Raw genomic sequence first — 277,422 nt, 5'->3', positions numbered from 1 at the left:
CATCATGTCTTTTCCCCTGCAGTCCTGTTGTCACTTTTGGGGGTAGGTAGAGGCATTTTATTGCCCCAAAGCCCTACGGACTGAAATATGCCTTGCAGCCTTTGCCGAGGGAAGGGTGAGGAAAGCCAGCAGTGCCTGGGATGTCAGCGATGTGTGAAATGCAGGATGGGACATATCCACTGAGAACAGTTCAGAAGCTCTTTTAAGGCCCACATCAGGGTTTGTTTCTGAGAGTGACTTTTCACTTTAGTTTTCTAGTGTTGATGAAGGCTAATGCAATCTCCTGCAATGTGTGCAGAGCTACTTTTCTAGTCATTAACAGACACATTTGCCCCCATGAACAAGATCCTAATTTGGTTTTCTTGAAGACTTTTGCCAGAAGGTTCAAAGTTGAGTGTTTTGATTAGTTCTTGGCTATGTATCCATGTGTTTGTACTGTGATACACTGAATGATATTGCATTATGTTTAGGGTAAGAATTCACTCTTGGACAAATTTGGGAAAAGAGATTGAAACTTTTACTTCATTTACCATTTAAGCACTCCAAGAAAGGAACAGATTTGAGTTTTGCATCTTTTCTCCACTTTTTCTTTTTCACTGAAATGAAAATTGCATCCAAGCCCATAAACTGGATGCCAAGTTTCAACTGAACACAATTAGAAACAGCTTAACTATTAAACTGAAAGCTGAGGGGCCAATGACATTTAAGGGACGCTCTCTCCCAGGCTCCCACCCATAGCACTTCTGACAGAATGCTGTGTTAGAGATTCATTTTTAAGACATCACCAAATATATCCCCCATATGATCAGACATAAATTACAAATTCACAATGTTTTGGAAGTCTTTTGGATGCTGTGTTCCCCCTTGTAAACATGTACAACACTATATCCATTCGGCAGATATTATTTTAAATTCTCAGGGTATCACTGCAAATTCATAAGGCTGGTTTATGTTCTACATTTTTTTCTGTATTTCTTATATTGCTTATAGTTTTTAGTCAATTCATACAATTAAATGCTATTTTTTCACCAAATGATATTTATTTCAAATGAACCTTTTTTTTTCTTTTTACTTGTCAGATTTAAGTAAATCTGATTGTCTTGATTTTAATGATACTATTGTGTAAGCAAGTGACAGGAAATACATTAACCTACAGGTTTTTTATGCCCATTGTTCATTGACATATTTTTTGTCATTACTTCCTGGTCTACAAACCTGGGACCTTCAGGCATTTTAAATGATATGAACATACTGTATAAGATCTTCCCAACAGCTGATTCTCTTGGGATTTCAGTGAAGTATCATATTGACCAGTACCCCCTCTTCTCTGTATCTTCAATAAGCTTCATGTAAGTTGAGTCTACTGGGAGAAAAGAAACTCCAGAACTCTTACTTTTCTTCCACAGAATTTGCTAAGGAACTGACTTTTCTAAAAACCAGAAAAGGTTTTCACAACTAGTCCCTAAATACACTATAAAAATGGCCTTATCAAATGGGGACTCAAATTTGAGACATAGAAATTAAACTTTTACAAGCTGCCCTTGGAAGACTAACAGGAGCTAATTAAAAATATAACTCCTGTCACGGAAGTGAAAGAGAATCCTGTGTATTTCCCAATCCTGCTTCTGCAAATCCTTCCTGCTGAAACAGCTGAATCAGAAGAAATTGCTTGTGTATGAGTTACTTCAGCATATGGTGAAAGAAAAAAAAGAGCCATGTGCCCCCTCAGCTATGTAGTAAATAGGAACTACCTCCATGTGGGTTTATACATATATAGCTAATGTGGAGACTTAAATGTGAAATCAGGGAAATTAAGTCAATTTGTGGGCACTTTCTGGGATTTGTGGCTTATAACTTGTTATAAAGATAATATTCAACCAGGTACAGTTTCATATATATATATGTATATAAATGACAATTTCTGCTATGAATAACCTTTTCTCATTCAAATGATTAAAATACAAACAAGGCTGTGTGAAAAATAGAGCAAAATGGTGATACACAAACCCCACTAACAATAACATGGAAATTTTTTGATCCAAAGTGTGAGAGGATCACTGCACAAGGTTGGTGAATGGGATGTGACAGGAACGTCAGTAAAGGACAGGCGCAAAAGAGACATCTTGTTGTCTGTGACACATCATTGGTGTCAGTCACTAATGATCTCCTTGACATGTTGAGTATACAGCTCAGAATGTATCAACATTGCTTCTTTTTTTCTATCATTACTGTTGGAAGTCAGTTTAAAGTTCCCATGATAGAAACCAAGGCTTATGCAAAGGGCTTGTTGCATGTCTTGAGGAAGATTACAATTATATGTTTGACCTTATTTGGATGTGGCATTTGATAAATCTGGGATAATTAATCATGGAATAATCTATGAGATTATCCATTTGGGGCCTCTGTTTTTTCAGCTTTTGTTTGTGCTTCACTTGATAGTTTTGTTTGCTGAAAAAGACTGCAGTAGTGCCAGGGATGAATGAGGAAACAATTCTGGAGAGAAATAAAAAGTGAAAAACATGGCATAAATAGGGGGACCTCTATAAAAGGACAGAATTGAGTGAGTGCACTGAATGTATTGACCAAATGCAGCAGTGTGCAGATAAAGCCATTAATCTGCAACAGCCCACCCAGAAACTTGAAATTCTCCACAAACTTTCAGGAACCTAATCCTCTAATAAAAAAATTCACACCTATATCCAGATCCCCAAGCTGTCAGTGCTTACATAGTTGTGTATTTTCTTGTGTTTGATAGGCAATGATTTTATTTAAAATTCTCATGCTCTTCATAGATGCAGTTTCAATGACCACTATTACTTTCAAAATTAGAAAAGATATCAATATGTTGATTTAAATTATTAAAATACACACAGCTAAAAATAAAAATTGAAATTAAAAATTACAAATAGAAACAAATATGCAGGGAAGTGCTAAAATGAATGCAATCAGTTCCAGATTTAAAACAGCCTCCCCACACTCCCCCTCCCCCTTTTCCACTACTGGGTGGTCACGGACTCATGGCAGTTACTAGTGGTTTTCTTTAGAGTCATTCCAGACTTCTATTTTCACTCATTTCAAAATGGGAAGAAAGAGAGGTATTGACTTAATTTTCTACATGTTCTGCACTAGGTTTCAAAATTAAGGAAGCAGCCTCCTGAAATGGTGGTGGAGTGTTCCTAATCAGTGGAGCAGCGGGAGTCTGGAGGAGGCTCATGGTATGGAGAAATTGGGCTAAAAACCACGAGAAGTTATTGTCCTAAGGATGAAAATCTTACTAGATTTATAGAGGGCAGTCTCTGACTCTGTGATGGGACAAGGGCTGGGCTCCCAGGCATCAGCAAGGGATGCAGACCACTAACAGCTGAGTGATACAGCACAACATTTGATGCCGAGCACTTGAGACTGGCTCTGTATGAACTTGTGGGGCTTACTTGGTACTTTACAGCTGGAAGATGTGCTTCAAAAGAATCCTCTTCATCTAAGCTAAAGTGGTAATAGTGCCATAGACAGAGACTCTGTTCCCATCCTATAGTCAGTCATAATACTGGGTATTTCAGTGAAACAGATACTGGGGACCTGCCATTATGAACACTACTCCCTTACCAGCCTTCATCTGCTGTGTGTCTTCAGTCAGGCCCTGTGTGATACAAAACTGCTTAATATTGTATCCAATACCCAGAAGGATATCATCACCTGGGGTTTTGTGTAAAATTAAAAAAGAAATTTGTGTAGGAATATTTAGATAATACTGTGTAGGTTGGCTTAATGTAATTAAGTAATCAATTAACACAGTTACTTTTTTTTTCTGTTCCCATTAAGTTATTAAATAAGCACTTTAGAGGATATTGCATTTCTACTTGTTTAAACTTGCACATTTCTTGCTTTTCCCTTTCACAGCACAACTCTGATGGCCACTTGCCATTTGACTCTCTGGTTCTGAGATGCAACTGTGACTCGTTCTGATCTCCCCTACTAGAGGGGCAAGAGCTCAGCCTTTTGTCCCACCCATCCAGGTGTGTTGATTTGGCAAGTCCCAGCTTGAAGTTCTCCTACATGTGTGCAGTGCAAAGTTCAGGTCTAAATACCCCGCTTTTCAGAGCATTAAAAGAAGCACCTAGCTGTGCGGTAGCCACATCTCCTCCAAGGAAAAACCCCAAGGGTCAAGAGAAAATGTCCTGAGAGCCTGGCTTGGCTGCAGGTTAAACCTGTTAAAGCATCCTGCACAGTCCTCCTCGCCGGACACAGGGCTCCTCATACTCTGGATGTCAGCTTAGCTTTCCTAAAAATAAAATACATAGTTTTAATGAGCCTTAGCAAGCTTCCTCTGCAAATATTCTTCTGACACTTTAGAGTAAGTAGGGCAATAAATCACAGAGTAATGCAGGTTTCATGTTTGGTCTGCGGGGATCTGCAAAGCTGTGGCAATGCAGCCACTTAGTTAGAATTAACCAAATCATTGGTCTGCTCACCGGCTTAATGGAAACCATTTTACATGCAGATTTGTTACTTGTTCTTCTGTTGAACTGTAAGAACACTTGCACTTGTGCACTGCTTTTATACTGCACATGGCATAGCTCACCCTTCCAAAGCAGTGAAGTTGCTTGTAGAATAAAGTATTATTACTCAGAATTAATAAGATTATTAAAACTGGTTTTGATGCTGCTGAAGGCAACCACTGTGTTTTAGTCTTTAAATTAAGAGAAGATGATGTACATAAGATCCTGTATAAAGGAATAAACAGTTCTCTTGTGCAAGTGCACCCAAAGGTAACATCTGGAAGAACATCTTCCATACATGTACATGGATTTTTGACAGGCCCATCTCAAGCACAATTCATGGGTAAGACACGCGGGCACACCTGCAAACAGGTTCAGAGTTGAGCACCTGGGACACTGGGGGCTCCTGTGCAGACAAAGACCCTAGATACAATGACCTCTCTTTCATCCTTCACCCAGGAACTTGAGATGGGCCTGTCAAAAATCCAACCATACTTACATCACCACATTTCATATGAAGACACAAATGCAGGCAGGCAAACTTACTGCTATATATGTAGGATAAGCAAATTTCTAGGTCTACAGCCATGTATCTGCAGAAATACCACCCTAGACTTACCCACTATCTCATGTGTTGTTTTTCATCAACATTCCTTTTTCCAGAAGCAGAAAACTGTGCCTGATGGACTCTCACCCACTCAGAGGAACTCTAAAGCAATTACATTAAGCACATGGCAAGCATACATCACTTAGCAGACATGCACTTAGATCCACAGCTCATTCACCAGCCACGTGAGAGTGCTTCACAGTCACTCAGTTTACAGACTTCTTCACTTTACATTTTCAGTTTTGCTCTATTTAATGTGTCTGTAGTTTTATATAGCTCCTGAAAATTAGTCATTCCTCCTTCTAGGTGCAAATCAAATATAGCTTGATGAAAAATAAAACAGAATGTAAATCTCTTTCAGGGGAAATAAAAATGTGCCATTCTGTTTTGAAATTTAAAAAGAATATTAGTGCTTATATTCTCCCATTGACTTAACAGGGCCAGAATTTGATGTGCAGTATTTCCTTTGCTCTGCAGTCTGAGGATGGGAATCGCGTTTCTGTATGTCTTTGACTTAACACAAAATTCAGTGTATCTCTGATCTTATCTAGAAGCATAAAGTGCTGTTATGCTAAACAACAAAGTAATTAATGATTTAAAAAAAAATCAGCAAATGAAGCTCAACCAGTTCTTCTAGTTGAGCTATTAGATGCAATTAACATTTGACTCAAATTTATCCCCTCATTCCTTTCTGGCACAGTTTAAAAACTGAACTAAATTACTTCCAAAGTAACAGAAGCCTCATTTTAAGTATATGTTTAAAATTACTTAAAACACTTTCCTGTAAAGAGGTTTCTCTGATCTCTGTTAACCATTTTCCTGAAAGTTCACTCAGGTGAATGGTTTTTATTTGTTTTCCTGTCTGGTCTTCTTAGTTCCGTGGTCTGTGAGCAAGTTTTGGGCTGGTGAGTTGCTGTATGGTTGTTAGTTATTTGGTTAGAAGTTTGAGCAATTGAATGTGTGAGTTAGAAATTCTAGGTTCAAAATGCTGTGTGCATCTATAACAGCATAAACAAAGTTGTGTATATTTACCATATCATAATGTATTTTAAAAATATGATACCAATGCTTCTGAAAGATAGAATAAAATTAGTCTTAATCAGTATAAATTTCAGTGAATCCAATACTTATGAATTAACAACTCTTTTCCTACTGCAAGATACTGTCTTAATTTTATTGCTGCAACACTTAAAACTGCTTAGGCTGAAATGTTTCATGGCACATATCTGGCTCAGGCTGGCATTTTACCAAAAAGTTTTAGTTGAGTCCGTTTTGATATTGTGACCAAAAAAAGAACATGTCCTCCTTAGGAGCACCACCACATTTTATAAGCAGCTCTCTTATAGCTGCTGAAAGCATAGACTGAAAATCTGAGAGCCCAAAGAACTGCATCACTGTGAAACAGTGTGACGAAATGATGAATGTTTGACATATCAAAGCTCACGTGTTTGGGGTTTAAGGTCTAGTATTTGGTGTTTTGTAAATTTAGGAGCTGCCCACAGGCTCTGTTTGTTCCATCTCCAGACTGACTGATCGTGCTCCATCATCTTGCATTTCTGGATATGTGGCTGGCCAATGCACATGTCATTCCAAGGAAACATGATATAGTCTGAGGCTACAGCATTTCCCTGTACTTGCACTTTTTGACCATTGAAGGCTGCTGCAATCCCAAGAAGAATGTCATACTACTTGACAAGAGAAAATCTATTTTCTTATATAATAAAAAATAGTATTTTTACAGAATGCCAAGATTAAGGTTAAAATTAAAGAAATGCATTACTAATATATCCTACAGACTGCTGGGCCAACATTTTAAATTACATTTTAAATAGTCCTGCTCTCACCACATAATTTGATTGTACAGAACTTTGTATTTAATAATTACTTCTCAGCTTGCTCACAGCTGTTTTACAGCCATTTAAACTTTTGATTACCCCATTCTTAGCTTGATTCTTCTAGAGCTGTTTACCTTATTTGCTTTTTGTTTTAAATAAGTAGAAGTCCAATCCCCTCTCTGCCTCTAGACTGCCAAATTAAAGAAATCAATCTTTTTTAGCCTCCATACACCCATCAGATATCGCTACTCCCTCGTGGAGTGACTATTCTCTAGGTCTGTACTAATCTGAATTAATTTTTTCTGAAAGATGAATTACTAGTGTCCCAAGATTCTCACTGGTATCTTACCAGGGCCGTATAAGAGTATTAATGCTTTGCAAAACCTCTGCTGAAAAAATTAAAAATTATCTTAGAATCATTATGATTTATAAAATTATTAAATTTATGGCTTTCTGCGGCTGCTGCACCTTGACAGATCCTAACCCTCCTGTGACAGACCTGTATATCCATCTGGCTTTATCATTTATAAGCACTGAACACTTACCCACAGTAATAATGATTGCTGGTAACCTCTACCAGCTTGGACTCACACTCTGTACTTTTGTAGCCCTTTTCTCCTGCCCCATTCATATGGCAACCCAGTTCTTCTTGTAAGTTATCCCAGTCCTGCTCTCTTATAGCAGTGCCTCTTTGAGTTATGAGCAAATTTCCTTAATGTGCTTCCAAATCATTAATGAAAATACTAAATGAAAACAATGTCAGGACCAATCCTTGTCGGCTTCACGATGAGCTTCCCTCCAGGTCAAACCTTCCCTTTTCAGCAGCCCCCAGAGCTGATCTCCCTGCCCCCATATATCACTAACCTCACAAATAAAATTTCCTCATCTTCTCCAGTTAAATTAATTATTTCCTGTGCAGCGCTGTATCAAATACTTTACTGACCTCTAAATCCTTCTTTTTGTTTTCATAGAGAATTTTTTATTTTATCTAATGCAGTCTTTGAGTTACTCAGCCAGAAGACCCCTTTTGTAGAGCCAAGACTGTATTTATTCCATTTACTGTCTGTACATTATACTGCCTGAAGTGATGAGGATCAAAGACATTTCTTTTTATCACCTTGATCTAATTTTGTTCTAAAACTCAATTATTACTGGGAGCACCAAAGGTACCAGTGCTATCATCTGTCCCTTCTGTGTCTCACACATTTAGAATCGTGTCAAGATTGAGGGTCATTTCCTGGCTCCAGTGGATGATCCCATCTTTCCCTGCCTGAGTTTATATCCAGCAAAGGATTTTGGCTGATAATATGAAGTCTTGAGTCTGGAGCACAAACAGAGGGTCCCTGCTGTGGGATGCCTGTGATGTTTGTTAGAGTTTAGACACCAGTGAGAGCCACGCTTTCTCCTACACACTGCTCTGGGCAACAAATGGTGCTGCACAGTCCAGGGGGAACTGTCTCTCTCAAGCCAGGTTTGCTGTGAATGGAAAGGGAAGTTCCTGCATCCCTCAAATAACAGCACACACTTCCCTTAGCTGAGGCTAATGCTTAAATTTATGCCCACTTGCTGCAGAGGTAGCACCTAAGACTGGTAGCAGTCTTTTTGAAATCAAGGTGTAACTTAGTAAATTTAAGAAGGAAATAAAGCATTTCTTGCCCCATCTCATAAATCTCTCCCCTAAGTCAAGAGATAGATTACTTCTAAAATCTAAAATTCTGTACTTCAAAAGTGTAATAAAAAATAATATTCTGTGAGGGCAAAAAAAAAAAGTCAGTTGCGTTTTCTTGCTCTGAAATCTGACAGAATATCGTTTTAGTAGCATATTTTGAGTTGTATATGCTCACCTGTAGACTGTCAGGAATAATGACTACTTGGGTGACTGAAGTGCCATTATTAAAATAATTGTGTGCTTAGTCATTAAAAAGCAAAATAAATCCAATACCATTTCAACTTCTAAACTGGTAAATTTGCAGAAAACTCTCAGACTGACTTGAGAAGTCATCCTGGGAGAAGAGCACTCCTTCCCTAATCCACCTGCAGGGAGAAAGGCTTGACCCTGGCAGGGTAAAGTGATGCAGGTCCTGAACTGATGAACTCCCAGGGCCAAAACAACTCAATGTGCCTACGATCAAAGGGCAAAAGCCAAAAGTTCCATGGCACAGGAGAGCCAGATCAGTTCAGCGTTGCTGCTGCTGCAGTGGGGTATGGGCCTTGAGGACTGACTGCATGATATTAGCAGTCAGACCATGCTCTGCACTACAGAAGGTAAACACAAAATAAAACACTCCCTCAGAGACCACATCAGAGATTAGGCAGTCTTACGAAGCTGTGTCCCACATTAGGAAGTTGCCCACATTCAATCAGTAAAAGAATAGACAGACACAAAGAGGGTGATGAGCACTTCAGCACCTGCTGGTTTGTGCTGCACTTGGGACTGTCACAGGGAGGCAGAGAGCAGCACCTCTCCAACGTGGCACCTGTTTCAGCTGTGCACTCACCTGTGTTTCTAAAGAGAATTATATGAACCCTGCACTTCCTAAGACTAAAACTTCCTTCGGTGGATTGCTTTTTATTTCAGTGGATTACAAGGGCTGCAGTCAAAAATAGTAATATAATAAGGAAGTATGTAGAATACTGATACCCAGAGACCTTTGATGACACCTGAGCCACAATATTTCCTTGGCAAACAGCCAAAACGTTCTCATTCTCTTTGCTTTGGGAGAAAAGGAAAAAACACGAAAATATTACCCAAGTGTTAAAGCTTCTGAGATGCATGCCTTGGTCAGCAAGCAGATGTCATGAAAACTGGGGACTCCAGCATCTTGTCCCAGCTTCCAGAGAAGAGGTAGATCTCCATGGGGACCAGCCTGGCTGGGAATGGTAGTGCTCCTGCACTTTTGCAGCTGGTTTCCCTTCAGTGCGAGGCTGATGGAATCCTCTGATGCCCTGAGTGTCTCTACAGGGCATCCAGCTCCGTGGACTGACCTGGGCAGAGAACAGCATTTGCCTAAACATCCTCTTGCCACAGCATCAAATTGGGGCACTGCTCCTATGCTTTTCTTCTTTGATTTGCTCAGCAGTACAACACTGAAATCACATTGACAGGCACTGGAGAGAAGGATGGGCCAGAGATGAGGAAAGCATGTTATAATCCTTGCTGGTGGTAAGAGCAGGTCTCTGTCTTCGAGAAAAGTGAAAAAGGAGAAACTTCAAGCCTCTCAGTATTGATGTGAGGCCACATGCACCCCTATTCCCACCCTGCAGGGCACACAGGGAGTGAACTCCGTGTGATGTCCTCAGCATCCAGCAGCTCTGTGCATACACATCTTCTGCTTTAGACTAGAAGTAACACATGTGACCAAGCATAAGGACTCAACCATTCAAATAGTCAATCTGTGAAATTTAAGTACAGATTTGACAACTAAATCAGGTAGTGCAGTAACTTCCCCTTCCAACAACAAGAGATCCTTAAGCTGGAAGCTTAAAAATTGCTATTATGGTCCTATTTCCTTAACTGTAAATTCATGCATTTTTACAATCTATTATTCAATCTAGATGATTCTGTCTCCAATCCCAGAGACAGAGTAACTGATGTAGACATATCTGGAGAGATTTTAGCTTTAGCTGGAGAAGTATTCCCATTTACAGTAATGTGATGAGCAATAAGGAGGATGAACACCAGAGCCTTCATAGACAGGCCAGTGGTGAAAAAAGGTCAGTGTGTGCAAAATCTTTGCATGCATCCAATCATTATTTATCTCAAATTACAAAATGCTTTAAAACCTTCATCTTATCAATCTTTGAAAAACTGCTTTTTAAAAAGAATCTATGAAAAATGGGCTTTTTTAGCAAAGATCTTATTTTTAGTATTTTATACAGCAGTGCAAATATAATGCTAGGATTAAGAATCAGAGCAATAAAAATGTGTTAAAAAGTGAAAACATAATTCAGAATAAAAAGTGAGAGGGAATTCCAATCCACCTCAAAACAATGTGTGCAGAGAAGGGGGCTAATCTGAATATTATTCCCTGCATTATTTCTTCAGGTCCATTAAATTCATACACTTAACTGTTTCCAATTACTATGCATATGTATAGTGCTCTATGCCAAAGATAAGACATTGCTAGTTGTGCATTTTAAAACCATCATCAGGATCAAAATACAAAATTCTTTTCTCTTTGTCTTTTTTTAAAACTCATTTACATGTGCAACTTCATTACTTTCAAGAACACCTGACTTACACACATGGAAATGTGTGCTTTTAGTTGGTTGTGCTCTTTATTATTAAAACTGCTTTTGTTGGGAAGCAGATTTGAAGATAAATTTAAGCAAAACATATATAAGGATCAAGGGATTATTTATTTTATCACTCTTTATCTAACACAAAATGGTCTTGATGTAAGTGAAGGCAAAAAACACAAAATAACACAACCAAGACTGTAACACATTACAAAAACTGGAAAAGACTCATTAGTAAGGACCAAATACATTTATTTTAAACAGCATCTTTATTTTTGTACCAAAATATGGAAAGCTTTCTAGGTTATATGGTTTATTTTGATGGTTCACTTCTGTATATATGTCTACAAATCCTGGTGTCCACAGTGTGAGCCATGAAGCTAAGAAGAGAATTTAATGCTTATTTTTTTTAATGACCAGTATTTAAAATTCAGCTTATGAATTGTTTTTGATTATTTGGAAGAGCTGATAGCGAATCCATGACATGATTTGATGGAACTAAACGGGCAAAAATGAGTACTCATCAATGGCAGATCAGTCTTAAAAAAGGAAAAAATTATGCTTGAAAAAACCCTCTGTTTTACTGTAAATTAGAAGCCCAGAGAGCACACTACTTTGGAGTTTCTAAATCCCTTGAAAAGGAAATGGGTAAAATGAAAACAAAATGGGTTCTCTGAAAGACCTGAGTAGCACTAACTAAATAACAAAAAAGCCACACACACAAAAATTAAATGTAAATTCAACATCTAGGACAGTTTACAAATCACTTCTGTGGCCCCAAAGCAGGATAAAAGGAAATAAATACACTTCATGGTTGGTAACCTATTAACTGACACCAACTGTTGCAGCTGCGAATAAAACAAATTCATGATAAGATTAGATATGTTGTTTGCACCTGGCCATCTGTAAATTGCTGCTTACCATAAGAATCACATGCTTTCTACTAGTTACTGTGATAAATGCAGAGTAACTGTTGTTGGTGGGGTGGTTTTTTCCTCTGGTAAATAATAGGTGAAATAATAAGGAAAAATGGGCATGTAGTGGATTTGTTTGTCTTCAATTTGTGCAGAGTTTGCCCTGGTGTTTTCCTGCTTTTAAAGAGAGAAAGAGCAAATCAAATAAATGGGACTGCACCTCACCAGCGTGGACAGAATAAGTCATCTAAATGTGTTTGTTTCTTATGGGGAGAGGAAATAATACTCTGTAGTTAAATTGCCTTCAAGACTGCAAAAGGCCTTGCAAGACATCCTATGATTTTGAGCAAAACTGCAGGTTAACCTACCAACAGCTTGAGAGAGTCACAAACAGCTCCTGAGTAACAGATGACGGTGTTGATGATGGCTATCTCTTATTTTCTGGCTAGGAAAACCACACAAGAAGAGGAAGCTCATTGCAGTGTGGTGTTCGGATGCTGCCGTGCCTACTCATGAATGGATGTCAAAATGCTGAGCAGAAGAGCGTGGCTATGAGCATGGGGCTGCTGCAGAGACCAAGGCATGCAAAGCTTCTGTCACCCCCCAGAAAGCAGCAGTCATCCCCTCCAGAGCTGCTGTCCCCATCCACAGGGCAGTGCATCCTCAGGGAGGGCAGCAGACCTGAGCAGACACAGGGAGCACATCCAGGGCTGGGAATCACCCAGCCAGCACCTGCTCCTCTCCAGCAGGGCAGTGCCATCAGCTCAGAGGGGCTTGGCCACCCTTCCCGGGGACAGGACAGTAGGGTACCACTGCCCAAAACTGCTTTGTGATGTGAAGATGCTGCCTGAAAGGTGTCTTGAAGGATTACCAGCCCTGAGTAGACTTGCCAAGTGTGCAACCAGACCTAGCAGACACAAGTCAATTTGAAGAATCAAAAGCCAGAATGATAAATAAGGAATGATTAATGATTAATGAGTGCCCTGAATACAGAACCATTTTTATTACTCCAGCTGAATAACTTTTTTACTTCAGCTTGATACTATTGTCTATTAACTAAACCTTAAAAAACTGCTCAACCATACTGCTGAAAATGTACCTGTGCTATAATTTGTCTTTGTTTCAAATGACAGTATCAGTTACACAAGTCTCTCATTTAAGTAATGGCATATCACAGCAGCCAGCATGAATATTACAGCCCTCATTAAACAACAGATTCCACTGCTCCTGTCACTGTCTGCTTAATACAGTGCTGTTGCCCTGTGTTCCAAAAGAAGAACAATTGCGGGGGGGCAAAAAGTAAATACCATCAAATGTCTGAGTTGATGTCTTACCATGGCTGTGAGATAGTTGTGTCAGATATCCTTTCACAGCTGGATTTGCTTAGAACTTGGTGAACAATCCAAAGAACAGTCAGACACCACTTCTGCTCCCCTAGTTTGCAGTAATTTTGGCATTACATGTTGAGCTTTTCTGAGAAGCAGTTTCAAGCCTGTTTGACACGAGGATGTACAGCAGCATGCATTTTCAAACCTCAGTTACTGAATATAGATATGAAGCATAAGATTACAAAATACATCAGCATATATCTATGTAAGAACAGAAGAACTTCTTCCTTTTATAGCAGTAAATATGGCTATATATTTCTAGGATAAGAAAAAGGAAAAACAAAAATAGATTATTTGAGAAAGTTAAAGTAATGTACGATTTTTATCTTCATCAGTAGGTGGCCAATTTTTCTGCTTACTTGCTATGTGTGATTATGAAGACAAAATCAATAAACCACCCATAGGTAAATTTTTGCAAAGCTGGATGGAACTGTGCTGTGGGTGAATGCTGCTTAAATTTCCTTTATGTGATTAGTAACAAATCAGTGCAGAAGTTGTACTAGAGGCTGAGAACAGGGAAACAAAGTTCAAGACGCAAGAAGCTGTGGGCTGGTGAAGTTATGCAAAGGAGCCAAAAGCCTGCTGGTGCTTGCTTGGTGAAGCCCTCCCCCCAGGACAGAGTGGGGAGAGGATTTGTGCACAGGGGAGCAGCTGGACAAGAGCTGGGCAGCACCACACAGCCATTCCCAGCTGCTGTGTAAATACCTCGGAGAACTGGAGCCACCCTGGAATCACTGCTGATGGGATGCACCAAACAAGGGTGACACCTAAAAAGCTATTATTGCTTCTGGTGCCTGAGATGGCTCATTTACAGTTACCACAGGATGCAGGGTGTATCTATCCTAAAAAGCAAGTGCCTCCAGTGTGAATTTCTATAGGAACTTGATACCTTCTGTCTTTTTTAGCTCTGTAGTCTAAATACCGGGATTTTTTTCTCCCAGTGGTCTCACTATTTTTTTCTGCCAGCGGTTTTTTTCTCCCCCTTGGCAAGGTCACACACAGAAGTTTTGAGCACAGTGGCTGTGCATATGCACGTGCTCGTTTTAGCAGCACGCTGTGGTGCCTCAGAGCTGTTCCTTGACAGTCACACACCTCCGGAATGAGCCTTACTTAACACATCAGGTACAACACACACGAGATGCAGCCTTGTATCCTGGTGACTTCCACGCCCTGTGAAGCATCTAAGCTGTTTCCACATTAACACCCATGTCACCCCAGCAGAGGCTTTCTCTGGTGCTTTCTGTCACAGGGGTGAGAGCCTGAGGAAAAACGCTAAGATCTGCACTGAAACCAGGTACGTGCCTTCACCCCCGCCCCAGCCCTGGGGCACGTGTGGGCAGCTGCTGGTTGGTTATTCCAGCCTTGGAACGGCCTGTGTGTGAGGATGCTCCAGCATCACCCACCAGCACCGTCATCTTCCACCTCAGAGCTCTCACAAAGACCTGGAGGAGTGCATGAAGGAGTAGACCTCGAACTCCTGGTAAAAGTGGGTTCGATGAAGTCTAAGCAATGTTGGTGTAAATGTTGACTTTGTGTATCATCTGGGAGATACTTGGGTTGTAAGGCCATTATAAAACATCTTACTTGGCATATAATTGTATGATGCACCAATAATTCTGAGCAGACTACTAATCTGTTGAAGTCACTCCAATCCTGGACTGCCCAGTCAGACATTAAAATAAGAATTTAAAAAAATTTTTTAAAAGTAAATGAGAGTAAGTATTAGGATGTGCACAGTCTTCCTGAACACAATATTTTCTAACTCATCAACAAGATTTACACCTCCAATTTCAAAGGCAGTCTCAAAAAAACAGAGAGTTTACCAGGTAGTCTTTCTGTGGAAGAGCTTTAATTAGCAGAAATGCAATACTTGTCATGTTTTTCAGCTGCTACACTTATAATCCACAAAATTCCTATACACTAGCATACTCTTATACAATTTAAATAATATAATAATTATATAAAGCAAAATTCAACAGTTCAGGGGATTTTTTTATTAATTTCTGATACTTAGGTAAGACACCAGATTTTGTGTTATTGGTGGAAACACAGGATCTCGTAATTAAAATTTAGGAAAAATACATAGAAAATGTCTGATTCTTGTAGTGTATAATATTCCAGTTTACCAAGTTTCCATACAGACAATTTATTTCTCATGGCAACTATTTCAAACTTAAATACAAACGATAGAGCAATGCAAATTCAGACATTGTGCCTCACTTGAGCACACCTGCACATTGAGATAATTCCTGTATACACTTCTTGAGTGTGACAGCTAGATCAGGATTACATAGGGTAGCGTAGAAACCCACCACCTTCTTCTGACATTCTGTTCAAAAGGTACAATTCTTAGAGAAAACAAGGTTTGAAAAAAAAATTATTTTTGAAATAAATATTCATGTTTAATATCAAACGAATAAACTTATTCTGCACAAAGAACCTAAGCAAGATAGGTCTCAGAGATTATAGAAGAGACGCTGGCAAGTATAGAGTGGTATCATTTGAGCAATCTATTCAGAAAAGATTAAAAAACAAAATCTACTTACTAGTTGTCACACCAGCACCATCATTAAGAACAATTATATGGAAGGAATCAGGATGAAAGCCAGACTTCTATTTGTCCAGAGCACAAAAGGGGAAAAAAATGACTTTTTTCTCTCATTCATTTTAAATTTAAATGTATTTTGCTTCTTCCCACCAGAACCTGTTCTAGCTTTTTTGATCTGTGCATCAGAAACATCAAATCAGAAAAATTAAATAAAACTGTTTGACAGGAATTAATCCATTAATGTCTAAAGACTATGAGGCTGAATAGAGGGTGATGGATTATTTGAGTACAAAGGCAATTTTATGATAACAAATACTAAACACTCTCTAAGGCTGGAAATGATAGACCACTCTTCGTCTACCTTTGCCAGAATATCTTGTACATGGATAACCTCAACCGCCTGCAGGTTGCCAGAGGAATTTTCTTTACTTAGAGTTGGATCCTGTGGACAAGCACTTGTTAATAACCCAGAGCTTGCAAAAGAAAGAAAGGACCATTGTCACAACTAAATAGTATGTGAGATATTTTTCTCTTTTTTTCCCCTTTAGTTTAATTATCTTAAATATATCACTCAAGAAATGACCTTGCAAAAACCGAGTTAGAAATGCTAAGATCTACATTTTACAAAAACCATTTTTCCTGAGTGCATGGGGAATACCTTATACTTCCTTTCCAGGAGGACTAAGCACAAGCAACATTTTACTTAATACAAGAAGATATTCATACACCAAATTTAATAGCATGCAACATCCCATTTGAAGATCTTTGAAAGCAACCCACATTTAATTCAATGCAGAGTGGTTTTGTAGCTCCCTATTATCAATGATGCCAAAGTCTGGGTGACATCACGATGCTGTGGAAGTGGGCACAAACATTACTTCATTCTTGGTACTATGCGGGCTTCTGCCGAACTGCCTGCTTGCAGCTGTCTGCTCTTTCATAGAGATGGCAGGAAAAGATGAGCTGAACGTTACACGGGTGGTGGTGATAAGGTTGTAGAAGGCAGGGGAAGGTGAGGGCAAGCAGGAAGGAGAGCACAGATGGCTGGGAGGAAACTTAAGGCGCAGAGGAGAGGAACACGTTCAAAAAGTGCAGTGGTCCAAAGAAGTGGGGTGCTCCGTCCCCGACCCTCCTGCAGGGAGGAAGGATCGGCCCTGTCAGAGCTGGCTGCAGGCACCGCCAGCCGCTGCTCCCCTCCGCTGGCTCTCCTCTTGGGCTCCCCTTCCCAGGGTGGCCTTCACGCAGCTGCAGCTCATGCATATGCAATCTGCTGCTACATATGCAGCAGACCGGTAGTTCCTCTTCAACCTTGTGGCTTTTCACTTTGCAGAAAAGGCTTGCCAAAAGGTCTTTAAAAATGAACTAGAAGCTCTTCTGATATGAAGCTGTTAAAAACCAGAAAAAGTTGACTAAATCTTACAGGATTGAATAAGGGCTGCAATTCTCCTTTTAAGCAAATGCAAACAATGTGTTTTCCAGGTTTCTTTTTTATTATTATTATTTTAACAGAGCTTTTTGAACTTGTGTTACTCTTAGGGAGCAAGTTTAAACTTAAAAGTCACCAAAGTGGATAAAGGATAGACAGCATTATCATATTTTCTTACTAAAATCACTGGAGAGGTGTTCCTGCCCTCCTAAACCGAACATTTACATATAAGCGATAAATATCTGAATTAATATAAATTTGTATATGCAAATGGATTCCTACCTACTTATTTTATCAAATGAGCTAGAAATGTGTTGGCATTTCGTAACAGGAGCACTGGGTGTCTATGTGCAGGCTTCTATTCAAGTAAAATGCAAGTGAATATACAGTCTGGAAGGAAACAATACTATACAACTTTAGGCAACAGATTTTTACTCCTAAGTAAACAATATCCTCCATAAAATACTTCCCAGTAATAAAAGTTCTTCTCCACAAAGCTATCGGAGAGAGTTCAAAGCGTTTATGAATCACGTTAAATAAAGGTACACTGTGAATCGGAGTGACGCAATAGTACAATGGAGTTTTCTTCTTGCAAACAGGACGAAGAAGGAGGGCCCACTTTCATGTCTCAGTTTACACCTCTAATCCTTAAGCACGCTCTTCTTTGATCTTTGATGAATATCTATTATCATCATGTTATTTTAAAAGCCATGGGTTTTTTTTTTTTTCCCCCTTAATGGCAAGTATTTCATCTACTGGGTCAAAATAGGCAATAGAAAAATGATGTGGAATGTGTTCTTCAGCAGCATACCTCTGCTCTGGCTGGCCTTGTCATTTGCAGTTCAAGAAAGCCTTAAAATAACCCAAATACACCTCTATTTCAATTGCGGCACAGAACATCAGGAAAAATATGCGTTACAGAGGTGAATTTTGGTCGCAGAGGGGAAAACACTCAGAAATAACAGAGAGGTTTCTTCAAGTTAAATAAGATTTAAGAAGCCACCTTTCCCCACCCTGTGGGTGCCTGTCACGGGGACACGGGAAGCAAGATGTCCGTGAATGGCTTTTCATTCATTCCCCGCAGCGTGTCCCCTAGGGTCGCTGGACGACCCTCGGATGTCACTGCTCCGGACGCGCCCGGGTCAGAGCCTGTTCCTCCCGTGCAGGTGAACACGGCCCACGCGGGTTCAGTCCCTGCCCTGCCCCGCCGTGGGGACCCCGGGGGACGCGGAGAGCGGGCACACCCGCCCGCGGAGCATCGCTGGGCGCTGCTGGGGTCACAGCGCGGAATGAATGAAGCCGAGCTGGCCGGGCCGGGGCGGCTGCGGAGCGGGGAGGCTGCAGGCGGCGAGAGGCGGCCGCAGCAGCTGCGGGGGCTCCAGGCTGCGCAGCGCCAGGGCAGGGAAGCGCTCCGCGCCGGCCAGGGCACGCAGGAACACGCTCACGGGAGGGAAGGTCTGCTCCCGAGAGCTCAGACGGGGCAGGCTGCAAAGCATTTCCCACAGCCAGCGGAGCTGGGGGTGTGGAAAAGATCAACGGCAAGGGCTGCAGTTAAAGGAGCCTGTGCGCTGGTAATCCTCAGAAGGAGGGGGGTTGGGGAGAGGAAAGAGCGGAGCTAAATCTGTGTGTCCTTAAGACGTTTTCTGCGTGCTGATTCACACACAGAGCCTGCAATCAATCATAGAATTACAGAATCACAGAACGGTTTGGATCGAAGGGGACCTTAAAGATCACTCAGTTCCAACCCCCCTGCCATGGGCTGGGGTGCCACCCACTAGATCATGTTGCTCAGGGCCCCATCCAACCCCGTCTTGAGCACTTCCAGGGATAGGAATGCTGGAATCAATGCTTGCGGTGCCCAGTCCTGCAGTAGATTTGTCCAGAGTGTGGTTCCTGAGCAATGTCTCTTGCTCCATGCGCAAGGCGAACCGCAGGTCCCCGGTGTGTGAGAAGGGTGTTCTCAGCGCCCCTGCCCTTAAACCTCGCATCGGGGTTTGGCATCACTCGCACTCTGTTCTGGCGGCGTACAGCTGACTGCGTGGGCACTGCCGCTCTTTGATGCAAACCCACCGAATTTCAGTCAGAAACTTGCAGCGTTATGCTGCTCCGTAAAACCACAAGGGAGGAAAAAAATAATTATAAAAATAATCGCGAGTTCGCTAGCTCCGCGTTTTCCCACGTCTGGCAGAAGAGGCTCAGCGCTGCCACCTCGCGTCCCGTGCCGCATCCCCGGCCTCACCGAGCCTGCAGGAAACGGAATGGAGTTTCGAGGCTTTTTAAGTTGTAAAAGGCGGAGAAGCCTTGCCAATACTCTTAAAACTTCATTTTTAGACGGAAGCTGAATGCTCGCGCTTTATGCCTAGGCTTAAAAATTTGGGGAGCTGGAAGGTACTGTCAGTCCGCCACTGGAGGACGAGGGGTGGAAGCAATTAACTTTGAGGAAATAGCTAAGAAATTGTAATAAGACGTTTTTTATAGTTTCACATCGTGTTCTTACACTTGCTTTATTAAGCAGCCCTACATTTCACTTTTGGGAAGCTTTTGTTCAGGAAATAATACTCTTCTGTCCATCCCATATACACACTTTTTGAACCGGGATTAAATTGATGTGGCTGCTTTGATCAGGAAGATACTGATCAGGAAGACACTTAACTCTCCACCTGAAGATGAATTTTATTCATGATGGTCAAGACCTTACAGAGCTGAACACAACCAAGTGAAAAGCTTCTTAAGGTTTTTCTTTCTGTGTTTGCCTATCAGTTTGGGGTTTGTTTGTTTCATTTGTTTCTGGAAACATGAGAATATTTTACTAGCTTTGTAGTTTAAACAAATTGAAATTTACATGTAAAATACGACAGTTGGGGGTTGAAATCCTGCTGGATACCATGCTGACAGGTGGAGCAGCCAGAAGCTACGGACTGCTCCCACTCCCAGTTTTTACACATGAATACCAAGAGTGTAAGCAAAAGCCAGCACTTATCCCTGACACCAAACCCACTGCGAGCCTCCATTTCTGTAGACGGTGGTGGTATAGGGTAGAATAGATTTGATCATAGCTTTGGGGCTGCAGGGGGAAAACAGCGTGATTTACTACTTATGAAGTGTAAAGGTGAGAAACTCCACTGATGTCACTGGATGTCGTCAACCTAGAGGAAAGCAGTATTTTATCCAGTCTTGACCAGAGGCTGCATGAGGATCTAATGTATTATTTTTGCAAGCAAGGCTATAATTTAATTTGTATCTTTGTAAACAGTCTCAGTAATGTAGGTGGCCTACCCAGGGAGGTACTGAGAATTCAGGATTTTTCTCAGCACTTCACAGCAGTGTTCTTTGAGTCCAGCGTGAGATCTTAATATTCAAAGCCTGTTCTCAATCCAGCTAGAAACTCTGCTAAAGGATCCTACCATAAATTTTCTTGCAAACGTGCAATTTATTTTTAGACCTCTATCTTAGATATTTTAGCTGTATCCAACCATTATTTTGCTTCTGATTTAAAAGGTGTTTTTAACTGGTGTTGTGGAGAACAAAAATTTTCACAGCTGTTTTGCCTAATAGTTTTTCTGGTCCCTGGCCTGATGAATGATGTGAGGAACCTTTGGGAAGTAACACTGCCATTGTTTTTATGGTCTTACTGCCCCCTTTACCTGAATATTGGAGGGGGGGGTTGATGCCACGAGGCCTTCAGGGGTGCTGCACAGCGCCTGACCTCGCCGCCCTGCTTTTCTTCATTACTGATCATGGCAGGGCAGAGGGAGGGGCACATGAGATCAAACAGCAATTCCCGAAGAGCACCTTACACCTCCCGGGGAGGGGGGGCCCTCCTCGGCGGGGCGCAGTGGCAGAGGCGCGGCAGCACCTCCGCCCCAGGGCCGGTACCTGCCTGCCGGCTGCGCACCGCTTCTTCGTCCCGCGGCCCCTCCCGCTCTCTGGGGCCCCCAGCCGCAGCCTCTTCGGGATCGGGATCGGCCGTGGCATGCGGGAGCGGCAGGTAGCGAAACGCAGGAGAGGGGTCGAGGGTAAAAACGCGATAAGGGCAACACTTCTCCTCGCTGCGCGCCGGGGAATTCGGGCTGGGCGGCAGCGCTAACTCAGCGCCGTGAGCAGTGCGGGGCCCGGCGCTCCGCGGGAGGTGCCCGCCGCCTGTCCCGTCCCACCCCCTCCCTGCGCCGCTCCGCTCCAGCCCCGCTCCAGCTCCGCGGCGGAGGGGGCGTGCCGGCAGCGCCTCGCGAGCGCTTCTCCAGGGCTGGCGACCCCTCTGTGACACTCGGCGTGTGGGCGTGGGGACGGGCACGGGGCGCCCTCCGGCATCCCCCGGGCAGCGCTGCCCGCTGGGCGTGCGGCTGCTGCGGGGCGGCAGGAACACCCTCCCGGCCCTTTGTGCGGGCAGGTGTCCCCGCTCGCCGCCCCGCAGCCACGGCGCGCGGGGGCGGGACGCCTCGATCCCCCTCTCTCCCTTTCTTTCTTTCTTCAGTTATTTGTATTATGATGATTTTTGCTGATTTCCTGAATTTTATTTTTTTTTTTCTTTTTTCCCCCCGGCGGGGAGGAGGGGAGGGAGGAGCGCGGCCGGGGGGCCGGGGGGTCGCGGGCACGTGCGCGGCGAGGCGCGGGGCGGCGCGCGGAGCTGCCCTCCTGCCCCTTTTAAAAAGTTCGCCCCGCCGCCGGGAATGAGGTCAGCGCGGGCGCTTCCCATTGCACGCGGCCATTATTACCGCTCCGCGCCGGCCGCCAATCCCGGGGAGGCGGGCGGGGCTTGGCACGCGGAGGGCGTTGGATACAGCGCGCGATTGGCCGCGGGGCGGGCTGCGAAAGGATAAAGCGGCGCGGGGCGGGCGCGGGGTCCGCTCTCAGCTGCGGCCGGCGGAGCGCGGCGTGCGGGGGGCGCGGGGCAGCGCCCGGCGGGCGGGCGAGCGCGGGGGGCGGCGGCGGCTCCGCGGGGCTCCGCGCGCGCGGAGCAGCAGCAGCAGCAGCACCGCCGTCGGCGGAGGAGGAGAAGGACGGGGCTGGGCGCCCGGCTCGCCGCTCTTCCTGCCGGGGGACGTACACACTCGTTCATGCACGAGCGCTTTTTAATTTTTCTTTTTTTAAGGCGATTTTTTCAATTATTATTATTTTTGCCTTCTTCTTATTTCTTCTTCTTTTTTTTTTTTTTTTTTTTTTTTTTTCTTTATCCCGAGGGGTTTTCCTTGTCGCTCGGTACCTCGCAACTACCAAATCCAACCTGCACAAACTCCTGGCCGCCGACCCCGCCGCCACCACGGGTCCTGGAGCCGGGATTTTCGGGGCTTTGGGGGCGCGCCGCCTCCCCCCTCCCCCGCGGCGGTGCACGCTGGCCGTGCCCAGTGCTGAGAGACTTTCGGCGGCAGGAGTGCCGCTCTCCTGAAACGCCGCGGGCAGGCGGAACGCACTTGTGAACTGGACCAGCTGCTTCGGGGAGGGGGGAAACTCGATGCGGTGAGGAAAAAAAGCAGACCGACACCCCCCCTCCAAAAAAAAACCAAACCAAAAAAGCCCAAAACACCCCAAGAAAAAAAAAGCAAACTTGGACCGGCGGCTCGCGGCGCTGCTTTTGCAAAAACTCTTGTCTGACCGCGGGCGGCCCCGCCGCTCCTGCTCCTGCCGCCGCCGCCGCCTCGAGGGGGAGAGGACCGCGCCGCCGGAGACGAGGCGCCGGTGTGGAAGTACAAGTGGTGCGGGGAGCGGGGGCGCGGCCGCGGGGGGCTGCGCCGTCCCGGTGCCGCTGTGAGAAGTTGCGCGCCCTGCCCCGCGCCGGAGCGGCGCTGAGCTCCGGAGCGGCGCTGAGCCCCGGCGAGCCCCCCGCCGCCGCCGCCGCGATGGTGCAGCAGACCAACACGGCGGAGAACACGGAGGCGCTGCTGGCCGCCGAGACCTCCGACTCCGGGGCCGGCATCGAACTGGGCATCGCCTCCTCCCCCACGCCGGGTTCCACCGCCTCCACGGGGGGCAAGGCGGATGACCCGAGCTGGTGCAAGACGCCCAGCGGGCACATAAAGCGTCCCATGAATGCCTTCATGGTATGGTCACAGATCGAGCGGCGAAAGATCATGGAGCAGTCCCCCGACATGCACAACGCCGAGATCTCCAAGCGCCTGGGCAAGCGCTGGAAGCTGCTCAAGGACAGCGACAAGATCCCCTTCATCCGGGAGGCGGAGCGGCTGCGCCTCAAGCACATGGCGGACTACCCTGACTACAAGTACCGGCCCAGGAAGAAGGTGAAGTCGGGCAACAGCTCCGCCAAGCCCGGCGACAAGGCGGACAAGGGCGGCGGGGGCGGCGCCGGCGGGGGCAGCGCGGGCGGCGGCTCCGGCGGCCCCGCGGCCCCCGCCAAGCCCGCCCCGAAGAAGGGCGGCGGCGGCGGCTCCAAGCCCTCCCCCGCGGGCGGCGGCGGCGCGGGAGCGGGCGGCAAGCCCCACGGCAAGGCGGCGGGGGGCAAGGCCGCCCCGTTCCCCGGGGAGCCCTCGGCCGCGCTGCTGCCGCCCGAGCACCAGGCGCTCTACAAGCCCCGGGGGGCGTCGGGCGCGTCCTCGGGACCCGGCAAGCCGCTGGCCGAGAAGAAGCTGAAGCGGGTCTACATCTTCGGCAGCGGGCAGGCGGCGGCCGCCTCCGCCTCCCCCGGCGGCGCCGTGCCCGGCAGCCCCACTCTGAGCAGCTCGGCGGAGGCCGGCGACCCCTTGAGCCTCTACGAGGAGGGGGGCGGTGGCGCGGGCCGGCCCGACGGGGACTGCGGCGGCGTCGCCTGCCCCTCGCCCTCCGGCTCCGGCTCGCCTTCAGATCACCGCAGCTACACCAGCTTGCGCGCGTCCTCCCCGGCCCCCTCGACGGCGCATTCCTCCTCCGCGTCCTCCCACTCCTCCTCTTCTTCCTCCTCCGGCTCCTCTTCGTCGGACGACGAGTTTGAGGACGACCTCTTGGACCTGAACCCCAGCCCCGGCTTTGAGAGCATGTCCCTGGGAAGTTTCAGCTCCTCGGTGCTCGACCGGGACCTGGATTTTAACTTCGAGCCCGGCTCGGGCTCGCACTTTGAGTTCCCGGACTATTGCACGCCGGAGGTAAGTGAGATGATCTCGGGGGACTGGCTGGAGTCCAGCATTTCCAACCTGGTCTTCACTTACTGAGGCGAGAGCCGGGCCCTGCTGCAGGAGGCACCGGCGCGCGTGGCTGTCGGCAGGACTCGCCCACCCCGCCGGACGCTTTTGTGTCTTCTTCTGTTTTGTTTGGTGTTTGTGTTCTGGGTTTTTTTAGGGGAGGGAGGAAGTGTTTTGTTTGTTTCTGGGAAGGGGCTGTTGAAAGACTGCTTCTTGAGCTCGGGGAAGGAGCGGGATCGCCCTCTCCTTGCGGAAAGGCCAGCAGTCCCCTTCCTCCGGCTGCAGACGGACCCGCACACACCCCCTCCGAGAGAGGAGCCTGACGGTGCTTTTTGAGAGACTGGCGGGAGCGAGACGCTGTCCCTTTCCCTTTTTTTATTTCCTGAAAAGAGACAGAGAAAGGGGGAGGGAGGGGGAAACCACACACACCTCTGGGTTCTTTGTTATTACCCGTTTTATACGAATAAAGAGGAGGGGGAGCGATGCGTTGTGCTGAGCGCACACTGGATGTCTTGAGCGTTCGCCCTTTCCTATGAAAGAGCGATCAGAACTGCTTGGGGGGAAAAAACAAAAGGAGAGAAAATCCACCCAAATCCTTTGCAAGGTTCACATTTGTGGGGAGAAATCCTGTCCCGGTTTCTTCTGCTGTGAGAAGAGGCAACAATGCTGGGAGGAGGAGGAGGAGGTGGAGGTGGATGGAGCTGGACTGAGATCCTAGTTAAGCGGAGAAGAGCCAGTCTTACACTTGAGAGCTGTCTTGGAAATACGGTGGGGGGAAATAATAATAAACTGAAATGGATTTGCACGTACAGATAAGGTGGCGGCAGCGCTTTTCTCAGTCACCTCATGTAATATGTAGAGAGAAAAATAAGGCTGAAACTTCAAGAACACTGAAAACTTCTTTTGAAACAGAGACCGAATGGTAACAGTTTCTGTCATGATGTGGTACAGGGGAAACGGAGGGCGATGGCTTTTGCAAAAAAAAAAAAAAAAGAAAAAAAACCCGAAAATACAAAAAAAAAAGTAGTTTTTTTCTTCTTACTCAGAATCGTGATGGTGTTGGATTATTTCACTGGTGGGGTTTAATATAGCATGTTATACTGTCTATCTTTTCAAGATTTCTGTAAGACTGTTGAACAGTTTAAAAAAAACAAAACTAGTGTTAGGATAACATAAAAGCAGATAGATGGCGCTATGTTTGATTCCTACAAAAATATCACCAGCTTTTTTTCATTCTTAACTCTTTAAAGGATTCAAACGCAACTCAAATCTGTGCTGGACTTTTAAAAAATGAAAATTCAGGACCAAATTTTTTCTCAGAGTATGTATGTGTTTGTTCCTTATAGCTGTAAATGAAAAGACTGTTTTTTCTCACCGATGCTCCATCCTCGTATTGTTTTTTTTTTTTTTTCCTTGTAAATGTAATCGGATGCCATTTTATAAGTGGACGTATTTATACTGGCCAAACATTTTTGACTTTGTATTTCTTTGTCCTTTTTTGGTAGTTCTCGTTGTTACCCGCACCATTTTTATGTCTCCTTCACTGAAGGGCTAGAGTTTTAACTTTTAATTTTTTATATTTAAATGTAGACTTTTGACACTTTTAAAAACAAAAAGAGAAGAGAGATGAAAACGTTTGATTATTTTCTCAGTGTATTTTTGTAAAAAATATATAAAGGGGGTGTAAATCGGTGTAAATCGCTGTTTGGATTTCCTGATTTTTAACAACAGGGCCGCTGGTTAGTATCTCACGCGTGTGCGCGCTCACGCTCACTCACACTCTCACACACCCACGAATCAGCCCCTATTTTGTCCATGTTTACACTCCAATCTGCAGGCATCTTAAAGTGACAGCATCCCTCACCGCCCCCGCCGCTGCCCGCTCCGCAGCCCCCCGCCTCTCCGCGGAGGGGGCGGGCGGGGGCCGGGGGCAGGGATTTTACACTGTATGCTACCGTTTTGGGGAGCCACCTGTCCCCGGATGAAGTGAAGCAACTGGTGCATTTACACAGAAGGGATCCTGTACCTTTAACTTGTAAACCACATCTTTTGCACTTTTTTTCTAAGCAAAAACGTGCCGTTTAAACCACTGGATCTATCGAAATGCCGGTTTGAGTTCGCGACACTATGTACTGCGTTTTTCATTCTTGTATTTGACTATTTAATCCTTTCTATTTGTCGCTAAATATAATTGTTTTAGTCTCTTATGGCATGATGATAGCATATGTATTCAGGTTTATAGCTGTTGTGTTTAAGATGAAGAAAGTGAAAACATCTTTGTACATTTAAGTCTGTATTATAATAAGCAAAAAAAGAAGATTGTGTGTTTATGTATGTTAATATAACATGACAGGCACTAGGACGTCTGCCTAATGAGGTGGTTCCGTTAAGGGTTTAACTTTTTTGTTCTTTTTTTTTTGTTCTTTTTTTGGTCATCCATCCTGTGCAATATGCTGTGTAGATTTTTTTTTTTTTTTTTGGTCTACGATCACCCACAACACAACGTGGGGAAAGGAAAAAAAAAAAATCATGCCAGCTAACCATGTCAAGTTCACTGCCTGTCAGATTGTTGATATACCTTCTGTAAATAACCTCTCTTTTTATGGTTTTGTTTTGTTTTTTATTTTTCTTTTATTTTTTTGTTTTGTTTTGTTTTTTCTTCGGGAAGGAAATAAAATCAGCTGGAACTGAACCCTAACACTGGGCTGCTCTTGTCATCATTGCTACGCCCCCAGCCCCCTCGGGGCAGGTGTGTCTTGTCTCTCCGGACGGGGGAGGGAGGGAGGAAAGGGCGGCCGCGCTACCGAACCGCCCACCCGGGACCGGGAAGGGACTGGACCGGACCGGGGCACGGCCGGGAGTGGGTAGGGGCTGCGGGGCCCGGGCTGGGCGGCTCCAGGGCAAGGTGGTCCCGATTTCCTGGAGCAGCTCGTCGTGGCGGACCGCGGGTTGAGATGATTTTCCCTTGAAAGAGATTCCCCCTCCCCTTCTGCTTTCCTTTCTGCCCTGGCGTTTCGGGTGTGGGAACGGCCGGCGCGAACGAGCGAGCGGCAGCGGGGCCCCGCCGCCCACCCCCCACCCAAAATAGTTCCTCCGGGGCCCTTTAATGAACACTTCCCAAGGCAAAGCGGTGACAAAAACCTGGCCGCCAGCTGCGGGGATGCTCGGGGTGGGGGGCTCATGGGGATGTCCTTGTCCCCTCCTCCCCGCTGGCCGCCAGACCGGTGACCCCGCTGGGTTTCGACGTGCCGGGTACCCGCCTGCATTCCCTTCCTGCCTACGAATATGCATCGTACCTCGAGCAGTGTTTTGTAAACCGATTAAAGCATCCCACTGACATAATGGTTTCACTTAGCTGTTAATTTATAGCTGGCTTTGAGCCACGAACTCTTTTTCCATGAAAAAGGAGCAGCAAACGAAAAGAGCCGTGGTAGCGGCTGTTTCGCAAAGCCACCGGCGCAGGAGGTTAATGTTTGCTCTGCCTTATCCCCGTGAATTCCTGGGTTGTATTTGCCTTGCAAAAAACCCCATCAGCAGCTCCACGCCACTCATGGCCTGGGAGCTTTCCCGGTTTACCCCCCTTTGCATACAACGCCTTTCCTGTCCAGGGTCACTTCCAAAACCGATGTCTGTGCCGGTGGCCTCTCGTGTGCCCCGGAGCATCCCCGCCCGGGCGGTGCGGTGGGGACAGCCCACCGGAGGGGAGCGCCCAGCCCTGCCCGGCCGGGCACCTTGCTGTGTCCAGCCGGTGTGGTTAGTGATTAACTTCCTCTTGGGTCTGGGCACTGGCTAAAATCAGCTCAGGAAACGGCCAGGGGTGGTGATGGGATAGGTGACAACATCCTGCTGCAGCCACTGGCAAGCACCAGGCCTGGGGCTGCATCCCTCCCTGTGCCTGGCTCCGGTGCCCCTGCCGCTCCAGGCCCCTTGGCCGTTGGCTACAGTTAACTCGAGGGGTTTTATGGTTTCCTGCCTATGCGGTTTGTGTTCTCCATTATAATAAAGTCCAGTGTTGGCAAACGGATTGTTTCTCTGGGGACTCTTTGGTGACACAAGTTGTTGCTTCCAGATGGCTGCAGGAAGTCAGGCTACACAACAGTTACATATGTGCGTATATACATATTTCGATATTTCTGTGTTCCTTGCTGCTTTCAGTAAGACAAGTCTCTCACTGCAGGAAGCACCCAGAACAAAGCCTCACAAGGATATATCACCAAATATATTCCCCCCCCCCCCCTTTTTTTTTTTTGGTAATAGACCATATTTCTAGTGTAATTGCTTTGGAAGGAAAATTTGTAACCCTTTAGCAAAGGTGAAAGAAAGCAACTTTACTGAAAGGATTTTTTAATGAAGATCAATGTAAAAGAAAAGCAGATTTCAGGAATCGCAACTGGTGTCTGAGTGTAGGATTGCCTAACACTGGATCATCTCTTGGATGTGGGCCAGAGTGGTGGATGCCTACGAAGAGGTGTATTTCCACAGCATTGTGAAATCTCTGACTTGAGATTGCTGTAGCTGTCATTCCCTCCTACTGCCCTGCCACCTTTGCCAGAGCCTCTGCCAAAGCTGCTGGGAGAGGCCTCAGCCCTGCTCCTGGCAGCTGTAACTACACTTCAGCACACAGGGCAAAGAAAATTTGCTCCTTACCTGCTGTGCCTTCAGCCCGGTATTCAGCATTTTAGAGACTTCAACAGCCACACATGGTCATTGTCACCAGTGAATCCTACACCACCAATTATTTATTCTGTCCTCCATGGCATTCCCTTCCTGCCTTTGGCCTCTGCAACATCTTGTGGTAATGCTGAGGGAATTCATTTGTGTGCTGAGTGAAAAAATGAAGTTTCTATTTTCTGTTTTAACTTCAGTGTAGATAATTTGGTTTGTTCTTGTACTGTGACAATTTTGTCTCTTCATCTTTGCTAAGACACTCATTTTTAAAACTCTGCTGTTTCTCCATCAGTTCATCATATAGTGCACAGAGATATAGAAAAGAATTGAAGTAGAAGATTTAAATGAAAAAATCAGCATAATAGGCTGCATATGTCTGTCGCTAAAATTTATTTTTAATAGATCATGCTTCTTTGTTAATCATTAATTTACCTGCAAATTAGATGAAGACTGTTCACCTCAAGAGTGTATATATAATTTTCAGTAATCAGATCTGCCTCCCCTGTGTATCATTTCATTTCCTTCCCATCCTTGTGAAGCAGTGTGTGATGTGATTGCATACATAGACAGTATTGTATCTTCTTTCTTTTCCATCACCAATGTAAGGTTCCCTGAGTGTCAGCAGTGCTGAGCACATTTGCAAGCTTTGTGCTCCTGTGTTATGCTTCCAGCAGAAATGGCCTGTCTGAGTGGAAAGGACCAAATGGAGCCAGAGGCCTCCCCAGCCTCCCTGCTAGCTGTCATGACATGCACTTACATCATACATGACACAGGGTCAGCCATGTGAGTGCAGAGGCTTCACACTGGCTGGCCCCTTCTCTGCCACATCTGCTTCCACAACAAAGTGGAAAAAGAAGCAGATTAGAGCTTAACCCTCCTCCCAATGGTTCTTTTATTCTGCATGTTGGATCTAGTTATTGAATGTACCTATTAGGGTTAATTTTTTCATGTAGAATAACTCCATAAACGTCTCTGAAAAGCTTTGAAGACATTAACAAGGTATTACAATGAGACCTCCTGGGTCTACACATGTTGTGATCATTTTAATATGCCAGAGTTCAAAAATTATTATCCACCTCCTGCCACTTCAACCTCTCCTCTCCAGGGCCCTCAAATGAGCTCTAAATATCAGGTAGGATTTTTGTTATCAACATGAAGAAAATATATGTGGTTGTCTCCAAGATGGGTGTACCGTGGCACAAAAGATGACTTAGTAATTTCCTGATCAGTAACTGTTCTGTTTTGTGCACTGTGATAAACATTGCAAGGCAAGGAGTAGCATCCACTGAATCTACAGTAACCAACTTATAGAACACCAGCAGAATTAAATCCCCTCGACAGGCATAACTCAAAGCATGGCTAATGCAGTGTCTTTCACCAGATTATACTAGTCTGAGTTGCTTCCTATGCCTTTTTTTTCCTACCAGTACACTAACTCTGTATTAGCCCTCCCATGTTTCTTGCAAACAAAGCTTAACCCTCCTACTTGGCAAAAGTACATAATGAGGCTCCAAATGGCTCCTGTTACATCTTTCCTTCTAAGTGTGTTTATTTGAACCAAAGGACAGTATAATAGTGGACCAGGACATTATGTCTTACCTTCTTTCCAGACCCCATTTTTCTCATGTTTAGGAATTTATCTCCTTCCTTTGCAAAAGGCACATTGCATTTCCAGTAGAATGAAAAGAAACTGATCTAAGATATATCCAAGTTGTACCCATGCTACATTACCATCCTGAGTTTAGACCAAGGCTGTCAGATGAGGGTATCTCTGCACACTGCCTCAAAAATAGCACCAATCTGGGTACAAACTGTGATTGTGTTTCTGAAAGCTAAACGACAACAGCTGGTATCTAACTGAATAATTTAAAAGGCGCTTGCTCAGGTTGACTATTTTGAAGAAGTGAAATTGCTATGAAACTAGACAGGATCTGACTGTGTGATCTCAGCACAGTTCACCGAAACCTTTACACTCAGGTTCAAGCCTGACCACATCTTTCAAAAGTCACATTCTTGATGTGTCAGAGGAAACAGGACAGAGTGACCCTGAAGTTTGTGGCTGCATGTAGCTCATGGTCTGTCCCTCTCAAAGAAGTGAAGTAAATATCCAAATCTTTCCAGGCTCCTGGAACTGCTGAAGCCATAATTCCTGCCACAGTGGGATGGTTGCTGATGAGAGTCCATTGGCCAGGCATAAAGTGACTGCTGTGCTGAAGGCAGTGAGTTAGACAGGACAGGGGGGGACCCGGTGACTGGCAAAGGGAATGACAGTTTGAAGGTGGGTCTGGGCGTTTCTCCAGATTTGAGCACCAGAAACTGGATTGGTTTATTTCCATGGAAACAAATTCAGGTATCTTCAGGGTCATCAGACCTTTTGCTAGAGATTGCTGTCATTCAGATATGTGGCATTTGATGTGACTGTGATGCCATCAATTCAGATTTACTCAGGGCACCAAGAAAAGCAAAATAATTTATCATTATGTGTGGTAGTTCCTGTTTAAATATAAGTACTTATGTGATCTAATTGTTTATAGTTTTAAGGCCTAATTTTCAAGAAGAGAGCATATTTTCCATAAATAAGAAAACAACACAATTATTTTCAAGTGAAACAACTTGCATAGTTCTAGCAGTGGGGAAACAAGAGGTACAGTGGATAAAACAGGCAGTCGGAAACAGGCATCTTCAGATTAATTCCTGGTCTTCCTGCAAACTTTGTCCAAGACTCAACGTCATTCGGAAAATCTTATTAAGCTGCTTTCCTTTGGGTAGGTTTAAATGTTTGTTTGTGGTTTGTTTGTTTTGTTTTGTTTTGTTTTTTTAACTAATAAATTTAGAAAATTTCTAGGAAGCAAGGTCAAGCAGCAGAGAACGAATACGTCTGCACATTCTTATTAAAAAATAAGAAGGAGGAATCCTGAGTATTTTTAAAAAAATTTTTGTTCTCTTATATCAGCTTTGGGGGAAAGAAAGTGTGTAAATGTTCTTTGTTTGAGCTCTCCTCACTTTTAGCATGTAGCCTTACCAACTGAGTCTTTTGCTTTCCTATCTTGAATTGAAAATGCATATTAGTGCTCTGGAGCTGTTTGCAAATGGAGAGTCATAAATTCCAGCTCAGCTTATCTAAATGGTGTACTTCATGTAGTTCTAAAACACTGTATTATCACAGTGAAAGATACACACCATGAGTTAGACTTTGACTGACGTACTCGGTGATAATTACATAAAGGAAGCTTCCTAATTCCATTAACAAATTGTTCCAGGTTTAGATAGAAATGAAATCATAGTGTCTCCTCCTCTTCTACTGCATTATTATTGTTGTTATGTTGGCGCCCCTAATCCTAGATCAGCAGCTCATGCCCTTGATGCACTATTAGTACAGGACAAAAAGAGAAGATCCACTTTAGATTGTTTATAATTTAAATGTAGGACAGAAAAGCAGCCATGGATATGAGGAGAAAACAAACTAATATTGCCATTTGGTTTGGCAGCACTGATGTCACTGCAGAAACAGCCTGAGTTAGCTGTGATTTCATTTTTGTAGGTGTCACAGATGAAGACACGTATTAATGAGGGACTTGGAAGAGAACACATATAAATTTGCACCTGTGAACAGGAACCTCTTCTAAAGTATTTGCCATGATAAGGGAAAATACAAAACATAACAAGAAAAGAATTTAGGAGCATGAGGTGAATGTGTCCAACTCTTCACTGCTGCATGGGAACAATGAGATAGTTGATAAGCATGTGGTGGTGCTGGAAAGGACCCCAACATAAACTTACTTGTGGAAACAGACTCGTGGCCAAGAGCACAAGTCAGGTTATCATGATCTAGCCCATAGGCCGTGAAAATGGTCATTGAATCAGAAAGTCTGAATGCATGGGAAGAAGAGGAGAAATGACTACTGCAGTAGCAGGGACCCAAGGTGAGGTGAACATGAAGAAAAGATTAGGAAAAAAACAGTACTGTTAAAGCATAGCCTGGGTATTAAAGGAGAAATATTGCTGGTGACTAGAAAGAAACTAATGTTTTGAGGGAGCAATTGAGAAAGAGATAGGACAGCTTTAAGAGCCTAGTGTAGATAGAAAATTTTATCTTGGTTTAATTCTGGCAGAACATACAAGCTGAGTATCCACAGGCAATGTTAGAGACAAAAGATAGTTTTTAATTTCTTGTGAGGTGAGGATATTGGCAAATCATTGTGTCAGCCAGTGGAACGTGGTTTCTACAGATCTGTATCTTAGGAGATCTCCTGCTGCAACCTATCTGGCAGGGCCTGGAGCACATTAGCTTCATTCCTCTGGCCAGCCCTACCTGGAACTCTCACCCAGCCCTGATGGGCTCATTTAAGCTGAAGTCTGGGCCTCTATCCTTTCTCCTAGGCATAGCCTTTCTCTGCTTGTGCAAAACATGTAGAAATGTAGTGTCTCTTGATCTTAGCTTCCCTCTGTAAAAGTTATGGCTGAGGGGATGGATGGATGGATGGATGGATGGATGGATGGATGGATGGATGGATGGATGAATCAATGAAGAGAAGTGTATGCCACCTCTTCAGGAATGCAAGTCAAAAAGGCAGGTCCAAAAGAGCCTTTTGCCTATAGCCATCCCCAGCTGGAAACAAGTTTTGGAACCATCTGAGAGTTATGTTTGTGCTACTCTGAGGGACAGTGGCACTCAAGAGAGGATCTGGTGTCCTACAGCCTTGCAGATGTGTTTTCTTGTATCCTCCTCTAAAGGACATTGGATGCTAAATGTCAGATCTAAAGCTTTTGTGGCTCTGCTTGCTACTGGCAGGTCTGTTGGTGATCTGAAACTCAGTTAAGTCCAAATTTTCCTGCAATGTTTTGAAGTATAGGTGTATTATTTTGCAGGAATGGGAAACATTATTACTTAAAATATAAAATTCCCATTTAATATTATTTCTTGGTAAATAAGGTTGTGTCATTGGTATGCTAAAATTTAGTTAATACTCTTCTTGTCATGAATTATAAACTTGTAGAGCAAAGTGTACTCATAAGGAAGTATCCACATGTGCACATTTACAAATAATTTTTTCATCAGGGGCTCTGAGAACAACAGTGGTGACAAACAAAATGGGCTGGTTTCACATCAAGGGGATAGATTTAGATCAAAGCCATTTAAATTGCCAATTTTAATCATGATTTAAATTGTCAGGTTGGAAACCTTGATTTAAATAATTGATTTCCATCTTGTTTTGCATTTGTGCTTCCTAAGTATTTTTCTAAATAAGGGCTGATTCTCATTGGCTGTTGTAATTCAGCATTTCCTCTTGCTAACCATCAGGCTCAAGTACATATTACGTCTGCATATATTTAAGTAGTTTAACATATATTTACACAGGTTCTTAATTTATACACTTTTATGATGCTGGAAAAATTATTAATGAATATTTTCTGACTTTCTAAATGATGTTTATTTTTCCTCATGCATTCATTCAAACTGTATTTGAATAGTAATTACACTTTCATTAAAAATACATAAAATCTGGAGGGGAAGGGGAATGTTAGTTAGAACATGCTGGGTAGCTAAAAAGTAGTTTTGTTAGAATGTGTTCCCATTAAAAAACAAGGTCTAGATCTGCTGTGCCCTTCAGACTTGTAGCTCTGATAAGTTATTTTAGCAGGGCATGAGTTGCAGTGTTACCCAGCTGGGAAAGGCTGCATTTCCAGAACCTTCACACTCCTCTTTAAGAGTGCAGAGATGCTGTGTTGAGGCTGAGGTCCATGACAGGAGAAAGAGGAGTAAGCCACCAAGGACAGGAGCTCCTGCAGGTCCATGGTCACTTTTCCAGCCAAGCTGGTGCCAGTGGAGGGGTAAGGTCACCAGCCATCTTGAGCATCCAGGACAAAGATAAAGGATTCTGGTCCAGAGCTTGCTTGGAGGCAGCTTGTAAGAGTGGTTTTGACAAAAGTGGGTTATTTGTACCACCTCACCCTTTTGGAGTTTAATGCCAAAGTGTTTCTGCAGAGTGTGTCCTAACTGGCTGTTAGATTGGCTGCATAATCTGTGGCTGGTAAGCTGAATTATCCCTGTGTTTTCCAATATTTTAGAGATGGATTTCAGTGTCTTGGAATGTGTCCCAGCATGATAGAATAGGAAAAAAATGGACCACTCTACTTTTAATCCTTGTTGTTTAATTTGTGTATCTTGTGCTTTCCTGGAAGACTGGGTTATTGGAGAATATTCTTGATTTGTTGTGCTGGGAAGTATAAGTTATTTAATTTTTGACATTGAACAAGGCATTTATACTTATTAATCGGAAAAAATGCAGCCAAGTTTTGTGACAGTTCATTTTTTTAGATTTAAATACATATATGGTGCTTTTAACATTCTTTTGTGTATAGAGTAATGGGGAAGACAGTTTTTTCTTTTCTAACTGTGATATCTTGAACATATTGATTTTATAAACTAGACAGTAAAAAAAAATTGCATTTTTTAAACCTTTCATCCTGATGACAAAAGATTACTTGTGAATGTAGACTGGTTAATCATAATTGCTGCCTGTTCCTTCAAGTAGTGAAGCTACTCTGCCCGTAGAAATCTTCCAATTAAACTATTTGGCAGATCCTGTGTCACCCTCATTTTTACATATGATAAAACTGAACACCGAATATATTCTAAAACATGGAAGATATATACAAAGTGGATCCTCTGAATTATAAAAGGACAAACTTAAGCTTTCGCTAAAAATAGCCTTCTAAATATCTCAGTCCTCTTTAACTGCTTGACCAAGGTTGTTTCAGGTATGAATAAGGTAACAAATTGCCAGAAACTTTTTTTTAATATAATAGAAGACTTAACCTCTAACTCTTGATTTCTGCTTAAGTAAGTCTGACTTTTTCCTATTAAAATTTTTGATGTGACTCTCAAACCTAGAAAATGTAACAAAGTACTAATTAAGTCCTGTCTGATCTGTGTCTTATCTGGCCATCCATGCTCATACTATTTCTCAGGTTTAAAGGCTCTAAGCACATAAAACAGCCAGCTGTGCTAATTGAAATTAATGGACTATTAATTCAGCCCTTGCAGAACAATCTACTCATCTCACATATTTGTGTTAGCATGTCTGTCATTGTGGTTCCAAGTGTTTGGTAGTGCCTTGTCTATGCAAAGGCAGGGGCACATAATTCCTGAACCTTCAATCTTTAGCATGTAGCAAATGTAAAAAAAACCAAACAAACCCAACCAAAAAACCAAAACCACATAGAAAACAACCTCAGAAAACAAGACAAAATTACACTTTAAATGGTGATGAAAATGATGTTAATGAGATTGTCTTTATGTGTCATAGCCATGACGAAGTCTATAAAATTTGAGGATGGTGTTTTGTTTTTATTTAATACTTTGTAAAGGAATAAACATAGTCACTTCAAAATATCCATACATCCCTTTCCTCTGATCCTCAAGCAGTTATTCTTGGAAATTTTCTTGCCTTTTTGCTCAAGATCTTGATTTCTCTCCAGCCTTGCATATCTTTATGTGCAACACCTTGGAGCTCTCACTAACAGTGTTTTTTCCCTCTTACTTTCTTTAGTTCAAAATTGTTCCCAAATATTTCTCTGCAACAAATTAAGATACCCAATGGGTGTGAGTTATAGTGATAGAATCTCATGAGATCTTCTGCACAGGTGGAATATAAATTCCTTTAATGTGTACACAAATACAAGTTAGGAAATGTTTAATATTCTGAGAGTGCTGTGCTTGTAGGTTGAGTTTTGATTAACAGCTGATAAACACTTCTCTAAGGTTTCCTGCTATATATAATAAGATGGGAGATGAAAGAGGATATAAGTTGCTTTAGGCCTTGTCCATTTTACTGGGTGTCATATCAGAGATTAGATTTAATTTCATCCTTTGTGCATAGAATTTTTTAATAAAGTAGCTATTCAGAATAAAGAAGGAGTTAATATATTATTTATAGTAATAAGTGTTGAATTGGATAATGTGTTACCTCTGATGCTATCACAGAAATTACTCTGATCAAATAGTTCTCATTTTTTGTTCAGTGGGATATAAGTATGTCCTAGAAATTGTATTCCAAAAATAAATAAATAAATAAAGAGGTTTGAACTGTTTAAATAGGTTATAATGAAAAGTAAACAAAATAATGTTGGCCTTAATTAAGAAGGAAAAGTGACTACTTTTAGTTCTGCTATTGAAACCTTGTTGAATAAGTGAAACAATGCAAATTTCTCAAACACACTCACATCCAAACTGAACATTTTGGATGTGATGGGAAAGGCAACAGTGGAACGAGACCACAGAAACCTCACAAGGCAATGAATTTTTGTGTTCTATCCCTGTCATTTTATGCTGGCTTGAAGCTGGGTTTGAGTTGACAGTAGCTTTTCAAAATGGCATAAATTATGAATAAACATCCTAATCCCCCACTCCTGGGGGCAAACGGCTTTGCCTGACAAAGGCTGTGCAGGCTCAGGAGGAGCAAGGAGTGATCCCCAGTGCAGCTCTGCCTTGTCCTTCCTGCACAGATAAAGGCCTTTTGTGCTCTATTTGTTCTATTCTGCACTCCAGCTGAAACACCATGAGATCCAAAAATCACTTAAATAGCAGCACCAGAGATGAGAAAACAAAGATTGGCTCACATGTTAATTAGCTAGCTTCACCTTATTATCCACAATGCAACCTAGGATTGTGAAAATATGCCTTGGTGTTTCAGGTTGGTTTTAATATTTCATACTTTTCTAAGGAGAACACCCGAAGTGACATCTTGTGAAATTTTATGCAATGTGCACTGAACTCGAGCAGAAAAGGCACCAGTACTTTAAATCTGCTTTGGATTGTGCCCATAGTGGGACCTGGAGTAACTTTCTAGTCAGGCATTCCCCTTCCAAAATAATTCTCCTTTACTTCTCAGCTTGTCCACTTTGTTCAGTAGGGCTTATTGATACATATATGTTCTGATTTTAAAGGTACTTTTTGTCAGTAAAAGCTGAGACAATTCTCTTCACCAGTGATTGGAAAACTGAGGAATACTTTAGTACAAGAAGAGCCTTCTGCAGGACCTGCAGGATGTAATATAAACCACACGACAGTTCCAGCTGGGGCTGTGGGACTCAGCAGGGAAGAAGGTGATGTAAACTAGCTTAAGCTAGGACGTGCAGGAGTGTGCATAAAGGCAAATCTCGACTTTATTATTTTTTTCTTTTTAATAAATCCTACTGCACAATTTAAACCACCGATGTAGGTGGTTGTGCCTCTTGCAGACAGGAGCAGGTCACAATCCCATGACTCCAAGAATCCTTGTCATTACCTTTCAAAACCCAAATACATGTTACGACGTATTGCAGAATTTTATCCTGCAATAACACCCAGTTTCTGCCGGCTGGTCAGCCCTGTGCACCCGTGCACAGAATTAACCTGGATGGTGGCCACACTGGTAGGCAGCAGTGCCAGGACCAGTCCGCAGGTCTGACAGGCAGGACAGTGAATAAAGCCGTGTGTGAGCCCTCTCTAATGCACAAAGTCTTGAATAATCAGTCCTGACTGACAGAAAGGGTGGGCATGATGGGTTTCAGGTGTTTATCAATAAATCCCATTTCTCTGCTTTGTGCTCAGAATGCCCCTCCAAGAGGGTAGGTACCCTCCTCTAGGCACAAGAGTGGGAGAGAATTGCCTAAAGCAAATTAATCATATCGCTTCATGTTACTCTTTTATCCCCTCTCAGTAGTGTTGTTTCTGATTTTGGAGGTAATTTAAGAAGTTTGTGTTGTTTGGGCTGCAGTTACATCTCAACGCTCCTCTGCCTTGTAAGTTCTGATAATTTTCTTACAAAATCATTTCTGTTGGGAGGTGTGTGTATATATACAATGTTTTATGTACAGAGATCAGCACCAGGCTGGCTAAGAATCTAATTTGTCTACAGTTTATTTGCCATCTGTCATCTCACTGGGTGTTTAGTCTCATGGTGTAAAATGCTTCCTGTTTCTAGAAAGTCATGTTGTCTGTGGTCACTTCAAAGGACATTTCCCTCTTTAGATATTCATATTTATTTATAGTTAAAAATCAAGAATATTTTAAAATTTTGAATATTTTAAAATGTAGTGGCACTAGAACATTCTTTACTCGATGATAGAACAAGGGAAGTATCTCTTTTCACACTGATTTTAACTTCAGAATTTTTATTTTTCTTGGAATTCTTTATTAGAATAATAACTTGGTTTTTACTGGGTATATAAATATAGTATTTACGTAATTTTCAGAAAGAAAGGCTGGAAATTAATTATGTAACTAGACGTTTTCTAAATGAAATAGATTTTAAAAGTCTGGTGATCATATGATGGCTGGAAGCTCAGCATCAGTAGTTTAATAATGACTCTGCACCCTCTGGCTCATTATCAATATGATTTCCATGAATTTCAGTTTTTCACAGATTTTTGTTCATTTTATATAATTAAATATAATGACCTAAACTTCATGCATGTAGCTGTCTAAAAAAGCTTTAAAATTTTATTTTTTCCAAATCCTGTGGTTTCCCTGCAATTCATATTCTGAATTTGCAGAAACTTTTTTTTCCTGGAGTTGTACTTTCAGCTTCTGTTTTTCAATGAAGATGGGAGAAATTGAGTTCCACTGCTCCTTTATTTTAGGTTTTCAACTGTCTGTGGCAATGGACTGTTATTTCATATGATGGTAGATGGTTTAAGAGGAAAGGAAATTTCCCAGAAGTCATTCCAGTGCTTTTAAACTGACCTTTTCAGTACAGTGTGTCTACATGAAACAAACCACCACATGAAATACTCTCAGTGTTCTTGATATCTGCATCCAAGTACTTCTGATAGATGCCTTAGAATATAGAATCTGCATTTTTAGCCATCACTAAAGCTGATAAATTGCTGAAGATCCTCTCACACACATTGCATACGTAGTTGGCTTAGTGAATGAATAATGTAAACCAGAAGTTTCTAGAGTTTTCACTAAAGAAAGCAGGAATGAGGCTCCCTATCAATATTTAAGGCTCGATTCCTCTTCATCTCAGATCTTTTGTGAGCATTTATATCTGTGTTAAGTAATCTTAAGAAGAATTAAAAAAAACCTGCTCCACTGGAATTTACATGGCTCAGGAGGCTTGTAATAGGATGAGTGTCTTTACTTCAGGTCACTGATTTAAATCCCAGTTAGAAATAGCCAGAAGTCATTACAATCTGATGGCCAGTTGGTGACCTATGAAATGAACTGGTGTTGGGAGGCACCAGTTGCCACCAAGATGTGGTTATGTGTCACACCAGTGAAGCAAATTCAGTATCCTGCGATTGTGGAAACCAGAGTTCTTCTTTTTCTTAAGGAATATCTCATTTCTCACTGCCCAGCCCGTACTAAACAGTGTGCAGTTGAGTTTTATCCATTAATACGAGATTTTCTTAGAATTACAGTCTTGGTAGCTGATCCTTTAAATCTGTAGAGACAACCAGCTGCAGCCTTTAGGTAGTAATTTCTGCACTGCCTGGATTTTATCCAGTAAATATTTGCCCCTTTTTATGCACATGGTGATTTTCTCCAGGCTTTTCCTGTCATCACCAAGGATGCAGCCTCTCCTTATCCTCTTCCATAATTAATTTCACTTTGTAAAAATAAATATTTTAAAAAATTGATCGCTGACCCTGTGAATGTATTATTGAAAATAGTTATGTATAGTTGGAGTCTAATATAAAATACCAATTGTCCTATGCACTCCATTAGTTACTCCTTGTCTGTGGAGGCAGAACCTGGAAATATAGTGTGTTCATGTGTAATAAATACAGAATCTGTAATTTGAATACACAGGCAGAGGTTATTGACAGATTATACATTTCTCAAATCTGATTCCAAATTGTTCCATATTATCAATTATATTTTCCCTTCATGACATCTCTGGTATTGTGTGAAGCACAAATTTGAAATAATTAAGCTTATTTGTGCTTTATTATTTTTTAATTTGCTACATTATCTTAAAATTAACAGGTCAGAAAATACGGGAGGGGGGAGAGGCTGGGAAAAAGTTTTAATGTTTCAAGCTCTTGCCTTTGGAACTCACCATAGAACTTGACTGAAACATCCAAAATTACAGCTTTCAAGTATTAGTCAGACACATATGCATGAACTCACTTTGTGGGAGATTGCATGAGTGAGGCTGGAGAAAGCACTGACCTCATATTGTGTTCGTGTTTGCATGTGGGCAGACATTGTCAATACTGGTGTCAATGACATTTTTTTCAGTCATTCCACTGACTTCTGGATTGAATCTCTACTTAGAAATCATAGGTTTAAGCAAAACAATCTCCTGGATCTCCTGTTTTATGAATACTCACAAATATACATCTCAGCTTTCCTGAGGCAGCACAAGCAGTCTGTCATTGAGACTGTATCTATTGTATCTTCTTACTCATGGCATAAAGGGATAAATTGAACTTTTATTAGATGGACATTGTCATTACACTTATTTCATTCATACCAAATAACCTTTGTCAAGACTGGGACTCCTCCAGATGCTAGCTTTCAGTGTGCAGCTTGTATTTTAGTCCTTATTAAAACAAGGATATGTTTTGGAAAACGTTATCAGGATAATGCACTGAGTTTGCACGGCCAGGCTTCTGTACCGAGGCAGAGGCTAAAGGGATGTCTTCTGTGAGAAGCTGCCAGAAGCTTCCTCCACGTCCAGCAGAGCCAATGCCAGCCAGCTCCAGGACAGACCCACTGCTGGCCAAGGCTGGGCTGATCAGGAATGGGGTAACACATCTGTGATAATATATTTTAGAAGAAAAAAAGTTATTGTGCAGATGTAATTGTGGCCAAAGAAGAGCAGAGTGAAAAGACATGAGAGGAGTGACTCCACAGACAACAAAGTCATTGAAGAAGGAGGGAGGAGGTGCTCCAGGTACTGGAGCTGGGATTCCTCTGCAATCCTGGGTGCAGCCCATGGAAAAGCAGCTGTCCCTCTGCAGCCCATGGAGGTCCATGGGGATGCAGAGATCCAACTGCAGCCCATGGAAAAGCAGCTGTCCCTCTGCAGCCCATGGAGGTCCATGGGGATGCAGAGATCCACCTGCAGCCCATGGAAGTGTCCCACACTGGGGCACATGGATGCCTGGGAGGAGGCTGTGACCCCGTGGGAGGCCTGTGCTGGAGCAGGCTCCTGGTAGGGACCTACAAATGTGTGGAGAGAGGAATCATACTGGAGTAGGTTCCCTGGTAGGACTTTTGACCCTGTGGGAGACCCTTGTTGGACCAGGCTCTGCTTGAAGGACTGCACCCCACGGAAGAGTGACCCACATTGCAGCATTTCATGGAAACTGCTGCTTGTGAGATGGACCCCATGTTGGAGAATTTAATGGAGAACTGAGGGACCCCATGTTGGAGCAAGGGAAGGAGTCTTCTCCCTGAGCTGCAGGAGAAACAGTGTGTGATGAACTGATCATAACTCCCATTCCATGTCTTCTTGCACCACTGGAGTAGGAGGTAAAGCTTGGGAAGGAGGGAGTGGTGGGGGGAAGGTGTTTTTAAGATTTATTTTACTTTTCATTATCCGACTCTGATTTTGTTAGTAATAAATTCAATTAATATCCCAAATTTGGGTATGCTTTGCCTTGATGGTATTTACAACGTGATCTCTCCTGGGCCTTGTCTCAATACATGAACCCTTAATTATATTTTCTCTCCCCTGTCCCGTTGTGGAGGGGAGTGATGGAGCAGCTTTGGTGGGTGCCTGGCATCCAGCCAGGGTCAGCCCACTACAGGGATTTTGGTGCCAAAACCCAGGATCATGAAGATTTTGAGATAAGGATAGTAACAGGGAGAAGTAACAGGCAAAAGAATTACTGAACAATGTTAGAGACTGGAATGATCATGAGGAGTTTTTGTTGTAATTGTGGTGAAGGGACAAGGGGTAGGCTTTGTGTAAATTGTTTTTGTGATGATGTTATTTTGTTCTTTGTGTAGGGGATTTTTGTTTTGTTTTATTTGCTTGGTTTTGTTGCCGTGAGTGGAGACTGTGCGATGAATGTGGATTTTAATGATGGTTCTTAAATATGTGAAACACAGAGGTGAGGGGTGGAAGCTGGTAAATTATTTGTGTAAATAGTGACAAAAGAGAAATAAAGTGATAAGACTGAATAGCTACCCTTTTATGAATATAAATGTACTACTGAAAGAAGTCTGTATTAGTCAAAGGCACTAATTTTTAATAACTCACAAATAGAATAGGGTTGTAACTTTCCACATGAGGTTTTATTTGAAAAATTTGAAAGCAGTGGCAGTGTTGAGATTGATAATCATATTGACCTAAAGGACCAAAAAGGCAATTAGAGAGGTTATAGGCAAAGCAACAAAGAACAGTAATAGAGGTCACAGGCAAATGGAAAAACAGACAGTTAGTTTATCTCATGTCTATATTTACTATGCTGCTTTTACCAGAGCCGAATAGTATTTCTGTGCTTAGGGTGACCTTGATATTTCTTGCAAAAACAAATTATATTCCATCATCCTTCAGAATGGCAGGTGTATGTCCACATTTTTGCCATACCTATTTCTGTGTGGAAAGGGTCAAACTCGTAAGACCTAAAGACACAGTAGGTCAATAGTTACACATGCCAAAATCACAGCAGGGAGGCTCAGTTGCTTTGCTGGATCTGTGGCAGGAGAACGTGGTATTCTGCAGGGTACACAAGCCTTGTTTTGCTGGTGTGGGTGGAACTGCAGTGCAGTCTCGTGGTGGCCTGGACAGCCTCGTGCTTGGAGGAGGCTTTGCCTGCTTGCATGGCCCCTGACAGAACAGTGGGGTCTGTTCTTCATCCTCTTCCCTTTCCTCAGCTCTTCACTTGCTCCCTCCTTCATCTGGCTCTTTCCAGCTGTCCCAAAAAGCAGCAGACCCCTCTGGTTGCACAAGCTTCCCGTGCCCTGGTCTTTGCTGGCACTGACTATGTCCAAAGCCAGAAGAGGAGCAGCTTTGCACTGTCTGGGCTGGTTCTTTCTCTTGTCCCTTTGTGCCTGCAGGGGAAGTGTGTGCTGTCTCATAGACCTTTTTTTTTTTTTTTTTTTTTTTGAGGGCTGCAGACAGTGTAACCGCACCGCACCCACATGAAGCGGAAGCGCTTTTTTTCTGTAGGACTGGCTATGGTTGTGGAGATGGGGAAGTCCCAAATTAGATTTTGTGCTGACCACAAAAACCTCTGTCTGTGTATCTATCTGGCCATATTATGAAAGCACAAGGATATATTATTAAGCTACAAACAGGTTTTTCATATGAAAACAAGGTGCACAAAGCCCTGTTAAACAAGGCCAAGATTGTAGATAGGATTAAAATCTTTTTCCTGGCATTGTCCTGTGTATTTGCTATATCAGGGTATTGAGGACAAGGATTTTGTAGTCTCCCTGCTTCTCAAATATCCAGGTGACTGCTCAATAAGTTTTATGAACCAAAGTGTTCATATTGACAATAACTCTAGTCCAGCACCTTTGTCAATATTGTCGGGTGATTTCTTAAATAACAAAATGGTGAGGTACAAAGGCTGACATTTTCAATATAAACCAAAGAGGAGGACAATTAATTAAATCAGTTGAAAAGCAACTAGAAGTGACTTGAACATTGTCTGGGGGTGGGAAGAATGGATATTATCAAACACTATATTCAGAATGTTAGGCTCAAACATCCAAAACAAATTGTCATATTTTTCTTACAGTTTTGAAGGTGAAGGTATATATACATTAGATAATCTCTATGCAGTATCTAATTTTGTTGCTATATTTAAACTTAATATGTATTTAAAAAAATCAAAAAGTTCAGGAAGGAGTAAGTCCAGGTTAATATTTTAAAACTTTCAGGTTGAAGAAGGTAGCGATGAAAAAGAGCTCCCCAAACTTAGTCTTATTTTGATCAAAATAATTTATTTAAGTAGTATGCATATACAGAGTAAATGAGAACAAGAATATAGAAAACCAACGATTTTGACCTTATCTGTTAAGACTAGTATAAAATGGAGCTGTTCATTTGTTCAACTTGCAATGAAGATTTCTTTCTTCATAATAAAAATTCTCATTTGTGAGGAATAGAAACTGCACTAGCAATCATCATATATTAACATATTGCTGAACTAAACACTTTTTTGAATTTGCTTGGGAATTATGTGTTTCTCTAGGGACTCTTGTACAAGATCTGTTTGTAAAACCATAGGCTCTGGAGGAAAAAGTGAAAGAAACAATTAGAGTGGAGTCAGGTCTGTGTCTGATCATTGATTTGCCTAGTGAAAAGGGTGGGTTTGGAAAAATAAACAACAACATCGCCCCATCCCCCCAAAATCCCAACAAAATCAGATGTAAATGGAGGTGACAAAGAGGCCCTGGTGTATGTATCTAAAAAAAGTTATGTTTATGGGGTCTACAAGCTAACACTTTCCTTGGTTTGATCAAAATGGAGAGTTGATGGAAAAGAAGCCCAGAGAGGATTTCACTACCCTTTTTCTGGCTTAGGAGAAAACACTAGGAAGATACAGCTGGTTGCAAATCAGTTACAAATTGTATTTTCTTTCTCTAGAGTAAGATGTTGTACTCCCAAAAAAATAAACATTCTATTAGTTCGCTGGGTATGTGTCTACAGAGAAGAATATATTCATGCCAAAACAATTCTTTCTTTCATTTGCAGATTTGTCTTCCTTGGTCTTTACATTTACAGGAGTGTATTGACCTATTGATTCGATTCACACCTCTACAAAAAAAAAAGTAGTGGTGAAATCAACCTCTGCATATAGAAAAATAAAATGAGAAGCAAAAAATTTTTCTAGGAGGTCAGCAGGTCCTCTGAATTATCCCCTAAATGACCACATTTTGCTGATCATCTGCTGTACTGCTCATCTTCCTACACATGTCAACATCCAGAAGTTCACGGTCAAGTCAGAATTTTCAGATGCCCTTGGAGGATGAGTGGTAGCTCACTTCTCAGGGAAGCAGGGTTAAGCAACACTGAAATTTTCGTGCAGCTTTTTCTTCTCACAGTGAAAGCAAAGACAGTTACTGCAGCTGATGTATGCTAACTTTTCTATGAGTTCAGTGAGTTTAATGCAGATGTATTAAAATAGAAAGAACTGGAACCAGCTTCCTCTTCTGGGCACTCTGTGGTAAAGGAGTGAGACATAATCAGCACCCAGCTCCCTGCTGCAGGCTAGGCTGCTCTTCATTTTGATCTGCATGGTAGGTGCTTACAGCAGCTACATGAAACACAGGGCTTGGGGGATCCCAGTCTTCACATCACTGTTGTGGCACTGACACGTGCTTCTAAATGGCCATTGCCCTCAGTGTGGCAACCAAATGCTGGATGGGTGTTGCAGCCACAGAAGCTCACTCAGCTGGCAAACTTCAAGCAATTGTATGTTTTCTTGGTAAATGTAATGGAACCTAAACAAGTTAATGTAAGTAATCCCTCAAAGAGATTAAAGCAATCCCCTAAGTACATTATCTCTGCAGGAAGGTTTCCTGTCCTGTGCAGCCAATCTTGCTTTCAGGCCCCCATTTATAAAATTAGCTGTACACTAATTTAATGTGGTGGCGAGACATAAAATAAATTTAAAAAGTAACCAGAAACTAAAGGCAGACAAATTTTGATTTAAAGTGAAGTCCAGCCCTTGTTCTTGTTTTGTTGTTTTCTTTTTTTTAAGAGCTAGGGTTATAGTTGGCTTTGTTCTTAAGAAAAGTGGTTGACTGTGTGTCACATAATGTTTTAGCAAAATGGAACACCTTTCTGGAAGTCAGACTTCAGAGGAATATGGACGATCAGGATAAATACAGGAGAAACTGGATTATGTTTTCTGTCTAGTTTGCCAAGGAAAGAATTTTGACCTTTTATATAATGATTTGATGAACTTTTGTGATCTTAAAAGTCCTGAAATTGTATCTAGAGTTAATTTTGATGAAGCCTTTTCTTAAGGAGGCTTGGGAAGCAGAGTAAAAGTCATATGGAGATTTAGAAATTAAGCACAGGTAGTATAAACCAGTTGTTTCCATTATCTGGGAGCCAGAAGAGACTAGGTCACTGCCATTTGGAAATATTTAAATATTGGTGCTCTATGGGAAATTTCTGCAGTGTTATGAGTTTCTTCAAGCCAGATCAGTCAGCATGTGGAGCTGTCACTAGATCTGTATTCCAACCCATTCTGCATCCACAGTGAAATTTAAACACAAAGGCAAAAAAAGAATTAAAGATGAAGGAACAGTACTTTAGAATCATTATTCTTATGCTTAGCTCTCCCTGAGTGTAATCTCATGTCAGGCTTTCCACTATTTTTTAAGCAGTGAATGTCAGGCAAAATGGAATATTGTAATCTGTGTCTTTTTGTTTGCCCCTTTCTCATGTTGGCACAATGCTGGCAATAGATTCCCATAATTTCCGTGGCATTCCAGGATTTATTAAACTGAACATCGCTGTGACATAAAGTACCAACTGTTTTCTGATGCAAGGCATCTGGGGCTAAGGATTCAATGTTTATTGGAGATAGGTGCTGCCCAAAGACCAAAAAGTAGGTAATTTTCTGTGTGCAATATTTATTTTTCCACTTGCAGAGCACAGGTATCATTAGTAGAATATTTTGTCTCATGATTAGAACTGACAGGCCTATGAACATTATTAGGTGATGCTTCATTCCCCACTTACTGTAAAATTATTTTAATTTCATCCATTCAAGATGTGGATTTTTATGCAATGTTTTTGACTTTTCCAAATAATGTTCTACATTATATAATTTCTACTTCATGTTAATTATCATAAACTGCTCCTTTTAAAATTGCCTCTTACATATTCCTTTTTATCTCTTAATGCTTCTCTTTACCTGGCCAATGAACCACGAGGGAATTTCAACCAAATTTTACTGTTTCGATGGCGGATGGCCACTTACCCATCAAATAAACCCTTCTATAAGACACAATAGATTTCATTGGAATGTATCTGACCTTTTTGTCCTTTCAAACAATTTTTCTATTTTTCTCATCCTTGCTCAGATAGCTCTTCACAAGATATTTCCAATGGTGACTCTCCTCTCTTTCTGTGTGTTGAATGTGATCTATGATTATGGGACCCTAGGCAACTGGTGACCTCTGATCCAGTGATTAGTAACCTTTATCAATCATAATGAAGCAATAAGATATACACATACTTTCTTTAAATACTGCCAGTATCAGAGAATTACAATGTATATGATTAAATCTTTTCAGAAGCTTTTGGCCTCCTGCTTCCAAGAGAAGAAAAGAAGTGCAGAGGGGTGATCATGTTTACCTGTCCCACAAACTCCAGCTCAGCTGGCAGACCATGGGGCAAATCAACGTCTTCACAAATTCTCAGCAAGTTATACCTTTATGTGACATGTCATTGATGTCTGCCAGAGCCAAAATCCCATGACACAAAGAGCTTCTTGTACAATTTGTGTTTTTCCAGAGAAAGCCACTAAGAGTAGCTCTTTGTAAGATGTTTGCTGGTTGTGCCACAATGCTCAACCAGCAAGCAACAGGACAGTCTTCCACTGGATTTGTGAATCATCTGGGAAAGAAACACAGCAAAAAAAATATATATGTGTTAGCAGAAGAGTACATGTTTGCTGGACTCCACTGTGCCCTGCTAAGAGAGTGCATGTGAAAACCAGAGAAAATAAGGGTGTAAGTAAGGAAAGGTGCAGTCAACATCCCTCTTCCACCATAGAACCAAAGGATTAAAGGTACAAAAGTGTGGAGGTGGACAGAGAAACATGGACAAAACAACCATGGAAATAGTGTGGATGGAGAGAATAAAAACCTGTGAAAAGTCAGAAATGGATGGAAGGGGGAAACAGTGCATAGAAAATCATTTAGGGGGAAATTTTAAAAGTGCTATGATAGTTGCTCCAGAGGACTCAGTGCAGAAGAGCTGAAGAAGGTGAATGGTAAAGAATGACTACAAGAATGCACTTCTCATCCCAGGTATTACACTATGATATGTATTATCATTTCACCTCAGAAATCTATAATGAAAAACCAACAGCAATGTACATCGCAGCAGAATGTAGGAAGACAGTGCTTGAAAGCAGCATAAATCACAGGCAGCAATGGAAGAGCTGGGGGCAGTTTCTCTGGGACATGAGGAGAAAAAGGTTGATCCTGGGTGGGGAGTTGCAAAATGTTTTTAAGAACAAAATTTTGAGGCTGACATTATTGTGTAGGAGGAAACGCTTTGAATGAGTCTCAAAGCTAGGGAAGATGGGGAGGGGGAAAGGTGCTGGAAGAAGGACAAGTTGGGGGTTGTTAGCATGAAATGAACATGAACTGAAGGAAAATAGGAAGAGTCATAGGTGAGCAGGGACTGTAGAAGTTGTCAACTTAACCAAAGGCTAAATAGTGTGCCCTTTTCATTCTCTTCTTCCTTCTAAAAAGCCCCCACATCTCAAGATCATCCTCTGTTATCTGGCTTTGAAAAACAAGCCCTACCGTATTGGGTGTGGGCTGCTATTAACTACCATTTCCTAGTGACTTTTTCAAGGCTCCGCTTGCTTCTAATGCAAAAAAAACCCAAACAAACAAACAAACCCTAACCAAACCAACACGAAAACAAACAAACAAACAAAAAAGGGAAACGAAAATAACATAACAGCACTGGGGGCATCTTTCAGGCCTGGTAGGCAAGGTCCTGAGGGCTGGAGCCTCTGGCACCCACGTACACTGTGCACACGCAGGGCACAAACTCACAAGACCCCCAGGCGTGCAGTGGACACTGACGCACCGTCCCCGCCGCCCTGCCACGGGCACACCCTCGGACGGACAATGAGCAGCGGGTCCGTGTCGTGACCCCCCCACCCGGCGGCTCCTCCCGGCAGCGCTCCCGCCCTGCCGGCAGCCCCGGGCCCGCTGCCCCGACGTGGGGGTCCCGCTCCGCCGCGCTTTCCCGTCCTTCCCGAGCGCAGGACCGGCTCGCTGGGATGCTCGCTGGGCACCAAAAAGTTACGGACAGCGGGGGCGGGCGTGGCTGGGGCGGCAGGGCCGCTCCCCCCGCTTTTGTTTAGTGTCGGGGAGCGGACCCTCGGCGGGGCTGAGCCGGGTGATCGCGCCCCGGTCCCCAGCATGAGCCTGTCCCGCGGCCCCGCCGTCGCCGCAGGGCCGGGGGGTGGGAAGGAGGAGGAGGAGGATTGAGGCGGAAGGTGTCTCTTCAGCCTTGCTCTCTCCCTCCAAGGTGAGTTGCAGCGCTGCTCCGCGCTCCTTTTGTCTCGGTGCGAGGCCGCGGCGCACCCCGGCCCCGCCCCGCCAAACTTTCGGCGGGGACCGGGGCGCCCCGACGGCCGGGCCGGCGGGCGCGGGGCAGCCGCGCCTTCCCGGGGACGCGCCGGGACTGCCGGCAAAGCTCGGGTCGGGTGTCCCCGTGGGGGCTGCTGCAGGGCAGGTGGAGGGGCCGAGGGGTGCGGACGGTCCCCTCCTTGCCTTTGGGTTTCTTTGGGACGGATGCGGTCGGCCCCATCTTTGCGCTTTACGCAACAGGTAGGGATGCCAGGAGCTGGCGGCGGCGGCACGGAGCCGCGGCCAGGAGGTTTCGGGGGGCTTTTTTTGTTACGTTCTCTGGAAAAGTGCGAAGGGGAGGGGGAAGAGAACCAACAGTTTTCCGAAATTCCCCTTCAGTTGTTTATTTATGTACTTCCCGTGTCCGTGGAAAACGGGTTCATTTCGCAACTCCGGAGTTTTATATTGTTTTCTATTTACTACCCCCCGCCCCCTTTCTTTCTTTTAAAGTTATTTTTCTTTATGTCCTGCGTTTGCCCGTCTCATTCCGGCAGATCAAACTGTCCGAAAGCAGATCCCCAGAGGCTTGTCCTCACTGACAGTCGGGGGAATCCAAACAAAGAGGTGCATCTACCGGAAATAATGATTTGAGAGATGGTTCTCTCCCTTTCCACCCCCCACTCCCCCGCCTTGAATTAAATTGTTTTCTTTTTCTGGGAGGTTCAGTTCGAGGGAAGTTTTGCGCCGGAGCCGGGGTCGGGGCTGCGGAGGGATGGAGCAGACGGAAAGTTGCGGTGCTGGGAGGAGGCGGGGGGCGAGGGCAGTACGGGACCCCGGCGGCGCCCGGACCGCGGGGGGAGCAGGGGCGCGGGGGACCTGCCGCCGCTGCCGGCTCTTTGTCTGCTCGGGCAACTTGAACAAAAGGAGAAACTCGGATGAACTCTCCATCTCTCCCTCGCCTCTCCCGGGTTAACTCATCTTCGGCAACTTCATCCGAAGAGATTTACTCAACTTTCTTCGAGCTTTCCCGCCGCTTAAAAGCAAAGAGCCCCGGCGTAGGCTTCTAAGGAAATCTGGTTTCACAGTTTAGAGAAAGGAGAAGGTACGTTTGGACTTGGGGTTTATTGTTCTTTCCCGGCTCCCTCGTCACCCCCCCCTCCGCCCTGCCATCCGCGCCCGGGTCTGGGAGCGCAGCGGAGGCGGCTGCGGGCCAGCCCAGCCTTTCCTTTGTACTTTTGGGAGCACATGCAGGTATTTTTGGGGAGGATAAGGCAGTCATTGCGTCCGAACTCCGGTAATGCGGGCTGGGGGGCACTGCTCGGGGGAGCCTTGCCTCCTTTTTGCGCCTGCTTTGTTTTATTTTAGAGGCTTAACTTTTCTCTCTTTTTTTCCTTTTTTTTGGCGGGGTTAGAGAAGTGGACTCGGAGGGCTTTCTGGATCGGGCTGTGTTTTTAAGAATTGTGACAGAGAAAAGCTGAAGACGGGGTAAACTTGATGGGAATTGTAGGGAGTCCTGGCGGCCGTGGCGAGGGAGTGGGGGGCTAGTGAAGGCCGTGGGGCTGGGCAGGGCAGCGCGCAGCAAGGGCAAGGTGGGGGCTCCGCCGTGTGCCAGCCTGGGTGGCGGGGCCCGAGACACCACAGAGGGTCACACGTTGCTCCTGTGGGACCATCCCAGGGAACCAAGGTGCGCAGAAGTGCCGAGGGACAATTTTCGGAGAAGAGGGACGGACCAGAGGGAGGACTTTATTCTTCCGAATGCATTGATCGTAGCGAAGGGCAGAGTGAGAAGGGTCAGTCCAGGCTGGCTCTTCCTCGGCTGGGCTTCAGTGCAATTCCCTTCGTCTCTTTGGAAACGCAGTAGTTGCCTTGGGTTCTGTTCCATTGCTTTTGGTTCATGCTTTCTAGAGCAAGCATCACAACTCCAGAAAAGTTACTTGTGCGCTCTCTGTATTTTTCTTAATTATTTTGATCAATTTAGTATCTTATTATTTCCCCATCTTCTTTTTCTATGTAATAACTGTCCATTTCTCTCTTTTTTCATCCTAATCCTCTACTTTCTTGTATTTTCTTGTCCCAATTTCCTAATTGTCCCCCTCCCTCCTTATATTCTACCCATTTCAGAATTTCTGAGGTCTACTTTTTCACTTTTTATTGTTATTCATTCTCCACCTCCTTAATCTCTTCCCACCTATTCTTCTACTTCTACTCCCATCTATTCTTGCTTGCATTTCTCATGAAAAACTCCTTTTCTTAGTATCTTTCCTTTCCTCCATGTGTAGAAACGTTCGTTTCTCCTGATGTGAAGCAAATATAAATCTTCTTGTTCTCTCCTAAACTTATTCTTCTGTGGACTGCCCTACATCCAAGTTATGCAGACAGAGCTTCTAGCAACAATTCCTGTTCACCAGTGTTCATTATCTCCTTTCTTCTCATCTTTGTCTCCGTGTACATGCATCTTCCAGTCTCTAAAAGCTTCTTCTAGTTCCTCTGTGTCGTCCTTAGTGTGGAAGTTTGTTCTTTTCTCTTTCCCCCACTCCGTCTTGGCAGACATGATGCTGTTCTTCACGTCATTGTTCCCTCCTGTGCAGAGTACTCAGACTGTTCTCTCCATTCCTTATAGTCCCCTTCCCAACCTAAGTCAAATTTCTTTTTGCATGTCTGAAGGAATTGGACAGAGGGACTACCAGAGTAAACTGACGTGGGTTTGGCTGCTTTGGCTTCTTCCTGGGCCAAATGCCATCAGTGGTGCTCACAGTTTAGGTCCCAGCTGAAGTAGCACATCTGCTGATGGAGGTGCTGTGGGGAGACACTGCAAGAGGGTTAAGGTGGCAGAGAAGATCACGTTTCCCTCAAAAGGGTTGATGAGTTTTAGTTTTGTTACTTGAGATTTTTTTTTGTTGGTTTACTGTTTTCATTAGTTTTTAAATACCTGACAGGGCAGTTGAAGAGCCTTTATATTACCTTTTTCCCCTGTCACTTCAGTGCTTTCTGCAAGGTAAGACTGTGCAATCTGTAGAGATATATGAAAGCGTTTTTCTTAAAACTTCTGTTACACTCCAGCCCTGCAATGTTTTTAAAGCAAAATGCCATGACCAGGCTTTGAGTTCAGGATGTGTCTAAATCTGTGAAGAAATTTGTGTTTGAAATTATTCAGAAGAACATAACTTTATATTTGTATGTTATTCCCCAAGTGGTGTGGCAGAGTTACTATGCTGAACTAACACTTCTTCCTCGTATTTGAACAGGTCACAACATGATTGTTGGGAAAATGGGATGGTTGCCAGAACATCAGTGTGTGATGGGTGCCATATTGGATTCCTCTTCGAGTGGTGGAATACAGCTTGGGATTCCTCAGAGCTGCTTAACATGGTTTAAACTGGACCATGCAGCTGCTTAACATCTTAGCTGTTTGGATTCATAGTAATGGTTAATGGTCTCCTGGGGGAAATGGAAGAGCCCCATGCTGAAACTTGTGGATATTGTGGAACATGCTGCTGCTGAGACCCATTTGGATTACATCGCCATCTGACACCAAGGCTCTGCAGCTGATGAAAGGTATGCTACTCCCCTGGTGCAAAAATACTCATACCTCAAAATACTAAGCACATTGTCTTTGTGTTAAACAAACTTGCTTTGTAGCCTTTTCTTGTTTTTTTTTTTTGTTTTGCCTAGCTACTGATACCTGCTAAGAGTTTTGAGTGGTGTTAATCTGACAGAAGTGTTGTACTAATGGTTTGACAATGTTTATATCTTAAATGGAAAAGGAAAACCCAAATATGATAGTTTTTTTTCCCCATGATTAACTTATATTATGAAGGTAATGACTTCATAGAGTCTATGGGTGCTAAGCAGCTCTAGAGAATGAGACCACCTAACTTTTAAGAAAAACAAGTTAAAAACAATTTTAGCAAAGCTCTCTGCAGTTCCCATCTTCCAAACAGCACAATTTGTTTGAGAATGTACTATTTTCTATTTTGAACTCAAGATAGCAACCTTCTATTATTTAACCTCTCTTCCTCCAAATAGCAACAAAAATCTTAAGGATGGCTTGTGTGGGGGGGAAAGAGCAAAAAAAAAAAGTCAGTTAAAAATTCAGGGAATTCTTTTGTTTCGTATGTTTTTAAAGTTTTGATGTAAGGCTTCTTGCAGAGTGTTTGCATCCTGAATATCCTAGTAATGTGAAAGTCTACTGGATACAGTTCAGCACTCAGTTTTCTTACTAAATGAGGTAATCAATGTACAAAAATGAACTGGAAAACTAGCAGAGAAAACAAGTGGTTAAAGAGCTATTAATTAATAACAAATTATTCTTGAGTCTTGATGAAGTGTTAATCCAATAGCGAGGAAATCAGTGAGCTCCTTAGTGAACTGTTCTAATGGCAAAGCAAATTTTAAAAGTATTTAAAAAAGTATTTCTACCTGTTCTCTGCACTTCTTCATTATAGCTGAAAATGAATGACAATAGTCGGTTTTGCTGTATGTTTCAGCTCAACTGACTGGTTTCAGCCTAAACCATATGTAGGGCAGACAAGTATTCATAGTCTTAAGAAAAGTGCTGAGCTGGCTGGCCTACTTTAGAGCAAAACAGAAATCTGAACGAATAATCACTTGTGATCCTTTCCTGTTGTAAACAGATACAAGAAGCACTACAGCTCTAATTTCCTGGTTCTGTGTTTTAATAAAGATTTACTCTTAATTTTCTCGATTATCACGGGTAAGCTTTTTGTTGCATACTGGATGCAATTAATGTACATTTAGATTTATGGTCTTAATATTGTTCTGCATTTATACTATTTTTGAACTTTGTATGACTGAAGCTAGCCATATGAAAGTCTTTAATTTGAAGTCTCAGAAATGGAAAGTCTTGGGATGTTTGTGGAAAGAGAAAACAAGAATAATAAATAGATTGGGTGGATGAAAATATTTAGAAATGCTATCTAGTGTCATCTTGGAAAAGAAGCCCAGTTATTATTTTTCTCTATTTAAAGAAAAGCAAAATTGCAATCAGTTTTTTTTTTGTGAAGATTTTGTTCTAGTTGAGTTTCTTCTCAGGCTCTTGCCACTCTTTAGGAAAACTAAATTGAACTTAGAGGTACACTTCATTTATCTGCATGAAAGCTATTAATTTTCATCAGCACTAAAAATTGGGGGGAATTTTTACTTATAATTAATAAGATATAGAAACTACTACTTTTAGCTTAATCTGAATGTTTGTATGGATTGAATTTCACCATTGCCATAAGATTCTGGATACAGTAGGCAAATTATTAGATGTATTTGCTTTTGTTTTTACTTTGAACATTTCAAACATTAAAAACTTGATGACAAACTGTTAAGATTTACAACTTATCCGTCTTCAAATTTCTTTGGACTATTTCAATAAAATGCAAAGAATCGTTCTCCTGTTTGGAGATGAGATCTGCAGAGAGAGGAAAAACAAGGCCAGATAGAAAGTGTTCAGTGTGGTGGTTCCCAGCTGGGAGGTGTGCTGTGCTGGCAGGAGATGAGACCCTGCTGGGGCCTGCAGAGAGATGGGGGAAATGCTTTCTGGGAGCCCTGGCTGGAGTCTTCCCATACCATTCTCCTGGGAGCAGTCCCAGCAAAGGGGTCAGATGCAGCAGAGGTTGGGTGGAGGCTGAGGACTGTGGGGAAGGAGCAGCACCCGGGCCCTGGGAGGAGTGATGGGGACCACCTGCCTTGCTTGGGGTGGGAAGGAGCCTTGATGGGCTGGGAGGAGCTGCTGCTTGAGAGAAGGTTTTTGGATATGGGAGCCTGAAGTATGGGAAAGAGCTTGTTTCTGTGATTGGTCTTTGGATGTAATTTGGTAGTTGCTTGCTTTGCTTATGACAGTCCTGGAAGGTGATTGAAATCCTTGCAGGTCTCCTAAAGCAATGTGGTTTTGGGTTTTGGGTTCTGAACTGCCCCTCACAAGCTTATCCTGGAATTGTAATCTGGGAGCAGAATTTGCACCTAAAACAAATTAAACCAAATCCAGACGGTTTGAACAGTGATTCCTCTTTTGAACTGCGTTCTCAGTTAAGGAAGTTTTCTAGTCAATGTTTGAGAAAGTGTTTGTTTTGTGTAGCTGAGGTGAGAGTAAGCATGAGGGTCTTTCAGGCCAACACAGCCCAAGTGTGGAAGATATTTAACAGGCTGCAAGGAGTGCAAATTTCACAGTGTAGTGTGTGCGGCAGGTGAGTTGCATTGTTGGAGTTGTGCATTGTGAAGAATGGGCAGAGGAGAACAGGGTGGGTTTTTTTGCTTACAGATTTTTAGGTGGAAGAGGAGATGGCATGTGGAGTAACTTCCTATCCATTAACATGTAGGAAGGTAGAAAGGAAAATGTGATAAGGACTTTATTTCTTTGACTGTTCTTTCCCTTTTGTTGAAGTGTTTTTCTGAATGCATGAACTCCAGAATTCCCAAGTGAGTTAGAAGTTTCTGTAGATCCATGTATGCCCCACTTGGGGGATTTCAGATACAAAATGGAGATAGGGATGCTTTCCTGAGGGCCTGCTGCCTTTCACCCATCCTATGGGAGACCCCACTCCTGGCAAAGAAGGACAAAGAAGCCTTCTTCTCTGGAGGCTTCACCAGAGTATTCTCAGGATTTGGAGGCACAGCTTGATTCTTGAGTAAAATTTTGGGAGAGAGCTTTTGGACAGAGGATTGTTAGTCCCTGAAAGGGCTCCTGAGCAGTCCAAAGAGCATTGGGCAACTATGAGGAGGCTGGCACGGCAAATAGTCACTTCATGATCTTCACTGAGAAAGCAAGGTGGAAGATGTAAGTCAGGGCACATTACTAGAATGGAGTTGTCTTTGTATTTTTGGTTCCATAGAAAATGCTATTGATAATTGTGTCTGGGATTTTTTTTCCTCCTTATTTTGCTCAAGGCTGGTTGAATATCATGTGTGAAATCATATAGCTTGCTATAGAAGGAATCATAATTGCAAATATAATATTTTCTATATTTTTCTCCTTTCACTGGTTTGTCAACTTATTGTGCAACTTGAGGTACAGTATTCTTACAGAAGTAATACAACCATTGGAGTATAGTTTGTTTCTTCTCTTGTCAGAGCAAACTTTTATGAGAGGTACAAGAAAATCAACTAAGGCTAGAAAGAGAGAGCTTCTACTTGAAATCTGGGTGTGGGCTACACAAAGCCTAATCCCCCACACCTTATATTATGGTTATGATTGAGAAATAAATGCATGAAGACTTATAATGAAAGCAAAGCTTCCAACATGCGACCTGCTTTTTCTGTAGAGTGCTCTCAGTAATGTCAGGACAGAGGCATATGCTGTCTGGAATAGTTTTGTGTCTCTTGATTGGATTTATTTTATGTAGCAAGAAGCTTTCCAAGTCACTAATGGATTCTATTTTTATATATATTTTTTTTCTTTTTACTTGCATTGTCATAACATGAAATTTATCACAAACTATTTGTGAAGCTTGAGGTAGGGTCATATTGTGCTTGATATCTTGACCTTTCCTTGATTGAAATGCATAGATGTGTTTGGGATTGATAGAGGAAAATGGATAAGCTAGGGGGACTTAGAATATTCTAACACAAAATTAGTTCTGGCCTTTGAGGACAGGGTACTTTCTCTGAAAGGTTATGAGACTACTACAAGTGTGGATTCTGTATTTAAATCCACAAATATTGTAGATTAGTGAGAAGAAATTGTGTTTTGACTCTGTACAAAGAAGAAAGATGAGAAAAAGCTCCTACCTAGTCCAGATGTGTCTACTACTGCTAAAAATTGAAAAATGATTTAATTTCTTTATACTTTTAAAGTAAAGCTACAGTCATTCTATTTAAGAACAATATTGCAACTCTAGGAAATAAACTGCATTTTGATACAACTTATAGGTTCTGAAGGTTCCAGTATGCATTTTTCTGTCACTTTTCTGTTGGTTTTTTTGTTTTGTTTTTTGTTTTGTTTTGGTTGGTTGGTTTTTTTTGTTTGTTTGTTTTTGGTTTGGTTTGGGTTTTTTTTGTTTTAAAATCTTTTTTGAAGCCTTAAGTCCCACATGGGGCAATGAGTGTGGGGTTACTTCTCTGTATTACTTCCCAGCATCATTCCCCCATCAGAGACAAGAGAAACTGCTGAATTAGAATCATGGATGCTTTCATGGAATTTCTTGCAGGCATGGGAGGCAGCTGGGTATGGAAGGAGGAGGCATGTGATTGCCATTAGATTAATAAGAGGGCAGTGGGAGTGGATATTCTGGGCTGATAAGGATGGAGTCTGGCTTGGTTGTGAGCCAGTGATGATTGGTGAGGAAAGGAAGTGGTGGGACATTTTGAAAACAAGGGCTAGTCGCTAGTGGTGGATGGGATAGAGAAAAGAGATGTGGATTTTGTGGGAATGGATGAGAAGCTGTTTGTCATAATTTATGTGTCAGGACACCTGTGCCATCAGAGCATCTCTAACAGGAAAATGGAGTGAAACCTTTAAATGGCTGTGGCATAAGTTATAAATATCTCAGACATGAAATATGGTGTGGGATAAAATTGTGCTGTTTAATGCTGTGAAAGGAAACAAAGTTAACTTTAGCTTTGCACATTTTGCATTAAATTACTCCCCGCATCCGTGCAACCTTCAACTGAGGATACAACTTACTATCTTCTGTTTCTCTTTGTAACACTGTTGCAAAAAGCAACAATTAATGTAGGTAAGTGATTCTGGGTTTCAGGTTATCTCACAGGTGAAAGTGTGTGCCTGCTCATTTAGTTGTATTTCAGAATTTGAAAATAGGTTTTAAGTTGGTACCAGTATTGAACTGTGCCTATCCTGTGAAAATAATGCAATCTGTGGTGGCTGTACATAAGAAGGTACCCTAGGCTCCGCAGGGAACACGGAGGTGTTTTTAAGCAACTTGATGCTTTTGGTGCAGGCTGGTGTGCTGCCATGCCGGGTGTTAAATTAGGCTTGTAAGCTGCTCTGTGTAATTGTGCTACTGTACTTCATCTCTCAATTGTTGCTTCTCTGCTGGGCTTGGGTATGATGAGGCTTCAGCTCTGCTGGTGCTGGAGCTGGCCCGAGCTGGTGGTAGCTCAGGGGGCTTTTCACTGGGCTCTCCTGGGGCTGTGTGTGAGTGTGAACTCAGTTGTGCTTGGAGAGAGGCTGTTGTTTCAAGGCTTTGGGCTTCAGGCTTTGAAAGAGATGTTCTCTTGCCCTTACAGAAGATGCCTTTTTTCTTAAAAAAGATAAATAAGATAACATGCTTTTCATCATCTCTTTCTGGGGTTTAATTTTGCCATATTCAAAGTTTTATGATGCCATGTAGCCAGTAGCTTTATTCATTCGAGCTCCTGCACTGGACCTGTGAATCCTGTATAGGCATGGCTCCTCACTGAAAATCAGACACTGGAAAGAAGATAGTTCAGGTTCACAGCTTTGTTTTTGATGCCTATGTGGTTTTTTTGTTGTTTGTTTTTTCTTTTTCTTTTTTTTTTAATTTATTGAAATTACACTTGAAAAAGAAGGCATGAAAAATGTAATTCTAAATCTGAAAGCTTGTTCTTTATCATGCAGTTGCCTCTCAGCTACAGGATTTGTACACATTATCTTTATAGCCTTAAATCTATGCATTATGTGCTTTGCAGCTTTCCTTTTGCATGCAGTTAAAATCTGCGTCCGAGATTGTGGCAGAGTTTGATATATATTCCCTGCAGGAATTCCAGTGCTTGGGCAGTGCAGAAAGGGGTCTGTAGCCTAGTGTACATTCCTGACAGCAGTTCACCTAGTAATAGGATTGAAAAGGAAGTTTTAAAGGCAGCAATAAGAGGACTTGCTCCCTCTTCTCAAAGAAGCAAATTAAAAATTTGCTTAATGTCCACCGAGATTGGTCTTGGACCACACAATGCATGTAGATGAAAGATTAATTTGATGCTAGTTTATTTTAAATGCCTTGTTTAATAAAACTCATAATTAGCACCTTCCTTGTATTAATTGTTTTGTGTAGTAGCTCAAAATTCATACCTGAAATATTTTTGTCGGCCAGTTTGGGTTATCCAGAGCACATTTATTTTCTATTTGGCCAATTTGAGCTGTTGTGTCTAAATCCAGTCATCTAGGTCAATTTTTCATAGAGCCAAATAATAGTTGCTATTGACTTCAGTGGTGATACTGATGGCTGGAGTTTTTGGAAACACAAATTAGACACCAGAGTACCTATGTATGTATACACATATCTTATGTGTTTATATTTTAGATATAAACATATATAAGTGCATATCATGGAATCCAAAAGCAAAGCAGCACCTGAGGCAGCTTCATGAAGGAGTACAAGTGATTCTTTTTCCTCTGTTTGGAGCAATGTCTTATTCTTTCCCAGACTTTGCTTCTTGTTGTCTTTCCTTGATGGTCTTCAATGCTATCTTCCCTCTTTGTTTTGATTTTTGGGTATTTAAAATGAAACATGTCCTATTTGAATTTAACAGTTTGTTTCTTATAATACATCCATCCTGTGTGCATATTCTGATGAGTTAGAAAAACATATAATGGAAAATTGGCTGTAGAAAGAATTCACTGTAATTAGTGGTAAAACACTTCCAGGCATACTGCTCACTCCTCCTCTTCACCCTTCCAAAAGGCACCACTGACAGCAACAAGGCATAAATGAAATGTACCTTTGACAAGCACTTAAAAAAATTAGTTTCTTCAACTAGTAATCAATATGGCTTAATTTTTGATGTATGTATAATGTACATGTATGTATGTCTATGTGCTGGTTTTTGTGGAATTCATTGCTTTAAATTAAGCACAGCATAATACTTGAAATAGCTGAGGTGATTATTTTATTTTATTTTTTTACATTTCAGTAGTAATTGTTTTGAGTTCAATTAAAACTATGTATGGAATGCTGCTTGTGGACTTCATGCTGGGTAGATGTATTAGTGGACCTCAGTTTGAGACAAGTGAAAAGATGTTCATGAAGGAAGACCAGAACCATTCCCAGATTGATTTCTTTGCATTTGCAAATGCAAAGAAATCAATCTGTCACTTTGACCTTGGGTTGCGCGTTGCAGTTGAGATAGGTGTTTTTTTTTTTTTTTTCCCTGAACTCTGTTGCAAAAGGCAGTAAGTTAAGATATGACAGATCAGAGAGAATAAGACAGTAAGGTGGCAGAATAAGAATTCATTCTTTTGTTGAGATTGTTGCTCCGGGTTATACATCTTGAGCATTTTCTTATAGTGTTGGTGCAGTCCTGTGAAGCATGGCTGGGCCGTCCAATGACTTTGTAGGAGAGCATATTGTAGATGTTGAAAAATGTCATTATTAAAAATAAGGATTTGCACTCCTGCTGTAGTCTGGTAGATTGTTTCTGAAAACGAAGCGGTGGGGAGCTCTGGTTTGTTGCTCTGCTGTATCAGAAATGATGTATCCAAGTGATGGTTAGGGATTAAAGCAGTGTATATTTTAGGCTTCTGGGTGCTTAGTGTGAACAGTGCTGTGCAAACACCCCAGGAGCTGCCAGGAGCCATTTTGCATCTGACACATTCCCCTGTGGTTTTCTACCCTGTGCAGTGGTATATGTCCATGATTTGTGTAAGAGGAGCAAGGTGTCTTTATTCTTAATTTTTTTTTTCTGAATACTCTCATGCTGAAGAGACAGATGAAGAAGACCTGGTTATTTCAGGTCAGTGCCTAGATTAACTTCTTGGCAAAAACTTGTTGTGGATCATATACTGCCATCACTGCAAAACACAGTAAGTCAGACAAGCTATCTCTGGCTCTATTTAGGTAAGATCAATTTCTTCTATGAAAAACAAAAGGAGAATCTCTGTGGAGAGGCGGGGGTTGAATGTAATATAATAACCACTTGCCAGAGAGATACTTGATAGTAGTAAGCTTCTGAGGGAGTTACAACCACTTAGTGCATCTCTAAAGACAGCCAGGGTGCACTCACTGGAAGGATATTGGTGTATCTGTTGGGTGAAATTTTGCTAATATGCCTATTGTAAAAATAAGTGCTAAAATGTGAGTGATGTGGACTCTAAAGAATATTGCCAAAAAGAGTTGATGCCTGCATTTGGGTGTAGGGCCATACTTGCTGTATAGAAGAGCTGGCAAAATCTATAGGCATTACTGGCTGAAGGGGAACAAACAATTCATTAAACATAATAGAGTATTTAATGTCTCTTATAGTTTTTGTAAGGTTCTTGTTCTGCCTTGGCTCTTCAGTTCTTGGATTTAGAATTGCTATGCGAGCTGCACGTGCCTTATTATTTTATGTTGAAATAAGTACAAACTGTATTAAAAAAACCCCAGCATTATAATTCGGAACCAGTTAATTTTAAAAGGAAATCTTATACTTCAAGCCTCTTTTGTTTGGGGAAAATTATCAGTAGAGAAGTTCTCTGTATCTTTAACTGAAATGGTTTCTAATTTATGCTTGATTCTTCTGCTAGGTTAATGTTAATTAGTTTAACATATCACTCATAAAAGATGTCATAGTTGAGTCATTGTGTAGGTAACAAATCTTGCACTGGCTAGCAATGAAGAAATATTACCTCTATTAAAACCCACACTTAAACTGTGGAGTCAGTAAGGGCTCATGACATTTTGCAGTTATCCAGCTTAATGCATTTTAATGCCTTCGGTGGTGTGAGGTTTTTCCTTGGGAGGCTGTGTGGGGGATAAGCAAGTGAGGCAGAGCCTTCAAATTATGCAGTCAGTATAAAGTGTAGCCTGTGCCAAGTGAGAAATCCAGCAGAAATGCTGGCTGGGGTTGGGGCCTGGGTATTTTTATATAGATTTAACCTTAAAACCCCCACAACTGCCCAGCGTTGGGTTACCCAAAGAAAGCATACATAAGCAGTGGTAAAAAAGCTCAAATCTGCTTATATTTAGAGTCCAAGTAATTAGATATTAACAACACAGCTAAGTATGCATTCTTGTAATTAGCTAAGTAGTTTCATCCATGTCTGCCCTGAGAGAAGCATTAGAACTGGTCCTGTGGAAAGCAAATTTCAGTAGTGATTGTGGAGTGGTTAGCGTGACTCCATAATACTTTATTTCAAAATAATCCCCCCCTCTCGGAGGAGGTGACACTGTGGTGCTGCCAACACAGCAGTGAGTTTGCACTGAGTCCTAGCATTCTGCTCAGCTGGTACAGGTATTCCAAGGTGTGGGGTAGGCAAAGCAAATTGGTGTGATCAAACCTCTAGCCAGAAGCTGCTGCCCACAGTTTTTTGTTCATTTAAACCATCAGCATCTGAATAGCAACCAGCAAGTGAGTAAGTGTTTGAGGAGCCTGGGTGAGGAGAAGGTGTTGGATCTTGAAGGTTGGTGGAGTTTCACTTAAACAGCACTTGGCAGGCATGGTCAAGAGCTTTGCATCCAAAATATTAACAGAAAAAAGTTTAAACCTTCTCCCATTGCTAAAGGTTGTAAGTTCTTCCATGTCACAGGAGCAAGGCCAGTCACTCCAGTATGTGGCAGGGAATGTCTGAAACTTTATAGGGCAGCTCCAAATTAATGAACTAGATGTGTTTTCTTGCAAACTGTGTTTATTTTCCTGTGCAGCACATTACTGTAGCTTTGTGGCCAGGTAAACATGGTGAGGTTGATCAGAGAGAAGAGGGTTTCTGCTACTTTTGAAGGTAAACAGCCAGTATGTTCTAGCATTTCGCAATCTGAGCATCAAAATAAATTAGGTTATCTCTTTAATATTTTTAGGTATCCTGCTAAATTCGGTGTTTCAGATCTGAGAAATGGCAGCTTCGCAGCTGGTGGAGCTGGCAGAAGAACAGGAGTGTTCTTCTGCCTCCTTTCAAATTATACGTGTTTGAGCTCCTTTGGACTACTGGTACTGCTGTACCCTAGTAGAAGGTCAGTCTGGTGATTATTCATAGTGTGAGCAGTCAATGAAATTTTGTTAATAAAAATATACAGTTCTTTGACATCCTGCTCATAAGAGCTGGTGTATTTGCTGAGTGTCTCAGCATAGTTAGGTGAAGACATGGGACAAGTTCCTTTTGAAGTGAGAACAGTCTTCAGTGTGTCATCCTGATATTTGAATGAATTCATCACTGTTGTGTATACAACTGTGAATGTTAGGTTTTTGTCTTGCTGAGGGAGACTTCTTTCTATGCACAGGTTGCTCTTAAGGTGATGTTTTCCTGAGACAGTTCTATTTTAGCTTCCTTAGCCATTTGTTTGTTCATTTGTTTGTAGTTATAAATTCTGGTTGCCATTAGATTTGAAAAATTGCAGCAAACAAGTGACTTCTTTCTGAATTTGCTTCTCACCTTGGATTTGCATTAAGCTTTCAGACTTCTCTTAATTTTAACCATGAAAACTGAATCTATTACAGTAATTTTATTAACATCAAAAGGCTTCAAATTGCTCGCATGTAGCTCTTAAAATTTATAAAGCAGTAGTTTAAGACTTTGAAATTCTTAACAGATGCTCAGCTATGTTCTCAGTATTTGAGCTTAAAGCAGAAAGAATTTAACTCAATTATAATAATGTAAACCTTTCCACTTTGCTTTGCATAATTAAATATTTTCATTTACATAGCACAGAAGTTTAACATTCTAAACAGGGTAGATAAGCAGAAGAAAAAGGCAGACAAAGATGCATCTTTAATGCATGCAGAGTAGTAATGCACATGCTGGTAATCTTGCTTTGCTTATTAAAAATAACTTTAACTAGAAATCCATATGCAAATTCCTGTGAATATGGATTGTATTTAATATGTTTTTTGGGTTTTTTTTATTGTGTGCATCTTTGGAATTATGCAGTAAGGTATATTAAAACTGGAGCAGGAATACAGTAACCTTGATATCTTCTACTTCTTGTTTTAAAATATTAATTAGTGGAACATGTCTGAGGAAAACTAAGGTATCTTTGGCCAACTTATATGAATGAAGGAAATGGCTTGACTGTGCCTCTGTGGAAGTCTGTCATCCTACTGGTATAGCAAAAACTACACTAGAGGTGGTTATTACTGCCACTTTGTCTAATGCTGTGTCTCAGATTCACCAGCCTGCTGTCAGAGCAGCTTCTCTGTGGTATAATAGGAAGCATCACGTGTTTTGGGGGCTATAAAATAGACCCAAGATGTGCAAATGAGCACCTGCACTTTCCTAAATTACTGCTGTCTGTCAGGTCCAGGTCAGCAAGATGTATCATGCTGAAAGGAATCTTTGCTGCTTTTGAAGCAATTTAGTGCAACTTCTGTTGGCTAGTTAATGTCACACTCGAATCTTCTTCAAAGTGGGAGGATCAGTGATGTTCCCCTACAATAAAATAAAATAGTTTTGATTCTTGTGTTCCTGAATTCTCAAACTGCATAATATATTACAGATTATGTCATATAACATATGGAAAAATATAGGGGTGTTAAATAAGAGAAAACAATAATATTTTTTTATTTTTGGTAATGCCTTTTGTTTGTTTACTCTTAAGCTTCACCAGGTGACTGGCTTGCTCTGATTGAATGCCTTACATCGGAGGAATCTGTAGGTTTGCTTTTGTTTTATGCTGATTGCATGCTTCAAATCTCAGAATTTAAGTGCCAATATATAAGAAACATATAATAATTCTATACATTACAATTAAGAAAATGGCTTTTTTAGAAAAACTTGGGTTACATTAAAGACTATTTCTCATGTATTGATTTTAGGGCACATATCAAGCCACTAAAAGAAAGTGGAAACCCAAGCAGAGAACACCAGTGTGTATATTTGTGCGTGCATGCATTGCAGTGAGTGGGGGCAGGGGAACTTAAAAGAAGTTTGTGTATTTACCTTTGATATTTTATTTACATTTTCTCTCGGGTTCTTTAAGTAGTGACCTTTGGAAAACTGTTTCAGTGGCACGTTTCTGGGGATTTCTGTCAATTGCACAGGTTTCTTCCATTTGCACATAGATTTTTCTAGTGCACTATAAAACCTTCTGTCATATTTTTTGCTTTGTTTGATGGGAATGGAGATAAGAGAGCAGAATGTAGGGGAAAGTGAGAATTTGATTTCCAGTGAAGCAAAATTTCATGTCCTAAAACTGCTTCTGACAGCCATTCTTTCAATACAATGGTTTGCTGCTTGCTAACTGCAAATCCAGCAATGTAGGTTACCTGCTTAAAGAACAAGTGAAGCTACAAGGATCTCACTAACTTTGATTTTCATGTTATCCCAAAACTTGTAGCAATATATGTGTTCTTGTTTTCTCTTGCCTCTGATCACTGGAGAGTGTTTAGAGGTACTAAAAATTCTTTGGCACCTCTGAGCACCCTAAAAATATTTCTTTGGCAGGATTTTATTGGTGGAAAGGCAACTAGAGGTTGAGTGTGTAGTTCTTTTAGTTTTTCATTATTGCTCATTTGGCTTTAGCTATTGAGTATTTGGCCAGTCTTCTTTTCCATTCTTGTTTCATTAGACTTGTTCTGCTTTTCTGAAGGGTTATGAGAAGTTCTCATTGTGAAGTAGTTGATTAGCTCAGGAAATTGTAGGATTCTCTAGATTTTTGAGTTATTTTGTTGTTTGGGAGAAAAATTTGGATTGTTTTGGTTTATTTGAATACATGTAGTAAATCTATTGGAGAGGTGTCAGTAATGTAGTCAGATAAGTTGTATTTGTATATGAGGAGAACACATGGTTCTGTGTTTTTGGGTTCTCAACTGTATGTTTTAGATGTGCTGCCTTCTAGCTGGTTTTCTGTTATCATATTATCTCTAGGTCTGTTTCTGCTCATTTGCACCTGGATTTTACCAGGCTGGGGCATCTCCTGGGAAATACAGAATCATTTCAGTATGTGACATCAGGCACTTACCTAACTTCTTATGTGTATGAGGTAGGATTTGGATTCTTTCAGTGAAGAATCCTGTGCAGAGAGCTCTATGTAGAAGGTAGGAAAATACCTTTCTTGGTTGCTGGATTTTTGTCTGCAATTAGTTTATGCCACGTGGCTTAATTTACTACAGAAGTAGTATGTTGCTGCTTTACTAAGCCTTTCTCTTTCTCTTAAAGTAATTGTGTGCACATTTCCCATTTAAAAGCTGAACAAAAAATCCTGGCATTCCAAAAATAATAGTGGAGCATTATGCCTGGGGTTCTCTGGAGTGTAACCACTTATTTGTGTGGTAGCTGCAGTTTTCTTGTTTTTGTCCAAAGGTTTAGGGAATGTCTGTGCACTTTCCACTTCCCATGTCATTAGTGATTTGTGACTGATTTGGTCCAAGTTTAACTATTGCCTGTAATCTCTGGGGATTAGAATTCCTGGATGTTTTAATGCCTGTAACTGTCATTAGAAACTGCAGTGAGTAAGCAAGTCCTGATTTATGAGCACTCAATTAATCTTAATGCCTGGGATTTGTTCCAGTAAATTCACACATCTGGGTGAGTGCCCAAGGTTTTCAAAGGATTCTTAAAATTTGCATATTGACCTTTGAGTAATGGAGAGTAGGACCAGGGTATCATCCACATAAAACAGCTCTTCTCTGGGACCTATTTTAGTATTTTAAAATATCTTTCAGACCACGCCTCTGATTATGTGGAAGAGGTGAAGGGGGAACAGATGTTCTTACTCTGTTCTTGGTTTTGAGAAGTATGGGAGGGGTGGTTTGGGTTTTTGTTTTTTTTTTTTGTTTTTTTTTTTGGAATGCAATTTGAAAAACAGACCCCTCCACAGCAGTTTAATCCAATTGAGAGTTGGTCAGTGTATCTCATTTTCCTAAGAACTCTGATGGGATAATCCCAGGTAACCCCATCATAAGATCTTCTCAGTACCTGGCAATGCCCCTGATGAGTGCTGTGATGCAGATTGTTTAATTAGTTGCTTGAGGTTATCTCGCCCAGGTTGGGATGTAATAAATCTAACCCAATGCATTTTAATATTTTTGAGTGCTAACTTTTTCAGCTTGAAAAGTGAATGGTGGTGGGGGAACCTTTGTCTTGGAGACTCTCTGTGATGGGGCTTAGGCTTCACACTGGAGGAGTGAAGTATTACCTCAGTAGAGGAATGCCATGCTAGGAAATGGTTAAAAGTGGACACATCAGTCCATGGGATCATGACCCTTGTGATAAAGTTGTGATTCAGTTGATGGCACCTATCCCTGGCTGGATTCCAATGGATGTAACTGTTTCTTCATGGCTGTGAGAAACAGGAATCCTCTCCCTGGGTGCATTGTGGGAGGGGTAAAAACATTCGCTTTGCTTTCAGCATTGCCTAGGGCTTTCCTGAATTGTTTCTCTATTTGGATCCTTTTTTTCTCTGGACTGAGTGATGCTTCTGAAATGCAGGGCACTGAACTCCCAGGAAGGATCTTCCTTCCCTCTGCACCAGTTGTATCAATTGGAATGGGAATATCATGTGAAGATCTGTCTCTGTAGAGTATCTGAGCTGAGAATATTACATCCCTCTCTGAGATTTTTCTTTCTTTGCCCGTGTGGTGGGAATTAGATTTTTTTTCCCCATCAGTTCTGATAATTTTGTTGTAAGAGGTAATACACAGGGGAGGACTGTCTATCACTTTTATGTGGAAGCTGTTTAATCATTATACCGGGAATTTTAGTTTCAGTTTGGGTATTTTGGTAAGTTTCAACTTGTGCGGTCTATAATCAGGATTTCTGAATGTTGTGTGTGCTATGTTTTGTTGTTTTGGGTTTTATTGTTTAGTTGGTGTGTGTTTTTGTTTGGTTGGGCTTTCTTGTTTTTTTGTTTTTAATGTTTTGGTTAGATAATTTTTTGGTGCCCCCTCATTCTTTTCCTTTTGTAATATCATTGTTGGAACTGGAATCCTTGAAGGTCTCTTGTTTGCTGGGAATGAAATCCACAAATTTATTGCGTGGGAGAAGCAAGCTATCAATTTCTTACTACATATCTCTGTCCTTTGCCTGGGGGAATTTCAGCAAACATCTGCATTGGCTTGGCATTGTACTATCTACTTGACTATAATTTTTGCCTTGTTGTTTGTATCTACAGTTAATCTGAAGGTGTGACCATGAAAATTATATTTTGCCCACCTATAAAAGGAAAGATTTTATAGTATTGGTAAGGAGGGGGAAGAAATCAGGGGCAAGAATAATGATACTTAGTCTGAGTTTTGTCTCTTGGATGGAAAAAGTTACAACAAATGCATTAGAACTTTTTTGTGGTACATTCAAATGCAAGAGTGTGCACAGAGACAATGACTATGTAATTGGTAGCTCAGAGGCTTTATTGTAGTGGGTATAAGTGGTTTGATTCAAGGCTGTTATGCTCAAGATCCTCACTGAGCTGTTGTGGGCACTTCAGGAGGAGTGTGGGAACAGGAAGAGTTTGTATTTGTGCTTTCACATTTCCCAGTGATTTATGGCTTGTGAGTCTTGAGCTTGTCTGAGTGAAAGTGTCTTTGTAGTTATTAATCATCTCAGGATTTTCATTCCTATCACTTTTGTAACTAATCAAGTCTGGTAGTATTCACTGCACCCAGTGGTGCTGAATTCCACAATGGACTTCATGTGAAGAAATCTAATTTTGTTTGATTTGAACCTGCTATGAGCCAGTTCTTCCAATGCTTCTCTGCTGTTACATTAGTAGAAGGTAATTATTTCCTGCTTGCCTTACCCTGTCAGCAAGGATCTTGCAGAAGAAGAAATGAGGTTTATGCAGAGATACAGCTTTAATTTTTTTTTGTTGTTGTCGTATCCCATATGCATTTAACAATAATGATAATTAATAACATCCTGTGTTTTCCTTTTGGATTGTCTATTAAAATAATCTGTTGTTGCCACAAAATTTAGTTCCTTACTGGTAGGACTCACTGCTATCTATGTAAAGGGAATACTAGGTGTGCCATGTCATCCTCTCACTCCACATTTATGTTTTGTTGTTTTTTATTCAATTTTACCTATAACTTGAGTGCTGTAGTCACTGAAGAGGCTGATAACATTTTCCAGGGGTTAAAGAAACACTCATCAGAATAAAGCTGAGAAGCCATAGCCCTTCCAGAGCTGTCTCAGCTGACAGTGAGGACCAAAGGGGAGCTGGAAGGGCTCATTCCTCTGGGAGTCAGACAGCAAGTACAAGAATCTGCAGAGTAGAGGTAGTCTGTCCTCATCGCTGCCTAAAAATACAGAAAATGTCTCTTTGTTTCTGTGTCTAATCTAACAAAATAAAAGGGATTATTTTTTACTACTTAGACACAAACGATTTTAAACAAATCATCTTATTGTTGAGTCGTTACTATTTTGATAAGTATTTGTAGCAGAAAATTGGTGTGTGGTTTTTTTGCATGTTTTCTGCTGAATTTTTATTTTTTAAAAAAGTTGTTTCTCTGACAGCCATATATTTTTGGCTCCTGAGAGTTTCACAGAAAAAAAAGGAAAATAATTCTCCTGATGAAATCCACCTAAATTTTTCACATAGATAAAACATCCTGAGAATGGAGAAGGAAAGCAACTTAGATGCTTCAAGTGCATGTGGAAAGAGCTAGTGGTGCTGTCCTAAAACTACACCAAAGTCAAGGAAAATACCTTATTTCTTTGTTAGCTGAGCAAGATGTATAGCTACAGCATACTAAGATGGAGGCTGCTGTCATCATGCCTGGATACAAACTCGACAGACAGGGAAGAGTTCAGGGATTAATGGGAATTGTGATGTAGCAGCTGAGAGGAGAGGCATTAAGAATAGGGAGCATTCCCATGCATATTACAGATATTGGAAGTACTTTTTGTGTCAGCTTTCAGTGTTTGGTTTGTAAATTGCACACAGACCCAGGTGATAACTGATAGTTGCAGATCTATTTTCTACTGATTCCTGAAAAAAAAAAAAGAAAAAGGTTAAAGTCAGTCAGATGTGTGTTCTACTCTGTTTAAAAGGAAAACTAAAACCAACCTTTTGGCTTGGTTATATGTGGACTTCAACCACTAGAGCTGCTTCAGAAAAGTATAAAGCAGCCAGCCAGACAGTGTACTCTATCCCTTATTACCAGTTTAACGCTCTCCATTCTGGGCAGTATTTTATTTCAAGACATTTGAATTGTGATTAAGATGTTAAACTTTTTTGAAGAAGTGGTATAAAAGTTGCCTAGGATCAAAAAGGTAACAGGAAGATCAGAGCTCTTCTGCACTGTTTTCAGAGGAATGGTATGGCTAAACAAGTCATTAGTTCTTCTTGCATAACCAAGAACGAAAACACAGACCTTGCCAAAGACTCTATCTCAGTTGTACAGGGAAAAACTAAGCCCTGTGAGCAAAGCAGGCATGAGTTAGTTAAATTGCTGTTGCTAGAAGTGTTTTTCCCCTGTAGAGATGGTACAGCTGATTATAATGTGTCTTGCAAATTGTCTTGTAAGTTCAGTGAACTTGAGTTTCAGGCACTGTGGATTTAAATTTAAAATGTTTAGACTTCAGTAGCTATGTCTAACAGGTTGGTGCATCCATGTAAAAATTAAGAAGTGCCTTTTAAAAAGAATGTGGAATCAGATTGATCTCGTATTAGCCATGTTAAATTATTGAACAGCATTGACAGGGCCTGGGCCACTGCCTGCTGACACTCTATTCAAGAAGTGGCAGAAGAAACTCTGTCTGCACTGTTAGAAACTGATCTTAGTCACCAGGGGCTTGTAGATGTGTAAAGAGAAATGTAAGGCAAAACTGAAATCCTCTTCTTGAGTGTTTCCACTGCATTATGAAAATTACACTTTTCTTGGCTATAAATGGAAACTGTGGTTTCCAAGATGCAACACAGGGGATCTTTTAAGACTCTCTTGTTAATTGTGTGTGTCAGTTTAGAAGAATAGGCATCATCTCTCCAAACCCTAAACAGCAGGAAAGAAAGAGCAATCAGTTACTTTGCCCATGGAGGCTTTGGGGAATAGCTGTAACAAATTAGGAAAGAAAAAGAGAGTGCTGGTTGATTTCTGTTGTGCAGTACCGGTGATGGTGATTTCCTATAGGAGATGCAGGGGTCTGTTTATTTCACGTTGCACCCCAAAACCAAACATTGGTTATCTGGTTATAAGTGCAGTTTTCTGTCAGTGATGATGGCTGAGTGGTACGTGCTTGCCTTGAGAAGACTGCTGCAGGGAGCTATACTGACTTTGGCATGAACTTCTCAGAATTAGTTACGTTTTGCAGTGTTGAGATTAGCATGCCTGATGTTTACTTTCTGTCAAACAGGCTTTAGAATGGCAAGGCCTGTGCTCTGTAGGGCAGCCTTTATTTTGAGTGGATGAGTTTGCAATGTCCCCACAAACATCAAGCCCTGCTGCACCTGCTTTGCAAATTTCATGAGCCCAGTTTACTTGGTGTGAGCTGCAAAACGGTGCTCATTTGTAAATAACTGTGTTGAGTTCCAGGAATCATTTGCACAGGTATTTAGTTACTTGTTCCTGGTGCTACCTCTTTTCTTTTTTTTCTTTTTTTTTTTTTTTTTTTTTTTTTGCCCCTCTCTAACGATTCCAAAACAGAAGAGCAAGTTCCAAGGGCGTGGCCCTTTTTCCATAGCGCTTGGCTCCAAGAGCAAATGTTATTCTCCAGGCTGTGTTGGGGGATCTGCCCGAGAGAAGTCTGCTTTCAAAATTCTTGTTAGGGAGAAGAGATGGATGGCATTGTTGCAAGCCGCCCTCTCCCGTTCAGGGTGAGCCTGGGAAGGACAGGGCTTCTGGGAAGTTGTCAGCACTTGATAGCTGTGTGCTGGATCACTGGAGCAATGCTGAAAGGATGAAATGGGAATAATCCAGAGACCTGCCTGTTCAAACAGGACCTGCTAAGCATGCTGAAATGAAGGTAGAACCAAGCATGTCTGATGAATCATGTCTTGATACCATGTCCATGGTATCAAATGGGGGCTGAATATTGCATAGCTATCAGATTTATCAAGAGCTCTTTTCTTGTTCAGTGAATATTAAAGAATGATACCTCTGGTATTGAATAAAGGATAATTTGTTGATAACAGTCTTTCTGAATCCAAAGATATCAGGACTGCGTTTTGAAAGGCGGTGCTTGCAGATCAGTTGAAAGAATTTTTCTTCCTAGTTTTTCTGCTATGAAAAAATGCAGAAATATAGTTGAGCGTTTTTTAAAAATAGTATTTTTGAGATAATTATAATTAATTTCTCCATCCAGTTAAAAATACCCAGTTAACCTTTGTGTGAACATTTTAAAATATAACAAATAATATGCACTTTTAAAGGCATCCAAACCAGAAGTTTATTTTTGATAGTTGTACCATACTGTGTGACTGGTGTGTTTAACACATGCATCAATGTACTATCCTTGTAAGTGATCATCCTTTCATCACTAACTATCTTTTTGTATTCACACAGTGCTTTTTTTCAACTTTACAGTTAATGCTTAAATAATCAAGTAGGATATTTCTACTTGTCATTCCTTTCCCTTGTCTAAGGAGAACAATATACTTTGCAAGCAAACCCATTTAAATTGAAATGAAATCTGTCCTCTGTTTCCAGCATTAGTCTGTATCTAGGTGGAACCTTTACATGTTGACATGTGTCTGAGATTAGAAATTGTGACATGGTATAATTAAGTTTACATCTCTGCAGCTGGATCTGGCACTTAAAAGTGAGATCTTTCTTTGCTATGTATGAAGGATAAGATAGATCCTCTGGTATATCACTCAGGCAAAAAAAAAGTATTCCTGGAGAATTTAGAAATGTATTAATTTAGGTAAAAAAATGTGTAATTTTAAATAGAGGTCATCAGAGCTTTTTAGAAGATAGGTCTGACTTCCAGTCAGACTTACCTAGCTCAAACTAAGAAACAGCTTCTAGATGCAATGGTCTTAATTTATTGTTGCAAAGGAAAAAATCTTGCGTTCCTGTGCAATGGATAAATTCCTCTCTAGAAGGTGACTAAGTGTTTAAGCTTAGCATTTGAAGGAGGAATTAATTCTTTTCTTAAAAACATCTGTCCTTTCATATGTTTTCCACAAGTCACAGTAATCTTGCTGTCACCTCCTGCTCTGCCATAAAAAGAAGAGCCCTTTTTATTTTTAGCAGTACGGTGTGATGGTTTGAGTCGTGGTACCACTGTGGATCCCCGACCTGCTTTTACACCCGCTTAGATGGGCACTGGTGCAGGACAGGAGGTGCCAGGCTGCTGCTGAGGGGGGATGTGGGGTTGTCCCCCTGGGTAGCACAGGAGTCCCTAAAGGTGCTGCTGGCCTGTGCCAGGCTCTGCTCTGCTCTGCGGGGCTGGGAGGAGCTGCCAGCTTTTTGCACGGTGTCCGTGCTGTCCTTGGCAGCTGTACCGTGTCCCACTGCATGTGAGGGGCTCAGTGAGAGGCTCCTCCGGGCAGATTAAAGATGGGCTACTGCCTGTGCCTGTGTGGACTGGAGAAGAGCAGATCCCGGCTCCACATCATCCGTTTCCTTGCTGGAACGTGAGCTGTAGGACCTGGAAAACAAGTGTGCTTCTCGTTTGGTTGATCTGGTGATTTTTGTTTGTGCAGACCTTGAAATGCAAATCCTGCAGGCAGCACAGGAAACCTTCCCTTGTTCCCATCCAGCCTGCTGGCCACAGGCCTTTGGGAATTTGCTCTGTGATGGAGTTACTGGGAGCCTGGCTTTACCATGTCTGCACACAAATAAGGACACTTACAGATCATATAATTGTAGTGCAAATGGTCTCAGTGGAGGATTGAGATGCTATGAGTGAAGTCAAGATATTAAATGTGTTTGTGCTGTCATGGAGATATGGGTGGAGTGGTTTATCTATTCTGGCTTCACCTTGTATATCATGTAAATACAGCTACCCTCTGTTTTTTGTTACTTACATTAGCTTTGTGTTTGAGTGGTTTTGGTTTGTCAGTACAAAACCAGAGAAATGGCAGTGTTGTTTCAATTGCTGCCACTTTAGAAAAATATTTACGTGTTTAAAAAGCAAAAAAGACTAAATTGTTATAAGGGTAGGAATCAATGTTAAGCAGAGAAACAGGATGAGGAATTGTTGGTTCTGAGGTTTGGGTGATTTTTGTATAAAATGGTTGGGTAGGTTTCATTTCTTCCTGTTTCTTTTAAATACCCAAATGCACTAATAAAATCACACAACAGTTGATTCTGTGAACAAGGAAATAAATGCTGTACAATCAATACTTACACTTCTATGCAGAGATAAAAACAAAATTTATTATTTGCAAAGATCTCTTTCTGAAAGACTTGAGTTGATGAAAATATTTTTATTTTGAAAAAGTACGCAACAGTTAAATATTTTCTTGAAATAACATAGAGCTCAAAACTGACTGCAGAGTGAGACATGAGTTTATTTAGGCTTGAGGAAATTACTGCAAGTTAAAAAATAAATTAAAATTTTCTGTTGAACTTGGAGAGAAAAATCAGCTCACTGAGTGGTTGGAGGCTGCTGGATTTATGCCTGAGGTGTGAGCATTTGACAAAGCCAGCCTGTTCATATAGAGGAAATATTTTCTTTCCATTTAGTTCAGCAGAGTAGCTATTCCATTCAAAATTAACAGAAAATTGGAAGAGAAGGCAGGAGAGCTTGCTTTCCATCTTCTTGTATAAGACAGCAGTGGGTGTAGTAGGTGAGGATGCACTAATTCTAAACATTGCTGTACATGGTCACCAACAGAGTCAATCACATTGATTAAATATAAGTAGAATTTATGGCAAAGTGCTGGAGCTAATGTAAGAATAATAGTTAATTTCAAATGAAAAGGTCTTGAAGATTAGTAACACGAATTTTTTCTTAAGAAAGGAAAATATCAGCATAAATAAAAAACAAGCTTGAATTTTTTTTCTTTTTACCTTGACACAAATGGTGATTTGAACTGTTATTAAGTTCCTTCATTTAAATAATGTGATGAAGGTAAAAGTCTGTGAAGGGTATTTACTTTTAATTTATATTATTAGTATTAGAAAAAAAAGGCATTAGGCCATAGATAAGCACTATTTCTTCCATTGTCTTCAGCTGCATTTTATTATCTGCCCCTTGAAGTTAGAAACGTGTTTCAGTGGGTCCAGGGATGAGCATTGTATCTATATTTTGAAATTTTTTGCATAAGCTTGTGAACTTAGTGGCATTAATAATAGGGTAGGAGCAAAGGATCTGTACAAATATTTGAAGTTTTATAAACCTAATTTCTTTCTCTCTGTCATCCAAGTTTTCATCTGTGGCATGAATTCTTTCTGTGGGTGTGTTTTTCCTTCAGTTCCACTTTGTCAGTCAAAAGCTTTCTTTTTGCATAGCAACGTTTTATCTATGATTTTCAAGTAATGATATGTTTTCATTTGAATGACTCTTTAATTTTCCATATCTCAAGAACAGAAACAGTAAGCAGAAGGCAACAGTTCATAAGAAAACTTTTGGGTTTTTTTTAAACAGCATTTTAAAACTGGTTTCTCCCAGCAAAACCTCTAGATAGTCTTTTTTTGGTGTCATCTGCTTTGCTCTCTTTTTCTTTCCTTCAAAGCACAAGAGGTGAAACAAAATCACACACATAGACTCTCCCCTTTTCTGATTCCAAACAAAAAGAGAATCTGCACATCTTTATTTTGGAATCTATTGCCTTGGTGCATGCTGGTAGAACTGTCCATGAAGTTGAGATAAGTGTCAAGAACCTTACTTTTGACAAAATATTTCAATGTGTGGTTACATTTAGTCCTACTAAGGCCAGTACTGAGGTCTAGATTTTGTTCTGAATAGAAAGTACTTTACTGAGTTGGAGTATGGGATGTAAAGTGTCTGGCATTTGTTATGGATGATAGATACATATGTACTCTGTCTAGAAATTTATATTTCTGATGTTCTACTAATTGCAAATGGGATTCTTGCAGTTTGGTGCATATCTAGCTATTCTGCATCCTCCAAAGAAGAAAATGGTATTAATTCAAAAGAGAATGTATTGAAAATAATATTGTTTTGAATGGACATAGCAGTGAGTGTGAAGGCCTGTAAACCTAACTCTTAGTAACCAGCCATATTCTTATGTGCGAGTCTAGACACTATTAAAATGTTTCAATGATGTAATGATAAAAATAATTGTTGATGGCAAGTCAAACCAAACCTAAAAAGCAACTTGAAGGTTATCAAACTGTTCCTTGGTATATTTTTTTTTTCCTCTATCACAAAGAAAAAGTGAGAAATAGATAAGGCTTAATGAAGCACATGATCATCTACTGAGCAATCCTGCTTCTTGCATCTCTGTTACATGGGTATGGTTTGTGCTCAGTATGGATTCAAAATGCAGTGCAGAGCTGTACCCAGAGCCTGTGCTTTCTGCGTAGGAAGAGTTTCCCTCTCTATATTAGCCAGGGAGATGACTATATTTCATATTTACTAGTTGTTGCTTTGGGCTCTTGGCAAAGTATCAGGGGAGCTTCTGCTGGTATAATGTTTGGAAGTGTCTCTCTTGCAAGAAAATATTTTGGCACCTTATTATGTGTGGTTTGGTCCAGCAGAAGAGCGAGTGGGATGTGTAGTCTTCAAATGGAAGTGCTGTAGGAGTATTTATTTTAATCAATTTTTAAACATGCATCATGGCATGGCTAAAAATACCTGCCTACTTAAGCAGAGTGAAGAACAGCACTGTAAATATAAACGTAGGTGGTGTGAATGGCTGAGAACTGGGTAACATTCACTGTAGGCTCCTTGGGGCTGTTTTCTGAGAAAGAATGAAACTCACATGTGAACAGCAGGCCATAGAATTTATTTTTTATTTATATGTTTATAAATAGCTGGATTTGACATATTAAAAGACAGTGAACCAGCACAATGTTTTATTCGTTATGTTGGATAAGGTCAGGAGCATGAACTGTTCAGACCTGACTCATTCTGTTTGGCTGTGCTGAATATGAGGAAACTACAAAGGCAGTTTTAAAACATGTGGCTACAAATAACTTGTCAGTGTTTGGTGATGCAGAGTCCACATAAATCTCTACATCTGGAATGTGTGAACCCACGAGTATCTCCTGTTAATTATCCTGTTTGACATTTCCAAAGCTAAAGAAGAATGATGTTTAGTTATGAATCATATCTTGCCATGCTGAAATGCCAAGCTTCGTTTTATTGCAATAGAGATTAAGGCCAGCAGAGTCGTAACCAGTCTCAGCATCACAGTTTTGCTACTGTCAAACTGCTGATGCAGCATTTGCTTAATATAAATGAACCCTTGCACCTCTATAAAGTGCTTTAAACCTAGGAAAAATTTATGCCTTATCAAAAGGTTAATCCTGACAAATTATTGTAAATTATCTCCTGTCTGTGCGCTGCAGGTGCAGTGAAAATAATTCTGTGCTGCACAGGCTGGTGCCTGTTCCAGTGGATTGGAGAGCATTGCTGTAGGTGCCAGCAGCACTGAGGTGGTTGTCGGGACCAGCCAGGGGTTCATTTCACAGCACTCGTGATGTGTCGAGTCTTGGAGTTCCAGTTCTGCATGGCCTAACAAGCTTCATTTCTGCTGCTCAGCTTTTTGGATGGACTGTGTACCAGCCTCATTTCAGCAAAATGTGGAAAAAAATGCTTAAATAACATCAGAACTCAGTGGCGTGAAAATGCTTCAGTGCGTCAGGGCCCTAGGTTGAGTCTGGGTTTTTTGCTGGTTTGTTCAGTTTTCTTTTCTTGTAGGAAAGCATCCACTTTCTCTCTGGCCTGCTGTATTCTTAGTCCCACTATTAATGTAGTGTAGGGGGGAAAAAAGTAGCCTCTGAAGCCGTGAGTGCTGGGTAGTCTTTTACCAATAAAACCAATCCAGATTCAGGCATTTGAGCACTGTGTGCTGGACTAACCTCATAGCTCAGATTTAAGGAAGTTCATGAGCTCCAATACCTGTCACTTCCTTCCATTTCTGTTCTGATTGAGAAATATCAAGAAGTCTAACTGAAAACTCTATATTTAATCATGTTTTAGAGTCATGTGAAGCTGCAGGCTTGTGCCTGTAAAAATTGCATCTGCATTAACATTTTGTAATTTCTATTGCCACATATAAAGTATTTGTATAAGGATGTGACGGGAAACATCACATTAGGACAAATTTCTGAAAATGAGGAGTATGTGTGTGTTTATGCTAGCTGCCTTGTAGCTGTAGAGGCACACAATTCTTCTGAGCATGATGCTGTGCTTGCTCCAAGTCGTGTAAGCAGCTGCCAGGCTCTTGGGCAACACAATGGGTTAACAAGTGAAGTAACTTCCACCTCAGCACTGTCCTGTGTCTTATGGTGATAAGCATCAAATAACCCTGACACAAGGATGCCCTCTCATAAACGTTACAACACAGGATATTTTTGTGATGTTTGTTAATAACGCCTTTGGCAAGTGTGAGACCTGGATATTATATAGCTTGGAAATGCAGGGTTTTTTTAATTTTCTTTTTCCCCTTCTTTCTGAGGCAAGAAAGATGCATGTAAGAGGTGTGATATATTTTGACAAAAGCTTTGTTTTAATGTCATGCAGCCAGTAGGACCCAGAGTGTGCCCAGCAGATGTCTTCAAATCTCAACCACATAAACAGAGCTGTGGCCTCAGTTTTCCTCTAAAATAGATCCTCGAAGCAAATGCTGGGTTCACTGCTCTCTCACTGCAGAAACAGTCGAGGCCCCATTTCCCACCTTCCTGGAGAATGCCTCATCCACCCACTTCCATGATTTGTTTTTATGGGGGTGTCATTTTGCTGACAGAGTTTCACTTTGCAGAAGGGAGAGGGAAAGGGAGCCCCTACCGTGGTGCAGGCTGCATTCCCAGGACCAGCTATCTCTTCCTCTCCAGCAACCCTCTCTCTCTGTATGTCTATATGTATTTATATTTCCTTCTTGTAGAACAACTGTTTCAGCATTTTGCTCCCTGCTGGTGTGGCTGGTGATATCTTCCTTCTCTTTTGCAGTTCCTTATGTTCCCCTCTTTCCTCTTGATTGAAGTTCTCTCTTTAACCTCTTATTGTATCTCCCCAATTCCATAAATTCTTTTTCTGAATTCCTATTCCTTCCCCACAAAAAGGCCCTTATTGTCAGAGGGGAATGCATTTTTGCCTGACCTCTGGACAGCTGTTCTATTCAAAACCTTTCCCCCAGAGTAAGAGGCATCCCACAATTCATCGCTTTTTTTCTTTGCCATGGTAAAAGCTAAAAGAATGTTTAACAAAGACATACAATTGGTGATGGGGGTGGGAAATGGGAGTGTAACTTACTAGTTTCAGAAAACTGATTAATAATATAAGCCTTTAAAGAACCTTTGTGAAAGCATTATCCCCGTTCATAGGCAGCTGGTAAAGCAATAAACTGGCAGGATTTGATACAAATATCTTATTTGGACCTCAGTGGCAAGTCATATATTTTAATTATTTAATATTTCAAAGATTTTTTTCTTTTTCAATGCTGGGTGGCGTGAAATTAAAGCACATATTACATATTCTGTGTTGATAATGGCTAGGCGAATGATGGATTGTATTGTGTTTTGGAGATTTTGGAGCCAGAAATGTCATGCAAATGCAAATTGAGGGCAACACATTTATAAGAAGGGTTTTTTTCATTGCATTGATCCGCTAAAGCCATTATGTTTTCTTTTAAGGATTTGTAGATGTTTGAGTAACACTATTTTGATCATATAGGAAGCATTTGTGGTATGGATTTGGATCCTAGTCTGAACAAATTTTTTACAGAGCGCCGTGCTGAAGTTGGCGTTTTAAAGGAATGCAATTGAGTTAAAATTGCAGTTTTGTGTTGGTTTAAATGTGAAAAACCATTTTGACTTCCTTGCGCTTGCAGCGTAGTGTTATCTCAAGGCAGGATGAGGAATAAAACGCTCTAAGTCTTTTGCTAATTGAACGGGCACCTTTGTCAGCCTTTCCTGCATGGTGTGTCCTGCTGCGTTCTCACAGTGGTCTCTTGCTTTTTTTTTTTTTGTCTGAGAGGCCTTTCTGTGAGGGTGGGAGCCTGGAGACAAAGGCTTCTGATTTTGGATGTGTTTAATTTGAAGCGCGGACTTGCGCTGTCGCTGCCTTGCGTGTCGAGGCGTGCAGGGGATGAGATGCTGCCATTTTGGAATCAATGCTGTGCTTCTCATCTCACCGTGGCTGCGTTGCCATCCCACATGCACCTACAAACACACCTTTGGTTCCGTGAGGCTCTCGGAGCACTGCACCTGCCCGACCCTTTGCTCCCTGCCATGTGCATCTGAATCCCCTTCTCCCTGTTTTGTGAGTTATTTCTCACCTGGGTCTTGCACAGGCACCTGGCCCAAGCCTTGTGACTGTGCTTTAACGCCATGGATTGCCCCTCCAAAGGAGTCACTGCTCTGCATGGCTACAGCCCTTCGCTTCCCCAAGGGTGGGCATGGGTGGACAAAGGATCCCCCAGCCAGCCTGGGGTTGCCTGGACCCGGACATCTGCATATGAATGGGGCTGTACATCTGCATTTGCTCCAGCCGTTGCTCCATTGTCACCCGTTCCTGTAATGAAGAGTCCCTGGGCATTCATTAACGTGCGTGGCTTCATAAACATCTCTGCTGCAGAGTTCTTAGCCCTGGCTGTTCCCGTGGTTTCAATGACACAATAATAATGTATAAATTTTATTTAATATTAGTTATTGTTAAATAAATCAATTTGATAATAAATTAATTTTTAAATTATCATTATTATTTATCTAATAGCTAGTTAACATACAGAAAAAGCTATAAGCCAGAGTGGAGAGACTCACACAAAATATTCATTGTGAAGTTACATATTCTCAGAACTATCCTCTGGTGTTGTGGCAGTGATGATTTTTTCACCAGTGGTGAAGCAAGCATTCCAACGAAAGCCAGGCTTTTCTGGTCACGACTCCTGTTTGTTGTGCTGATCTCTGGTGTATTTGCAGGTACATGGTTCGTATCACCTAATTTCTTTGAGTAAGCTTGTTCAGCAGTTCTGCAAATCCAGTCCAAGATATCTTTTGTGTTTTCCTGTTGCAAGGTAGTGTGAAGAAGCCTATTTATACTGCTGAGGTTTGAAGTGTGTTAGCTCCATTGTGCTGTGGTTACGTGGAGCCTTGCATTGTGCCCCACACCAGCAGCCCCTGCCCGGGGACTGAGAAGGAGCTTTGTGAAAGATGACAGTAGGCTACCAGATGCATTCAAAGCCAGGGCTGCCGAGAATTACCCCATCTGCTTTGAGAAGAGCAGCAGGGGTTTTTAATGCCCACATATTCATTATATAGAGGGAGTGCCTACATGTTTAATACAGGTCCTCATTAATTTTGTGTAGCCCACTAGAGTTCTCTAGTGTAAGTATGAAGAAATAAAAGTCATAACGATCTCTTCTGTTCCTTCAGCTTGCATCTGCTCTACAGGACCCTCACCAGGGTTTTCTGTCACTTTTTTTTTTTCCTTTTAGGCTGTAATAGGAAGCTTTTAGGAGCCCTATGAATGTTACTCTACCTATGCAACAAGGACGTGCATGTCAGGCAGGGGACTGGAGGCAGCAGCAATTTGGTGAAATTATATTCTTTCTGTGCTGCTTGAGAGTGCCTGGCCAGCTGGTGCCAGGTGGCCTGCTGCTGGAGTAGCAGGGGATGTGAAAAATAAGGCCTGGCTTTCAATGGCAAGTATCTATCCTCCTGGCTTGCAGTCTCTGCAGGGCAGCTGTCTTCTCTCCAGTGAGTGCCAGATTTGCATGGTTTGAGTAGTCTTGTAGGGATTTGGGGAAATGTGTGACCATCCCCCAGAGACGTGATAGCAGCCTCTGACATGCAAATGCAAATCTCACCTTCTCATTTTCTGATTGGTGCCAAAGTCTTTCAGGTCCCAGCATGTAGGCACTGGTTGTGCTGTAGTGTGGCATTCACGTACTTATGGTGTTAGTCACATCCAGAGTCACTGTAGTGAAAGAAACAGCCACAGAGCTGATGCAAGAGGAGATGCTCTTGTTAATTTTCTCTAACATTACAAATAGTAGTGAGATATTGAAACCTGGCAAGAGATACTTTTCCATCTTTTCCCATCTTTAAAAGTTGGGGTTTTTCTTTTTCCCTATGATTCAGAATTTCTGGATGTATCTCAAATATTGATTTAAAGTCCTAAATAATTTATGTGGTAGCTGGAGATTGTATCGTGCTTTATCACAGATTTTTTTTTTCCATCTGTGCTCATTGCCTGTTGAAATTGTTGTCACTGAGGTAAAATGATGTCCGTCGTGAGAGAGCTGGAGTTTTGGAGCCTTTGGGTAGGACACTGGAACCAGGTTGTGAATTCCTTGTTTAATCTTCATTCCTGACCTCTAATAGAAGCCGAGGAGAAGAAGGGGCGTGCTGGCTCCCAGAGCCCCCAGGTCCAAGACCCATTCAATGTTTCCCTGTAGATGCTCATCTGCTCTCAGTGCTTGGATGTATGACAGAGGTGCCAGTGTTGCAAACCTCAGGTGTTAAACAGTTCTTGGCTTCCTTTTATCTCCCACTTTGGAGAGCAGTACCTGCAGAAGGAAAACTATTTATTTTAGTAGCATGACTACTGCCATGCGCTCATTTCTGAGTGTAGATTGTAGGGCAAAAATTTTAGATTGCCAGCTTTTAAAGTGCGATACTGAATAAGCAAAGTTGGATTCATGTTCTGTTACTTTTAAAATGCCGTTAACTTCATGATAGGTGAATAAATATAAAATCCAGGCAATTATTTTCTGTCCTAGCTTATAGCATTATGGTTTAAATGAATATGTTGAGGGTGAACAGTGGTGAGGATGGCAAGGGCATTTGTTCTCTTCTGCTGTCTCAGCCATACAGATGGCAGTCCTTGGGCAGGAATGGGATGGGAGAGGACGGTGTCCTACCCCCTGGCACAAAACTGCTGCAGCTTCCTTGTCAAAGCCCTCATTTACTGCTATAAACCTCCTCCTCTCCTCTCGTTTATAGGGAGCGACAAGCTTTCAGGCTTTGTCTGCTGAATGATCCAACTGATTTTTTTAGTAAGACAACTTATGTGAGTAGTGCTGCTTGTCTGCAGATGGCACAAAATATATGATGAAAGATAGAGAGAATAAACCCTGGGAAACGGCAGGAGTTGAGGTCTATTTGCACATAAGCACTGTGCAAAGGTATTAAAGAAAATTGCACTGAAGCAAGTTTAAAGTGCTAGGCAGATGATGCAGGCTCTGATCTTTATCAGCCTTTATCAGGAGCTAACCTAAAAATTAGCCATAGTATAAGCTTACCCTAAGGTAAGCCTTTTGATTTCTCTGCATACTGTGGAATGGGTATTTACATTTTGTTGTTCCCTTGTTATTCCTTATTTACATTTATGTTCCCTTGTTTTGTGAATATAGGTCACAACCATAGACTATTTTACACTGCTTTTAATCATGAAAAATTCATGACAAACCTTGAGAAGACTGTCTCCCTGTATAACTGTTACTGGTAATCAGTAAAAAAAAGATATACTTCAATGCCTTTTGTCCCTTTATATTGGGGGGTGGGGGAGAATAGAACATTAGATGAATTTTATAAGATCTTTATTGTGTCTGATGTCTGTAAATCTATGATGCTGGTTGGCTGGAGTGCAAGTCAGTCCATTAAAGAAATGTCAAGTATAATTTTGGAAGAGATATGTTTTAAGACAATACATGCATAAAAAATAGCATAAGGAATTTGCCTCTGGGTTGCTGTGAGGGTGACACATTAATTGTCACAGATGAAGAGGTAGACCTCCCTTGGAGCTCATGATTTTGCTGTTCATGATTTATGAGTCTTGCCACTCATTAGAGGGGGACACACATGTGCTGTTCTCATAGCATTCAAAAGATGCTCTGTCTTACCTTAATCTGTTAGCAACAAACTTGTAACTTTCTGTGATCTGTCAGTGCTTTAGTATTACTTCTCTCAAACTGTACTTTGGTTTTTAATTGAGCAGCAAGTGCATCTGGGTTTTTAGTTCTCTTTTTTCTTTTTCCCTTGTAAGAACCATTGCTTTTAAAATAAATATTGATTTTTTTTTTCCCTTTCTGTCAGGATGTACTGAAATGCAGACAGTTAAACTGGTGGTTCTTGTATTGTACATAATAAATCATATCTTGTCTATTTTCTTCCTTTATACTTCCTGTTCAGTTTGTTCAATTCAGCTCGGTGGTGAGATCAGCTAGATGATGCTGTTGTAGCAGAAGCAAGACGGTGATGCTGTGGCAAGCACTCCCCCTCCCCCACAAGGGTTTATTGCAGCTCAGGTCGTTTCTCTGCCAGTATTCATCTTGGTCTGCACTTTTTTCTTTTTTTATGATTTCTTTCTTTTTTGTCCCTGCACAAACATGCTTTGCTTATTAGCTGAGAAATGCTACTCTTGTCCTGGAGGTGATGGTGCCCCTCACCTCTGAGTTTAACTACAGGAAGAACAAGAAATGTTGTACAAGGAAGAGAAATGAAAGCCTTTCACACGGCCTGTCTCTCCAAGCCTTGACAAAGACTGCCTGGAGATGTTTCCCTCACCTCCTGTACGCATTTCTGTTCAAATTCTACCATTATGGCAGAATGCATTGAATTTTAGATCTATAGGACATGAAGATAAAAAACATAAGCATGAGAATATGGTGCCCAGGCATGTCTTTGTTTGCTGTCCTGCCTCCAAAACAAAACTTGAAGTTTTTCTTGTTGCTATAAGACGTTCTTGTTCAGTAATGTGCTGAATAGGATGCCACGTGGTTTTCCACTCATAATGTCAGCTGTGATTGAAATGCTTTTATTGATTCTTTACACAATTTTTTTCCCTACATAGTCAGACTAGGAGTCAAGTAAGATTGTGATAGTTTTTCAGAAATTACCAATCACTAAAAGACATGTCATACTAAATTTGTTCCTTCTGAAGGCACTGAAGTGCATTTGAAATAGCCTTCTGTATCATGTATTGATTTTTGTATACTGTGAAAGACAACTGAATTCATCTGCTTAAGAAGTAGAGTCTAAATGGTAAGATCTTTATTCCAAGAATAATCCCGTGGATTCTACATACCATCATGTGGTTTTTCTGGTGGTCTTGTCACTAACAAAGTAAGAGCATCCTTGTGCTTGTATGGAAGGGCATATGGGAATTTTCTCATGAATATTATGTCCAATTGAATTGCCCCCTGGAAGGGAGAGGGTGAGGTGCCACAGGATGAATATTCATGTTGAGGCTCAAACTTGCCACAGAAAACTCTGTCTTTTGCTGTTTGTTAGTGATTTATTCCAACTCTTCGGTAGCCTTAATGTTGCAAGAGTGTTTGTAGGAGTTGGTGTGTGTTTGTATATTTATTTAATGTCTTGCTTGTGCAAGCTTCTCACCTCTTTTCGCAGAGTCAAAAAAGTTGTGATGCAACTTCACATAAGTAATGCCTTCAAAGAGTCAATATAAAAGGCACCAGACTTCAAGAATATTTATTTCATGGTTTTGAGACAGTACCTGGGGATTCAAACTTGCATCATCTATGTGTTATTTCCAGGAGAGATTTATTTTTAATTTACATGTCAGTCTTCTGAAACAGAATGCCCATAACAATATTTTTGTGCCTGTATGTGTGGAGAGGAGCAAAAGTTGTAATTGTGCATTTTCCTGATGCTGCAGGTTCCTGAAAAGGTGGTGAATCCAACATGGGCAAATTGCTTGTGACTGACTGATAAGTGATCTTTTTAGCCCCTCATTGATTTTCAAGGATTTTAAAGCATGAGTTTGGGTTTCATTATTTTTTTTTTCTTCAGCTGATTATAGTAATTCATATAAAGTTATTTCAGTCACTCCTATCTTACTATTTTACTGCAATGTATTTCTAGTAATTTTCCTGTTCTGTTTTTTCCAGATACATAAACTTAGCTTTATTTACCCCGTCTGTAATGTGTTTTCACTTTACTTCTGCTTTTGTATGACTTCTGATTTATTTTTTTTATCAGATAAAATGTAAACCAGTTTGGTTTATAACACTTGATTTTTGAAATGCTAGTATATTCAAGGAGCTTTCAGAACATGTTGAAAACACAGTAGTAAGGTGATACTACTACTCTTCATTTTAAAGCTGAAATTTCTTCATTTTTTCAGTCAGTGGATTGATTGGTGGACTTGATAACATATGTGTCTTGCTATTTGGACTGTAGTTTCCCTTCTGTTTTCCAAGGATTTTTTTATATTTTTGTTTTTCTTTTTTAGAGTACTTTAAACATTGTTACTGTATTTCTTGCTGTAAATGAATCAGAAATGATTGTGTCACAAACACTGCCATAGCATAAGAATAGAAAACTAACTCCAGAAAACACCAAAACCCACTTTAAACACAGTGAATATGACAGACTAGCATTCACTTAATGGCTTTAAAAGAACTTGTTTTTTTTTCTAAAACTGTTCTAAAATTCACACTAATAATCTGTTTTAATGTTTTAGGAAAGGTATTCCCCAATTTAACGTTCGCACTAAAACCATGCATTGCTTGAATTTCCCCCCATCCTCTGTGGCAGGTTGGAGAGGAGAACTGGAGGCACAGAAGGTAAAGGTCATGGGTTGAGATAAGAACACTTTAGTGGAAACAGCAACAAGATAAGGAAAGGAAGAGTAACAGCAACAATATTAATAATAAAAGTGTACGGAAGAGGGAGAGTCATTCACAGGCAAAATGCTCCCCAAACCCGACCTTGCCAAATAACTTAAATATAGGAAACTGAATAAAAGCATGAAATAAAATCTAGGCAATTGCAGAAAAAGATTTAATGGCCAGAAAAGCCGAGCTGTTTTCAGAGGTGTATGAAACACAATAGGTAACTTACTCTGCACCTAACTAATGCCCTTATCACAATTGCATATCGGGATGATACTAATCACTTCAGCTTCCCTTGATTTCTAACATCACAAAATACAGCATTTCATGAGATGGAAGTGCTTACACTGTTAATAAGTCTTGCTTAAATTGTCCATTACCAGTTAAATTGACTAAAACTGATTTTCTGTCACAAAGCATTTTCCAGTCTAAATAAAACTCTTTAGCTGATGTCACATTTAGCATAAGCTATTTCCTGAATTTTTAAAACACATCTAAAGTACTTGTTTGTGCATGTGAATATGTGTAGAGGAGATGTGTTAGTAGTATTGCACCCTCCTTTTGGCCTTGGTTTAATCACAAGGTAGTTTCCAGTATAAAGGAAACTATAGTTTTCACTTTTAAGTGGCAAGAGGTGGTGATCCACAACAATGCAAGAGACTAACATGAGTTCCAGGTTTGTTTCTGTGTTTTATGCTACCTTAAGGCTGTGATGACTGAACTGTTCTGGCCAAAATGAGTAGGGCCCTGATCTTAATTGGTATGCTTAATTTTAGCATTGCATGTATTCAGGTTTACTTCTATAGAAATGCTCTGTTTGTGAATTTACATTTTTAAAATTGGTTCCCCCAAACTTTTTGCGATCTTGTGTGTTGTTATTTTGAGGCACTGGAAGTCTTTGTCATGGGCAGAGATGCAGTTTTGCTAGAACTTTGCAAACTTAAGGGTTATTCTTGCCCCACAGATTTTACAGCTAAGTGTTGTTGAGGCATTTGTAACTGCTTTGGAGCTTGCATTTTGTGTTTGTGCAGAGGGGCTTCTTGCAAAATCCATACTCCACTCACAAACGCTTCTGTGCAAGACAACGATTCTATCCCCCCCTTGCCAAAGAGCAACCAGCACACGATGAATAATGCAAAAAACCTAATCAAAATTAGCACTGATTTTAACTTTATGCTATGCGGTTTTTTGCTTGTTTCTGTCTCTTTCTGTTTGTTACAAAGTCTAGGAAATAACTTGTCATGAAGCAGTGCACTCAAAAATCTGCGGCCAAGCATAAAGCTTTGCCACTCTCTAAGCGGTGGGTGCCACAGTTTCCCAGTTCCCAGTGGCTGTCCTGCCAACCCAGCTGTACCTGCTGTACACATCAGGATGGATTGACAAGACTAATTTCTTAGCTGTTCACTTTCTCTGTCTTGGAGCAGCCATGGGATTTGCAGTCCCTCGTCCTTTTGTATTTCCAGTGCTGCGCTCTTTTTCTGCAGCTTCAGGAAGAGAGTGTCTCAGTTTCAGGGTCAGGGAGAACTGGCAGAAGTTTGCAAGGTTTTATGTCTTACACCATTGTTTCTGCACGTGTGATGGATATTTATGACACTGTTAAACTTCTGCCTTAAGCTAGGAGCAGAGACCAAAATACCAGTATTCTGTCTAGAAGACGTGTCTGCTCTGTGCTTGGTCATTTGAGTGGGTGACATACAGTTATAAAACTTTCATTTGAAAATACCAGCAGATTGTATTTGTTACTTATGGTGATATTTATATGCTATATACCTTCAAAGGGATTTGTCAACTGTGTTCTTAAGGAGGTGAGAGAAGTCTTTGTGTCACAGAAACTCAACAGTAGTTCCAGCTCATCACCAGCAGCAGTGCTCCTCGTCGTGTTAGGGGGTAACAGATAATGTTCTGTGGAACAGTGCTTTTCTGGTTTTATCTTTAAAAATAGAGTAAGACAATTTTGGGAGTGGTGGTGGGAAAACAGAGCCCTATATAAACACAACACAAAAAAAAGACATTAAGCTTTTAGAGAGTGTCCAAAGGAGGGCCATGAGGATGGTGAGGGCCCTTGAGGAGAAGCCGTGTAAGGGATGGCTGAGGGCACTTGGTCTGTTCTGCCTGGAGAGGAGGAGACTCCTCAATGCACTCCACAGCTTCCTTGTGAGGGGAAGAGCAGGGGCAGGCACTGCTCTCTTCACTCTGATGAGCAGAGATAGAAGTTGAGGAAAGAAAGAGCATGAAGCTGAGTCAGAGGAAGTTTGGGTTGGATATAAGGAAAAGGGTTTTCACCCAGAGGGTGGCTGGGCACTGGAACAGGCTTCCCACGGAAGTGAAGCCTGACAGAGTTCAAGAAACTTTTGGACCATGCTCTCAGCATGTGCTGTAATTCTTGGATTGTCCTGTGCAGGGCCAGGAGTTGACTCGATGATCCTGCTGGGTCCCTTCTAACTCAGGATATTCTATAAGGTGAAGTAGACTGTACTATTCCAAGAATTAGAGTTTGCTTCAGGGCACTTGTTACCAATGTGTATTCTAATTACATGTTGAGAAAGGCCTGCAGAATAAGGAACTTCACAATGGAGATGTTTTAAGCCATGGTATTTGTTCAACTGAAAATTCCTTTTCAAAGTATTTTTTTTCATGTGATTGCTTTATTTACCTATTAATGCTGATGATCAGTTTAAAGATGTAGTTCTATGTATTTATGTAGCACATGGAGAAGAACAAATAGCATACAGAAGAATGTTAGGTTGATTATACCTTTGCTTGCTGCTACTCAGCTTGTTTCTTGACCCATTTTTAAAAGACTTAGCTGCTCGAATGGCTGCTATAAGGTGAGAACTTCATCTTTTTCTTCTAGAAGTACGATAACAAATTTTTCATGTAAAACACTTTTCACCTTCTGCATATTTATCAGAGACCATGAGCTAAAATGTCAAGGTAGTGGGGCAGGAAGAGAGAATATGTGAGCAAGGAGGATGCAATGAGGTGTCAATTTAAGGTGTTAAGTTTCTGTACTAAGAAACCCTTCAGCATCATGTGAGGGTGTGGATGGGCCCATACCTTTGTATAATATGGGTCATAAGTGGGGACACTAAGTCTTCAGTTCTGTTTCGTCTCTTTTTCTCTTAGGATGAGTTCTTTAAGACTTCTGTTATTTAAGATCATACATCTTTTTATGTACACCAGGCACGTTTTGAAAGAGCTCTCATGCAGATGCAAAGGTTAGAGCTGAGTAATGAGCAGATCTGAGTCTACCTGAGCATGTTATGTTCCCATAGAGGTTTTGTATCCCTTGCTGCAGATTTGGATCTGAATTTTACACTTGTTGGGCAGAAATTGTGTGGGTGGCATTTGTTTTATGCTTTGAGACTGACTGTGCTTTATTCAGCTTGTTTCCTATCTCTGCTTTTGATTTCTAGACTAAGCACATCACAGTGTTAATGAGTCTGAATTCTTATATATTCCATTTCTCATCATAATTTCTACCTTTAAAATCCCTTTGCTGCCCTTTCAAATTCAATCAGTACAAAACTATTTTATTGAAAAATAACAGTTATGCTCAACAGGTAATACGGACTCTCACTCCTCTGGTAGGCTTGACTTGTGGTACAAAGGTCTCCAAACCTGACTTTTTTTTCCCCAAACGTGCTTTTTTTTTTTTTCCTATTCTCTTTTGCCAAACTGTTGGACACTCCAGTTTCAATGTAAGGCAAGATACATCTTTAATTTCCATATATTTGATGGTGTTTCCATATCTTAACTGTGGTGTTTTGCAGCCTTTCATATTGACAGCTCACTGTTTTGTATAAATTAGCAGGGGAAACCTACATACTTTGGCAAGTCAGAGAAAGGTAAATTGTGTTTTGACAGTTGTACAGACTTTGAAAGATGCTTTGGAACATGGTGAATTTTAATGAATGAGATGGTTAAGGCAGCTCATAGCTCAGCTGATTGCTTCAGATTCCGTACCTGCAGCCCTGCAAGTGCAACTTTATTAGTTTGCAGTTATCGGTTGTTTTAAAGTTGCCTCCACAACTCTGAGTGCAGTGTGCAAATTGGGATTTTCTACCTTGGGAAGTAGAAGTGGGGCAATTCCAAATTTGCATATGTCACCCTAATGTTGAATGAGTAACTTTAACTTTTCGTTTCGTTTTGTGGTCTTTTTTGATTGAGAGTCTAAATGCATGTTGTGTGTCTGTGCATATTGAGTCTGAATGCAGGCACCAGAGTTTCTTCTTCTTTCTCTTCAGGTACACTATTTCTGTGGCAGTTTTTGTATTACTGATATTTTAAAATAAGCTGCATTCAAGTAAGTAGAAAAGTAGCTTACTAATGGGTGTGATACATCTCATGAGAATTTAGTGTATGGTCATCCTACTGGTAACACTGTCTGCCACTTCTGTGTTTTCCATATCTTACTGCTAGACAAAACCACTTAATTTATTACTATTTTTTTTCTCACTTCCATAAAGAAACATTTCCATTTTTGGTCTAGTTAATGAAGGAAATACACTATTTCCCACTAAAATAACTGCAAAATACCTCTGATGTCCTGGTATCAGGTCAGTATGCTTAGCTGACTGTGACATAAGGGACAGCTTGTCAATCCTATTTGAAAATTTGAGTTTGAACATTGGCAATCATCTTTGCAGAGGTCCCAAAAGAAGCTGCTCAACTTTTTGTTTGCTAAATTTTCCTGTAGGCACGTTGCACAATTAGGGGTACTTATGATTCTTAAAAATGAATAAATGAGCCCATAATACGTGATTTGTAGTTAAAAAAGAAAAGATAGTCATATGTTCTTCTCAGCCCCAAAGCAAAAAGTATTGCGTAGGCTGCTGCTCCTAAATGAGGAAAATGCAGGCAGAGTGAAAATTAGACCAGCTCCCAATAGTTTGCTCATGCTTTTACCAACTTTTTTTAGCATCTCTAAATTCTAAGTGTGAACATATTTTATTTAAGAATGTGTGACAGAAGGCATAGGCTTTTCTTTCCATTTTCTAGCAACCCACACTTTTCATATGCTTGTGGATATTAGTATGAAGTGTAGTTTCCATAGTAGGAAAGTAATTCCCAGGACTGTTTGAGGGAGAGAGTGGAGAAAGGATCTGGATTTATGTGTTCCATTTCAATTGAGTTACCGAGTTTTCTTTCTTGTTTGGCTAAAGTAGGTGTAATTTTTTCAGTTCATCAAAGTATCTTTCATTTGTCCCATAAAGATCCGAAGGGTGCAATGCTTTGCAGTCGAAGCTACAAGTTACAGCTGTTCATTGCCATGTTAACATTTTGGTTTGGTTTAGGAGCTCAGTTTTGGAGTGAAGTCATGGCACTGAGACTTGGTCTGTGTTGTGGGGAAAGCCTGAGAGCCCAATTTGAATTAATTTCAGATAACATTAAGTCAAAAGACTCACATCCAGAGTACTTTCAGCACTTTACCTCCCAGTCCCTGGTCCATCGAGGGGACATAGTGGAGCTGATCTGAAATAAAACTCCTGAAACATGCCGTGTGCCAAATGCTGAGTCCTTAATATCAACCATATTGCTCTACTCACCCGCTTCCAGTGGGCAGCATAATGAGATATAATGTAGGAGTAGCCAGGAGGCTGTCGGAGTGGCCTAGAAATAGAGTGAGAGGAGCAATATAGATTGAAATTTCTTCTCTAGCTTGGATGAACTCTCTGGAAAAGTTTGTTTTTTCTGGACTTTATGGAGATTTTTGTCAAGTTGTAACAGTGACTCACTTGGAATACTCCTTTGGCTTTGGGTAACAATATTTAAATTAAACTAGACTTCTTTTTATTTGAAATTACTAGATTGTGAGATTTCTGGAGCCCCTCTCAGTGAATTTTGGCAGTTGCCAGCTGGCTTCTGTTCTGTGATGGTGGATATAATGTGTTTTACCTCTGACTTTTTAAAGTTCATTACTGAATTGAGTAGTTTAAAATTTAACACCATCGTTGCTACAGTAATGCAGATAAAACACCAAATATTCATTATTAATGACCACTTAAGCATAGTTAGCATTTCTCTTGCTTTGATATCAGGTAAGAGTGTCACGCAAAGCCTGCCTTCAATGCATTCCTACATCAGCTGTCTCAAAGCCTTCCCATTAGGAGCTTTGCTTTATGTTGGTTTTGTGAGACCAGATAGCCTTATAAACAAGTGAACTTCTGTTGGGCTCATGACCCTAGTCATAACTGCTGTGACCCTGCTTGGGGGTCGTGACCCCTCGTTTGGGATTATCTACGTTTGAACAATCTCAAAGAGCTGTCCTATGCCTAATGCATCAGGGGGCAAATGCAAGTAACTGTCAAGAAAGCAGTGAAACAGATTAATCATGCAAGGGGCTGAAAAAATAGCACTAGTTTCTGCATGTTCAGTGTCTCAGACACAAATTCTGTTCTGCTCCCCATGGGTTATATACCTTTTGGTGAAGAATAAAATACCAAGAACCCGCATGTCATAAACACATTTATGAAAATACATAAAAATCAACCAGCTATCATTTCATGCAAATGCTTTTATTTTTTTCTTTTGGAAAGTAGAAGAAATGTTTTAAAGTGAACATCATATACACAAGCCATTTCCCCTCACTCTTGCTTGAATTCACTAGCCTTTCAAAGATAGGAATTCTGTCTCATGTTGAGAAGCTGTATCAAAGTTCAGCCTGGAAAGACATGCTTTATAATCCTTGGATTAGTGATTTGGAATGAAGACAGTGATGGCACTGTTTTTATATGTAATGAGTGTAATTTTTCTCTTTTTGAAGGAATAAACTTGAGTCTATTGTTCCAGCATCTAAATTCCACCATCATTTTCATACTACAGTAAAGATTCAGTAAGTATGTCTTTCTTGGTATGTAGGTGCAGTTCAGCCCTGTTCTGGATTAAATTATGCCATACATGCTCAGCCTTTTTAAAGTTAATGAAGCTTTGAGAGAGGTGCCTGTGTCAGTGTCTAGGGAAGAGCTGTTCTTCTGAAGCAGAAGAATTAATGCTGATCCAGGCTGGTGATATTGCTTGAATTATTTTATACGCCTGTGTTAGTGGCACTCCCAGGCAAGCTTTCCTTGGCTTTTAGAGATGTGGATGAAGGCCTATGATTCATTTTCCAGAGGTGCAGGAAACTCTGTTTAGTCACCCTGCTCCCCACCTGTACCCCAGGACTGACAAAGTATGTTGTAGCTAAGGGCAAGGAGTGCACTTCCAGCCTTGATCGTTACACCCAGCCTTGGGTACAGGTGGCTTGACTGCCATCAGTGGTGCTCCTCAACACTGTTGCCTGAGGCAAAGTAGCCCATGAAACCATCCTGTGAAAGCCGAAGTGGCTTTGTAAGGGGCAGCTCAGGACAGTGCTGGGAGACTCTGTTTACTAAGATTTTTGGGGCTACTGGTGGGTGAGAGACTGGATACGACCCAGCACTGTGCACTTGCATCAAAGTAAGTGTGACCAGCAGGGTGAAGGAAGGGTTTCTGCCTTTCTGCTCTGGTGAGACACCCCACCTGCAGTGCTGCATCCAGCACAGGAAGGACACGGACCTGTTGGAGTGAGTCCAGAGGCCACCAAGATCAGAGGGGTGGAACACTTCTTGTACAAGGAAAGGCTGAGAGGATTGGAATTGTTGAACCTGGAGAAGAGGCAACTTTGGGGTGACATAACTGTGGCTTTGCACTACCTGAAGGGAGCCTACAAAAGAGATGGAAAGGGACTTTACAAGAGTAGGTAGCAACAGAACAAGGAGGAATGGATTCAAACGGTAAGAGAGATTAGATTAGATATTAGGAAAAAATTCTTTACTGTGAAGGTGGTGAGACACTGAATTATGTTGTCCAGAGAAGCTGTGGATATTCCATCTCTGGGATTCCTCAAGGGCAGGTTGGATAAGACTGAGCAGCCTGGTCTAATTAAAGGTGTTCCTGCCCATGGTAGTGGTGCTGGAACAGATGATCTTTCAGAGTCCTTCCAACCCAAACTGTTTTATGATTCCATGGTCTCTGACTATATGCAGTGATAGGATGGATGCAGGGCTAGTGTCTTTTAACTCTTTTGAAAATCACCCCTGTCAATAATATGTTGCATTGCTGTAGTTTCTGTTCAGCTTCTCAAAAGAATCTGCAATACTGACATTCATTGAGGGTTTCCTTTGTGCCTGTTACTTGGTCAAAGACACCATGCTCAGATGAGACATCTCGTTCATGCTTTTATAACTTGTTAATCTTTTCCAAGCCAACTGCTGTAGTATGCATGCCCTTTTGTGTCTGCAGTCTCATCACAGAGATCCACTGACTGACACTTAAGTTGAGAATGGAGAGATTTTAACAGGGCCAAAACCATTAAGTTTATAAGACTCTAGAGTAGTTAAAATGTGTCCTAGGAAAAATATTAGTGCTTCAGGGCATCCAGTCTTGAGCGTTACTAAGTGCCTGTTGCACAATCCATGGGGCTTAGGATGCTATTTACTGAATGTCTTCCTGGGTATTGAGTGCTTTGTCTTGGTGCTTGCTTGTTCTATAACTGTCTGATTTCTTAACATGTTCTAATTTAAATTTGAATTTGTTTGCTAGACTGCCTTTGCAAACCTAATAATTTTCAGTGTTACCTGTTAAAATTAGAGGACAGTTATAGCTGTGGGGGGGGTAAAAAAAATAACCTGTGTTATTATGATGCCTATCTCCTGATGTAATCCTGCTAATATAATTACTCTAGTGATATTGCAGTAAATATTTTGGCTGTCAAATGCAGCTGATCATGGTTAGAGGAGAGGGAGCAAGCCTGCCAAGATACAGCACTGGCCTCACTGTCTTTGCCTTGGATTTATGACAAATGTTATCCTTGGAAGCACAATTCTTATTTCTCTTCTTTCATCAAACAGAAAATATTTAGTCAAATATTCTTTTATGCCTTGGCAAGTGTTTTACTCACATTTCTGTGCTTGGAGTAAAATAGCTGTTTGTACCCAAAGCCTCCCTTCTGAGAGAGACCTACTGAAGGGGCAAAAACCTTCCTCATCTAAGTCTCATAGGCACTTTAATACATAACTGCACTGGCTCGTAGGGGTGGGTGTCTTTGGTAGAAGCAAAACAGGAACTGTAGTAAATCAGTATATTGCACTAATAAGAAGTTAACGACATTAGTTTCTTCCAGTTCTGGAAGACTGTAAATGTTGCATCTTGGCACACTGAAATACAATGTATTGTCAGGAAACCTTAGCATTCTGATTTTTGGAAGAAACTACATTATGTACTTATTTATTATTATGTACATTATTTGCAGACAGCTGTTTTCATGGTGCACAAAGCTTCTGAGTAGACTTTTGGAGTTTAAAGATTGCAGCATTCTTGAAGATATTTAAGAAATACTTTTCTTAGCTCAAGTTAGTTTGGTCTTCTGATAGATTCTCATGGTTGATAGGTCTCCAAAGTAATTTAAATAGGTAGCCCTCCTACTAAAAATTTTTAGACCTCTTAAGGTTCCTCTGGCATTCATATAGGTCTTCTGGAAGGGAAAAATATACAGTTTAATTTTTTTCAGTTGCTGGCAGATGATCTGCATACATGGTTATTGAAAGAGCTGCTGCTAATAGCCTAATGAAATACTGGGTAACATTTACTCTCATTCACAAGGAGAGTCAGAGTGTCTATCAAAACGAATTTTATCTGAGGCTATAATGACAACTTAGACAATTTCAGTCAATGGAACAAGGTGATAGTATATGTTGATTACACTGCCTGCATGTGAATAGGTGGTTATTATTTTTTCTAAAGTAAAAGCAGTTGAAAAAAAAATAGTGGTGTCTGTGCTTTTAAATGTGACAGTTAAATATAAAATTGTCTGTAGAATCTGTTAACGTTTCTTCTTTTGGCCTCCTTAAGTCTCTCCTGGCAGAGTTTTAAGAAGATGAAAAAATACTTTATGGCCTAAGGTTCGTATGCTGTCTTCTGAGAGCAATTAATGTCTGGAGAGTGAGAAAGGAAGCACATGGCCTTTAATTTTGATAAAAACTTGTCCTTGTTTTAAGTAATGTTATTAGTGGAATTTTAGAGGCTTCTAACTTCAGATAGAGATAGGCATAAAACTTCCTTCCTACCATCAGTTCTCTTGACAAAATAAAATGCTGTAGAGATACTAAAATAATAAAAAAATTGAGGTAGATATTTTTTCTTATTTTTCAGAAAAAGCTAGAGTTTCATGTGATAAATGTCTTTGAGCAATTTTTCTCTTCTCACTTTGAAAATAGGTTGTAAGACAAGGTCTAGTTAGTCTATGCTCAGTCGTGGCAATTGCATTTGTGTGATATTATGGGAAAAGGCATTGCCTTCCCAGAATCTTAAAATTAAATATAACAGACAAGAGGCTCTGAGGATGGTCCATTGTGCAGCTCTTGCTTTTCAGCCCCAGTTCTGTTTCTCTTTGCTGTGTTGCAGTGGGGGAGTATGAACTATTCATTTGTTGACTCTTGTTGCCTTCAGTGGTGATAACTGCATTTTCCCAGGAGTACCTGTGTGGCCCATGAGTGTATTTAGAGCCAAACCTCTGGAAATCCCTGATGGCTGAATGGGGTTCTTGAGCTAGTCTGGGAGAAAGAGGAGTATATGCTGCACCTACTGCCATGTTCTTTGTAGGGCTTCCTACTTTGTCAGTATTCACACGTACACTGGAGCTTCTGCTGTTTCCACTCTGTCCCACACAATAGCAACCCCAATGGCACCTCATTTCCTGGCGAGCTGGAGACACGAGAGACTTATAATTGTTGCCAGGACATCGTTAGCATTGCCAGGAACTGTAATCAAATAAGGTTCAAGGTTTTATACTGATGTGATGGATGCAGTATGTGTGGCTTAGATGGAAGGGGAAGGTTGATTTTTGGGCTTGGTTTTCCAAATGTTTCCTCTGTTCTTATCAGTGTGGCTTCTCTTGTGCCAGTTCCTTTCCACATGGACACAGATCTCTTGCTGTTTTGTTGACATTTTCTTGATGGGTTGGGTGTGCTCTCTAACAAGAAGAGATAAAGCTGGGTGGTGTGTGTTAGTATATTGCTACCAGATGTGACATCCAGCAACTGCACAATAGCATCCAGAAATCTGAGGGTGGAGTAGAGTATTAAAGGCTCCTCCTTCCCTCTGCCCTTCCTCTGCAAAGCAGCAGCTGGAGGTGTTTGGCAGGTTGTGTGTGGATGTTTTTCTTTTGTTTTGGTTTATTTAAATTGGTTTTCTTTCTTTCTTCTGTTTTTTTGTGTGCAGGTTTATTTACGCTGCTTCCCCATCTCCTTCACCCCCCCGTATGTTAATTTTGGAATATAGGATAGTTGACAGCTCTTCTTTGGTTTTATTCTTTCTCCAAATATCTTGTTAGATGCTGTGGTGTGTAGGTTAAGGTTTGTTTTGGGTTTTTTTTTGCCTCCATTTGCGGTAAGTAAGGTGTTGGGGTAGGAATAGGTGAATGCTCAGGGTCACAGGAGTGAAAATTAATGAAACGAGAGGGAAAAGGCTTAGAAAGGTTGATGTACCTGCAGCTCCAAGCTGTCATGTACTTTAAAGCACCAGAGGCCCTTACTTCTAGCTCAACAAGATTTGTAAATGTCACCCACAGAAATCTGGGCAAATGACACTTTCTCAGGAACCCTTAAAACTTGAGAAAAGCTTTGTCATCATTACAGTAACAGAGATCCTGAATTTCTTTTCTCAGACTAGAAGAGCCTGAATATGTCCTTGCTGGTGAAATTTAATCACAGTCCTGGAATCAGCTTATGTGTGTTTATGTTGTTTATGATGTAAATACAGATGTCCAGGTAAGACACTGGGGTTTTATTGTTTGAGGCTTTTGGCTTGCAGAAATTAGTAGTCAGTCCATTTCCTTCAATAACAAACCAAATTGCTGTTTAGATAAAAATATTGCAGCATTTGCAAAGGAAAAGCCAAGCTTTTAATATCAAACTTTGTGATTAGGTAAGAAAAAAATTTACTTTTCTGTTACAGCTCATTTGAATACTTTTGAATAATTATTGTGATTCGTAGAGGGACACGCTAGACCTTCTATAATAAGAAAAAATAATGCAAAGTTGGAATGTCCTTATTGCACAACTTGTGCAATGTGCAGTGTGGTATCAAAGCAAGAATCTTAGTTGTAAGAGTTCATTCCATTGTAATGACAAAAGAAGTGATAGTCACAGCTCGTCAATTAGCCTTAGGGGTGTCAGTCTGTGTTCAGTGATATGTGTTCACAGCTGGTTTGTCCACTTGGGTTTCTGTGTATTAACTAAAATGTAGTGTTTTGTTTTGGAATTTATACCTAGGATTGTTTTAAGGTAAATATTAATTGCTGAAAATAACCATACAACTGTTTCTTCTTCACTTTATAATTTTCCCCACATTAAGTAGTACCAACTCAGAAAATTGGGTAGCAAGTCTGTTCTAAGATGATGTAGACACGTTTGGTTTTAAAAAAGAAACTCTCAACACCCCAGAAATCAAAAGTGTCTGAACAAGAACTTAACTCTAGTCCGCAGTGACATCAGTGACCAGTATGTGAAGAGTGCCTTTCAGCATTTGTGCTACTCAGCAAAGCATTTTTTCCTAACAAGTAATTACATGTATTTAGTTGTTGTAGCAGAGTGAATGTTAGTTTGGTGCATTCCTGTGTTAAATTAAAATAGTAACAAATGATTTTTTTTTGCATACTCTCAACTTTCATAGCCAGTGAAAGAACAATTTTCAGATGTGCTTAACAATGTAGCAATGTCAACCTACGCTCTAAAAATGGGAAATATGTTGCAGAATTGAGTGTGGGTTTTTTTTTTTTAGTGTACTAGTAAAAGTGACTTCCTAAATGGTTGTTGACTGTATACAGTAAGAGCTGTGAAGAGAATCAACAGTTAAGCATAATATTTTCGTGCTTTTCTTTTTGGTGAAATTGTCATCCTGCCCCAAGCTGACACAGTGGCTTGAGTGATGATGGTGTGTCTGGGAATGCCAACCAAGTGATGTTGATTTAGAAGCTGCTAGGTGCTGCTGGTTGTTATACCCCTCTCCCAGGGTCACTGCAGAGAGAGCAGGGCTTGGGAATGCATCTGAGCTGCTTCAGTGTCCAGTGTCTATAGCCTGAAGTGCAGCTGGTGTTGATGGACACATGCAGCTGCTTCCTGGGCTTGGCTTGCTGGTCTGGCAAGTGGTAACAGGCAACAAAGGAGGGGGAGGGTGGGACAGATATTAAAGCCTAACCCACTGCAGCTGTTTAAGTGAGTGCATGTCAAAAGCTCTTAAAGTTAAAAATGTGAGCCACTGCAGTGGGTGGTGTGCCGGTGATTTTCCCACACCTCTCGCCTACAGGGATCGGGAGGAATGTCTTCTGTATGGAGTGCTTCCTAGGAGCAAAGCTGAGGCCTGAACTAAGTGATGTGCCCTGTAGCTGTTCTGTCACTTCTTTGTCACCAAAATCCACAGTCAGGGCTGAATAGTTAACAGGTGACAAGAGGGAGCTAAAGAAGACAGAGCTAAACTCATTTACAAAGTAGGATTAAAAATGCTCCTCAGCCTGCTCCTGGATACCTTGTGCGGCCACAAGTTGTTAGACAGTTATGCCAGAGGCAGAAAGAACAGTTTTGTGGTTAAGGCACACTGCTATAAACTTCCTGTTTGTCTTGGTCCCCTGTTCTTCTGTGTCGCCTTATGGAGCAGAGGTGATCATGCCTTTCCCCTTCCTAGCTTGTTTTGCCAGCTCTCTGGGGCAGGGAATGTTGTGTGCCCTGTCTGTTGTACAGCAGGGCTCTTGTGATCACTCAGTGCTGTATTGCCACCTGACTCTGTGGAGCAAAAGTGTTCTCCCCGGCCAGATGGTAAGCCTGGTAAGGAGAGTGCTTGTGTCACCTGCAGGAACGCAGGCAGCCTGGGAAGCAAGAATTGCATGTAGGTGACAGCTGTGACACTGCCAGTTACAGCAGTGGGGTGGGACAGCATGCAGGACTCTGGTGCTGTGGAGAACAGAGGCAGGTTCTTGAGGACAGGGAGCAAAGGGAGGATTGAGGGAGTTCACTACTGCAAGTGAAGGAGCAGCTTGAATGTGTGGAGTTCTATGGAACAGATGACAGGCAGGTAGGGAGCTTGTGGGTCGTGATGTGGCATGGGGGAGTGAAGAGGATATCATGCTGGGAGTTTCTCACAGATTGCCTGATGGTGAGAAGGAAACAGAACCAAGTCTTAAGAAAATTTGGGGAAGTCTCTGTCTCACAACCTGTGGTTCCTTTGAGTGATTTGAAGGTCTTTGACATCTGCTGGAAGAGTGATATGGTTGAATACAAATTAGCCAGGGCTTTTTTTGAGGATATCAGGTTTAACTTCTTGATACAGGCCTTGGAGGGGTCAAACAGATGTGATATCTGATTGCATCTGCTATTCACAAAGTAGGCAGGTGTGACGGAAAGAGTGATAATGGCAGCCTTGGCTGTAGTCACCATGAAATAGAGGAGTTCAAGGTCATTAGGGGCATGAGAAACACAAGGAAGCAGAGTGACTGCCTTCCTAAAGCCCAGAGTCTGAATTCAGCTTATTCAAGCAACTGGTACCAGGAAACACTGAAGATTTAAGACACATAAGAGTTCATGAAAGCTAGACAGTTCTTGAAGGACAATCCCTTCAAAGTGCAGAAGGAATTACTTCTTACTTAGAAAATAAAAGGATATATTGGACAACCAGACTGGCTGGGCAGGAAGCACATGATAGAACTCCAATGCAAAAAGGAGGAGGAAGCAGTAAAAGAGGAACTTAGAAACATTGTCCAAGGGCTGGAGTCACAAAAGCTCAGATGGTGATGGTGTGTGTACAAGTGGTAAAAAGGCCTGCAGAAGAGTTTCTCCACTTAGACTCATAGGAAAAAGTTGAATGAGCGAAGTGTGGATCTGCTGCTGAGTGGGACAGGTAGCAGTGGGCACAGGTAAGGCTGAGGTACTTGTGCCTTGTGCACTTCGGGTTTCATCAATGAGATCTCACAGGCCTCTGTACTTAGTGAAGGAGATCAGGGAGGGTAGGAGTACTCTCTTGGGTCAAGGAGTGTCATGGATTACTTGGGAGCTCAGAAAGTCCAGGGAGACTGTGTCATCTCCACTCCTTGAGGTTTTCAAGATCCAGCTGGATAAAGACATGAGCAAACTGATCCAATGGTTGACTGCTTTCAGTAGGAGGCTGAAACTAACCTCTGAAGGCTCCTTCTAGCATGAACAGGTCTGTGGTCTTGTATAATGTGTGTTGGGAGGGTTGTCCTCAACCATTTAGCTCACTCTTTGAATTTTGGAGTGTATGTTGTAACTCTAGATGTAGAAGATAAATTGCTTTAGCTCTTTGTGTAGGAGGAAGCTAATCTTATAGCATGTCAGGGTGTCTGTCCTTCCCTTGCAGAATCTGTGCCACAGTGTGTGAAGTAAAGCATAGATGTAATAATCTATCCTTTAGAGGAGTGTGTACCCTGGTTTCTTGAGAGGTATGGTCAGTTCAGTGGGAGTGTATTCTCTGTAATCACCTCGGACTCCAGAACCCAGTAGGATGCTGAGGGTAGGTCCATGTGGAGCCCCTTCACTTGTGCTTAAGATCACTTGTCAATAAAAGATTGCTTGAAGCTGCTAGCAGCAGTTATCCTGCACAAATCTCACCTGATGGGGCCAGTCCCAGTGTGAGGAGGGGAGAGAGCTGCCTCCCTGAACTCTCTTGAGTCTTCCCTCTGTGTGCTGTAGTTCTCTTCCTTCTTCTGCTGAACTGCTCCCCTGTATTGCTGAGAAGCTTCTGACTTGATGCAAAGGACCATATTTCAATGATGAATGGGGTTGGTACTGATAGTTTGCTTGTAAAATGCTCTGGGAATCTTCCCAGTGAGAGGCTCTGTATCGGGAAGTGAGAAGCTGAAGTGTGAATCACTGTTATGCCTTCTCTTGCCAAGCTTCCCAGGCTGAGGCCATGGGGCTTAAATTCCAAGTTGTTGCAGTTTTTCTCAATGGGCTTGTGAAGAACTTTTCTCTTACTATTCTTGTGTGAGTAACTGTGAAGAAGTTACACATATCAGGCCAGTTAATGAACTATCCTAATTACAAGTTAGTTTCTAGAAGCTACTTTTAAATTGCAGGACCTTTAAAGACCTTTAGTAGAACTGTGTATTAATGAGGAACTCTCACACCCACCCAGGGAAGGATGGAAGAGGGAGAATGGGGTCAGGTCTCTTTGGGACTACAGCTTTCTTGCCTTCATGCAGTCTGCAATGAAAAACTTAATTTTAAGTGTAATTTCTTGTGCCAACTCTTTCTTCCCATTCTGAATTGTTGATTTTTTTTTCTTCTGAATGTTGTTCAGCAGGCTGTGGTGTTAATTCTATCACTGTTTCCTGATACATTTGAAAGCATTGTATTTGTTAATATATTTTTAAATGTTTCTTTCCTCATGGGTGTAATGATAGTCTTGGGAATTTTCTTCCAGCATTCTGCTAATGTCTTTAAGATTTGTTTTATCCTTAAAAAAAATTCATAACGGATGTATTTCCTGGTTTTGAAGTATGTAATAGGAAGAAAGGAATCACAGTTTCCCCATTTCAGAGATAGCCTGAAGCAGGATATGTGGCATACAACAGGCTTTCACCAGAAGGAGGAAATTAACTGGCTACAAATTAGAGAAAGTTCACGAGAAGTCATTACTCTTCATTTATTTCTAAGTGAAGCTTTGAATCTGTAGGCAAAAGACAAATTATATAGTAAATGGAGTCCCCCTGCATATGAATGTGCAGTGTTTAGATATCTGTGTTGACTGTGACCGTGGTAAGATTATGCAGCTTCATATATTAACTGTGTTATCATTGAGCACTGTCTCTTCTCCTTCCCATTTTTTTAGAGGAATGGTGTTTTAATGCTATTAAATGAAGTACTGATGAATGTTTCTATGGCCAGATTCTGCTTGTTTCCAAGTGGTGTATGGTGGGAGTGTACATAATTTACCCAGATATGTCCTGTCAGCCTTTTTGTCCTTATTCTTTTCAGTGCCTGGAAAAGTGAGATAAAGCAGCTTATCTTCTTTGAGACCTGTGCTGCATTCAAAGCAACTTCAGAAAGGAAAACGAACCTTCAACAGTTTTTCTAAAGTTAATATAGACTAATAACAAAAAAACCCCACGATCAGAAGAGTTACTGCTAATAAGGCTTGAAATTTGCATTTCTCTGAAGAATCTGAAAGGCAGTGGAGGGAGGGAAAAGGTGAAACCACTAGAAGGCCTAGTATTTTGGAAAAAAAACCCTACTTTTAATATAAACTTTGGTTTCAACATTTCTTTTGCATAGTTTACTAATACTGTGGATGCAGAGTGTCTCTAGACAATGCATTGAAATCTGCAGGATTCAAAGAATCTACTTCAGCTGTTATTTTTCCTCACTGGGGACACCTCCCCTCCCCCTTTGAACCACTTTGGAGTTTAGTACAGCATTGAATTCAGTGTTGTGTTTCAGCGTAGGAATGCTTAACATAACAGTGCTGTTCTTTTTAAATTTATGCTATTTTATAGTCAGAAACAGAATTTAGCTGTGGGATGCTACAGGTAGAGCTAATTAGCTTAGCTTGAAGGCATTATTCTCTGTTGCACTACATTTGTTCTGACGGGTGACATATGCAAAAGAGCTCTTCAAATCTAGCAGATTCATATTTTAAAAATTGCTTTTGTCCACTTCCTGCTGCATGTTTTTTTTCCTACTTCTTATTTAAATTTCATTTAGGGTATGTTTTATGATGCCTTCATCCTTTTTTGTGCCTGATTCCTCACTTGTATAAACATACTAATATTTCGTCTTCCTTCCTTTGTATATTTTCTCCTTTTTGCTATGCTGCCTATTTTTGATGGGTTCTGCTTAAATGATGGTTGAATATTAATTCCGTTATTTTTCCAAAGTATTTTTCCAAAGTATTTTTCCACTATTTTTCCCTCAAAGTTCCTTGAAGGAGGGTCTTGCAGCGAGAATAATTTGAACCATTGAATTTTAATAATAGTAAAGTGATGGTATGCAAATCTTAATATGTATATGGTTTGCTAAATTTTTGTGCTGTCCTGTTAGCAGTATTAGGAAAAAGGCCATAATGCTGGTGACATATGGTCTGTAGAAATGTCTATATGCAGAGTAGAAGGTTCCATGGAGATCTTGCTTGAGGTGCAAGTATTTTTAGCAGTAATACTTCTTTTTGAGGCTCTTGTTTCGTGTCCTCTGTGTTTAGCATACACAGTGAGATGAGAGGAGCTTGGCTTTTTGAGGTTGTGTTCCTCCTCTGCCTTGTATCGTCAGGCATAAACTCCTGACATCTCCGTGGGAAATCCTGGAGAGCAGTTGGGAATGCCCAGAGGAAGCCCAGCTGATGCTCCTATCGATTTGCTTCCCAATACCTGGCTCCTTTAAAAGTGAAGTATGCCCGATACACATGAGAAAGAATTCATTCCTGTAGGTATGTTGTCAGCTGGAAGAAATGTTAGAGGAGTAAAATTTCAACAAATCTCTCGCTAGCAGAATTTGGCCTGTCAAAGCTTATAAATGAGATGCACTGGGAAAGCTGTTGCCAAATTCACATTGAATGCTTTCAGGCTGAGAGATTGTAACGTATTCCATCATAACTAAAGTTATAGGCTGTTTTGGTCTTGATTTTGTGATTTTTTTTTTTTTTTTTCGGGGGGGGATGGTGTAAATTATTATAGTAAAATTATGCAATTAAAATGCATAATTTGCATGATCTTGCTGCTTGCTGAAACAGGACTTGTTAATGAAAAACCCGAACTGTTAAAAGAAGTGTGGGTTTTTATAACTGCATGTGAATTAAAATTGTGCATATATATATAATAATATATATATATTTTTAAATTGAGTACAGGGTGCTTGTGTTCATTGATTTCCAGCTTTAGCTTTCTAAGAGGCTACTGGTGGAGCGAGTGACACACTGAGTAATATCACACCAATGCATGCATGCCTTCATTTTTAACTCTTTTACCATCCTGTGGCCCAACACAATGTGAGGATCTCGTATGAGGCTTGCTTCTACCACGTGTGGGTTGGTTGTGAAGTGGCTGTAAAGGTGCTGGGGTGCCAGTTTTGTTCCTTCCCTCATATTTTATTAGTTCATATATTTTGACTTTTAACTATTGCTGGATTAAAAGCCATAAGCAGTTTGATAGTGTAAACCATGCTGTTTTCTTCCTAGGAAGCGTCCTGACCTGATAAACCATAGTGTTTTTTCTGGCCGAGTTAATCCTGAGTGCTCTTCTGTAAAGTGGCATAATACAATAAAGTGTTGTTCTGGTGTATTTTGTGGTTCTGATGTCCCTCAGGGAGGGGAGGATTGTGGGGTTGAGAAAGCTGATGGGGTATCTGTGAACCACAAGTGGTGCATGGAGCACACTTAGCATTTCTCCTTATTAGTGAGACTGTTTGTGTGGTTTTTCTTTTGGGTGTTTTATTTTGTTGTTGTTTTGGTTGTTCTGTGTTTTATTAAAAAAATGTTTTTGTTTTGGGATTGTTTTTAGTGAAAATTATTCAAATTACTGTCGTATTTTTCCTGGAGCTCCAGGTATGACCTGCCAGCATGTGTTGAATGGTTTTACATCTTGCTACTGATGAGATTCTATTTTATCCCTTCCTACTCTTGGCCACAGGCTACCACAGCTTCCCTTTGCCTGGAGCTCTTCATGCTCTCTCCTAGCTGCCTTGTGGTGTGAAATGTGTGAAAAAGCAAGAAAAGAGGTCTTCTTGGTGTATGGAAGATAATGGTGAAAGTACACGTGTCCATGGGCTTCCAGGCACAGTAGGTGGCAGGCATGTGGGATACACCAGGCCTTTTAATTCTGCCAAGCTTCATTTGAGGTGCACAGGCTCACCCTTTGGGAATTTCCAAAGTGTTTTTCCAGTGCCTTGGCTGAAGAAACTTGTGCAAAGCATTCAAGCAATCCAGTGAGTCAGACAGAGAATTTGACCATAGCCTTTCCTGGGATCTGGAGGTGAATAATCAACAGCTAAACCCTCTTGAAATGTTTTTCTTTGATAAGAGCATGAGCTCAGCTTGGCAGAGATGTTGAACAGACACAGAGGGTATTTCTAGTTGGATGGCTGTGAAATGAGGAAGGTTGACTGGACAGGATGCAAATATACAAGTGACAGAGATCAAAACCTGACACATACTGCACTCTGCTTTGTATTCATACCTTGTAGCACTGACTGGCTGTTTCAGGCCACACTAAATTTTTTTTTTCTTTCCTTCCTCTGAAGTAGCTCACAACTTCTGGTGTTACTGTACACTGCCACCATTTGCCAGTAATTTTTGCAGAGGAATGTCATCGGTGCCTGTGTTCTGTGCCATAGTGATGCTCCCAGGGCTCAGTATTGGGGCAGTCCTGTTTAAAATCATTATTGATGATCTTGACAAGAGGACTGAGGGCACCCTTAGCCACTTTGCAGGTGGCAACAAGCTGGACAGGAATGTTGATCTTGGAGGGTAGGAAAGCTCTTCTGAGGAATCTGGAGAGGCTGGATTGATGGCTCAAGGCCAGTTGTATGAGGCTCAATAGGGTGAAGTGCTGAGTACTGCAGTTGGTTCAGATAAAGCCCAGCAGTGCTAAAGGCTGAGGGAATGTGGCTGTAGAGGTGCCCAGCAGAAAAGGACCTGGGGGTGCTGGTCAATAGCTGCTGAACATGAGCCAGCCCAGGTGGCCAAGCAGGCTAATGGCATCCTGGCCTGTATCATCAATAGTGTGGCCAGCAGAAGTGTTCCCTACTGCATTGCCCTGTACTTGGCAGTGGTGAGGCCACACTTTAAATTTTGTGCTTAAGTTTGGGCCACTCACTTCAAGAAAGACATTGAGATGCTGGAGCTGTCCAGAGAAGGGCAGCAGAGCTGGGGAAAGGTCTGAATTACAAATTATATGATGAACAGCTGAGGGAGCTGGGGGTGTTTAACCTGGAGAAAAAAAGGCTCAGGTGGAATCTCATCACTCTCTACAATTACCAGAAAAAAAGTTGTAGGGAGGTGGGGATTGGTCTCTTCTCACAAGAGACAAGGGACAGGAAGAAATGGCCTCAAGTTATGCCAGGGAAGGTTTAGATTGGATATTGGGAAAAAATTCTTCATAGAAAGGGTAGTCACATTTGGACCAGACTGTGCAGGGTAGTGTTTGAGTCCCCACTCCTGTATTTAAACCATGTCTCCCAGTTGCCACATCTATACATGGTTTAATGGGGAACTTCGCAGTGTTAGGTTAACACTGGTATTTGATGATCTTAAATGTCCTTTCCAACCTAAAGGATTGTATGATTCTATAAAGATTTAGAGAAATCAGGATAAGAGAAGAAATGAGTGTGTCCAATTCAACCAAGAAAATACTCCTTGTCCTCTATGGCTTTAAGGAAAAGTAAAAAAAATCTTGCAACCTTCAGGTTTTCTTTTATCTGTTACACGAAGACCTGCTTACTCAATGTTTTTTTCTTTTCCTCCCAGGGTTTAGCAGCCCTGTCAGACTTTCTGGCTGTGTGTCAGTGTAGTGGCTTGTAGACACAAATGGTATCAGGATTTACAGGTGCAGGAGACACGGTAGCATTAATGCAACATGGTTGTAAACACCAACAGGGCTTTATCTGTGTCTCCTTTTAATGATTTTTCTTGAATATGGCTTGCTTTAAAATAGCAGTTCAGGTCCCCTGTGTGAGTTTTGACACTGGTGCTTAGCTGAAGAAATATCTTTCAATAGCTAGGGTTTTGAGGAGAGTAAAATGCCAGCAGAATAAATACATAAATATTGAGGTAAACAAACAAGCAATCCTCTCCCCCCTCGTTAACATGGTCAAAGATGCAACCCAGGAAAAAAGCAGGTTTAAAGGATGGGTAGGAGGGGAAAACCAAGCCAGTTTAAATGTGTGGCTTTGATTTGATGTGTTGCTTCCTTTCCCTCCTCCCTCTATGACTTGTTGTCTTTCAGCATTAACCTCCAGTCTCAGCCTAGTGAATGCTGTGCTCTCTAAGTCCTGCTCCTGCCCTTGCACTCCTGCTGACGCCCCTGCTGAGCTCAGTGCTGACAGCTGGGGAAAATTCAGTGTGATTTGGAGTTGGGAAGTGCTGTATCAGCACATGGGAGATTAAGGTTTTTAGTAGATTTTTTTTTTTCTTGCTTGTAGAGGAGAATTAGTGAGCTCCCAAATTCACTGGATTTATTGGAAATCTGTGCCTGCTGAATGTATTTATTCCCCCATGTTGCTGGTTGTACTCTTGACAGGTGCTGAGAGGAGATTTATAGAAACAGCAAATATTTGCTAGAGTGGCTGAAATATCTGAGGATTATTTAGATGTGACTCTTTATCATCATCTCTCTTAGTTCTAGTTCAAGAATTTAAATGCCTAGGCTTGAGTATTTGGAAATTTTAACTCTACTTCTCTATTGGATTTTATACGGGTTTCATGACTTAATCCTACTACTGGCACAGAGCTGAAACACAAACTCTGAGAGTAACTTTTTTTCTGGTTTTTGGTTCTGATGAAGTAATATTACAGGGAGAGCAGAACATGTGTACAGAAGGGTGCTGCTCCTCCCAGTAAAAAACTTGGGTTGTGTTCCTCTAACTCAAAGGAATTCTGGAATAGTTCCTCTGTCCATGTTTCTACAGGACTGCTTTTTACAGAATCTTAATTTTTTGTTAAATATTTCTGTAGATAAGTTGCACACCAGTAATTTTCAGAGAAGATAAAGAGGATGAGAAAATGAAAGGAAAGATGTTCAGGACCAAAATTTTAGAAGGAAACAATAAAAGCAAATCATTAACCTTCCCTCAGGTTTCCAGTGAATTACATAGAAATCAATATCAGCTTTGCAGTTGTTTGAGATGCTGACAAATATGTGCTGTCATGCACCAAGCCTAGAAAAAAGGTTCAGAACTGGTCCCCTGTATGGAAAATTCCAGGTCAATGGTTATTCTTATCTCTTCACAAGTTCTCCTACCTTCATCATTATGCCTGACCTTAATTTTGACTTTTAGGGAAGTAGGTAATTGCTGAGGTAGCAAGGTCCAGAACTGGTAAAACCATTTTTGTGATATGCCCATAGGACTAGGCAGAGCACCGAGGCTGTTTGTGGCTCTATGCCACATGTCCTTGTGTTTCTTAGCACAAGAACAGCTGCTTTTGCAGCTGCTTGGCCTATCTTGCACTCCTGGCAGGGCTACAGTTTATCAGAGCCATGTAGCTGAACTTCATTTGGTTAAGATGATACCCACTGGATCGTAGGAAATTATTAGGCAGAGAAATGACAGGTTTCTTCTGATTTGTTTTGCATTTTCTTCTCTCACCCCACAAGTTTTCCATCTACAGGTGCACTGCTCAGAACATTGTCCTGTGAAGTGCTTCAAAGGCAGAGGGTCTGTTGCTGTGTCTTTCTAGCCCTTCCTCAGTGAAGAGGCCGAGCTGATTTTGCTTCCTTACAAGCCTTGACACAGTTGTCAGCTCCTGCCATTTGATATTGCATTAACGTGCTCCATATGGGGCTGTTTACCATGCTGTCCACAGGAGCTGATGCTGTTGTAAAATGTGCTGTTTATTTACAAGTGTATGTGGGTTTTTTTTAATTTTTAATTTTTTTTCTTACTGTCTACTTCTGAGTGCTATTCAAGATAGATTTTGAAATTGTTCCCCCCTTCTTTTGCTACTCTTGCTGCAAGATGGTTTCAGTGTCTGAGAGCCCATTTCAGCTGGAGGTAGTATGGCTTTGTGGATGTTATATCCTTGAATTGACTTTTATTTTTCCTTAGGCTTAGGGCAACCAGATATTTATTGACCTTCATGGCCTGTTTCAAAGCCTGCTGCCTGGAGGGAGTAGAGTTGTCTGAGGCTTTGAGCTTCTGGGAGCACCAGTCACATTCATTCAGTTGATGCATGGATGTGTCTTTGCGGTAATTTTTATATGTACACCTTTGTCGTGGCAGGTATGCACCCAGCCCCTGAAGGAACAAAGCTCTGTAGATGACTGTCCTTCAAATATTTTTGATTGACAAGTTATTATTCTAGGAAAACCTGAAAATATCAAATCAGATATGATTTAATGAGAAATCATAAATCTGGAAAGTTGACCGACACCTACAGCAACATTGAACTTTAATGTCAGTCTTGTACTCACATAAAAACATTTAAATGCATTAAAGAAATGAGATATATTCTTGTTTTCAATTAGGATATTGCATTTCTCCTGCTTCCATATATCATCAAGTTCAACTACAGTTTCCATTTTAATACTGGGAAAGTTTGAGTTGCTATACATATTGAATATACAAATATATCTCTTTATTTTGAGGTCTGTTGACCTGACCAAACTAGCTTTGGCAAAAGTACTCTTCCTTTGCTAAAAATGATACTCCATGTTAACTTTTGTCAGTGGGCAGTAAGATTTGTATTACGTTCTCTGTCATCTGTTGTTGGGCAAGGATTACAGTAATGGTTTGGTTAGTAACAAAGAACTGTTCCTAGCAAGAATTCATATTACCAACACCATCAGCCCTCCCCCTCAGTGTATATATGTACATATTTAGAGAGCTTGGTAAAGAAAGTTTTCTATGGAATGTGTTTTTGTACATGGGTGGGGGGATAGGTAGAGGATGAAAGAAATGAGTATGGTTCTAAATCTGCTTTGCCTAGCAAACTATTATATTTTAGGTGTGATGGGGGTGAAGTGTGAAGAGAAATACTATGGATACTGCAGCTATAATAAAATAGAGAGAAAAGTAGAAAAAGCTATTGCTCCATAGGGGCTACTGGTACATCTTTTTATTTCCCTTGTTTCACAGCACACTGTGAAGAAGAGACATTATAACTTATGTTTATGGAAAAATCTATCTAGAGTAACTTTCTCTGGGCCCTGTGGCCTCATGCTTGGCAGGAAATGCGTGGGAGAAGACGCAGCAGATTGTTCTGCTTGGAGGAGTAGCCAGAGCCCACTGTGAGCATCAGAAATACTCTGGCAGTCGCCACGCTGAGCCTGTGACCTGTTGAGCTTTCAGCTCGGCTGCCTCAGCCTGTGTCGTTTGTGTGGTGACAGAAATGGCCAGGCAGTGGTTGTCTTTCACCTTTCCTCTCTGCTTCTAAAATCGTCTGTGTCATTTACAGCACTTCAGTCTGCTTCACTTAGCTCTGTGGGAGACTTCAGTCCAGTGCAACTGGACTTCTCTTTTCCCCCGATGAGAGAAAAGGTGCAGCTAGAGTAGCTGCTCTAGTTGAGTTGGAAGGCTGTGCAGATGTAAAAAGAAATTACTCTGGGCTGGGAGCAGCTGAGGAGGGGATCCCTCCCACCCAGTCATGCTGTCCCTGTGCCTGGCTGCCAGCACTCCCAAATCAGTCAGGAGCCACAGTGAAATTCTAGAAGTCATCCTCGTACGCGTGGCAAACTCATTTTGGGTTGCCTGGGCTGAGTTCCCTTTGGCTCAGCTTCTGTCCTCTTTTACAGTTTCAACACTTCGTAGGCCTGAGACATTGTCTTCTTCCTAATTAATCTTTTCATTCTTTGTAGAGTCTGGACTTCCTCTCAATATCCTGTTTGATGTGTTTATTCATCTGGGAAAGCTTCCAATCTTTTCTTACCAGTTTTTCCCTTCCTGCTTGGAATGAGAGTGTGAATAACATCTGCCTTTTTCAAGTGTGGTATTTCTGTGTTTGAGTTGAAGTGTTTGAGGACAGCCTCAGTAATTTCCTTGATTTCTCAAAATTTACCATTCTGAGGTCCTAAAGTCCACATTGCATTTAGTTTTGTCTATTTCATCCTTCTCACTAAATTGACATATGCAGCAACTTTTGACAGTCAACTTTTCTATCCAGTCTTTGCTTTTCACTAAAGTTGTGGCTAAAGTTGTTTATGAAAATACTCCTCAATAATAGGGGGGAAACAGCTCTCAAACTTTTTTATTTTTTGGGCAACATTTATCAAACAAGGTAAAAGAAGTAGCATACTGTAGTGTCAGAAAAGGAAAAAGAATTTGTTCCATGTAGAAGTTGTCATTGGTGAAATTCTGTTTGTATCTGTCCACTGACCTTACTAGTTGCAGCAGGCCTGGAGTTACTCAGTATTAAAAGACTCTACAGGTTAGCCAAGACCTCTGTGCACCTGGTCTGTGGCCTTTTGGTGCATTGTAGGGATCTTCCAAGCAGTCTCCATCAGGCTTTAGCATTCCAAGCTGGTTGCCTGCCTGAGGAGTAATGAACACCCTTGGCAATTTCTGGCCTGAAGAGTCAGAGCAGAAAGAGGAAAGAAGCACTATGATAGAGATAAGACCTGTGGAATAGTTTTTTGTGCTTTCTTGGTGAATACCTCCCTCTTTCTCATGTGCATGAGAATTATCCATGCCTTAAATAAGTGCATTATTTTTTAGGATAGCAAATATCCCATAATATTTTAACCTAGTAATTTTAGGGCTAAGCTTGAATATACTGACACCACTGGAAATAGGATGCTGTGGCTTGCATCTGGGACATGGTGGCTTGAAAATAAAACTGTGACCAAAAACCGTGCCAAGTTTTCCCCAATGTCTGTTTTTTTTTCTACTGTGTATTCATTCAAACCTGAGTGCACCTCTCCTCTGTGAAGATGTTTTCTCTGTGCTAATCACTCAGATATATCTAAGCATAATAAAAGAGCACAATAAAAGTATTGTGTAAAATCAGTAAGAGGAATAGTATTAGGTGCACGAAGCTGAAAATGCAAAAAGATTGGAAGTTTAGAAATTTGATCCAATCATGCAGCAGAAATGTGTTTGTGGGGGTTTTGTCCCCTTGCTTTCCTTGGAGATGTTGAACGCCTGTGTGGAAAACCTCTTGCTCCTTGCATTTCATTCCCTTCCATTACTGAAACAAATCCAAGTTCTCATAGTTCACATGACATGGATGCAGTCCAGGGAGATCATTGCCCTGTTCTCATTATTAATCTAGAAGGTTTCATACTTGCAGCGTGTCACTGTGCTGTGAGGAGTACAGAGGGCAGAGGCATCTGCCTGGGAGCTGGAGGAGAGGTGGAATTTCCCCCCAGCAGCCTCTTCAGAGGTGATTTCATGCAGATTTGAGCATGAGCTAATGCAGAGGCAGCCCAGCCCGGGCTGTTGTCATGGGCAGTCCATGTGGGAAGGACAGATGCTGGCCTGGGACATTGCCCTGAGCTCTGCTGCTTCCATCACCGCTCCTGACCTGGCGGGGAATTCCAGTTGGAGGTGATGAGACCTACCCACAACTGAGTCACACTGTATTTAAATTAAAATAAATATTTAGTGAGTGTTTTCCTTTAGGACCCTCTAGTGTGAGACTTATTAAATGTCAGTGTTTAACTGGAGTGCAAACACAGCTGTAATTAGAAAGGATGTTTCTGCTTAAAGCTGAATGCCATTGCTGACTGGGGTTTGTAACTCCATTTTTAATGGCTTTTCCCAGTGACCCGGGCTGAAGATTCCCAAACCAGGATCCCACAGCTTACTTCAGGTCTGCAGGGAGCTGACACACCATGGCAGCTGCTCTCAGGCTTCCTTCCAGAGATCAAATCATGTAAAAAAAGGCAGCTAAAACCCCTCTGAATGCTTCCCCAGCCACTTTCCCCTCTCTCCTGGCACCCCCATCCCTCCCCCAAGTAAGCAAGTGCTGTCTAATTCCTGCCACTTGCTTGTGAGTGGGAGGAGGAACTCCCAAGAACATCAGCACTCTGGAAAACTGGTAGCTCTTCCTGGAGGAGTAATTGCCACTTCTTTCCTTATGACTTTTTAAAATAAATTATGCTTTATATGCGTTGGTGTTGGATTAATACTTACTCCTACCCTCCAAGGATTGATAGCTAGGTGACTTCTGGTGTAGAAATTAACATTTCTTGTGGTCAAAATACATGGAATGTTCTATATAAGGGATCCATGCTTTGAGATACAGAAGATAGATGGTTTTACCTTATAAAAATTTACTATTTTATGAATCTTAGGTATGACAGTTGTTGTTTTGTTTAGGGGTTGTTTTTCTTTTTCTCTTTCAAAATCACAACATTAAGTAACCCAAAAGTCAAGTTTTGATCAACTTCTATTTCAAAAATACCAAAGACATACAATTTTTTAGCTGCATGTTTAATTAATATTTTTTTGGTATCTTATGAATTTTCTTATTAATATTCTAGTCTCTTAAGACTGAAGAGTGCTTTTTGCAAATAAAAGGTTAATTCTTTTTTCTGTGACTCAGGAAAGGAGATTTTTGAATTGTGAGAATATTTATTTTTATCTTATCGACAAGGATGTTGGGATGAAACAAATCCTGCTTTAAAAGACAGCAGCTGGTTCCAGCCTCCAGGTTTGAAGTATTTTCAGTCTCATCTGCTTACAACCAGCTGGAAGCAAGCCTATATGTGTTGCTTATTTGAGAGGTTAATGTACTTTCTATGGGGAATGCAGAACTAGATCTCACAGAAAGGAATATATTAATGTTGTCAGTGATGAGTTTTCATAAATTGAATTTGCACCAAGGGCCTTTGAAAAAGAGCTTTAGTCTGAAAGTAATTTTGATCTTCTGCAAATAAAAATAACAAATGTTTGACCATAGCCAGATTGCAGTTGTAAATGGCAGTTTAGCTATTTCAGATTTGTCAGTTGATTTAGTTTTTTTAGATGAATTTGAAACAAATATCCCAATAAAAAGAAATTTTCAGGGAAGGAGAGTTATTTTACATTCTGGTTGCTGGCAAGGGAAGGAATGCTTGTGCATAGCCTGAGTCTTACAGAAGATCTTTCTTATTCATGGGGAGGTGTGTGTGTGTGTTTATATACGTATGCATTTATATATATATGTATTAGAATTTTCCATGCAACTGATATCTAGCACCGTGTAAGTCTAGCAGAAAAAAGATTGAGTTTGAGAGATAAACATTCAGTATCTTCATTGGGATGATGTGGGTTGTTCAGCTGATGTATTGCTTTACAGAGAATATGTAGTGAGTGAGAAGGGATTAATTTCTCTTGAACTGTCCTTGTGATGGGGGAAGCTGAGGCAGTAGCAAAGTGGGTCATGCTGAATCCCTCATTCTTTGTATAGACTTTGAAAAAGTGGAAATACAGTGAGAAATTGACAAGTTTATCCTCTTCTTGCTGCGTGCACATGCTGTATTTTCAGTTTTTAATAAAATGGGTAATTCTGTAGTGTATCTTCCTTAAATTCTCAGCAGTTAACATGTGTTCAAGATGTTTCCTTTAGGAAAGTTTTCCTCTTTCCATATGCTAAGTAGGGAGCTGTGAGCAGCACTGTTTTAAAAGGGAGAGAAATGCCTGGTTCCAGAATGGCAGTGACAGACACTGAAGGGGAAAAAAGGTGACCTTAGTGTTTTCCCAGTACTGTGTTTGCTCACACAGTGTGGTATTTACTGTATGTTACAATGACCTGCTTAAAAAAATTAATTAATTGTAAAAAAAAAAAAATCCCAAACACTGTGAAATATGGTTCAAGACATGTTTATACTTAAGATGTTGATAAGACTTTTATATATTTTTCTAACAATTCTTTGAATATTATTGCTAAACGTGGGAATAAATCCTGTTAGATGATCTGTAGCACTGAGCGAAGACAGGTGAAGATGTAAAATATTGCATCAGTTTTCCTTTATGCAAACCTAAATTTTTGAGCTTGTAGGTTTGAGTGGTCCCAGGTTTATTCTGCAGATGCACTCCTGCCTGGTATCAATGGATTCCAGGAGTCTGGGCCCTGCCGTTGTTGGCTACTTGAGTCGGGTGTTGCAGTTACATGCACCTTTAGGCAATTTCCTACCTTTGGCTCATTTAACACCCAGCACCCTCTTACATGAGATAACATGTGAGCTTAATATATTTACTGTACCATAAAGTTCTTCTTGCACTTTAAAGAAATTACAGGGGTTGGGTTGAACATTTGTTGCTCTGATTTGCAGAATATGTTCTTTGACTGCAGCATTGTATTATCACCTCACAACCTTCTCTCACTTTTGGCTTGACCTAACTTGTACATGCACATGGCTCTGCTTCACTGAAGAAATGCTGCATTTAGCAGCCTATTTGTCCTCCTCTTTTCAAGAACCTGGCTTTTCAGTACTTTAAGAGACCTTATGGACACTTCTGCTTTTGTAAGGTTTTCTAAAAGCACAAACAAGGAAAACTCAGCCCTAGGATGCAGGTGCCACAGCAAGCAAGTGGAGATCAAAGGATTTCATCTTGTGAAGAGATGCTGTCAAATCAGAAGGTGTAAGAAAAGGTGGATGTTTTTAAGAGACCTCAATCTAGGGTTTTCTTTTTCCTCAGGACATATAATTTAATTTTCTGAGAAGTTTCAGAACACTCTAACAGTGCAATTTTTTCCAAATCCTTCCTGTGTTATGTTGACAGATTGTGAGCTGAGAAAGAGTGCTATAGGTGGACCACAGAGCTTCCACATATTGATCTGTGTTTCTGCTCTTTTTTTGTTTTTCCTTAAGAGTAATGGCAGAAATGTGCTTTGCAACTTTCATATGAATGTGAAGGAAAAACAAAGCAGCCAATATGAGACAGATATGTGTCCATATGTCTTGATCAGTGATTCTGTTTCTTTTATGAGAATGCTTCACTACGACGGTTGTTTCAATATTTCTGCCTTTGCAGTTAATGATTATAGTGAATAATTACATATTATGTTATAGTGTAGCTGTGCACTCCTGAGCAGTCTTTTAAAGATTTTTTTCGAACACCAGCTGTGGGTTGATAAATTAAAATGCTAATAAATGAGTGTAAGACAGACTACATGGGAGAATTTGAACTAAAAGTTACAGATTGTTTTTGATAAGAAAAAATCCTGAGAATATGATTTTTTGTGTTTAAAGGACTTCCTAGGGTTGCATAAATTAGTAGTAAAAAGACATTCCATAAACTGGAATTACATCTGGTTTTTCTTCAGAAGTATCCTATACTATATAGAAGTAACTTCAGAATCCTTGAGAATGAATACTTCCTTGCAAACTGGAAATTAAAATGCTCTCAGAAATCTGAATGGACGGGAGATAAAAAAGGCCTGTAAATTTGTAAGTCATGGCAGCGTGAAATAAATAGGAGCCAAATGCAGTATTGGATCATGATAAGGGGACAGCTAATACCTTTTTAGCTGTACTGCTCAATCCACACATTTTTAGGAGGTTCAAAGTTGTGGGGAGGCATAACCAGTTTCAGGACGGAAGGAAGCATCCCTCTGGCAATGAACTGTCACCTGTGCAACAGCACTTGCTATTCTGTTCCATTTGCAGTAGAGGAGGATGATGGTTGAGGTGAGAGAGTCTTCCCAAAACATGTTTCTGGGATTCCAGAAACTTGAGGCAGCTTCTCCTCGGTGCTTGGTCTGGGGTTTCAACACCATAGTCCTGTGTAGAATGTGCTCTTGGAAACACAGCTTGATTATTCTTAAAAGGACCCATGTCAGTCACAGGTTGCTATGTCTCCAGGGAATGCCTATTTACGAGAGGTTTCAAAATTTAGAATAGTACTGCCTATTTATCTGAGAGATGTGTCATTTTTAGAATTCCTGTCTAAACATTAAAATTATTTTCTGCTTGTTTTGGTTTCACTCTGCTAAACTGATGAATATAGTCTCTCATTTGAAGATGATTAATAAAGATCTTAACGTACTGTTTAGATTAAAGCAGCTTTATATTGCATTAGGAAAATATTATGTAATGATTATATTTGGATCTCATCTTCCTTTTCTTTTCCCCTGCTAGTATTATTCTGTGGTGGCTTTCAAACAAGGGATCCTGTTAGATTCTCACTGGGTGGCCAAAAAGCAGATTACAAAAGTTATAAAGATTCATGTTTATTTTGGGTGGAGGCTTCAAAGGCTTCCTTACTCAAGGATGCAGTCAGGAAATGTGAAGGCAGGAGAAAAAAAGATTCTGAATCTGTTTTGTGTCAAAAGGGGGTCGTAAAGCCACTGTCCTTGCTTAGCCTCAATGGAAAGGCAGTGTAGTCATGGGTCTCTTTGCACTATGAGTCTTTGATGTTTGTGTTAGTTGCAGCCAATAAAGCTTCTTTCTTTTCTTTACATGTATGCCTTAGTAACGTAAAATGCAGTGACATATTCATAAGGCAAATTGTAAACAGTGTGCTAAAGCTTAGCGACTAAATGCCTATAGTTTTGAGGTGCTGGATGATGGGATGTATTCCAGTCCATATGTTCTGCAGATTGCAATTAGTAAAACCCTCCTGCTGCTATGTGGGATAAAGTGTGAGTTAGGATTTAAAGCTGTATGCTTTTTTTTTTATCTTTGATAAGTTACTGAAGGAATTACCTCATCAGTTCCTTCCAGTACTAAAGGTAATTCATTCAGTGGCTTGCCCAAGCTGCTCTGTATCTGGAGGCCTTCTAATTTTGTTGTATATCACCCACGTTAGTAATTTTATTAGGTGATGTTAAGATATGGCTGTTAATCAGAGTTCTAACATGATATTATTATTAATGTCTGCAGGAACACAGGTCTTTATATACCATGTCAGACTCTTAAAGCTTAAATGATGGTGCATAGATATGTAGCAAGGATGGATGAAGATAAAAGGAAGAAATTATTTCTTGTCCTATTCAATTGAATCCTTTCAAGAATAAAGGAAGGAAATCCTTAGTATTAGCATGTATTTGCTTATATGTGCTCTCAGAGGTGTTATCTGCTATGTTTTAAATATCTAGTACTCTTGGTCAAGAAAAATCCTTTTGTCCTTGTGCTTTCTGTAAACACAAGAAGCTTGTGTAAGCTGTAAATATTTTTTCCCCTGAGGTTCCCACCCTTCCACCCCCTCACTTTTCTTTTAGGAGGCTTCCACTTCGTGAAGCTGCAGACAGGAAGTGATTCAGATTGGAGAATGGACACTGGCAACATGCATTATGCATGAGAAGATGCTGTGAGATAGTCAGGGCTTTGAAGGAAGGCCCCATGCAGCAGTAATCCCACAGAGGAATGACTCGGGAGGACTCCATGTGCTTCTTTGAAATGGTTGCACTTTGTCAATATTTGCCTATGTAGGTATTATTGATTGGGTTGTTTATGTTCATTAATAAGTTAAACTTTACTGTTTAAGTTATTATCATTAATAAGTTAAACTTTAAACTATATTAACTTTTATAATAAGTTAAACTTTTGTGGTGAGGTACCTCTTTGTTTTAGTGGGGAGCTGAAGTTACAGAACGCCCAAGCAGTGTTCAGTTTCCCATTGGGGGCATGCTGCAGAGATGTTACAGATATTTTTGAGCTCCCTCTGGGTCTGTGTGAACCAAGATGTGGAGAAAAGAGAGGGCTCTTATCCGAACACTAGGACAGGACATACCTAGGGGTTCCTCTAGCTGAGGAGATGATGTGTAGCTGAACTCAGTAATGGGATGCAGCCTAAAACTGACTTGGCCAAGGCTGCCTGGGCAACCAGGACAGGGCTGGCAGATGAGAACTCCCCCATGCTGCTGCTGCTTGGACAAATGACTATGTGACAGAAACTAACTAATCCAGGATATGTTCATTTAAAACCATAACTTGTTGTCATTCCCCCATTGATTTAATCCAGCTGAAACTGAGGAGGGGCAGCAGACACTGCAGTGTTACAAACTGCTCAGATCCCAAGCTGGTCCTGCACTTTGGCCACAACAACCACTGCAGCACTACAGGCTGGGGACAGAGTGGCTGGACAATGCCCAGGCAGAAAGGGTCCTTGGGTACTGGCTGACAGCAGCTGAACGTGAGCCAGGGTGTGCCCATGTGCTCAAGAAAGCCAATGGCATCCTGGCCTGTATCGGCAACAGTGTGGCCAGCAGGGAAGTGATTCTTCCCCTGTACTCAGCACTGGTGAGGCCACACCTTGAGTGCTGTGCCCAGTGCTGGGCCCCCCAGTTTAGGAAGGATGGTGAGATGCTGGAGTGTCCAGAGATGAAGACAGAGCTTTACCAGGCCAGTAGAAGATCTGCTGAGGGAGCTGGGGGTGTTTAGCCTGGAGAAAAGGAGGCTTGGGGGGGGACCTGGGGGTCAATCTCTTCTGACAAGTAACAGGACAAGGAGACACAGTGTAAAGCTCTGCCAGGGGAGGTTTAAGTTGGAGATTAGGGAGAATCCCTTTACAGAAAGGGATTGGAATGGGATGCCCAGGAAGGTGGTGGAACCACTGTCCCTGAAGCTGTTAAAGACTCGATGTGGCACTAACTGGTTCTGTGGTTAACTGAGCATTGAACAGTACTGCATGGGAAAAATCAAGCAAACTTAATTTTCTTGGCAATAGTTACCCTTGTTTTCCATTTCAGGAGGATCTAGGGCTCTGTGAAATATAACTAGAGATTGTCATTACAAGTCAGTTTCCCAAGACCTCTTATGCTCAGCACTGACTTAAATTAGCTCCAAAGACTCTAAAAATAGACATTACAGTGTGATTGTTGCAAGATTAATGTTAGGGATTCTACAGATGTAAATTATTGTTCAGTTTGGGAAGGTTTGCATGTATAAATCTCTCATAAATACCTTCAAGCAAATATTAAAGGGGTGGAAGATCTGTTTTGGGTTTCTGTTGGAGTACTTGTTCCAAAAACTGACTTCAATTGGACTCTAGTGGCAGAAAATGAAACTTGACATAATTTCCACTTAAGATTGAGAAGATAGAACTGGTTTTGGAATCCAGACCCAAATATGAGAACTGTACCAAGTTCATCAGTCTAGAGGTGTTCCATTAATATAATGAGCATCCTTGCCACAATGAATCTGGAGATGAGCAGCCTTACAGATGGAAGCTGTAACAACCATTATTCCAGTTTTGTCACTGGTGTGGCAGGTGTTCAGACAGCCTTTCTTTCCTGCTGTCCTGCCTCAGAGCCACTACTGTAAACCTGAGAAAATTCTGATTGCTATTTATGCTTAGGCATCCAAATGTTGCTGTGATGGTACCCAGGGGCACTTGTCTGATTGTGTATGCTATATTATAAACTATGATAATAGGGTTGTGTTGCTGTTTCTAGCTATTCACAGAAGTAACTGATTGCTATCTTTAAAAAGAAAAAAAAAAACAGTGGTTCTCCCTTCTGAATTCATTATCAGTATAATTAAGTATATATGTTCTTAGATCTAATACGACTAAAAATTTGCTTTCTGAATGTCAAGGTATTTTCTTTGTTCTAAACCTTTTAGAGCAGGTGGTTAGAAGTGAATGACTGTCTAAAGATGCACAGACACAAAAATAATAAAAAACACAGCTTGAAATTTTCTTTAATATTTCTTGTAGTGCCTTTTTAGAAACTTGAATAGTGTTTTCTTACCTATCAATGCTTTTCCATTTGTTTTTATATCCAGATATTAGACTCCATTACTACTCTTTTTTTAAAAATAAGTTAAAATTTCTCTGTGTTGTCAGAGTCATAGGAATTTTCTCAAGTCTAGGCTCTTCAATTATTTTGTAGTGAGTGTTGCAACATCACTGAGTGGCTACAGGTATTCACACAAATTGTAACCAGTAGAAAAAAAAACCAAATCAATGTTTGCATTGCTGCTGTATTTTGGTAAAAAGATTTTTGGAAGTGTAGAATAGGTGTATGTAATAAGCTCTAGATTTTAAATATAGTGAGAAGAATATAAAAGGGAATTGCCTGTATTTTTATGAGCATGACTCATAAGGGATATGTTTGCTATGATTAATATCCAGTGGTTTTGCTTTCCTGTATAGCAGTGTCCTATGCATGAAAATCCTTCACTTGGCTGATCTTTGGCCTTGTCTTGCTGTTGGTTGATCTTCACTGCTGTTAGTCAGAGTCAGCTGTATTTTCCTTGTGCACACCAGGGGTAAATATTGCCCCAGTGCACTCAGGCCAGATTCCCTCCCTGTTTTCTGTCTGCACTGCACCACGTCATGGACAGGGATGCTCTGAAACCCTGCCCGAACTCCAGTTTTTGGAACCAGCAGACATCTGCCTGCTTTGGTGCACATTTTGGCAAGCACATGGAAGCTGTACTTGCTAATTGCACTGTCAGTGATGACAATCTTGCAATCCCATCCCCCTGAACTTGAGTGTTTGTGTTGTCCCATAGGACACCACGCTCAGATGCGTTCCAGATGCTCAGTGCCAAGGTGTGCTGGGCCATGGCATGCAGTGTGGGCATGTTCCTGGTGTCTCAGGCAAGTAGGTACAGCCAAAATTGGGTCTCAGGAGGAGGACAACTGGGAAAGTGCAAAAGCAGTTGGTGGGAACAACATGAGACCTCCCTTTGCTTTCCTTGAGGTGGATGCTAATGTTTTTTAAAGACAAAAAAACCAAACAATGCAATAACAACAAAAACCTACTGGCACACCTTTGAGAAGTCCCATAAGAAAAGAAAACGTGACAGATGCTTGCCATCTTAAGTAACTTTGTTATTTTAGTGAAAGAATGCTGTAGATACATATGTTTCTATCCTGCCTGTGTCTGAGGTACTGGTGTTGATACTGGTATTATTTCTGTTCTGTGTAATCTCTGACATTTTCTAATGTGCAAGTATCACTAGTTGCTGAAAACTTAAAGTTAAGTATAGAACTAAAGCCATCTGGTAGTTCAGACAGAAAAGTTAGATAATTAGCTGTTCTTGTCAAGGGACTGTGATTAAAATAGGCCAACTTCATAATAGTGACTAGTTTGCAAGGGACTTCCTGGAAGCCACCTGGGATAATGATAATGAAAAGAACAAAATTAAAAAGGAGGAGGAGGTGGTGCCATTATAGCCCATGATGACTTTTGTAAGTGAATTGTTATTTTGGTACTTAGGAAAGAAACAACGATTGAGTTTTGTGACTGTTTGGCAGTGTGCTGCCACTAGGTCAGCCAGGTTACTGCTGGAGATCCTTAATATTTCTGTGTCAAATTCTGGTTTCATTGCTCACAGCCTTATTAACTTGTGAGTGCTGTTGGCACAGCTCATCTTCAAAGGCCACTCTAATCTGTGTAACCCGACTGCTCCTGCTCAGGGATTTTCTTCCTTTGGGGGAATCAGTGCTATTAAGAAACACCAGAAGAGGAAAAGCATCAGAAGAGTATTACTGCATCATTCTTTGTCAGCTGATGATTGCAACAGTGTTAGTGCAATATGAATTTACATTGATAGATAATCTCTTAAGGAATAAGCTGTTTAGCAAGTAGTGCTTAGAAGGGAACCTCTTTGTAGAGTGGGAGGAAGGATCTGTGTCCAGCCCACCCTCCAGCACTGGTGTGGAGGGGCTTGGTGTTCCTCCTCGTCCGAGAAGAGAGCAGCAGGGAAACCTCTCAGGGCTGCACAGCACTTGCTCTTTCCTGTATGTGGATTCCTTAGTGGATGCCCTACGTCAATGTGATAATTTTAATCAGTGAAGTCTGACCTGAATCATCTAAGCAGTGTTTCTTTGAGAAGGCAGTATTGAGGGCAGCTCTCCTAAATACACTAGTAGGATAAAATAAATGTGTAATGAGAATGCTCCATCATTGGTGTGATTTAATTAAATATATTTTCACTTCATACTGATAAAAATCCTATATCTAAATCAAATTAATTGAAATTTATTTAGCTTTTTTCCTTTTAATTGGAAGTTGATATTTAACAATTCTTGTAAAGACCTGTTCATGCTGTTTAAAAGAAATTATTTTAAGAATTTCAGTGTGACTCTAATATTTTCTCAGAATGTGCTGGAAATCTATTGTAAATGTAATCAAGTTCAATACTTAAATTAAAATATGGGCAAGAATTAAAAGTACTATGGGCTTTCTGTGCTTAGATTCTCCTAAAAAAAATCTGCTTCTAAATTATTTTCATTAAATGAAGCTTTTATGTATCTTTATTCCTTGATTAGGAAAGCAATGATTTGAAAAATTCAAGATATTGAGGTCTCAAAAGTGTCAGGGATGCTCAGCTTCAGAGAGCATAAGTAAATATTTCAGTGCAATATGCTCAAAATAAATTGCTGTGAATGCCTGTGGATGTACAAATATTTCCAATCAGTTTAATGGGTCAAACTTGCATATAATTAGAAAGGTGCTGACTGTACTCATGCACGATCAAGTTAATAATGTCTCACTGCATTCTGTATAAAACAGCAGTGTGGTGCTTATCTAAGGCTTCTTGTTGAAGTGTTGAATCTGAACACTTCTTTATGGATTTTCTTTTCCTTTTTTTTTAATATTGAGAAAATTAATCTATTAAAAACTACTTTTGCAGTACTTTCTTGAATACCATCAAAAGCAGAAAATCCAGATTTTAGATTCCAGGTGCAGGCTGTCACTCATGTTTTAAGTTCTGCCTGCTCATGACCTGTTTCAGTATCTACACTTGGTGACCTGATGGCCAAGGTTCTACTTTGCAATATTCTTTTTGGTGATGATCTTTTCCATTATGCCCAGTCAAACAGTCTGACTTTTTAGTTATTTAATTACATGGGAGAAAGTGGGCTGAGAAGTTGACAACCAAGGTGAAGCAAGCACAGACTTTTTGCTTGGTAATGTTATAACTTGCTTCAGATAATCTTGCAAATGAATAAGTTACTGTCAAAGGTTTGAGATAATAGAAAGTCTGGGTGGCTAGGGTTAAGCACTGTGAAATCTGAATGACCTCTTGGCAGCAATTCATTGGAATAAAATTTAATCTGGTTATAAAATTCAGATTTTTTTTTAAAAGCTAAAGATTGTTATGTGGTATGACAAACCATCAGAATACTCCCCCTCCACATTGTATCCGTCTCATGTGCCAGAGCTTTTTCACATCTGCTCTTTGATGGGGTGTCTGATTATAGATTTTTGGTTTGTCCTGTTCCTTGTACAAGTTTGTGAAATTCAGATTTTCCTGTAGATAAGCCTTTGGCTTTTCAGTTGCTTCCGCCTTGCAAAGAAATTAATTCCTTCAAGCCAGTGAGTCTGCAGCTCCAGCTGTGACTGTAGATGAATGTTCTTGCAGGGTCATGTACTGTAGCTCTGAACCTAAATAAAAGGATTAACAAGAGTTCACTTGGAGGAAAAACACTTAATTTCACTATAATAACTATGAGAATCCATAGGGAAAACCAATAAAGCTTTACTATTAAAATTGTTAACAAATGATTATTCCACCCTGACCCTCTCTTCCCGCTGTTATTGTACTTTTGAACAGTAACAAATGATGGGATTGACCTAGTTCATGGTAGTGCTTTAGTCCCTGGCCTACAAATGATCTTTTTCTTGTAAAGTAATTCCTAGTCTAGTTCTTTTGAGAAGTATTGATAGTATTTGTGAAGGAAACAATGTTTTCTGATGCTTTTCACACAATCTTCTGCCCCAAAACTTTGCTTGATGTGAAGAAAGAGGGGGCATCATGCAGATGGTGATGCTGGAACTGAGCCTGGCAGCCAGCAATACCCACAGGATACACCTGATTGCTCCAGAAGAGCATGACTGATTTCCACAGCTAGAATTAACAGCTTTTAATGATTCCTGGCAGAAAAGGAGGATTTCTAGGGTGAGCAACACTCTTCAGCTGCACATATAGTCCTCACTGTCTCATCTCCAAGCAGCACCTCCACTCAGGAGTGGGAGGGAGCAGAGGGGCTGCTGGCAGGGGCTTCCTCACTCAGCAATATCTCAGTTAGCTGTTGATGACTCTGGTACAGCTGCTTTCCACTCAGGCAAGTGGTGTAAAGGGCCAAGCCACTGCTCAAGACAATTGTCTGATCCTTCAGGGCTCTCCTGTCTCCAATGGGGATGCAAGAAGGAGGAAGGATTTTGATTCTGGTCATCTTGACTCTCTCCCTAGCATTTTAGGACTGCCAGCCTCAGGCAGTACCATTGTCTGAGTAGACAAAGCAATACTCTTATCCATTTCTTTGGGAAGGAAGTCAGGCAATTAAAATTGACTAATGTGACTGCCCTGATTGGCTTAAGAAATCAAACAGATGAAAGTTGCCTAATTTTAAAGGTTAAATCTTGATATTGGCTTTGTCTTTTGCTTCATTCCAAATGAAGCTTTGGAGGTGGTGAGCAAGTCCTGGTTGGTAGATTGGTGATCTGTCTAAAAAATGCCACAGTGTCCATCTGGCTTACCTGCTGGGAGTTCCTGATGTTGAAGCCAAGGCATGAAGGCTGTTCTCCCCAAAAATAGTCTGAGGTTCTGCTTGGGCCCACACTTAGCACCAAGAGCTGGAAAGCATTCTGGGTTCTGTCTTTTGCTTTTGTGTTCCTTATTTTTGCCTCAAAGTTTATGCCCCTATGAGGCAGTGTGCCAAGTATATGGATTCAAAGAAATATAACTTGTAAAAGTACTCATCAATCTGTCTTTCATCAGTAGGTAACCTGATACCTTTTTATTTTTTCAGAGAAAGAAAAATGTATGGATAACATTGTGCTTTGTTTCAACATTTCTCATTTGTGAGATGAGATGAGAACCACACTCAACTTTGACTGGTGGCCTACTCTTTTTATTTCTCTCTAGTTTTCTTGCTTGCATACTCAGGAATGTGTTTTTAGTTTTCTTCCCACTTCTTGATTCTTTTGTGGAGCACTTTCTGAAACTGTAGAGATTACCAACAGTCTATAGGGATGGCCTAGGAGCCACAGTCTCAATAGAATTCCACATGAACTTTTGTTCTTCACTATACCCTTGCTCCAGCACTCTTTGGGTCAAATGTTTTTCATGGTCTCTTGTTTAATACTTAATGTGGCTTTAATTAGTCACAAGTGGTAGTTATCCTCTAAAGTTAGGATTTGCAGTTAAATTAAATAGGTATGCTCTTCTATCAGCTAATTTTATCATGGGTTGTTGTTTTTGTTTTTTTTTTTTCTTAATGACTTATGTTCAGGTAGGCAGCTTGTACTTTAGAGATGTTTCTGTTTTTCCTACAGTCTTCAGTGATGTTGGGTCTCCTTGTAGAAATTGCAGAGATTCTGTTGAAAGAGACTCGAGTTTTAACAGCAGGTGTTGTGGGAAAAGTTAGCTGATATTTTGGTTGGATTTTCAGCACCTTAGAGTTATAAGATGAAAATTATAGATCAAAGCCATTGAAGATAATGGTACAACTGTCAGGTATCTCTATATATGTTAGGCCTTCATTGGCTCATTCTGGAAATCACACTAGTGGGATTTAAACTTGAATTGGGAACTGTAATTTAGGGTCTCGTGCCGCTATGTAATAGCTTGAATGTACACCAAGTTTATGAGATGCATTCTGGATAAGGCTAACTTACATTTATCTGATTAATTTATTGATTGAATTTGTAAGCAGAACAAATATGAAAAGAGTCAGTAAAAAAATATTACCTGATCCTGCTGTATTTTAAGTTATTTCTTAATAGAGGGATACACTGAAGCCTCTGCTGTGTAATTGAGGGTGAGGTTCTCCAGGCTTTTAGACAGTTATGTAAAATTGGGGTGATGTGAAAAGGCATAAAATAGAAAAGCTAATATTAGATAACACATTTCGAGTTTTGTAGGTGATGAGATGGGTATCTGCTTGTGGATTTTGTAAGCTTTGTCTCTTTGTAAATGAAGTATGGACAAACACAGTTGTAGCCCTCTCCTGAGTGATGCTTTGCTCAGCCTCACTTACTCGAGCAAGCACCTGGACTGTCCATAAGAAGCAACTGCACTGAAGCAGCAGAAATCAGAACATTCTTCCATGTGCTGCAGATTGCTGGAAATTGAGTGGGACCTATGTGGAGATTGCATGGTGTACCTTAGTTCTGATGAAGACAGTTTAATTATGTGCAATAGGGAGGAGATGTGTGTTATAGATGTAGTTGGCAACACAATATGCTGTCCTTTGTAAGAGCAGACCCATCTGTGTGCTGTTATGAAGAAGGGCTCTTCCTGTGCCCTAGAAAGCATGTTTTGTCCATGAAGTTTATGCTGCTCTGCTTGCAGACACGGGAGTTAACTGCAGTATGTGAAATCTGAAAGGTTAATTTCCCGGGTGCATCATTACTCTGTTAATCAGGCAGATGCATGTAACACCAGCAGTGCACGTTTTTTCCAATTTGGTATTTGATTTATAAAAAGAAGACTTTGCAGAGATACCATTTAACTGATGTAAGTTGCAGACCTTTTTAATGTACTCATGTTGTGGTTCTAAAGTAAAAATGTAGCACTAAACATAGCTGTGTTCAGAATTTTAAAGTATTCTTTGTACCTGGACACTTAAATCCAGGGCTTTCCAACTGAAAAGAAAGGAAAAAATATTAAGGAAAGATATATTTTCCATTTAGCATAAGTAATTCTTTCTATAAAATGCAACCATAATTTGGAAATGTTATTTCTTTTGCTGTGAGAACTGAAAAACTTCTCTAGAACTACTGTGAATTAATATCAGCAAGTGAATACGTAGATGGAGTGTAGGTGCCAAATCATCAAACCGACTGTGGATTACTGTTTCTCTTTTGATTCTTCTATTTTTACATGTCATGTTGATTTTTCCATCTATAATTAGTCTTGTTAGAAATTGTGTTACTTGTGGTTCTGATTCTGCCTCAACAGAACATATCACAACTTTGAAAGCATGGAGAAATGCCTAAATCATTGGAACTTAAAAAAAAAAAAAATCCTTGCAAATTCAGTATCACACTGAATTCTGAAATATTATTGTTCTATTTGCAATGGATTTGGTGGCTTTTATATTGTGTAACATGCTATTTCTTTTTAAACACTTAGGAGTTTACCAGATCTTTTCATGTGGTTGCTGAAGCATTGTCCTGGGACAGCAGTAATGACAGATGGATGAACAGAACACACTTCAGGTAAGAAAGCAGATATATGCCATTTGGCTGTTCATTAACTTTCTTCACATTGTTTTGGTTCAGCTTCAATAGTAGCAGTCTTTAATGTTACACCACTAAAATTCACTGAATATAAAATATAAATCTCTTGTCTACGTGAATGTTTACATATAACTCTCTGTAAATCAGTGTCAGCAGGCTTTTTGTTTTCCTTCTGGATTTGGTAACCCTGGCAACAGATGCTGCTGCTGCTGTTGCAGTCTTTACCCTTGCTACTGTATAAATTTCCATAAGAATTTTATTTCACATTAGCGGTTACAACTATAGGTCTAATTTCACCATTTCTTGAGAGGTTTAGGTAACTTAACTTGTTATTTAAGGCTGTGCCGATTCAGGATATAGTTGTCAAGTTTTTGATATCCTTGGAAGTTAATGCAAGCTTGTTAAAGCCTGCACAAAGACAAGCAAAAGTTGGTATTGATTGAATGCTTGCTGTGCCACAAGCTTCCTTGGAAAACATGGACAAAATCTTTAGTTTCCATCAATGGGAACTAAGTGCCTACATACCAATATGCTTGCATTTCTGGTAGAGAAATCAGTGTGTCCAGAGTACTTTTTTTTCAGACAACTCTGATATGCCCAGGGCTATATTGAGCTTTCTGTGTGCCTGAGGATCACCTTGCTGTGCTGGCAGGGTAGAGCTGCCAGGCAGCCAGTGCTGCAAAGTGAAGGTGGGCACTGCTGGGAGCACATTCCAGCTGCACTGAAAGGCTCAGGCTCATATGTAAGTGCTGCTTTAAGTCACACGTGGGGTTTAGTACCTTTGGCCTTCCAATTGCCCTCTTCTTTTCTTCCTTTGGGAGAACATTGTGATGATAGACATGATGGAGACTGTTATGTTCGGGTTGGAGCTGGATGTGTAGGTACAGTGTTAAAGAAGCGTCTTAAGGCAAGGACACAAAGTACATTCAGGGTGCAAGAGCATAAATATAGAAAACACATCAAAATGTCAGTATCTGTGAATCAAGGACCACCAGGTTAGGCCTAGAGATCCAGGGAAGGCATAGCAGCCTCCTGTCCCATGGAGTGACTGACAGCTGGTGCCAAGAGAGGAGAGCAGAGAATGTGAGTGTTTCCCAGATCGACCTCTCATGCTCCACAGATGGACATCCGAGTCAGTGCTGGCTTCTTTGCTGAGTAGTCTTGGCTGTGCTTTCCCTTTCTATGGATTAGTGAGGTTATGTTTTGATCACAGGTGGTACCTGTTCCAGATACCCCAGCTGAATTCCAGGAAGGAGGAAGCAAGTAGTCCCTGAAGTTAGTTTTGAACCTCCTACTTGCTAATTTCATTTAACCTGGGGACTGGGCTGACATGCCAGGAGACAGAGGAGCTGAGCTGAGCCTTTTCTGCTCCAATGGAGTGGTAGGAAAGGATGATGGGTGCAAAGCTTTAAAGACAGTTTAAAAAGCAGCTAGACTGAAATCTCCTTGAAGGAAAATACAACTGCAGGCCTTCTGTGGCCCTCCCACTGTTAGTGCCTTCCTAATGAATAGGTTTGAGGCAGCTGCTCAGACCTGCCTTGCTTTCATCTTTTAGTTTATTTCCTATGGTTTTAATAGTAATTTGGGGTTTATGTTCTGTACCTCCTAGAGTTACAGAAAGTAACAGAGAAGATGCTATGTCATCTGTTAAGCAGCCATCCTGCCATTTTTTTCCCCTGACAGGATTCAAGACTGTGTGGAAGAAACTACCATAAATTTAAAATATCCTGGGGATACATACTCAATGGGTCGAGCTTCCCAGCAAGACATTAAAATATAGGACCATTAATCAGAATTGAACTATATTTTTTCTTTTTTTTTTTTTTCTTTTTTTTTTTTCTTTTTTTTTTTTTTTTTTTTTTCCACATTTAAAATGCTGCTTTGGGGTTCACAGAAATTTTAGATGGACTGACAGGAAAAAAAAGGAATTGCCCAATGATGCCTTTGCAGCAAAATCATTGCACTGAGTACCTGGCTGTACATATTGCACCTGATGTGTCGAGGCTGTGGAAGAAAGTGTGAATATTGCATAAATCTACCTGACTTGCTTAGATGGAGTCTCAGAAAAACACTGTGCAATATATATGATGTTAACTATTTTGATAGGGTTGCTGAACTGGAAAAGGCTGAAGGTGGGCCTCTGAAAATGTAAAATTTGGGACTATGAATGTGCTCACTACAGAATTCAGAATACTACACTTTTCAGCACAAAGTCATTTCAAATTCTGTAAAAACAAGCAGGAACTAAAACAGCTCTTAGCTAAAATCTTAGAGCCAGTTGAAGGAGAATAATTCAATTATACTGATTCTCCTTCTTGGCAGAGAGTATTTGAGAAACAGAATTTATACAGCTGGATAGAAGTTTGGTTTATTTTTGCTCTTGATTTTTGTTTTTGTTAAAAACAGTGGAGATCTTGGACTTAATAAGTGATTACAGAACCAGATGAATGTTGTACACTTTTTTTCTATCCCAAGTACCCTTATTTTCCCTTCTGTGTCCATATTTGGGGCTAAATCCTTATGAGATACAGGGCAAACTGGATGTGGCATATCATTAATGGCTATTTCACTTGAGGTTGACTCCACTGTGTGCATTTTAATGACTCATGGAAAAACACGTAGAAGACTGTGAAGCCAGCTTGCTCAATTAGAGGAAACTGTTGGGCACCCTGTTCCTCAAGTCCCCAGAAAATGGGCAAAGGTTTTCCCCTGAATCCCTTTTGTGAGGCTTATGGACAGTGAACTTGCTTGTGGTACAAAATGACCATGTATTTAATGGAGAACCAAAAGAAAGAACCTCAAATGGAAAATATTTGCAATACTACAACTTTGAGTGAACCATTTGCTTGCTGTTTTAAGCCTTCAAAAGGGAGATGTGGTGGGAAGAAGGGAAAACCTGATTTGTTTTCCTGTACAGGAAGGAGTGGCTGAGAAAAATGTGTTGAGAGAATTTGGAAATGGAGAAAGTGAATTGGACAATTTGATTAGACTAAGGAGAATAAGGCTTATCCACAGATCCTCTGGATGCATGTGAATATGTGGAGGTGGATTATTTCTTGCCAGAGATTTGTATAAAATTGTAAAAACAGAGCAGGTTTTTTTTTTTTTTTTAGTATTCCCTTTTTTTTCTGTAGCAGGATATAACTAGATTGTAAACTTTGGCAGGACTCTTAACATCTGAATGCTTCTTGAAACTCTGACAATGTTTTTGTAAAACTGATTCTGGAACTGGAATAAATGAGAGATTTTTTTCTATAGTCTCCCTCCTGTTAATTAGATGAAGCAGTAAGTTTTATATTTGTCCAGAAGGAGGTCAAAACAAAAAAGAAATTGAGATTGGAGGAGCCAAACAAGGCTAAATAATGAGCCAATTTCCCAAACTGGCATTGGCCTACCAAGAGTTTGGAAAAAGTATGCTTGCAAACTTCTTTTATTATTATAACCTCTTGAACAGAATAATCTCATCCAAACAGCTATAAACGCTCTCCAATAGAGAAATTTATGACCTATTTTTTGACTGAAACGCAGTATCACAGTGTTTGGAAAGAGCTGAAGATTCTGGTGGCAGTGCCTCTAGCACACAGCATTAGAAATTCCATGTATTGCCCTTTGCAAACACTTCTTAATTGGAGTCAAGTAGAGTGAATTTGAAACATTGTTTACTTTTTTTTTTTTTAAGTGTAGACAGTTAAATGCCTGAGATGGCATGCAGAATTTTCATTGATGTCTGAAATTTTTAGCAGAGCACTGTTTGGGAAAAATGATCGTTCTAGGATTATCTCAGGAGGAATTCAGCAATTATAGGATGCCTTTCTAGATTCTGTGTTTGGAGCAGCGAAGGGAAAAATAAAGGTGCATTTGTTCTGTTCACAGTTATAAATCTGTTCTGGAGAGACAGGGATAGCTTTGATTAGGCTTCGTTCCATTCCTGGCCCTCCTGTGAGGAGCAGGGCAAGGATGTGATGGGAATGTGCTCGGAGGAGGTGGGGACAAAAACACAACTTGGGATTTGCACATCCAGCCCTCGTCAGCTGGAGAAAGAGGCCGTGCAGGAGGCATCGAACAGGGCACATTTCAATTAGCTGCTCTGGGGAGAGGCTGCCAGAGACACCACTTCTGTGCTGGGAGGGAAGCAATATAAACTAGATCAGCTGTTACAAGTTTTGGGTTGTTTCCTTTTTGTTGCTTTTCCTGTGACTCACTGATGGGACTGAAAGTGAGGGAGCTGTGCTCTTCTCCATCAGCTGTGGCTGTGGCCAATACCAATCTTCCCTTTTTTCTGCTTTTCCAAGGAGCTTGGGAGTGATCTTGAAAGCACAGATCATCCATGTCAAGAAGAGTTTCTGAATGCTGCCGAAATACATTAAATAATACTTTGTTAGTATGGAAAGAGCTATATTTAAAATTCTTGCAGTGTTTCAATTATAATTCCTTTATTGTTTCAGTTGCTTATAACTTCCTGAAATGTTCATGTCTCAAGCTGAAATTTTCCAGACTTGATATTGGCCTGACAGTGACCTTTCTTCTCTTTTCTTCTTTGTTTCTCTTTTCTCTGTGGTAGTGAATGAATATGGCTCGGGTGTTTCGTTTCTAATAAGAAGAAAATAGCAGCAAAATACATTATAGCTATTACCTTAAAACTCTGAACAGCTCAGGCAGCGCAGCTGTTAAAAAATGGTGAAAATCATCAAAAGTACTTTTTGAGTATTTTGAGAATGTGTGAGAGTAGGCACTTAGATATCAATTTTAGATCTTGAACTTTCTTTTTTCTCCATCATGCACTGTCATTACACTCTGTCACAATTGAAACATGCAGTTATTTTGCCTAATCAGTGATCAGCTGAATGAAGAATTAGTCCTTGCTGAAAGAGCAGATCTGTTTTTCACTGTTTGCCTTGATCCTGGTGAGACAGGGCTTTGGAAATTAAGGCAAGTGCTGTGCAACAGAAGCCCTCTGGGGCATTCCTCCTGTCCCACAGCTCAGGTTGAAAATGCTCAAGTTTTCAGAAACTCTTCTCGCAAGAAAATTGTTTGTTCAACACAAATCTTAAATAAACTTTTTGATCAGCTATACTCAAGCAGTTGTTGTAGTAGTTTAAATCAGAACCCAAATGTCTTAGGGGATGGAAATTAAACCTGGGTTGGAAATGGTGGAAATAAATTGTCAAGAGCTTTCCTTTAAATTAATGCTAATATCATGTCTATTTATGAACTTAAGTAAAGGTTACTGGTCATGGTGGTGATATTGCTAAACAGCAAATTATGGGCTTTGACTTCTTGACTCGTAATACATGTTTCAAGAAAAAAATGCTTGCCTGTTGGCTTGGTCACAGACCTGCTTTGCCTTAAAGACTGTGGTTTGTACCAAGGACAATCATTGTGAGTATGCCTAAGAAGAAATACAAGAAACTTTTAATTTCTAGAATTGGCTTCTCATGGTCTCTTGTGTTCCATGGGAAATATCACTTCCTGTGCATTCATGAGTCATCTCTGTTTCTGTTGCTAAATGGTTGCGTATTCCCAGTGATGCAGACAAGTGCCTCACTCTAAGAGCTGCAGGGCAGCAGCAGAGAGAGGGTGAGAACTGAATTGCCAATAGACCTGTCAGAGCTTCCCTGTGCTCTCCTGCCCTCTTGGATTTTATGTGAATTCCCTAACTCTGAACCTCCTGTGTGATATCACAACTCTCTGATCTTGTATAGGGCTGCAGAACCTTTGTTCACCTGTTATTATAGACTTACATTGGTCACCTGCAAGCTCGTTCCTTGCAGGAGCTCAGGAGTGCTGTTCAGCCACTGCTTCAGCAGCACGAGGCAAAAGTACAGTAAAAATAAGGTGTAAAGCTTCTAGGTAAAAGTAAAGTGCCTATGGCATAAGCTCAACTTTTCATGTTGCCAGAGAATACTTAGTCCTTGTTGGAGAATATTACTATAGGGTTTTTTTAAGATTTAAAAGTCTCAGGATTTAGGGTTTGGTCAATAAGTACAGATGTTCTATCATAACCACTTCCACCTTTAAAAATTAGTCAAAATGTATCTTCTGCACCATACTGTGAAACAACAATCTTAAATCTGCATTGATCAGTCATAAAAAGCAGAGTCTAATACCAGAACTTAAAACTACTCTGTGTCTCTAGTTTATGTCTTCAGAATAGGAGGAATAGTTTTCTTTAAATCAGCCATCAGATTTTGGTCCAATCTACTGTTCTTTTGATGACAATCTCGGATTCTGAATTCTTTCAGGCATCCTAACCTGTGGCAAATTATTAAAGTGGAGTTGCCTGGGAGAGCTACAGTAGTAAATTTCAGAATCAGCAATTAAAATACAGCCTTGTCCTTAAAGTTGGCTTTGATGATCCTAATGAGGAAGAATAATGCATTCTTTGGTATTGATAGAAGGTAGTGAAAACCACTGCAGATGTCGTGGGTACATGGCAGTCGATGTGCAAGAAGTTTTAGGTGAAATGAAATAATAAGACTTCCTTGAAAATGACAAACTTCTGTTTCTGTGCTGAGGATTTCCTTGTCATTTCAGTCTCATTAAAGCTGCTGGTTTAGGTCTGCTGTCTTCTGTGTTGTCTTTGGGCTTATACTTTCAGTTACATTCTTAAATGACAAATTTTTGGAGGATAAGCATATATTTCTAGTACAGATATTAAAATGAAAACTCAGTTATTGGCAAATACAAAAATTTGTTGTTTTGACTTTTTTGGCCTTTTTCTGTCTAAACACTGCACTTGGATGTGTTCTTTCAAGTGTACAGCTAAGTCTCGGTTCTTTACCCCAACTATGGGATATTTAGAGGGGATTTCTAATAGGAGCATGGAACTAATTTTATCATGTTGACTTTCTGTTCAGTGGTTTCTGTATTGCTTTTTCCCTTGTAATCTACACTTTAATTATAGGTATGAGTATTCAGCTAGTCAGAATGGGCTCTGGTGTTTAAAACTTCAGTAACAAAAGTCTTTCTGTCTTGGGGTATTTAAAAACTGACCTTTAACCTATTAAATCAAGTTAAATGGGGAGTGATAGCTTTAACTCACTGGTTTTTTCCTTTCAGCTAATTTATTATTAAATACTCTGTGGTGATGAGTACTTTTGAAAAATTCAGTTTAACTTTTGAAATGCCAGTCTGGAAATCAGCTTTGCTTTGTCACTTCCCTGGTTCCCATATGCTTTCTCTTATATTTGGGCTCTATAAGTTAATGAAAGACACACCAGACTTATAAGCCAGTATATGCAGTATAGGCAGAAAAAGCTCCCTGAGAGAGCTGAAGCAACTCCCATGCAGTAAATTCACGACTTGCTGAGCACTGCTGCTGTTCTGCTGGAGGAGGGATCAGAATAGCCTTTTTTTTTTTTCGTTTTGTGCCTGGATAGTTATGTGAATGTGCCCTATGTGCCTGACCTCCCTCCCCCACCTTCCCAGGGCCCTCAAAAGTAACCATAATCCTTACGCCTCCTGCTTCCTCACCAGAAAAACACATCAGCTCTTAGCTTGGAAAACATCCTGCTTTGCAGATGTGCTGTGTTTCAGGGCGGATGGCCCTCTCTTGGGCTCTGAGCTGCTCAGACCAGCCCTCTTGGAAATTATTAATTCTGGTTACACTGCTGCTCTGCAAAGAGTCAGGGCGGTCTCTTTACTTATTTCAGGGAGCACGGCAGGAGTGCTGTGTTGCACATCGTATAGAATTTTTTTTGGTCTTTGGGTGCATGTGCTGACTCATAGGTTTAGTTTGCAGTCAACTGAAAATTCAACTTGAAAGTTTAAACTTGTTTTAGAATGTTTACAAGTAGTAAGTATGTAGACAACCCCCAGTCAAGCTGAGGTGTAAATGCTCATATTTTACAAGGAATGGAATTGTGTAGTGTAGTGCTTATTGCTCTGTTGGAGGAGAGACAAGGGTATGTGCCCTTATGGTTTGGAGTGGGACGAATGGAAAAGCTGAGCCTCTGCTGTGTGTCCCAGCACTGATCAGCGCTGCAGCTGCCTGAGAAAATGTTCAGCGTCTCTGTAAAGAGTAACAATGTGTCTGTGACTGTAAACTGGGAAAGGCAGCACGGGGTTGTCGGGTCAGGAAATCTCCAGGCACAGAGTGACCAGTTAGGTGGCAGACCTAAGGAAAGGTGGCAGTCTGGAAACGAAGAAACAGGAATTTAAGCACAATCAGAGCAAGGCTGAGCAGGAATATTGTCTGGTTGGCAGTCCAGCATTGCTGCTGTCTGATGGAAGTGGTACATGCTCGATCCAAGCCAGCACCAATCCTTTCTTTGCTTGCCCAGGACAGAAGTACGGCCGTGGGAGATTTCCGTGTGCGGTTGAATCGCTCTGCTTGGACCACCCTTGGGCAGGCAGACTCCAGCCAGCCCAATCTATGTTGGTGGCAGCTCAGAGTCCCTGCCATCTGTAGGTTCAGATATGCTGGAGATTAGGCCTGTTTCAAGCTGTCTCTTTTATGGCCATACCCTTCGTCTGATCCCAAACATTAAGAGATTAGGTTTCTTGAAATATCAGCAATTGTCGGCCCCCCTGGCTGGAGCAAACCACTTAGCCCACAGATGTGGGAAGGCTTGAATAGGTTTTCAGCATGAAAGAAATGTTGAGCTCCCAAGATGTATAATTTATACAGAAGAATAGTTTTTCACCTGCAGAGTGTTGGTAAATGGTGTTTTTTGTACTTTGGTCAAGGGTGTGCACTGATAAGCTGGGGGAAAGAAATGCAGTGAAGGTAGGTGTTTCTTCTATGGAATGAATGCAATAAAAATAGGAATATGCATCACAGATGGAAAGTGCTGACTTCTCAGAGCTTTCCAAATACATTCTGGTTTAAAACTTTCATCACATTTTCTTTGGGGGACTGTATTGCAAGTTTTGAGTATTCTATGTTTCAAAACAGAGCCTATATCATAAGGAAAGTTGAGTATTTACTACCCCAAGATCTATTAAAAATCCACAAATGGCAGGCAAAGTAGAGAGGTTTTGATTCACATGCTGTACTTCCTGAGGAAGAGTCTGAAAATGAGCGAAAAATGAGGTTTTGATGCTCTGGCAGTCTAGAATTTTGTGAAGCTTTGGGAAAGGTGTACAAAACATAGCATGCAAGCTTTTTTGTTTGTTCAAAGGGGACCACTGCCCAGCTCCACTGCTTTGTAATGGTAAACACTGAATTTCAGTGCAGTTAAACACTGCCACCAAACCTTGGTTTTATGCTCCAGGCTAGGATCTACACCTAGGTGTGCCTGAATCTCCTCAGCAGGAGTGTAGAGATTTTTGTGGTAAAGCTTACTGTGGGTCAAACATGCATGTGACTTGCTCGTTAGGAAAATGCCTGATAATTTCACACTTGCTTTGAGTAGCTTTCATATTTTGTTTCACTCTCTTATTTCCCCATTTTTTTAGACATTCTTACTGGAAAACCCTCCTAACATGGCATAAAATGTCTTTTTTGTAGTGGACACTTCACAAGGAGGACTGTAATTTTGAAACGTCTACTCTGAGAACAGTGATGCATTCTTCTGTTTGTTCATGGAATTGCAGAATGGTTCGGTTTTAGAAAGGACATGGAAAGATACCATTTAGTCCAGCTTGCCTGCCATGGTCAGCATCATCTTTCACTGGATCAGATTGCAGAAATCCCCGTACAGCCTGAATCTGGACTCTTTCATAGGACAAAAACTAGATTGCATTAGTTCCTTTGCATATTCTCCACATTAAGGAAATAATTTGTATTATCACATATAGTTGTTTTGAATTTTACTGAAATGAAGAGAATATTTATTACGTAAATATTGGTAGAATGGACATGAGCATTTTATATATATAGCTTGTCTTATTTTTACCTGTCAACACACAAAGACATATTTCTTCTTAGAAAAAAAATTTTGGCCAAGTTCTAATTTTTCAAATCCACAGAAGTGTAAAAAACAGTTCTGTTGATGTCTCTGTGATGAGTTAAAATTTTTGCTTATACAACTGAGTGGAGAGTCTGACTCATAACTTCCTAAAAAGTATACATTTTATTCTTATTTAAAATATCTTAAACTTTCAGAAATTGCTATTCTAAATCCACTTCATTTTTTTTTATCTGCAAATCCTTCCACATAATTCTCCTTAAGACAGCCATAATTGCCTTCTCCTGCTTGCAGCTGTTCCAATTTTCTTGAAATGTAGACTCATGGAAGCATTTGGTGTTGACATAGTTGGTTTAATTCAGGGGGAACTTGCTCACTCATCTGTCACTGTTAACCATAGACAATGTGTAAGTACACACCTACAGTATGTGGTGCATACATTTAGAGGTGACTTCATCATGTGGTTTGGCCTACAAAGCCAAGGAGGAGAGCAAGGCTGTTTTTGCAGGAAGATCTCTGTATTATCTAAAACTCCAGTCCACTAACAGCTTGTAGCTGGCTGCCTGGGGAGGTAACTCAGCAGTTAAGCCAAGCAAAACAAGGACTGTATTGCAGCAGTTTAGGGGGTTTTTGCACTTGAAATTCCTCCTGTTTAACTTTGCAAGTGGACTGAAACCTTGAACTTGAACTAGAAGGGGTGATCTGCAAAACTTGTTGTCATAGATTCTTGAATTTAAGGAATAGCTTTTATTAAGACCCTGAAATTCAACCCGTACATTAGGAGGCTGGGATTCCCTGGGGCTGCTGGTACAGGGCTATGCTGTAGGAACTGGGTTCTTGGCTGGAATGCCTTTTGTGTGTTTGCACAGGAGGGATGAGGATGCAAGGAATCTTAACTCCAAACAAACCAGTCTTCTTTGAGAAGAAAATGTTTGTTGAAGTTGTCTTTTACAGAGGTGCCATAGCAGGAGAAGTGCAGTGGCACTTCAGTCTAACGTGGAGCACGATGCTGAATAGCTTCTCTTACATCTGTGATGCTGCTCTGGGTGTGCTGCAGCCAAGGTCAGCTGTGGGTCAAGCTGGGGTGTGTCTGTGTACAGACTGTCTGTAGCAGTGTGCAGCATCTGTGAGCTTTGCCATTATCACATAAAGATCTGAAATACCACTAGGCTTAAAAAAAAAGCACACACTTTCTCATAGCATTGGCTGTTCAAGTGTGTAATGGGTATTTCTAACTGCATCAGGAAAGCATATACAGTAATTAAAACACAGACCAGAAAAATTAGTCAAATTTGGCACAAATGCCTGAGAAAGTGTCTGTTTTAGCTGTAGATATAAATGAAGCACCAGCCAAAATTACTTTCAAAGGCTTTAATTACATCTGTTTTAATTTAGCATGTAAAATGCAGGATATAATTTTTTAATATAAATTTAATTCATGGTTAATCTGCAGACTGCAATATCCTTCCAGTAGAAATGATGTACTTGGACTGTGATAACTGAAAACTTCCTTTTCGAGATGTTTGGTTAGCCTACAACAGGGCCTGCTGTCCTGAACCACATGTTCCCTCTGTATGTGCAGCTGCTGCTGGGGGATCATTTAGCAAAAAAAAAAAACCAACACACTTTTGATTTTAATGTAACTGCATTATTATACAATAAGCTGTTCATAGTGCAGATATGTAAATCAGACATCAAAATACAATATCATGTCCATGGTATTTTTTCTAAAGTGCACACAGTAGGCATGGAGAGTAGTATTTCTCAACCTATTCCAGATCTCGTTGCTTATAAATGAGAAAGTTACATGCTTGAGATAAGCAAAGTTTTTTCACTTATTGTCCTGTTCTAAATGAAAAAAGGGCCTTGTGTGTGTGTGAAAAGTTAGTCCACATATTCTGTACTGTTCAATGGCTGTGGGTGTCACATGCCAGTAAAGAGTAAGTTCAAAATGCTTCTGATGAGAGAGTGCAGGTTCCAGGAAAGAGAGACTGGCAGTCAGGCAAACCTGGCTGCTCATGGAAAGGATTTAAAGAGTGCCATTAAAAAAATTAGAACTGCCACGTAAATTAGCAGGTTCAAAAAGTCTAAATCCAAAGGATTTGGAAAGATTATCTGAATGAATTTCAAACACAACTGGCCATTATATTGAATGAATTGTGAAACAAATAGTAAGTTGAGCAAGAGAAGCAGGAAGAAAAGGTCATCTGTTGTCCTCCCTGTGAAACAGGCAGAGAGAGGGCAACCAAACATCAGACTCAGTGACCCTCAGTTTTTAGTCTACATCTAAACACATACACCAATTTTTTTTTCTAATATCTAACCTAAACCTCCCCTGACGAAACTTTGGGCCATTCCCTTGGGTCCTGTCACTGATCAGCACAGAGAAGAGAGCAGTGCCTGCCCCTCCTCTTCCCCTGACAAGGAAGCTGTGACTGCAATGAGGTTTCCCCTCAGTCTCCTCTTCTCCAGGCTGAACAGACCAAGTGACCTCAGCCCCTCCTCACACGGCTTCTCCTCAAGGCCCTTCACCATCCTCATGGTCTCCTTTGGACACTCTCTAACAGTTTGATTCCTTTCTTATACTGTGGTGCCCAGAACTGCCCCCAGGACCTGAGGTGAGGTATCCCAAATGCAGATCAGATCAGGACAATCCCCTCCCTTTCCCGGCTGGCAATGCTGTGCCTGTTCCCCCCAGGACAGGGTTGGCCCTCCTGGCTGCCAGGGCACTGCTGGCTCAGAGTCAACCTTCCCCCAGGGCCTGCCCCATGGCTCTGCTTTTCAGCATCTCATCAGAATCCATCATTTTCTCTTGTTGAAGTTCACCCAGAGGGTGTTTGGGCAGTGGAACAGGCTCCTCAGGGCAGTGGTCACAGCACCGAGCCTGACAGAGTCCAAGAAGGGTTTGGGCAACACTCTCAGGCACCTGGTGTGACTCTTGGGATGGTGCTGTGCAGGGCCAGGGGTTGGACTTTGATGATCCTTGTGGGTCCCTTCCAATTCAGCATATTCTGTGATTCTGTGCATATGTGAGTAAGAGAAACACGAATGAGAACTTGTTTATGTGGGTAACAGAATAATGGGTTTTAAATAGTTTAGTTACATATATGTGGAAATGGGGCCAGAAAAACTGCAAAGCCTTATTTGGTCAAAATTATCACATTGGTAGGAGGAGGAGATTGAAGTTCATGACTGTAACTTGGTTTTGGGGGAGTATAGTATTTTCTTCTAAAATATCAGTTTAATTGAATTGTTTGTGACAGTTGTTACACTGAAATTGAAAACTGGCAAAAAAAACCAAAACTCCTCTCAAGCCGAGAAAGAGATGGCAGTGACAATATACAAGGTTAGGGAATGATATCATAGGCAATGCCCATCATGTTTTAATATAGTTTAATGGAGAGATGTAGCATGCAGATGAGTAGTGACAATCTCTGACCTCTCCTCTAATGAAGATTGTATTTTCTCCTCCACACAAGGATAATGAGCTCTTCCCAAACAATTTACCTTGCTGTAAGCAGGATCTGAGGCTATATGGTTTTAGCAGGGTATTGGCTTTTGTCAGAGGAGTGGCTGCACCACTGGTTTCAGGATGCTCCCTCTGAGGAGGGGTTGGTCCATTTTATGTGTGGGCATGTTAAAAGTATTACATTTTATACGCCTTCTGAAAAACTTTTGCTTAGTTAGTGATGTGATAGTGGAAATCTTTATTTTAAGAACTCTTCTCCACTAATAACAGGCTCAAGAAAGCAGAGTTTCTCATTTAATTACTTCATATGATTGCCATGCTAGGTGTTTAAGTATGTAAGAAGCTCTCCCAAAACACCAAGAGACTTCTGATAAAGTCCTGAGTATGTGGCAATGCTGTCCTTCAATGTGTATTTTTTATCCCATGATGTACTTGTTAGAGTAGGAACAAAGTGACAAAGATGAATTTTTTTGACTCCCACCTTCTCAGGATTTTAGTAGCCGTAGGTAGCATCACCATGATAGCAAGCATTGTTCTGCTGTGTCTTTAAAAGCATCAGTCAAAATGTAATCATGTTGCCACTAGATACTGTCTTCCACATTTGCCAAAACTTTTATATTCTTGTGTTTACCAGTGTGTAAGTGACAGCAAACTTCTCTCTTGTGGTTCACAATGCCAACAGGAGACTCTGCTCTGCAAGATAGAGAAGGTTCATTGGGTTTGCTGGTGGTTCTATCCCTTGTTTTCTGGAGACCCTTGGACAAAATAGAGACCACTGATGAACTTTCCATAGTTTCTTTAATTGTGAAACCAAGGAAATGCTGAATGTGTGCTTCCATTTTTGTTTTGTGTCTTGGGAACTTTGAGTTCACTTAGATGACAGATTAAGAAATCTGGAAGTCTGTACTGCTTAGGGAGATGCTATTTGTTAAAGATAGACAATGACAGTAGAAAAAATTGCAATAACTCTCTGGCTCTCAAACACATCTTTGGCTTAAAACTTCTTCCTAGGTCTAATTATAAAACTCACCTGCCTTTTCTCACTCGAATGTCTACATTCTTAATAGACTGCCTTAGTGCAGCCCCTGGAAACTGAAAGCCACTGTAATACTACAACAACCTCAGGCAGGACCCTCAAGAAGGCACAGATTAGAGAAGAGAATATACCCACACAATAATTTTAAAGCCAGTTCTCTCCAAAAGCCAACAAACAAAACCCATGTTATTTTTGAAACTAACTAGAAAAAAATTACTGCACAGAGAAAACTCACACTCCTCCCAGATAAACATTTTGCAGTCAATGTCCCCATAAAAAAAAGGAAGAGACCAGGAATTTTAAAGTAATAGGAGACACAGAAAAAAGGAATCTCTTAGCTAGAAATTTTGGCTTCTGCCAATAAACTTGTAAGTGCTGTTTGCAAATGCCCCAAACCTTGGCTGTCTGGTATGCAGGGAATACCCCTGATTATATTGGAAGGGGGGGAGTGTCTCCTTCCCATTTTTTTAGGCCAAAGTATCCTGAATTTTCAGTTGCCAAATATATCATGTCACTGGGTGATGTGCTAAACTTTTTTTCTGTAGTAGCATACACTGTGAATTTCCTGCCATTTAACAGCCTTAGAACTTAAAATGCCATCACAGAATTAAACAAAATATCATAAGCACTCTTCTTTCTTCTCTCTCCTTCCCCATAAACCTTGAAAGGGCAATATGCCATTGCTGTGACAGTGTGATGAAAATTTTGGGACAATCTGTAGCAATATTGAGGTATTTACTATTAAGTGCAACTCAAAGATCCTCAGGCTCAAAGGTTTCATTGTGATGCTTTGCCTTTACCTTACTTTACCTATTGTTGCATTATCACCTGCTGTACACGTAGCACACCACCAACACCAAGATTTTTGTGCAAAAACAAGTAACTTCACAATGATTATCAGCTATGTCTTATGGTTATACTTATGTTGAATGTCCTGTGTGTTTATTCAAGAATCACAATCTCTTATCATAGTGATGGTACTATGGAAGAGTGTGTTAGAATAGCTGCCAAGCACCCAAGAACTGCTGAGGCAATCTTGCCTGAATTTTTCATTTCTCAATTATCAGTACATTCTGTTAGTGAGAAAGAAGATGCTGCTTCTACCTAAACAGAGAATAGCTTGGTGATGTTAATGATCTCTTAGAGCATAAACAGAAAGAAATCTGAAATAGAAATCTTCTGACTGCATAATCCAGGAAATAACCAATGTCTAGTTACAATTACTGCTGAGGCTCCTATTTTAGGGCTCTTGTGGCTGTGGTGGTATGTTGTTATTTTGCCTTAGTTCATTATTTTAGAGATGCTTATCTGCAGCTCTGCAGAAGTGGAAGGCTGCTTTATGTAAGCCAACACTGCTTCTTTGTCCATTGCACTTGCTTGAATTCAGTCTTTGAATTTACCTCATTTCCTTTGTGTTTAACACCACCAAATGCAAAGGTGACAGGGTTGATCTCCACTGTCAGGTACTCGTGTTGCTAGAGAAGGTAAAAAACTGAGGTTTGCAGGATGTGAAGGAGCTTCTTCCTCACAAAACTTGTTTACTAGAAATACTTCCATGGAGATATTTAAAAGATGTGTAGAAGTGGCAGTTAGGGACATGATTTAGGGCTGGACTTTGCAATCCCTGGCTGATGGTTGGACTCTACAGTTTTAAAGTTCATATAATTTGAACCTAAACTTCTGGAATCCAAATGTCATTAAAGTTGCAGGAAGATGCTGATGGCTGTAGCAGTGTTCACTTGTGGTAATCTCTAACTTCTGCCTTCCTGCATTCATCCTGTTGGATAAATAATTAGTTAAGATCGTGGTTGGCATAGTTGCTGGTATCTTCTGCATGCTGTTATCATTACAATAAGCTCTGCCTTTGCTGCTTGCCTCATGTCAGCTCAGGATCAGAGCAGAACTAAACCTCAGGTGACCAAAGTGGTAAAATTCTGATGTTGTTTGCCCTTCCCTTCCACTGGGGAGACTTTCATTTCAGCTGGAAAATACCCCTGTGAAACTTCTCCTCAATTTCAGTTGCTCCCAGCTCAATGCAGGAAACCCAAACCTGTGTTTTTAAGTTGAGAGCAGCATTCTGTGGAGGCCAGCCCAGGCTCCTGCTGGGTGGGGTGGGCAGCTGCCAGGAGCAAGGATGGGCAGTGCCATGGGAATAACCACGGCGGTCTCCTGCATTGACACTGCCTGGGCTCAGTTGTGGCTGTCTCCAGCAGTTCATCACAGCAATCCAATATTCTGAAACTTGTTAGCTGTCCTCAGAGACCACAAACAAATCGCAGTGGCACAGCATGTTTGGAAAACCATGGAAGTGCCAACACTTCAGGACTATAATTTTTCTTTTTTGTTGTTCCATTTTAATTTTTTTTTTCCAAAACATCTTAGAAAATATTGATTTAGGGGTAAGCAAATAGGTTTGACTGAAATAAGAAATAATCCATTCTTTTCACATTTTTTGAGCTGACTGTGAGATTTATGCTTTTAGGGTTTGTTGTCTTTGAATAACTGGATATGGGAATTGAAATTTTCTTTCTCATTCTTTCTGAAATAGTTCAACATTTTCCTTTTATTTCTTATTTCTCAATAGTCTTGAGCTTGATAGTTTGTTCAAATTTTTCTGGTGTAGTCAGAAGCAGTTCAGCTCATTCTCCTGGTTTTAACTACTTTATAAAGTTTTGTGAACTATTTGTGAACAAATAGATTTCCTTATTTGGCTTTAAAATAGGTTATTTTTGGTCAGAGAACACAATTCAGGAATAGATCATAAACAGAAGGCATCCCACTGGTACCAGCATTTATTACTTACTCTTTAATTTAGTTTTATTTAAATTTTTAATTTAATTTTTTTTAGTTTCCTATAGAAAAGAGGGCGTATGCTACAGTAATTTGATAGGTTAAATCACTAACCTGAAGTAATATAAAGTACTATTGAGTTTAAAAGTTACTGTTTGAGGAATGCAAAGAAGTGAGAGAGAGGATTTATCTTTCCCTTATATCATCCATTAGATCAGTTTTGTTTTTTTCTTGTGTTTTGGGAATTTCTTTCATTCTCTCTCAGCATATATGAAACCTGTTTAATTGGTGGGGTGAAGCATAATTTTTATAAAATTACCATCTCTGTCTATAAAGTTGTATTCTGGCTTTGTTCCATTTATGTTTTCTCATCTGTTGAGTCTGCTGAGCACAGACAAATACAGGCGAGACACAGAGCCTTTACTTGCAGTAACTCTGTCAGTGCAGGTCGCCTGCTTATTCTGTATTTATCTGTTCATTTCTCTTAGAGCTCATTAATCTGTCAGCATGACACAATCCTTCCAATGAGATTGTGCCAAATGTTACAGTAGCACACCAGCAGAAACCTGCATGCCTTTTTTTCCTCCCAGTGATTAAATAAGATCATTTTTCCTGTCATGTAGTATGCCCAGTGCATTTGAGATTCACCAGTGTTTGGATTTTTTAAGAGGAAATAGCATAGTCACTCCACAGTATTGACTGAAAACTTAATTCAGGCTTTACATATGGCCTGACCCTCTACCCTGCAGCCCTTTGCTCTTAAGCAGAAGGGTAATAGTGGTGAGAGCACAGGATAAGCCTGGCTGGGAGGGAGAGCTCAGCACACAGGACTCCAGTGGTATTTAAGACTGAGCTTCAGAGCTGCTCAAGAATTACTACTGCTTATGACTGTTTGGCCTGGCGGACTGTCAGAACTATTAACTTCAGAATAACATGTCCTTAAATAAAATGCAGTGCCCAGGGAGGAGGGGAGGGAAGGGGCTTTTTTCCATTTCTTAAAATAATGCCTCATTATCTTAACCTATGGAAAGAGAAAAGGCTTCTTCTTGAAGTTTAGTGCTTCCATAATTCTGGGTGATGTACAAAAATAGCTGTGAATATGGAGCATCGAGGGCAACCTTGGGACCCACTTTCAGCTTCTTTCTAAGTTTTGAAAGCCTCATAATGCTGCAGAAGGAGCTTGCTCTGTGCTGGCCTTTGCAGCCAAGTCACTGGTCTGGATTTCTCCAGACCATACTGCATTTTTTCCCCTTTCCTAATTCCAATGTGTGTATTGTTCTTTTGTTCATATGCTGTTCATTAAAAACAAACAATAAAAAAACCCACTCTTCCTGTGCTGCATAAAATACTATGCTTGCTTACCTGTAAGCATCTGGAGCTTCAGTTTCATATGCTGTATTTTTTGTGAGCATATGTTCAGAAATGACTCCTGCAGAGTGTTTTGATTATTTGTGAATCTCTCCATCTTGCTTTGAAAGCAGCCTAGAATCATATGGTCATTTTGGATGGCAGTGACATTTATTAACATGGAATCTGAAATACAAGCAATATTTTCTTGCGATTGAGACAGGTAGATCAAAAAGGTCCTTTATTAATGTCAGGATTTACCCCAAAACAAGCAGCTGTTTGACTTCAGCTGAAAGTGCAAAATGTCGTGGTCACCTCTTTCCTGGCATTGACAGAATGTTTGGACTTCTGCCAGAGAAATGGAGTGCAATTGGAATGTATGAAGGAAGATACAGAAAAAACCCCAACCAATCAAAAAAAAAACAGCCCAGCAAAACCAAAATAGGCTTTTATGAGTCTGATTATTTTCTCTTTATGCTGCCTGCCCTCTTCCTTTTATCTAAGCAATGATTTTGTTAGGTTTATGTTAAAAATAATTTTTCCTTTCTCTTTTCCAGATCTGTGGTTCTGTCTGCTTGCTCTGCTGTCTCCCAGGAGCGCTCTTGTTCCCTTGTGCACATTTTCCCTGTTCTTTCATTAACATGGATTTTATTTTCCACTTCCTGCTCAGAATTACAATTCGTAGCTGTTTTAAAATCCGTTTTTCTTTTCCTTGTTTCTCCTCACCTGCTATTTCTTACAGTCTTCAAGCTGTATATTCATTCTTTTTACTGTCCTCTGCTCATATTCCCTGGTTAGGTTTTCCTCTTCACTGTACTTTTCCAAAATAGTTAAGCTGCTGAAAATACCAAACCCAAAACAACACCCAAACCTGGGGCACATCCTACTGATCAGGTACTTCAGGTTCTTGAGAAAGTCAGCTGTGCATATGTAGAGTCTTTGACTTCAAACCTGAGTGAATACAATTACAGAAATCTTTTTTGTTAGACTTCTAAATGCACAAAATCTTAAGCCCCTAGGAATAGTTTAACTGCCGAGAATCAATATATTAGAGTGGTGTCACCTGTGCTGTTAGCTATAGCTGTTACTGTGTCAGCATTTCCATTATAAATTTTGGCTTTCAAGGGTTTATAACTTTGCCATTAAAATTCATTGCTGACTGAAACTTGGCATACAAGGACTAAGCCTGGAGCAAACTCCCCCTCCCCCTCTCGAAAGTAACTTTCAGCCCAAAGGAATGTGATAAAAACCATTAGTCTAATGATTAGACAGGCAGCACTATTGATATATAAAAAAATACTTAATTTACTCATGTTTCAGCCTTCATTGTGGACATACACATCAGGTATTTTGGAATAGGAGAGGGAATGAAATAATTTAAAAAATAGGAAAACAAAACACCTCCTTGATAATGTTGTCATGATATTTCTTGGTATGCATTTCAGTAGTTATTTATTTCACAGCTCTGTGGCTACAAAATAAAAATGTTATACATTTAGCCAACAGAATGTGCATCATCATATGCCTTAAGGAAAATGAAAGAACATCGTTATAGAAATCAGGAGGCTGAACAAATCAGGTTTTTGGGCGCAGTATGGTAAACGCTTCAAACCTGCTTCAGCTGGATGAAGAGGATGGAGGGGTCCCCGGCGGAGCTGCAGGCAGGGGGATGGATCTCTGCTCTCCCTGAAGAGGTGTTTTCAGCTGGTGACCTGCACCAGACACGCTGCCTTGCTCATCTGTCATTGCGGGGGAGATGCCTCATTTCTGGGCAGATGAAGTTGAGACAAGCAGGATCCTGTTCTTAATGAGGTAATTTAGGTCACCCAGCAAGTACCTGATGTGGGGCAAATTTCTTGCGTGGAATTGCTCGTGGGCAAGTATCTATCCTCACAGTCTGATGCCAGAACACTTGGTATTACTTGGCACATTTTCTTGTTGTCTTTCCAAGGAAGCCTTAATGGGAAGATAATTCTTTCCTTCTCCTAAGAGTAGATAGCAGCATTCATCCTGCTGCTATGTTTGGGAGCTGAATACGCATTTGCTCTTGATTAAGCTTCTATCTGTGGGGCTTTCCTTGCATATCTTGCCAACTCCGATGCCACTTTTGAAGTGAAAAATGCAAGCAGCAATAATGTTGGGAAGGAAAAAGATTTAGGGGGGAAAAGGTATTTAGTGACAAAAGCAACTGCTTTGATTATAGCAATTTGCCTTTAAATACATACCACATAATGCTCCATCTTGGAAGTTTAGAGGGTCAAATATTTGACACCCAGCCATTTAAAGCTGATTGCATATACAATGTGACTTCAACGGGTATAGGGAGGAAAACTGGCAGAATTGCCAGTGTTTCCTCTTAAACACTGAATTCTAGTAACTATGATACAACAGGAAATTCATATTTTGAGTCTGAAGATGACTGGCTTATGAGAATGAACTGTGTCAGAAGTGATTTTGTCAATGGTTTGTCACTTGACCTTTTGGTACCTTTTGTTTTCTGGTGGAAGGAGATTCATAGGATGAAACTCTAGTGCTGGCTCTATGAGAAGCCAGCTGTGTGAATGCCAGTCACAGAAATCCAGTAGGGCCAGCCACCCAGTCACTTATTCCAGCCCCACCAGGCTGAAGGCAGGGCGAGTGGGATGGCTGGTGAGTCACCCGGGCGGCAGGGCAGGGATGGGGAGGTTCTCTGCATCTGCTCCTGTCTGTCTGAGCCCAGAGGGAATGGTTGGAGGCTTCCCTCCTCCTCTGCAGTGTCTGCCCAACACAGCACTGCTGGTTTTTGGGTGCCTTGTGTGGCTGCCGTGCAGTGAGCCACATGAGTGTGTGTGTGTCACTCTTTGCTGGCAGGGCAGTGCCAGAGCACGCGTGTGCTGCGGAACTCGTGGCGTGGTGGGGAGGTTTTGGCGGCTGGCACCACTCCAGAGAGGCTTGCCAACACTTGTTCAGTAGCTGTCCTTCAGGGACCAGTTATGGATAAACAGCTGGATAAATTGCTTGGTTTTTTTTTCCTCTCTCAGAATGCTGATACTGTAACACACACCCTCAGATTGGCCTGGCTAATATTAGAAAATGATTGGGTAAAAGAATGAGATTTACTAATGCTTTCTGAAATGAAATGAGACATATTTTTGTAAGAATGAAAACTGCCTTCCTACTGTTCGTATTGTTTTCTGTTTTAGAGTGGGTGTCTATGATATAAGCCAGGTCTTACCCTTCTTTCTCCTCCAACACAGCAAGTGTTTGAAGAGCTGCACTGATCTCTTTGGGGGATGTGTGCATGTGAGAGCAGGAAAAAGCAGATGTGCCAGCAGAATCTTATTTTATCACGTGATTTAAATCAGGGGCGTTTTCAATAAGAGTTTATAGAAGCTGGTTCGAATCATTATAAATAAAAGAACTGAGATCCTGCTCTGGCAGTATAACTTAAAATAATAATGACCATGATTCTTTATTCTTTCCAGTGTCAGAGCAACTGTGCAGCCGCATGGCCAGGCTTCCTGTCTCTTCTGAAGGCTTGTTCAGGAAATGGCAAAATGCACAAAAAGGGTCTTTGTCATTGAAAAAGTTTGTTATTGTGCAGTTGAAGTACAGCTGTTACATATTTCCTTACTTAAATTTTGACCCTTCCTGAAGTTTCAGTCCTCTAATTATTCTGCCCAGGTCACTGGTCTATAGTGTCTATATTTAGCATATTGCAAAAGTTTTCTGGTCATCCAAAGAATGAAAAGCCTTTCTGTGAAACTCTGCTCCATCTACATTAACTATGGATTTTCTGTTGGACTGAATGATATGAAATGTGAATACTGGAGGGTTTTACAGGGAAGTTTGAATGCATAAGCTACATCACTGTTTTAATATTCTGCAGGTTATGAGAACTATAGTGCATGTACTCCCGCTTTCCCTCAAAGAAATACCAAAGCAAATAAACCAACCCCAAAATTGCATCCCTCCCCCCCGCCAAAAAAGAAAAAACCCACCAAACAAACCCAAAAAACAAAAACAAACAAACAAACCAAAAAAACCAAACAAAAAAACCCCATAAGAAGCAGAAATAAAATTTCCCCTTCCAAGAAGTCATGGAAACCATGTCCTATTTATCAGGGATTGTCTTAACAAAAGGCCATAATGACTGTATTAGCCAGAAGTCTTGCCCTTCAGCTACTGAAGTTTGTTTCATCATTAGAAAATAGTAATCCAAGTGTTCTAGCCTAAATTTAGTTAATTTACTTACTTGGTTCACAAATGTATTTGTGATTTGTGAATGCTTCAACAGTTCTGGAAGAAAACAAGTTAGATGGATGAATGCAGGACTGTGGCCTTTTTGGTGGAAGTTGTTCTGTCAGTAAGGCAGGGAAGGGTAAGTGTGTATCTTTTTCCTTGTATTAAGGTCATACCTTTCTGTTCCCCTCTAGGAGTTATAAATAAAAGGTTCTTGCTATTCACTTTTCAGATAGCAGTGTTTGCAGATGACTTTATAAGAAAGCTTTGAACTCGGACATAATGATAGATTCTATGTGAAGAAAGTTGTGAGATTTTATGTATCAACATTTATAAGGTAGTTTAAAATATGAAGAATTATTAAACATTGAGGTTAAAAGCATTGGACTTCACTTTTCAATTGTTCTTAGCTGTTAAGTAATACTAAACACAGTTCTGATCACTGAAAATGTTTTCTTTCCTTTAAAAAACCACAGAAGCTGGATAGTTATTGTGCTGTTGTTAAGTGAACCAGTTTTTGCATTTTCATGGTTAGGTTTTAGAATTTTGGATAGCTTGGAGAACAAGAATAGAGAAGTGCTGTGAGTGCTGTGAAAACAGTATTTCTGGACAACTTTGTCTAACTGATATGATAAATCATCTTGATCATTCAGGTTTAGCTCTCCCCCCCCGTAAGGGTGGACCTTGTTGGTAGCACATCTTCCTGGAGATGAGCTGGTGACTTCTGAGAAAGTAGATGTATCCTTTGGCAGCACAGAGGTGGAAACAGGCTTTTACTGTATTTCCATGTCCCTTTAGAAACTAATTCCCTTCTTGCAGCAAATTTCCAAGTTATCTAAAATCTCCCTCATGGGGTTTAGGCTTTAACTCCAGGCCCTACCACCTGAGATGCAGTTTTCTTTTTCCCCCCCCTCTAATTCTTTTTTTAAAGTATCTCAATATAGTCTGTAATACTCTGTGTATGGTGCTGAGTGGCTCTCTGAACTGTGGACACAGATATAGTTCCTGTACCTTTATGCATGAACCGCTCCCACAAAGGATATAAAGAGAGAGCCTGGTAGGAGACTGGAATTTCCCTTCCTGCAGCAATAAAGCTATCTTGATGGGCTGTAATGTGGGCTCCTGGACTAAGAGAGAATGTCCTGGAGGAAAGAAGGCAATTACATCTTTGGCACTAATATATATTTTAATCATAACATGATGCAGTTCAGTTGTATTTGGTTATAATGTGGTGCTATTTACATGTAATGAATATATGTATTATCATAGCCAGGGAATAGGCATAGCTGAACAAAACGTAGTTAAATGGCAGAGCCAGCTCACTAGGCTTTTGCTCTGAGCAATATTGTACAAGTAAAATGAGCTGGGTTTGATTAAGTGGTACAGGAATAAAGTAGTGGCCAATAAAAACTGTGTTTTTTTGCATTATATGTTCTGCCTTTTAAGCCAGCTCATTAGGCACCCTCTGCTCCTTTGAGCCATGTTAGTTATAAGGTGGTGCATAACATAATCTGAATGCTTATACATGGATTTTGCATGAATGGAGAAACAGTTTTGAAGTACCTATATATACATTTGTACATGAAGTACCTATAAATACATTTGAAGTTATCTTTGACCATTTCTTTTTTTCCTTTGTAAATTTGTTAAATCTGTTAGTGAAAACGGGACACCAGTCTGCGAGGTGCCAGTTCACCTCAAAGCCAGCGTCCTGAACTCAGGCTCGTGTTTGCTTCCAGCTACAGCTGCTTCCTCAGAAACCCTGCTCTTGTGGCGAAAGTTTGAAAACTGAAAAAGGAGCCTATTGTTAGGCTTGTGTGTGCGTGCCGAGGCATATACCTTCACACACACATGCCTCCAGGTGGTCAGTTCATGGGCATGTTTATGGGAGAGTGGCAGGTTGGTTTTCTTTTGCTTGGCACCAAAGAAGCTTCACGAATTTTTCCTTTGCAAGGAGCACCACCTCCAACCAGTGAAGGAAAACCCCTGCATCCCCCCTGCTATGTGGTGATTTTGCCAAAGCAGCAAGCTGTCAAAAGTCCAGCCTTCAGCAGCACTCAGCTTGGGAGCACAGAGCCTCTGGCAATTACAGATGTGCAGGTTGTTGCCCTTTGCTGTGTGCCCAGATGTGAGAGCCTGGGCACTGTTGTGTGTGGAGCTGTAGCCTTGCGTGGTCTTGCTGCACCTGCCTGAGTGTGCACTGTGTCAGTGAGAAATAGGCTGCACTCCTTGCCTCACAAAAGCTTTGCCCCTTCAAAAAGAGATGTCAGAAGAGGCCGTGATGTTGGAGGAAGAGGAACAGTACTTCAGTTGTTCAGACAGTTTAAAATGCCTTAGTTGGAAATAACAATTGCATTTGTTTTTTTAGTGACAACAAAAGCCTTGACCTAATGTTTGACCCTACCTGCTTTTTCCTCATGTGTTGCCATCTCCCAGCCAAGGAAGAGCTGAGCTGAAGCTCTGGGCTGCCTACAGGTTTTCAGGAAGCAATGACACGTAACTCCAGCTGCTCTCCCCCGCTTTCCACGTATTGTTTCTGGACTTGTCAGGGAACACACTGAGATGAGAGATTGATATTTTTAAAATTTCTTTTATTTTCTTTTATTTTTTTTTGGTCAGGTTTGATGCTGGATGGAAACATGCTTTATTTAGAACACGATGGGGAAGAAAAACACAGCTTAGGGTTAACACCCTCCTAGTGTTTATCCATAAATATGGAATAGTGCAAGAACACCAGATACATATGGAGCACTGTGATTGGCTGCTACTGATGTCATTCTGATGTCACTCAGAAGTGATCAGCAGATGAACAGATCAGCTTTCCTTATTTGTCTGTATAAATTCCATTTCATAGTGCCACCTTTTTAGGGCATTATTGTCCTTCTTGAGTTTTGGAGGACATCTAGGTTTTTTCCTGTGCACCTGAGCCCTCCCTCTCTGCTTTTTTCTCTTAACACTTGTATGTAAGCAGTTGACTTTCCTCTGAATTATTTGCTAATAAAATAGGTGGGAGAAATGTTTATGCCTCACCTGCTATGATTGCAAGCTTAGAGAAGAGGAGAGTGTATTTGGGAGGATGGATAGATGCAGATGAGTGGAATAAAAGGTAGCTTGGTGGAAATGTTCAGATTTCCATCCACCCTTTCTTCTTAAATCTAGGTCAGTGTATGAGTACTACACTGTTTTTCTACCGAGTGCTGAATTGTAAGATTATGAATGCATTTCAAGGTTATTTTATTAGGCATGCCAGTATTCCATGGCATGCAGGTCAAATCAGTCAATATTTCTAACACTTTCCAGTGGAAATAGAAATTCCAAGAAATGATAGTCAGCTCTTAGTAAAGGATACAAAAACAAAACAAAAAAAAGGAAAATATCTTGAATTTTTAGGAGAAATTTAGGGGTAACTGTGCCTCTCACTCTAATCTAGCAATAGCACTGGTTTTTTTTCTGAAAGTTTGGAAATGCTATTTTCAAACAAAGCCTTCAGGTAGAATTAATTTGATTTTATAAGTAGAAATATATTGGAAATGGGTTATTGCAATACTTTTCTTCTATTTTTAATAAAATCTCCCTTTCTATAATCTCTCTCCCTCAACTGACTAGAAGCGACTCTTCAACTGATGCTGTAGCCCCTTGTGTAGCTGCAGGAGTTGTATTTCCAAAGGACTGGAAAAAATCATGGCAAACTCAACTCCCGTGACTGCTCAGGAACATTTTGAATGCTGTTACGTTACAGATTCATTTTAGGACTAGCAAAATTCCAACCAAACAGCCTGACGGATGCCTTAGAATATTTCTTAGTGCTAAATCTCTTCTGCCCATACACTTTTGAATTTCAAATGGCCAGTCACCATAAACGTGCTGATTCAAAAGAAGGTGAAAAAGTAATTACAAACTGCATGAGGCATGTTTCTGAGTTACAGTCTAGATATATGTCTGTCAGGCTGTAGCTCTTGGGTGAGCTGCAACCAACAGTGATCCAAGCACACATATAAGAATTTCATGCACAGATTTTTGCAGGTGGTGCCTTGGACAAGTTTAACAACCTAAATCAATATTATTGCTTATTCTTTCCAGCTGGGAAGGCACTGCTCTGCTCTTCCTTCTGCTGCTTTTTCTTCCTCCTCCTCCTGCTGCTGCTGCTGCTGTTTGATCTGGTGAAAGCTGTTTCAGCCTGAGCTGGCAGGGCTATCACTCACTATCAGGATACTTAATCCCACGCAGGTGCAGTTTGAGGCACTACAGAGGGCCTCAAGGTCACGCTGGCTGCAAAGCCCTGCTCTTGTGCATGGCCCGGGTGGGAGACGTGCTAGTCATTAACATTTCACATCTGGAGGTTCCATGCTCCTCTCTGCCATTTCTTCCTCCTCCTCCTCCTCCTCCTCTCTCCCCCCGCCCCTCCATAGCCTGTGACAAGGCTTTCCTACAGCACTGCAGCAGCTCTGGGCAGCTGCAGAGGTGAATATTGCTTTGCAAGCAAGCAGTCAAGTGAAGGTTGCTTATACTTTTTATGTAAAAATGTAGGCAACTGAAAGGAAACTATAGACAAGTAGATATCTTTTCTTTCATTGATGTTGGTGGTCTAACCTTTAAGCCAGTTCTTTTATTTGCTTCCTCTCTCTCCTGGGTGACTTTAAGCCTACTTAAAAAAAAAAAAATAGAGAAGAAAAAAAAGCAAGATGTTGCCACTGGCTGTATCTCTGCTCCAAACAGAGCCATTCCTCTTCTGAAAGGTTGCATTTGCCAGACTCCTCCACCTCATTCCAGCCCTAGTGATCTATTATTTCCCAATAATCCTTGTATTAAAAGCTGCTTATTTTTTTTTTTCTTTTTCCTTAGAGATATCCTCTCTATGATGATTCTGTAAACGGTTTCAGCTGCCATGTCTCCTTTACACACCCCTCCCCTGAAAAACACCGGAGACAGCCTTCACAGAGATATCTTAGGAGAAAAGACTTGAGAGAGAGAGAAAGAGAGAGAATTTAGGAAGCATTGGCAAGGGAAGCAAATGAGCTGTGATTAAAGAGAATCTGGGCACTGAATAAAGGATCCTTAAAACCCTTTAAGTTTTAACTTAATACAAGTCTTCAGGAAAGTTGGCCAGGCTTTTGGGGGAGGATTTCTAACCTCAAATTCATTGCTGCTAAGAGCTGCTGCTTCCCCTGTGGCTTCAGACTGAAGCAAGGATTTCCACAATTACGCTGTGAACAGGAGCATGAGCCTATATTTAGGACACCACACTTTGTGGCAAAAAGCTACATATGGCATACGAGCACCCACTTAGGAGCTAAAAATACACATTGCAGCCCAGTTTGTCTTTGAATGAAATCATGCTTAGAGATGCAGTGTTTAAGTGTAGTTAGATGAACCACCTCCCTGCCCACCTCTGTTGTCCTCCCCTTTTTCCCCCCCAATATTATTATTATTATGTTTTAAAAGACTTTATTCATTGAAAAACATCCTATTCAGATTTTTAGCATGTGCCTGCCTCCACTCTAGGCTACATGCAACCTATACATCATTCTAGGAAGTTTTATGTGAATTTCTTTCTGGCAGAGTTTTTATTTATTTTCAGGCCAAAACCACACACTTTTTCTCCCCAGTCTCCAAACGTTCTGTGTGGTAAAAAAGAAAGAAACAAATTATGTAAAAAACATGCAATAGAGTATAGTGCTGTCCTTAAACAGCTGTATGCGTTCCAGGGGGGTGAAGGAGAGTGGTTGCTTTCTATACTTGCCAGTTTTCATTTAGTTTTGAAATATTTCTCAGCTGGTGGAGGAAAAAAAATGAAGTCCTGATAACCTTCTTTTAAAGGCAAAGGAGTATTGGCACTGGTTGGGGTTACCATGCAAAATTTCATGAAAGCTTTTTAAATTTGCCTCTGTGCAAGAGGGTTTCTGCCAGCCCCTCCGAGGGGTGTCAATGGCAGAGTTTCCTCAGTGGGGGTTGAGACACTCAGATCTTCCATGAGATCCATGGGTAAAGCATAGGGAAAGATTAAGACACTAACTCTCTGGTTGCTGGGAAGTGTATTGTACATTGATGTCTTGAAGCTGCAGTGTGGACATGTATTGTGTACACTTCATTTTTTACTCTATTGGATATTGTTGCCTTATTCTGCTAGCTCCTGTCCTTCAGAGTTTTTTTTTTCCTTCAGGAATGCAGAAAGCAATCTCTTACACGCAGAGCACTTGGGATATTAAACGAGTTATCTTAGTTGGTTCTTGCTTCAAAGTATCCTTGTTTAGATTGAGAAAGGGAATAATGGAATCTTAATTCCTTCAATTTGAAAGCGTTAGGATTAAAAAAGAAGATGCACTGTTTGTTGATGTTTTTCATTCTTTCAGAGCTGCCGCCAGCAGCATCTCCAACTTGATCATTCTTCAAGAGAAAGCTGCAAACGAAATATCTGCCAGCTTTCAAAAATGGGGTTATGTTAAAGGAAGGTGTTTCTCTCTCTCTTTCTTTTTATCTGTAGAGTGTTCTGCCTGTTCTTTGAAACAGTTATTCCAGTGATAAGGATATAATTATATAGCTTCTCAGTGCTTATGTAAATGCATTCAACAACACGTCTTGGAAGCTGGACTTCTGTTAGTCTTCATTGCCTCATGCATTTTGCTCAAACTAGAAATGCTTTTTTAACTTTGTCTCTTCAAAAAGACCGGGGGAAGTAAAGCTGTTTTTCACTGACAATGTGACATATTGATCATGCTGATTGATCTAAAAAAAATTTTACTGGAGAGATGGAAAAAAAATCATCATGGAAATATTGTGGTGGAGTGCACACTTGGAATTGTATATATGGATTTTTTTAGGTTGAAACAGAAGTTTCCAGGCACATTTGAGGTGTGGATTGTGAGTGGTGGAGGCAGTGGTATTTGTTCTGCTTTTTTCAGAGATAGGGACACAGACCTTATTCCTATGCAGGCTAGGGTAATGGTTGTATGTAGTTCCCAGAGCTGCATGTTGAGACAGCAGATCCTGGCTCTTTGCTGGAGAGAAGAAGTGAAGTGAGGTTCTTGCTCTGCACATGCATTTGAAGAAGCTTGTGTACCATATTTTGGGAATTTTTTTATTTGAGAATAAAGGAAATAGATAGACTTTCAATTTGAATTCAGCTTTTCAGGAGATCTGGTGCTTTCCCTTGGCATTTAAATACATTGCAACTTTGCAAAAGCTTTCTATGTATCTCTTTCTGCTGTTGAGACTATTTAAGTATGCATTCTTAGGCTTCTGGGATCTCTTGGCATGGCTTTTTCCAGCTCATCATTTACTACAGTGCCAAATTATCCTCAGGTACCCCACCTTGCTTGATCGCTTTCTATATTCATACTTGGAGTAAGAAGAAAATTCCCAGTCAACTTTTGGCAGTTGATAATTTAATTTAAAATGCTTCCATATTTCTGGAAGAGGTGCCATTTTGCAGATAATAAATTGTGTATACGTAATACCAGAATTAGTTATTTAGGAGAAGTGAAGAAATCATATCACCATGAAGAAAAATCAACTTACTCCAGTTACGAATTTCAGGTCTCTACATAAGAAGGTTTAACCAACAAAAAACCACCCCAACTCCCAAGTGCCACTACAGGCACTGAGAATCAGCTTGCAGAATTATATGGTCTGTTATATGAACATGTTAAAACTGGCAGTACTACCAAGGGGCCTAAAATACCTCTTAAAGTTGAACTTAGATTTAAATTTTTGTAACTTCTTGGAGGTTGTAAAAAACAATGGAAAAATCATTGTTCAGCTCATTGGTGAAATGAGTTGACAAAGGAATTTGAAATCCAATGTGATCTGTTTTACTAGATCCTGCCTTAAAACAACACCAGCAGACTGTGCCAGTCTCAAAGCACCACTTGATTAGCTGCCACAAAACAATCCGTTCTTGAATCCTGCTGTCTGTATTTCCTGGGGGATATGGTCTCACCCAAAACAAAGGAAAATGTTACACATGGATTAAAACTGCATTGGGATGTGATAGATCTTTGGATCAGCAAGCATAATATTTTTGGGGAAGTGATAATATATCAAAGAGAAAATTAATTATGTAGGGGTTTTTCCTAACACCTGGAGCTCATGCTGTTGCTGCTGGCTAGCTGTTGTTTTTCATAAATCACTCTGTAGGAAAAAAAACTAAATCCAGTTAAATGATGGAAAAAAGAAGTCATGGCTAGAAAGGAGGAAAGCAGCACCTAAATATTTAACTACCACCCAACAAGTTCAGAATCTTCAGGAACTTCCATCTTCCTTGGCATGTTTCCTTGGCTTACAGCTTGGAAAAGAAATCTGCCTAGATATCTGGGATTGAAAAATAGTAATCTCATCCTATGTTCTGGATGTCTTAAAAAGAACTCCAAACAAAATATCCTTCCCACCCCTTAAAAAGCAAGCAAAAAAAGAAAAAAACACCACCTAGCCAAAACCAACCAACCAACCAACAAAAAACCCCACCACAACTAATAAATGAAATAAACCAGGAATGTATCTACTCATGTGCTTTATGATTTCATCTCTGACTTTAATGAAGGCCTTTTATTCACTCCAGGGACTTTCACTGATACACACAAATGAGACTATTCAGTGAGATCTGTGATGTTTTCTTTCCACTGTATTTTGATCCTACCAGCTCTCATTTGGGCATTTGACTTGCATATACCGGTGCTGCAGAGCTACTGTTTGTAGCACCTTTTTTTGAGCAGTGATGAGGGATTTAGAAGGATGGGAGGGATCTTAGTTCCTAAACAGGTGCCTCTTTCGTGGGATGTGAAGTAAATGGCAGCATTATTTTTAGTGTGTTTTATTTATTCTTCAGTTGGGGACCACAGAGCTCCCAGCAGGAGTGCTGTCCTCCTGTTATACCCATAATAACCAGTATTTACAAGTGATTTTTGCATGCTGAAAGTGCTGAGGAATCAAGGTCTAAGAAAGTAATGAAATAAAACATCTAAGACAATATATTTATTTTCTCTGTTTGGGTTATTTAGCAGACCGTTTATTTAGTAGGACAGTTATTACATTTTTGGGTCAAAGCTGACTGGGTGATTATTTGTTCAGGTTATCAAATATATCTCAAGGAAAGTAAATGCAAAGATCAAGGACTGAGGTTTTCTAATGGACTCCTCTGTTGTATTTTCTGTGACAGTTTTTGCACATGTATTATTTGACTTTTATCATCACAGAGAATGTAAAGGATGATCTTTGATTTTACCATGTACCTTGTTGGTTCCTGTGAGAATACCACCATAAATGCATTAATTTATTCCAGCCAGTTTAGTGTAGTCTTTGGTTGTATATAGAAAGAAAATGCTCACAAGAATTTTTGTAGTGGAACATGGGAGTTTTAAAAAAATTATTAAGCCTGAGAGTGAGGAGGAAATGTTATAATTGTCACTTCTTCCTGCAGCTAGAATAAACACCTGGATTTATGAAAGCATTTGTTCTAATCAGCAGGAGATGTTTATCTAAAAAAAAAAGTTATGTAGTCTTAGGTATTGTCAAAGAATTGTATATCTCTACTATGTGTGTAGGAAACTCTTCCACTGCCTGGGATGAATGTCCTGTGCTTCACCCTCAGATTCCTGTGTAGGGATTATTCTGAGCTCATGTTGGGGATGAGTTAGAAAACGTACTAATTTATTGGCATTCTTTGTCAACTTTTTGTCTTTATATCACATGAAATCTGTAATCTTGTGTTAAACTGTGAAATTTTTCATGCTGCTATAAACCAGCTTGATTTCTTCATATTACAATCCGTTTCCTACTGATGGATGTGATTTCACAGAGTCAATTTTGTAGAAATGTTGAGATAAAGGAATCTGATTCTTTAGCAAGGTCAGTATAAAATGATACAAACCACTATTTAGCTATATTAATGTAATTGCTGTCTTCATAAATCACATATTAAGTGTGATTAGAAAAAATGAATCTAATAAAATCTAATATATGACATTTCTATTTACCATCATTGCAGTTATATATTAGTTTCTCTAATCATATGCTGACAGCTTTAATTTTTTATGGAAGGTCTTCTCATACTAAATTCTAAAAGCTTTATGCTTTTCTTGTGCTTCTAGTAGTAGGTGTCCCCAGTGGTTACTTGGAATTATCTTGAGATTTGTGTCAATTTACCTGCCTTTCCCTCTTTACCCGTCCCGCACTGCCACTGGTGTGAAGTTGCTGATAAGCTCTCTCAAGAAGTCTTTTTTCCAGGCTGAGCAGTCTCAGCTTTCTTGGTCTCCCCTCAGAAGTGACTGGAATTATACCTGCCCAGGGGTGGGACTTGTCATTTGTCTTTGAATTTTGTAAGATTTCCACCACTTCATTCTCCGGTTTGCTGAAATCCGTCTGAAATGTTTTCCAGGATTACTTGCTTAGTGCCTTTCCTCCCTTTCCTATGGATTGAAGAGGGGACAGCTGATCACTAATTGCTTGGATTGTCCTTCTTGCCCTTCTCAAAGTGACATTTGTTTTCTGATGGTCCTTGAGAGACTCTGTCAGTTGCTGTGACCTTTTGTAGATTGAGGGGACCCTCACCATGGCATTGACCATCTCTCTCGGCACTTTTGGGTAGATCCAATTAGGCCCCAAGGCCTTGAGTATGAAGAGTTTAAATCTGATCCTAGCTAGATCCTTCTCCAACACAGTTAAGTCTTCCTTTCTCCAGCCTTTCCCATTGGTCTCAAGGATGTGAGGTTTCTGAAGGCAAGTTTAACAGTAAAGTGCTCAGCCTTATCCATGTCCTTTGCCACCAGGTCCCTTGGCCTTTTCACATGAAGGACCCACATTTCCCCTGGTTTTCTTTGTGCTGTGGCACTTTTGTAGCAGGTTTTCTTGTTCCTCTCCCTTCTCTTGCTAGATTCAAGGGCTTTGGCTTTTCTAACTCTGGTAAATAGACTATGCACAGGAACAATATGTTGCAGGTTGGAAGTTTCACAGAATCATCAGTGAATTTTTAAAGCTTCTGGGTAGTGGGACACACAAAAATTAGGAGCAGGGATGCAGTAAATTGGAAAAGGGTAATTTGAGTGCAAGGTCATTTGCAGTAGCCTTGCAATAAAAATGTGTCTGGAAGTTCAAAAGCCAGCTTTAGTTCCTTTTAAAAAAAAAAAATTCCCAAATCACATATCCTGATCCAACATTTCGTAAGATCAGAATGTCATCTTTGATTTATAATGGACTGCAGCATATACAGGGCTTACAAGGAAAAGACAGGAGTACCACTTGGATCTCATGGCATACTTGGCAGGAAGGAGAAGCAGGTAGCAGGATGGGAACTTGTTTCCTACACCACTATTCCAAAGGGCAGGAAATGCACAGGGAGAATCCGAAGAGGTTCATTGTGCTTTTTTAACAAAGCAAGCAGCCCGCCTGACGTTGTGAGCATCTTGGACCCTAGTAGGGCAGAAAGACACAAGGCATAGACCACAGGCCTGAGAAGGTTCAGAGGAGGAGACCTCCTCTGCTGGAGCAGGAGGTGACAGTGGCAAAGTCCCCACTGTGTTTTACAGAGTGCTCCTAGGCTGGGCAGGCGTGTGAATGCCGTGAGGATCCAGCGACTATTTTCTATCATCTTGTTTTTATGCTGGGGAGTCTAAGACTTCCCTAGCTTTTGGTGCACTTGGACAAAAATTTGAAGTGTTTCATTGGGTCATGGAAAACAGACTAACATTGCTTTCTCTGTACCTGAGCTTGGAACAATCCTGTATCATTCCTGACAGATGATTGACTTAGAAACTGTTCAAAGAAACCTCCGGAACAGCAATTTGCCAGTCATCCTTGGTAAACTATTTCAATTCCACACTATCCTTAACAAAAGAGAGTTTCTTTTTCTAAAATTCTGTGTAGAAGTGTTTTACTACAGTCTCAGTGCATGAAAATTAGTCTGCTAGTGAGATGTCTTCTAAAGAGCTTCTTCTAAAACAGTTCCTGAGTGGAAGCTTTTCTTTGGTGCACACTCTATACATTCATAAGTTTGCTTGGGAACTTTTTATTTCGTTTGGTATTTATCTTAAATCTTTCCTTCAAGTGCATAATAAAGGACCATTAGTTGTTTGGGATTTTATTGGACCCATTTAATAATGTTAACTTAAGTGTTAACTTATAGAGTTGTTGGACTTTTCCAGTTGCTGGACTATATCACCTCCTAAAATGATCTGTGGAAATCATGTTAGAATATGTCCTAGATGTCTTTATCCATTCAGACCGGGTCAGGCAGGTCTAATGTTTGGGGACCTGGTGTGTTCTTGGAGATTGACCAGCCAGAGGGTTGGACTGTGGGTGTGGTGGGTGTGCAGAACCTGAAAATCAGTTTGGTCTCAGTTCCCCCTTTGGAGATTAACTGAAACAACATATCTGTCTCCTTCTGAATGCTTATTCCCCTTATTTTGGCTGCTAGGTGCAGAGGGTTTAGGGGAAGGTTGCAAAAACTGGTTTTAAATACCTAAAACCTACTTATTGTGGAAAAAACCCAGGCACTGTCATGTAGTGAAGTGTGTCTCATAGAGCCTGAATTACCTCTTTGAAGTAGTACCAGCTTGATAAAATGAGACCACTTATCACGGGAGTTGAAAGTTTTTCCTGAGTAAACTGGCTCTGAGGGGGAGGAAGGACTCGAAATACATCCAGGTTATTTTTTTGTGAGGTTTTCTGTGAATGCATTTCTTGCTGAGAAGACCCCCCCCCCAGTAATTCCCACATAACAAAATGGCTCTGTTGGAAGCCCAGTAGTATGCTGTAAAATGGTTCAGAAGTTCAGCTGCTTTAAAAGTCTGTGCTGGAAAGTCTTTTGCTCTCCTGCAAAGGGAGGAGAGCACCTTATCCGTGTGCCAGAGGATTTGTTGTGAGGTGTACTCTACTATATTGGTTATTAAAGTGCAAGGCTTCGAGTGCTAGCCACTCCTTAGGCAAGAGATTTTGTATGTCATTATTAGGCTTCATTACTTGAGTTTTAAGTGGATGTGTAGGGCAGTGGGATCAGTTGTCATCATCTAAGAACAACTCTTAAGATGAAGGCAAGCAATTTGTGCTTAATGTAGTAGAAAAAGGGGGAGCCAGTAGGAGGACTGGCAGGATGAAATAGGGGTAATGTGCTTGAGGCAGTAATCCAGAAAAAATGATTTTTGCATTTTGAATGGATTTCAGGGGGTAAGATTGCTTCTGTCACAGCCAGAATGAAAGAGATTATCTTGCATCTCAGCAACAATAATGAGGGACTGAGTGTTTTGGTTTTATGAATAGAATAGGAAGGGAAGGCACTAAAATGCTGAAAGCATGCACGATTTTGCACCAGACCAAGGTGTATGGAGGCAGGTGGAGGAAAAAGCCAAAGGTGACACCCTGGCATCATGAGAAAGAAATGATTGAAAGATGAGAAGGTGAAGGTCAGCTGTGTGTTCTTTGCCATATCAGGGTGTGCTTTGATTGACCAGCAAGAAGTTCCCTTGGGGAATTCAGCATTCAAATGTCTCTACCCTGACGTTGTTTGTCGTGTTGTGTTATAGCGTTGTTTAAACTCTGCAGTAAGTTTGCAAACTCAGCTTTGCAAATTGCTGGAGCCCTGTCCCATAGGAGTGTAGTTCTCTCTTTCACTGTAGGTTTGGGTGCTGTTCAGAATACACCTGCAGTGAAATTTTTCATCTCCTCGGTAAGGGAAATGGGAAATATGAAGATCTAATAAAATACAGTGGGGATTAGGCTGTGAAAAAGAATGAGCTGAGATTAAATGCAGACATTTTGGTGCAAATACCGTTTCTTAATATACAAAAGAGAAAAATGAACATTTACATACAAAACAAATGTATTTTGTGAAACGCATTGCTTACAAATAAGCTTATTTTTCTGTTAGTCTATTTTTCATAAGTCTATTTCTGCTCATCCTATTTTAATCTCTATTTCCTGTTTGTTTTCACCATTTGTACACTGGGAAGGAAGCTACTGTGTCTTACGGATTTTTCACACTGCTGTTTCTATTTCTGCTGTGAGAAATTAGCCTTTAGAGCAGTGTGGTAAAAGACATTTTTTGCTGTGTTTTTGATGGACTGCAAAGAAGTTGGAACCAATAGAGAAAACACAGATAAGGGCACTAATTTTTTTTCATAAAGTTCATGACAAGTAGGAAATGGAATAGAAATTGTGTGTTATAGAAGGCTTTTCATTGTGTTGCAATTGTGATAAGCCCTGGACAACACATGGTAAAATGATGATGCCATTGAAGGAATGTTTCCACTAAAGCTTGTTCTTGTTTTGTGCAGGAAGCTTACACTGATAATAGTTTTAAATCTTTATACATATATATATATATATGTGTGTGTGTGTTTGTGTGTGTGTGTGTGTGTACATATTCGGTATTAAAATTCTCTGCTGAAAATTATTTTGGTTTTATTAAGAAGTAATATTTTCAATCAATGTACTTAATAATTTTATCTGCTGGCTTACCTCTACCCTGTCAAGCAACTTGGATTAAGGAATTCAACTGCTTCTGCTTAATGGCTTTTTTCCTGCTCTTGCAGAACAGTGCTTTTTTTGTTTGGGCTCTTAGCACTTCAGGTGAAAGATCTAGAATTCCTGAAAACCTGTCTTTCTACTTGCTGAAGCAGTTTGTAAAAATACTACTTTTCACTGTAATATTTTATAATTGCAATATATTTGCTTTGTTCCCACTTTCTCAAACGAATAATTTTTTCTGTAGAGGAATACCTTTAGTGATAAATGTGCTGAGTTTTTTTGTGGGGTAACAGATCTTTGATCATCTTGACTCTATGAGGAATAGCTAGCACGTAGCCCAGGGCTGCAGTCTGTATGGAACAGGCCTGCTGTATTTTTCCCGGTTTTGGGTTTAGCCAGGGCCTGTGAAATAGCAGCAAATCTGGGTGCCATCTGGACTTGCTCTCTCTGCTCAGGCGAGGTCTGGGAATCCTGCATCACTTCTAGAGGGAGTGGTATTTTTTTATTGTTGGGATTTTTTTCCCCCCTCTTCTAATTGCAGTGTGGGATAACCCCAAGTTTTTCCCAGGACTGTGAAAACACAAAGTCTGCCTTTCCCAAATCTTTTGAGGTTGCCCTTTTTTTTTTTTTTTTTTTTCCTCCTGAGGAAGGCCATGAAAAATCACTGCATAATGCATTTGGTTAAGACATTCATGTCAGATGTGACTTGAATAAACCCTGGAGCTAACCTCACATGAAGCCTACTTGTTTACTTTAACTGAATGTAGAATTAATAAAATGATAAGTTGGTTTCACTGAGGTTTTCTAATCAGTTGAAAATGGTTGTTTATTCCCACAATCATGATGAATAATTGCAGAGAATAATTTTGAACACTGATGTATTTTCTCCTCCCAAAATGCAAAATCCTAAATGCAAGGACAGCATGTATAGAAAAGAGATGGAGTCCAAGTATGTAGCTACCGGGGGAAAAAAGAGAAATAACGAAACCCTCCAATATTCACCTTTTCCTAAATGTTTATTTTGGATTCAGGGTTACATTAGATCCTATTGTGTGTTTGTCTACTCATTCTATGTTGCAAGCAAGAATATGCTAAATGCTTATCATTGGTTTGCCTTCTGCAGCTGAGGATTTACTTCCTTGAGAAAACAGTGGTAGAAGTATGTCTCTTTTCTGTTGAAAGAAATCAGCATTTGTCATTTACATATGGAGGTGTTGTTATTCCAAACACTTTCAACCAGATCCATTTTCTGCAGAAGACTGAGTTGTGGAGGTGAAAAGCATTGATTGAGAAAGCCTAACAGTGAACAGTGCCTTGTCTGTCTTTCTCCTCCTCTCACTCCCCCTCCCAAATTGCCACAAATTAATAATCATATATTGGTTATCTGCTTGCCAAACCAGTATTAACACAAAACACTTAACTTCACCTGTAAAGGAAATTAAGTGTAGATGGCAGTGGGTAAACTGTAAAGCTTATTATACTACCTTATTACCATAATTGCCTTTTGCAACATGGTTTACGGTGGATTTTTAAATTATGACCCCTCATGATTAGCCAAACAACACAAAAGAAAATTACATTTCTACTGCTAAGGACAAAGCCAGAGAATTCCTGACTTGACCCTCTCTCTGAATGTGTTTTGTTTGGCTTTCTCCTGAAGCTGGGGCACTGAGATAATCACAGTCTGGAGCAATTGCCCTCTTACTCAAATTGGGAACGGGGTTGCAGGTGCAAATTCCCTATTTGATGAGAATTCAGCAAAAGCGTTTTTTTGTAATAAGCCTGTAGAAGTATTTCATGCAGCCACAGTACTTACCTTAGCTTTTTGATTCTGTGTTATAGTTTAGGATGGTGAAAGTTAAAACATTTTGACTCCTAGAGCATCCAAAACTTGGTAAATATTTGCTGAATTTCAATGACATGTGAGGTCTGGAAGAACAGTGTTCAAGTATTTATTCCAGCGTGCTAATGTCTCATGCTTGTTCTGGTATGATAATCTTATCATACTGATGTGTGAAGTGTCAAAATGATGGGTGAAGGTCTTCCTGTAATCTGAATGGTCATGTTTAGGTTTTTAATACCTATTTTTCAGAGGTTCCTCCGTCTTTTCAAATGCCCAACACTGTCTTTTAGTGGGACAGCACTGTTGGTTTCCTTTGCAGCAGGAAAGTTTCAAATGTTGCCATCACTACTAAGGTATTCCACTGAGCAAGGTGGTGGGCATTACGCTGTAATCTGCTAATAGTTTCTGGAAGGAGGCTTTTCCAGACACAGAAACCTAATTGTCAGAATGAAAGGCAGTGGTTTTTGCTTCCTGTTTCCTAACCCTCGACAGAATCTTTTGTGACTCTGACCAACGTGGTTACACTCGAAGCAGAGATGTTGCAATTTGTCACTGAGCTTTGGCAATGGGGGCTGATGCAGCAGACATGAGGGAAAATCAAATGTACTGTAGCATTAAAGTTCATTTGATAAGCTTTAAGTTGTAACTTACTGATCCACCAGCTTTTTACCAGGACTTGGAATGTTGCAGCTTACATCAGCTTTTCTCTCTACAAAGACCTGAGGTGAAAGAGTTGTCTATTTGCCAATATATTTTTTTTTTTCTTAGGGACATTCTTGCCTAAAGTCATGTGTGTTTTGTGGTGATTATTTAGTATTCAAAGCTATTAATTTGAGATTGATGAGACACTAATAAATTAAATATTATGAGCTATCATCTGATGATAAGTTAGAGCTATGGCAAAAGGAACAGATCAGCCAAGCTTCCTCCAGCTTCTATTTTTAGGACTTGAGTTTTCATCCATTTGAAAAACTTCTGCTGTTGCTCTGACTTTCATTGTTTGATTAGCAAGTTTATGCTGTTGCCTGTTGAGTTTCTAGGCCTATGAGTTAATTTATCTTGCTTTGCATTCTTCAGGTGGTTAAAGACAGAGTGAGTCAGTGTTTTGCAGGTGAAGGTTTAGACAAGTTCTGGATAAAACAATAATAAAGGCTCTGTCTAGATTTTTATCTCAGTGCAGCAGAGGCAGACAGTTGAGAGACGAAGATGAGTCTGGGTGGTCTTGATATTGGAGACTGCCATGAGCACGGATGTTCCCAGCTGGGGGACAGGGAGGAAAAAATGTTCCTGAAATTATGAAATGCATGTATTGAATAACAGTGTTTTGCTGTGCAAGAAGCCTGTCTTGTTTGAAAAGCAATCCAACCAGCTATTCTTGCATTGCTTATCTTAAAAGCAGCAGCAGCTAACATTAATGCAGTCAGGAGTACCTTGTTTGCTGTGGGGGTAGAAAAACTGTTCTGCAAGAGTAAAAACCTGGGGAGTTAAGCTACAGCACACCTCCCATACATTTATTTGTCTTTTAGCAAATGGTATTTGAATCAGTTCAGTGACATGGAGAAGTTTATGGAAAAGTGCATTACTAGAGCTGAACTGAGGTGATTTCATAGTTTATTTTTAGACACTGTGGATTGAAAGTTGCTAATTGAGGGTGGGGGTGACAAGGGAAGGTTTGCTTGAAGCTGGGTTAAGCCAAGGTTATCTGTATTTGTCTCAAGCCCGGAAGAGTTGGCAGGAGAATTGACTGAACTTTGTGAACTTGCACAGACCTGACCCTTAACACACTCACACACACACAGGCTCACACAAACGCGTCCTCAAACACTTTCTCAGCCTTGCACTCCAGCCAGTTTCTCTAACAGGCATACCACAATCCTTTCCAGCCCACACTGGGAGGATATTAAATAATTTTTATCCTTAAATTCCTGCTCCCTCCTCCTCCTCTTTAACTTTCCCATCCACCCTCTGCATGTTCCCATTGTGGGGAAAGATGAGTGCTGTTTTCTCTTATCTCCTTGGCTATGAGGGTAGTTTCACAACTGTTCCATGTTTCAGTTTTTCACCTACCACAGACTTAATGTATTAAAGTGGGCCAAATCTGGCACTCCTTATCCCAGACAAATGTTTTATTGAAGTCTTTGGGAACTTTGCCTGGGACTCTATGAGATTGAAGGCAGTGGTATTTAAAAGAGGTTTCCACAGTCACTTGATTTGATTTAAGTATCTTTTTTTTTTTTTTTTAAGTGGACGCTACTTAATCAAGGCAGTGCTTTCAAGTCTGAAATCATCTTTTATGAAGTTACCTGAGGTACCTGAGGTTTGAAATACCTCACTTAATGTTTTCACATCTCAATGCATCAATTCCCAGTCATTTCTACTCCTTGTTTTCTGTTTGAAGGCAAACCCTAAGAGAGATGTCATTTATTTTACTTTCCCCCTTCAAGGTTAGGCTGGACAGTCTTGGATTCTGAAAGGAGAAGTTATGGCAGCTTGTTACTGGGTACAACTGATTGTCTGCAAGTGACATGATGAAAGAAAGGGTCTAGCTGATATTCTGACTTTATAACACTAATAAAAGCTTTCAGGGTAGGAGAGGGGGATTCAAACCCCCTTTACATGTGCAGACTTATACCTAAATTCTCTCACTCTGTGATTGATGAAACTGTAGCAGGATAAAAATTACTTTTTTGGGGGAAGGTAAGTTCATATTGGTTTTGATCCACTGGGGGCAAAATAGAATTGACAGTGAGGGGAGGGAATTGATCTGTGGAGTTTGTTCTGATAGCCCCACGTGTTTCTGGGCATATAGCACTGCATTTGCTAGAAAACCCATAGGTGGTAGCAAACCTATGAAATGTAGGCTTTCCTATATTTATAGTAAGAAGACGATAGATGTATTTCTTTTAAGACTTCAAAGGAAGGAAATGAAAGGGAAAAAGTTAAACTCTGTCAGAACCCACCAAAATCCTAATATGTCAGCTCCTGAATAGGGTGTGCAGTGTGTTCTGTGCAAGGAGGTGCTGTTGTAATCAAGGGAAATGTAGAGAATTGAAGTATAGCAGATATCCTGGATTCCCATTAAGCAGTTTAAAAAGATTATTAAAATAAAGCCTTCTCTAAGACTGAAAGGAATTAGGAAGTTGTTCCTTTACTGACTAGACATTTTTTTCTGTTTGAGGCATCATTCCTTATAAGAGTATAGGAAAGGCCATGCTAGTAGCATGTTCTTTCACCCTCTGCTTTTTCATTGATGCTGATGTCCCAAGTGTCTTTGCAAGAGCCTCATGCTCAGGTCGGAGCTGCAGATCTGGCCCCCTGATCTGTTCCAGCTTGTGGATTGCAGCAGGAGATGTACCATCTCCAGAGGAGAGAGGAGCTCCTTTTTTTCATCCTCAAACTCAGAAGCAATCTAAAAATCTGGCTCAGTACTTGTAGCTGGAAAGAAATGGAAGAGCAAATTGCTTTCAGTTGGACTGCAGGGAGGCCACAAAGTCCTGGAGCATTTAGTGAAAGGTTTTTGGGGTGGGAGGAAGTGGAGGCAGAGGCTGAGGATTCAGCCCAGTGAAGAGGCCACAAGGCTGCAGTAGCAGCAGGTTGATGTAATGGCTCCTGTTAATCTCCTGCTGCTGTATGCTTTTCCAGCTGAGCTTAAAAAAGGTTTGCCTATAACTGCTGGGTCTCCCAAAACTGCTGTAACACTTCTTGTTGTTTTTTTCCTGTGGAAACCTTGGCCTCTCTGCTGTTTTTCTGACTCCGTGAGTTCTCTTGACATTGCTTGGCTACTCGGTGACTCGTTCCCTTCCTGGTAGTGCTTGTCCTCAACTCATGCAATGAGTGCATGAGCAGAAGAGTGTTCTTGTCCACTTCCCTGTGTGTTTAACTGAAGTACATGACTCTGTTGAAGTTACCAGAACTATACTATAAAAGTGTACCTTTTTTTTTTTTTTTAACTAATTGATCTTTTCATAGTGAGTACATGAAAGAAGGAGCTGAGGTAAATTATTATATAGTGCAATAAGGAAAAATAAACTTCTTCACTTAGATTTTTTGAAAAAATCATCTGTTTTTTGGAGTTTAATCTGTGCTAAGATTTCTGTTTGTGGTTTTCTTTCTTGCTTACTTGCATTGTGCCGTTTCATCTCCAAAGAAGTTTGTTGATTTTTTTTTCTGTGTTCCACTTTTTCCTAGTTATGCTATTTTTTTTCCTTTTTTTTTCCTACCTGAAAACAAAACTTCTGATTTTGACTTGTCTTCATATTTTGTCCAATGATGGAAAAAGTCGAATATGTTTGACTAGTAGTTGAGTTTCTGCTGCTCAGCTCTTTTTCATGATGCTCACTTTTACAGGGTGATTTGTACAACAATTAACATTCCTCCAGGCTGAGAAGAGCTCTAATGGAAGGCTGTCTGTGAGCAGAGAGAGCAGCAGAAGTGGTCTGGGAGTAGAAAGATTAAACAGTGAGGTTAAACAGGTCAAATGAGAAGTAACAGTCAGTTGAAAAAAGTGCATAGTACAGGGGATTAGAAGAGGGGATGAAGTTTAATGGCCAGGTTTTGCAATGAAGTTGTTACTTATGTGTAGGTAAATTGTCTTTGTTTTGACATCAGTATACAGAAGTTTGGCTTTGTCCCTGGAGCTCAAAATGTTATTTTGTAGAAATTCAAAAACCTGATTCCTTGCATATTGCCTTTCCCACATACCTCTCTGACTTAGTGAGCTTCTAGAATTCTCTATGGAGGTCGTTTCAGACTTCTGTTCACTAACAAAGTAAATTCCTTCAGTTGGCAAAGGCAGGTAATGGTTTACAACCTGCCTCTGCTTTCTCAGCTGCACACAAGTGCAATTTCAATACTAAGACACCGCAAATGTTATCAGCATGTTTTTCCCTATGCTAAGTACAAGCAGAATCCAAGATCAGATAAAGAAAATGTCATGTTGACCTGTGGTTGCCTCTGAAATATTTTTGACTCTTGACTTCATGAGTTACTTGTCTTTATGTACTGAGGCAGATTTCTTGTCTGTGATGGTGAAACCAAATTTTCCATCATGCATTATTAGAAATGAATGTTAAGGAAGATCTTGATGACTCTTGACTAAGAACTAGTTCTAGTACCCATGACTTGAAAAAATACCAATAATCTAAATGTTTTTGGTACACTTTGTGGCTGAAATGCATTAGCAGTGGGTTTCAGGAAGGAGCTTTCTCTTATTCTTTGTAGATTACTTCCCTGTATTAAAATGTAACAGGGCAGACAGAGAGCATAAACGTGCTCTGTGTGACACAAGAGTGAGAACTGGAGGGTGCAAGCTGGATGGGACTTCTTCCTTTGCCTCTGAGAGGAGCTCTTACAAGTCCAGAGGAAGTTTTGCACAGGATGTTCAGGGGTTTTGCTACAGATCACCTCAGTGGGATATAGTATTACTACTTTTCCCTAGTGAACAGAAGCAAGAATTTGTTACTTTTCTAAAATTCATTGAGCCTTTGTGATTTTTGATACTATGCTAATAGTTTTCCATTTTGTGCAGAAACATCTTTCCTTGTCTTGTTATGTGTAATGATAATGAATAATGAGGAAATGGCTTCATAGATGATAAAGGACATTACAAAAAGCCTACTGTGAATTAACTGTAAGCTAAATTGTGTTCAAATCATCAGCTTTGGGCACAACTCTCCTGCTGTGTTTCATCCTTCCTTCCTCCATTCTCTGTTTTTTGATAAGCTTTGCAGTCTGGTCTTTGCCAAGAAAGCATAAGGCATTGGAAAGAAAGTGGAGTTAATTGTATTTAATGGTGGGTCAGGAAGGGAAGAGGAGAGATAAGGTCTTAATATCAAGAGCCAGCACCAATACTGACTATAGACATGCTTTTAAGTCTGTTCTATTAAAATAATTTCAAAAGAAGCTCCTCCAGAAATATTGGTCATCTTGGCAAAGCACCATGATGATTTTTTTTTTGAAATTTGAACTCTGGATGACCTAATACTGGGCCTGTTAAAAAACCCTTTTCCCCCTCTGCTTCCTTGTATCTTTATCCTCTTTTGCCCCCTAAACCACTGAGCAATAAGCAAAAGCCTCGGAACTGGCTGTTCCCGCCTTGGTGGTTGGAATAACTTTTCCTTTTTTGCAAGGAAAGGTTTATGGAGAGTTTAGGACCTGTGTCTCCAGGAGCTTCTTGCTTCAGAGCTGGCTGAGCCATCTTGGAGCAAATTGGTGCTTTTATGCAGTGTGAGATAGAAATATCAGCTCAGATCCCCAAAGTGTGAGTGTACCACAGCTCAGAGGGAGCGCAGGGCTCATGCACCTCCTGGCAGTGCTGGAGCCAAACAACTGCACACTCAAAAACCAAGTCATATTCAATGCTAACTTCTAACCTGCTCCATGCTGAACTGCAAGCACTTCTCCACCCCTTCATTTGTGGGCTTTGGGGGCTTTGGTGGACCACAGCAATATCGATGCCTGCCGTGCTGCTGCTGCCCAGGCCACCTTTGATGAAACAAACTGTTTGGTACATGGTTCGCATCTGAAGGACATTGCTTCTTGTAAACTGGGGATGTCTGCCTCTAAATCCCCTTGGTTGTGTTCTCCCCAGGCCATACCCCTGTTTTGGGGAGCCAGGGAAACCAGTGGGAATCAGAGTATTTAGGGTCATAATCTCTTTGATTCTGTTATGTTTTCACAAAACATTTTTTTCAGCTGATGAATTTTTATTTTTTTTTCTGATGGGTGAGATTCTTGTCAGAAAATACCAGCCAGAGTTGGGAAAGGAGTTTCACAGAAATATATTGTTGTAATAATACCCGAGAAAATTTCCAAGCATGATCTGAATGCAAGGCTTGATTTCTTTTGCTATGGGTCAGAGGAGCATAAACTGTCCCTTTCATCTGTGCAGTGTTGAATTCTGGGACAGAAATGCTTGGTATTTAGTATTTGGTATTTTATTTTAACTATTTTTCTGCTGAAAAATAATAAAGACCGAAATGGTAACCATTTTGGTAATAATACAGTATCTGGTCCAGTCTTAGAAGTTACAAATCTCTTGGCAGATGAAGGCTATGAGTTTTTATCTCTAGCAATTTCCATTCTAGCTATATAACTTAGGCAGAAGGTGAGATTCAGGATGACATAGGTTAAGAATAATTTGATATGTTAAGTATTGCAAGAGGCATTGTAAAGAATTTGCTTCAATTGTCATGGTTTTTGATGGGAAGAAAATTAAATTTACTTAGTTTTCAATTTTACAGCGCACAAGGCTGGAATCTGAGTATCCTGAGACTTTACTGAATATTTGATATCAACAATTATACATAACTAAGCTACTAAATAAACATTAGATAAGAAATTTTGAGTTATGCAGGGCAGCTTCCTTAACAGTTTCAAAAGGTATATTCCTAATTGTGTGTTGTTAAATTCCATGCAGTGTATTAGGTTGGTTATGGCCAAAGCTTTTACACAAACCTCATTTTTTCTTCTGTAACTGATGGTCTCTTCCTGCGTTCAAGACATTTTAATGATTTTTATACTTTATCTTTTAAAAGAATGGTAGTTGAAGATATGCCAGATTTATTCTGCTTCCCTAAATAGGTTCTGATTAAGCTCATCGTTTTAGCTTATTTCTGAGTAGCTGCTAATTTTTTTGAGGGCTGTGTGTAATGGACTAATTGTTGCCAGAATTAATTACATCTATAAGGAAAGTTTATAGATAAATGGAAGCTGCAGAACAGAGGAAGCTGTTTCCTTTTTGCCATCTGACCACTGATAATGTCTGGAAACCTGAAAGTTGAAAGTTTTGTTTCTATGCTCATTATATTCCTTGGTGCACATAATTAATATTTTTTTAAAGAATGAAAACTGCAAGAATGTAATAGATTATTTTAATTATCCATTTTTTGCCTGTCTTTTCTTTAAGGGTTAAAAATGAGTGCAAAAGATAACATTACGTGTATTGTATACAAGGTCCCTTCTCTGAACACTTTGAAGTGGGATACTTTACTGACCTGTGCTCAGAGTCATGTTTGAGCTACAACTTGATAGAACAAAGCATTTAAGAGTGCATAAAGATTTAAGAGTGCAGAAATTATTGGATGTCTTTTACTGTCATCAGCAAAGGTAAAATATTATTTCCTTTTTTAAACCCTTGTCCATTAATAGTTGTTATTCAGATTATACCTAAGATATAAGAAATGTAAAAACAGAGCAAATACCACAACAGATATTTAGCTGGCAAGTTGTGGAGATTGTGCAACTCTCCCCCAGATGTGGAGGTGCTAGTCTTTAATTTGAAATGAGCAATCTCCCTAGTTCTACTCATGGATTTCCATTCTGCTGGATTTAGTGACCAAATCTTGACGGACTTTCATGTGAAGATGTATTTAAAATACTTTTTTTTCAGCCTGTTTAAAATTTAAACAAAATTTCAGATAGCAGGCTTGTTTAACAGTTAATGACCAGCTTTAGAGTTAATTTTCAAGGAATGTGTGTTTCCATGTATATTGTAGATTTATTAAAAGAAGAAAATTACATAAAGGAAAATAGATCACCGATTTCCATTTTAAGTTGTTTCTGATGAAAAGCTGCATAATGCAAACTTTCTCTCAGTCCAGCCAAAGAGGTTGGATTGGCAATTCAGGACTGTGACCAACAGTGCAATGGCAGATAATGCAAGGTATGCCCTTAGTATAACTGCATAACAGGCCAACTTAAAAACAGTGAGCAGCTGGGCATGCATGCCTTCCTTTCAGCCTTAAGCTTCCCAGGGAGAAGCCCTGGAAAAACAGAGCTCTTCTTGCAGCAGTGGAGTTGAGGAAGTGGGAAGAGCAGTGCTGGCCAGGGCATACAGAGACCCCTGAGTGGGTGTGGAGAGAGCCCCAGTGGGATGGTCTCAGGGCTGGGTTTAACACAGGTGCTGGCAGACGGGGCCCCTTGGTACCTGCCTCAGCTCTCTCAGCAGCTGTGGCCCCTGTCCCTTGAAAGGCTAGATTAGGGTACAGCATGTCTTCAGGAATGCATTTCTGGAAGTTATGAAATGTTTTTGGAATATATATATATATGTATTTTCCACTTTGAAAGTGAGGTGGGGAGCAGGAGGGGGTAATGTTTTGGGATGCTGTACTAAAAACCTGAGGCTAGCCAGGTGTAATGAAGTTTATGATGTCTGCCTGAAGGTATTTGCAACCTACAGTGGCAGCTGTGAGGGGCAGATTACAGCTTTCATCTCACCCGCCTGCAGATGAGTTCAGTGGGAGAGAGGTCCTGCAGCCATGACTCACTTGAACCCCCACACTTTATTTTTCTCTCCACCTGGCTCTATCTCTAACCTGAACTTTGCCCTGAGCCCTTGACTAGGTCCCCCTGCTATGTCCCAGGAGAGGAGTTTCCTGCAGCCCTGTTTTCTTGGCACTTTGCCTGGGGCAGCCCCAGTGCAGCCACATCCTTGTGGGCCCTTGGGCTATCTCATTCATCCTGACCCCTGGGTTTGTGCTGTACTCTGAGCCAAGGGCATACAAAACAGGCCAGGGGAGTGGTCACAGCACCAAGCCTGACAGAGCTCGAGAAGTGATTGAGCAATGCTCTTGGGCACATGCTGTAACTCTTTGGGATTGTGCTGTGCAGGGCCAGGAGTTGGACTCAATGACCCTTGTGGGTCCCTTCCAACTCAGCACATTCTGTGTGTGATTCCTTGCTCTTATGGGAGATAGCTCAACATGGTTATTTTGATGTGACTTTTGCTATGTAATGGGGGATGAAGGGATTCCTGCTGCAGCTGTTCTTCCTCCTGTTCCATACCAATGATGATGGGGGTCACAGTAGGAAATAGGGCACTGGGGGTGACTGTCAGGGCACATGTGGGCTTTGTATTGAAGTGACTCAGATTTGTAGGGTTTGTCTTCCATGCTATTTTGTTTCTTGATGGTGGGTCAAGACAGGGGGATTCAGACTATCTTCTCTCCTGAGCTCCCTGTGGGTCACATTATTTATGGTCTTTATTAAGAAAACAAGACCCAAAAATCTTCCTCCCTGCCTCCACAAAACCAAGTCGTGGTGGCATTGGGCAGACTTGAAATAGCTATAAGCAAGTATTCCATATTTTTCTAAGGTTCTGAGGTTCAATTTGCCACTTCTCTGATAATATCCTTGGAAGAAATGCAGCCAAACTCTAGGTCGTATCAGCTTTGTGTTGTTGACTAAGAGGTATGATTTTACCTGTTAAAACATCATTCAAAAAGCTCATTAGTGGTAGTGATGATTGGGAAAATAATCTTTCGGGAAACCTTCTGGTTGTGGGGGAAGGCATAGCAGTTTTTGGAGGAGAGAAGAACATCAAGATGGATTTCTTTAGAAATATATTTACATTTCCAGGAAAACCTCACAATCAGTTGATCTTTGACTTACTCTAGTTCACAGTGTTTTTAAAGCAGAGATGATGCTCTGCATCTTCCCCCCCCACCGTGTGTGTGTGTGTGCACGTGGGTGTTTCTGCAAGTGTTGTGTTAAAAAGCGATTGGCATTTGCTGACTTTCTGCATCTGAAGCTGCTTCTTTTGGGCGTATGAACTGATTCTGTGCACCCTGAGTGACCCTTCATGTGCAGCCCTGTGTGCCCAGGGTGCAAAGGCAGGTCCCTGTCAATTGTGGTGCCAAGGCAGAGGGGCTGTGATGGAGATTCCCCTGTGCAGGCACTCCCGTCTCCATCTTGTGTGAAGCCATTCCACATAACCCTAACAGAAGGCTGCCTGTCAGCTGCAGGCCTGGGGTGAGCAGGATCCTTATTTTCTGTGATTTCCTTGCATTAAAAACAGGGGAAAAGGGGGATTTCACCATGTTGCCTGGCTGATGGTGTGATCTGGCTCTGTTTTGGCGGGGCTGTATCCTACACCTTCCCAGGTGCGTGCCCATGTGTATGTGCACACAGTCTTGGGTGAGCATTTTGTAGGAGGATCCTGTGGGGAAGATGTATGACATATGTATTTGAGTGGCCTGATTTGTTCCATTGTGTTTTATTTGATTGGTTTGACTCCTACTCTCTTCCCTCATGCTTCCTCCCAAATGCTAGGAAGGCCCTGCATTTTTCTTTGCTGTGTATGTTTGTCATATGTGTTTCAGATTACTTTGGCAGGCTTTTGAAAACAAGGCTTGAGCTTCTGTGAGTACTCTAAAGTTTTTCCCCTTACAGATAAAAGTATTGAAAATTGCATACTATTGGTTGCTTGAATAGCATAATTTACACAAGGAAGGCGATTTACTCTTCAGTATCTCAGCCATGTATCTTGATTTAATTATTCAGTTATCTCCTCATGAAATACAGGCACATAGTTGCATAAAAACAATGAAACTGAGCATTCTATCTGGCCATCTTTAATCTTCAATAAAGATGGTATTGTTCTGAATATGTTAAAAAAACCAAAATTCTTTTGCAGAGGTTATGATAAAGGGAATTTGATCTGTGTGTGCATGTTTGGTCACACAAAAATGAGGCAAATACCTGAAGCTGTTAGAATTAAGGGCCAGTCCAAGAAATCAAGGTGCCCTTTGGTTTCGGTGCACTCAAGCTTGAGAATGAACCTCAAAGTCTGCTCATTAAGAACTCATCTCTGTTTTGAAGCCCATCCTTTTTTTAAAAAAACTCTTGAGCAACAAAGCATACTTTTCAAGTGTATTTTTCCAGAGCTATCTGAAACTTCTGACTTTCTTTGTTCACTCCAGCTGTCAGCAGATTTCAAGGTGTGTGTCTCTGTGTTTGAAGAAGTTGTCATAGATATTGGTGACAGCTGCGCTTTGAAATGTTCTTTGCAGTCAACAAAAAGTACACGAGGAGTGAGTCAGGAACATTTACAGATCACATTTTGCTTCATATGTAAGTCTTCTAACAATGAGCCTGCCTAATTGAGCTGGGGAAGCTCAAGACTTCACCATGGTCCTCAAAAAATGATCCAGTTGCTAAAGCTAAGGATCTGAGCAATGTGTTTTATGATGATACATCCAATTAATCAATCAAACTAGGATTTTCATATTTTCTGTCACTGCCAGAGGAGCCCAAACTACTGTGATTTCCACCCCCCAGGAGCTTCCAAGGGTATCTTTTGTTTTTGCAGTTTTAGTTATTTAAGTTAGAAAACATGAAGCTGTGCATTTTGAAGGTAGGACTTTCCAATTATGAAGTTCAGTGATGTTTTCTCTATTACTAGTTTAATGCACTGTACATTCCTGAGCAAGGTAACTGAATGCAGCAAATTATGTTTAATCATGTAGAATTAGGGAAGTTTGTAATTTGTGTTTGAAGATGCTGTGTCTGCTCTAGATGTAAACTAAACCACCAGAAGTCTGCAAAGACAGAGCTCTCTGAGCTCTGTGCAATTATTCTGGACTTCATGTGTAGAAGAAATACTATTTTAAAAAGCGAAGATGCACTTAGCACTCTTGAGTATAACAAAAGTTTATCACTGACAAAGTGTCCTTTCTTTTATCCTTCTCAGGATTTTCAGAATGTTTTGCAAAAGTCAGCTTTTGTTGACTTTCTGAGCATTGGAAGAATCTCTAATGCTGTTCACAGGGTTGAATGATTGGATTCCACAAATTTGCCAGTCCCTTAGTTCTTCAGTTCATGCTGCAGTTCAGTGTTACAGACACGTACTTTAAAACTTCTTGACTTCAGACTGGGATGCTTGCTTATGTTGATTTTCTTTCAAGATTATACAAATGCACATGTTGTGATTGAGAAAACTGTATAATGTATAATAATGCTGCATAAAAATGAATAATAAGTGTAGGAATAAGAAATAAATGGCAAGAGAACATATATTCATGAGACTGTACTTGCATGAGTGATGTACAAATATGGAGGTGTTTGTACCTAATTTTAGCTACCATGTTGAATCTTTTATGACTGTTTACTTAGGAGGATTTAAGTATTGGTCTTACCTTTTGGCTGTTGGAACTGCAATCTCCCTCCTGCTGCAGCTCATGTTTCCAAGATGGGCAGCAGTTTCTGTGTGTGGGGAGTAGCACAGGGCACAACAAAGGTGTGCTGGGAGGGTTTCAAGGACATCACCCACTGCTGCTGCCCAGCACCTGTGTTGTGTTTAGACACGGTTTGGGAAAATGAGGAGATGAACACTGGAAGCTAGGGAATGCAGAGAACAGGAAGATACACATCTGAGAGTGGATCTGTCTTGGGCTAACACAATTCAGCTTCCTCTTTGTCGCATGAATGTTCAATAAATTTAATTTCTCAAGGCTGTGTTTTAAGAGCACATTCCAGGTGGTGTTTCTGTTTAAAAAATTTCTAGTAAGGAAGCAACCTGACTGAAATGTTGAACTCCATCCAGTGACTGAAGACCTTGTAGTGCCTAAACGGGATTTATTGTAACTGAACAGGAAAAGCCCTGAAATATAAGGCTATGTAGTTGTGTAAAAGCATTGTGTTTTCAGTCATTTTGCACTCATTTGACCTTGAATTAGGGCAATGTCTTTGGCTTGAGCATCCATAGGACATAACATAGTATGAACAAATTGTTTTAAAGCACCTGTTATTATAATTTAATTTTTTATCATGTATAAACTGATAAAAACATAAACAGTGTAACATAAAGTTACTAAGTGCTTTTGTCCTGTTTTTCTTTATTTCAGGCTTGAGTCACAGAGAAACCTGAAGATTTACACTTTTGAAGTAGGTGTGAATGGGATTGAAGGAATTACGTGGAGGATTCTGAACTCCCCTTCTTCCTGCTCCAGGAAAAAACTGGTGAGTATATTATGAAATAGTTTATAATTAACTCAGTCCTTACTTCAGAAGGTTTTTAGTCAAAACAGGAAGATACAATTCAGATGGCTCTATGTAAGAATGGGAGAAATTTCAGATACACCTCCTAATTACAAATATCAGCCTTCAGAATTTGCTGTTCCTGTTTAGTAATAAGAGGGTTTCCGTTAAAAATATAGTGTGAATTTTCTGTAAATATCACCCCTTCCCACCCCCACCAACTCTTTGATGTAATTGTTCTGTATTTGAAAGCTTTTAGCCCAATGTCAAAGAAAGCTGAACTGCAAAAATGAATTTTGCCTTTCTTGAACTGAGTCTGAGTGAGGCTGTTACTTGGAAAAGTGCAAGGTTGAGCTTTATTAGACCCCTGCATATATTTGTTAGTGAAACAGACAGGTGAGAAAGAGCAGCAGAAATGTCTATATCACACCTAGGCTGCTCCTGAAGCCTGTTGGAATGTAGCTGATATGTTAGTTCCAGTGGCTGAAAATCCAGCCGGTGTGTCTTTGTGCTTCCCTTCCTTGCTGTATCTCTGCCCACAGAGGGGAGGAAAGAAAGTCCAAGGCAAACCCTGTAAGGGGATAAATGGGACTTCACTTTGGGTTGTCTTTCTCTGGCTCTGCCTGTAGATAGGTGGGGCCATCATTAAAAAAGGGCACATGACTTTTCTGTGGAAATTACATCTTGACATTCTAATTGCTAACTTAGTACCTCGCATATGTCACCTTCAGATACTGGCCAATGAATAAGATCTGTGATTCTTAGAACAACTTTTTCAAAGTGAAAAGATACAAGTCCTATTAGAAAAGCACATGGTGTTTAAGCCCTGCCTTTTGGCAGAGGTTTCTCACTTCTGCATCGATACACACAAGACCCCATGTATGTGGTCATGTGAATGTACCAGAGCTGAGCAGTGCATAACAGGATGAGTTTTCGGTTGCAGGTGTTGCTGACCAGACAGCTCTTTCATCAAGTTGTGATACAAGAAATATTTAAGAGCTAGTAAAAATGAACCCTAAAACTGGCAGAGTGACAGCAGAACTTTTGTATTAGTTTAAACATTCTTGTAATTCTTGAGTCTAGCTCAGATTCGTCCTGTCTAAATTGCATGTAGGGCTGAAAATGGAGGGTACACCATCCAAAGCAGCTTTGGATGACCTCCTGAGTCTTTTACTCTTGTACATGGGAGCAGGTAACACCTAAAAGCAATAGGTGTGTCTGGACAGCACTCTGAGCTTCAGAGGGCCAGAACCAAGATGATGCCATGCTGCCTACAGCCCTGAAGCCAAAGGACATGCCTTGGGTGGTGTAGGGAGAAAAGGCAATTATATTATTGATTTAAAGGTGTCAGGGACAATTCCTGACGCTTTGCCTGAAGTGGAAATAGGCAGCAGGTGCAAATATATGCTGGAGAAGAGCAGGCTGCAACAAGGTTCAGGAGCATCCCAGCACTTGGAGGGGGTAAAAGGGTAGGCAGCAGAGCAAAGAGGGTGTCAGTGGTGTTTCAAAAGCATCTGGAGCTCAGTGGGTGAAGGAGGAAAACAAATGGGAATAGTAACTTGTGTGGCTTCTCCAGAACACAGAGTAGGATGAAAGCATACAGTGGAGAGTGAAGTGGGTGGGAATTTTTCTGTTCAGCCATCTACACTTTTTTCCCCCCTAGAGATGTTTCTTGGTGGGCTGTATTTGAAACCAAGTGTTAAGGAGTCTCCCCTGCAGCTGGCGAGAGAGGTGAAGAAGAATTCAGGGAACCAGAAATCAAGCCTTTCTGAATGAGGGAAAAGAGCAAAGGGGTGAGAACTGTGCAGGCAATAATGAGAAAACAAGTGTTTTGAGGGGAAGTTTTGGAAAGTAATGGGAGAAAAGGGATCTTCATCAGGAAATAAACAGTGGTAAAATTTGATTTCCAGCTTTTTTTACCAGTATGATGTAAATGACAGCTCTTATTGGAGGGAAGGAAAAATCACTTTTCCCATCAAGGAAGTGGAGAAATCTCACTATATTTGCTTGCTTGCACAAAGAATGCTTTCATGTAGGTGTGGGAAAGCAACAGAAACATTTTGGTAGTACTTCTTGTATTTTCTATTTTTTGAAGAGGGGACTGCATATGGTAACACAGCCTGGGGTAACCATCAGCCTACAAACCCACCCCTGTGTGTCTTGAGGTGCTTTCTGAAGAGATGTTCTTTTTTTTTTCTCCTGTCTTTCATATACTGACTTGCTTAGAAAAAGCTAATGTTTTAAAACTTTATTTTGAAGTTTGTCCTAATGAAGTCTAGCTATATTCTGGCCTGAATATTCACTACTTGATGGTAAGATTAAAATTGTATTGAATGTTTTAAAGATTTAGGCTTTGCATAAATACCTTTTGTCCTGTAGTGGGTAGGGTGGCTCTCTCTTGGCAAGATGTGACTCCTGTCTGAATCCAGAGCAGGTCTGAAGCTGACCAATTGGCTCATAAATTGGCATATTCTGTCAAAAAATGTGATAAGCTTGGCAAGGTATGGACTGTTCTGTGCTTGTGGTTGTATTAACTTCTACCTTGTGTCTGCTTTTTCTTCAGTTACAATTGTGCTTGCAAGGTATTTGTGGTCTGTGTGTTTGCATTATCAGGAGGAGACTGGGGGTGTCAGACATGCCAGAAAAGTACTCTCATCTTTCTTCATTCAGTCCCTGTGTGGTGTCATATGGAGTTGGGAGTCTCCTATTTTAGCAGTGCTAAAATATGTTGATAACGTTTGCTTCCACTAGGACACTCTTCTGGGCATCCCACTCTCTTCCCCTTTCAGCCTCTGTCTGGGTCAGTCTGAGGGTTTTGGGAGGTTGTCCTGGTTTCCCAGGCCCTTGGTAGAGCTAAAAGGGAGATGGTGCTGACTGAGCTGCAGTACAGGCAGGCCTGGGATCCCCAGTGCCATGGAAAAGTGGAGGGAAGAGCAGGTCCAGCTGTAGCAATCCTTTCTGGGAACATCACACTTACCCTATATCTACTATCCCATTGGTGTTTGGCAGGGCTGGGGCTTGCAAGGCTGACACCAAAGCAATGTGGCTGTGTGTTTGCAGTTTTCCACTGCTGGAATCAAGTATTGGAAACTTCCATTTATGCCTGGGAGCTTTTTACTCCTGAACATGCTCGCTAAGGAGCTTGTCCTCCATATGAATTGCCTGGCCATGTTACTCTGTGTCTGTTTCTAACCCTGTCTATTCATCAGTTTTGTTCGATTTTTTCAAAACAACTCAAAATATAGGTAAAGCAAACATTTTATTGTATCTGTAAAGATGCTGACCTAGCATCAAATGGAAGAGTATGATGAAGTGATAAATGTTTCAAGCCCCTGGCCTTTAATCTCTGATTTTATTTTTTAAAAATGTTTCTCAAACTTAAGTGATTGAAAAGTTTTCCAGATCTGATAACTGCAAAGATTTCAAGTGAAACTTTTGGCTTCTATCCCAGTATGAGATCATACAAAGTGATATTAGCTGAATTTGTACCAGAGTTTAAAAAGAAAATGAAAACATGTTACTGTTAGTGTCTCTCAGATATTTTTCAGCTATGCTGGGCAAATGTTTTCTCATTCGTTACGTTCTGGTAGCATTTGAAATGTTTTCAAATATATGTGTGTGTATATATGCACATTTTTCTTTGCTAATATTATATTTAATTTATACCCTTTGGCTCTTTTATCCTTTCTAGCAGGAGACTCCTTGAATTCCTTTTTACATAGAAGTTTTTTAATCTAGTGTTGCAGAGAAAGCACACTACAAGAGAGAGGATGTACTGAATTCCTGGTGCTATTCCAGACTGATCTTAAAACAAAATCTCTAACCTGTTTTTTGTCAGGTTTCTGTGACAGGAGACCTTGAGAGCAATGGTCCTTGTAGGGGTGTGTGTACCTAATAAGGGTAAATGTGTGTCAACTACCTGTGTTTTGTGAGTCTCCTTCCATACAGAAATAAAATAAGATAACTAATGCCTTAAGTTAGGAATTTAGATTACTGAACAGGGCTGAACTTCAAGGGCTGAACTTGCAAACTCGAGCAATCGGACGCTAGAAAATTCAACGTTTAAAGCTACTCATTCATCCCCTTGGTAAATATTCATTTTGATTGCCTTTAATTAGAGGATTGCGTGCTTCCCCCCTCCCCCTCCACCCCCCAAGGCCTGCATATTGTTCAGCACACAGCATGGCTAATGCTTAATGAGTGGGTAGCTTGTTGATGTTTTGTTTCTCACCATTTCTTGTATGGCTTTATTTACTGCATGGTTGGCAGATGGTGCACTGAATACAGAACTACTCATTTCCTCATGGAGATTTTCATGGCATTAACACCATAAAGGGTAACTTTATTGCATATTTTTCAGGGAATCTTAGCCAGGAGTGCAAAATAAGACATACATGTATATTTAACCAAACTCTGAGCCTTGATAGTTAATTTTATGGAAGGACATGGTTCCAGTACAGTTGCCTTGGTGGAAGATCTAACAGGTTGTACTGATTCCTTCCCCCACTCTTATTTTTTGTAGCAGAAGGCAACAGTGGGTCAAAGCTACCACAGGGGCACGAGGTATTCTCCATAACTCAAGCAGTTTGGTGGAAATGTTGTAAACAACTATAACATCCGTCCTTCTCACCAATGTTTACTTTTTGCCATTGTTAATTGTACAAGAGAACACAGAATTTTACACGTCAGAAATCTCTTCTATAATCAAAGGAGTGGATATTTTGTCCAGCAAGCTGGCTCAGCAACCTGCTTCCAGCATTCAGTGCACGTTTGAGACCCGATGGAAATGAACAAAGCTTCAAAACCTCCTGTAAGCTACAGGAAGAGAACACCCTTCATCTGGTTTCTGTCTTGGAGGCTGTAAGCTCTTCAGGCTGGAGCCTGTGCCTTCCCATATGTCGATGGAGTATTTCAAGCACTATAGTAGTATAAACAGCAGTGGATGAGGTCATCATATATCAAACAACATAATTAAATCAGTGCTTTATTCACTGTCTGTGTCTCATTACAGCTGCCTCCTAGGTCACTCTGCAGCCTTGGAGATCGTGTAAGAACTAGAATGTTGCAACAGCCCTTGCAGAAACATTTGCTTTGAAGTTGGTGCTATTCACTTAGAGACCAATCTTCATAAAAATGTACTTTGGTAAAATGTGATGCAATTTTGAAAAAGCCATGTAAAAGAGAAATACTCACTATTGATTTATTTTTTCTTAAATTATCATGCACAAATGTCAGCTGCTTATCATGTGATTGGGGTGGGATTTCTTGATTGATTAGAGGTCTGAAAGCAATCAAGTAGATGGTATGCTAGAAAAAAACAGGTTTCTCAGAGGAGAACATAAGCTTAGAGTGCCTGCAAAGCAACCAGATTTCAGGCATTGGCATGAAACTGGCATTTTTTAAAGTTAAGTGATGCTTTGTTTTGGCCGCTACTTTAAAGTGCATTCCCTGTAAAACAATATAGGAAAATATTTTAAGATGCTCCTTCCCCCTTTCACAGTTCTGGTACCCACACTTTAAATCTTCTGTTATATCAACACCTATATGTGTTTTATAGCAGTAGATGCTTATGTGTGTTTTACAAGGGTTAGGCTACCAATTTTGTCTGAGCAATAAGGCTCTTTGAAGTCTGAAGTCATAATAAGATATGCACGTAAGCCTCGTGCCTCACCACGTATGATGCCGTGGGCATCTGTTATTGCTTACCTATGCCTTAATTACTGTACACATGTAGCTACAGGAATATATCCATATGGTTTTCCTACTGTAAACTTTCAGGTGACTTGCTAATCTCGGCCAGTACTCAGAAACAAGGGCTGGTCTGAGATTTTAGTAATTACAAAGATGGCATACAGACTTCGGCATTAAGGCTCTCCCAGATCCATTTGAAATCAGGTTACATTCATATTCTGTCTTGTTTTTTGGATAGCAGCCCAACAGCACGCAAAGTTGTTATGTTGTTGCTTGACCTGCTCTATCCCAGTCTTTCTGCCAAGGGGAAAAGAGAAAAAGGTATTCAGGACTTAGGCTCTCTTGGCTTTGCCATAAGTGAAAGAGATTTTTCTCCTCCTTTTTTTTTTTTTTTTTTAAAAAATCTGGGGGTTTCCTGAATTAATTAATATTTTCTGATGAATTTACTGAAATAATACATATTCTTCCTTCCTGAAGTTTATCTATTTGTCTCTGGTGCTTTTCCTCTCTACCAGTAATGACAGCTCAGAACCATGAATTGGTACCATGCATTAGGGGATCACCTTTGCTAAACTTGAGCCTGAAAGTAGGGAAGTGGAGAGATCAAAGGCAGCTCTCTAAGGTTCTGCAGTACAGGTGGGGCCCAGGAATCAAATATAAAAGCAAAGTTGTTCTGCTCAACCAAATACCCTCATTGAGAGTGGAGGACATCTGCCAGCTGGGCTGCCTCTGGGGCTTGTTTGCCCTCCAAAGCACTTCCACAAACGTCCTGCTGCAAAGATGAGATGTGGGGATGATGATGATGAAGGACTTGCAGGATCCTGCTGGTGGTTGGAGTTCTAGTTCCCGCTAGGTAGCTGCCGTGCTGGGAAGACTAGCCTGGCAGGGTAGGAAAGCTGAGGGAGGGGCAGAGAAGGCTACTTACCCCCAGGGTAGAGCTGGAAATCACCTGGCTCCTGCTCAGCTAGTGAAACAACAGCAAGGAGAAGTTTGACATCCTGCCTGAAGATGGGTGCCTTCATGTGGTTCTGGGGTGCTGAGGAGAAGTCAGTTCTGCTAAGTCCGCCCTTAATAAGGACCCTGCTGTTCCTAACCTTTTCTTTTTTCCAGTAACATCATCCAAACAGGAGTTATAAGAGGATCAGAGGAAGACAACAGAAGTATAGGCTGCTCAGTATTTAAAATTTCTAGTCTTCAAAAAATGACTTCAATTTTATTATGTTGTCTTAGTGGTTTGACTTTTGACTGGTTAGGCACTTGGTAAACCTCCTAATAAAAAGAATAGATGCTTCTGCTGATTTTGCACTGTTTGTTTTTTCTTTGTCCATGCTATTCTTCTGTGATTCTTTTTTAAAATAGCCAGAGTAAAACAGAAGTGGTAAACCTTAATTTAGAGGTGTTAGCAAGAGGTGGCTCACCCTGATAAGGGTCATCCAGGCTTCACTGGGTCTTTGTTATAATCCACTACCCACTGTGGGTTATTCTCTCTTAGTATTACTTTTGTTATATTTGCTATCATGTCTGTGCAGATGATAGCTTAATACTTGCAAATGACCTAAATATAATGAATGTCAAGCCAAAAAAAAAACCATCTAGAAGCATACACCTATGAGAAGACAAGGATAATACTGGCAAGCTTGTTAGGGCAAGTGTGAACAAGTGTTAGATGTAAAGAAAATGTGTGGGTTTTGTTGGTTGGTTGGTTATTTTTTGGCTTTTTTTTTGTTGTTTTTTTTTTTATTCCTTTGCTACAGGGGCACAATTCTCATTTCTATTTGCAGTCATCTAGGCAAGCTGAGGTGTGTTGAGTGCAGGGCCTAATTGCTTGTGCACTGCATGCTGTACCTACACAGCTTTCAACTGGGAGCCAGCTTGGAGCACAGGCAGAGCAAGCTCAGGTCTGTCCATACCTGCCTGCATACAGAGATGCTCAGAAGAAAGCAGAGACACCCATTTTCTCTTTATTACTGCATTGCACCAGAGGCAAATTCTCTAATTAAAATTTGCAGTTAGAGTGGTGTGTTATAACTGCTGTAAATTTTGGTCATGTCAAGACTTCCTGGCGGTGGGAGGAGAGGCACAGAGAAGCCAGGGAGTGCAAACAGGGCTCTTGTGTAGATGGCTGCAGCAGCCCAGCCATTGTGTCCCGTTCACGTTATTAAAGGCACCACCTATGCCACCACCTATTCCTTTGTACCAGGAAATTTACTGAATAGCTGAAGAGAAAATGTCACTAATGCTGGATAGTGGAGGAATTAAGATCTGCCTTGTCCTGAAAGAGGTTCTAGTAATATATCCTCCTATCCACTAGGCTCCCATGAGAAAAGGTGCTTGACAAGGCTCAAAACAGCCTTGCTGCTGCCTTTACCCTAGTGCATTGCTTCCATTAATCTGATACAGTAGGGAAAAACTGTGAACTAGGATAACAAGGATGGCAAGGTTAAGAAATATGCATTTTAATAAAGGGATTAGAGAATAGATTTACATATCTTAAAACTAGAGAAATAAAAACTTGGAAAGTGAATAGTTTTCTGGATGGGTTCTGATTTTTACCATCTCAGTCAGTGAGTTCATTTACTTTGGCTATCATGATGACTATCGAAATGCAATCCCAGGTCGCTATCTTCTGCTAGCTTTTAGAAGCTGGATGGCTGAAAATACTGTCCTACACTGTGCTGTTTCCCCTCTGCCTCTAGATCAAGGGAGAATGTCCAGTTACTTTCCTTTCTGGGCTAGGAGGACTTGATCATATGGGAGCTCTCAAAAGAGGTGCTGGCTGGCATGTACTTGCCTTTTCCTTCTAGAAGAATGCTTTTCTCTTGGGCAGGCTGGACAGAAAGCTGTGGGTCTGGTCGTTGAGCATAGTTTAGCAGTCTGTGTTTGGGAGGGAGGAGAAGAATGGGATAGTATTAACATGAAGCCCCTGCTTCCTGTTGCACTGTATTTGACCTGACATAAGCAGCTGACATAACATCACTGTGGGCGTTGACAGCGCTTTCTTTTAATATTAAATTTGGGGAAAAAAAGTTAATAACTGTTTTCTTCTTAAAAGGAAGGAGAAAACCCCAAAGGATCTTGGCTGGCTCTGCATGCCCTATAGGTATGTCTGGTTGTTTTTGATGAACAAGGTGCTGTCCTCCTGTTTACCTCTCTCAAAGGAAGTGTCTGTTGACATAGTCTGCATTTCAATCATCTTTATTATACAGCTCTCTGGGAAGCCTCCAGGGCAAGTTAAGCCAGCCCTGAAAGAAGCTTCTTGGTCACAAAGAGAGAAGAGTCAGAACAGACACCCACAGTTTGTATTTCTTTATTTGCAGAGATCTCTATTCTGATAACCTCAGACCCCAGAGCAGCTGAAGTTGGCTGAGTTTGGAGTGGTTCAGAGGCACAGAGGGCAGGTCTCCAAGTGGCTGCTGTATCCACCCATGCACTGCAGCCAGGATGGACCTGAGTGTGCTGGCAGTGCTGTCGGAGAGCTGGCTTCGATGTCCAGCCTAAGGGAGGCTGGGGTTTCCCTGCAGTGGGAGGGCTTCCACTAGGTGGGTGCTTCCAGGCTCAGAGGCATCTTCCCCCACTTCACATCACTCTGTGCCACAAGTTTTCTGTGCATGATGTCACCCTGCTTGGTGCCTTGAGTGTGGCTCAAACCTTCACAAGGCTTCACGTGCCATTACCTGTGACAGGCTTATTCAGTGAATGGCATCCAAAGCATTACAAGTTGTAGGTTTGTGTTGGTGTCCAGAAGGTTGGTGCCTGAATTCACTAAAAAACTGCTGTTGGTTGTGCCATCAAAGCTGTCTCTTGTTAATATAAGTATGAGAAGAGAATTTCACTTCAGATTGAAGTCTATGCATCAAAACTGAACCTATGTGGGTAGCAAACTGTGGATGCTTTGCATGTTTTGGAAGTGTGTTTTATTATTCCATGCTCGTGTGTTTTGAATAGGTGAAGTTAGCTTTGGCTTGCACTGATGTGTTTTTTTGCTCTAGTGCTCAACGGTGAGCTCCAGATAGATGCTTGTGAAAATGGTGCTACACAAAGAGCATCCATCTTCTTGGCAAAAGGTGAGGCCCTGGCTGGCCTCAGTGTGCCCTCGAGGCCTCTTTCTCCAAATCTGTGCAGCTGCTGACACCTCTGAGGGGCTAAACCCATCCATCTTTTGGAAGAAGAATGGCTTTCTACTGCACTAATAGAGAGTGAGTTATAAACCTTCCTCTTTCAAGTTTTCTGCCGTCAGGACGTGGAAATTTATTTTATCTCCGATAGCTCCTACCTTAAGCCAGGCGCAATCTCTATCAAAAACTGTTATCCAGAAAAGTTAAGAAACAGTGTCTGAGTGACCCAGTTGTCAAGTGTAAGGTGGTACTTATGGTGCATGAGGAGCTGCCTAACAGCTGAATGTTCAAATATTAATTAAAATAATTTGCAGCGTCATGCACTAATGATGAAAGCAGCTTGTGTCTTCATTGTAGCCAAAGATTTCAAGGGCCAAACTCACTGGAAATATAAACAGTGGTGCAAATTATATGTTAGAGCACAATTGTTTCCCCGCAGGCTATAAATAACTCCTATTTTAAGACACTGGGGGTTATTTGTCTCCTGTGGGAGAGACTGTATTCTGTGGTGTAGCTGACCAGAAAATGGTTGTTAGTGATAAAGTGGTGTAATTTGCATTGATTTATTATTCATTGGCTGTGCAGATCAAGTGCAGCTTACTCAGCAAGAGGGATTGATACCAAATTCTTTTGTCGCTTAAACAAATATCCCTGCTGAGTATAAGTGAGAGATGTGATTGCAACAGAAGAGTGGTGTTATCAGACACCTTCCCGCTTGTAACTCTCTAAAATCTGAATCAAATTTACTGAGAATTTGGCCTACCTGGGTAAATAGGGTTTGATAACTATTGGAAGTGGATGCATATTACAAAAAAATTAAAGGTAATTCCTTGACTTTGTCTAAATTCCCCACATCGTGTAACATGCACATCCTGCTTTGGAAGTTCCAGTGCTTTCTTCTGAAAATGTTAGCTTCAGAGTTTCCAGGTATTTTGAAACATACTATGATTGATGTGAGAGTAATATTATCAGTGTCTACTTTGATGTTCTTCTGAAAACTGTACCTCTTGGAAGAAAACTACTTAAAAGATTGTTGGATTTCTCTTCTCTTGCTCCTCAACTTTTAAATCAGTTTTCTATTCGTGGTGGTTGTGAGAGAAAACCTGGAAATATGAATGAAATGCTTCCTCCAAAAAAATTGAGGAATATATTTCTTTTTAAGTTATTTTTGGGGGAGGGAGGGTGTTTTATGTTCAGATTCATTATCTCCAGGTGTGCCTGGCCAGTGCTGCAGGTGTTGAACCCATTCTTCCCTGGACTATTATCAGCAATGATTTCACAGATTATTCTGCAATTCCACTGTGATTTTGGCTGAGAAAAAAAGTAAAATTAGTTACAATATGAGAGGTAAAGCAATGCAATTCTTCAAGGCTTTCTGGTGATTAATTTTTCTTTGTACATTTACTGAGCATCAGTGTCCTTCCACAAGTCCTCATCTACAGTCAGCCTTTGAATAAACACTCCTTGTCCTGCCATTGGCTGTTGCTGTTTGCAGCCTTGAATGAACTTGTAGAAAGAGTGCTGTAACTATAAATTACTCTTTTTGGGCCAATTGTTCTGGGGAAGTTTGAACAAAATAATAATCTTGGAACTTAACTGTTCTCCTAAAAGAAGCATGTTCTATCCATGTAAAACTGAACTATTTTGCAGCATATTCCTTCACATTTTTGCTAAAGGTTAACAAAATTGTTTAGACAGCTCTAGTTGGTGCACATCAATCTGCTTTACAACCAGCTGATTAATGTGACTGATTTCTGCAGCGAATTTCTCTAATCACTTCGTATTTACAAACTGGGGTGGTTTTGTTTAAAGCAGCTATGCTGTGAGTGTTCATCCATCTTAAAAGTTCATTCCTTGACTGAAGTAAGTTTAGGAAACACAAGTCTAATGAACCTCAGTGACAAACGGTGCCCATAAAAGAAGAGGTCATATGCAACATCTCTGGTAGCGGTAATCCCTCCTGTCATCTCCTACAGATGTAGTAAGAAAAAATAAATTCTTGAAGTAAAGAGAAAGGAAATCATAGCGAGTGTAGGCAAATGAGAGAAACAGTTACTCTGAAGCCTGCAAGGAGCTGCACAGCAAGCCAGGAAACTGTGGATTTTCATTATCCAGGCTATTGGCTGACAGCTGGGGATGTGAAATAATCTACAGCTTTTTTTTTTTTTTTTGAGAATTTATTTAAACTCATAGGCTTACTCTACTGGGAATTACAGAGGTTTCTTCTCTAGAAAGAAGAAAAATTATTCAGCCTTTCTTCAAGTGGAGTTAGACACTGGGCCGATGTCTCTGCTGTGATACATTGTGCTTCATTACAGACTACAAGTGCTGAATCCCTCTGCATGTTTATTCTGTCGGTAAATATCACCCTAACTGGTATTACACAAACTTCTTCCAATGGTAAACGTAAGAAATATTCAGCAGCTGTGTCCCTCTAGGGACAGTTGGACAGAGCCCACAGGTACTGGGATGCAGTGTAAGCAAAACTATTCACTTTATATTGACAAGGCAGTGTAGCTCTGTGGAATTGTAGCACAGCAGAAATAAGTCTCAAAGGTTTTGAATGGTCAGATCTGTTCTGTAGAATGTCAGCATAATTTATGGTATGCTGTTGATTTGGAAACAAAAATCATATAAGTAGATATGTGAATGTTTAAGTCATTATTTTAATGACTACTGAGAATCCCTTAGTCACCTTCAGCAGTCACTATGCTTTTTATTTTTAAAGCAGAGATATACACTTTTGTGACTTGTTTCCTTCTACCACTATGTATGTCTGTGAAGATATTCTACACATGGCTTTCAGCGTAGGAATAATTCTGCAGTTTTCCCTTTGCTCTCTGTATCTTCTGTTCTGATGACTCAGATGTGTTTGTACATGAATCCTTTCTGAGAAAAATATGTGATATTTCCGAGTGCTGATTTCACCAATTCTTTTAGACTTAGGTTACAGATCAAAATTCTATGACCAGTGTCACCTTCAACTTGACTTTTTTTAGCTTTTCTTATAAAAAGCTATCTGATGCTTTTGGATACTTGAGGACTTAAGAAGAAACTGCTAAAGCTCTTGCCTCATACCTCTTCACCTTATGATTCTCTCTCTCTGCCTTGTAACTTTTTCTGGTTTGATATGTGCTCTTTTATCCTGTTACTGTCCCTTTAGGCTGCTTCTACAAAAAGTTTTCCAGCCATATTGCCTTAATTATTTTTATTCTAGATTTCCCTATACTTTGCACTGCCTCAAACAAAAAATGAACTTTATTTTAGAAGCACTTAACAATCTACCTCTATTCTACCTGTAAGCTGTACAATTTTTGGAGACTGACTCTTGCTCTCCATCAGCCCATGGTACCTTTCTCCCTCAGATTTTTGCTACAATTTAAAGTGGAACTTCAGTGGTTTTGCTCTTTCTTAGGAAAACCTCATCAAGATATGCAGATCCCTTCCCATTTACACTTTTACCGTGACTTCTGCAGAAAATCTAGATTCTGGTGATAAGAATTCTTCCAGTTGCTAGTGAAGGCCTGTAAGTAAGATGGGCAGAGAGAGAAAAGCTTGGACTGCATTTCTTCTGGGTTACATTCAAGAAATTAGAATATTTCTTAAGGGATGGTATGTGTCACTGTGTGGAGTGACAGTATGTTTTGCTCAGGTTGTTCCAGCAGTTGAATATGTTAAGAAAGGATGGGAAAGGGTCTGAATATGGTCATATGATATTCATACCTGGCTTTAGTGTGCAGGATGTCAAACATGGAGAAGATACATTAATGAATAATGGAAGAAGAGTATAACAGATAGAAATGATAGTTATCTTAATTGGACTATCAGGTCATTTAATGAAATGTTTGTGCTTAACTTGACAAAGTGATTGGTTGTGGTCAGTTAGAAACAAGGAAAAGCTTTGTACTTAAATACCAGGTTATTAGGGAAGGGGAATCTGATCTACCTGTGAAGACAAATGTTGTAGAGAACAATAGGTGCATAGCAGGATAATAATCTTGCTGGAAAAGTGTGTTCGGGAAGAACAGTACGAGAAAGAAGTAGACTGTCCATGAGTGTAACTGTGAAAGATCATTAAAAAAACCCCAAATCACCCTACCTCCTCCCCACAAACAAAACAAGAAAGGACATAGTGAATAAAAGAGTATCTGTTCTGGTTTTAGCAGCTAATAATGAGATCATAGAAAAGCTAGACTTGGGAAGTAACTTAAGATCAAGTGATCGGGAATCGATTTAATTAAAATGAAGGGAGGATTAAAAGTTTGTCCTTAATTAAAATTTGTCTTTGAGAGATAGCTAACATGAGTTTGCCAAACTGCTAGCAATGCAAGTCGGCTGCACTGAGAGCTCATGGACCTGAATAGAGCAGGAACTAGGAGCTTTTGCAAGTACTCCAGCAGTCTCAATTTTGTGTCCCAAGAAAGGAGAAGTTGTCAGAAAAGGGTAAAAGTTAGAGTTGCTAGAGCTCAAGCTGAATGGAAGCTAACAAGTTATGTTTATACACATAGAAAAAGAACATTTGAACCACATAAATAACTTTCAAATAGCAAGAGGGCTAGTGTGTAACACTGCTGTTCATGCAGGGATTAAGCATAATTTAGAAGTGGCCTCTCTGTGAAAAAGCCAACTCCCCCTCCTCATATCCATCTGAGGAAACCCATGTGGTGACCACTGGGAGAAAAAAATCTGAATGGGATGGAAAGAAAGCTTGAACATGGCAATGCTCCTGAATCACATAGGAATAGATAAACTTTGTAAGTGCACACTCAGACATTGAAGGTATAAGTGCAAGGATTTTTAGCACATCCTTCAACACCTGCTGCTCACCTCTGGGCTCTATGCTTTGTCCTTAATTGTGTTAGCTGTCTGGAACAGGAATAGTTTTGTGGTGTCAAACTTGGCATTGCGGTTCTTGAGTATCATTGCATCAGTTCAGGGAAAGTTTAAACTATCTAAACTTTAGCAAAAAGTTGAAGAAGAGAGTGTGAAGAGCATTAAATGGGATGCCATGCTAGGAAATGGAAGTATTTGGCAGTTTTCTGACTCAGCAGAGATGGTAACATGACCAGCTGTTGTATCTCTTCTGCCCTGTCAGAAGGCAGTGGCATTTTTGGGACACTCAAGGGGAGAATGCTGTCAGACTGGTTGAAATAAAGTACAGAGTGAGAGCTTTAAGATGCTGAGACTGGAAGAAAGTGACTGAAAGGATACGACTGAACCTGATCCTCAGGAGAGAATGAAATATCGTAAGTGATGTTAAATTTGCTGTGTAAGCAACTCCCAGAGTTGGCATCACTTGAAGGAAGAGGAGGAAGTTTTGTAGGGAAGGAGTTTAGTGTTAGGGGAAGTTAATTTATGTTCGTGCCAAAACGTAGAGTTTGAAAATTTGGGTGGTAAAATGACGCATGTGTTTAAGTGCAAAGGAGATGTCTTGGAAGGTGAGAAGGTATGTCTAACAACATGTTTTCATAAGCTTCTCAATCTGGTCTAAGGCTCCTGGCCTGTGCCCCTCTCCTATTCTTTCCAGACCACCTTAGACTGCTTTGCCAATCCTTAAATGGAATCTGAACCATCAGGGCAGCGGTGAGGGTTAAAGAGATCCTCTAATTGTGTTAAACTGGGAAGAATACTGTGGCAGTGGCAGAGCTTTCAGAAGTGACCACCAATGTAGTGGGCTGCCCAGAAGAGAGAAGCATCATTGACAGGAAAGTTAGAGATTGAATTGAAATCTCAGCGAGGATGAGATGTCAGAGCAAGGAGGATGACCAGCAATATCAAAAGAAGGGCCATGTAGGAGAGAGATCCTTGAGATTTGCCCAGGAAGAGACCATGAATTACTGTGGTAAAAGCACTTTAATTCAAAGGGAAGCAGCGGAAACTGGGCTGGACATGATCCAGTATAGAGTTGGAAGAGAGGAAGTGAGTGCAGTAGCTTTAGCCTGTGCTTGCAACAAGTTTACAAGACAGGGGAAAGGAGGAAAAGAAAAACTGCTGAAAGAGGTAGGGCTGATTTCTTGTGGGTAGTGAAAAGGGGGAGCAGATGGAAAGAGAGAGCAGTAAGTGGGGACTAAGCTTGCCTGAAACAGATTTGTGCAGTCAAAGACAAAAAGAAGAGGTTAAGGAATTTCAGATGAAGATGATAGTCTATAGGCTCTGTGTGGTGATGTTTCAACAAACTGAATTTTTGGTAGGAATTGGCAAAAAAGAAATGAGAGAATTGGAAATACCAGCAGCTTCATGCTTAACGAAGAAGAAATTGGCTACACAAACTTTTTCCTCCAGTCAGTGGTAACTGATGGGAAGCAGCAAGGTGCTGCAGCTTTGCTTTTTCCTCTTTGCCCCTGCACAGGCCAGGCACGGTCCCGACGTGTGCCTGCTGCGGAGCGCTTGGCGCTGGAAGGAGAGCCGTGCTTCCAGACTTCAGGGGCTGCACTGCCTAATTGTCTGGCTCTGCTCCAGCTGGTGATTGACCCAATAAACTCTAATGAATCTGGATTCCTGCAGTCTGATTTGCTTCCTCTCCTGGTTATGTGCCTCTCCCAGCCCATGAGGAGCTGAAACCTGAGTGCTGGCTTTGACAAAGGGAGTGAGAGAGGGGGAAGCAGGGGAAGAAAAGACAGATAACAGCCGAATGTAATCAGTGTTTTATTACCATCCTCAGGAAGTGGGAATGGCTTTAAAAAAAAAAAGTAGTAGGTTGGAGCAAGGAAAGTTAGTTATGGTGAGGTTATTTGACAGGAAATTACAAAATACAAACAGACAGAAGAAACACATTTTAAAACAGGGTAGGAAATCTCAAGTTACTTCACTGTGTATATTCAAAACCCTCAAAGCAAAGGCTGAAAATAGCACTTTAAACAAAAGCTATCTTATCTGATAAAGGCGTTTCAAGCACAAAAGGAAATTTATATATTGGGTTGACAGTCTTAAAATAAACTGATTTTCTTGATAACACCATAGATTTAATTGTGGGAAAAAATTAGGTTCATTTGTATGACCTGCGGACACAGTAAATTCCCGTGTAAATTAATTCCTTTTCTTTCTTTGTACATTTCTTGTCTCCTAAGCAGTGTTTATCAGTGTTTTCCAGAAATTGTAAAGGTAGATTTATGCATGTAGGACGAGGCTGATAAATATGTGCATAATTTTTAGAATTCCATGCAGACCAGATACAATTCATTTCCTGTGCTACTGGATGGAAGCATATTAATGATACTTCAGCAAGTAGCATTCAGATTCAGGAAGATTTTGGCAGAAATACATTGTTTCGGGATGAGGGTAAAATTTCCAGTACTAGTGATCAGAATAATTATTTTATTAATATCTTTTTCAGTAGATTTGTGATAAGGGTTTGAATACTTTGTGGGTCTTTTCACCTTTTGTGCAGAAAGGAAACTATTCTGTTACCACAAGACCTTTATCCTGTTGAGATTTCGAATAAACATTGCATCCGTAAAGATATGTGTCCTTCTAGTGAGATAGGATATGTGTTACAGGGTTGAAAGAATTTGATTTGCTGTGAGGGAGGGAGCTTGGAGAAGGGGAGGAAATAACTCAGTTGTGCAAATGATCTATTAGATTATCACAGTTCAGATCAAAGGCTTAGAATGCTGTGGGACAAAATATCGCACTTGCTTTTGACTGAAGCAGTAAGAAGAAGCATTAAGAGGTTTATAGGTACACCTGCCTGGCTGCCATGACTTGGAACTTTGTGTTGCCTCCAGCTCCTTGCTCAGCAGGCTGCATATCTAACAGTGTATTACAGTGCAGCAGCTACATCTGCAACTCTGTACCTCGTCAGACTTGCTCAGTCCTGGGAAACGTGTAAGGTTGGGATTTTTTCCCCAATTCATTTCTCTGCTGTTCCTGTAACTCCCTACTGCTAACACTGCTGAGCCTTCACAATCAATGAACACAGCAAAATAAAGTCTGCTGGGAGGGCACTCACTTGCTGAGGGCTCTAATGGAAGGTAGTGAGGTACACCATGGCTTTATCCTGGCTAGGTTAGGTACATGGATATTTCCTTTCCTAGGTGATCCAGGTGTGCCTGGAGAGCTCTTAGAGACCAGAGTGCTCAGATTTATCTGATGTCATGGAGCTCAGAGAGTATCACTGGAGAGTAGGACAAAGATGAGTTCACATCAGCTTGTGTGAACCTCACAAGACTGCGAGGCCTGGTGGTGTCTTATTGCTGGAAAATCTTGCCAGGAGTCCTGCAGAACTGTCAGGATCTCATGGGGGTTTTGCTCTGCTTAACAAAGAACTATCAGCTGACAATGGGCTATGAGGATTGGGTTCCAGTATAAATTTTCTGAACTTGTGATCATTGGGATTTGCACTCAAAATAAGTAGAAATGACACCTATGCAGGAAAGCTGACCTTTAAAATATTGATTTATGTCTTATATAAATGACCTCTTTAACAGGAGTTCATAACTCAACCAAGTGACTTCATAAGGGAAAGCTGTGGGAGGAAAGTAGCTTCCTCCTTTTAAATGGGTGAGTGTTGATGTCAATATGAATTGGTAATCTAAAGCAGTGAGCCTTAAAAAAAAACCAAACAGAAAATCAAAAAAGAAACAGCACTAAAATATCTTTCCAAAATGCATATATTGAGTATATGGAAAAACTGGTAATAGAACCACTCTTGACTGACTCTTTTTTTTGTCATTAGGTTTTGGAGTATTTTTCTTTACTGTTTTTTTTTAGGTTCTGAAACCCTCTACAGTTACTCCTTGATACAACTGGGAAATGTAGATGCGTTATTGCAGTGAAAAGAGATCAATAAATTGTAGCGTCCTATAGTTAGCTCTCAGAATGTTGATCCTAGTCCAAGTATTGGGAACTTCTCTTTTTCCTATTTGTTTTTTCAGCAACAATCAATACCAACTGACACAGTTGATAGAAGATTTTCTTAGGGTTAAAGACCTTGTATCAAAATTAGCACCTTTGAAGAATGCTAAGATAATTTAAAAAAAAAGGTTTGCTATTATTATGATGCATCTTTACAATCAAATCTTTCCTTTTTTATTTGGAAGTTTAGAGATGTATGAATGAGATTTAAGGAAGTGCCAGGTGATCATGATGCCACATGATTTTCTTTCTGTCTTAGTGCCATTTTATAGCTATTATTTTACGTGTGTAAAAAATGAAAAATCAGGTTGTAGAGATGGAAAGTTATTGCCTTATAACAATCCCTATCAGAGGTTAATATTGTGACCAGGTAGACAGCATGTTGTCTGCTAAATACATATTAATGCTAACAGTAACTTCTTAGCTAAGCTAAAAAATAGCTACTGAAGTTAGGATACAATCATTTGAATAGTTCACTTTAATAGTTTTGCTGTTTTCACATTCATAATGATAGTAAAATAGATGGACTCGTTTAAAAAAAGAAAATGGTATTTTATGTTAAACTGCAAAGTGGGGAGACTACCTTGGGAAAATTCTGTTTGCTGTTTTTGGAAGGTGTGTACATGAAGTTCATTGTGTCTACTGTGTGCAAATAAAACCTAGGTAGAGAAACACAGAGATATGCTGTCTCTTATATTTGGTTATGTGCATTAATTGAGCAGGTCTGTGACATCCAGTGTCCTTTCCCTGTGACAGAACTGAGACTACGTGTAGGTGACTGACTTGGGACAAGAGTAAATGGACAGGAACTGTAACAAAGATCCAGCTTCACTGACAGGGTTCTTCATGCCTAAACCACTAAGAAATGTTCCAACCAAGCAAGGTGTTTCTGCAAGGCTGAAAGACTTAGCAGTTGGATTTTAGGACTGTTCACCTTTCCAAAATATGTCTCATGTATTTAACATGTGTCCCTGCATCTTCAAAACTCTGCTGTGGGTAAAATTTGAGCTAATTAACCAGTAACAGATGTAAACTACATTCATATCCAACCATATGTTATCCTTGTAGTTTATCTGTACTTGCTTCCTTTGAAAACCATGAAGGCTGAACGTATATATTTACAAGTATATGGTTTTAGTTTTGCAACTTTTTATGGTTTCCAAATATAGACAGTAGTTCAGTTTGTTTCAAGGTGCTTTGAATAGAGTACCTGGCACATTTCCAGCATTTTTCCAATCAGTCACTGGCTAGCTTATTAAAAAATTTAATTTTAAATATGAAGTGAGCATTTTGCAAAGTATTTAATCCAGCTTCAGTCTAGGACTGTAGCCTCTAGATATTGGTTGAAATTTGTGATCTTCACACCTGGAGAAAAACAATTCTGTGAAGCTTTGCTGCTCCTTTTTACAAAAAGAAAAGTTTCTTTCAAGCGCTTCCAGTTTTAGGGAGAGGAATGAAATAAAAATTGACAGTAAGACTGAGTTTTATTATAAAACTTCAGGAGAGAGAAGATAGAGAAAATGCATAAGCATATTTTCTAAAATGTGTTTAAAATTCTTTCAAAAAATAAAGATTTTTAGGCCATTCTCATTCCTGTTTTGTTGGTGTGGTTTGAATGTTCATGGATTAGCAGAGTTTCTACATGCATAGTGAAAAGCTTCTTCCTGCAGGGGCTTACTCAGCCTCGCAACCTGTGACGGGACAGGAAGGTGTTTTTCTCCCTTGTGAGACTGGAAATCCATTTTATTTGTTGTGTATAAGACAGACAAAAGTCTCCTTTTTATTCCCTTCACCCCTTCATGTGAAAGCTTTGCAGTTTGGCCTGAGGGAAGTAGGCTACAAAAGAAAGTATCAAATTTTGCAGCCATCCCTATAGTGCTCCTGTTGCTCCTTGAACCCAGCCTGAGGGAGCCATTAGAGTGATCTTCTAACAGCTGATGAGGGGAAAAGTAAAGTTTCTGTAGTGCCCCATCTGTCACAGCCATGGCACCTGGGCTCCATGCTAAAACACAGTTGCAAAATTACTGTATTCAAACTTACTAACACTTAAGGTTTATAGATTTACCTAATATTATGTAAGAATTTTCCAAGTAGTTTATTAAAATCATGTGATATTACTTACAATAATTTTGCTGCCTACACCATTTTTCCCCCCAAATTAATAGCCCAATATATAAATTACTTTCTATTAATGTTGTTGAGTTTTTTTCAAATATGGATTTTTAAATTAAGTGGATACAAAGAAATGATCTTTTTTTTATTCCTGTATCCTATAGTTATACCCCCAAGCAGAAGCTGATTTGTGTTATATGATGGTATAACATAAACTGTAACCTGAACAATGCATTGAAGGGAAAAAATATATATGTAATATAGAAATTTTAAATAAGATGTATGCTATTGTTAGAGTGGGACTGCATTAGAAAATTGTTTTTTGTTACTGAATACCTGTGCTTAGTGAAACTATTTACACAATTATGAAATAGCAGGTATATGAATTCTTTTAAGAAGTTCTTCTGTTTACAAATATTGTGGTGAGCATAAAGTAACAGCAAATTCAGATTTCAGCACAAATACAAACAGTTTTTACATGATTTATAACTATCAAATGTCTGTGCTGCAGATATTTTGTCTGAACATACATAACTAATTGGTATTTCTTAGACAGCTGCAGTGGAACTAGTATTTGCCCTTCTTTGTTAAAACTACCTACTGGTGACACTTGTGTAAACCAGCTTACACTCTTGAGTCTTGAACTACTTCACCTTTCTCTTCTCTCAAGCTTCAGCACAAGCTTGGGAGTCTTTGGGATCCCAGCCTTATCGTAAAGTTTTCTGCTTTAGCTTCTCCATTCTTCTGGGTAGGAAGTGCTCAGATCTGATTTCTTCCTGGGCTTGCTCACTGGTAACACATGTGTCAGCTTTGTTTCTGAAACAGTTAGACATAAGAAAGAAATGGTGTTTGAAAAATCCCCACAGCCTCCTAACAAGCCTAAAGCTTGTAGAAGGGTTAGGAGTGTATGTTATATTAAAACTGGGATGAGCTGAATTTTTGAGATAAGTTTATTTCCCAAAGCAAATTTTACTTTTTTGATCTACTTAAGCCAAAGTGTCTTTTAGTTTAGTGTAATATGTAATGAGACATAAAATTTTCTACCCTTTTTTGGTTTTTTTTATGAAGACACAGTTACTATGACTGACATGAATTAGTAAGAGTTGGGCATTAGCTCAAGTCCTGAGCAGAAATGGCCATGTGGGCGTAGTTATTCCATGCTGTCCCCTTTCCAGCAGGTTTGGTGTCAGTGTGGTCTGATGGCTGGCCTGTGACTTCAGCAGTGGTTGGCATTTTAAACTCAGCCTCTTTAAAGCCAGTGATTGACAGAAATTGAAGCATTGGAGTCAAGCAAATGATAACACATAAATGCCAGGGGACCGACTTATGTGCCTCCCTGCTGAATTCCTTACAACCTTTTCTCCTAGACATTCTGCCTTTCCACATGGGAAAAAGCCTTCCCACTAGACCTTGATTCACACTTGTACATCTGGCACTGATGTCTGGTGTGTGACAGTGATACTGTCAGCTATATGATAGACATTCCAGGTGATTTCAAAAGTCTTCCACAGAGAGCCACAAACCCAAAGTAGCCTGTTTCTGCTATGGTAGCACCACTACATTTAATGCTGAACTCCATTTTCCTGAATGATGAATGGGGACTTCTGCAAAGATTAGAGGAGCCATTTGGGTTTGCAGCTAATTCATTTGGATTACTGAGTTCAGAGGGAGTTTTCCTAGGCTGTCTGGAAAACCATGAAAAAAAACTGGCATCAAGGAATGAAGGACACCGCAAGTGTGTATAGGACAAACCCGCTTGCCCTGCCTCAATAATTTGAATTGGATTACAGTAATTAAATCAGATTTTTGAAGGCATGGAGGAAGACATCTTCCAATAACATGCTCACAGTCTGTAAGAGACTTTTTGCAGTAATGAGAACAGGTTCTGGGTCACTTCTGAAAAATCGGTGTTGGTCTATAACTAGCAGCCTGTTGGGTTGTGTTACAGCTGCCGAACACAAAACATGTGCTGCCCTGCACATCCAGCTGTATTTCTCATGGAAATACTGTGGCTATTGGAATTGAACTAGAAACCCCTTTATTTTTGTAGTACAGTAATTGAGAAAGGATTTTTTCCACTACAGCAGCTTTGTCTTCATGTCTGCCACTTAGGAAAGTTTAACACCATTTGGAACTGTTTTCACTTGTAGAAAGGTAAACCCTATGTAAGGATAGCCATTTATTGGAATTTTAAGTAAAATGGCAGATGGTCTGGATGTACTATTTCGTCAGGTTTAGACACCGGGGAAAGGATCAAACTGTGGAAAAAGTTGTCATAATAGAAACCATACCTACTACTAGCAAGTAGAGATTTTTAATTATATTTAAATGAGGTCAGAAGTGTTTGAGTGAATTACATCCAACAGCGAAAGATTAAAGATGGTCCCTATTGTTTAAACACACACAGTCCCAAGCCTTTTTAAGTCTCTGATGGCAGTCTTGGTGTGCTCTTGCTTGTGCAGTGAGTCCTTCTCCCTTGGGAGAAGGAACCAACGCCACCTCCCTAAACCCTCCTTTCATTCAGTTGTAGTGAGCAATAGAGGATCTCCTGAGCCTTCTTTTCTCCAGGCTAAACACCCCCAGCTCCCTCTGACACTCCTCATTGGGCTTGTGCTCCAGACCCTTCCCCAGCTCCATTCCCCTTCTCTGGACCTGCTCCAGCCCCTCAGTGTCTTCCTTGTGGTGAGGAACCCCAAACTGGATACAGGACTTGAGGCACAGCCTCACCAGGGCCAAGTACAATCACTGCCCTGCTCCTGCTGGCCACACCATTGCTGACACAGGCCAGGGTGCCTTTGGCTTTTGGCCACCTGGGCACACAGTGGCTCATGTTCAGCTGCTGTCAACCTGCATGTTCAGGTTATTTTCTGCTGGACAGCTTTTCTGTCACTCTGCCACCAGCCTGTAGCACTGCCTGGGGTTGTTGTGACCCAAGTGCAGGACTCAGAGCTTTACCTTGTTGCACGTCATACAACTGTCCTGAGCCCATCAATCCAGCCTGTCCAGATCCTCCTGCAGAGAATTCCAGATCGAGACTCCCACCCAGTTAGTTTGGTGTCATCTGCAAACTGACTGAGGGTGCTCTCTGTCCCCTTGTCCAGGTCCTCAATAAAGATATTAACAGGGCTGGCCTGTCACCACTACTCTCTGGGCCTGGCTATCCTGCCAGTGCTTTACTCAGTGAACAGTGCACCCATCCATTAGCATTCCTTTTCTCCAAAAGACTGCTGGGGGAAACAGTGTCAAAGCATTACTAACATCCAGGTAGACAACATCCACAGGCTTTCCCTCATCCATCAAGCTGGTCACCCTGTCACAGAAGGAGATAAGTTTGGCCAAGGAGGACCTGGCTCTCATAAACCCATGCTAGCTGAGTCTGATCCTTTGGTTATCCTGTACATGTTGCATGATGACACTCAAGCTGATCTTCCATGACCTTCCCCAGCATCAAGGCTAGGCTGACAGACCTGTAGCTCTCCAGATCCACATTTAATCCACATTTGCTAACGTCCAGTCAACAGGAACTCCCCAGTTAGCAATGACTGCTGGTAAATGATGGAAAGTGGCTCAGTGAAGCACCTCCACCAGCTCCTTCAGTACCCTTGGCTCCATGAACTCATATGTCTAAATGGCATAGCAGATCACTGACCATTTCCCCTTGGATTATGGGGGTTTCATTCTGCTCCCTGTCTTCAAGCTCAGGGGGCTGGGCAGCCTGAGATCAACTGGTCTGACTGCAAAAGACGGGAAAAGAAAGCATTAAGCACCTCAAACTTTTCTTCATCCTTCATCACTCTGTTTCCTCCATGTCTAATGAAAAATAGATATCCTCTGAAATATGATGGTCTCTGAAAAAGCAGCACAGTGCAAATTCTTATTGTGCATTGGTGCATCTGTTGTATCTGAGTTTTTGCTGTTTACCTTCTTCCTTTCCTTCCCCTGTCTACATTTTTGAGTCATCACATCTAATGTACAGTATAGTTTAAAACCAAAATAGTTTCATGTGATAAGGGAATTCTGACTGTCCTCCTCATTTTCTAGAGGCCTGCTCTGAGACCACCTCTGATTATGATCCATATGTGCTACTGAAGCTGGCTAGAATGGTGTGACAAATGTAAGTATTTTGCAGAAACTTGCCCCTGCAAGCCTCCATTTGTGTACTGGGAATTAACAGATGCTTTACTATCCCTGTGTCATGCCCCCACTTCTGTAATGTGCATACAATGATATCATTCATATCATCACACAAAGATGATGTGAAAATGAATCACTTAATGTTTGTAATGCATTCAGATGTTGTGATGAGCACTGTAGGAAAGCCCACAAGCAAATGAATAATTCATTGTTCGAATCAGGCTTTGAACAGTACATGGTAAACAAGACATGGGACTTCACATTGAATAGTAAGAGTAAATCCAAATAATTAATGATCATTTGTGCAACTATCATGGTTGATTCAGAGTACTGAAAGGGAATGGCATCTTGTGGAAAGAGTGTAATCATGAACTAAGGGAGTGGATGCTAGTATATGATGGGAAAGATAAATAAAGAAAAATAGTTTTTGTTTATTCTTTTATTTTGTTCCCTCAGTGAACTTTAGTATTAGTTCTGACGTGTGTTTTGGAACAAAGATGAAGTGTGTTAGACTTCCCAAATTGCCTGATTTTAAACCTCTGTATCTTCCATTACATAGATGTGATAGTATTGGAGAATCCTATTCTCTTCTTTAATTCTGTTTTCATAGTTTACTGGTTCCCAGTGAATCCTTTTGGTCTTTGGTGTTTAAGCATCAAATGAAGGGTGTAGCACCCTCTCTGGACACTGTGGTACAGTCTTTGAATATATTTTTTATTTTGATATATATTCTTATATCTTGATATGAAATTATCTTAAGAGCAGCTAATGGAAGAGGAGATGTTAACTTTCTCCTGTGTACTGGCTGCAAAATAGAAGTTTAGTTTTGATGGCATCTTAGGTTCTGGAGTAGCTTGTTCCTGTGTTCAACCTTTTGACCTTCCTTTCCATGATAGCCCTGAATGTTTACATTCTGAGAATGAAAAAGAAAACTGAGGGAGGTATTTGCAGCTACACTACACAAAAATATGTCAATTATTCAGGCTGACTAATAGCTCCTTTAGTAACCAAAGTCACCTGCAATTTTTTATAGTCCTAGAGCATAAACCATCCAGAACATCTAATCAATTCACTCTGTAGATGGAACTGATTTTTTTCCCCTGGCATCTCTTCCCTATTTCCCTAAGCTGAATCTTTAAAAATCAATTCCATATTTTGATCAGTTTAAAATCCTGAACATGCTGAGGTAATGATACCAAACTTCTAGCATTTCACTGCTTCCAGTGACAAATCTATTGGCAGTGCAGCATTAAAAAAATCCCAGAATTTCCGTGAAAGCTGTTATAATTCACATTTTTAATTTTAAAATTATTTTAACTGTATTTTTTATGTTTTAAGTGCAAGACCAGTGAGCACAGACGTGTCCCAGAGACAGCCACAGCCCATGTTAATACAATGACATCACTCAGTGTGATAAACAGCAGTTATGTCACACCCACTTTTGAAAACAAAAGTAATTCTGCATTTCACACTTCTGGAGCAATTTAACAAAGTGCTACTGCTCCATAATATTTGGGCAAATTTTGAGGGCAAAGCCTGTATAATAGCCTAGTGATTGGAATGAAGCACAGGGTCAAATATAAAGGAGTAAATCTGCATTTTAGGATTGTAGAGAAATATGAACTTTAGGTGCATTAACAATATAAGAAATGTAATGAAAGGAAGAAACATTCTTTCCTAGATTCTGAAGTTGGCAAAGACCAGCCAGCACAATTTTTTTTGTTTTTTACTAAAATGTATGTAAACAGAAAACTTGCAAAGGATGAACTCGTCTTTTGCAAAGATGGGCCAAATTATTATACCTATAGGTTGAAACATTCGGGAAGTTCTAGGTGTAGTTTCACTGGTCTTTTACAGGAGCTGAGCTCTGGATGTGAACTGGTATTTGCTTCTGGTTTTGTCAGCATTTTCTTAAGGTCCTGCATAATTTTTAACCTGAGTTCCTATTAAATCAAATACCTCATCTGCCTCACAGCCAAATCCTCATAGAGGTGGATTTCTCAAGTTTGCAGGTATTGGAAACTTAAAATGACACCTGTAACTTGGAGATACAAGCTGGTGAATGTAGGTACCTGAATAAGTCTGCAAATCTGCTGATGCCAATCAGGCCCTGAGTTAGCAACTACTGAGTTAGTTCTTTGCATTTTTTACCCAGAGATCTCAAAGCCTGTTATACTGTAGAAGATGTATGTAAGTTACTATGGGCTTATTCTAAGCCTTCACAAACGGAAGCATAAATCAGCTTGGATTACACTGCATGCAGAAGTGGTGTTAGGAACAGAAACCAAAGGTCTTCTTTCTCCTCTGGGTCAGCTGACCCAGGAGTGTAACAAAATTCATTCATGTGCACACAATTCTGCCTGCTGTCAAAGTCTTTAGCCTACTTCCCAAAGAAAACAAGACTTTTCTTTTTTTCCCCCTCTTCTCTCCTTTTTTTTCTTTTTCTCCCTCTGCACCCCTTCTGCCTCATCCCTTCACCCAATAACCTTTGATTGTCTTGGCCATAGGAAGTTTGGGTAGAGTTGGAAGGGGAAAGCAATAAAAGTGTTGTGAAATATGGGACTGGCTAGAAAAGGAAGAGAAATTAGTCCTTTCTGAGAGACCTGAGAGCCTACCAGGTCTGTGCCCTGTCTGGCCTGAGAGGCTGGCTGAGCTTCTTGAACACTGGCTCGGGCTTTGCCATAGCAAGGCTGACTCTGTGCCCAGCTGGAAGTTGGCTGATAGAGAGGGATGTGTGGAACCTTGTTGAAATGGTGCCACTGGAGTAAGGGTTGCTCGGAGTTGTAATTGGCCATAAATAAGAGGAGCTTAGGTTTAATTACTGGCAGAATTTTGCAGAAGAACTTGGAGCTATTCTTTCTGCCTGTTAAAATACATTTAGCCTGCTTGGGAATGTACTGTTATAATTTTGATAATCTTGGCAATTAAAAAAGGCATTTTATTTCCAACTAGAGTTGACAAAGCAGAAACTTATTTAAAATATTGAACTCTAAGCCTCTTCAAGTGAGTGTTTCTTTAAATAAATGCATAGCAGCATCTCAAACTCCAAGAGGTTGTTTTTTTTTTTTAATCTTCTAAGTAACTGTTCTTTGCAGTTATGTCTTTCATCTCATGGGAACTGTCTACTCCTTGTTTTAATCCCAAAACATCATCAAAGTCAGTGTGAAAGAAGAGGAAAAAAAGTGGTATCTGCCAACTCCAAAGTAAAAGCTTAGTGTATTGTGATTGAGCTGGGCAAAATCCTATCCTGGTAGTTTTAGACTTTGTATAGGGAATTTTCAGAGTTGGAATTTTTAAGTGCATTTGTATATGGACATAGAATTATTCTTTTCACCAAGGACTACACACATGAAATGCATGAGGAACATGTGGAGTGATGCTTAATTTTGTTCTCCTTTGGAGAACAGCATTGTAGCTATTTAGGATAGAAGGAAATCAGAAATATATATCAGAAACACGTCCCCAGTTGTTTGGAAGAGAAAAAATGAGAGTGTTGTCCTTCCACTCCCCCTGGAAAATCTGCCATCTTGATATTCTGTAATCTGTGTGAGCTTTCAAGGTCATCAAAGTAGTTTTCTGAAACCTATGGATTTAGTATTCCTGTAGATAATAGCATCAGGCCTGTTATCTCATACTCTTCAATTTTGTTTTGGCTTCCTGCAATTTACATCCTATTGTCCAGTGATATTTTCTGCTTTCTTTTAAAGTCAAGTCAAATAACACTTCCTATGTTGGCTCTGGACTTAATAAAAATCAGACATGCAGCATTTGGGACTCTTAAAATAACACGTTTTAATACAAAGATGTGAGATATCTTTTGAAATCTGTGGTGGATGTTTATTTCCTGCTGGGCTTAATTTAGGAATCTAGTGCTAGCATTAAACCAAGGGGAAAAATGTTTGCTCTTTCATCTGTGTGCCACATCCCATCCAAAATCACAAACAGCTCCTTTAAATTTCTGATCTTTGTCCCCTGCTGGATGTGCATAATACACATGCCTGTCTGGCATATGAGACAGCCAGAGCCTTAAGAAAAAAAATAAAATTGCTATGCTTATGCTTCTTGTCTTAGGCCTCATAATCATCTGCATTTTGGGAGAATGACAAGTGGCCAAATCTGTTTTGATTTAATAAAGATGAAGCCTTTCCTTTTTTAAAGAAACCTCTTTCTTACCAGGTCAAAAGTCCTGATTTTATTGGAAAAACAAAACACAGGTAAAAATGCTTAGGGAATAAATACCTTCCCCACATCAGTTCCCTTTTTTTTGATACTGCCTTTGAATACAGAAGTAAATACTTCCAGGAGTGTCACCTTAAAATTGAAAAATGTATTCAGGTCAAACTCAAATGTGAATGTCTTTAACACCTGGCCATGTAGCTCTCACAAACCCTCATTATGTAGGTGTACACCATAACCTACAGAAGAACTTCTGTTTTTGTGGAAGCTGAAATGAAACTGTGTGGCTTCAGACACTCAACTGCTTGGATCACATAAAAGAGCTGGGCTCAGAGTTTAAAAGAAATTTTCACTTTCTGTTCGATAAAAGTCTATCTTTGTTTGAAAAATCATCTTGAGCCCATTGTGCTATAGTAGAGATTATACATGAAAAGCGTATTTTAAAAGAAAGCTATTAAGTTGTAAAACATTGAAAAGTTTGATGCTAGAATCAATATTGGTCCTGTAATCTCAGTGGGTACGTTGTGTGTAGGCATTATGATACAGATTTTAATTATATGCTTGCATCTTTTTTCTCTGTAGTTATTCTGCCTCATTTACATATACATCCCTTCTCACCTCTCCCTCCCCTCAAAGAGAAAGCACTCTTTAAACTGACAAGCTATTTGATGTTTTGTTTTCCCTTTATGCAGTATAAGGGCAAATTGCACTAAGTGTATGCTGTTCCAGCCCTGATATGAGGGCAAAATAATTAATTCTTTCCTGCAATTCTCTGTGGTACTTCACCAGCTGAGGAGCAGAGTGATCCTCTACAGCCTAACACCAGCTTTTTAGTTGGTTGCAATTGCAAGGAAAGCCCTGCCAGCACAAACTTAGAGAATTAATGTATTGAAATTTAAGTTATTTTTATAAAGTGTCTGGGCACAGATTTAAATTTTCTACCAGGTAGAGAGAACTGAGAAGATTCTGAGTTAAAAAAATAATAAAAAAAAAAAAGAAAGAAAGAAAAAGCAGGCATGTTCATAACTGACAGGCATGTTGCCAGTTCCTGATCCAAAGCAAGTGTCTACTAAGGCTTCCCAAAGGAAAGGCCGCCAGGATTTGACAGTGTGTATTCTTCAATTCATTTGTTTGTGAAAACTGAAGTTTATATTTATAGAAAAGCAAGATCTCAGGCCAAGCAATTTAATTTGCTGGAAAATAGGTCTTTTAAAGTAAAAATATCTGACCCACTTGGTAATTGGGGGTGCTGTTTAGCTAAAAGTATTAATTTTGTAAAAGACTAAGAAAGTGTCCTAAACTGATTTTCTACAAAACGTTCCTTTGTCACCATATTCAAAGTGTTGTGCACACAGTGGGCAGTAATCAGCTGTGCTATGCTGGTAGGAGTATGCTGGTCAGATATGCCTTGGGTCTGATCTGCTTTCTGTATTTCAGACTTCTGTCTGTGCCTTATATAATCACACTTTTTCTCTTTTTAAATGATGCTCAGTAATAGAAATAAACTAGAACTTAATCCAAGGCAGTCTGAGTGTTCATTTTAAAAATGAGATTATTAACTCAGTGTTTTTCAAATCTGGTTTTGTCAAAAGGGGTAACATGATTTTTCAGGGTCTTTTCTAAGACTCTAAAGTCTAGTTAACACTTCATATCAAAGGAAGAAACTAAGGAGCATTTCTTTAGAGCAGATATTTTGCTTTCTTGGACTTTATCTGTCTTCCAAGTCCTTGGTATTGACCTTAGGCAAAGTGATGAAGTTTGAAAGGAGCAGCCTCAGTTAGGAGGGACTGCTCCCAAGCACCTCTCTACCTGGCACTCCTGATGAAAAGTTGTTTTAACCATAGTTTAGTCCAAAACGTCTACCCAGTGTCCTTATTTTTTGCCCCATACTGGACACATGACTCAGAGGTCATGATATGTCAAGACACATATTTTTGCAGTCTCTTTGATCCATGATTTCCTTTTACTTTACCAGAGCTCAGTTGTAAGCACACACCGAGGTACAGGAGAAGAAACTCAGTGATGATCTCAGTGATGTGATATTATTGTATCTCCCACACCACTTTGCTGATACTATTTTGGTATAATTTGTTCATCGTTTATGTGAAGTTGTGATTTCTCATGTTGCTATTAAATCTCACGTAGGCAGCATTTCTCTCATTTGGAGGTTGAGGTAGAAAGGTAAGGTAAGCATCATCAAAGGGCAGTGTAGAACCAGCCCTCTGTCTTAACAGCAAGCTGCCACAAAATTAAATTGTCCTGATGGTGAGATGTCATTAGTATATTACCTCCAATAAGATCTTTGTTTCATCAACTGTGTCATCACTGGTACAAGAATGAAAATGAATGCCCAAGTGGTACACAGGCCAACTCAAACCACAAAATTGAACTTTTTATCTTCAAAAACCCCAAAGCAGTTCTCATAAAACAAACCATCCCACCATGCATTCTAGTATTTTCTTTGTGAAATATTTGTTCAGTAAAAAACCTGCCCTTTTGATTGTCCTTATAGGAAGATATACTAGAGGGGAAAGTTCTAGGCTGGTGGTAAAACTTTCAGAAATTACAAATTGATTGAAGACTTCTAAGGCAAATATTTTTATAAAGAGTTTGGATACTGAAGGCTGCTTCACTAACTTCCAGTGAGACAATATTTCTGAGCATGATTCTGAAGAAGAGCCGGAAAAGCTAAAATATATTGGGAGATTTTATAATGCTACCTTCAATCTTTATGTGCTGTAATGGGGACAAATTTTAGGCAATGGGAACAAAGGAAGTCCTAGTTGGGTGCATTCCTATTCTTAATTGGAGGCTTTGAAAAATGAATCAAAGTATGGAGAAAGTACAAAGCTGGTCTTAAATACAATGTCTTAAATACAAATCCAATACAAGTATCTTCTCATGAAAATGTTTCATCTTTATTTTTTTCTATTTTGAGAATGATCATAGTGTATAATGTGAATTGTATATGGAATTATCTTTTAATTGAGCTTCGACATCCCATGTGTAGACAATAATATGTGCATTTGTGTTGCTGTAGTAGTTACTCTTACTCTGAAGCATTTCCTATACATAGAATGGGAAATATGCAGGCAATTTAGCTCCTCTAAATGAAAAATACCTAGTTTTTAATGAGTTCAGTCTATATTTTTTTCATATTTTGCTCATTAGGGCATATCTAGGTTTCTTGCACATTTTCTTAACCTAAAATAAAACCCAAGAAACAAAACCTCGAGAAACCCACCCTGAATTCTTAGGTTCAGTTTCACAGATTTTGTATTTTTGCCCAAGTAAGTTGATTTTTTGTGCAGTGGTAGTTGTTATGACATATCTTCTCTGTTCCAGGACTTCACTTCTCATTTGTTGGACATTTCTTAGAGAATTCCAGAGAGAGCTGAGAACATATTGACTCTGATACAGTGATATAGATAGAACCAAGTATGAACAAAATGAAGCTTGCAATGCTTATGCTCCTATATTTTACTGTGGTATTTATGTAACACTTCAGATTATTGTGCTGGCATTTCAGATATTTCAGTTTCTCCTCATCACCATTATCCTTAAAATTGTTTCTGGAGATAGTGGGCCAGAAGCAGGAGATGCAATGGAGCTTTTTATGTAATAGTAGGGATTGTCCAGATTTGGTCTCTGCAGAGAAGATGTTTGCCTTTCAGACCTGTACTTTCTTTACACGTGCACATTCACCTCTTGTCTGTAACAAAATACTCAAGTTTTACAGTTCATGTGCAGGAACTGTCCATGTAAATGTCTCTGATACTTCATGACTGGTTTGTGACATGCTGCTGGTTTTGGCATGTTTTTGTCCACTTAAAAATAAATTATTATTTATTTTTTAATTATTTTTTATTCTTTTATTACTAAATACAATTTTCATGAAAAAATTTTGAGAAATCTGAATTCATGGCCAAATTTATGGGACTTTGTGTTGAAATTCCAGATACTTTGGATAGAATGTGCTGCTAGAACTTGGGGTGTCTATGCTGGGTTTGATATGAGCCTTCAATGATGTGACGTTGGAGGACACATAGAAGTCATCCTTAGATGTGCAGAATTATTGTTGTGAGAAAAGAAATTAAGTGTGTAGATTTTTGGGGCAACTTTCCATTCTGTGCATTGGTTGATGCTTGTCAAACTTTTGCTTTGAAAACACAGAGGTTGCATATTTTGACTGAATATTTCATAGATTATGGATAAAACATTAAATATGGTTTACTGGATGTTTGTATTTATTGCCATAAATTTACCTTATATTGATTTCTAAAGCATAACTTTTTTTGAGCTATTTTTGCCTTTCCATTAGAAAAAAGGGTTTTAATAAAGAGAAAAGTTTGATTGCCATAAAAGAACAAATCGACTGATGCATATTTTTTACCTAGCTATGTGAAAAATATTTTTAAAGTACCATACAAGTATAAAATGACTGAATCTGGCTGCAGTTTATTGTTTAATGGATATGAGAGGTTCAGTGTCATTAAGCAGTTTCCTTAAATGGGGATGTGGTTTGGAATGGTTGTTTATAAATATGCAGATGTACTTAAGCCCAATAACTGTCAAGCATTTGCATGTTAATGAAGTGCTACTGCACTAAGCAGTGGACAGCCAGCTGGAACTGTGGAGATAGGATTTATGCTGAGGATCTCAGGGAAACTGCCTGCCATGTAAACAGAAGGTATGGCTCCTATTGACTGGCAGAGATCTTGTTCACTATTGACACTTACTTTCTTGCATTCTGTCAGATGCACAGTAAAACCAAGTTCTTGCTCTCCCTAAGCCTTCTGGTTTTTTCACTAAAATAAATCAATTTTGAGGACAGAAATGAATACCCTTCTTTCTCAGATAGACAGTAGAACTCATAGGGGAATAATTACAAGTCTAATTCAGCTCTTTTAATGACATCAGCCCAGTGATTCTTGGATTCAAAGTCCCGGATGAGTTCCTAAGCTTTTTAACTCTAAGCTTCTAGGCTGAAATAGTATGACTTTTAAATTTTGTTTTCACTGGAAGATCAAAGAAATGACTGAAGCATTAATTAACTGTGTGTATTTTGTTTGTGTAGCCCACTGAATAAAGACTGTGTATTTAATAACATTCATTTGCTGGGTGAGATAAGGAAAGGAAGGAAGATTGGTGTGTTGGGCCTATTGAATGAATTGTCTGTAGGGCTGACAAAAAGCTTCTAGAAGTTGGTCATCCATGTATATATTTTCTAGAAGATTCTTCTGTCAGATCTAGTCTGAAAATCCTGACATGAACATTTCTAATGGGCTGGATTGAAGATTGACTTGATGGTCTCAAGGGTTTCTTCCAACCTAGTCATTCTGTGAATTCTGTGGATTTCCTGGGGTGACTGGTTGTTTTATTTTGGGCAGATTTCAAGCACGTGAAGATTTTTCATTTTGTACAAAAGTTACAAATATATTGTTGGGACTGTAGAGGGGAATTACATGTTTCTACATTATTTTCTTTTTGGTAGTGTAATAGCATCCATAGCTTCCCCTTCTACAAGAGTACAATGGGTGAGTGCTGGGGCTGTTTGTATGATTAAAAACTGTACTCCTTTGGTCAAGGCAGGCCAGCCATCCCTTATAGCCATTCTTTGGCAACTCCCTCTTTGTCTTTAAGCTTTTTCTGGAGGTGGGTGCAAGCAAGCTTGCCTTGCTCCAGTTGTGGGACATCTCTGCTGGTGGTTTTTCGAAGACAGAGAGCAGATGCACTGCAACAGCAACCTCTTCTCTCAGCACCCCTGGGTGCAGTCCCTCTCTGATTTCCTCACAGCTGCTGAGTTTCTGCTGTCCCAAAAGGATGACTGCTTCTGCTAGACTGAGGGGTAGAGCATCACTGAATCCACACTATCAGAAGACATCCTTGGTTTCGTCTTAGTTTCTGTTTCCTTGTACTGTAAGGGAAGGGAACCTCTTTGCCAGTCACGTGTGAAGATTGTGCTTCTTGGTCTGGTTTGCTCAGAAATAGGACAAGGAGTCATGCAAAGCAGCTGCTGCTGCTGGGGAGAGAGAGCCGTGATATTTTGCCAAGGAGGAGAAATGCTGGAGGAAACCGTGCCCCCTTCTACAAATCCTTTTTGTAATGTAAAGGGATTATTCCTTAATTAAAAGAAGTCGTAGATCTCTCTGCCTGCTGGTTGGAGGCAGCACACCTGTGTGCTGGCTCCAGGGGGAGCTGGCTCTGGTTGCCTGCTGGCTGCCGGCGGCCACTCTGATCCCGTTTCTGCGGGAACAAGTGTTGGATCAGCAAATGGGATGTATGTGAGAACAATAACACACAAATATTGATTTACTGGCTACCCGAGCTATTTCTGTGGTTGCAAGCTGTCTGCCTTCAGCCACACGCCTAACACACAGTGCCCTGCTCTGCTGCCTTATCATTAGTGCTTGCAGAGGAATAAGGAGTGCTTTAACACATGGCACGTGAGAAAGTGCATCCAGGAGGGCTTGTGTGGGCACCTAGAGCTTAGTCCAACCTATTTCTTCCAGCACCAACTGTGCCGAGACTTTGTGTTACATTTGTTAGCTCTGCAAACTGAGGACAGGGACTGATGTGGTGTCTGACATCTCCCAGAGGAGTGAGTGAGGAGCAGACAACAGAACAGAGCTGGAGAGGTGGTTATCCTGGAATATTCTCCTTCCTTCCTTCCTTCCTTCCTTCCTTCCTTCCTTCCTTCCTTCCTTCCTTCCTTCCTTCCTTCCTTCCTTCCTTCCTTCCTTCCTTCCTTCCTTCCTTCCTTCCTTCCTTCCTTCCTTCCTTCCTTCCTTCCTTCCTTCCTTCCTTCCTTCCTTCCTTCCTTCCTTCCTTCCTTCCTTCCTTCCTTCCTTCCTTCCTTCCTTCCTTCCTTCCTTCCTTCCTTCCTTCCTTCCTTCCTTCCTTCCTTCCTTCCTTCCTTCCTTCCTTCCTTCCTTCCTTCCTTCCTTCCTTCCTTCCTTCCTTCCTTCCTTCCTTCCTTCCTTCCTTCCTTCCTTCCTTCCTTCCTTCCTTCCTTCCTTCCTTCCTTCCTTCCTTCCTTCCTTCCTTCCTTCCTTCCTTCCTTCCTTCCTTCCTTCCTTCCTTCCTTCCTTCCTTCCTTCCTTCCTTCCTTCCTTCCTTCCTTCCTCCCAAGAACCCCTGACCCTATCCCTTCATATTTAGTGCTTTGTAAAAGGTCCATTCAGCCTGTCTCAGTTTGAACAAAAGGGGGTGAAGAACCCCATTACAATAATAAAATTATGTTCTGTGTAATTTTAGATGTCAGTCTAAAAATCTGCTGATTTGGGATCGTGTTCAAGCATAAGTCTAGACTTACAATAAAGTGGCATTTGTGCTTAAAAATTCTGACTCTACTGTTCCATGAAGGCAGATTTAACTCTTATTACTATCTAGATAACACCAGAATTGTTGGTTTTGATCTTAGTATACAAGATGCTAATCGACAACCAGATTCCTTGTAATTAACCCCTTACTAGATGGACTTTCATGTTTTTTTTAACCTACACAGCTTTTTGGTTTGTATATCTCTAGACACTTCTGCATTTTGTGGTCTAATTACATTTTGAATAGAAAGCTTTCCTGGGCAAAGGGTTAAAATGGATGGAGTTTGCACCTGCAAGAGGGAATTTAATGCTATTGCAGTCAAGCAGCAGTAGGACTAAAATCCCAGAATGCCTGACAACTGTCTATCTGACAGTGCCTGACTGTATTCTGTTGCCCTCACTGTCCTATTAGGAAAGCTTTCTAGGGCTCAGTGAGCTCCTGAGAGTCATGCTTGTTTGCAGAATTATTCCTTCTACCCTTCCTGCTCTTTCCTTTTTATTATTAAATTACTTATTAATTACTCCCTGGATTCTAAGGCTGTTAAATACAGCTCATCAAACTTTGAATTCATGCCAGAGAAGCTTTTGGCTTCTTCAATTTGTCCAGCTTCAAATTGCTCCCATTGTCCTAACCTGCAGCAGGCTATTGATGTGGTGTGGAAAAGCCCTGATGGAGCAACCTTTCCTTAAGAGCACAAAACAGGAACAGTAGGTGTCATGGAGACCTTTGGGGTGTTTCCACAAGCTGAAAGGGCTGTTTCTGCAGTTTGGAATCCCTCTGTGGGCTTGGTACCTGCTTGTGTTGCCCTCCAGCTTCTGCAACACTGCTTTATTGCAGTGTGCTACTGAAATTACTCTTGCTGGCAGAACTTATTGCCTGTGGGGTTTTTTTAAGGTTCCTGGGCACTACTGAGACAGTCAGCAGACCCTTCTTGTACTGAAAATCTCCTTGAAATATTGGAGATCATGTGATTATTTCAGTTGTCTGCTTTACTTAAAAACCTCTGCTATATGTCAAAACTAAAGGAATCTTTTTTTCTTCTCAACACACTGATAGTTCCTGGCAATTGTGAGCACGACATAAGCCCATTAAAAACCCCCAATTAGTTCTTAACCAGTGTTTATACCGTAGCTCAATACAAATTATGTTTAAACATTAGCATAAAACAAAACTGTGCTACTTTCTTTTTGACAAATTTGTGTACGCTGTGGAAACCACAGGATTTGTGGGAGGAGGAGAATGCCTTGGAGAAGAATCCAGTATTAACTGGCTATTGGTTACTGAGAGGGTACACAAACCTCGGCGTCAGACTGGCTTTGTTTGTTGCTCCAGGAGTTGTGGGCTGCTGAATGCTTTTTTAAGGAACGCTTTTCTCAGTTGCATGCTTGCCTAGAGGTGGTCTCCTCTACCACAAGCACCTTATTCTTGCCAGTCATCCCTTCAGGCTCAGCATGCTGGTGTAAGCCAAAGCAAGAAAACATATCCGCAGACCACAGCATGCTGCATCTTATCAGCAGTGGCCAGCAAACAAGCTCAAATCAGCCCTAATTTGTAAAAAGCTTACCAAACTAGGACTAGGCTCCTCAGGAGACAAGCTGCCTTTCTCAGCAGCTGAAATTATGAGATACACCGGGGGCTGCTGTCCTGGATCGATTGAATGTGCTGATGCCCTGACACCCTTTGCAGACATCAGACGTATTTAGAACTTAGGACATGCCTCCATTCTGCTCTGTTTATCCTGAGCCTCCTGGAAACCATATGTCTGTGATTCATGGGGCATTGAGCCTGGGCTAATCAGCTGTGTTGACAGGCAGGGTATATTTTATTGGGCTTAATGCAACCTTAATGTCGTTGTGCAGTTTCCAGAATACTTTGTGTGGATATACCCATGATCAGAGGAGCTTAAAGTAACTTGGAATTTGTCCCTGTCCAGTTCAGACTGCATGACCTTTCAAGTGACTGTGAAGCAATATCTCTTCCTTTTTCCTCTGTGCCCCAAAGGCCAATCCAGGACAAGGAGGTTTTGAAGGGACACAAGAAAAACAGAGCCAAAGTAAACACCAGCAAGGAAAGAGGAGAGGAGAGGAAGAAACAGAAATAGCAGTGGAAATCTGTCAGGTACAGAAAAGGCCCTTTTTGACATACTCTATTTCTTATAGCACTTAGCATACATTTAGTTAAACTGGTAAAAAAAGCCCTGTGAGATGTTATGTTTGCATTTACAGTATATTCCTGCTGGGAAGATTATATTCAGCATTTGAACTAAGGCGAACTGGATGGAATTGTTTTGTAGGAACTGAGTATTTTAATGAAGGTGTTTTTTAAACTCTGGAACATCGTCCTACTTGTTCTCAACTAGATTTATGTATTAAAAAAAATAGAGGAAAAAGTCAGTGTGAGCATGCTGTGGGTATGCTCCAGAGCTGCAAAGACGACTGACCCTCCCTATTTGGCTGGCTACTTTCTGAGAGCATGTTGAACACATGCTCTGGTGCTGTTTGAAGGCCCCATGAGAGGAAGAAACTGATTGAAAGCTCTCAGTTATGCTGAAGTGGGTGGCCAAAGTGCTGGAATTAAACAGCTGCTATGAACCTGCTGAACTTTGTTGTTTATAAATTATTTTGCAAGCCATCTGGAACAAGATTGGTGCCACAATTTACAAAAGCTGTAGCTGAGGTTTTCAGGTTGAGCAGCAAGTGTGAAATATTATTAAGTGATTATCAGATTTTAAAGGCTTTTCTGAGTGGCTTAAAGAGAGACTCTTAGGTTAGAGAGGTTTTAACTGAAACACATTGCTGGCTTTTCTTTCCTCGTGGTGTGTTTATCTAAGTTACATTTGGGTCTCCCATTAAGTCCTTAACAATACTCAAGAATCCTACTCTGACTGAGTCGAGCAAAAATACCCATTAAATAAGAGGTTCATTTGCTTCATGGGTGGCAGGCTGTACTGCTGTCCCTGAAAAAGTATTCCTCAGAAAACCTTGCCTATATGTAGGATTGATGTACAACGTGGGGTTATTTATGTTTCAGGTGGAATGAAGCTATTTAATACATCTGCCCATTTCCCAAATCTTGCTGAAGCAACCCAGCAACTCCTGTATGTGGGACAAAGGCACAAGGACCATGCCATGACATGGCCAGGCTGTAACTGGCAGCCTCCCTCTGGCTTGGCTTGCTCTTTCTTTTATGGACTTTCCCCTTGGTAGCAGAGCAGTGTCCACAGGTGCCACTGTAGCTGAACAAGCATGGGCTGCATGAGGAGACCAGGCCTTGGGTGACCTTTGGGAATGACCCTGTGGGAAGTGTGATTTTACTGTCCCCAGCTATGGCCTCCCCTGGATCTGTGAGACTGGGACTATTTGAGCTTTCCAGTTTTCTGCTATTAGAACAAGGGGGATATTTGCCTCCTTTCTTAATGAATTTCTCTTTATAAGTCTTAGGGCGAGTGTGCAGTGAGAGTGACTCATTCATTTACCCTGTGAGCAATGTACCTGAAATGGCTCAATGTGTGGGATGCTCAGCATGCACTGGCTGGGCATAAAATAGGAAATGTCACCGGAAAGAGGCTGTATCCCACAAATCTCTGCTATTTCTGTGCTTTGTACATGGACTGGATGGTGTGCTGACACACATGTGCACATGTGTTGGCACACAGCTTTCTAGTTAAGGTGCATTGCAGTTTAAGCTCTTTCTGGAAGGTTGCTTCCAGTGCAGGCAGGGGGAACTGAAAGTCTCATAGATTTTGGTCAGGCAGAAAGCATGGATTGACAACTGGAACAGATATTAGGAACAAAAATTATACAGTAAACTCACACAGTTGTTGTAGGAGCACCTTTCTCTTCTGTTGACTAGGTGGAAATATTATGTGCTTGTTAATGTGAAGGAAGTGGCTATCAGTGGAAAGCAGCAATAAAGAAGGTTTTCTGGTCAATTGTTTTGTAATACTGAAGAGGAAGTTTCCCGATATGACTATATATCTCATTTTTTGGCATTATGTACAGGGAATTAAATATAACTTGCCTTGCCTTGTGCGGACCACTTGAAATGCAGTCTCAAAATACCACACAGTTGGTGGTATTAATGGTATTTGTACTTTGTGTGTGTGACAACTTCAATATTGTCTTGTTGCAGCTTCAATATATTAATAGCCTATGAAAGGGTTGCTAAAATATAGCTACTTTTCAGACTTGAGTTTCTACTTTCCCCTGAAAACTCACATTTATGTGCAGGGTTTTCTGTTATGCATGAGGTGCTAAGGAGAAGGTGGAAACCTTAAACCCAGAACTGTTAAAATCAGTGAAATCTGGGTGTCTGAGAACAGATGCTGATTGACACATGAATTGTGACTGCTATTTTGTCCCCTCGTTTGGGGGCCCAGAAAACGTGTGTATGTGTGTGTTTCTATTTCTTACCCTCTTTTTCTATGTCTTTTTTCCCCAGATGGGTGTAATTTTCAAGTGTTCAGTGCTGCAGAGCTCATTCTGCAGATTTCTGCTCCATTGGGGCTCTAAGTAGGTCTCCCTTGGGCATATCCTGCTGCTTATTTTCACAAAATCTGTGGGAACTTACTGGCTTTGAGATGCTGGGTCCTTTGTTAAATGTGCCTGAATTTAGTGAATAGGTTCAGAAATTGCTGGAAGCATGGGTGGGCTGACTACCTGTGTCCATGTGTGCCCGCAGGTAATGCTTTGCATGTGTAGGAAAATGTGTACTAAGTACTGCATATAATTTCTTTTTTTTTTTTTTTTTTTTTTTACTCTGTACAGCTGATGAAATTCCACCAGGTCTGAAAATTAAATCCCACTTTAGGAAATAATTGATTTGCCTTTTTTTTTTTTCCCAGGCACGTTATATGTTTATTTATTTTCTTCTCTCTAATCCATCCCTATAAGTGGTATAAGAGAAATGCTGACACACTCTTGCCTCTGCTATTACCAGTGGGTGCAGCTCTAAAAGTATTTAATGATTTTAATGAATTTTGTGGCTGAAAGTTGGACACTGAAGCTTATTTAAAAGCATTCAACAATGAAAAAAGAATAGGCCTTTATTGACATCTAGTCAAAAGTGAAGACTTAGCTGTAATTATTTACAAATCAATTAATGGACCTTTCCTCTAACACCCTATCAGTCAAAGACTCGCTAAGAGCAGCGGAGAGCATTGATAAGAATACACCATGAAACAAAATCAATTGGTTTCTGTCATTCTGACAGAAGTGAGCTCTACACGTGGATTAACCCAGAATGCAACAGGAAAATGTCCACAGGCTGGAAGATAACCTAATTTTGTAAAATCAAGGTTGTCATAAGAATCTTTCATAATTGATGGTGAGATTAGAATTTATCTAGCAGCCTGGTGGTAAAAATCAAAACCGCTTCTGGTGCAGCATTGCAAACACTTCAAAGCTTGGCTGGCTTCCTCAGATCTGGAATCTGTCCTTAATGTCAGCTAATTTAAAGAAAGTAGATAGAGGGCATGAGCTTTGAGATCATACTTTTATGAATGAGGTCATATGTTTATGGTTGTAGTTGGCAGTTACAGTATGCAGTCCTTAGGAAGTATTGGTGCATGTGTATTTCTGATGATGTAGGACAGCTGCCAATATTTTTTCTATTACCTTTTTGAAATTTTTTTTTGTAATTAATATGTTTCTGTGTACAAAATCTTTTGTTCATATTTTGTGTCTGAATACGAAGCAGTGATGGTATTTGGGTCATAATCCTGGCTCTAGTATGATTCTGCAAAACAACAACAACAACAACAATCCCTTAATATTTCCTCAAAATGGTCTTTGAAAAAAGTCTAAAATATTTTTGTAATTATCAGCAGAGCACTAAGATAGTATTGGGGTGATTTAATTAAATGACAAAAGCTATCAGTTTTAGCAAATCTTAGTTCTTTTTGTGATCACACAACGTGAAATTCTCAAGAAATTTTCAGTCTTGTGTCTAGATTTCTTTGGTTTGCACTTGGCTCGGTAAGAGCAGTGCTCTGATTTCTGCCTCCAGCTGTGCAGTACATATTTTACAGCCTTATGATTAGCATAACTTCATTCCACTCAAGCATTCCTCATCAGTGTGCACCAGCTTCCTCTCCCCACATTGGGCTTTTCCCAAGCTGCTTTTGGGAAATCCCAGGGAAAGACACCTCTACGCACATGCTGCTCCTTCTCGCCATCCCTCCAACGTGTTTGTTGTTCCTAGCTGTAATGTGCTTTTCTGCATTTCTGTAGGTTATTTTGCAAATCATCCAAGCGGTGTAGAAGTAGTACTTCTTGTTTATTCAATTCAATTTTCAGCCTAAGATAATTCTAAAGATTGCATCTCCTCTGAGATTTGATGCAACAGCTCTTCCTCACCAGACAGTGCAAATTGGCACTGGTGAGTACAAGGGCAGGAATACCTGAGCATCATTTAAATAAACAGCAGGCCAAGGCTTAAAGCAAAACCCAAACAAAATATATTAATCAGAATGATTTATCAGTGATGTTTTGTGACCAAGACCAAAGGTCAGCACAGCAACCTTTCAGTAATGCATAGTGCAGTCATGCAAAAGACCTGGTTTCTGTTCCCAGGCTTGGTCTGAACAGACTTGTGTGGTTTGTTTAATCTCTGCTGGGAGAAAGCTTTGCATTGCTCATTGATTTCAAGGGTGACCGTACGGATGGAAGTATGTGCCCTTTTGGTCTTGAAATGGGACAACGATGCTTGAGAGAACAAGTTTTTAGGGACTTTCAAGTGCTAGAAATATGTAACAAATGTTAAAAAGAAAGATACGGAGCTCTAGCTTTTAAAACAGTTTAATATTGGGAAGGTAAAAGTGTATGCAGTGAGTCTGACAACTCTATGCTGAATATACAGGTTTCCCAAAGAATTCTGCAGTGCTCAGAGGTACTTTTGTACTGATAGAGATGCTTAAGTTTCCAGGTTACTAAAAAGAAAGGATTTTTCAGTGAAAATAATAAATACACTAAAAGAAGAAAAGTTAGGGGAGCTGTTGTTGCCCTGGTAACCATAGCTCTGATATTAATTAGCATGGCAGTTTTTTTTAGCTGCTGACCTCTTAATGTTTCCCTCTGGTTATTATTTACAGTAGTAATTTAAAGATTCTATAATCTCATATTTATATGTATTTGACCGTTTTGTGCCCACTCTATCTGTGTTGTTCAAAGACAATCTTTTTCCTTTTCCACACATGTTCATCTCTCATCGAGCAGGACAGAGTGAAAGAATGAGAGGAGGAATCACAGAACTGAAGTCAACATCCTGGAAAAAATTATTATAAAAAGATAATAAATAATTTTCTTGTCTCCAAGACACAGAACTCCTCATTTAAACTTATTATACTTCTTATGAATCAAAATCATACAATGATGTAGACAAGTAGTAACATGAGAAAAATAAAATTACTGTTGTTTCCAGCTTGTTTGACGCAAGCTATTTTTTTCAATATCAAAAGAACTGTATGTGTGGTTTCTGACATATATCATAACCTTGACATTGGTTTAGAAGCATGCTAGGGATTGTGAGATGCTTTCTGTTCTTTCTCCTTAGAAGTTGGCTCATGGTCATGACATACCCACTTAAAAGCTTTTTACAATATTTTCTGGGCATGCACCAATTTTCATATAGGAAAATTTGACTTTGGGTGAAAAGAAGGTAAGTAGAGGAAAAGGAGATGAAAATTCGAAATTAGCTTCAAATCACTGCCTGCCACCATCTTGAACTCTATTTTTTTCACTTACCTTTGGAAGAGGAACATCTGGAAATAGCACAGGATCAGTAATTTGCAGTGACTATCTTGTATAGTAGAATTTTCCTTGGAGGTATACACATTCTAGGTGATTTACTTCTTGCAGCTTAAAAAACATGTTGTTCTTCAAATACATAATTCTCTTTTGCCTGTTGCTTCATGGTAAATATTGTGGAAAAAAAACCTTGTGCCACTGTGAAAAAGTTCTTTTGAAGTATGTTTTCAAGTCTTTCTACTTACATACTGCTCCTTTGTTTTCTGTGATTTCTAAAATACAAATTAGGGGAAAGATGCTCTCACTGGCTATTTTAGAAATTAGATGTAGCTGTTATTTCTTTCATGGCAAAGGAAGGTCAGACTATCTAGCACCTTGTCTGCTTGCATCTTGAAAACCTCCAGCAATGTGGACTCTGTCATGTCCCCAGAGAAGCTGTGCCAGTGAATGATTCTTCTTTCTGTAAAAAGCTAATTTCTTACATCTAGGTGCAAAACACTGGTAGCAGATGTTGAAACTGTGTTTTGAGAAGTGGGGATTGTGAGAGCTTTGTGTGTGTAAGAGAGATGGAGAGGAATTCCAGTGGAAGTAGATAAACATGTTTGAGCAAAATTTTATCGAGGTGTTTTTTTTTGTTCGATTGTTTTGTTTTGTGAAAATAAAAAAATCTGAAGATCAATTCTAAACCTACCTTTTTTGTTTAAGAAATTGTTGGACTGAGAATGTTTAGCCTTGGCTTCAGTCAATGTGAAATTAATCCTTAAGCTTTCAAGCCCCAAAGTAATACATTTTTGGACATCAAAATTATGTGTATATGGGGCATGTTTTGATTTGCCTTAAATCTGTATCCTTCTCATGCATCAAGCTAAGAAGTCTAATAATATCATAGCACATCATGACAACATCAAACCCAGATGACCAGATGGTTCTCTGTGACTCAAAGAAGTACAGTTGGCATCTGCAAGAGAACAGTCTTCTTTGGTATTCATTATTTTCCCTGGCATTTCACCCAAATTACTAAGAGAGTGTAAAACTTTCAAACAAACTCTAGAAGGCTTCTCTGCCAACAACCATACTATATATATTGAAATATACTATATTCGAGCACCTAATTAAAATGTTTTGGTATCCAAATTTGCAGATGAAGACAACATTTGGAGGGATTGGACAAGATGATCTCCAGAGGTCCCTTTCAACCCTAACAATTCTGTGACTTTTTAATTTCTGTTTATTGCTGATGCAAAGGATACAGAATGTCTGGATACTGGGAATCCAGACACTGGTATTGATCACTTTAATTTGTTGTTCATGTAGCAGGCCACCTTTTGACAGACTTCTAGTTCTGTAGATTTAGATCTGTGCTTTCTCCAACCCCTTGGTTTGTCACAAGTCCTTAGACTTTTGTAATGGTAATTCACATTGCATTCTCTGGAGACCCAGCATCTTACTTTAACAGCCCGAGGAAGAAATATCACTGGCAGCATGTCAGAAAATCAAAATATAAACTTGTAGCTTAAATACCATACAAGTGCAAACTGGTATTGTGTGATGGTAACACCTTATCTTTTCTAATAGATGAGATAAGGGGGACAAACACTAACTATTAGACAGCTTAAAATTAGACTCACATCATTAAGCATAGATAGTATTTTATAAAATCTCTGTGAAATTCTGTTTAACATTTCAATATCCGCTTAAGAGTCTAGTGTAAGAATAACTTCAACACAAATGGAACACACTTTTTTCCCTATTGATAAGTTCTCTAATTGTGTGCTCATTTTATACAATATTGCTGTTAGTGAGAGAAAAATTGTTTTCTTTACCTGAAATCCATTTGGACAACGTTAGCTCTAGAACTTAACTTCATCTTGCCTGTTGTGCTCATTAAGAAAGACTGTAATATAGACGTGGGAGATGGGAGCAGAGCACAGATTTCTGAAAAAAAAAGAACAAAATTACTGTGTGAGGAAAACCAAGTAGAGTAGAAACTGCAGAAAGAGTGTAAATAAACAGGGAGTATGGAAAAGTGAAGGAATAAAGGAAAGGTGAAAAATTAACTTAAAAAGTTCTGGTAAAATATACCACAGGCTGACTGTCATTTGGGGTCAGAGGAATGTTTCAGTAGTTTAAAGATGGACTGATAGGCAATCTTATGAACTTTGATAACTCAAAAACCGGAATTGAAGAAACTTAGAACAGATATTAATCTTTGAGTTCAGGAAAATGTTACAAGCTTAAAACATCTTAAGGATTACAGATCCTCAAACTTGCTGAGATGTATATAAACTTCACAGAGTTTTTATAGCAATCCTAATAGTTTATTTATTGTTGGCTTAAACTTTAGGGAGTAACCTCATCGAGCAAGGGTGGTGTGCTCTTACTGCTGCTCCTCACGGCCTCGCAGGGGGGAAAAGGAGGCTGGCAGACCTCTGTGTGGTAAGTGCAGTGGTGGTATTTGTTATGCAGGATAATTCCATTTTGTTGCACTCTCAAAATGTGAAAAGGCAAATGTGACAAAAATGTGACAATGTGTTTTCACCCCACGGGACTGATGAGAATAGGTGGGAGGAGGTGAATGTTAAAACAACAGGAGGAGAGGAGCCAGCTCAGCACTAGTGCCCATAACTGTGGCTGTGGCTATAAAAACAAATTAGTGTGGGGTGAGTTCATTATAAATTCGGTGTTGGTTACTGCCTCAGTACATGTTTTTGACCTATGGTTAATCTGAAGAAGTGCAAGGTGGTTCCCATGTGCCAGAAATGCCTATCAGGGAAATTCCCAAGTGTACCTGCTGGCTTGTGAATTCATGAGCTCCTCTGCCTTGTGCATGTGCCCTTATCATGGCAGAGAGAAAAATCAGCCATCATTTGAATGTTGTGAATCAATTGAATGGGCAGACATGTTTCAAATTATATTTTACAATACAGTTCTTCTGTGACTGCACATTTTAGTTTTGTTTTGTTGTTTGTGTTTTTTTAGATTGAAAATATTTTTTATTTTAATTTTTTTAAATTAAAAAAATCTAAAAATTGTGCATCAACACTAAGTTTCAAATGCAAAATAGGTAATAAGGCTGGTTGGTGTATATTTGTCTGTCAAAAACTGGTTAAGCTAGCTTTGGTCTAGCTCTTATTTTGTACCCAGAAGTAACTTTGTAGACATAAATTAAAGCATGCAAATACCTGTTTGATCTGAGACAGCAGTAGGCAATTAGGTATCTTTGGAAAAAATAGTTTGTAACTATTTCCTGGCGAGAGGAATGAAAGAGAGAGGGGTTTAGAAAGCAAGCAGTTACTGTTTTATGTTATTCTGAGGCAACAGGCCACTGCAGGCCATTTTAGGCTCAATCCCTGCATTGAGAAAATTGATTCACGTTGCAAACTCGACCTGCACTGGGTTCATGATCAGAAGATCTCTTGTTTTATCCCCGGACAAGTAGATCATGTTGCCTCATGACTTTCAGAGTTTTTTGTCCTTTTTGACAGTTTACCTAGGGATTCTTAGGGTTGAATAAAGAAACCACTGCTAGTGTGATCTTGTTACCTAAAGCGAATTGAAAGGTCTTAAATACAATCATTGTAAGTTTTTGACAAATGTCATTATTTAAATATAAAGGCACAAAGGAATAAATTTTCAAAGCATTGCCTGGAGGATTGGCAATATTTCTTTCTTTGTAGTGAGAAGACTAGTACATTTTAGACTTTGTCCTGCATTTGAAAGAGCTCAGTAGATGAGATCTGAGGGCCTTTGAGTTTAGAAAACTTTGTTTTGGGAGGTCCAGGTTGAACTTTAAAAGCTGTGTATAGCCCTCAAAGCCTAGCCTACATATTGAGTTTCCCTGTCATTTCAAGGTGAGAAGAACATTTTTTTGCTCGCAGGCTTTTCATTAATGTTGAAGAGAAATCACAAGAACAATCAGCTCTCATGATGGTTTGAATTTCTTTTGGTAACAACTCATGTAAATAGGTATGCATATGCAAGCTAGACATAGCTTTAGGGCTGCTGTTAAATTGTCAGTGTATATGCCAGTTGCATTAAAATTGGACAGCTCTGACTTATGTGGAGCACTGTTAGTTGTAGGAGCAGCATTTAGAAATATTACTTTTTCTGGAAGTAGAGTGGGTTGACTGCGAGTTGGGATTTGGGGTGGGGGCGAGTTGTGGAAGTAATAGAAAACCAAAACTCTTTATTTCATATTAACTATTTTCAGCTCAGGATTGCTCTTAGATTAATACCCAAACAACTAAGCAATGTATTTTAGCAGTTGTGTTAACCTCTCTTTGAAGCAGGTGTGCCATGAAAGTCTTTCACATATAGAATCACAAACTGAATTGGTTCGGAAGGCCCCTTAAGGATCATCTAGACTCTCTGTCTTGAGCAGAGACACCTTTCACTAGACCAGGTTGCTCAAAGTCCCCTCCAATCTGTCCTTGAACACTTCCCTGGGTGAGGCATCCACAGCTTCTCTGGGCAACCTGTTCCAGTGCCTGTGAGTAAAGAAGTTTTTCCTAATATCTAATTGAAACCTCCTCTTTGCATCAGTGAGCTCTCTTGGTGTGCCCTTGACTGATTAAGAGTGATGCTTGCTGCTGCCTCTTTTCATCTGGTTTAAAGCAGAGCTAGTGAATGCAGGACCTGTCTACTTGAGAAGACAGAAATACTGTCTCCTCAACATTGCAAGCTGAGCCCCATTTACCTGAACATAGGGGGCCTCTCTTAAAGTAGGGAATATTTCTTCACCTAACACACCAAGTGCAAGAGGTACTTGCAAACTGTTAAACAGATCAAGGTCTTCCCACGTGAACACAGTGCACACAGAGCAAGGAGAAGGTGCTATTGGAATGAGGCAGTGAAAAACAACGTTGATTGCACAAAATGCATGCGTTCAAGCAGCAGTCAGGGTCATTTGCCCCTGTTTACCGTGGTGATCTTTACAGTAAAGGTATAAATTTCATAGAATTTTAAGAAAATTTGGTGCTCACATTTATGCATTTAAGCTATTTGAAGGTGCTGTGTGTGGAATTACATGAGCCAGTAATAAGCACCTAAGACCTAACCTGGGGATCAGGAACAGACCCAATAGAGCAGGCTGGGAGGGAACTGGAGAGTCAGTATTGTTCTTTGATGGTTCTTAAAAGGTATGGATAGGAGGATTTTTAGAAAATATGAGTTTTAAAAGGTACTTTAACAGTGCTTTCAAATGCATAAGGTCTTTGTACTTACCTACTGGAAATCTGTGGTACAGAGAATCAGGGTAAAAGAGGTGTTGAAGTCCTTGGACATAAACAAATAAAAAAACTGTCTAGGTGAATGTAGTTCCGTGTTTAAATCAGAGGTTGTTTATTGCGAGGTTGTATCCTCAAAGCAGCTGTTCACAATAGCTTGTTGTACTAGTTCTACAAGATTTTCTGAAAGAAAAATCATGATAGGAAGCTTGCTGTTTGCTTGCCAAGGTTTGTTTCACACAAGAGTCCTGCATCTTTGCACCCTGTTCTGGGAGCCTTTTGCTTTGAGGAGTTCTCTTTTTCTCTCTTGATCAGGAATAAATCCCATTCAGTCCCAAAATAAAGGGGAAAGATATCTTTCTTCATTTTTCTTTTCCTTTCAGTGCTGTGAGTTAGGGGGAAGGGAAAAATGCTAGAAATTGAGAGATGTTAAGAACAGGCTTTAGAGCACGTTTAGCTATAATCATTCTTATACACTCATGCATCTCTATCCTTTTATTAGCAGCCCTCCATGAAACATGGAGATTAGCACTAGTCATGTGGAAGTGTTTAAAAATTCAAGCAGTGACAATAGGAAGTGTCAGACAGTAATGGAATAAGTATGACAAAATTACAAAGACAGCAGCTATTCATTAATAAATTAGAACCTCATAGGATTTTTTAAAACTGAAGGTGTCTAACTTGGAAATTATATTCTTCTGGCTGCAACTTTATAATTTCCCTTTCACCCTGTTTAGTGGGAAAAAGAGTAATCCCTTTTTAATCATAGCCCAGATCATGTGTTAATACTCCCCACTGCACATTCAGAAGTAAATTTAGTATGAAGAACTGCAGGCACGGCCACTTCTAAGGGACAGGTGGGGACCTCTGATGAGTAACCCTGGACGTGGAGGTGTGAAGATGGGGTGAGGAAAAGAAGGGGTGTAGAGTAAGCCTGGCTCACAGCGCCTTTCTCACGCGCTCTGCTTACCAAAAACAGTAGTGTCACACTCGGGGTAGCCAAAACATGATGTAAGAAAGGATGTGTCACAGCTGGGTAATTTTGGAGGTGTTACCAGGAGGTTTGGGGTGGTGTTTCCTTGATGCTCAGCCCAGCACCTCAGTGCAGAGGCATTCCCTGGCACGGGGCTGTGACTCAGGGTTTGGCAGGGGACAGGCTCGCCTCCCCCTCCTTCTCAGGCCACTGCACACAGAACACCACCCAGATCTCTGCGGTCCTGTTTTCCATTTAAAAGCACTCAGGGCCACCCAGTGCTTTGAGTGAGCAGCTGTGGTGGTGGGTCTCACACTGGCCAGAACGGAGCATGTTCTCAGTTACCCACATTAAATATGGGTGGCCACGGGTCTCTCGGGGAAGCGCTTCCTTGCTATCTGGAGGTGGCACCTATTGTCTGCTCTTTGAGCTTTGCTGCTTGAAATGCTTTTCTTCTGCTTCCTCTGTCTGCAGAATTGCATGTGTTCAATGGTCTTGAGAAACCTCACATGGGAGAAAACCTTTTGAATCTGTTGCTCTGCTATAGAGGGACCAGTTTAATGAGAAACACTTCTCTGTAAAAAGATTTTATTAAATAAGGTCCCTTGTTCCTTTCTCCATTCCCTGTCCCTTTTGTTCCCTCCTCTTTCCCAGCTGAGGACTTTAAGTGACTCTTGGATGTAATACATATTTTCTGATCAGCCCTCTGAAGGCTAAGTCCCCTGTTCTTCCATACAAGAATGCCATTTCATATTAATTTTTTTATGAACTGAGCTCATTAACCTGCCTTTCACTTTATGTAAACTGTAATTAAAATGTATGAAGAATTTGACTCGTGGTGTGCCCTTCTGGGTCTGTTGTGGGGTCTGCCTTAGCAGTATGTATCAAGAACAGTGAAACATTGATTTTTATTTTTTTAAAGAAAGACTCAGGTCTTTCTTTAAAAGGGGGCAATTTCACTGGGGGCAATCAGAGCCTTTGAATGATGAACCAGGAATGTCTTCTACTGCGGAAAAGATTTGTACAGCCATGGCAACTACCCGTGGTAGGAAATGCAAAGAGTGAGGTCACATCACAGTCAGCTCTAGCAAAGTCCTCACATTCCTAGTCTCCAAAGAGCTATTTTATGGTTTAAATTTTTCTTCCCCTCCTTGATGGGAAAGTTGGTGAAGAAGGTAGAGGGAAGTGACATCCCTTGTGACCCTAACTGAAACATTACTAGGGCAAAGTGAAAGCTGTTCTGTGTAACCCCTGAAGACAAATGCCATGGGAGCCTAGGTAGGCTGCTGGAGTTTAGAAATCTGATGTACCCAACTTGTAAAGGATAATTCGCCAGCAGTATTTGTAGGAGGCTTCACTTATGTGGCATGTTTGGTTTTGGTTTGGGTTTTTTGTGAGTTTGTTTTCCTGTTCTTTTGTTTGTTTGGGGTTATTTTGCAGTTGTTTTCCTAATTTATTTTTAAATTTCAAGCTGTCTTTCAGTTATGATCAGCTATGACTCAGCTTTTATTTTCATGGTACTAACTTTCTAGCCATTTTCTGAGAAGTAAAATACTGAAAGCAAGATCTGTGTGTATTATATTGCTGAATCCTCCTCCAATGTAAATGAGGAGTTGAGAGAATTATTTTAAACACCACAATTTTTAAGCAAGCTTGATTGTTGATAGCTGTGCCTGTGATACAGACAGATCAAAAGACGACAATTTTCACTCTTTTAATTTAGTTATTCAGAGGGATGGTTGAGGTTTCCCCCCCTTTTTTTTCTGTTTTTGTTGACCTATCTGATTGTCTCTGCTTCTTCCTTTTTACACTGCATTGCCCAGAGTCTGCTTTTTGCAACCCAGAATTCCTATGCTGAAAGGTCAGGCTTGGTGTATTTGCCATTGTAATCTCCCTATTTCTCTGCTTTTAATCTCCCCATCGTAGAGGTTTTAAAAGCAAGAGTGATGTTTTGCTGATGAGAGAGTGGGAAAGGAGACATTTACGATATACAGTCTCCAGAGTGGCCTGTCCAAAGATGCAAAGTGTGAATTTGTTCACTTAGGGGGTCAGAATTAGAGGAGGGCTGAATGGGTGCTGATTTCTCATCAGCATCCTTTGGTCTTTGCTCCACTCCACGGCTGAGGGCATCGTGAGACAAAGCAAAATTTAAAGGGAGAAGATGTCTGCCTTTCCCATAGCACACAGAACATGGTCTTTCCTAGTGCCTGTGTCTTCCCAGATGCAGCCAAACTGAGTCTGGTGAGCAGCTCTAGACCAGCCTGTCGTTTCAGTCGAGCTGTGTCTTTGCACTCAAATAGCTTCTGCTATGTGCCTTAATTACTTAAATCGTATAATGTGTGCAGGGCAACCTCCTCCCCTTTCTTTGGATAGTGGCTTGCTCAGCTGATTTCTCATTTAAAAGTCCCAGTAAGACTGATTCTTTTGATGCTATTCTCTCTCTTTCCCTTGTGCAGGGTAAGCCAGCTTCATTATAAAGGCAGCGTAGCTGGGCAATTTCTTAGCTGTGGGTAAATAGCGGGACCTTTGAGCCGAGCCATTCCAGATGACCTAGGATGAATTGGACTGCATTCCTAGCAAGGGCACCTCTTTTCCTAAGCAGAAGAAAAGCTGCCTCTTAAGCACTCCCACTTATAACTTGGGGGCAGATGTTTTGCAGTGTTGGTTTTTGCTGTGCTGAAAATATAGCATAAGGTTAGCAAAATATTTAAACTGTAGCATAGTCACAGGCTGAGTGCACAGGGTTTACTTAAGGGAGGAGATTGCTATTTATGGAAGGCATGTGGCTTACTTCCTCCCCCCTGAAGTGGGAATGTTTCTCTGGGGTTTGGCATGCTCCTCTATGTAGTATGTGAAAGCAGGAGACCAAGATTTTTGGGAACTTTCAATATATTCATGTCCACTTTCTCACGCCAGGTGTGAGAACTTTCTGATTGTTTTGTGCATTCATATTTTACCTGCTAGTATTTCAGCAGTATTTTTAATCTTTTACATTCAAACAGTGCAATTTTCTCCCCTTTATAGTAGTGGTACGTTGATAATCTGAATTAAGTGCAAATTATGGGAACCGATTAGAAGCAAAATGAGAAAAAGACATTACAGCTCTCTCAAATGCTTCATTATACTAAACTGCCAATCTTAAAATTCATTTCACTGAGTTTAAAGTGAAATATTTAAAGGAAATGTGGATAGCTGGAAAGGTTGCCACGCTTCTTAAAAAAAGATTACATGATAATATGAGATACTTGGTTGTCATTGTGTCAATTATGGCTCGTCAGGCAACATTAGTCTTTGATGTCTGGCATTTGTGGAAGACAGTTATATGAGAGAGCTAAAAAGCCCAGAAAAGTATGTTTGTTACTTGGCAGGGTTGATTAAGATATTCAGCTCTGGAAAAAGGTCTTTACAGTCCAATATTGTCAAGGCAGGAAAATATTTTTATGACTCAAGAAAATGGATCAATTCATTTCCAAATCCTGGGGAATGATTGATCCAGCAGTGGCCAGCCCAAAAATGGGACTTTGAGAACAGCAACTGGACGTACCCTGAATTTAGGAACCTGTGCTTGTCTCCAAGGCATATCTCAAGCCCCTTGGCAGGAGTGAGACAGGAATGTGGTGGAGCTGAAGGATGTCCTGTGCAATGTGGGTTTTCTGCCCTTCCATGAGCTTAGGAAATATTTAGTTATCAAATGCCACACCTATGCTGGAGGTTTGAAACTCTTAGATTTTTGTTCAAACCATTAAGATCTTTTGTCTAATGAAAATCACTTTCTTTTAAAATGGAAAACATTAAACCAAACAATAACTATTTTTTTTTCCTAATGACTTTTTAGATCCAAGAGCTTTCAGAGTGCTTAGCCTTGCAACTTCAGATTTTTTTTTTTTTTAAATTGCTTTACAAAATCACAGGATGTTTCTGTGGTGAACATACATCTGTGCTGGCTTTCGCTGAGCTTTGGAAATAGGTCAGGAATTAAAGCTCCGGCTTTGTGGTTCTGAGGAAAGCCCTTAAGAAACTCACTCAGATATAAGAGGGTAAAGAGGGGTCACTGGAAGTACTGTTTGACCATATATAGATGGCATGGTCTCTCCTGCCTGCAAGCATGTATGACTGTATGCAACCACATATATGTAAGAGCTGCTCAAACTGGAGCTCTTCAATGCCTGTGTAGGACAGATTGCTGCAGGAAAAAAAAAAGAAAAAAGAGGCACTCACAGGAAAACATTAAGAGAAATGGTCTGCCTTCATGTAATGGTGGTGGCTCCTTCTTACATGCCTTAAGCTTAGCTATACGTCCTAGCTTAGTCTATTGTTTCGTGTACCTCTGTGAAAAAACCAGCCCTATGGGGAGCGTGCATTCAGTGTGCGGTGTCATTGCCATGGAAACTGGCACCCAACCTCATTCACACACCGTGCCTGGCTGGCCATGGATGCATGGAGGTCAGGCCACTGGCTGGCTACTGACGGATGGAGGTCAGGCTCTGGCATCTGCACTCTGCTGCCCTGGGGTCCTTTGCAAGCCCTCCTAAGAGGGAGGCAGTGGGAAGAGGGATGGTGTCTCGCAGAAGGGAAGAGGGAAAAAGTAGAGCAGGAAGCAAAAATGGCCAATGAGGTGTGAAAAACCAACTATTTCATCCAGCTCTCGGACAGTACTCTCTCGCTGTAGTTTTTTAATTTGGGGGTTTGTTTTGATTTCAGAATAGCAGTGGGAATGAATAACTGCTGCAGCATTAGTGGGAGGTGCTTGAGTCATCTCTTATTCTCTCAGCCTGGGTCTCAGCAGGGCGGCATGGAGGAGCTCTGAGCCATCGAGGCGTGCACTGAATGAGCAGCGTGTGAAGCACAGAGGTGCAGAACTTGGCATAGAGATTAAACCTGGACATGATTTCTGTAGGGTTTCCTGAAACATTAAAGAAAAAAGAAGTTCAAAGCCTTAGGTTAAAAGAAAAAAAAAAGTAAAAAAAAGAAAAAAGCTAAAGTGAACTGAAATAAAACAAAATCCAACCTTTGGGGTAAATGGAATTCCCCTATATTTGTCTTTCCCTATCTGCTAGGAATGTTATGGCAGGATTACCAAATGTGAGGCTTTTTCTTTTCAACATTATAGAAGGGAAAAAAATGGGATGGGAGGAGAGGTGTTTTGGGTTTTTCTTTTCTTCAAGACATTTTTCCATTCCTTTGGCATAAGCAACTTCTTCCATCTCTCCTTAAGTCTGCTGTTTGTTAGACCTGAAGGTGACTTTTAAACAACCTCATCTCACAGTGTAGCTTTTTGCCATCCTAAAACATCATTTTCCAGTCACACTGTGTAGGCTGCTTGCCTTCAAAATGTGCACAGTTTTTTATGGTTTCTGTGCCCAGGTTAGGGGGAGCAGCTACTGCTTTCTGACCCCTCTTCCTCTTCCCAGAGTCCCTGTCCGTGCTGAGGATGCAGCACAGCTGTGAGAGCCCTCCAGTCCCTTAATACTGCCTGCAGATGAAGGAGGCAATTCACATTTTCAGCTGCTGTAAGGAGGTCTGATTTCTTTGTTGTGGACAGTGCTGAGTGTGTTTTACTGGTAAAAGGTTAGAGCATGGCTAAAGGGTTAGAAGCCTGAGCATGATACAAAGCTTGGGTAAGTGCAGCTTTAAAGGTTCTTCTCCCTCTCTGTGCCGCCTGCTCTTTTTCATGGGGTTGTTAATCAACCCAAACTAGCTGGTATAGCTAAGATGAACATACTAACAAAATTTTGCTATACATTTGTTTCTACTCCTGCTTTCCAAGCAACCTGTGGGGCCTGTGGGCAACATGCCACTCTGTCGAAATATTTTAAGCATTAGGCCATTTCTTTGGGAGCTGGTGTTTATCTGAGAATATATGCACTTAATCTCCAAGTGTGGTAAATTTATTTTTATCCTTTATTACATAAAAATACTCTCAAATCTGAGAAACTGCTTTGCATAAATGTACAATAACACACTTAGACTTGGCCCCTGAGGGGCGCTGGCTGTAGTCAGGTTGCTGTTCAACAACTTGTCAAGGGGAAATGGAATGCCAGGGCAAGGTGAAGCCTTGAGCTGGCTGGGGAGCTGCACTGCTTCCCTCCTGCGTGTTTCCTGCAGCAACTCTGCTCCATGTCTCTTCCTGTGGGGAACACACCAAGGACACAGTACATGGAGGCAGAAAGGGGAGAAGTGAAGCTTGTGCTGCTAATGCTGTTCTTGAGGAGGTTTTCTGCTTGGTCAGTTCGAAGTGAGGAATGATGTGTTTGTGCTCACAAACTGGGATCCTGGGTGGCTTCATTTCATATCCTGCATTTCTTGAATAAACCAGGTGCTTGTAACTCCTTTATCTCATCATCCTCTGATGCTGTTCATAGGGATGCAGCAAGTGCACATCTCGAGCTGTGGTCTCTTTGCTGTACCCCTTCATATCTCCTCTGCTTGCCCTCAGTTGTGCTGCTAATGAGAATGTGAGAGTGATGACAATTCTGCAGCATTCCTGATTGTGCATGCGTGCCAAAGCCTACCACAATTGTCCATACCCTATGATCCCAGGCAGCAGAGAGATGAAATCACTGAGCTGCAATACCGTGTGGGTCCAGCTCCAGCATATTCAACTGTGTGTGGCTTATTGTCACATTTGTGTGTAATTGCTTACTGGGTCTTCACGTGGTAGTGCCCTGAAAATGAGTTGCTGTCATTTTTTCTTTGATTAGTCTCCGCTCTAATTTAAAAGAAGTCTTCCCTTGAGGGAGATTTTTCTTCATTTATTTTGTTAGTGGATGCTTTATTTGAATTATAAACTTACCTCTCTGTATAGAACCTAGAAAAAAGGAATGGACTGGCAAAAAACTAAATATTCCTGCTAAACATGAGTGACAATGTTCAAGTTTAGAAAAAAAAAAAAAAAGAAGTAAAAGAAAAAATCTGAAAGTCAGGTTTGTTTCTGGTCTTTTCTTAGGTTTTAAAGTGTTTCTGCCAAGAGAAATGACCGCAGTAATGCATGAAGCTATGGAAAAAACAGCTGAATCTTTTTATATGTTGATGTAATAATATCTGGTCTTCACTTTTGAAAATATAAGTCAGGGAAATGTGTGCATGGAAGTTCAGAAATAAACACCTGGACTTCTTTTAACATTAAAGTATTCAGAATGTATAAAGATTACCTTGATAGATATGCTTTGTTCTTTAAGTGAATTGGTGAAATTTGGCATGCTTCTTAAAGAGGCCTTTTGCCAGTCTTTTCCCATATTCTTAGCTCATGCCTTTGCATAATGATGTGATCCATGGTGGGCAGGAATAATCCAGCCTAACGATGAATAATGGTAGCATTTGTGGTCAACTGGTCATGACATTCTCATTTGAGCATTTCTCTTTGGGAACTGCGTCTTTGAGTCATGAGACTTGCAGTAATGTCAAGAGAGAGAGCAGCACAGAATCAGGCTGGATGAGGGAGAAAGGAGACACTTGTTTTACAGGGTCCACTGTGGTGGAGGAGGGAATTAAAGAAAAAAAAAGCTTTGCTAGAAATACTGGTAGTTTTACAATCCTCTCTTTGTAACACTTCCTCCATTCCCAAGTACTTCTGTACTTCTGTGTTTAAATCAATGTATGTCTACAGTTCTGTTCACAAGACCCACTGGAATCTCAGTGAGAGAAAAACAACCTGCAGGAAAGGAGGTGGTGGGAGTAGAGAAGGACGGGGAAAGCATCAAGTTAGGAGGAATATATCAGTAGCCTAAAATAAGCAAATGCAGAAAAGAGCAGAAAATTTTTAAACCTGCTGGAGTCAGACATTTTCCTCCAGATTTGGATCCTCCTGGGCAGAGGAAAGGGAACATGTTGGTATACCCGGGGATCAGGTTTAAATGGAGACATGATGCAAACACTATCATGCCAGAATGACCTACTTCCATCATGCCTCATCTGTGTGATTTCTAAGTCCTGGGTATTAGGTATATATGAAGGTTAATTGCACAGAGCTATATTATTCATTGATAAGTAGAAAGGGATGCGTGAAAAATGCAGTTTCCCACTACAACTAAAATAGACACTTGTGGTAGCTGCGTGTAAAAATAGTCTGGACACTATAGCTTTGATTAAAGTCGGGTTTGAAGTACTGTGATTGTGCTGATTAGATGTGTAGGATGTATCTGCTTTCTGTTGAAGCAAAAAATGTGTTTACAGAAGGAAGAATAGATGGGAACGGAGTATCTGTGATTCAAGGGAGAAGAATTATTAATGTTCCGATGACTTTTGCAAACTGAAAGTCCTGGAAGTTGGTTGTGGGCTAAGAAAACCACAAGTGCTCAGGCTTGGTTTAAATTAAATCTCTCAGAATTTGTTTGAATGTATGAGTAGGAATCCAAATATTGTGGTGATAGAAGAGCTGACACTCTTTCCGTCCTTCAGATGTCATTTACAGGACACTGGAGATGGTGGAAGAACCAGAATGCTGCGCTGCTCTTCCATGGTGCAAACTCCTTCTGAAAATCATAAAGAAGAAAAGGAAACTTGATTTGTAGTTCTGAATAAAGTGACATTAAGAGAACATATGCTTCCTTGTAGCATTTTACTTAAGAGATTCTGACAACATATCCAAAGCAACTCCATCTTCAAGGGGGGAAAAGGAAAATCATGTAAAATCTGATAGTCTTCTGATGTATTCCATTAGCTGTGAATTTCTACAAGGATTCTTAAATACAAAATTAACTATTATAAACAGCAATGGCCTTATTCAGGATGCCACAAATAAGGTAACAGAAGCATGCCAAAGTGGTACAGTTTGTGCTGAAATCTATTCTACAGCAGCTGAAAGGCTTGAAGATAACCTTGTTCATCAGACGTATATTAGAAATTATTAGTAACACCAGCTCCAGTTTTCAGATCAATTTGGAAAAGTATTTTCACACAGTATGTGCCCAAATATTTTTTTTTAAACTGTCCTCTGCACTTTATTTAAGTCATGTAAAAGTTTGTAACTAGAGACTACAGACCAATTGCCCATCCAAAGTAAGCAGCAATATTAGCTGGGGCAGAAGAAACAAAAGCCAGATTAAATTGTTAGCATATTTTCTTTCATTTGAATGACAATGCTTTATAAGAGTTCCAGCTGAAAGTGAGGGGTCATATAGTTTGATTCCATTTAAAAGCAGAGCACAGTGTATGGAGAGAACACAGAGAGTACACGGAGGAAGTTGTATAAAGAGTTGTGGGAAAAAGGAGAAGGAATAAATGTGTTGATTCTGTTATAATTAAAATAAAAGTACAGGAAGTTTTGATTAAATTTCTCTAGTTTTTCTTTTTATTTGAGAAGGGTATGAGAAGCTTGATTTTTAACCTGGACTAGCCTAAAGGAGCTGCATTATTTCAATATTCTTTTACTTTCAGGCTCTGTAATATGGTAGTCTATGACAAGAATTGTAGCCTAGAAACAGCAAATTTCCCTTGGTGAACACTACCAAAGTTTCTTACTGACACCATGGAACACTTTTCTTAAGCAGGCAATGTAGCTTCTCAGAATAATATCTGTAGTGATGGACGGTAACATTTACATGCACAAAATGGATAATTCCCCACTCAGGATGAATTTAGAGCTGATATGGTAGGTTTAGCTTCTTTGAATTAAAATGATTTGCACATGCCTGTGTCATGACTGAGTGTGATCTCCTCAGCTTTTCAAAGTTAGGTTGCTGAAGATACTGAAGCAAATAATTTGGAAACATGCTTCCTAATCATAGAATTCCTTTTCCACTAAGGATGTGGCTTTGATAAATTATTTACTTACCTGTCCTCAAACATATTTACACTTTTCAAAACCTTTCTTTGTTCAGTTTGTGCCCAAACTGCACATCCTTGGTAGCAGCTTCCGCAGAAAGTCTGAGGGAAGTGGCAGCTGCAGTTCTGTGTAGCTCTGAAAGATGAAACAACATAAAGGAAACAAGCATGAGATTTGATTTTTTTAATCTCCTTTTATTTTCTGAGTATTCACTGTATTTGAATATCCTCACCAGCAACCCTCCTGCAGTTATCAAATGTCTCAGCTTTGTTTCAGTGGTTAACCAGCTGTAAAAGATGTTTTATTGCCTTATATATTCTTCCACCCATTAAGTAAATCACTTCAGTGTTGTATTATAGATGACTGTAAAAAAGATTTTTTTTTTTTTTTTCGATTTCAGCGACTAGTGGCCAGGTATGCACACAAACCAGCACGTTTGGAGCAGGCAGCAAGCTGTCCTGCAGTTATTTGGGGGTGGGTATGTACTCATTACCCCACGAGTAATGCAGCAACCCACGTGCCCTGCTGCTGAGGACCAGCTGGCTGCTGTGTGCTATCAGAGCTGCTTGCCAGCAGGCACGGCTCATTAAGAGCCTAGTTGCAGGATATAACATCTTTGCAGTCAATTAACAATGCTGTTCTTTAAAAAGGTCCAGATCCTTCCTGATTCAGCAAAGCGCTTCAATGTATGTTCAAAGTTAAATGCTTGATTAAACTTTTGTGTAATGAAGATGTGAGGTCTTGTGCTTGGGGTTAAACAGGTAGGCACATTCCCAAATCAGGGCCTGACATGTTATGGTTCTTAGAGGCTTCCAGGAATCTTGAATATCCTGAAATACTGACTGTGCTGATTTCCAAGCTGAGTAAGACCTACAACAGAAAAACAAAACCATACCACGTGACTATGAAGCATGCAGGAAAAACTTAAAATCCATATCTGGTCATCACTGATGCTTGTCCTGTCAAGGAAATGCTAGGAGACTGTTTACATTTTTGTAACTTTAAAATAAATTTAAGAAATGACACAGCCCTAGTCATCTGGAAATGGTGAAAAATATATTTGGTAAAATGAATTTATTCTTTGAAGAAAGAAACATGAGAATAATTGAATTGTTATACACTTCCTGACTGTAATATTTCTCACTGGACAGGGTTGTATTTTGTAGCCTGCTTCCTGTGGTCAAGTAAAGGAATGAGTATCAGGAAGATCAAAATTCAAGCTTTTGCCTTAGCATCTTATGTAACAATGTCTACACTTTCCCATGCTTATCTTCTGTTATATGGCATCTGCTCAGTTATTGTAATTTCCTGCTGATAACTCATTGCAATAATGGGCAAATGTCTTTGCACTAGTTCAGTGGGTCAACAGCAGAATCAAAGATAATGTCTCACTGATTGTGAGTTATTTATTGATATAACCACACTGCTCCTTGTGGATTGGGTCTAAACGCCTTACTATGAGACCTAGACTTGGTATTTTCTGTAATAGTAGGTTGAATTGTCAGAGCTTGTTGCTTCATCTTTTGCAGTGTCTCATCTTATATCCCCACTAATAAAATGCAAAGTTCCAGCTGACTGCAATGAGTGTAGGTTTAAACCTCAAATAATTTTTAAAGCAACTTATGATTTCTGGTGAAGCATCCTATGAATGTGGATTGTTCCATACTTCCTTTTATTCACTTCATCCTGTTAGAGAACAAGTCAAAATAAGCTTCCTGATGTGTGTGACACCTTACTTGTATGTTTCCAACTTTTGTTTTCCGTCTCATTTGGGTTGGAGTGGTATTTTGTTTTTAACATATCATTTAGACCTGAAACTTGAAATGAGACAGCCAAAACAAACACATCTCCTGCATGGAGACTGTCGAGTATGGGTGGAATTGGGCCAGCCTGTAAGGCAGGCACAGCACCTGCCATTGAGGTTTGTCATCCCATGGAGCTGTTTCTAGCTGCCCTAGACCCCTCTGGGGCTGGGGATAATGGCTTCTGGTAGCCCAAAAGGTAAGACAGGAGACAGATCCTAGGGGGTCTGCCTCTAGTTTCCACTCTCAGGTTCACTGGATGTGTTCATGGTAAGACTCGAAGATTTCACAGATTATCGTGTTTCAGATACGTGGGGAAATTTTGGGTTTAGTTCGTGCAGTGTTTGATCACCTCAGAGATTCAGGCTCTGGAAACAGTGAAATTCAGATAGCTGAGGCAAACCCTGCTACAAGACCAGCCCCCAAATTCCACATCCATCACAGCCCACCAGAAATCTGATGTTCAGTGACAGCCCTGCCTTTCTTTGCCTTGTCCCAGACTTCCATGTAATTTCAGCTGGAGCAGTTTGGGTGCAGTGATCAATGCCTCTTTAGGTGAATCTCTTTAGCCATTTGCAGCAAAATAACTAGTCCCTTCCAGGTACGAGGGTGAGCCTGAGCTGGGCAGCTCCATCAGAAAACAGACAAACTTTGGAACAGTTTAGACTACATGTGAACTTTGCCACTGATTAAATGTAAATAATCCTGATCAGACTCTAACAGCTGCATTGAAGCAGAGATTTTGAAAATAAAGAACTTGGATGACAATTTTATGACTATCTCTGAAATATTTTATTGCTGGTTTATGACACCAGAGTGTAAATTATGGGGCTTTAAAGAGTTGCATTGTGATGGTTTTATCCTTTGCTTATGTACAAAACATAAATACTACTGTTTTGCTATCAGGGAAATGAAATACATATTTTTTTAAGTGCTGTTTAGGAAGCCAAGTGCGTTAGTAAGAAGAATATCTTACTCTTTTTTTTCTCCCCTTCCTTTTTATGTGTAGATACTGTATTTTTATGTGTTGATACTGAGTAATTCTTTTCAGTCAACTGATGTAGGTCAAACAATTGAAAGGAAGGAGAAGGGAATAAGTGTGTGCTGCGTGTTTGCAAATACCACTACAATGGAAATAGTGTGACTAACACCATGTGGATCAGAGAAGAAGCATCTTCTATTACATGAACTGATGCAGAAAAATATCTTTTGGAAGCACAAGCCATTTCTCAGGTCTGAAAGAAACCTGTTATATAGTTTGTGTGTAGATAGAATCAGGTTATACTGTGTGTATACATATACATACATGCCTACACAAATGCAGTTCTGTAGATGCAGCAAGAGCTACCATATTGTCTCATTTGCATTGAAACCGTATGGGCATGTTTTCCATTTTTAGAAGAAAAATTGTAACAAATGAAAATGATTAGTTTCCTACTACATTTTTAAAGCCAACTTAAAGCTAAGTAATTCAAGAAATGTGTTGTATTTTGGAGACCGAAGTTTAAAGATCAATTCCTTTTGGATGTGACTTCATCAAGATTCATCAGTAGCTTGCTCTGGCCTTTATCTCCTGGGGTTTATATCCAATATTCCTTCAGATTTTGCTCTATCCTGTGTCAAGATGACTCACTGTTATTTCCTTCCACTGTCTCATGCTGAGTGACCATGGGCAGAAAAAAAAATGTTTTCAGCTGTTCCTTTTAGTTAATGTTCCATTAGACTCACTCAGCTAATTTTTTCAAAAGTTATGAAACAGTTATGTATGTGAGCTCCTATGCCCAACCTTGGCACCAATTTCCTTTCCAAGCTCTGAGAAAAATGCTGGTTTATATCTATTTGGGTGAACCTGAGGTGTGATTCTCCTGTTCTTGAAGACTGGAAGGACTGGGAGGGGACATGAGCAGCCATAGTGGTGTAAAATACCTGGTTTTAACGGTTCTAGATTATTATTGTTCAAATCTCTTGTGTGTAACGTCTCCATTCTCTTAGGAGATTCAGATGGATCATTCTTAACCAGCTGTCAAGGCCAATACTGATGTACAGTGTCCTTGTGATGGGGTGTCTTGGAAGGACTCTGCAGAACAGACTTCACACTGCCTCTGCACTTGAGGGTCTCAGTGCTGTAAGTACATTAAAAAATGTTGTGGCTGCTTGGCATGTCCAAGTTGGTTAACTGGAAGTGCTTTGACTTAACTTCTGGAAAATTTACCATGATTTTGATGATTTTATGCTTTTTAAGTGGATGAAACTATGTACCTGCCTCAAATAAATATGAATGGTGCTTTTATATTCATTTATTAATCCCTGTAATCACCATAAATTTCCCATGATTGTAGGGTAAATGGGTATTTTCCCTCTAGTGCATTACAAGCATTCTGTAAACAAGACAAATGCTATATTTTGCAGGCAGCATCTGATAAAGGCAATTCTGTTGGTGCTATTCTTAACAAGAAAGTTACTTTTAGTTTTCTTGAATCTCTAATATGTCTAGTGGTAACTCTGAATATAAAGAGAGGGGTGTGGAAACAACACTATGTATAGAGGTGTTCATTTTCCAACTGTGAGAAAGACATGTCTGCAACCTAACTGTACTTGCTTTAGCTGAAATAAACACTTTTGGGAAGAATTTGGCTGAATGGTTATTTTTGGTCTGGCAAAGGGGAAACTGACTGAGTGACTGTTATTACTCTGATGCCAATTACTGGAACCGACCAGCTTAGGGGCAATTTGCTGACTTTGTTTAAAAACAAAACTGGTCTTTCTGGGTCCAACTGTGATTTAGTAAGGGAGGAGCTCTAAACCACCTCTTTTTTTTTTTTCCCTTTATTTTTCCCTTTCCTTTTAAAAAAAATAAATTTCAATTATTTTTTTAAAAAGTTTCCTAGCTGAAAACATTATCTGAACTCCACATGGTGTGGGATTTAGGGAATTAACAGGATGATTCAGACATACAATCCTCACATTCATTCCCACTCCTGAGAACTTTCCTTAAGGAATAAAATTTCTTTCCTGCACTTGGTCGGAAACAAAACAAACTCAAACCCTTCTCTCTCTCTCTCTTTTTTTTTTTTTTTTTTTTTTTTTTTTGACTGGAAACTAGCACAACTAATAAACCTAACATTAAGCTCCAGCACATGCTGTAGGCCAGTATAATCTCAGGATATGACTGGTGTGATTTTAGCAGGCATTTGCAGCACTCCTCCCTGTGAACTCTTGGCTGATACATTGTCCCATCACTGCTTCCCTTTCCTCTCCCCTGCTCCATATGGAGACTGTGCCAGCAGGAGCTAAAGGGTGTTTCAAAGTGTTGTCTTTTCATATTTTGTCCTTAGGGAGTGGGACAGAAAGCGCTGAGTGCTGCCTTGTGTATTGGTCTGCATCTCTGTGAGAAGACAGACTAAGGGCAATGCCTGAGCTCTGACCTTGGGTACGAGAAAGTTGTGATCTTGCAGCCCCACTGTTCTCTTGGTGTGACTCTGATTTCCTTTTCCTATATGTGTGTGTGGGGGGAAGGTCACATAAGCTGCAGTGAATCTCTTCTGCATGAATTCAGAGTACTCCGATTGTGCAGAATTCCCAAGGTGCGCACCAGAAGAATTTTATGATGGATTGGTTTCCCACTCTTTCCCCTTTTGTTGCTTCTTATCAAAACCAAACAAACTCAAACAAAACATATCCTTTCATTTAAGCAGGAAATAAAGGAAGCTTGTGAAACTTGGTGCTTGCCCATGCTGCAGTTTAGTTTAAATGCCCACAGGCACCTGTATTTTTTTGCTTTCTCCCTCACTGGATTGATTTCCTTGGTGCTCCTTGTGCAGATATGTTTTAGAAATTCCTCTGCAATAACATTTAATTATTTTTAAATTTACAGTCAAACTTTTTCCCACCTTGATCATATTTCCTCACTACCCAGAAACTTCTTTGTCTATTCCCTTGGTCATTCTTTTGCTCTTTGAATCAGGAAAATTCTCTTAGCTTGCTCTTGTATTTTCAGGTCCACAGTTGAATCAAATAGTACCAAACTTACCTGGAGATTTCTTGATTTTCTTTTATAATATACTCATATTTTTTTCCTCCTAATATTTTTGTTTCACTATTTTGACTGCTGGCATTCCCTGCCAAATTGAGGCCTTGTTGGTCAAACTGTCTGACCTCTATCTTTGTTCACAGGGCCTCCATGGCCTTCTTCTAAAATTCACCTGAGTTCATTTGATTTTTTAAGCTTCTCAGCACTTCCAGTCCTATTTCACACCAGCTTTTCTTACTGTGTCTTCAGTTTGGGGAAACAAGGGAAATTTACTTAATATCTTGCAGCCTGTTCCCTCTCACTATCACAATAATAGGCAACTAGATCAGCAGCTGCATTACTTACTGCATTCTAGAGACAAATCCAGCCTAGAGGAGGATCAGAGTGGCTGCCTGCAGTATATTGCCTTTCACCACATTGCTGATTCCCCTTTTGCTGTACCAGATGCTGCCCACACCCTTTACTCTGGGGTGCTTCTGTAGTCCTGTGTCTCTCCTGCCTTTCCTCTAGCTGATGTTTCACTGGTGTTTAAATCCACATCCACCTGTGTTTTTATTACACACAGAGGTGGAAACTCTGCCCAATCATTCATTTTCATTCTTCAGCTTCCTTTTGTTTAGTCTTAAATATATTCAAGGGGGAAACAGGAGGAGGGATGGAAAAGGAAGGGTTCGGTCTAGACTTCCAAAGCAATTTCCTTTTCCCTACAGAGCACAGCTCATTTCCTTCCAGAGCGATGTGGCTGGGAAGTTGCACATTTCTTCTCAGCACTGACTTTCCTGAAATGTGTTGAGTTAAAGCACAGCTACTAGGCAGGATCCAGAGGACCATAAACAGGAGTATGTGAGTGTTTTTGTTGCTGCCAAACAGGAGAATAAACAGAGATTATTATAGGAGGGAGAGGACGGTCTAGATAAGCAGTCAGAGGGTGGAAATGTTTGAAAAAAAATAGACAAATATCCATAGACACACCTGCACTTGGGCGTTCCTGCACCGTGGGGCCTCACAGGGCTTATTTTTGCCATAAATGTCTCAAGGACAGAGAACTGAGCAATGTGGAAGTTGATGATTTTCCTTGAGGGTTAATTACAAGGTCTTGCCTTTGGGGAAAAACAAAAAGGTAATGGTTTATTGTTCTTAATTTAACTCTTTATATATTGCATGTAGCTTAAGACAGGAGAGTTCTTATTCTTTAAGATGCATTTATACTTGCTGGTTTTTAATAGTATGCCATTTACTACTGTGGCATCCACTCTTACCAGGTTTCTGTGTTTGCTTTGAATCAAACTAATAAATTGGTTTAAGTCAAATTAAAACCAGATTGAAAGAGCAGTGTAGTCATGGTTGAGCAACTTACCTCCTCCAGAGAGTTCAATATATTCTGTGCTTAAATTTTTTTCAAATGAATTAAATTCAGTTTGGAAAGGAAATGCTTGGGGGAAAAAAGGGAAAAAAAAAGTGATGAGATCATAATCTGTCGACTCCATGGAGTTTCTAATTCGGTTGATGCCTTTATGTGTTTGTTTGCTTAAAAGATGAGATTTCTCCTGTGTTGAGAGTGTGTAGCGACCTGAGCAGGAAGATGAGCTGGAATCTGACTATGTGTTTGATGTAATATAATTATTTCATCCATCCCACTTGTTTTTTTGCTTAGCAAGACAATTCACAGAGTGTGTATTGTCCTGCCACCAGTAACTGCAGATTAGTGTCTGAATAGCTGATACTTACTTCTGAGTCTGAAAAAGCTCATAATTGATTTATTGTGTTAATTGTCAGAAAACACACAATGAGACTTCAGAGAAGTACTTCCAAAGTACTAGGTATTACAGTTACACAGAAACTTGAGTTGGTTGATATTTTTTTAGTAGATGAACAGATGAGGAAACTGCCTTTACATTTTGAAAATGAAAGTTCAGGAAACTGTAGGCAGAGGAGCTTTAAAAGATCTCCTGCTTCTCAGACCCCTTGCTTTGAAATCCCAACTACAGAAAACACTTCTGCTATTAGCCACTAGGTGAAACAGCACAGTGTTTGCTACTTTCCATCTTAATGACAGTTTTCCATGCAAAGGAAAACACCTGGCTTAGGAAGAGGTAGTGTTGGGCTGGGCATGCTGGGCAGGGACTGGTTACTGCATCCACTCGATCTTCTTGCACTCAGTAGTGCCAACATATTGGGGCTTCATAATCTGGAGCTGCTGCCTGGCATGGGAGATTTTGTAAGGGCAAGAAAAAGACAGTGCAATGGAATGCAAAGACCTTGTGGAGCTCACACTGCAAATTGCAGAACTTTTCTGTGAGACTAAAGGATGCTTTGCTGCAGTTGGATTGCAGGAGGCCAGACTTGTACAACTTTTCCATTTGCAGAGGTACCTCTGCAGTGAAAAGATGCACAGCTGGTAGCTGAAGGTCCTTGATTTTGGTATAACTATCTGCAATTCATCCAGCTGTGTTGGGCTGGTGGGCTCAAGTTTTCAACAGCTGTAGCTGGCAGGGAAATTTGTGCTCTGTTAAAGGGAGTTCTGGCAGTCCCAGGTATTCAAGATGAAATGGAGGTGGGGGAAAAAAAAGATGGTTATGACATCCTACTGATATCATCTGCAATTGAGGAATCACTATGGGCTTTTTTATTATTCCTGAACTGTGTGGCTCTTTGTGGCTTGGATTTTTTTTTTTTTTGTTTACATGTTTGCTGTCTTTTGTCAATTCCAAGCCTGCATTTATTAGATCAGCTGAGGGTGAGAGGCAAAGGTGCTGATGTGCTAGGGGGAGAATGGATACGTGACAAATACAAATGATTTAGAAAATGCTACTTCTGTTGATGTGATTGTGACATTATGCACTCTGACCAAGAGAAAAAACTGCAGTAGTATGTACTGTTATTACCCTGCCAGAAAAAAGACAGGGCAGAATCTCAAACTTATGAGTATTTTTTCATCTCATTTTTCCAAATATGCACTCTAGTGGTACTTCAGACAGCGGAGGGAGGATGACTCTTCAGGCACAAATTGAGGTTGAGTGTGTTTGTACATGTAGATGCTCAGTGTTGCACAAAGCAGGGCGGTTCTAGAGAAAAAAAGCAGCTGTGCTCCTGGAAAGCTAGGATTTTAAGCAGTGCTATGTTAAATGCTGAATGAGGCAGATCAAAATACACAGAGGCAGAGATGTAAATTAAAAGAAGAAAAAAAACCGAGTATCTAGCTTTGTGCCTACCATCTGGAAGGATTGCAGAGCCTGTGCTGTGTCTCAGGGTCTGCCAGTGGCATGTTGTATGACCTTAATAACGAAACTGCATCTCAAAGTTCCCAAGGTCTTACATTTGTAAAATGAGAACAATAAGCAAGGTGCCCTGAGTTCTGTGAATAAAAAAGTGCTGTATAAAAATTGTTTTAGTACTGCTAATGATAATAATAATATATATGATAATAATTAATTTGTTCTCACCATAATTTTAATTCACACAGAATTATGTCTATTTTTCTGTGAACAGTGCTAAGATACAGAAAGTTGTAAAGATACACAATTGCATTTTCTCTGAATGTATGGCACAGGCACGACCTGTAAAGATTCTGCAGCTTTTTTTCTGGTGTGTAATATAGTCCATAGCAGTGAAGTATTTTCAGATCAGTGCTTTTCAGCAGAAGTGTTTAGCACTTTTTCAGGGTATGACCAACAAATAAAACACACTGAGAAAAGAAGCTAGCATTTACTTTCTGTTTTTGAAAGTGGCTTGTATTTTGCAAAACAAGATGGAAGGGGCTAGATCTCCCATAGCATTAGCATCTAAAGAACAGTATGTCTTACACTGGACTAACAGTGGTGGAATATAATAGATAAGAAGAGTTAGATTTCTTATTTTTACCTTTGCAACTCAATTATTGTTGCTGTAGCTGACTCTGAGGCAGAATGGGCATAAGGATGCATGGCCATGTCTTGGCATCAGGTCTTGTCTTTCAACCAGTAATCTCTTTCCTATCACTGTCTCCTTTTCAATTTCACTGGCCCAAATAAAAAGTGCATTCAGTTTGAAAACCTTAAGTGTGTTCTTATAAGTCTCCAGATTTGGAAAAAAACATCGCTGGCTTGTTTAACGAACAATCCTTGGTTGCAATCCCTAATTTCAAAACCTGCCTTCTTTCAGCACTGTCCATGAGCTCAAAGGGGCCAGACTTGGGAAGATAACTGTGATGCTCAGTGGAACTGGAAATGTGCGTGTAAATTATATTTCTGGTTAGTGCTTTTATTTTTCCTTCTTTGGTACAAATGTGATGAATACTCACCATCACTAAGCCAGCTGGAAGCAAGTGAAATAACAAGGTTACACCACAGACAGAGTTTTTTCAATGTGAAGGAAGTCTTGGAGTTTCCTAAACGCTTGGAGGAGGAATACTTTCTTCCTGAAACTTCAGGATGTAAATGAAGACTTACTGGGCTGTGTATCCCTTGACTCTTCCTAACTTCACCTAAGCATTTAAGAGGTGCTGCAGAAATAAGTGTGACCAGAGAAACACAATGCTCCTCAGAAAGTAGCTTTTATAAGATATGACACTGTCCATTTTATGCCACCCTGGGAGCCCTGCTAAAAGAGGGAAGAGCAAATCCCTCCATCACAAATGCATGAAATGGGCTGAGGATGGATTATAACGATATGTTTTCCACATCACTAAATTCTTTTCCTCTTTCCTACCCATTGCGTCTATTTCAGAAACACTGCTGGAAATGCATCTAGGAAATTAGCGGAATGCTTGTTTTACTTCTTTTCAAAGTGTTTTCATGGTTTTAGGTGAGTGTTTGACTTATGTTCTTTGGCCCTTGCACAAGAGACTGAAAGCTATTTCCTTTTTCCTTAATTAGAGCATGTGGAATATCAGGTTTCTGAGCAGTGAATTTCCTTTCAGGAGATAGGTGAGCATATGTGGTAGAAGTGGTTGTTTTTGTAAACTTGAGAAGTTGGTTCCTTCTGTGTTTTATAGATACTTTCTTAAGACAAACTTGTACTTTTCATACACACAGAAGTGCTTTTTTTTCTTTCTTTTTTCTTCCCCACCTCCCCTTTTTTATTTTTGGAATTAAATAGAGAAGTGGGAAGTTAGAAATATCTGAGGAAATATCTAGGAGGGTGGCCATAGGAATGTGGTAGCAAATGTGGTGAAGGTAACAGCCCAACCCTGCTAGTGTGTGTAATTTTATTTCGAGTCTGTAGAGCTGGTGCTGGTGAGAAAGGGTGAAAAATGAAAATGGAGAGCCTGTGTGCTGTTTTTTAAGGTCATGTATTTTTATATCTGCTGGCTTGTCTGTGTGGGTGGGCAGGTATGAGTCTTGGTCTGTCTTGTGCAATGTCAGAGGGAAGTTCAGGTCGGAGTGGTGGCAGGGCCAGCCCACATCCTCCACCCACACAAGCCCATGAACAGTTGCACACATCAATCAGGGAAAACCCTCGGCCCCTGGCACCGTTGGAGCAGGTGTGTGAGCTCACAGTGACATCAGATGACTGTCACATTGCCATGGGGCAGCACCAGTGCCTGGCCCATATTCTGTGTACATCAGGTCTACCTCCTGAAATGAATTCTAGTCTGTGGTGCAGCTCCAGCACTCAGACCACCTATAACCATTTTTTTTCTCTCACAGGTGCTTTGAGGCAGAACAGATAGAAAAAGAATTAAGAGAATGATTATACAAAATGTCGTAGATCTCCATATAACAACCCCAAATGCCATGCTCTTTGAGGTGTCAACCAGTTATAAACACAGAGAGAGAGGGAAAACCAAGGCTGTGTCCAGCTAAGAGCAGAGTTGGCTAGATCAGTCATGACCAAAACTTTGAAGACTTTTTGAAGCACAGACAGATGCTGTGCTGTCGGGGAAAGTTCTTGCAAAGTTGCTCCTTTCATGTCCATTTAGTGCTGGTTATTTTTAAGCACCAATATTGCCCCTTGTTTTTGTTCGTTAAATAAATAAATTCCAGAATAAATGCAACTAACCCTACCCAACCCTCTTTATTTTGCTGTCTCAATGTTTTGTAGTAGTATTCAACACCTACCTGTAAATAAATTGACTGCATGTAGTGAAAATACTCTGCACTTTACTTTGTGTCCAGGGAAGTGTGGGAGGGCATCACTGGCTTAATTTGTCTCTTGGAATTTGATGTCTCTGGGTTGTATGAGGACATATGAGAGAAGAATTCACCTTCACTTCAAAAGAGTGTCATCTTCTGGTGATATATAGGATATAGGTGATTTATATAGGATATCTGTATTAGCCCTTATTTTGCTAAGCAGATGTAGTATATCGGATCAAATTATTTTGACATATGCCAGTGGGCAGAGGAGGAGATCCAAGGACTGTGGAGATGGTAGGTGCCTCCAGTCCTGGGCATGCTTTTGAGACTGTTGGCAGAATGACATCTCCATTCTTTATGAGTGGGATCTCAAAACTTTAATGTCTCCAGAAATTAACTTTAAGGTGTGTTTCAACCTGCCTGTAGCAGTCTATGCTCTCAGAGCCTGGAGGACAGGATGCATGCATACCATCCTTCCAGCTGCAGTCTAAGTCTTGCTTATGAGCAAGTGTATGAAGAAACTCAATTTAAATTAAAAGGCTTATTCAATTATTTTATCTTTACACACAAGCAAGAGATAGCAGGATTTTAAGAAGGAGTGGTGTTAATCATTATAGCAATCCTTTATAAGGAAAAAAAAGGCACTTTTTCATCCATTAAAATACTGTAGCCCTCCTGATTAAGTGTATTCACAGACATACAAAATTACAGGGTAAGGGCCTGCTTGGGAACAAATTGCCCCTATATTGCCATGCCAACAGTATTCATGCTTTTCCATTTCACCAACAGATAATAATAGGCATAGATGCCTAGATCCATGAAAGGAGGTGGCTTCAGTTCTGCTGTGCAGAGTTGTTAGAAGCAGTACAGCAACTCTGACTTCTACAAGGTATTTCCAGCTTTGAAACACTGTTTTATTTAGTGATGAAATGTAATGACTTAGCAAGTGTATAATTAAGTATTGCCACGATATCTATGTAGCTTACATAGATAATGAGACCATCTTCAGCTATGTTACATAAGGCTTGGTAGGTGTGACATTTGTGAAAGGGGGCTTAGGATGTGAACTCATCACCACTGAACTGCTGAGAAGAATCTCCCTGTAGGGAGAAGTCTCGTCTTCCTCCAGTCCTTTGTTTTTCTTTTCTGCCAATAACCTCTCCTGAAAACAAACTCCTAGACCAGCTGCCTCAGTGTCATGTTTTTTTGCTTTTCCTATATAAGCTATTCCCTGCTTGTTTCACCCTCAGGAGCCACATGGGTAGTGGTTCTGCTTTAAGGTACAGGAATTACTATCCATGCATAACATTGCATGGATGTTGACTAACAGGCTGATGCACAGGAGAACAGCCATGCACAAAACAGATGTGCTTGGCTTTACCAGCTCTGGTTTGCCACTTTACCATACAAATGAGCTCACTCTCTTAATCAAGTTATCACAGGGTAAGGGTAGAACAGGCTGGTACAGATGGTGGAAAAAGTCGAGGGAGATGGGGAGAGAGGAAGAAGAAAAGAAAAGTAGAAGGAAAATATTTGTCAGGCTTGATAGTGTTAATGAAAACATAAAGAAAGAAAGGAGGAAAGCAATGTTTGGAGAGCAAAGAGTGACCTGACAAATGTGACCTCTGTTTTTCCCAAGGGCTTCTGACTTTGAAACCAAAGCTGCCTTTAATGTTCACCAGGTGCCATCAGGGTGTTTTGATTGCCTTTATGGAAGGGAATTAGCCTCATAGCTTCAGCATCTGCACTTCAGTGAACTTCAGGGACAGGGTGTATTCTTGTTCAGATCATAACCCTTAAGGTTCAAAGGCCATGAGCAGCTAAATAATTAATTCTGTTCCTTCCACAGGAGGCAATGAACACAGACCTGTACTTCACACTGGTTTATCACAGGAATTTTTCCAGTCCCTGCTCTGCCTGAGCATCTCTGAACAGCCAACTGGAGCAACTAGAAAGCGAGGCAGACTCAGCACAGAAGCAAATCTGACAGTAAGATTATTCCTCATCCTAAAATAATACCCTGAAGTTTGTATTTTGTCAGTTGAGATTATAGTTCAATTTCTTGGAAGAAACAAGATGCTATTTTGCTGAAGACATATGGCTCTCTGCCCCTGTTGTTATATAAGCAAATTGTTGGTACTTATCATCCTGTTTCTGGCTGCTTCCTCTCCGTAGGTAATTGTCCCTCTGATATTACCTAGATATCTCAGCCTTGCTTGTGACCTGAGAGTAGATTTTAGCTCTTCAGGTAATTGTCTTGTCCCGCAGATGATGGATTTATAGGAATATTGCATATTGTCAATAAAAAGAAACAACTGACTGATCAGTGGGGGTTTTATTCCCCTTTCCCCTTTCCTCTGAGAGATCCAAGAACCAATCATTTCTGGACAGCTCCCCCTCCCCTTGTGGAGCTCAAGGAATTCAAGTAGCTCATCTAATCCCATGCTGCAGAGGCTGTGTTGCAGCAGGCAAGAAGGCAACATATCCTCAACAGAAGAGTTTTTCTGCAAGGAGGACCTAGGGCTAACTCAGGGTCATTGAATCAGGTCACTGGAGTAGTGAGGTGAGTAAGTTTGCCTTGAGAGGTCCTGTCCAGCAATGACTCTTCAATATCTTCGGTTTTCTCAGCCTTAGCACTGTAGCAAATACATGCTTTAGGAAGAGAATATGACAGTATCTCTAACACATCTAGTTGAGCTGCTGGACTTTGTGGGTCCAGATGTGCAACAGGATGACCACTGCTTCAGCTCATCAGTCACCTTCTATACCCAATATCTGTTTATTCTACCATCTCCTCTCATACCCAATTATCTGTTTTAATTAATGTCAAAGTATAGGACAAGAGTAACTTCAACAAGAGCTACGGAAGGGATTTTAAAAGGCCTGGAAACTTTGAAAATTTGCAAACAAATGTCTGCAAATGGTCATCACATTTGAAAAGTCATGGCAATCCAGTGAAGTTGTCACTGACTGGAAAAGGGGAAATATAAAAGGGAAAAAAGGAAGACCTGAGGAACTGCAGGACAGTCAGTCTCATCTCAATGCCTGGCAAGATCATAGGAAAGATCCTCCTGGAAACTGTGCTGAGTCATGTGGAAAATAAAGAGGTGATTGGTGGCAGCCAACATGGTTTGCCTAAGAGCAAATCATGCCAGACAAATTTAGTGACCTTTGGTGACATGCTGGATAAGGGAAGAGCAACTGATGTCATCTACCTGGACTTATGCAAAGCATTTCACAATAATCTCCTCTAAACTGGAGAGGCATGGATTTGATCAGGAAGTGGCTGGAGAGTTTCACTCAAAGTGTTCTAAACAATGTCTTGATGTCCAAGTGAAGGACAATGATGGGTGGTATCCCCCAGGAGTCAGTACTGTTGGACATCATTGTTGGTGACATGGACAGTGGGATTGGTGCACCATCAGCAAGATTGCCAACAACACCGAAATGTGCAGTGCAGTCAACAGGCTGAAGGGAAGGGATGCCATCCAGAGGGGCCTTGACCAGCTTAAGAAGTGGATGTTTGCTAATCCCAAAGTTCAACAAGGCCAACTGTAAGGTCCTGTACCTATATTGAGGCCATCCCAGACACAAATACAGGCTAAGTGGTTGAGAAATGGATTGAGAGCGGTCCTGAGGAAAAGGACTTGTGAGTGTGGATTGACAGGAAGCTCAGCATGAGCTGGCAATGTGTGCATGCAGCCCAGAATGCCAACCGTGTTCTGGTTGCATCCACACAAGTGTGGACACCACACTAAAAGAAGGGATTCTGCTCCTCTACTCCTCTTTGGTGAGACCCCACTCGGAGTGCTGCATCCAGCTATGGGTTTCCCAGCATCAGAATGATACAGACCTGTTTGAGCAAGTCCAGAGGAAGCACACAGATATGATCAGAGGGCTGGGAACAACTATGAAAACAGGCTGAGAGAGTTGGGGTTGTTCAGCCTGGAGAAGGTTCTGGGGAGACCTCAGAGCAGCCTTCCAGTACCTAACAGGAGTCTACAAGAGAGCTGGAGAGGGGCTTTGTACAAAGGCCTGTGGTGGTGGAATGGGAGTGAATGGCTTCAAACTGAAGGAAGGTGAGTGTAGATTAGATATTAAAGAAGATATTTTTTAATGAGAATGATGAGACAGTGGAACAAGTTGGCCAGAGAGCTTCTTCTCTGTCAACATTCATGTTGAAAGGGTGCTTGAGTGACCTGGTCTAGTGGAAGATGTCCTTTCCCATGGCAGGGGTGTTGGAACTGGATGATCTTTAGGGACCCTTACAACCACAATTGTTTTATGATTCTGGGATTTGGAATGCTGATGTGCACCAAAAATCCAAAACTGCTAGCATTCACTGAACTCTACACAATAATATTGTTAGAAGTTGCATTTCATATTGTGGTGTAAATCGCATCTTGTCTTTACCTTTGTGTAAATGCACTGAATTATAGTGAAAAAATTACTGCAAAAGTGGTATTTGAACCCAGAGGGAGCATTTTATTAATTAGTAAATAATGATATGATGAAATAGAATCATACTGCCCTTTCTTTTCCAATTTTTTTTGAGGAGTGCCTGCTCTGAACGTGTGAGCACAAATAGTTTCCTTATGTCTCTAAAACATGTTGCAAATGTTTAATTTAATTTTAATGACAATGACAGTTTAGAAAGGAAACGCTATTCAAAGACAAGAAGTGTAGAAGTAAGATGTTAATTTTATGAGTTTTAAATAAAATATTAGAAACATATTCTGGAGTCACAATATTAACATGCATACATATAGATATATGTTTTTGTCTTGTTAACATCAAACTATGTTTGAAAATTTTCTTGAAAATTTCCAACACAGGTGCAAAATTTAGGTACCTGTGCTTTTGACTTCATGTTAGGATAAAAAGCATGCAGTTGGTGAGTGGGATTTTGCAGTGCTACAAGCATAGCCATGTGCTTTGGGGCTGATTATAATCACTAGGGAGATTGAAGTGTATTGAAAACCAGAAAATCTCGACAAGCCTTTTAAATGAATTGTTGAAGTCCTCTAAGAGGATTTCAGAATAAAGGTATCTGAATGCATTCACATGTGTGGGGAAACCTGAGTGCACATGTGCATTCCTGGACCCTGGAGTAATTTCATGTAATACTAGCATAAACTAAGCCTGTGTAACTGTAAAGTGCATGTTGACTTGGATAGTGCCTTCCAAATCCTTTCAGAGCCATTTTTAGTGTGAGAACACTTCTGATAGAGAACACAAACCTTCTTCAATTACACTGAGTGATTTTTAAGGATGCTTCAACATTGGGGACTGAATAATTGAGCCTGGAAGAGAGTGTTTCAAAGTAGATTTGAAAGAATAAGAGCAACCAGTCCATCTTGGAAAGAATTCTGACTTTTTTTTGCATTTAAGTTGTTTCTCACATGGTTAAAGATAGTAATTTGGTGTTTATGAAGTCATCTCTAGTTTGTGTTCAAGAGGAAGCTGCCTCAATATGTTCAGCTGAAAGGTTCTCCTGCTGCATTCCCAAATTTAACCTTCAGCTTCACTTCCCTGCAGCATAGTTCTGGTTGCATTGTGAAATGGACAACTGATATAATCTTTACTACCTTTATTTCTTTCTGCACAAAGAATTTTGTTTCTGTGGTAGAAGAGAAAAAGTATTTTGAAGTGTTTCCACCAAAGTACAGCCAGAAAAAAAAATAGAAATCAGAAAAGACTTCTTGTTATTTGCATTAAGAAACTCAAATAATTCATGGCATAAAATTTTCGGAAATTTTGACCATGCTTCTAAATGATCACCAGTTACTGGTGATGAATCTCTATGATTGTATGAGTGAACAGAGAAAAGCTTTGCTCAGATGTCCTGAAGTGAGTTGTCTGGATGTATTTTGATTGGTTGTTTTTTTACATTTACTCTTTTTGCAAATTAGCCCACAAGGTTATGAAGACATGGGTAAGCCAATGAGTTCATGAGTTTGAGATGCCACACCTATAGATGTGTACACAATCTTTTCATGTTGTAAAGTGGATGTGAAATGGAATCACAGAATGTTAGGTTGGAAAGGACCTTAAAGATCACCTAGTGTCAACCCACCTGCCATGGGCAGGGACACCTTTCACTAAAGCAGGTTGCTCAGGGCCCCATCCAACTTGGCCTTGAACACTTCCATGGGCATCAACAGCTTCACTGGGCAACCTTTACCAATGCCTCAGCACCCCCACAGCAAATAATTTCTTCCTAATACCTAATTAAACCTGCCTTCTTTCAGCTTGAAATCGTTGTCCCTTGTCCTATCACTATCTGCCTGTATAAAAAGTCTCTTTCCTTCCTTTTTATAAGCCCTGTTAGGGTATTGGAAGGCTGCAAAAGGATCTCTCTGGGCTGAACAACCCCAACTCTCAGGCTTTCCTCGTAGAAGAGGTGTTCCAGCCCTCTGATTATCTGGCAATTCACCAGTATGAGCTGCCAAGGAGTGTTAGAGTAAACCAAGTTTACACCATCAATTAAGTTGCATCTTTGAGATATTGTGGATTTAACATATATAATATATGTAAAACATTACATTTGAAGAGATCTGTGCTGACTTTCTGTGCACGTATCTGATATGAATACCTTTTTGATTAAAAAATCTCTTTTTTCTCATTGTCCAGATATCCACAAATAAAAACAAAATGGGAGAGGGTGTTGATAATTATTATTTATGTTTGCTCTATGTACCTAGTTTGTTCAAATAGCCAATTTACGGCTAGTGACAACCTGCTCCCTGACCAGTAATTCCATCTACAGTTCTGAAGCGTGAAAAAGAAGATACTGGGATAATTGTAATTAAACTTCTGGAGGAGTTGTTCATTTTGGTAGCTGCTTCCTTTGAAAATTCCTTTAATATTAGTAGGACGTTAAGACCCATAGAAGTGAGAATGCATTTGATGACAAGGAGCAGAGGCATGGTACTGCAGTGCTTACAGCCAAGACAGCTGATGTGGGAGATGACAGAGCTCTTGGGGAGATATCTATGCCATAATTGCTGCATTCCAGGTGCAGCAGCTCAAGAAAATAAATCTCTGGATCATCTCTTTAAAAAAAAAGCTTGTGGTGTTGAAGCACAGTGTGATTTTTTTAACTCGAGTATTGACCTCGGAGTTCCTAAGGGAGGGAGAAGAAAAAAAGGTTGAATTGTGAAGTACTGGCATACCTTTGGCTACAGTGTACAAGTGGGTGTAAACGTAATCATCTTGTAGACATATGAGAAAGGGGCAGAGTAGATGGGCACATCTGCTGACAATCTTTCATTTTAAAGCGTGGTGGAGCCACCTGAAGGCAATAAGTATCTGGATAATAACTCGATCCCCATACGGCTTCTGGTCTTTCAGATTAATAATGTGAAGCATGGGAAGGAAAAAAAGAGTCTACTTTTAACTCTGGCTTCTATTCACCTTTTTGTGAGCCTGAGAACATTTTCTGCCTGCTTGGTGATGGGAAATGTAACCAAATCAGGCATCAATGTGACATTTCTCACGGCTGGCTTTCGATGCTGAGTCTTCTGTACCACCTCAGAGATGCTGCATGAAGGGGAAAGGAGGCCAGATCTTTACCATGCTTTGAAGTTGACTCACTTCAGTATTTTACCTTGTTGGTTTATCAGTATATATTTCATTGTATCTAAAATACATTTCCAAGTTATAATTCCTTAGGGTCCAGTATTGCAAGGAGTAGGTGAATACTGTCAAATAAAATACATGTACTTCTGTGAGAGGTGTATTTTGAAACAAGGATTTTACTTTGGTCTAGAATTTATATATAGGCTCTCTACTTATAGTTACACATTTTTGCTTTTGTAGCTTCCCATACTTTCCTTCCTGTCTGTGTTCTCATATTTCCTTTCTAAATTATAGATATGAGGGAACAACCATTTTCCTTGAAAAGGGCTTCACTTTTGGGGATAATCTGTGGCCATTTTAAGAAAAGTCAGCAGTTCACAAGGGTGTTGCCGAGCATGGGGTTATATGAAATGGGATTTCAGGAAAAACAAACCAAAATCAACAGCCCTCAGAACCCTGCAATCTTGAGATGAATAGTACTAGGAAAAAAATGCCCATCCTGCTTGTTTTTCTAGGAGGGTTTTGTGCCAGATTATAGCTCTTGCCCTGTCTCTGTCAAAATAAGTTTTGCAATGCACATTCACCTGCCATGTGAAGGGCGTGGTGAGGAAAGGGGGAATCACTGACTGAAGAAAGGAAGAGCAGAGAGAGAATTTGTACTGTGGCTATGTTTAGTATTGATGCTACACTGCTAAATCTCTGTAAACACAGGTGTTAGGAGTGTAGATTAGGATGTTATATCAATATTGGCAACTTCACTAGAATCTGTAGCCCTATTGAATTGTTTAATTGTTTAATGAGAGAATGTGAAGATATGCGACTCTTTACGAAGAATTTGTGAAGGAGACGTCAAGTCACCTCTTTTTTTGACTTGTACTGGAAGATATCCTTCTATTTGTTGAAGATGAGAATTCAGAGTTTCAGTTTTGAAGGGATGCAGGCATGGATAAATGAAAACTGCATTTCTGTGGGAAATTGTACTGGGGTTTTTTGACTTGGAAAAATGTGAAATACTGAGACACACTTTACTCTCCATTTTTCCCTCCTTTTGCTTGCATCTACAATACAAAGTTTAGGTCGTTTTTTGTTGACTTTCTGTAATTTTTGTCTGCAGATTACTGTGTCTGCCAGCTCAGCAGTGCATGGTAGATACTGTTCCAGAGTGAAACTCTTGGTCTCATGGGTTTTAGGGAGAATGTGCAGCATGGGTGAACAGGTTCCAGAAATCCCAGTGGAAGAAGCTGGGAAATCCATCCTCTGGACTCTGCTTTACCTTAGCAATTATTTTCCTTTCCCTCAGTGGGATTTTAGGCCCTGCAGAAGTGCATTACCTGTCCCTACATAGGCAGTGTGCTCATAACATACAACAGCTCAGAGATTTCTATGATGTTGTGAGTTGCGTGTATGTTTATATGCTTGTTTATCCATAGTAATTTTTGAAAGAGAAGGCTTAGTATTTTACTTTTGACATCTTTGTACTCCTCTAGATGTTATTTACAAGGTCAGTTTTGCTGTTATTACTTCATCTTTTGAGAATGCTTGGTCAGGATTACATTTGATGTGGCAAATTCTTGCTGTTCTACATATTGTTACATTAAGTGCTCTTCACAGAACTGTATGATGGAGCTCAGACATAGCTGGTTTCACCAGATAAGAAAAGTAATGAAATTCTAGTCAGAAATAATGATACTGTGAGGCTGTTCCATGTTTGAGAGAGATGTGGTACCTGTATTAGACCAGGGCTCTGCTTTCACAGTGGACAGGAAGATTGTACTAAGAAGTTAAACTTGCCTGGGAGTATCCTTTGGCACTAGGATACAGACAGCCCATGATGAAATCATACGGCTCTCACTCTCCAAAAAAAGGTGCCCACATCCAATCTTACAGGATTTATCTCTGGGCTGTGTTTTTCCCCTGTGGTGCTGGGGAGTCTGACAAACCTGTGCCAAGAACTTGTCTAATAACTGAACTGCAGAGACAATTAAAGTCCACTGTCTGGATTTGCTTCTTGGAGCTGTTTAATTTGCTGATGAAAAAGAGGCCAAAGAGGAGTGTTTGACTACTTATCTCTGGTTTTGTTTATTGAGGATCACCACTCCAAATGATTCATCTCATGTGTTTGGAAACTCATTTTGTCTTATCACTGCTGAAGACTTTGTGATAGTTTTGCATTAAAATGACACACATGCTACTTCTGCATAACTCTAGGAGGGAAAAAAATTTAGAAATTGAAAAAGCCTTATAACACTGGCTGTTATACATGAGGATCTAGGATGATAGAATTGAGAGAACTTGCCTTTTCCATGAGGTACTTTTTGCCATTCCTGTGAGATTTCAGGGGCTGATAGTGATTTCTTTTCGCCATAAGATATAGTAAGCTCTTCTGTGTGCTTTGAGTGGATGCCTGGTGTGTGTGTGTCTCTGCATACTCACACTCATACATGCACTGCCCACATACAGAGGTGGTCTGTAGTGTCTGTGTATGATTTTCAGTGGTCAGCACTAAGTGACAGTGACAAGTCACGTTCGTGCTGGGGCCTGGGCCCAGCGGGAGGTGGTGCATGTGCACCTTCAGCATTAACACAATCGACATCCGCTCAGCAGAAGGGTGGCTGGGCCTTTCCTTGGGAAACATATGCCAAAACTATTATCAGAGCCTACGTCATGGCCTGCAGCAAACTGGACAGGATGTTAATGAGGAGGGAATTGTGGAAGGAATCGGAACGCCTCTCATATTATTGAAACAGAATGCTGAATAAACAGATTATTTCCATTACGGTGCCCTGTCAGCAATCTCAGTATTTTGATCTTTATCAGGTTTATGCTGATAAAGGCTTATTTTTCATTACTTAGTTGATATGGGTTTGGGGGTGTTTTAAATTTGATAAATAAATAAATAAATAAATGCAAACATCTGGGAGGTTATAAAAGACTGTGGAGCCAGGACAGCTCATTATTTCTCCTTGACGAAGAAATCTCTGGTGCATCCTGTGATGTCTGTGACAGTGTGTAATGAGGCACTCCACTATGTCAAACCCAGAGTAGTAATTCTGTCTTATCTGCTGCAATAATGAGACTTTTTGCACTACTGAACCCAGCAGAAGTTATAGGTGTAAAGAAGATATGTGTGTTTTGCAACTATTTACAACAGGTGGAGGCCAAGGAATTAAAATTTATTGTTTTTTTCATTCAAGGACCTTGCTTCAGAACCTAGCTTGGAATTTGTGCTGATGATTCAAACAATGCCTGGCACTAATTTAATTTCATATTTGGCAATTTTCTGTTGTAGTCCTTGTTCAATATTTTATTGCTTACTTTGCTTCTATCTGTTCTTCCTTTATCTTTTTCTTCCTGTCCCTTTCTTCCTCCCTGAAGGTTTGCCTGAGTAGCAAGAGTGAGATAGCTAAAATAAATACCATTGGTGATAACAGCTGTCCATTTAAAACAATTTTTAGATGTGTTTTAGAAAGCAAAATACCAAAGCAATATCAAAACATGTTTTTTTCCCAAGATTCCAGCTGATAAGAGTCTGAACTCTTATGGATTGATCTTAAGTTCAACATTACTATTAGTTTGATGTCCCTTGAAAGGTTAGGCTGTTTATTCATAAAATTAATTAAATACGGCCAATGTCATGGCAAGTCCATTTTATAATTAAATTTCAGCTGCCTTGTCTTCCCTGGACAATGGATGTATTTTTTCCTACACCTTGGCTAACGTGCAGTAGCTAACATGAGGTAAGCTGGAGTTGTAATATGAGTTAGCAGGGTGACGTGGCTCTTGGCCTCTTGAGAAAGTATTCACATGCTCCCTTGTCTCTGTGACGGTTTTACCAAATGTCAGCTCATGTGTGCTAAGAATAGGTCTTGCTGCTCTCTGTCTCTACAGAAGTGACCTCAGCCCTGACCTGGAGCTTCCCTCTCTCGGGTAGAGATTGTTCATGTGCCAGAGCCATTCCAGCCGCAGCTCCTCAGCCCCCTGGGGTGGAAATCTGTGCCCTGGTCTGCTAGAAATGAGAGCTTTGGTGACACAAACTATTGAACAGCCCTCGACTGGCAGTCACTGTCACTCATTGTCAACCTGAGCCTGCTTTGAGGAACCAGCTACTGGTAAAGCGCTATTGAAAACATTTTCTTTTATTCTTAAATTTCCCTTTGCAGGGAAGATACCTGTTAATATCAGGTAGTTAAGAAAGGAAGAGGTTGGCTCTGATCTATTTGTTTTTGTTCCATGCCATCATTCCAGGTGACCTAGTTTAGGATTGTGATGAAATCTGAAGAGCAGAGTATTGAAAATGTTGTTTGTGAGAGCCTGTGTGCCAGAACAGTATGGGGTAAAATCATCTTAATGAGATGCTAGATCATCTATAGAATGCATTTCTCAGTAAATACAGTGGATTTATTTTCCTTAAGGGGAATTCAATGAACCTCTCACAGGAATGCACTTTTCTAAGGCTGAAAAAAAATTAAGTAGATGCTTTAGTTCTTTTAAGGGTTAAGCAGAAGCAAACTTCTGTGCAAATTTCTCCAGAAATAAAATAACTTTTTTTGTTTATTTGAAAAACATAATCATGGAGACGTTGTTTTATTATTGTAAATCAAGATCCAGAACCTGAGAGTCCAAAATACTACTGTAGCTTCCATCTGAAAATCAAGGCCTGTCAGGTGGCATCACATCCACTCCCTTTCTAGCTTTATTTGACCCAAGAGGAAATTTGTTGCAATGCTTGCTAACCTTTACTGAGCAAAAAGAGTCACTTAATAAACATGATTTTCCCCCGGGGAATTTTACTGCCTGGCCTAGGTTTAAGTTTCCCTCTTAACATTTTTCTACCCGTGTTCTGATTCTTCCAAAAAACACAATAAAGGGTCTAGTTGCATTGCTCCCCTGGAAGAAACAGAGTATTTGTTGATCAGGACCTTAGCCAAACAATTACACTACGCATAAGCCAGTAAGAAGGACAGACTTTTACTGAGCTGAATTTGCAAGGGAAAATGTCATAAACCATATGAGTTTTCATTATCTCATTCTTTATAGGAAAAAGGTGAAGTATGGTCAATGGTGAGGAAACAGATCATTTTATGCTTTTCCTTAATGCATCCTGCTAGTAAATTTGTACTGACTGCAGGTTGTGTTATAAAATGAATGAATAAAAGATGAATAAATGTTATTTACAGAAGGGAAGTTGCCTTGCTTTTTGTTTCCCCATCCTGATTCTGGTTGATGACATCCTCTAGTTAATTAGTTAATTTCCGTGAGTAAAACTCATAATAATATGTTACTGTTTTTCAAACTATTAAAAAATTAAAATCTGTTTCCCACTTTTCTATCCTTGCTTAGACTAAGGATGCTTTGCATCTCTCATATGGAATGCATGACTCTACTGATTTTTCTTCTCTTAGTCTACATCCATTAACCACAATAAATTCCATATTGAAATAATTAATGTCTTCCCACCATGAGAATGACACTGCTTTCCTTTACACTTCCAGATCTGAGGAATTATTTATGCTTGTTTGTTTGCTGTGCTAGCATTTCTTTGCAACTCATGTGTCACCAAAAAACCTCCCTTGACAGAAGTCCTCCACTTTTTAATTGTTCCACTCCAGCCTGACTGTTCACTGTGAGTGAATGTCTCAGTCCAAGGGTATACACTAGAAATAGAGCTGATAGGCTATTTAATAGACTTGCAGGCTGAAGTAAATAACACAACTCCATCAAGAGAAGGTGAAAATTCAGACACAATTTTACAGATGGATTGGTCTGGCTACTGCTAACATTTTTCTTGTTTTTAAAGCCTGTGTTTTGAGACATACATGTACATGTGCATACATGTGTATGGATATGTGTGTTTAATAAAATAGATTTTTTTTAGCTGGTTGGATACCTAATTCTCTACAGAAAACAATCGTAATGAACATGAAGCCATCACTTGTTAAATCATTTTAGTTCAGTTTTACTTTGTACCCTGATATATCTCTGCTTTGCCCTCTGATGTGTACACATTATGTTGCACATTACTTCTTAACACTCATGCAAACAATACCCATCCTTTTACCACTGTTGGACAGGAAATTTATGGAGCATGGGTCACTGTTATCCAAATAATCTCATTGTTGTGATTTTAGTAAAGAAAAGTGAAATGTGGTTAGTATGGGATGTTTTGATATTTTCAAATTATTTTTGGCTTTCAAAGAGCATAGTTCAGTTTTCTGGGCCAAAAGACTTAGTTCATTCTTAATGCTTCATAGTTCATTTTTTAAAGTGTTATCAAACTTGGAATGAGTTTTTTTGGTTTCTTGACTTAATATGCTTTAACTTCCTAGGCAGCATTTTTTCTCCTATTGCTCTTTCTTGGTAGGGTTGCTTTAGAGACAACTGGGAGCATTGTTGCTTAAGTTAACACGACATGAGGTGATGCCTTATTGCTTTAACTTTGATGGAAGTAAAATTGGAGATTCTAGCTAATCATTTGCATAAATAGTACTTAACTTCCTCTTCCATAGCTTTTTCTAGTCAATCACTTGGAGGTGGACAGAGAATAAAGCATCAGCTATCAAGTTCTGACTAATGCATTTTAGAATTCTGGTTTGCATCCCCTGGTGTACATCTTCTTCCCTTAATTAAGATACATTTCCCGTCATGCTACCTTTTCATCAGCTTAAGGTGCATCAAAGTATAGATATACAATAATAAAATATTCTTTAACATATGTTTTAGCTAAGGCATGTTAACAGCTCACTTTTAAATCTTTGTCTAGATAAAGCCTATGGCACCATTCCACATTAACTTGTGTATAAATAAGGGAAGACCTTTACTCCATCCTTGGATGCTCGGCCAGGCATCTGTCATATTTTATGATTCATAGTCTAATGAATAATTTTGTGTCCTATATGTTAACCAGAAGAACTGAGTCTTTTCTTTTAGAGCTGTATGAGTAAATGGAAAGTCACAAAACTGAGACTTTTACAGGTGAATTACTGCTGGTAATAAACTAAGGTTTAAATCAAAATATGAAATTGCTTGCTTGCCAAAGATACAGTTACAAATATCTTCTGGTGAATTGTTCTGTGCTTATCGTGTCTCAATTCCTGTTCACAATGCACACTCTGTTTTCATTAATTATACATACCCAGTGTGCATATGATTTTTGCTGTGGGACAGCATGCATACTACACACAGATTTTGTATTTCCAAAATTGACGTGGCAATAGTGTATTCTTCTTGTGGCAATTTTATCAGCACAAAAAAAATCCTACTGCAACCTCGAATTAATTTCTTGCAAAGGGTATTTCTGTCCCCCTCCCTGTTCATTTGAATGATGTTTAAGGCCCTCTGTAATTATTTGAAGATTAAAAAAAACACACTAGAAGAGAAAATGAAGCAGGAGATGGCACTGGCTCTAACCAAGGGCAGATTGCAGTTGTGAGAGATAGGTCTTGGCAATAAAGTACCTTAAGCCTTGAGGAAAATTTCATAACTGTTGATGATTTTAAATATTTGATATGTTGAAAAGAAGGAATTCTGCCTTATATAGTGTAATTCATGCCAATAGCCCTTTACAAAACAAAATATAATGTATGTTAAGATCTGAGAATTGGGATATTTTGATCAAAACCAGTGCAAATGCATTGTTATTGAACAGCAGTAATAATGAACAAAATAAGCACAAGAACAGCTAGAGAAAAGGTATGTTTTTGTTTTTTGTTTTTTTTTCCCCAAATTTTTGAATATTTGCAATATTTGAATACACTTGCTGCTCATAGAGCATTATGGACATGACTTTTATTAACAGTGATAGCCACTTCCTGCTCTGGCCCTAAAAGACCATGCTTTTATCTCCCCTTCCAGATTCCCGAAATAGGAAGGGATTCATAGATGGGATGTGACAGTAGAAATATTATTATTTATATGGCTGAAGAAGATCTCTTTTACACTTAGATAACCTGTTACACTGGGTAAGAGGTTTTGGTCAAAGAGTTAAATTGCTTTTGATTTTTCCATCTTGCTGTGAGTTAGTTAATATTGTGAGAGAAAAGAGGTGAGATACAATGGTGACAAGCAGCAACTTAAAGGCTTACTTAGTCTGCAATAATTGGAGAATGTTATAGATATTGTGAAAGGGAAGCATATAAGGATTTTCCATGGAACAACGTACTTAAAGTCTTTTAGGAGCAAACCCAAAGGACATATGAGTCAATGATAAATGGTATGGTTGCCCACATGTCCAAGATACTGTCCTGTCCCTTGAGGAGATCCAGTTATTTGACCTAAGCCTGAATACCTAATAACAATATATATTTTTAACTGACTCATCAGTGCTCTGAGAAAACACAGGATATGCATGTCACAGAAAGAGAAAATAAGACAGTTAACTTATATAACATTCTTAAGCCTTCAGATAAGTTTTGAATCAAATACTCCATTCTGTCACATTCTGTTCTCTATTACCAGGGCTAGCTTATTTCTTATTTTATTTATTGACAGGATTAAGGAATAAATTTCTACTTGTTTTTACGCACATTTTGAAATAATTGTGGTTGTAATAAATCTTTAAGTACAATTCACAAATACAAGACACAAAATAGGGCTTATGACTCCTCTGTCATGCAGCTAAACATATCTTTATATCATTTAATCTTTTTTTATTGAAACTTACCCTAAAACCTTTGAACAGTGCAACCATGGAAATCCAGCAATGCTGGAATTAAGGCTGGACCAACATATCTTGCTGTGAAAATAAAGAAAAAGGTAAATCAGCGTTCTGATGTAGTTGGAGGTGAGTAGAGGTGGTTGGAGGACCCCTTGCCTTCCTCAGTTTTCTAGCTTTCCAGCCTGTGAGGTGTGCTACAACTTAGAGCTGGAGCTGTTTGTGAGTGGGACTCAACATAAACAAAAAGGGCAAGAAGGAGGACCTAGGAACTACTGACAGTCCGCCTTACCTAAATCCCTGGAAAGGTGGAGCACCTCACTCTGGAGGACACATGGAGGACAAGAAGGTGATCAGGAATGGATACACTAAATGTGAATGAGGTTTGACCAACCTGGCTGCATTCTATGATGGAAGAGCTTCCTGAATGGATGGGGGAAAACAGTGGATATCGTTTACCTTGCCTTCAGCAAGGCTTTTCACACTGCCTCTCACAATATGCTCATAGGCAAACTTTGGAGTGGGTAGTGGGCTGGATTAAGAACTGGCTGAGCAGCAGATCCCAGAGGATCGTGATCAGTGACAGGGTCTAGTTAGAGGCCTGTCACTATTGTTGTCCCCCAGGGTTGTCTACTGGGCCCAGTATTGTTTAACTTATCCATCAGTGTCTTGGATGTAGGGGCAGATGCCTCCTCAACAAGCTCACTGACAAAGCTGGGAGGAGAGTCTGACACCCCAGAGAGCTGTGCAGCCCTTCAGGAGCACCTTGACAGGCTAGAGAAATGGGCAAAAAGGAACCTTCTGAAATTCAAAGGTAAGTGCAGGATCCTGCCCCTGGGGAGGAATAACCTCAAGCACCAGTACAGGCTGAGGGCTGACCTGCTGGGGTGCAGCTATAGAGAAGGACCTGGGGGTCCTGGTGGACAGCAAGCTGTCCGTGAGCCAGCAGTGCCCTGGTGGCCAAGAAGGCCAAGGGGACCCTGGGGTGCATCAGGAAGAGCATTGCCAGCAGGATGAGGGAGGTGATCCTGCCCCTCTGCTCAGGCCTGGTGAGGCACACCTGGAGTGCTGTGTCCAGTTCTGGGCTCCTCAGGACAAGAGAGACATGGAACAACTTGAACAGATCCAGTGTACAGCAACAAAGATGATCAAGGGACTGGAGCATCCTCTCATGAGGACAGTCAGAGATGGGCCTGTTCAGCCTCCAGAAGGGGTGACAGAGGAGACCTCATCAGTGCCTGTCACTGTCTGAAGGGAGGGTGTCAAGGGGATGGAGCCAGGCTCTCCTCAGTGTCAAGCAACAGGACAAGAAGAAATGGCCAGGAACTAATGCACAGGAAATTCCACCTAAATATGAGGAAGAACTTCCTTACTGTGCAGGTGACCAAACACTGGAACAGATTGCCCAGAGAGGCTGTGGAGTCTCTCTCATGCAAAATATTCAAGAACCATCTGGACAGAATCCTGTGCCATGTACTCTAGGATTATCCTGCTTGAGTCAGGAGGAGGGTCCAGGTGACCAGGTGTGGTGCCTTCCAATATGACTCATCCTGTGATTCTTTGAAATACAAAATTTATAAATATAGTAACTGTAGAGTGGGAAAATAAGTTTAATCTTAAACTGAACACAGCACAATTTCTGGCATCTAGGAACTACACATTAAATACCTAACCAATGTATTTTTCCTCAGCTTTCAGTTAAAACTAAAGACTGCCTCATTCTCAATTATTTTTACACTATGGATTAATGAGCTGAAATGGGAAGAAACACTTGTAGAACAACTGAAAACCTCCCTGATATAAAGCAAAGAAAATCTCACTTCTTGATAACGAGCACACATCTGTAGAGGTTTGTTTCATATTTTGGGAAATTATTTTATGCCTGCAAGTTCCTTTCCTTTTTTTTTTTTTTACTCTAATATGAGTTTGTGAGCTGGTGAAAGATATTACTGCCTGATTAGGTGCACAGTTAATCTGTCACAGCAGCACAGTATCTGTAGTCTTCTGAAATTCTAATGCTGGTAATCCAGACCCCTATTAATGATGCTATGCATTTTATTTATTTATGCCGTAAACTTTATCTTAAAGAAAGAAAGTTTCATGCTTTGTTTTGTTTGTTTGTTTGGATATTTTTTTCTCTGCCCTTTGGATTGGATGTTGGTGTTCTAAAAGTCAACACTGCGACTAAGAGGGAAGACCTCAGGATAAGAGTTCTAGATTTCTCTGTTGTATCACACCTCTGAAGGTCCCCAGCATATGGTTTGCAGAACTTAGTCTTCTTTCCACTCTTTGTCCTACTTGTTATAATAAACCTCCCTAATATCTTCATTAGTGCCTTCTAGTGAATTTCCTCAGTGCTCTGGGAGATTATTTTAAATAGTAGTGGCACGTGCACATTACTGGCAGTCCAGTAATAACATATAGTTATAACACATAGTAATAACACAGGCCAAATAACACATAGTTTAAAATTGGGGGCATTATGCTCTTTCTTGTGTGGTATTTTCCTGTAGGCGTTTTTCAAGCGACAACTAAAGTGGTTGCTGTTTCTAAAAACAATTTACAACTGTTCATATTAGCAAATTTTAAAAAAAGTGGGAGATGAATGCTGACAAGATTAATTTCTTGGCCATACTAACTAGTTGTTTACAGACACTCAGTTTTGGAATCTTATTGGACATCTAGCAGGCCAGAGATTAAATGTTCAAAAGCAAAGACATTATGTTGGATGATGGATATCAAAAGCAAAGTTGATGGAATCGAGTCACTTTAGGAATGGGACTTCAGGTCCTTTTGACAGTTTCACCTTTGATGTTTCAAAAATTTGAAAATTTGTGTATAGTTTAGTGTTGCTGAGACTTGGTTTTTAGGTACAGCTATTTAACCTTTGGCAGTCACAGAGAGCTTTACAGTTCTTGGCTTCATGAAGGATGATGATCTGCTGGGGAATAACTGTTTTATCAGTGAAAATGCCAAAGTGGCTGTAGCTCTGTTTGTCTGCCCAGTCTCCTTTAAAGCTTCAGTCCTGTGGGTGATACATTATCAGGCCCATTCCAGTTTCCTGTTTATATAGGGTCTGGCTTTGATGCGAGTACAACAGATTAAGAAGCAGAAGCAGAGTTCCTGTTTTAGTACTTTCTCATCAAGATGTATATAAGTCCAGTGACACTGTGCTGACAATTATTAAAAACATCAGACTGGCGAGCACATACTTTCACATCAGCACCAAAGATTTAAAGGCATACAACCTCAGCAGCAGCCCTACTAGTTCATCTTTCATCAAAGCTGCAGATTAGAAAGAAATTTTTGCATTTTGTTTTACATGTGTTTTAAGCTAAGGAAAATCATTCTGAAAAGGTTGATTTGTCTATACAAGGGGATTTTAAAAAAAATTCCTACATTAAGTCCACAGTTTTTTGTCTGAAGTCCATTTATCAACGAAAAGGATCTGGAAACTTGTTTGTCTCCCCTGCAATTTCTTTGTTGGATTTTGCATTACAAAATCATATGATTTCCTTGCAGTTTCAAAGTCTTTAGCAAAGTTTCTTGCCATTATCTCTCACTATGCTTTTTTTTTTTATACGTTTTAGCTCTCCTCACAATAGAGCTCCTCCTCCCTGGATTGGGATAGATTAACCTGTTGCACTGACTCTTGCTAATTATTTTTTGGTAGCACTAAATTTTGGGTTCAGTGTGGAATCTGGTTATTCCTTGTATAATGTTCTGTCAATGTGGTGCCTTGTACAGCAGTACACCTCCAGCAGAGCAGTCTGCAAACCACATACGTTTCTTATTCAAAGACAAACAATAGAAAAATTCTTATGGTGAAATACTAACAATAATTATCATCATCATTATATAATTATTTGTGTTTGTAACTAAATCTAATTTAAGTGGTAAATGCTATGCCTTTTGTCACAAAGATGTGTAGTTATTCAAAGTAAGCTTGTAAAAATTCTGCAAGAAAGTGAGCTCTCAAGAACACCCTAGTTTTTTGGAAACTCATGCAGGCAGACCAGGACATTTTTTTCCTTTGGTTTGTGGCTTCTCTTGGGAAAAGCTCTGTGATGACCCTGCTCCACAGTAACTTTTCCCGAGTTAACTTTCCAAGTTGAGTGTAAATACCAAAGTGTGTACTGTAATGCAACTTGTCTGTAGTATCTATCCCAGGTAACCCTGGAAAACTAACTCAGTTCTTTCCCCTAGCAACAGTAGCTGTAAGGCTTGGGTGTCCAGGGTACTCTTCTCAAGCTACACCTTGTGTTGGCAAATTTGCTAGTCTTCTAGTTTAATTGGTATGTGAACGTTACACACCAGTTTCTCTTTATGAGTTGGTGATGTTTACAAACTCCTATTATATTCTATTTGCCTTGTTTGGGAATTTCATCAAGAAATATGTATACACATATGAATTCCATAACACACAATATATTCTAGTAACAGTACCTATGATAACTACAGCATGTTACCAATAAGAGAAAACTTATACTTTGAATAATCATTTTGCTGTCTATTTAAATTTTAGAACTGCTTATATTTAGTTTATGCTCTGGTATTTATGCTCTTAATGGCTATGTGTTCCTTTCTGCTACTTCTGGCTGTGTTACTTACATTTACTTAATGAACCAGAATGTTTAGAATATAGAAAGAGCATAGTCTAGTATAAAAGTACTCCCATCAGAAAAGGTTTAGCTGTCAAATGTTAAAACTAACCAAGAATTAATTGTGTGTAAGAATTACCCAGGACTTGTACTTACACTAAGGTACATGAACACTGGAACAGCTGAACCCAGAGGTGGACTGGGTTATTCTTATATTAGTTTTGAAGTTATTAGCTCTTGAAAAAACAAAACAGCAACAACAAAAAACCACAACAAAACAAAAAATCTCCCAAAAATCCCCCCCAAAAAACACCACAGAAAAACCCAACTCAAAATGAAGAGTGTTTATTAAACTGAGTTTGCTATCTTTAGTGAGGCACCATGTCACTTTTGTGGAACCTTCCTTCTCCCCACTCATTCCCAGTAAAATCAGTGGAATTTAACTTGTTTTAAAAAGGGCTCACAACTGATTGTTGTTTAAAAATCGTTCTTACTGCATGTGCTTTTGGAACAATAGACCTTGAGTAGGATTTTTTAGGTATGTGATGTGAAAGTAGATCTCATCATAGTGAATTGAGGTGATACATCTATTTTATAATCTTCCTACCAATGAAAAAGGTATAAGGAATGTCTGTGAACACATATTGTGGTGTTTATATGTTATCAATCAACATCTGAGAAAATTGTGCATTGGCCAGTATAATTCCTAAATTTATTATTTAGGAATCCTGAAATATCAGGATTTTGATTTTACTTTGCATGTAAAATTTCTGACCTGTCATGTCAGGAACTTGCAAGATGACTGAAGAACCAAATTCTTCTCCAGACAAACCCTTATACCTTCCATGCATTACACAAGTATATTCATGGGGATAAATGCCTTAGAGGGGCTTTAAACTGTATAAGAGAGCCTAAGAGGATTTAAAAGCTGTAAAGTTGGTTAGCAGAGTTTATAGCCTACTTGGATGACTATGGTCTGTATTTTTTTTTTCAGGCCAAGGTCAGTGGTGTAAATGGTGCTGTAAAAACTGCCTGTGAAAAACTGGAAAGCATACCACTGACTGAGACAAGGCACTTTCAACAAATATTTGTGTTTGCAAAGTAAACTTTTAGGGCTGGGGCAGAAAAGTGGAGGATAGCTTTTGCCAGATCTAGAATATAACTCTTGAGTTTGGGTTGAAATTTTATTTTTTAAAAATTTCTTTCTCATAATA

General features: G+C 40.4%; 1 protein-coding gene and 1 long non-coding RNA gene across 4 annotated transcripts; both read left to right on the top strand.

The window, feature by feature from the left end:
• Window positions 1-22,390: 22,390 nt before the first annotated feature.
• Window positions 22,391-27,257, top strand: SOX4 (SRY-box transcription factor 4). Its single transcript, XM_014877952.2, has one exon. The coding sequence runs from the start codon at window positions 23,288-23,290 to the stop codon at window positions 24,587-24,589; it is 1,302 nt and encodes a 433-aa protein (XP_014733438.1). The 5' UTR covers window positions 22,391-23,287; the 3' UTR covers window positions 24,590-27,257.
• A 24,095-nt stretch (window positions 27,258-51,352) lies between these two features.
• Window positions 51,353-268,133, top strand: LOC106854166 (uncharacterized). Of its 3 annotated transcripts, XR_015800538.1 has the most exons (11): window positions 51,353-51,558; window positions 53,702-54,011; window positions 99,561-99,663; window positions 130,509-130,594; window positions 183,246-183,360; window positions 208,191-208,263; window positions 229,872-229,963; window positions 247,283-247,415; window positions 256,166-256,265; window positions 257,226-257,365; window positions 266,846-268,133. It is a non-coding gene; the product is annotated as an uncharacterized LOC106854166 (long non-coding RNA). The 3 variants fall into 3 exon arrangements; XR_015800822.1 differs by lacking the exon at window positions 256,166-256,265; XR_015801166.1 differs by lacking the exons at window positions 99,561-99,663; window positions 229,872-229,963; window positions 247,283-247,415.
• The last annotated feature ends 9,289 nt before the right edge of the window (window positions 268,134-277,422 follow it).

This window comes from Sturnus vulgaris, chromosome 1 (assembly GCF_052056855.1).
Source record: "Sturnus vulgaris isolate bStuVul1 chromosome 1, bStuVul1.hap1, whole genome shotgun sequence".
Taxonomy (NCBI): domain Eukaryota; kingdom Metazoa; phylum Chordata; class Aves; order Passeriformes; family Sturnidae; genus Sturnus; species Sturnus vulgaris.
This window is presented reverse-complemented; position numbering and strand designations above follow the sequence as displayed.

Excerpts from the sequence above, each read along its gene's own strand:
- SOX4 (XM_014877952.2), top strand. The coding sequence starts at position 23,288 with ATGGTGCAGCAGACCAACACGGCGGAGAACACGGAGGCGCTGCTGGCC.